Source organism: Neovison vison, chromosome 4, assembly GCF_020171115.1.
Source record: "Neovison vison isolate M4711 chromosome 4, ASM_NN_V1, whole genome shotgun sequence".
NCBI lineage: Eukaryota > Metazoa > Chordata > Mammalia > Carnivora > Mustelidae > Neogale > Neogale vison.
In genome coordinates, this window is record NC_058094.1 from 216,325,937 (window position 1) to 216,614,294 (window position 288,358).

Genomic DNA, 288,358 nt, shown 5'->3' on the forward strand with positions numbered 1-288,358 from the left:
ATGTGAGGATTCTTCAGCATATACCCTGGGCATTAAATATAAGTTCCCCTGAAAGGGACTAGTTTTGTGGTTTTCATCTTTCTTTATAATTTGGAATAAAAATTTGTTGTGGAATTTGGGAGCAGGTAGTTGGAGGGAATTACAATGAAAATTTAATTTTTCCTGAAGCTTCTGTTTCCTATTTTTAAAAGTCAGTACCTGAAATTGAATCTTTTATCTTACTTGATTTTGAATTTCATTTTCATTCGCCCTATAGAGGTACAAAAGACCAATCTTCTGAGAGTAAGCAGTGTTAATGAGCCAGACCTCGCTAGTTAAACTGACATTCATTTATTCCTTTTGCTTGTTCAGTGTCAAAGAAGGAAACTAAATTTAGAAGAAAAAAATTGTGCCAGTCTAACATTTGACAAAATATTTACACATGAAGTTTTTCAAAGTAACCTTTATAAAACATTAGTTGACTGAGGGAATTTTTCTCTTTAGGCTGATAGAATAAAAATAAGGCTGAGGTGAAAGAACCTTAATCATCTTTGGATGGTTTCAACTCCCATGAATTACACCTAGAAGCCTTGCTTTTTTCCACAAGGCATTACTTCTTAAAATGGACAATTTGAAAATATCCTGGGGCTAATTCATTGTTTTCATATGTTGTTAAAGATAAAATAGAAAACTTAGGAACAAGAGCTTCTTGTCGTAGACTTAGGTCTTGTCGATAATATGTCAATTACTTATTAATGGTTAAGAAGTCTTAATCACTTTTACAAATATGTGTTTCAGAATAGTTGTTGTATTGTGAATATGTGTTAGACATTTATTCTCCAAAGTCTGAACAAATTTTAATACCAGTGCATATACCATTTAATTTTTTTTTCTCTCTAGCATTTTTAGCACAGCAGCTGTGGAGGTTTTGCTAGTAAGTTTATTGTTATCTCAGAATTCTCTTCTTCTGACCATTTGTTCTTCCATACTTGTTTCCCAAGTTAAAACAGCAACACATAAATTTTGAGGAGGGTACAAAGGGAAATAGCACTTAAGGGAGAAAAATATGTATATATAATTTCTTAAATGCATCTGAGCCAGAATTTCTTCTATTGTGCCCAAAACTTTCATTGTTACATTTAGTCATAATAATCTTTTAAAAACAGTATTTCACCTTTACTATTTTTTTTTTTTTTTGCTGATTGAAAGGTAGTGTTAAGAACCATCTTTCTTATAATCACACATAATATAAATTACATTAAAACTAGTATTTCTCTCTCCAAACAACCTTTTCATAATGGTCTTTATTAAAGTCCTGTGACCTTATTAACAAGCACCTGTGTCTGGGTGGATCCCAGTTTAGTAGTTCTTACGAGGTGAGCCTCACCCATAGTTCAGTGTGATTCAAACAACCTTGACCTAAACTTAAAACACTTCCAGTGTTTACCTCTGATCAAAAACTCCAGATTTCCTTCTAGATTTGGAACCACAGCCCAGTGTCATAGATGTAAGACCCTGTAATGCTAGATGTGATAACATGATGACACCTTTGGCCAGGGCTTGTGAATTGAACAGACCATGTGGGAGCTAGGATTTACCTAATTCTGGCTCATCAAAAGCTTTTGCATGTATCAAGCATCTGATATTTTTGGCATAAGGAAATAATGTATTCAGAATACATTTGGACATGAGCATCTGGCAATGCAGTTATTTTGTCCTTTCAATTAATAGGCCTTGCTTGTCTTCTCTGAGTCGAGGGGTAAGAAGTTGGATGTGCTAAAAGGAAAATGCCCTCTTGGTAGTTTTACTTGCTTTTCCAAGCTAAAGAACAGGCTCCACATTTTACTCCTACGCCATAGGATAAATGCAGTATAACTTGTGAATCTTTTTGAAGTATTCCTTCCACAATCAGAAGGGTGAGTATACAGTTGATTGCTCCATTTATGAATTTGCATTTCAAATTTCTATGTTGTTACGGTGCTTAAACTTTCAAATTTGGGTTCCATAAACAGACTAGTTAGAAAATGAAAGGAGGAACCCTTCCTTTTGCTGAGGCCTGATCCATAAATTGTGAATCCCTAAAGTTGCTACATGTGAGCAAAAGGTTTGTAGGTGTAAATAAAAGATGTGCTTATTTTCTGTTATGAATGAGAGAAATTGAGTGATCTGATTGGTTATTATGGACATGACTATGAGTTGGACCATCTACTTTCTTATGGAAGCCCTCCTTTTAAGTAAAATGTACATATTTTTTAAAGTATTTTGTAACCTCATGTAAATTAATAGTTGGTATCTTTTTACATTTATTGCCCTTTCCTCTTGGGTGTGAATTTAGTTAAGTCATAGTTCACAAAGTGGTAGCTCGTGTTCCTTAGTGAGAATAATGCTGGCCAGTCAGATCCCCACAAAGATTCGCTTATTGTGAAGGACCTCATAGGCAGTAGTCTTTGTTGTTTGGTCTGTTTTGTTTTTGTTTTTTTTTTTAATTTTGGGGGGAGGGGCAACTGGTGCTTTGATTTTTAATAAAAACTAGCTTTGATGGATTTTAACTGTGAATGTTTTACCACAAGGAATTTTAATGGAAAAATTACACTATGTCATTCAGTAGAATCTTAACTAGTTTGAGTCTCTCTTCGTTACTGCCTTTGTGTGTTCCTCTAAAGAAGTGATGCATATAGGGATGAGCTACTAGTCTGTAAATAAGAAAACTTTCTTAAAAATTCTAACATGTATTTCATGAGCCTTATAAGCAAAAAGTAATTTTACAAACAGGAAGGAAGGATAACTTTAGTTGCTAATTCCCATCCCCCTCAAAGTAGGAAAACCAAAGATGTCATAAAAAATTTTTCCTTGTCTAAAACCTGTTGGAAGAGGAGGGGAAGACAGAGTAGGGACTGTACAGGTCACTTAGAAAGTTTACTTATGTTAATTTCACCTATAAACTTTAGAAAGTTTTAATTCTCAGAAATTATGACTTTTTAAAAACTCACTATTGGATATGGCACCTGGGTGGCTCAGTAGGTTGGGCAACTGGCTCTTGGCTCTTGATTTCAGCTCAAATCATGATCTCAGGGTCCTGAGACTGTGCTTAGCAGGGATTCTGCTTGAGAATTCTCTCTCCCCCGTGCCCCTCTCCCTACTCACACCTGCTCCCTATTTCTCAAATAAATCTTGAAAACTCACTGTTGGATATTAAACATCTTACTTTGATAGGGCTGGGAATAGCCTTCTGTTTGAGTCTTGAGTTTTTAAGTAGAATAATTAAGTCTTACTTTGAATCCTAAAAATAGCCCTTACCTAAAAATTCCAAGTTAAAAATTTAGCAAAATTCTTTCTCATATCTTCAAATGTAGATGTGGAAGAAAGTCTAATGTCCTCTGCCATGTATCTGGATACTTGTGAATTCCTTATTCATGCTCTCTAATGCCTCTAAACCTAAGACAAATGCACTAGAAAATTCAGTCCAGAATCTCTGCATACTACTGATTAAAGCCAAGTTATTGGGGGGGGGGGTTGGGGATATAATATATAGATCAACCAGGGTAAGCACTTCTCAACCTTGGAATGGGAATGTATGGACCTGAGAGGTAGCATTTCTCCAAAGAAAATCAGGGTATTAAGAGGAAAGAGGAAAACGCCAACAAGACAAGAATGAGGTACCATGCTTTAACAATAATGCTAGTTCTCTAATCTAATTGATTTTAGGGATTTATTGATGAGGGTATATGCTAAGAAAGCCCAGAATACAGAAAGTCTAAAACAAAGGTTTCAGCGTTCATATTACAGGACGAGTTTTTGCCATTGTAAACTATGCTTTAACGAGACTTAAATCTTGGGGCACCTGGTGGCTCAGTCTCTTAAGCATCTGCTTTCGGCTCAGGTCATGACCCCAGGGTCTTGGATTGAACCCCGCCTCAGGCTCCCTGCTCAGCAGGAAGTCTGCTTCTCTTTCTACCCTCCCCCAATTCATGTTCTCTCAAACATCTTTTTTAAAAAAATGTTTTTAAAGGACTTAAATCAGTTTCTATATATAAAACTATTAGGTTTGGGGTGACTTGAAATTGACCTCCATTTCTACTAATGACTAATACTAGTAGGGAGGGTAAACAATACACTTGAGTTTATAAAGGATTTCTTGAATTTAGTATTAATTAAAATCACGTTAATAAAATTTTCTGTAGACTTAATTCAGTATCTTCCTGGGAGCCTGGGTATTAGACTGGTGGACAACATCGTAAAGTTCCTTCAGCCCGGATACCTCCACAGGTACCAAGCGTCCTGAAATTCTTGAGAAGGTACTTGAGCATCAGCTTTTTCCTTGTTGACTGTGATCGTCAACCACTACTATCCTCTGGTTTTATTATATTACTCTTGGGTTTAATTATAAGTTGCTAACACCAGCATCTGGATTTTCAGTTATGATTGGGGGTGGGTTGTTTAGCTAACCCTCTGTGTGTAGCCTAGACATCTTTGCATCAGAAATATTTGGGCCTGGGACGCCCGAGTGGCCCAGTGGGTTAAAGCTTCTGCCTTTGGCTCAGGTCATGATCCCAGGGTCCTGGGATCAAGCCCCGCATCAGGTTCTCTGGTCAGCAGGGAGTCTGCTTCCCCCTCCCTCTCTGCCTGCCTCTCTGCCTACTTGTGATCTGTCAAATGAATAAATAAAATCTTTAAAAAAAAAAAAATTGGGGCCCACAATTTTTAATAGCTGTGCCAAGGTGGACTTATAAACTTTAAAAAATGACTGAAGAAAACAAATTAGGAGATTCAAACAAACACTTTTTGAAGTAGGCAGTCTCCATTCTCAAGGGTCCAGGGAACTGCAGAACTGCGGTAGAAGGCAAGAAGCTTTCATAGGATGAAGAATGAGGAACAAGTAAGTATTAGAGCCCAAAGGTGGCTTGGCACTTGGGGTTTGGCTGACTGGATATATTATGTGTCTGACCAAGTGGAACATTTATAGGGACCTGGACATGCAGTTGTGGTTTGCTGGTGGGGGCACACAGCCTGAGCAGAGCAGTTCCATCTTGGACCTAGAAATTTATTTCTGTAGCCCTCTGTCCCATTTTTAATCATCCTTTTGACCATTTAAGAAATTTGATCCAAAATAATGTGACTCTCGGTGTAGTATTCAGAAAAGATGTCAGGCTTGTATTGTTGGGGCTTGGTAATGTTCTTGGATTCTCTTGTTAAGTGCATGTGAGCAGCCACTGACTAACACTTAATGAGAGAATACAGCACATTAGAGAGACACCAATGCTTACCAAAATAATGCCTATGGTTTACATAGTGCTCCTGGGTCAAGGTTCCAACTGATGTGGGGTGGCAAATGAACAGTCAAGGAAGAATTCTTAAGAATTTTTTTGGTACAAAAAGGTGCTTTTATTAGAGCGCAGGGACAGGACGTGTGTGCAGAAAGAGCTGTCCTTTTGCTGGTGGTTATATGCCTGGTACTCAAGGGGTAAGGGGTGTGTACAGTATTCGATCACAAATGTCTTTGAATTTCTATTTGTAAAATTACTTCTGTAAGATTCAGCTCACTACTATCAGTGAAATGTACAGGCCATAAGACCCTTGAAGAACGTAGAAAACAGTACGTATTTGATCCTTATCGAAACTGTGTGGGCTGTAGGTCAGTCTTTTGGGCTGAACATCTTTCTGCTTCTATTCCACATCACTGTATCACAAACCAACTAGAAATCGAGGAATGATCTAGAGAGGGATGTTTCTTTAACCCTGTTGGCCTGCTTATGTATCTCATCTAATTGTCTGCTTCCCTAGAAGTGTTTTATACAGTGAGTTTGTTTCAGAGAGAGTGAAGCACTGGAAATTGGGGAGAAGTTTGTGACGAGTATAAAGAACTACCAAATCACCAGCCTTCCACCAGATACAGTAATTAGTTGTAGGTTGGTTACCCTCCTTTGTAATGACCTGAGATACATGTATATAATAGTATCCTCCTTGCCGGCCAAGGGGAAGCAAAAGATGGACCCAAAAAATCAAAGGATGGTCAGGAAAGGGGGTGGGGGGATGGAGTAGTTCTTGGTGTGGTGTCCTAGGAGGAAACACTTTGTTTTAATGTCTGCTTTTCTTCCTAGTCAATTTGATTTTGAATCTTAGGTGTTTACATAGGACCAGATGTCAGATGGAACCTTCCTTAGTTGTGAAATGTGTACTCAAGGTTTAACACTCTAAAATTTGGTAGGGCCCTTTGTTCTCTCTCCTTATTAGAAAAAAAATCTTTTGAGATGTGCCAAGGACCCTCTAGAAAACGCCCATGAGTTCAAAGTCAAAAAGACTTTGTTTAGAATTTGAGTTGGGGGAGTTTTGTCAGAGGTACCCCTTTAACCAAAATCATTCAAAAGTAAATAACAAAGTTACATAGTTATTTTTTTTAAAAAACTTAGTTCTTGTAATAATGAGAAGACTGGGTTAAATACTGGAAGACCTGTTAAAGACAACACAAAGCATGGTCAGTTATTTTGTTAAGACACAAATTCTTTAATTTGCCTAGAAAGCAAAGAAACGTGTTTATTGACATTATTTTAAGAGCGGACCAATAATCTAAGAAAACTACTCTTTGAGCAGGAAACCAAATTCTAATTTTGTACCAGTGTATTTTTTTTAAAGATTGATTTTATTTATTTGACAGAGAGATCACAAGTAGGCAGAGAGAGAGAGAGCCCGCTGCGGGACTCGATCCCAGGAGCCTGGGATCATGACCTGAGCCGAACGCAGCGGCTTAACCCACCGAGCCACCCAGGCGCCCCTATTTTTTTTTTTGTAAGATGGTATTTATTTATTTGACAGACCACAAGAGCGGGAACACAAGCAGGGGGAGTGGAGGAGAGAAGCAGGCTTCTGCCAAGCAGGGAGCCCAGTGTGGGGCTGGATCCCAGGACCCGGGATCATGACCTGAGTCAAAGGCCGATGCTTAACAACTGAGCCACTCAGGTGCCCCTGTACCAGTGTACTTCTAATATCAGAAACTTGCTGTATTCTAGGTTTAGAGCTGTTTGTGTTTGGCTCCCATCTTTGTATAAATTTCACTGAATCTAAGGGAGAAGGCCTAAAAAGTTCTGTTAGGCTCTGAGTATTTCCTTGCTATTTGGCCATCTTCTGGCCATAGGGTTCTATAGAGTTACTTTAAAAAAAAATCCTTGCGGGGCACCTGGGTGGCTCAGTTAAAGCCTCTGCCTTCAGCTCAAGATCCCAGGGTCCTGGGATCGAGTCCCACATCGGACTCCCTGCTCAGAAGAGAGCCAGCTTTTGCCTCTCCCATTCCCCCTGCCTGTGTTCCCTCTCTCGCTGTGTCTGTCAAATAAATTAAAAAAAAAAAAAAAAATCCTTGCAACTACCTTGCCAAGTTTCAGCCAGCACAGACAAACAGTAAATATTCCTGACAATATTGAACACCCCAAAAGATTTTTCCCTGACAAGATCCATAACTCCTCCCAAAGATAACCAAAAGAAAAAAGGACCTTAGCAATTCCCTGAGAGCTAGCAACATTTGGTAGGCCCCTAGCCACAAAAAGGGAGCAACCCATATTTTTGTACAGCCGTCTTTTAGTGCCCCGACCTGACAATTGAGCTGCCTACAGACACAAGAATGAACAACCTACAAGCCCCAGCAGGGAGAAAGCCACAGTCTCAGAAAACAAAGTGAAACAAGATAGTTACTGCCATCCCTGAATAATCCGTGGGTTTCCTAAAACCAAATTCCTAAGAATCTGATTTGAAAAGGAAAAGACAATGTGCAAATTTCTCTTGACCAGGCATTACAGTGGTCCGGAAGAGCTTACTTTCTGAAGAATTCCACCAGCTTTTGCCAGTTTTACCAGGAGCCCATCTACAGGCTTCACTGAGTGGCTTTTAAAATCGAGTGTAGCTCTCAAGATTTGATAAGGTTTTCCATTAATTTTAAATTTCCCTTTGGCAGTTTGAGGGAATAACTGGCAGTAACTTACAGGAAAATCCCTTGGAGTTCCATCAACCCTAGCACCTTGGAGTGGGTAGAGGTCTTCTCAGAGTAGATAGGGGGATACTCAAATTTGATAAAATCTTCGAGGACATTTTTTTCCAGTGTCCAAGTTGATTGCAGTTTGTGGGCCAGTGTTTTATATGATGGACCCCCTAGGACAGATGTGACAGAGGAGATAGAGCTGTTGTCTTAGGTTTCTGGCCTTGGAACTGTTGCCGTTTTAAGGCCCCTAACTTACAGGACCTTTGCCTTGGAAAGACAATGCAGATAATGGAGGAGTAAACTGATAACTCAGGTCAAGGGAGATAGAGGGGAGTTGAAGGTGTCCAATCATCTTACAGTCTTGTTTTAAGTATCTAGGGTATCTTCAACTTGATTAGCCTTTTGCACTGAATCGCACTGAATCAAACTATCATTGGATTTTGAAACTTTTTAGAGACTTCTACGTACCAATTAAAATAGGTATCCCCTCCTGGTGGTTGATTTTGGGAACCTTTACTTTTAAGTGCACTTCTTGTAGGTAGATCTAGCTTCCAAGACCACAATTCTTGGACATTAAGTAGGTGTGCTGGAGATATAGAACTCAGTTCTTTGAAAGTTGAAGATCTTACTTAAGTCTTGGGTTTCTCAGAGCCAGATTAATTCCCAAGAAGGCTTGGGGATTTTGTGATGTTTTCTGTGTACTGTGTTACACAGAATTTTTCTTGAGATTGCCAAGTGATTTAGTGTCAGTCCACCTTGTTCTGTAATCAATTCATGCCCACCAACTTTGCATCTTTGGCATCCAGAACTCCCAGTAGCAGTGGCTTTCAGTAGTCTAGCTTGTACACATTTAGATTTTGTTGTGCCATTGGTTAGAACAGTTTAAATATCTTACCCTATTTCCCTAAGTCTCCCAGCAGTTTACGCAAAGGATGAACCTTGAGGGTTTAAGAGTTGCTAACTGCTGCCGCCCCTTGCAGACTCCCAGTAGGATTGCTATGGTACCTTTCTGGGAACTACATTTTACATACATAAATACACACACACACACACAGAGATAGATAGATAGATAGATAGATAGATCGATCGATCTAACACACAGTCCATTTAGATCAGAGAGCTACTTACAAAGCCTAAAGTAACTTACCCACGGCCCTTGGTTTTGATGAGAGGAACAGTGAACTCAAAGGGTTCAGCAGGCTCCTTGCCTATTATGTGTCTTAATGGTCCACAGGCCATTAGCAGTCTGCTTCAGATGCTCATCCTTACTGCCACAACGAGTTAAAAATGCTTTAGGTGACCCAAACAAACCTTATTTGACACTTTATGGAGTGGGCAGTGTCCATTCCCAAGAGTCCAGAGAACTGAAAGCTGGCTTAGAAGGCAGGAAGCTTTTATTGGATAAAAAATAAGAGGCTGGAGTTGGCGTGGTGATTGGCACACTGAACACACGGTTTCTGGCCCAGTGGAACAGTTACAGGGCCATGAAGGTTATTTCAGTTTGCTGGTGGCTCAGTGAAGTGTCTGACTTGATTCTGGCTCAGGTCATAATCTCAAGTGGTCAAGATCGAGCCCCACCTTGGGATCTGCAGGTGATTCCCTCTCCCTCTGCCCCTAGCTCTTAACATTTCTAAAATTTCAGTTTGCTTATACGGCACTCTGGGCAGGAGCTATTCCATCTTGGATCTAGAAATTTATTTCAACACATGGTCTGTTAAGCCAAGTTTAACCTCTGGCGCTCTTTTACACAGTCTAAGAGATGGATTTTTTTAAGGCTGAAAGGGTGGTGGAGGTGTGTGGCAGAGACTGTATTTAGCTCACAGAGTGAAATATTTACTGTCTAGTCCTTTACAGAGAAAATTTCCTGACTTTAAGCCATTTTTGCACCTCTGGTTCAAATAGGAGGATTTTCACCCCTATTGAAGCAGGTGTATAAACCCTCTCCTACAGAGTTTCCACTGCAAAGTACCTATGGGAGTAGTAGACGAACGAGCTGTGGGGTGCCCAATTTAAGAGATGTCTACAACATGCCTAAATAAATAGCAATAAAAGATTACATCTCAACATAAAAGCCTTAGGTGTTTTGTTTTGTTTTCTACACCATGCCTAACCTAGTATAGTGGTATGCACGGGTGTGATGTCCCACATGCAAAGGGCAGGTAAGTGATTGCATGATTGTAGAAAAGCTTTGTGCACTAAATTTTTTTTTAGTCTCCCATAAAGTCATGAAATAACACTGAAACCAGGATCTGGGAAAAAGTTTATTCCCAGCTTTTTCACAATTATATACAAGAATCATGCTAATGTAAGTATACTACATAAATAAGCAATTTTCATCAATATGGAGGCCACAATTTAAATAAATGCAAATTTAAATTGTGAATGTGACTATTTTGAAAGGCTTAATGATGCCCTTAAGTTCATGCCTTAGCTACCAAATTTCAGGCCAACTTGTTGCTACAAACCTCATGGGAAAATATCAAATATGTATACATTTTCTCTAAGCAACTTTAACAAACGATGTCAAAGAAGAAAAGCTACCTTCCCTCCTACCCATCTCCCATAGAAGCCTTTCCATTCTTAAAAGTATATTTTTGTAGACATTCTCACAATCTCCCAAGGTTATCAATATAAAGTTTACCCACCTCATTCTCTTATGCCGTATTTTTGAAAAAATAAGCAGTTTAGTTACCAAGTAGGGTACAGAAAAGAAACCAAATTTTTAAAAATGTGCCACAGCTCTTCGTAAAGACAAAGTGCCTTTTTCTTCTCTGGTAGACATTGGTTTACAGGTCTTCATTTAATTTGCTGGAATAAGAAGTGATTCAGTAGATCAATACACTTAATGAAAAGAAAGCCTTTTCCATTCATCCTCAGTGTCTGGCACTCAAAACTAGTACGAGAAGATTTTCAAAACTAGTACGAGAAGATTTGTTAATAAACTTTTAAGTAACTAAGACCCTACCATTTACCCTTGTGTACCTCACATTAGCAATGGTAGCTTTAGCGTTAATTCTAGTGGAATAAAGACATCATTCAGAAAAATCACACTCTAAGTATCCTCTTTCAAGAATGCTAATTTATGCCTACTACCTAAATAAGCCATAGGTGTTTTGTTTTGTCTCTGTTAGCAAAGATTTGGAGTGAACCCTTGGTTACTTTAGTTTCAGTGCTGCTCCAAGTTACATGCAAACAAACTGGATACCCAGTTTTTTTTTTTTTGTTTACTGGAACCCATTAAGCAAATACCATGTGTTAGCACACACCTGGATGTCAGGTCTGCTTCAAAGAAGAATTTCCAGATTCCAAGTTAATTCCCGTTGGTCCAAAGATGGTAGTTAAGAATACTGAAGCGATTTCTGCATCACTTACCTGCAGGGCCCGTCCTTTGGTCTCAATGGGGAGAGTAAATGCAGAAATGGCACATACAACACAGACCGATGAGAAAAGACACAGGGCCCCCAGGAGCGAGGCATTCATAAGAACCTGCAGGTCATAAGGAACCTGCAGTCACTTCTAAATGGATTTTTTTGTCATAAGGGGAAATCATCTCTCCACCTACATGAATGAATGTCCTTTGCAACCATTCTATAAATTGTGCATTCCTGACATCTTGGGTCTTTTATTTGGGCCCAGCTATTGTAGGCATCTTGAGTGACCCTGTGAGTTAGGACTGACATTAACACATACTGGCCAGGTCAGACCTCTCTGCACCCACTTCTCAGTATCTCCAGAGCAAACCAGTATCTGGGGAATATGAGAGATCTGGTTTCCCCCCCTTTCATACCAGTCTAGTTTGCTCAACTTCTAATTCTCATTGTTAGTCATGCAGGAGTCCTCTGCCTAACATCCACTCGTTCCCCTTCAGTTCTGACAGGATGGATTAGGAGGAAGTTTATTTAGAGATGTAATCCAAAGGTCTCTGAAAAGATAGAAATGGGTCATCTATGTTCATGATGCTTCATGTGTGACAGTACTTTCTGTTTGGTTTCCATTTTCCACATTCAGAGTGGATTTCTGCCAGTTGGCCAAGACCACGCTCTGTTTACTGGCTAGTTCAGACATTCCCCTCTCCTACATCTGTTAACCCAGGGCTGCCTCAAGTTAGCAAAAAGCCAAGCTCTTGGTAGTTGTCAACTAATTTCACAAGGATGTTTAAATAAAGTGACAGAACAGCAAGGCTCTCTCCAGTCACAGAACACTGCAATTTTTGGACAGGTCTAGAAATTAACAAGTCTAGTCCAACCTAATGTTACCAATGAGCCTAAAGTAAGGGCTAAGTGATGACTTGTCCAAAGTCACATGTAGATCCCTCACACAATCAAGTGCTATTCAACCTCTTAGGTTCCCCTAAGATACAGAATTGGAGAGCCCATCTTGCGTATAAAGCCTGTTGCCCTCCAAAATAATTATTCAGTAAATAATTCCACTCGCCATGTGAACAACCCATGATATTTACTCCCTGTTGTGTACTCACCCTAGCAAGTATTAGATATTATTTTCTAATTTATCTCCCAAAATAAGTTACAATTTTCCCCAGAGAAAATCCAGGCTCAAAAGGGGAAAGGTAGGAACCAAAAGAAAGCAGGCATTTGAACCATGACCAAAGTGTGCCACAGTTAAGCATGTGTCTAGATACATCTGCCAGTCCTGCCTTTTCTGTCCTCTAAAACCACAATTCACACCACCACCAGCCATATTCCTTCCCAACCTTTGCAACAGATTTTCAAGTCTTAGGTGGTATGATACCTGATGGTTTCAACTGAGGTTACATAACTGCTCTACTACCTAGGATCAGAGAGAGCAACCCCCACCTGGCTTCCCTACGGAAATACCAATCTGGGCTTCATAGCAGGACTCTAGCAATCCAGTAGATGTTACTGGATAGTCTTCCAATAAGAAGTTCCTTTCTGCCTAAGTGAACCAAAGTCAATTTCTGTTGTTTTTAAGGAAGAAATCTATTGCCTGATGATAAAAATCATCTGAAATTTTTGTTACAACATAGATTCGCAGGCCCATCTTTGATTCACTGTATCAAAAAGATCAATCTGTTAATCTCTACTTCTAAAAATCAGCCCAGACCAGGGACAAAGAGGGACATTACACAGTAATGAAAGGTTTATCCACAAAGACACAACAATTCTAAAGATTTACCACAGAGCTTCAAAGTATATTCAGTGAAAACTGAAAGATCTAGGTAAATCCACACACAGTTGGAGACTTGAATGCCCCTTTCTCAGTAATTGATAGAACTACTAGTCAGCAAAATCAAGGACTAGAAGAACCTTACATGCCATGAACCAACAGGGTCTGACATTTATAGAACACCTTACCAAACAGCAGAATACACATTCCTCTCTACAGTCCATGGAACATTCACCAAAATAGACCATGTTCTGGAGGCATAAAATGAACCTTAAAGGATTTAAATCCTAAGAGCATCTGGCTGGCTCAGTCAGTAGAACATGTGCCTCGATCTCAGGGTTGTAAGTTTGAACCCCACATTGAGTAGAGAGATAACTAAAATATTTAAAACCCTAGAATATATTCTGACTGGAAGAATCAAACTAGAAATAAAACAGCAACATCTCCATGCACTTCTAAAATCCAGGAGTCAAAACCTCATGAAAAAAACGATGAAAATACAGAATATTAAATGTGTGGGACACAGCTAATAGGAACAAAAATAAAATACTTAGGAATAAATGTGTAAGATACATATGAAGAAAAATTGTAACTAAAGAATATGTAAAATTGAGTAAGTCTATTTAGTTCTTAGAAAAATGGACTGTGAAAGTACTTCTCAAAATAATCTGTAATTTTAATGAATTCTCAACCTCTATCCAAAGGATTCAAAATCCCAGTAGGGGGAAAAACATCCCAATAGGATATTTGAGTCAATTTTGGGTGGAAAATTGATTTTAAGGTTAATTTGAAAGAATGAACATATAAGAAAAATCAGGGAACTTCTGGGACCATGTTCGGGTGAAGAAACTTGAGGGAAGTTATTAGCCTAAGTAGTGGTAAAGTTGTAATCATTAGCAGTGTGATACTGGTGCCAAAATCTGTAAAACAATGAATTACAAAGTAGCTCTAAGTATGGAAATGGGGCTTATTATAGCAGCAGCAGCTGGTAAATCGATTGAGAGGAGCCAGACAAGAGGATGCTCAATGGCCTGGGGACAACCAGGTAGGTGTTTTGTTGCTTTTTAAAGCCGAATTCTTACCTCTGGCCTTAGGCCTTAAGTATAAACAAATTGTGAAAAGATCAAAGAATTTAATGTTTTAGATGAAACACTAAAAGCCTTTGAACTTGCAGTCTCATAGATGCATGAAGGATGCAGGCTAGTAAGCATGATAAAAAACGCCAGCTCCATAAGTGAAAATGCTTGGTAAATTGATGACCTAATAATTTTAAATTTTGTATGCCAAAAAAACTGATAGTAAAATCAAAAGACAAACTACAAACATCGGGAAAAAAAACCTAGTATAATAATGGCTAAGTGGCCTGCAGGAGAGTTGCTAATCACATAAATAAGCAATTTGTCAAAAAAAAAATAATACAAATGTTTAATAAATCTATGAAAGATGTTCAGCTTTACTCATAATGAACTAAGTACAAATTAAGGTATAATTTATTGTCTACCATATCGAAGGATTCAAAAAATTTTTACCATCCTTTTTGATGAGGAAGGAAAGAACACAGATACTTAAGAATGGGCACCTGGGTGGTTCAGACAGTTCAAGTGCCCCACCCTAGGTTTCAACCCAGGTGCATCATCTCAGGGTCATGGGATTGAGCCCCATATGGGGCTCTGCGCCCCACATCAGGCTCTGCACTCGGCACAGAGTCTGCTTGGGATTCTCTACCTCTCCCCTCGTGTTTGCTCACTCCATCTCTAAAAATGAAGAAATCTTTTAAAAAAAAAAAAAAGATTTTATTTATTTATTTGACAGAGATCACAAGTAGGCAGAGAAGCAGGCAGAGAGAGAGAGAAGGAAACAGGCTTCCTGCTGAGCAAGAGCCTGATGCGGGGCTCAATCCCAGGACCCTGGATCATGACCTGAGCCAAAGGCAGAGGCTTTAACCCACTGAGCCACCCAGGCACCCCAGAATAAATCTTTTTTTAAAAGTGTTAATGTTATCTCAAGGAGTGTGTATTTTTTTTAAAGATTTTTATTTATTTGATAGAGATCACAAGTAGGCAGAGAGGTAGGCAGAGAGAGAGGGGGAAGCAGGCTCCCCGCTGAGCAGAGAGCCCGATGTGGGGCTCAATCCCAGGACCCTGAGATCATGACCTGAGCTGAAGGCAGAGGCTTAAACCACTGAGCTCCCCAGGCGCCCTTCAAGGAGTGTGTATTTTTTAAGAGAAGACAGTTTGACAAGATCCATCATAATTTAAGATACATACACATTTTGACTTAAAAATTACCCAATAGACTTTTTCTACAAAATCATGCTTTTTCACTCATATTCCATAGTCATTCCCACATCTCTCTGCGCTATTGTAGGCAGGGAAAGGGGGGGCTCCCTAACCATGTAGCTAGCAGACCACTCCCGTCACTATCTCCTTTCTCCGTTTTCTATGTTTGCATAGCATTATTCATACCAACATATTAGTAAACCATCTGTCCCTTGTCCATTCTCCACTAGAATGTAACTTTAAAGAATGTGGGACCTTGATTGTACAGTATAACACGCAAGAGCTCAGTGCTATCCAATGGCGAATATAGTTGCTCCCATACAGAGCTGTGTGCATGATGGTCAGGGTGCCGTTGTTTGTAGAAGCAGAACACAGGAATTATTTGTTCACCCACAAGTAACAGCTAACACTGGCACAGCCATGCAATGGAAACCCATGCACTTACTTGAAAGAATGAGATTAATCTACATTTACTAACATAAAAAGATTACAAATGTGAAGGCAGCTGCAATATGCAGATATGTGTGGATAGATGGACAGTTTGTGTATGTGTGTTCACATATGGGCCTAGTTACACGTACACACACAGATGGACATAAACTGTAAAGAGCAGTCGGGTCCCTATCTGATGACTGCTGTGAGCCCTTAAGCCTCACCCTTCCCTTATATTCTTCTGCCCCAAATTCTGAACTGCCAAGAGAGCCTGGGTGGCAACAAAAGACCCACACCACACAAGCCGCCACCCTACGGTGGGACCCCTCACCCTGGCCACACTAAACACCCCAGCCAGTCTCCTTGCCTTGCCCTCTCAAGGTCAATTCAGAGCTGCTTGAGAGGGCCGTCCTGCTCTCCCATGAACCTCAACTCTGTAATTAAGTTAAAACAAGACCTTCCCATACTCCAGTGACGTGTGTACGCATCATCAGTCCTGACTTAACGACAAAAACATGGAGGGTGCTCCATCCTTATCCACAGGTGACTAGAACATGGACACAGAGAAACGTAGATAGAAAATGCACATATTCATGGAAGTATGTGTACCTACTTATATCCACGCATCTATAGAATATACAAATATTACTTATGTACAACACCCAGAGAGACAAATACATGTATAGAAAAGAATCTGGAAGAATATGCCGGAAAACTCCCACACAGCAGGGAGTCTGCTTCTCCCTCTGCCTGTCGCTCCTCCCCCTGCTTCTGTGCTCACTTGCCTTCTCTCAGATAAGGACTTTAAAGATATATGTATCTAAAAATGATGGTAAGCCTTGTTAATAAAAAAGAAAAACCCCAAACTATACATCTGACTCAAGAAGTACCTGAGAAACTAGTGTAGAAATTCAATAAAAATAAGCCTAAATGAATGTTACAAATCAGAAACCAATGGACTTGATAAATGATGAATTATAGTGGAAATATATAAATGTACAGAATGAAGAATGTAAAAGAAGAAATAATCACTAACACAGAGGAAATGTAGGAAAAAACCATAGAGACTACTCCCCAGAGTTCTTTGTTAATAAATTTGCATAAATATGCAATAAAAATTTTTCCTGACATTTACTCAAGATTTAAAAAAAAAAAAAAAAAACAAGAGAACCAAAACAACAGAAAAACCTAGTGGCCAAAAAATGCATCCTCAAAAGTGCCAGATTCACTTTCACAGATCAGTTCTTTTGAATCTCCAAGGAAGGAAGGACCCAGGGCAAGAAAAGCTTCCAATTTCTTTTTTATGAAACCAGAATGACAGCAACTGCAGAACTTAACAAATACACACAAAAACCCAACTGCCCTCTCATGTGTGAGTGTTGATTCAAAAATTATAAATGGGGGCGCCTGGGTGGCTCAGTGGGTTAGGCCGCTGCCTTCGGCTCGGGTCATGATCTCAGGGTCCTGGGATCAAGTCCCGCATCGGGCTCTCTGCTCAGCAGGGAGCCTGCTTCCTCCTCTCTCTCTCTCTGCCTGCCTCTCTGCCTACTTGTGATCTCTCTCTGTCAAATAAATGAATAAAATCTTAAAAAAAAATTCTAAATGAAATACTGGTAAGATAAAACCTAGTGGTTTACTGACAAAGCAAAACACCATGGCTAATGGGATCCTCACTGCTCTCACCTGCACCATGGCTGAGAGGTTTTCCCTGCACACCCCTGCTCCCTCCCTCATTTACCCTGCCAGCTCTTTCCCAACTAATAATCTCTTACATGTGCAATTGTTAGCAACTGCTTTTCCAAGGACTCAAACTGACTCAAGCTATTTCAATGAAATAGTTGGATACAAAATCAAGATAAAAAAAAATTCAGGGTGCCTAGCTAGCTCAGAGGAGTGTGTGACTCTTGATCTTGGGGTCAGGAGTTCAAGCCCCACAATGGGTGTAGAGATTACTTAAACAAAAAATTTATTTTCTATCTAGAAAAAAAACATTCACAAAATGTTTCAATGCCCACTACATGCCAGGCACTGGAGAAAGAAATTAAAAAATGAGCAAAACATGCCCATATCCTTGTCCTCCCAGGGCTGCAAGTACTGGAAGAGATGGATTTTGGATAGACCAGCACACAAATCAGCAACTACAATCTGATAATCAATATGAAGGAAAATTTCAAGGCTGCATAAGAGCTCAGGGAGGTCACAGCAGGGAGACTCAGTTTAAGGCCTCAGGAGGACTTCCCTGAGCAGAGAGTTAATCATAGCTAACTGGAGATGGTGACAGGGTGGAAGGGGAGAGGGTTTCTAGTCCAAGGGAACAGCAAGTGAGAGAATCCCAGAAGGTGGTAACTGGGTAATCAATACAAGCAGCGGACTGTTCATAGCTAAGTAAATGGGTAAGAGCACAGGTGGGAGCCTCACTGGTGGGGACCTACAAACCAAGTTGAGGATTTGGGCCTTTACCTACGAAGAAGGGCAAAGGCAAGACAACAAAGGATTGTAAGCCCAAGAACCACACAGATTCGCATGGATACTGGGAGGAGACGTTGAAGGAGAGTAAGAGCTTGCAGAAGGAAAGTGGTCAGGATGTTGTCTTGGCGGCCCAGTGAGAGGCGAGGGTTATCTGAACCAGAGTGCTGCCAGTGGTAAGAAAGGAGGAAAGGTGAAGGATGCAGGACCTGCACTAGGAGGGTAAATCCGCGTGGTGGGATTGACTAGGATGAGAAGGGAAAAGAGAGGAGAAGGACAACCCCAGATTGGATAGTGATTCACTGACGGGGACTGGAAGAGGAATGGATGTGGGGAAAGATATCCCAAGATCGACACTGAACATGCTGAATTTAAGATGATTTTGAGAAATTCGGGTGGAAATGCCAACTACATAACGTGAATCTGGAGCTAAGTAAGCCCTAGTCCAGGCATACAAAGTTGGGAGTTGTGAGCATCTGATTAGTAATTAAAATAATAAAAAAATGTGTGAAATCACCTACATGGAGACTAATATAAAAAAATGAGGGTCTAAAAAAATTGAGCACTAAGAATTCCCAACAATGGGGGAAAAAAAAGGAGAGGAAGATAAACCACAAAGAGATGGGGAAGGAACAATCTGAGATGCAGGAGGAAACCCACAAGTGCGCCAGGTGATGGATGCCCTGAGAAGGTGAGAGAAAATGAGGATATGACCACTTGTCCTTATTTATAGTAAGGGAGAGGTCGCCATGGGAGATTAAAACAAGGTTTCAGTGTAGAGGCATGGAGGTCATCAGAGATGCTATCAAGAATCATTCTGGCGGAACAGGGAGGGCTGCAGCTGGGTTTGTGGGGTGGGGGAATCTCCCGGGGGAGGAAGTGAGGACAGTGAGGGGAAGGAACCCGATTAAGTAGTTGGGCTGGGAAGAAGAGGAAGGAGAGCCAATGGGAGTGAGTCTATCACATGTAAGCTATGGAATCTTAAACACATTAAAATGTTGACTGGAAGGGTTCCACCTGGAGGGATGGATTGAAATCCCGAGACAGATGTGATTATAAACCTAAAAAACTCAAAAGGCTCAGATGAAAAACCATTAGGAATGAGGAATGAGTTCAGTGAGCTGGCTGTTGGCCAATCAACAGCCAAACACTCACTAGCCTTTGCAAATACAGCTCATGCAAACTGTGAGACTAGAATTTATAATGTAAGAAAACAATCCATTCACAACAACAATGAAAAGCCTTAAAATGCCTAAGAATAACTTAACAAGATTTTCAGGATCTCTCACAAGAGAACAGTAAAATGTCAGCAAGGAGCATAGAACAAACATGAACAACTGGAGACAAACTCTGTTCTTAAGAAGATAGTATTAGGGGAAAAGTCACTTTTTCCTAAATTAATGGATATATTTGATGAATTAATAATTAAAATCTTAAAAGGGTTTGGGCGGACAGGGGAGGCTTTGCAGCTTATCTGAGAAAGAACAATGAGATGGGGCTCAGGCAGCCAGTTTTGCAAGTGTACTATAAATATCATTCAACTAACTAGAAGACTATGACAGTGACGAAACCAGAAAGATCAATGGACTAAAATAGCGAGGCTAGAAATAGAACAAGTAATTGTGAAAATGTAAGCAAACAGACATTTCTAACTCAGGAGTAAAAAATGGGTTATTAAATCAAGTGTGTAGGGACCACTGGTCCACCAGTTAGGAAATCATATTAGGCCTTCTACTGCAGTATCCCAATGTCCTGGTCAGGATTTTCTGGGTCAGAATCTGGGATGCATTCACTTCGTGAAGGCTGAGGCTTTTACATGCTATACTTCAATAAAATGCTTATATATCCTCTCTCCCAAAAAGAGAAGATTACAAAAGATTGGAAGGGAAAGGTCTATTTTCATAATCCTAATCACAGACCACATAAGTTGTAAAGAAAACATTGATAAACGGGAGTGTCTATTGTAAAGAAAACATTGATAAACATGGGTGTCTATGGACTTACAAAACAAGGAGAACAGAAACAAGAATGAAAGACAAATGGAAAATTGGGGCAATATTTGCAGTATGTCAGAAAAATGGTTGAAACCCTTTATACATACAAAGGATTCTCACAAATCAATGTTTTAAAGAATTGAAAAATGGGAAGGGCCCTAAATGGACAGGCTAAAAAAGATAAAATACCCAATTAAAATGTGAAAAGAGCATTCAGTCTCATTACTCACCAAAGAAAGACTAATTACAATGACAAAGAGATATCCTTTATTGTCAGTGAGATTTGCAAATACAACAAAGACTAACCAAATGGCTGACAAGTGAAGCGGCAGGACCGTCCTCACTTGTACAACCTTCCCAAAGAGGGTGTTAGCCCGGTGTATCAAAATGGAAATTGAGCAGACCCCCTGACCTACCTACCAATCCAATTTCTAAGGAATCTATCCTAAAGAGGTAATTGCATAGCTGGATAAAAATGTAAGTGCAAGGCTGCTCATTACTGTTATTTATGACAGAACAATATCAAGTAGTCTAGACCTTTAACACACAGAACTGATAAATTAACTGAAAAGTTACTTTTTAAAAATATTTTATTTATTTATTTGACAGAGAGAGAGGGATCACAGGCAGGCAGATAGACAGGCAGAGAGAGAAAGGGAAGCAGGCTCCCACCAAGCAGAGAGCCCGATGCAGGGCTTGATCCCAGAACCCCAAGATCATGACCTGAGCTGAAGGCAGAAGCTTAACCCACTGAGCCACCGAGGTGCCTCTGAAAAGTTACTTTTGTAGTATACATCTGAGAATATATTTTTCAGCATGAATAGAGGGCTTGACTTTTTATGAGTATGAAAAATGTCGGTGGGGTTATGGACATTGGGGAGGGTATGTGCTTTGGTGAGTGCTGTGAAGTGTGTAAACCTGGCAATTCACAGACCTGTACCCCTGGGGATAAAAATATATGTTTATAAAAAATTAAAAATTAAAAAAAAATGTCGGCAACATATTGTTGCATGCAGAAAGTAGGCTATAAAAAGTATATGGAAGTTTCTATTCAAGATGGCAACATAGGAAGATCCTAAACTCACCTCCTTTCATGGACAGATTGAATCTACAGGTATATATGAAATAATTTCCTCTGAAAGAAATCCAAAAACTAGCTGAGCAACACCTACAGATAGGGAAATCAAGAAAGAAAACTCACATCAAAACAGTCAGAGAGGGGCGCCTGGGTGGCTCAGTGGGTTAAGCCGCTGAGCCCTGAGCCTTCGGCTCAGGTGGTGATCTCAGGGTCCTGGGATCAAGTCCCGCATCGGGCTCTCTGCTCAGCAGGGAGCCTGCTTCCTCCTCTCTCTCTGCCTGCCTCTCTGCCTACTTGTTCTCTCTCTGTCAAATAAATAAATAAAGATAAATAAATAAACAAACAAACAGTCAGAGAGGCTGAGACACAACCTTGCCCTAAACCCCACTCCTGGTGCAGCCATCACAATCAGGAAGGAACTTAAAACTCCAAGCTCCTCCCCAAGGAATTATGGGTATGAATCCCACATCTGACACCCCAACTTCTAAGACATGCACCAGAGAGATGAGCCCCTACAACATCTAGCTTTGAGAGCCAATGGGTTTGTGTCCATGAGGTCCCCACAAACCCAGAAAATGAAGAAACCATTCTTAAAGGGCTCAAATGCAATTATCTGGCCAACTACTAGCCCCCTAATCCCCTCCACACACCCCTCCCCAGCCAGAGGCAGAGACAGTCCGGTCGAACACATGCAGTGTTTTTATGAAAGAGGCCTGTTTGCTTAAAGCATCACCCTTGAACACACAACTACTTTGCTTAAAGCATCACCCTTTAACACAAGCATCTACTTGAACATGCAACTAGGAATCTACTGAAATATTCTCCAAAGATGGAGGCCAGCAAGGAACAACTCTGCACTCTCCCTCAGCCTTGCTCCAGAGATCTGGTTTCTCCAAGGAAGGAACTTGTGCCCATGTCTGGTGCCCTAGTTTTTGTGGCTATGGCCCAGGGAATACCTCCTGATCACCTGGACGTGATGTCTAGCAGGGCTGACCTTCCACAGGACTGTAGTAAAGAATTCCCAGCCAGCTACACTGCAGGACTTAGCAGGGGGAGAGCCAGCAAACCAAAATTCCATCTTTCTGGAAACGGGAGCTAGCTCTTAGCTTGTCTTCATAGGTTCTGCCTGAAGGTAGACTCCTAACTAAATACACATCTAGCCACCAACTGCCATCCTCTCCAGACACTTCGGGGGATGGGTGCTATCTTCTCCCTCTCGCTCACTCCAGGTCACCAGTATCTCCTGGAAAAGAGCTTAAACATATGTCTGCTCCAGTTTGGGTGGCTGCCAGCCAGGGGGCACCACTGAATCTCCTGGTTCTGGTGGCCAACAGAACTTATGTTCATAGGTCTCACAGGACTGCAACCCATAGAAAGAGTTCTAAACTGGCTATCTACCCTGGGCCCCCACCCAGAGCACAGCACTCACAGCAGACTGAAACACAACTCCGGTCTTTCGTGAAAGACGCCTATTCATTTATCTTCAAGCTGTGGCCTGAAGGGCACACCAAACAACATTTAGAGGCTGATTACAATGCTGTCCAGAATTGGAGACTGGCAGACAGCAGCTTTACCCTCTTCCTCTGCCTCACTCTATAAGTAGTAAAAGCAACTACAACAATTTGTTATGGATACTCAGGATAAAAAGATGTTAATCATGACATCAAAAACAGAATGTGGAGGGGAGTAATGAATTCAAATTTAAATTATTATCAACTTAAACTTCTTGGTGAGTCCAGCTTAAGGTTTGTCTTTTTTTTTTTTTTTAAATAGCTCAGTTTCATTGATATTTTCTATTGTCTTTTTAGTTTCTATTTCATTTATTTCCACTTTGATCTTTGTTATTTCCTTCCTTCTACTGACTTTATATCTGTTATATCTGTAAGAAATCTAACATAAGCCTCATAAGTGACAAAGCAATAACCTAGAGTAGATACACAAGAACCCAAGTCTACCAGTACAGATAATGATCACATCACAAAGGGAAAGCAAGGGAAGAATAAGAAGGAACAAAGCCAGAAAACAATGAATGAAATGGTAGTAAGTACATCAGTCATTACTCTAAATGCATGGATAAGGGCATCTTGGTTCTTTCCAGAGCCAAGATGCCCTTCCACAGACAAATGGATAAAGAAGATATGGTCCATATATACAATGGAATATTATGCCTCCATCAGAAATAATGAATACCCAACTTTATCAACATGGATGGGACTGGATATAATGCTGAGTGAAATAAGTCAAGCAGAGAGAGTCAATTATCATATAGTTTCACTTATTTGTGGAGCATAAGGAATAACATGGAGGACATTGGGTAAAGGAGAGGAGAAGGGAGTTGGGGGAAATCGGAAGGGCAGATAAATTATGAGAGATTGTGGACTCTGAGAAACAAACAGGATTTGGGAGGGGAGGGAGAGGTGGGGGATCCTGGTGGTGGGTATTATGCAGGTCACGTATTGCATGGAGCACTGGGTGTGGTGCAAAAACAATGAATCTGGAACACTGAAAAAATAAAATTAAATAAGTCAATAATAAAATAGATAAATACATACATACATACATACATGAATAAGAAAATAAGACCCTTCTGTATGTTCCCTACAAGAAATTCATTTCAGACGTAAAGACACACAGACTGAAAGCAAAGGGATAGAAAAAGATATTCCATGAAAATAAAAATGAAAAGAAAGCTGTGGTACTTAGATTTTCTCAAACAAAAAGACTTTAAAACAAAGACTATGATAAAAGACAAAACTACATAAAGGATAAAGGGATCAATCCAATGAAAGCATGCAACATTTATAAATATGTACACACTCACCATAGGAGCACCTAAATATACAAAGTATTAACAGACCAAAGGAGGAAACAGAGAGCAATACAGTAATAATAGGAGACTTTAATATCCTACTTCAATGATAGGTAGATTGTCCAGACAGAAAATCAATAAGGAAATAATGGCCTTAAATGACACCTTAGACCAGATGAACTTAACATGTATAGGAGATGCCATCCAAAAGCAAGAGAATACACATTTTTCTCAAGCATACACAGAATATTCTCCAGGATAATACGTTAAGCCACAAAATAAGACTTAATAAATTTGAGATTGAAATCCTATCAAGTACCTTTTCTGACCCAAATAGTATGAAACTAGAAATCAATTATAAGAAGGAAATTGGAAAATTTCCAGATATGTTGAGATTAAACTACACACTATTGAACAGCCAATGGGTCAAAGAGCAAATCAAATAAGTCAAAAAAAATTCCCTGAGGCAAACAAAAATGGAAATATAACATACCAAAACTTATGGATACAGCAAAAGCTGTTCTAAGGAAGTTAATAGTGATAAATGCCTGTATCAAGAAACAAGAAAGGTCTCAACTAAAAAACTTAACTTCATACTTCAAGGAACTAGAAAGAAGAAGGAACCAAGGCTGAAGTTAGTAGAAGGAAGGAAATAACAAAGATCAAAGTGGAAATAAATGAAATAGAGACTAAAAAGACAATAGCAAAGATCAATGAAACTAAGACCTACTTAAAAAAAAAAATAGCAAAACTTTAGCTAGACTCACCAAGAAGAGAAAAGATCCAAATTAAATCAGAAGTGAAAGAGGAAATGTTACAAATAAAATCTTAAAAAAAAAGGGGGGGGAGGGGGCACCTATGTGGCTCAGTTAGTTAAACATCTGCCTTTGGCTCCAGTCATGATCCTAGGATCCAACTATGGAGCGCACATCAGGCTCCCTGCTCAGTGGGGATCCTCCTTCTCCCTATCCCTATGCCATTCCCCCTGCTTGTGCTCTCTGTCAAATAAATAAATAAAATCTTAGGGGAAAAAGAGGAAATGTTACAATTGATACCAAGAAATATGAAGGATCATAAGAGATTAGTATGAACAATTATATGCCAACAACTTGAACAACATAGAAGAAATGGATAAATTCCTAGAAACATACAATCTACTAAGACTGAATCATGAAGAAATAGAAAATATGAGCAGATCAATTACTAGTAAGGAGATTGAGTCAGTAATCAAAAACTTCCCAACAAACCAAAGTCCAGCACCAGACAACTTCACTGGTGAATTCTACTCAACATTTAAATACCAATCCTTCTTAAATTCCTTCAAGACACAGAAGAAGAGGGAGCACTTCCAAACTCATTTTACAAGGCCAGCATTACCCTGATTCCAAAACCAGACAAGGATGTCCCAAGAAAACAATAGGCCAATATCTCTGATGGACATAGATGCAACAATCCTCCACAAAATATTAACAAACCAAAATCAATAATACCTTAAAAAGATCATACTTTATAATCAAGTGAGATTTATTCTAGGGTTAAGAGATGGTTTAATATCCACAAATCAATGTGATATACTACACTAAACAAAATGAACAATAAAAATACTGATTATCTCAAAAGATGTAGAAAAGCATTTGACAAATTCAGCATCCATTTATGATAAATTCTCAACCAAGTGGGTATAGAGGAAACAAACTGCAGCATAATAAAGCCTGTATTTGACAAGCCTGCAACTTACATTATACTCAATGGGGAAAAGATAAAAAGCTTTTCCTCTCAGATCAGGAATAAGACGAGGACACCAACTTTCCCCACTTTTATTCAACACAGTATTAGAAATGCTAGGCAGAGGAATTAAGCAAGAAAAAGAAATAACAGGCATCAAAATATCACAGCACAGTGCAAAACTGTCACTGTTTGCAGAAACATAATATGACATACAGAAAATACTAAAGATGCCACCCAAAAATGTTAGAATAATGAATTCAGTGAAGCTGTAGGATGCAAATATTTAAAAATATGTTGTGTTTCTATACACTACCAACACATTTTTAAAATATTATTTATTTATTTGTTTGAGAGAGAGAGAGAGCTTGAGTGGGGTGGGGTCAGTGGAGGAAGCTTAAAACCAGGACCCTGAGACCATGACCTGAGCTCAAGACAGAGGCCAAACCCACTGAACCACGCAGGTGCCCCAAGAAGAATTAATGTTTTTAAATGTCCATACTACCCCAAGTAATCTAGAGATTCAGTACAATCCTTAAAAAAAACTCAAATGGAACTTTCTTCACAGAAATAGTACAAACAATCCTAAAACTAATATTAGAACCACAGAAGACCCCAAATAGCCAGGGAAATCTTGAGAAGGCATCATCACATTTGCTGGTTTCAAAGTAGATTGCAAAGCAATAGAAATAGAGACAGTTTGGGTATTGGCATAAGAACAGAAACATATCAATAAAACAGAATAAAGAGCCCAGAAATAAACCCCTGTATATTTAGTCAATTAATTTACAGCAAAGGAGCCAAGAATATTCGATGAAGAAAGAAGAGTCTCTTCAGTAAGTGGTGTTGGGGAAATTGGACAGCTACGCACAAAAGAATGAAACTGGACTACTATCAACTCATTCATAAAAATCAACTCAAAATTGGTAGAAGACGACAAGATTAAGAGCCCATAAAACTCCTAGAAGAAACCAGAGGCAGATTTGATTTCTTTGGATGTGATACCAAGAGGAAAGGAAATGAAAGCAAAAATAAACAAGTGGGACTACAAACTAAAAAGCTTCTGCACAGTAAAGAAAAACCATAACAAATGAAAACACAACCAACAGAATGGGAGAAAATATTTTCAAATCATGTATGTCATAAGGGGTTAAGAAAATATATAAGCAATTCATACAACTCAGTAACAAAAACCTCGAAGAACCTCATTGAAAAATGGGCAGAGGATCTGAACAGGTATTTTCCAAAGAAGATGTTCAGTTGGCCAATAGGTGCACGAAAAGGTGTTCGACATCACTCATCATCAGAGAACTACAAACCAAACTCTCAATGAGCTTGTCAGGATGGCTATTACCAAAAAGATAAAGGGCACTTGGGTGGCTCAAGCCTTTGCCTTGGGTCCTGGTCCTGGGGTCCTGGGAGCGAGCCCCATGTGGCTCCCTGCTCAGTGGGGAGTCTGTTTCTCCCCCTCCCCCCCTCATGCTCACTCTCTGTCTCAAATAAATAAAAGTAATGAGTGGTTGGCAAAGATATAGAGAAAACAGAACACTTGCTTACTGTTGGTGGGAATCTAAATGGGATAGCCACAATAAACACCAGTACGGAGGTTCCTCAAAACATGAAAAACAGAGCTAAGCTATGACCCAGTAATTCCACTTCTGGTTATTTATCTAAAAGAACTGAAAACACAAATTTGAAGAAAAATATGTACTTCCATGCACACTGAAGGGTTATTTACAACAGCCAAGACCTGGAAACAACATGAGTCCATTGATGGATGAATGGATAGAAAGAATATGATATACATATACAGTGCAATATTTTTTTTTGAAGATTTCATTTTATTTTTAAATTTATTTATTTGTCAGAGAGAGAGGGAGAGAGAGCGAGCGAGCACAGGCAGGCAGAGTGGCAGTCAGAGGCAGAGGGAGAAGCAGGCTCCATGCCGAGCAAGGAGCTTGATGTGGGACTTGATCCCCGGACACTGGGATCATGACCTGAGCTGAAGGCAGCTGCTTAACTGACTGAGCCACCCAGGCATCCCTATACAGTGCAATATTATTCAGTTAAAGAAAAGAAGAAATCCTGGCCCTTACACCAGCATGGAAAGACCCTGAAGGCATTATGTTAAGTGAAATAAGCCAGACAGAAAGAGAGAAATACCATATGATGTCATCTGTGTGTGGACTCTGAAAAAACAAAAACCCCAAACTCACAGAAATGGAGAACAGATTGGTGGCTGCTGGAAGCAGGGGGGTTCTGGTAGAAGGGGGAGTACGATTTGCAAAACAGGTAAAAGGCATCAAAAGACACAAATTTCCAGTTATAAAATAATTCCTGGGGATATAATGTACAGCATGAATATAAGAATACTGTTTTGTATATTCAAAAGTAGCTGAGAGAATAAATCTTAATTCTCATCACAAGAAAATCTGTGATGGGTGTTAACCACACTTACTGTGATCATTTCATAATATATACATACAATTATAATGTTGTACACCTGAAACTAGGAAGTTACATGTCAATTATATTTAAATTTTATTTTATTTTAAAGATTTTATTTATTTATTTGACAGAAAGAGATCACAAGCAGGCAGAGAGGCAGGCAGAGAGAGAGGGGTAGGGGGGAAGCAGGCCCCCTGCTGAGCAGAGAGCCCAATGCGGGACTTGATCCCAAGACCCTTAGATCATGACCTGAGCCAAAGGCAGAGGCTTAACCCATTGAGTCACCCAAGGGCCCAGTCATATCTAAATTTTAAAAAGTATATGAATTGTGATCATATTTGGGTAAAATGTATATACATGTTCATCCATACATACATATAGTTAGAGATCATGAAAGAGCTTCATTAAAATATTTGTATTTGTGGGGCACCTGGATGGCTCAGTTGATTAACTACTCAGTTGGACAACTCTTGATTTCAGCTCAGGTCACCATCTCAGGATCATGGGGTTGAGCCCACTCTCAGGTTCACCACTCAGCGGGGTGTCTGCTTCTCTCACTCTCTCTTTCTGTCCCCCTCCCCAGCATGTGTTGTACTGTGTACTCCCCAACATGTGTAAATAAATCCTTTAATAAATAAATAAATATTTGTATTTGTTATCTCAGATAAAATATTTTAGGTAGTGATATTTTAACTCAAATTTGTAACTTTTGTGTTTTTAGCAGAGAAGAAAAATCACATGGAAATCAAATTACTGAAAATACAATAAACACAAGGCTAGTTATGACCCTATGTCAAAAAACACTGACAAACACCCTCTCCTAGACCAAACTCTAGCTAGACTGCTCTAAGCCTCTTCTCACCCAGCCCCAACCTTGGTCTAGAAAAGACCCAAACCAACACTAGACTGGTTTCCAGCAGCTGAAGGCCAAAGGCCCGAGATGACCCTCAGTTCCACTTCAGGTGCCTGCAGGAGAAACTCAAGGCCGCCCCTTTGTGCCAGCCAGCACCTGGAGGTACAACATTTGTACAGGTTGCACGTGGGCCAAACCCCTTGTTTCCACTTTTTGCAATTTTTCACTTCCCTTGGTCTACCGCCCCACCCTGACATTCTCCCTGAAAATGCCAGCCACCCCGGCACAAACCAAAGTTGATTTCCATTCACCCTGGGCTCTTCCCTATTGCAATAGTTACTACTGACCAAAAAACATCCTCGCCCCTTTAACTAGTGTCCAGCTTAGTTTATCTTTCACGATACACACGTAGTTCCTCGGTAAGTATACTGCTTATTAGCGGGGCGCCTGGGTGGCTCAGTCAGTTAAGCATCTGCCTTCAGCTCAGGTCATGATCCCGGCGTCCTGGCATCCAGCCCCCGTGTCAGACTCCCTGCTCAGCAGGGAGCCTGCTTCTCTGCCCCCCTCCCCCATGCTAACTCAAATGAAAACTTTTTGAAAGTACTGCATATTAGAAATGACTTATGAAAAAATGAAATGTGTATTTTTTCATCCCCATTAACTTGCGAAGTGCGGTCTACAATCTCATGCATTGATTCACTGGGATTCCACGTAGCTAGTCAGGTATTTGACAGGACAACCAAGTCACTACTTAGCTGGGGCAATGGAGTTCAAGCTTTTTGAGAGCCCTGAAAGATAAACATTTGGCTTTCATCTTAATTTATGGTAGATTTTTCTTTTTTTCTGGGCAGAAATTTAAATTTTTTATGTAGTTTCTTCCTTGACCTAAGAGAAACATCTTCCAGAATTCTAAAATCTCTTTTCACAGGAGTAGGACATGGCATCCTGAGATTAAAATCTTACCATAAACTTGTTCTACCCTGGCCCTACCCAGCCCCACAGTTCACTAAACAGCAAGCAGAGCACTCTTTTCAAAATGCAGAACTGATCCTGTCACTTACCGGCTTAAAACCCTTAAATTATTTCCCACTATTCTCAGGACAAACTCCCAAGTCCTCACAATACCTCACAATACTTTCTCTCCCGGCATGTGTCTCCGTTCTGCGCATCACAGCAAGTTTCTATTCCTGCAACACACCCATCTCTGGCTTCTCCAGCTTCTTCTGTACCAGCAGGTATCCTACTGGAAATGCTTTTTCTCTGTCAGTTGTCAACTTCTCGTATTTCAGGTTTCAACCCCAACGTCACCTTCCCGGAGAGGTTTTGCCTAAAAAGACCTGTCAGCACTTTGACTCACTATCAGATTACCTCACAAACCCTTCTAGAAGGAGGAATTATCTTAATTGTTTGCATATTGGTCAACTCCCAACTTGAATGCCAGTCTCTTGAGAGAGAGAATCTTGTGGTGGTGTGCCACCAAACGCTTCAACTACAGCCTTTCCCCAAAAAAAGTCCCCCTGCTACCAGGTGCCAATGTCCAGGGTCCAAATACTACCACTATGGGTAATTTCATGATCTGATGGGACATCAACCAGATTGCAGAGTTGCTTGAAAATTTAGAAGTTCATTTTCACAAGCCAGTGCAGGCCAGCTCCCACTCACCCCTGGAACCTCATCTGGCTTCTTTACAAACACCAAAAAATGGAACTAGAACAATCCAGCCACAGAGTAAGTGGGCAACAAATGGTGACTGAAGGTTGAATTGGAATAAAGGAATTCTCAGTTCTACGCCATCAGATACTGTAGCTTGGTGGAGGTGTGTGTGTGTGTGTGTGTGTGTTTTCTAACTGCCAAACTGTATGTAGATTTGCAGGCAAGTACTTTGAAGTCAACTTGTTAAATGGGCCATTATAAGAAGTTCCTAAATAAAGGGCAAAAAGAGGAGGAGGAGGAAGAGGAAGAGGGTTGAGAAGGGAAGGAGGAAGAGGAAGAATTAAGTGAAAGCAAAGCTTCTCTCCCAGTTGTTATCCCCCGCCCCCCCCCCCCCTGGATGGCCTGGCCTGAAGGCAGTCCACAGGCCATTCTCAGCAGGTTTGCTCTGAGTACTGGTTAGAACAACCCTGGTGGTCCCTTACTCAGCCTCAGTCTCTGGGTGGAGTCCAGCGGTCTTCTCGTTATCAAGTTACGCCTGGTAATTCTGATACAGCGCCCAAGTTTGAGAAGCCCGTCCAAGGGAAGGCGCATGGTCGGTCGGATTCTCAGCTCCCGAGAGTGACGCCAAGGGCTTCCTCTCTGCCTCGAGCAGCTCAGCCCACCCCAAACCCAAGCAGATATCCTAGGAGCGAACAGATCTGGGATTCTGACCTCCCATCCAAACCCGTTAAGAAAGCAAAACATCCCAATTGCACCGTGTTCAAAATGCTGGATTTAAAACATGTATTTTTGTTATTGAGAGATATTTCTTTGAAACATTTAGCATTTGGCCTTCATTATTAGTGATCATTGCTATTAGGTAACATTTATTCAGGGTTTACTATGTGCTCAAAGTTGGGCCAAGTGTTTTCCATGGATTAATACTCAGAACAAACCTATGTGGTGGGGGCTGTTTTGCTCTTGATCTTACAGACGAAGGGACATTGAGAAAGGAGCGATTTAACTGTACAAGGTTGCGACCTTCCTGGAGGTTGCGACACAGGAGGCTAAAGCAGGTCAGAGCCTATGGCCCCAGAAGCCCTAGACACAGTTGGTGATCTTTCCCGATCCACAAAGCCACAAAAAGCAGTGTGGCCTCTAGGGAAAATACCCACGAATACCCAAAAGACAGGTTTCAAGTGGCTGAAAAACAGAGAGATGCAATTTCTACTTGAAGTTCAGAAAATAAGCTAGACCAGAGCTGTTTCATCCAGAAACAGGATTCATATCTTACTTCTGTCTTTTACCACTGTGGGTTTTTTTACTGAAAATGGTGAAAGCCGTACAAAGAAACTTTGAAAATCACTAGACAAGAGCTACCCTCATTTTTCCTTAAGGTGAGGGGAGAAAACATTCCCTAATAGTTAAAAACAAATGAATAATAGCCTAGTGGGGGAAAATGTATTAAATTATAGGAAATGCTTGTGACAGTCTGTCTGTTCGGCCACAAAACCCCCTTCCTTTGAAAACTGCATTTCCCCAGCTGCATTTGCAGATCACCTTGAGCCCCCGCCACAGCTGATTGAGCCCGAGTATGAACATCTGACCAGACCTGGCTAGTGACTGTCCCTTTTCTGGGAGGAAGAAAGAGTACCACCATGTCTTCCGGTGGCTGGATCTAAGGATCCACGTTTCGTATTCCGGGGATGGCCAAGTACACAGGCAAGCATAGCACGCTGGCCTTCAGGGAGAGGTTCGTAAATCCGGAATTCTCAGAAAGGTGAAGGAATGACCACGGACCCAGACAAACATGAGGAAGTAAGGGCCTGGGTCCCTATCACCTCCACTGCCTGGACCAGAACCTTCCATGGGAGCCATCTCAGGTGGATTTCCGGAGAAGGACCAGTGCAGGCAGCGTTCAGCCCTTCGAGGAAACACGACCACCCTGGTCACCCTATCTGCCTCTGTTTCCCTCCAGAAACAAGGGTCCATCCATGAGTCCAGGCCACCTCTGGATTCTATCCTAGGACCTGGTTTCCCCTAGCATTAGACGTCCCCTCCCTGCCTTTCCATGCTGTGCTTCTCGATTGTACCCCTGGACAGGGTCGGGTTCAAACCCACTCATATTCAATTGCTCAAGCTTCTCATGTCCTCCGTTTCTTTTCCATCTTCCTGCAACAATGCCCAACAAAATCCAAATCGTACATGCAATGAAATACATGCTATTGACCAACTACAAGGCTGGAAACATTTACTTAGCCTCTTTCCCTACCCAAATTCAACCAACAATGGGAAAACAACCCTCAAGAATACTCATGACGTCAACAGAAATTCCCTGCTTAAACCTTTCACTTGAAAGAGCCCGGTGTCCCACTTTTCCCATCTCCTTTAGACATATCCCGCCCCCCCGCTCCCCCCCCTCCCTGCTACAGAGACTCCTGGGCTGTACCTGGGATATAAATGGTGCCACCATTGCTCCAATCCGACATAGGGAGCCACTGGTCCCCATCCCCAAAGCGCGCATCATCGTGGGGTAGACCTGGAGGGAGGAGCATAGGAAGCATCGGTTAGCTTGGGCTCCTGCTTTCCCGAGTCCCCTGCCCTTCCTCCCCCAGCCAGGCTTCCATATATAGCAAATACCAGCTGTTCCCTACAGGTGTGTAGGCTATGAAATATAGGACATTCGTGTTCTCAGGCACCACAACATTGAATTTTTAAGTATCAGAAAAATAAACACTTAGAAATGAGCCTTTAAATGACCAAATTCCAAAATACTTTTTTTTTTAATTTTTTCTTTTTAAAGATTTTATTTATTTACTTGACAGAGATCACAAGTAGGGAGAGAGGCGGGCAGAGGGGGGAGGGAAGCAAGCTCCCTGCGAAGCAGAGAGCCTGATTCGGGGCTCCATCCCTTAACCCTGGGACCATGACCTTAGCTCAAAGCAGAGGCTTTAACCCACTGAGCCACCCAGGCACCCCTGCAAAGTGTGTTTAATTGAATATCCCAAGTATAATTTCAAACAGTTAAGCTCTGGAATCAAACAGAAGACTTCCACTTTAGAGCTATAAATGTATAAAGTAGTCCTACTGAAAGTAAAGAAAGTTCTCCCCCAGGGGCACCTGGGTGGCTTAGTTGGTTAAACATCTGCCTTCTGCTCAGGTCATGATCCCAGGGTCCTGGGACCGAGTCCCATATCGGGCTCTTGCTTAGCGGGAAGTCTGCTTCTCCCTCTGCCTGCTGCTCCTTCTGTTTGTGCTCTCTCTAACAAATAAAATCTTTAAATAAACAAATAAACAAACATAAATAAATAAAATGGAATTTTATGGCATAATCTACCTTTTTTTTTTTTAAAGATTTTATTTATTTATTTGACAGAGAGAGACCACAAGTAGGCAGAGAGGCAGGCAGAGAGAGAGGAGGAAGCAGGCTCCCTGCTGAGCAGATAGCCCGATGCGGGACTCGATCCCAGGACCCTGAGATCATGACCTGAGCGGAAGGCAGCGGCTCAACCCACTGAGCCACCCAGGCGCCCCATAATCTACCTTTTAAAAAATATTTTATTCGAAAGAGAGAGAGACAGCATGAGCTGGGGACCGGTGGACAGAGAGAGGGAGAAGCAGGCTCCCTGCTAAGCAGGGAGATGGACATGGGGGCTGGGATCCCAGGATCCTGAGATCATGACCTGAGCCAAAGGCAGACGCTTAACTCAATGAGCCACCCTGGTGCCCCCATAATCTACTTTCTCAGTACAACTTTCTTACACTTATTATAAGACTTCTTTGATCTGAACTTCCTTAATTCTAAATTCTTCTAGGAACTGGCAGAAGTTTAATAAGTAAGCAAATAGTACTTAACAATTTATAGGGAGAACGCTTTATGAAAGTATGGTTTTTCAAAACTCGAGAATTCTCTTAAAGCTCTACAATACCCATAATTTTTAATCCACTCACTAAAGCAAAGCACATTGCCTCTTTACTTGGTCACGTTTTATTAAGCACCATTTGTCCAGTGTAAAGTCAAGAAGCTGTCTGGCCTCAGCGGGCATTGTTGTATTTTTATAAGAAGGTCTGGGAGTGGAGTGCCTTTTTCGGGAGGTTTTTGGTTTTTTTTTTCTTTTTCTGGAAAATGAGACTGCTGGCTAGAACTGAGAACAATGGATTCAGACACATAGTGGTGATATCAGAGCAAAGAAAGTAAGTCCTCGGAGTGGAGTAATAGAAGACAATCATCTTTAGGTACACGCCTTTGATTTTTTTAGACAATTAGTATCAAAAAATTTACTTAGAAATGACCTTTTAAATGAATTTATTCCAAAATATGTTCAGTTGGATATTTCAGACGTAACTTCAGAAGCATACTGGATTACACAGATCAACTATGTCAATTCCTATTTTTATCACTATGGGGAGAAAAGAATATTTTTCTCTGTGGCTTTAATGATTTGCACAGACCCTATCTGTAAGCTTTAACAGATTTCTGTTTCCGGAGATGGAAACAAAGGCAGCCTCCCCCGCTGCGCTCTGCTGGGATTGCCCCCCTTGGGCAAGTGTGCCTCTGGCCCAGCGCAGTGGGACCCTTCTGGAGAAGACCAGTGGAAACCGCCACCCACAACACATCTCCTGACCTGGGAGTTCTTGTGGGGCTTCAGTCCTAGTGGAAATAGCCTCAGGTCTCATCTGACAGGCAGATCGGAGCACACCCAGTTAAAACCCACCCCGTCCTGGTCAAGGACCAAACACTGCCCACTGCAGGCATGGAGCCTCCGCAGGCGACTGGCCTGAGGGACAGAGTAGTCAGAACACAGCAGCAGAGTGCACGCAGCACACGCCAGAGACACTCCCTGAAGCCCCAAGCCCTGGACACCACAGAACCACTTCCTCATAAAGCCATTACTCTCAGGAGTAGGAAACCCAACAGGCTCATCTAACACAGAAGACGGAGAGTGCTAAGATGGAGGAATTCCTCCCAAATGAAACAAGTTAAGCGCAGGGCCACAAATCTGAGTGGAACGGAGATAAGTGACATGCCTGATGGAGAATTTGAAGCAACAATTTGTAAGGATACTCGCTGGGCTTTAGAAAAGAATGGAAGACTCCAGGGAGCCCCTTACCACAGGGATGAAAGAATTGAAGAATCAGTCAGAAATGAAAAATGCTGTGACTGATAATAGAAACGGACCGAATGCACTGAGGGCTGGAGAAGCAGAAGAATGAGTAAGTAACACAGAAGATGAAAGAGAAAACAATGAAGCTGAACAAAAGAGAAAAAGAAGGGGCGCCTGGGTGGCTCAGTCAGTTAAGCGGCTGCCTTCAGCTCAGGTCATGATCGCAGGGTCCTGGGATGGAGCCCCACATTGGGCTCCCTGCTCAGCGAGGGAGCCTGTTTCTCCCTCTCCCTCTGCCTGCTGCTCTGCCTGCTTGTGGTCTCTCTCCATCTCTCTAATAAATAAATAAATCTTCAAAAAAAAAAAAAAAGAGAGAGAAAGAAGAATTATGGATGAGAACAGACTTAGGAAACTCAGTGACTCCATCAAATGTAGTAACATCAGTATCCTATGAATCCCAGAAGAGGAAGAGAAAGAAGGGGGGCGGGGTGTGTGTGAAAATTTACTTCAGGAATTAATCACTGAAAGCTTCCCAAATCTGAGGAAGGAAATAGGCATCCGGATCCAGGAGGCACAGAGAATTCCCATCAAAATCAAGAGCAGGCCAACACTAAGTCATATTGTAGTTAAATTTGCAAATACAGTGATCAAGGAAAAATCCTAAAAGCAGCAACACAAAAGAAGTCCCTAACTTACAAAGGAAGACCCATAAATCTAGCTGCAGATTGCTCAACAGAAACTTGGCAGGCCAGAAGAGAGTGGCATGATATATTCAAAGTGCTGAGTGGGAAAAATCTGCAGCCAAGAATATTCTCCATTCAGCACGACTGTCATTCAGAATAGAAGGAGAGAGAAAGCACTTCCCAAACAAACAAAAACTGAAGAAGTTCATGACCACTAAGCCAGTCCTGCAAGAAATACTGAAAGGGACTCTGAGTGGAGAGACCAAAAGCAACAAAGAAAGGAACAGAGAAAAACTGCAGATGCAACCACAAAACAATAAAATGGCACTAAACATGGGTCAAAAATTACCCTGAGAGTAAATGGATTAAATGTTCCAGTCAAGAGACACAGGGTGTCAGAATGGATATGAAAACAAGAGCCATCTATATGTGCCCGCAAGAGAAGTAGGTTAGATCTAAAGACACCTGCAGATTGAAAGTGAGGGATGGAGAAACATTTATCATGCAAATGAGTGTCACAAGAAAGTCAGACTAGCAATAAATCAGACAAACTAGAGACTGTAATGAGAGATGAAGGGCATTCTGTCATAATAAAGAGGTCTAACCAACAAGAAGATCTAACAATTGTAAATATTTATGCCCCCAAAGTGGGGACATCCAAATATATAAAACAAGTCAAACAAAGGAACTCACTGATGATAATGTGGCAACAGCAGGGGATGTTAACACCCCACTTACATCAAAGGACACATCATCTAAGAAAAAAATCAACAAGGAAACAATGGCTTTGAATGACACACTGGACCAGATGGACTTAACAGATACATTCAGAACATTCCATCCTAAAGCAGAATACACACTTTTTTTCAAGTGCACAAAGAATCTTCTCCAGAATAGATCACATTCTATGTCACAGTCAGGCCTCAACAAGTACAAAAAGATTGAGACCATACCATGCATATTTTCTGGTCCCAACTCTATGAAACTTGAAGTCAACCACAGAAAAAATTTGGAAATACCATGAATATGTGGAGGTTAAACAACATGCTAGTAAACAATGAATGGGTCAAACAGGAAATCAAAGAAGAAATTTAAAAATACATGGAAACAAATGAAAATGAAAACACAATGGCCAAAACCTTTGGAATGCAGCAAAAGTGATCCTAAGAGGGAAGTACATAGCAGTACAGGCCCACCTCAAGCAGTAAGAAAATCTCAAATAAACAACCTAACCTTATACCTAAAGGAGCTAGAAAAAGAAAAATGAGGCAAGCAGAAGGAAGGAAAAAATAAAGATAAGAGCAGAAATAAATGATAAACTAGAAAAAAATAGAACAGATCAATGAAACCAGCAGCTGGTTCTTTGAAAAACAAAGTTGATATAACCCCAGAGCCAGACTTATCAGAAAGAAAAGACCCAAATAAATAAAATCACAAATGAGAGAGAAGTAACAACCAACATCACAGAAGTATAAACTATTACAAGAGAATATCATGAAAAACTCTATGTCAACAAACTGGACAACTTAGAAGAAATGGATCAATTCCTAGAAACATAAAAACTACAAAAACCAAACAGGAAGAAACAGAAAACGAACAGGCCAATAGTCAGCAAAGAAATTGAATAAGTAATTGACTATCACCCAACAGGCAAAGTCCAGGGCCAGATGGCTTCACGGGTGAATTCTACCAACACTTAAAAAAGAGTTAAGGGGTGCCTAGGTGGCTCAGTGGGTTAAAGCCTCTGCCTTCAGCTCAGGTCGTGATCCCAGTGTCCTGGGATCCAGCCCCGAATTGCATTGGGCTCTCTGCTCAGCAGGGAGCCTGCTTCCCTCTCTCTCTCTGCCTGCCTCTCTGCCTACTTGTGATCTCTCTCTGTCAAATAAATAAATAAAGTATTTTAAAAATAAATAAATAAATAGATAGATAATAAAGAGTTAATACCCATTCTTCTCAAACTATTCCAAAAAAAGCAATAGAAGGAAAACTTCCAAATTCATTCCATAAGGCCAGCATTATCCTGATAACAAAAGCAGATAAAGACTCCACTAAATAACAATACTACAGGCCAATATCCCTGCTGAACATGGGTGCAAAAATTCTCAATAATGTACTAGCAAATGGAATCCAACAGTACATTAAAAGAACCATCCACCACTATCAATTAGGATTTATTCCTGGGCTGCAAGGGTGGTTCAGCATTTGCCCATCAGTCAGAAGGATACACACATCACATTAATAGAATAATAAGAACCACATGATCTTTCAACATCTATTCATGATAAAAACCCTCAACAAAGCAGGGTTAGCGGGAACATACCTCAACATAATAAAGGCCATATATGAAAAACCCATGGCTAGTATCATTCTCAGTGAAGACAACTGAGAATGTTTCCTCTATAATCAGGAAAAAGACAGGAATATCCACTCTCAACACTATTATTTAACACAGTACTAGAAGGCCTAGCCTCAGCAATCAGGCAACAAAAAGAAATAAAAGACATCCAAATGGGCAAGGAAGAAGTCAAACTTTCACTATTTGCAGATGACACAATAGTCTTTATAAAAAACCCAAAATACTCCAACTAAAAATTGCTGGAACTGATACACAATTTCAGTAAAGTGGTAGGATTAAAAAAAAAATCTGTTGCATTTCTATACACCAATAATGAAGAAGCAGAAAGAGAAATCAAGAAATTGACTCCATTTCTAATTGTGCCAAAAAGCGTTAGATACCTAGTAATAAACCTAACCAAAGAGATGAAAGACCTGTACTCTGAAAACTATAAAACGCTGGTCAAAGAAATTGAAGATGACACGGAGAAATGGAAAAATATTCCATGCTCATGGAGTGGAAGAACGAATATTGTTAAAATGCCTATATTACCCAAAGCAATCTATACCTTTAATGCAATCCTTATCAAAATACCACTGGTATTCTTCACAGAGCTAGATGAAATAATCCTAAAATTTGTGTGGGACCACAAAAGATCTTAAGTAGCCAAAGCAATCTTGAAAAAGAAAAGCAAAGCTGGAGGCATCACAATTCTGGACTTCAAGCTATATTACAAAGCTGTAGTGTTCAAGATAGTATGGTCCTGGCACAAAAAAAAAAAAAAAAAAAGAAAGAAAAAAAAGACACATAGATCAAAGGAACAGAATAGAGAGCCCAAAAATGAACCCACAACTATGATCAATTAATCCTTGACAAAGCAGGAGGGAATATACAATGGAATAAAAGATCATCTCTTCCACAAATGGTGTTGGGAAAACTGGACCGCAACATGCAGAAGAACAAAAGTGGGACCGCTTTCTTACACCGTACACAAAAATAAATTCACAATGGTGCAAGCCTTAAATGTGAGACAGAAAACGATTAAGATACTAGAGGACATAGGCAGTCACTTCTCTGATATCAGCTTCTTACTAAATAGGTCTCCTGAAGCCAAGGAAACAAAAGCAAAAATAAACTATTGGGACTACATCAAAATGCAAAGCTTCTGCGCAGCAAAGGAAGCAATCAATCAAACTAAAAGGCAGTCTTCAGAATGGGAGAAGAGGGGTGCCGGGGGGGCTCAGTGGGTTAAAGCCTCTGCCTTTGGCTAAGGTCATGGTCCCAGGGTCCTGGGATTGAGCCCCGCATCGGGCTCTCTGCTCGGCAGGGAGCCTGCTTCCCTCTCTCTCTCTCTGCTTGCCTCTCTGCCTACCTGTGATCTCTGTCTGTCAAATAAATAATAAAATATATTTTTTTAAAAAAAGTAACATTAAAGAATGGGAGAAGATACTTGCTAATGACATACCTAACAAAGAGTTAGTATCCAAAAGATATGAAGAATTTATGAAACTCAACTCCCAAACCAAAATAATCCAGTTTAAAAATGGGCAGAAGAATAGACATTTTTCCAAAGACATACAGTTGGCCAACAGATACATGAAAAGATGCTCAAGAACATTCATGAGTGAAATGCAAATCATAACCACAATGAGATCCCCACCGCACACCTGTCAAAATGTCTAAAACTAACAACACAGGAAACAACAGGTGTTGGGGAGGATGTGGGGAAAGAGGAACCCTCCTACACTGTTGGTGGGAAGGCACACTGATACAGCCATTCTGGAAAACAGTATGGAGGTTCCTCAAAAAGTTAAAAAGAGAGCTACCCTATGACCCAGCAATTGCTCTACTAGATATTAACCCAAAGATACAAAAATACTAATTTGAAGGGGCACCTGCATCCCAATGTTTATAGCTGCCATGTCCACAATAGCCAAACGATGGAAAGAGCCCAAATATCCAGCACCTGATGAATAAAGAAGATGTGATCTGGATCTACAATGGAATATTATTCAGCCATCAAGAAGAATGCAATCTTGCCATTTGTAATGAGGGGATGGAGCTATAAAGAAAATTACGCTCGGTGAAATCGAAGTAGCTCGCCTTGCATGTCTTGGGAGTAACCAACCCACAACTGACCTCAGCAGTGTAAATGTAGATGGTGTTGAAGTTGGCTGCCACCAAAGCCCTCAGCATGAAGAGGAAGCCAATCAGGCCAGCACTAGGGAACAAGATGCCAGAAAAGTTAGAAAAGGCAGCATGGAGGGTGCTCACATCACACAGCTTAGCATTACAGATGCTAATACATGCCCACAGATAACCATGTCCTGGAGAGGTGCTGCTCCTCTCCTGGCCTGACTGTGGGGTCCTAAAGTAAATGCTGGACCCCAACCTTCAACCCAACTCCCCATCTGTCCTTCCCACCCCCCCCCCAAGGGTGCTGTTCCAGCCTGGGGCCCCAGATGAGCACCCCTTCTGCTACCACCCTTTTTGGGAAATGATGTGGTTTGCAGAATGATAGAGATTACAATTGAGGACATTCTAGGATTGCAAATTGAGAGTGAAACAAATTTTTTACCCTACAGGTAGGTTACCTGTTTCCCTGAGCTATCATAACAATGGTCCAGATAATTTGGAAAACAACTAGAGTCCTGGGGTTCCACGAAGGTTGGCATAAAGATCCTAATATCTCGGTGGGTGGAATGACTGCGCCTACGCTCCCACCTGTTCCCTGGGAGCGCAGAGGCAGGGCTGGGTCAGTAGAAGAGAGAAGGGGGAGTGGTGGGTACCAGGGAAGACCATTCCAGTCAAACCAGGAGCGCATTCACTACTCCCCAGGTCAAAGGGGCTTGCCCTGATGCCCACGGAACGCTATGGGTCAGGAAACCACAACTTAAACCCACCGCACAAACCTAGATTATTTTCAAGCAATCAGAGAGAAAAATACCTTGATGTGCAAATATTGAGGAGAAGGAAGAATAAGGCGGTGCATCCCATGGTGACAGAAAGGCTCAGCCGTCTTCCCAGGAAATTAATGCCCAGGATATTGAGAGGATTCACTAAAAAACAAACGACAGTGACAATTTATGAAACCTCGAAAGCAAGTGGCATTTACCAAGGATTCCCCGTTGTCATTTCAGAAAGAGGCAACTTCATCCAGACCTCATGTGTGTTCCAGCCCAAATCCAGTCCCATGGTCATCCGCCTCCTGACTCCTTCGCCAGGCTTTTCCTCGCGGGTCCGAGAAGGACGAGCACTGGTGTGTGCAGAAAGGGTACTTTCTGCCCAAGAAGCTTCTTAGAACATGTAGGTCTATCGTTAATTGCAAAGCTTCTAGATCTGTATTTTAAATGATTTATACTGTTTGCCATTAAATTCATGGCACCACTGATTTTTAAGTACTATTATTTTATGTCCACTAAAATGCAAACAGTGCTGCAAATCGAAATTTCAGGAGCCACTGTAAGACACATCTCAATTTCAGAGACTTCCAAAGTGGTGGTGGGGGGATGGGGGGATGCAGCTTACAACTGATAGGATACAGTAATTCAAAGCTCTAGTCCTGCACACTTCTCCCCACACCAGTCCACACTGGGGACACGTGAGCAGGGTGTGGGCACTTGCTCAGCTCTGCCCAGGCAGGAGCCACGTCTAGGACAGGGCCCCCCACCCCAAACAGACAGGGACCCAAAACAGTGAGGTCGACATTTACAAGCAATTTCGCCAGCGGTGCTGATAATCATGGTCCTGTAGTCGGAGGGGGCAAACATGTGGCAGTGGCAGGGGCTGTGGCTCTCCTCTGTGTCCGGCAGGGTTACGGCCACCTCGGACTGGGACTCGGACTTGGCCCCCGAGCCACACACCAGGTCCCGCTCCAGCAGCTCGGCGCTGGCCAGGATGACCCCGTAGTAGGCGAAAGAGATTCCCAGCCTGGAAGGGAGAGAAGCGGCTCATTAGAAAAGCCAGCCTGAAGGAGGGGCAGCGCCAGCAGAGGTGGGGAGAAGTGGGGGGGAAGGGGGAGAGTGGTCGGGTGGGAGGCCCCGGGTGCAAAGGGCTCCAAAGGCTGGGCGCACCTATCCTGGGGAGCCGGAGGGAGGCGTGCAGGGGAACCCCGGGTGGGAAAGGGTTTTGCAGGCGCAACCTGCGGCTGGACCCGGGAGGACCCCACAGGCAGTGAAGGAAATCTGAAGCGTGGACTCACTCTCTGTCTCCGCTCTAACAAATTAGCATCAACGTGGTTGCTTAAAACAACTCACATTTATTTCCTCCGTTCTGTAGGCCCGAAGTTGTGTGGGTCTCTTGAGGCCTTGGTGGGGGTGGGGGGCGCAGAATCTGCCCGGACCCAGGCACAGCTCAGCTCCTTGGGGCTGGACGATGCATGTCAGTCTCCTTGCTACTGCTGACCCGTTGCTCTCCCCTCCTGCAGGCAGGCTGGCTTCCTCCGGCCCTTCCCCCTTCTTTCCTTCCTTCCCTGGGTCCTTCTGCCCAAGAATCTCTCCGCCCCGCCTCACCTCGTGCTTTCTCTTCTGCTCCGTCTCTGTTTCCAGCTGGAGAAATCTCTCTACTTTGAAAGACTCAAGTGACTGGATTGGGCCCACCTGCCTAGTCCCGCAGACGCTCCCGATTTTAAGGCGGGAAACCTTAATTACATCTGTGCGGCCCCTTCACACCGGCACCCAATCCTGTTGGTCATCTGGGGGGGTGGGGGTGGAGGGGGGGTAGAAATCTTTTTTTTTTATTTTTTTTCAGATTTTATTTATTTATCTGACAGAGATCACAAGTAGGCAGAGATGCAGGCAGAGAGAGAGGAAGGGAAGCAGGCTCCCCGCCGAGCCAAGAGCCCAATGCGGAGCTCCATCCCAGGACCCTGAGATCATGACCTGAGCCGAAGGCAGAGGCTTCAACCCACTGAGCCACCCAGGCGCCCCCGGTAGTAATCTTTAGAATTCTGCCTGACTCACAGCTGTCTCTAGCCAGCCATGAGCAGCCCTGGGAGTTTTTCCCTTTATATCTACTTCTTGTCTTCTTTCTGTCTATTCTTTAGTAAATACTTGGGTCGAGAGAAAATTATAATAACATACAGAAAATTTCATGTGTCAGAGTCAAGGAAAGAAGCATCAGCCCCCCAGAAACGCCCCCGGAGCCCCTCTCAGGTTCACAGAAGTGGTTTGGAAAGTCCGCTGTGCACCGCGTATGCCGGGACAGCCGGGGCCATCGCCAGTGCTGCGGGCATCAGCTGATACTAGTGAGATGATTGTCTTTAATTACAGGAGTGGAATCATCTAAGAAAATGTCCTCAAGCAGTTGAGACTCTCAAAGAAGTATCTGGGGATGAAGGGTCACGGAGCCTGGGCTTGCTTCCAAATAGGCCCTGGAAAACAGAGCCGAGGCAACCAGGAGCGACTACCAGTGACTGTCAGTTATGGGGGACAGATCAGTCGGAGGTCACCATGGTATCCTCTACTTCAGTGTGTGTTTGAAAATTTTCATAAAAAGTATAAAAAAAAAGAAAAAAAGCCCAGTAGTTACAATACTTCCTTTTGTTATTAAAATAGCTTTAGTTTGGAGCACCTGGGTGGCTCAGTCAGTTAAGCATCTGCCTTCGGCTCAGGTCATGATCTCGGTCCTGGGATCCAGCCCAACATCAACATCAAGCTCTCTGCTCAGCGGGGGGCCACTGTTCCCCCTCCCACTGCTGCTCCCCTTGCTGTGCTCTCTCTCTCTCAAGTAAATAAATAAAATCTTAAAAAAATACAGTAACTCTAGTTCAATTTCCAAATATTGAGAGTATTTTAAGATTTTTATTTATCTGACAGAGACAGAGAGATCACAAGTAGATAGAGAGGCAAGCAGAGAGAGAGAAGGGGAAGCAGGCTCCCCGCCGAGCCAAGAGCCCAATGGGGGTCTCAATCCCAGGACCCCGAGATCATGACCTCAGCAAAGGCAGAGGCTTAACCCATTGAGCCACCTAGGCGCCCCTAAATATTGAGAGTTTTTTAAAAATTAAAGTCTTAAAAGGAAACATACCAGCCTATTAATAATGATTTTATCTGAGAAAGGCAGATAGACACTTTCCTGAATTTAAACACTATAGATTAGTTTGGCCTGCTTTCTATCTTTATATAAATGGAATCACAGAATATGTATCTGTGTCTGGCTCCTCTGCTCGTTACGATGTTTGTAAGATTCAGCCATATTGAATGTAGATAACTAGTTTTCTCTTTCCTGTTATGGTAAAATATTTCGTTTTTTTTAAGTATTTCATTTTTATGAATGTTTCACAGCACATCCGTTATACTGTGAATGAACATGTGGCTGGTTAGAGTTTGGGGTTGTTACAAATAAAATAATGCTAAGGACATTCATGCAAATGTATTTTGGTAAACATGTACACATTTCTGTTGGATATAAAGCTATGAATGGAATTACTGAGCCATACACTATGCATATTTTCAACTGTGATAAATACCTCTGAACCATTTTCCAAAGTGGTTTTACTTTGAACTCCAGTCAGCTGTGCGCGAGAGTTCCCATTACTTAACATTATTCCCAACACTTGCTAGAGTTAATCTAATTGGATAGTTAATTGGCATAATTAATTAAATTTTAACCATTCCAGTGGATTTGTAATGGGTCTCGTTGGTTTTAATTTGCATTTCCCTGGTGATTTTAAGGTTGAGCATGTTTTCATACATTTATTTGATACAATTTTTGGTCAAGTGCCAATTCATGTCTTCTGCCTATTTTCCTATTGGTTTGGGTATCTTTTCTTGTTGGAAAGAATTATATATATAATTTTATATATATTTATAGTTGTGTATATATATAAAATTTAATTGGGCATGTATTTTAGAAATTTCTTCTCCCAGTTGGTGACCTTACCTTTCAGATTCTTCATGATCTCTCATGGCACAGAGTTCCTAATTTAATGCAGGAGGACTTTGTGTATCTTGTTTAGAAAATCTTTGTGTACTCAAGGTCATGGCTACAGAGAAGTGGGACACAAAGAAAACCACCAGAGTCTATCCCATTGAATTCGATTATTGGTGACTTCAAAGGATCCCTTTCTGTCATGTAGCGAGGAAAAAGGCCAGACTACAAAAGGTTAGAAAGTGAGCTCATAGAAAGATAAGACATTGCTGGAGTCAGCCTTGTGGTTTTACTTCCCACTGGCACTGAGTGGATTTACTTAAGTCAGCTCTGTGTTTACTGAAAAGTCATTTTAAAATAATTACATTCTTACCATATGACCCAGATCTGTAATGTGGTCCGTAAATATTTAGCATCCAAGAGGTCTGCAAATCTTCCTCTTTTTTCCTGGGATGGTGAAAAGGGACAGGCAGATTAGGTTTAGTGGCTCACAGACTGGCAAAGTGTTCTCTAGTATTTTAGAGAACAGAAAGTAAGAACAGTGTGGGAACGTAATGGGGCACCCATGAGCGCACCTGGCCTAGCCCACAGATCACTGCTTCTACTCGTCCATCTCGGCTAGTAGTCTTTGCATGCTTTTTATTTTCACTGGCAAGGTCCAGCCCATAGAAGTGAAGATTCTAACCCTTTCCCTCCTCCTCTTCTCACCAGTGCTGGTGAGCGGTGGGATGAAGCACAGAAAATAGTAGGATATAAGAAAAGCATAACCATAAACCTGTTGGGAGAGTCATTTAAACTTCACATTAAAATGAAAATCTACCATTAAAAAAGAGCATGAGAATTGTGTACAAAAAAGAACAGCATACATTTGGAAAGAGGATAGAATGCCCAATTTCTTTTTGTGTCTTTAGGGTCATGAGCAAAAGCTCTTACCCATAGTCAGTGCTATAACCAACATTTTGGAGAAAAATAAAGATGGGTTATACATGATTGAGCAGTGATGGATTTTTATTTAAAGTTAGGAACATAAAAAAATAAAGCTAAGAACTGTGTGTGTGTGTGTGTGTGTGTGTAGGGGGGTACTCAGTTGAAAACCAACTATTCTTTTCTCACAAATGGACTTGGAATTAAAGCCCCCCTTTAGATAGACCAGGAGTGTGATCCTAGGTGTCCTGGATTTTGTGGTCACAAAAAGTTTAATTTGAAGAAACTTGCTCCCCGTGACTTTTTTTTTTTTTTTTAAAGTAATCTCTACACCCATGGTGAGGTTTAAATTTACAACCCCTAGCTCTACCAACTGAGCCAGCCCCATGCCTTGCTGATCCAATGACTTTTAGGCTCAGCTCGTAGAGGTCACTGTGGGCAGAGCTGACTGGCCCCTTTCATCTGCTTTCCATATTGGGGCTCTGGTTAGACATCACTAGAACACCTCTCAAGTCGTCCTAGCCTCCCATTCTCCAATACAGACTATATGACCCAGAGAGGGTAAGTGACTTGCCCAGGGTCACAGAGCTGTTTGGAAGCAGAGCCAGCCTGGTGCCAGGTCTGCTAAACACTAGTCCTGAGTCTCGCCCATCTACGTCCCTGACTCACCCCCTAGAGTTTGGATTCCCCTCTCCAAGTACACCTAGAGATTCAGAATACTGAGTCTGCAGTGAATCACAAGGAGTCATAAATTATATTCAAAGAAATTATGTGGTCATGAACCTTTGTCTACAATCCAAATTGGTGGACTCATTCACTCATCTATGGTGTGGCCCTTCCTTAGCTGGTCCCCAGAGCTACTCATCGCTGCATGTGTGCAGTGAAGGTACAGAGGCTGCTCTGGGCATCCAGTCTTGTCCAGCCTCCTCGGCGTGACGTTCTCATGGCACTGACATGACCAAACCCACTGCACATTCCTTCCTCTCTGGTCTTGACTCACACCACTCTGCCTCCTTCCTCCCCTGAAGCTGCCTCTCCTCTGTGTTCAATTTATGCCTCAATTATCCCCTCGGAGAGGCTCTGCTGCCCTAGTGCTCATCTCTCTGCTCTGATCCCATGTGCTGCTGCTGGCACCACTCACCCGGTTCTAACATCTGGCTGATGAGTTAGTGATTCTTTGCTGTATGAGCCTCATCTCACTAACAGGCTATCAGAAACTTGAAGGCAGGGTCTATGGCCTGTAGCTCTGTATCCACAGGGCCCCCGCACGAGAGACAATCATAAAGGAGAAGGCCATCAGATGGGCATGTGAACGGAAGCTGTAAGCTGCGGGCAAGGGAGCAAAGCAGGAAGAAGACAAAGGGGGAGAGAGGAGAAGGATGTAAGAGGGAGGGTGGAGTGTGGGGAATGTGAAGATGGAGACGAGATGGGGGTGGAAAAGGGAAGGTTCTTGTTACCAGAATTGAGTCTCCCCGATTTAGGATAGTAACAATACTTCATCATATATTTTGAAGTTAAGAGAGTCTCTCTTAAATGTTCTCACCACAGGGGACGCCTGGGTGGCTCAGTTGGTTAAGTAGCTGCCTTCAGCTCAGGTCATGATCCCAGCGTCCTGGGATCGAGTCCCACATCGGGCTCCTTGCTCAGCAGGGAGCCTGCTTCCCCTTCTGCCTCTGACTGCCATTCTGTCTGCCTGTGCTCACTCTCTCTCCCTCTCTCTCTGATAAATAAATAAAAAAAATCTTTAAAAAAAAATGTTCTCACCACAAAAAAGGGAAAGAAATGGTAATTGTGTGATATGATGGAGGTGTTGACTGACTCTAGGGCAGTTATCATTTTGCAATATACAAGTGTATCAAATCAATACACTGTACACATTAAACTTACACCAGGTTGTGTGTCAGTTACAACTTAATAAACCAGGAAGGGGAAAAAATGGAAGAACAGCCTCCCCCCACAGGCTAGCCAGCTCTGGTGAGAACCTACAGCTGCTGGTGTCCCTGTTTATGTCATTCCCCATCTCTCTGGAGATGCCTTTCGCTTGGTCATATGTCCAGCAACTTTGTATTTTGTCAATCCTCCTCTTAGCAAAACCTGCACTTAGCCACGGATCTAAGGAGGCAAAGGCTGATTGATAAAGACTGTGGAAGACCTTCAATGTCAGGACAAGGATTCTGGGCTTCACCCACAGTCAGAGACTGAGAGGGGCAGCGTGGGGTGGGCACTGAAGGGTCCTGAACAGAAGGGGTGGTATTGGCACTTGAAGAACACTTGTCTGATAGTGTTGTGCTGGATGACATCACAGGGCTTGGGGCAAGAGGTGGCAGCATGAAAGAAAGAGACTGGGGTGCCTGGGTGGCTCAGTAGGTTAAGCCTCTGCCTTTGGTTCAGGTCATGATCTCAGGGTCCTGGAATCGAGTCCCGCATCAGGCTCTCTGCTTGGCAAGGAGCCTGCTTCCTCCTCTCTCTCTCTCTGCCTGCCTCTCTGCCTACTTGTGATCTCTCTCTGTCAAATAAATAAATAAAATATTTTAAAGAAAGAAAGAGAGAAAGAGAGACTGGATGGAAAAGCCACTATTATCCAGGGGGACTGGCAGGCGACTGAGCTTGGTGGCGCAGAGGTTTGCAATGTCTCAAAGGGGATGCCACCATGAGATGAGCATTAATGAATGCCTGTTTCAGGCTGTAATGTGAAATAAGCCAAACACAGTACTGCGTAACTCCCCTTATAGGAAATAGAGAATAGGCAAACTCATAGAAACAGCAAGTAGAAGTTTCCAGGATTGGGTGTGAATAGGAGTGAGGAGTTACTGTCTAAGAGAGTGTCCATTCTGGATGATGACAAAATTCTGGATGTATTTGATACCACTGAATTGTACACTTCAAAATGATGACACCAGCAATGGAACGATATCCATGTTCATGGGTTTGGAGAAAAAATATTGTTAAAATGTCTATACTATCCACAGCAATCTATAGATTAAATATAATCCCCACCAAATATCAACATCATTTTTCAAAGAATTAGACAAATAATCCTAAAATTTGTATGGAACCACAAAAGACCCTGAATAGTCAAAGTGATCTTGAAAAGAACAAAACTGGAGGTATCACAATCCCCGATTTCAAGATATACTACAAAGTTGTAGTAGTCAATACAGTGTGGTGCTGGCAGCACAAAAATGGACAGATAGATCAACAGAACAGAATAGAGAGCCCAGAAATAAACTCCCAATTATATGGCCAATTAATCTTTGACAAAGGAAGCAAGAATATGCAATGGGAAAAAGTCTTTCAACAAAGGGTGTTGGGGAAAATGAACAGCTACATGCAAAAGAATGAAACTGGACCACTTCCTTTCAGCATACACAAAAATAAGCTCAAAATGGATTAAAGACCTAAATGTGAGATAGGAAACCATAAAAATCCTAGAAAAGAGCAAAAGCAGTAATTTCTGTGACATCAGCCATAGCAAGATTTTTCTAGATATGTCTCCTAAGATGAGGGAAACAAAAGCAAAAATAAACTACTGGGACTACATCAAAATAAAAAGCTTCTACACAGCAAGGAAACAATCTCCAAAGATGACATCACTACTAGGTATTTACCCAAAGAATATGAAAACACTAGTTTGAAAAGATATAGTAGCACCCCTATGTTTATTGTAGCATTATTCACAACAGCCCAATTATGGATGCAACCCAAGGATCCATCCATAGATGAATAGATAAAGAAGTATTGGTGTAAATATATGGTGGAGTATTACTCAGCCATAAAAAAGAGTGAAATCTTACCATTTGCAACGACATAGATAGAACTAGAGGGTATAATGCTAAGTGAAAAAGTCAGTCAGAGAAAGACAAATACCATATCACTTCATTCAAATGTGGCATTTAGGAAATTAACCCAAGGATTTTCAAATGCATGGGGAGTCAGTATCCCTAACCCCTGTGTTTTTCAAGAGTCAACTGTACTCATTTTAGAATCTTGGATTCCTCCCTTTTCTTTTCTGAGATCAGTTTCTTAATTTGACAAATGAAAGTACTATATATTGCCTAATTGGATGTAAATATTTTTTAAAAATTAAAAAAATATATAAATAAAATGCAAAAAAATAACAGTATTTGCCTACCTCATAGGATTTTCCTTAAGTATCAAGTTAAAAATGTACATTTTAAAAAAAGAGACCAAAAATAGAGATAAAAAACATATAAGGAGAACTCTCCCCTCAGGAAATTCAGTCTTCCAATAAGAGTTTTTTGTCTTGGTTTTTGGGTGGTTTTTTTTTTTAAATGTTGTTGACAATATAAAAAGACTTGAAGATTGGGAACATAGTTTTATCAAAATAAAAATATTTAATATTATAAAGTTATCAATTCTCTTTAGGTATTAACTAATAATTTCAACACCATCTCAACTAAGCTCTCCTAGGTTTTAGGGGGAAATTAAGAGATGTTTATAAAGTGACTTCAAAGTTGTTCTAGAAAAATAGTACTGTGAAAACAACTTGGAAAATTCTGAAAACGAATTTTGACAAGGGGGACTTACCCTACTAGATATGAAAAATACTGTAATTAAAAGTGTCACATTGAACTAACAATTAACCTGTATCCTTTTCCCAAATGCCCTCTTTATTATATAAGCCCCCATATATACATGAATCTACAAATATGTCATTAGAACACAATAGAGAATTCAAAAATAGACTCAAATATACAAAAGATGAATTATTCAGAAAAATATATGAGTGCAACTGGTTAGCCATTTAGATATGACAAAGCTAGACCATGTTTCTTATATTCAATTAAACCCAGGTAGATCCAACATTTAAATAAAAAGTATGAAACCAAATTAACCCAATAGAAGGGAGAAGGATGCCAAAATGCCATAAAAAGTAAGTTTGAAACCACTGAAAAAGAAAAATCTAAATCTATTTTTTTAAAAGATTTATTTGTTTATTTATTTGACAGAGATCACAAGTAGGCAGAGAGGCAGGCAGAGAGAGAAGGGGAAGCAGGCTCCCCGCTGAGCAGAGAGCTCGATGTGGGGCTCGATCCCAGGACCCTGAGATCATGACCCGAGCAGGAGGCAGAGGCTTTAACCCCCTGAACCACCCAGGCACCCTGACAAATCTAAATCTAAATAGGTACCTGCTTAGAAAATAATGTCTAATCAAGGGAAACTTATGAACAACATGAGACAAAAACAGAAGACAAAAATAATCTCAAGATGAGACTAGGGCAGATCAGAACATCTTCAAGGGCTTTGTATTGTTCAGATGGCAAATAAAGATACAAATCAAGACATTGTGGGTACACATTTTCAATATTTAAGGGCTATAATATATTCTTATATAACAATAGTAATAATAATAATAATATATAATAAAAGAAAAAGAGTGAACAAATTCCAAACCAGTAGAAGAAAGCACAGGGAGGAGGGGGGAGAAAAGCAAACCGATTCACTCTAATAAAAGGTAAGGAAGGAGAGAATGAAAGAGATGGTTAAGAGGAAATATAAAAATAAAATGGCAGAAGTTAAGTCCAAATATGTGAGTAATCACAATAGATATAAATGGATCAAATCCATTACTAAAAGACACAGAATAGCAGACTGAGTGAAAAAAATAAAGATCAGCTATATATACACAAGAAATGATTTTGGGGGTGCCTGGGTGGCTCAGTGAGTTAAAGCCTGTGTCTTTGGCTCAGGTCATGATCCCAGTGTCCTGGGATCAAGCCCCACATTGGGCTCTCTGCTCAGCAGGGAGCCTGCTTCCCCCTCTCTCTCTGCCTGCCTCTCTGCCTACTTGTGATCTCTGTCTGTCAAATAAATAAAATCTTTTAAAAAAAATGAAATGATTTTAAAGCAAAGCAACAGAGGAAAGTTAAAAATTAAGGTCTGGAAAAAAAAGACATCAGGAAAAATGTTAACCTCACCTAACCTCTTATGTCAATATATGAACATAACAGAAAATAAAATTTAAGGCCCAAACCAGTATAAAATAACAACATAATAAGGTTAATCCATGAGACTAAGCCAATCATATGTTAAGAAGCAACAAGAGGAGGCACCTGGGTGGCTCAGTGGGTTAAGGCCTTGGCCTTCGGCTCAGGTCATGATCTCGGAGTCCTGGGATCAAGCCCTGCATCAGGCTCTCTGCTCAGCAGGGAGCCTGCTTCCTCCTCTCTCTCTCTCTGCCTGCCTCTCTGCCTACTTGTGATCTCTGTCTGTCAAATAAATAAATAAAATCTTTAAAAAAAAAAAAAGAAGCAACAAGAGATCCTCAAAATATCTGAAGTAAACTATCATGACTATAAAGAGGAAAGAACAAAGCCATCATCTTATTGAAATACTGTTAGCTCAGCCAGGCAAAATCTAGCACAAGTGTCAGAGATTTATATGGCATAACTAACAGTATATAACAAAACATATATATTCAATGAGAATACATGCTTTTTAAGCACACATGGAACATCAGTGAAGAGACTATGTAGAGAACAACAGAAAAATCTCCAAAATTCCAAATAATTGAGAATATCCTCTGACCAAAATGAAATTAAATTAGAAAAAAACAATAAAAAGGAGTGTTAATGGATAACTCACTGATTAAAGAGAAACTCAGATCAATTACCAAAGAGAAATAAAATTAAAATTACTCTGTAACAAAGCTTGCTAAATGCAGCTGAATATTTCATTAAAAATAAAAAAGACTGACCATAAATGAGCTAAGTACAGAACTCAAGAAGCTAGAAAAACATAAAAAGCTAAAAGAGAAAACAAAGAGTAGAAATTAACGAGACCACACACATACACAAAATCAATAAAGAGAACAACAAAAAGAGCCCTTGTTCTTTGAAGTTTTTTTTTTTTAAAAGACTTTGTTTATTTATTTGATAGACAGAGATCACAAGTAGGCAGAGAGGCAGGCAGAGAGAGGGGGAAGCAGGATCCCCACTGAGCAGAGAGCCTGAAGATGTGGGGCTCCATCCCAGGACCCTGAGATCATGACCTGAGCCAAGGCAGAGGCTTAAGCCACTGAACCACCTAGGCGGCCCGTTCTTTGAAGTTAATGCACAAACCTCTAGTAAGAGAGCCAAGAAAAAAGAGAGAAGTCACAATACACAGCATGAAAATGAAAGATGGGACATGTGCAGCAGATTTTTGAAACTCCTAAGAGAACACTGGGAACAACCTTATATCAACAAATTTGAAATTTGAAAACCTAAATGAGCTGGACAATTTTCTAAAATATATACACTACCAAAATGGATTCAACCAAAGGTCTTAAACAAAAGTGGACTCTAACCTTTATATAAATTAAATCATAGTTTTAAAAACTCCTCCATGTAACACCCTTTTGTTATCCCCCACTGCTCCCCTCAAAATAAATATTTGGCATAAATGACTTCAGGGGCACCTTTCACCTCTATAACCACACTCCGGCCACAACCAAGAGATGAATTTCTATCTTACATAAAGTGTTGCTGAGTTGGCGGGACAGGTGAGGAAGGTACCACTAGGGCCTGTGATTGACCCACCTATAGGTGCGTGGTCAGGGCTGGTGTAAGAAATGATTTCAGATTGACGTTAAGAGCCCTGGGCCCAGTAGAATATAAATGCCAAATTGTGTCTTAAGAAATCAGTTAGGGACTCCTGGGTAGCTCAGCAGGTTAAGCATCTGCCTGCAGCTCAGGTCCTGATCCCAGGGCTCTGGGATCGAGTCCCACACCAGGCTCCTTGCTCAGCAGGGAGCCTGCTTCTCCCTCTCCCTCTGCCTGCTGCTCCCCCGGCTTATGCGCCTCTGTCTCTGAGAAATAAATAAAATCTTAAAAAAAAAAAAAAAGATGGGACGCCTGGGTGGCTCAGTTGGTTAAGCAGCTGCCTTCAGCTCAGGTCATGATCCCAGCGTCCTCGGATCGAGTCCCACATCGGGCTCCTTGCTCGGCAGGGAGCCTGCTTCTCCCTCTGCCTCTGCCTGCCTCTCTGTCTGCCTCTCTGTCTGCCTCTGTGCTCGCTCTCTCTCCCTCTCTCTCTCACAAATAAATAAATAAAATCTTTAAAAAAAAAAAAAAAGAAAGAAATCATTTAATGAGGTTTCCTAATTTGAGATCACTTATGATTTACATCATTTATAAGACCAGTACAAGAAAATAAAATTATAAAACAATCTCTCACCTGGAAACAAAGATGCTAAGTCACGTGACTAGCTCTGCAAGGTAGATATTATTCCCATTTCGTTGATGAGGAAAGCTAAGGCAGGTAACTTGCTAGGGCCACTGGCTCTCCAAGGAGCTGGATTTAGTCCAGCTCTGCACTTCTCTCTTGTCCCTTTGGGGTGGGGCTAGAGAGCCAAGGTCCCCTCCCCTCTGCCCTTCTAGGACTGCGGGGATTTCTGGTGGGGGAGAGAAGGCCTCCCCACTGGGAACTTACCAGGATGGGCTCCACTAGCTTCCCCTCCGGCATGACCGAGCGGTTCATCTTGGCGATGTGCTGCAGGGTGGCAAGGGCAGCCTGAGTGTTCCCAGTGGAGACGTTGAAGCGAGCGGACTCGGGAATAAACTGGCACAGAAGGAAAGAGCATCAGAGTTCAAGCGCTGCGGACCCCGGGGGGTTCCACGATTACTGCTGTGTAGTCACAGGCCCCGGTTTCAGGAGACAGAGGAGCAGCAAGCTGCTGGTCTGGAACAAACAGGGTCACCTTCCCCCTTACCGTAGTCCCGTCTTGATGGTATTGCGCCCATACTGAGCCCAGCCCAATACTTACTACAAGGAAATGCTACATCCACTTGGCAAACAGCTGCCCCAGGGCCGCTCTACTGCCCTGTCACCCCAGCCTGCCCCCAGGCACCCTGTGATCTCCCACACACACCAGCCCACAGCACGACCATGGCAGGGACCCAAGCGCCCCTGATGGCGGAGCATCACCCCTGACAAGCCAGACCTGCCACCCACCGATCACTGAACGCTGTACTTGGACAACACCACAGGCTGGGGCGCCTGGGTGGCTCCATCAATTAAAAGACCGACTTTGGCTCGGGTCAAGATCGGGGGGTCCTGGGATCAGGCCCCATGTCGGGCTCCCAGCTCAGTGGGGTCTGTCCCGTCCCCCTCCCTCTGCCCCTCTCCCCGCCCGTGCTCTGTGTTCTCTCAAATACAGAAATAAATATAAATACATACATACCCACCTAACGAGACAGGCCTCCACGGAGGCTGGGACCTTGGGAATCACCTTGAACCACTCCCTGCCCTTCATCCCTCGATGGAGGTGGGCGGGTTCTCCCTCAGAAAAGCACCTCCCGCAGCGGCACCTGCTCGCCATCCCGCGCCCAGCAGCCCCTCATCTCCCACTGGGATGATCCTGACTGCTCCCCTGGCTTTCCGTGCACGCAGGCTCCACGCAGCCACAGACCAGCTTCCCAGCACACAGCCAGCACCCTCTGCCTTGACAGCCCTCATAATCTGGACACAGGCCTGTCGCCGCCCCCCATCCCCCACCCCCCAGCAGCACGCTTCATTCCAGCCTACCTGCTCTCCCCCAAAGATTCTGCATTTCACACCTTCATGGCTGGGCTGACGCCTGAGCTCTGCCCACATGCCCTTGCCCCACTCTCCGGTCCTTGCGGTGTGGGCTGTTCCACCCCCCACGGCCAAATTCAACAGCATCGCCCCACTGGAACAAATCGCTCTCTCCTACAGCACCCACAGGAGGAACACTGCGACCGTGCTTACCGAGTCCCGTGGGTACCATCACCCTTTGTATTCGTATCTATCTCTTGCCCACTGGCTGGCACGCCTTGACGGCAAGAACCATATCCTATGCATACTTTTAGCCTCAGAACCTCGTGCGGAGCCTGGTACATACTTGGTGTGAGTGTCCTCAATCCAAAGACAAGGCCGATATTCAAAATAATAATTTTTATAAAGGTAATAACATAGCTGTGTGGCTCACACATATTGAACACTGTTTGTGTTCCAGGTTCACGAAGAGAGTCGTGTGCATTACCTTGTTTAATCTTCCACAGGGCCCTAGGAGATACGCCCTATTCATAGGGTGGAACCACTCGTCCAGGAGAATGGGGCCAGGACCGTCTGTTTCTAACTGCACCAGCCAAGGCAGGCAGGCTGCTCAAGGATGGGTCTGGGCCCATTAAGCCCCTGGAACCAGGCACCTGCCTCTCTGGGTGGGACATCAAGTAACAGTTCACTGCAGAGAAGACATGGACCAATGGGCTCATCCAGAAAAAAAATAGACAGGGCTCTGGGATCAGGTGTTGGGAGAAAGAGTTGAAGGTCATGGTGTTGCTTCATTCAAAGAAGGAAAGCTCTGATTGGGCTAGAATTTCTTAACCACTTGGAGGGATATCATGTAGAAGCTAGAACCTCTAGATTTTCAGAGAGAACTATAAAGACTGCAGGTAAACTCATGAGGAGGCAGGGTCCCCTCCACATCAGAAAGGACCTCCTAAGAACTAGGCCTGCCTGCGGATGGACATAGGATGTCATCTATTAAGTCTTGAGTCTCAAAGTGTCCAAAGCCAGGAATGTTCTGGATGTGTGCTTGTGGTTGGGGTACGAAATACATGCCCTCCGAGGATGCTTGTGAAATACGAAATTCTCTGATTCTGTAGTGTTAGGTCACACACACACACACACACACACACACACACACACAGCACATCCCAGTTCACTGCGGAGCCAGCCCCATCTTTGAACAATGAGGGAAATCTGGGAGAACCTAAGGAAGAGATTGATTCTATGGATTAGAGGGAGAGCAGAAGGACAGAACAGCTGGCCTGCAGTGGCCTGAGAATGTGTGCCAGGCACAGACTCCAAACACCAAAGGTAAGAGAAGGGTCAGCTCAAGTGGGGTGTCGCTGTGAGACGAAACTTCCAGCAATAAACGATCCGAGGGAGGCTAACGGAGGGGAGGGATGAAGCGGATTGAGAGAGTCTTGAGTGAAGGAAAGAGGCAGAGCGAGGCTGATACATGTGGGGCGAAAGGACCTTGGGCCAGCTGGAGGAGAAGACCAGAGGGAGCCCATAAACAAACAGCTCACCTTGAAGGCCAAGATGAGGATGATGCCTGGAATGGAGGCGATGCGAATCAGCCAGCGCCACCCGATGGTGGGGATGACCACGGAGGCCAGGCCGATGATAAGTAGGGAGCCAGCCAGCCAGAAAACCTGGGGAGAGGATGAGAGGTTACAATTCCTCCCATCAGGGCATTTGCCTGGCTCCTTGGTGGAGCGGGTGACTCTTGATCTGGGGTTGTAAGTTATAATAATTTCTTGAAAACAAAACATTCACAATTCCCCTTATCAGTGTGCTCAACCCTGCCTCTCTCAGGAACATTTCAGTATAAGAGGATGAGGTGAAAGAGGGTCTTTAAGGAGCCCAGGTCTGGGTTCTACTCCCTGCACTAGCTCCAGGACCTGGATGAACAGGGAACATCGCCTCATTTCTCCACGGCTCAGTTTGCTTGTCTATAAATGCAAGGCTCAGCTATACAAGGGGTCAGTACTATCACCACAGTTTTAAAAATTGGAAACATTGACATTTTTCCCCATTGAATAAATAAAAGATTAACTGGTTCCTAACTGAAAAGCCACAAAGGAAAACACTAAAAATACTCTCTTCCTCTCCTGCTTCTTCGTCATCCAGTTCTCTTCTTAGAAGAAACCAATATTACCGAAAACTTGGGTCCTTCCAAAGCTGTTCTAAGCATATATAAGCTAATAAGGGTGTATCTCGTTCTCTTTTTTCACAAATGGTATCATAGTATAAATATTGCTTTTTGTACTGAAAAATGTATCTTGAATATCACTGTATATCAACAAACAACATGGCAGCCCATTACGGCTGGACCTGTTGGATTTGGGAAATAGAATGATTCCAGGTGTTAGCCTAAGCAATCTCTCCCTACTGGAAGATGACACCTCCATTCCACCTCACAGAAATGGAGAGAAGACAATAGAATAAAAGACCCTTTGTGGGCAACTAAGTAAGGGGTGACAAAGGGGTGACTATTTTATCACTAAAGATTTCAATTACAAAAACCGAACAGGATTATTTCAGAAAGCACTGAGGGCTATGACAAAAGAGTCATGTCATGGGGAGTGATCAGGGATGTGCCTTCTGAAAAGGCAACAAATAAGAAGACCAGCAGTAAGCCTTTGTAAGAAATAGCATGGGGACCACAGGGGAAGGGAGGGAAAACCGAAGCGGGGGCGGAATCAGAGAGGGAGCCGAACCATGAGAGACTATGGACTCCAGGAAACAAACTGAGGGTTTTGGAAGGGAGAGGGGAGAGGGATAATTAAGTCAGATGATGGAGGGCACGTGTTGTGATGAGCACTGGGTGTTATATGCAACTAATGAATCTTCAACACTACATCAAAAACTAATGAGGGGCACCTGGGTGGCCCAGTGAGTTAAAGCCTCTGCTTTTGGCTCTGCCTTCCTCTCTGCCTACTTGTGTTCTCTCTGTCAAGTGAATAAAGTCTTAAAAAAAAAAAACTAATGATGTACTATATGGTGGCTAGCAGAACATAATAAAAAAATAAAGTAAAATAACACAAATCAAATTGGTGCAAAAAGAAGGATGAACTCCAATGCTAAGTATTAAAAGTGTCTGCATCTGTCTGTCTTAACAACAATCAAAAAAACAGGAGAAATGCAAAGAGTAACAAACAGCATTTGTTATGTTCTTTGTCATTTTTTGTTGTCTTCATTGAGTATTGGAAATTTTTAAAATAAATCTTAAAGTATTCTCCTACCGCTTTATTTATTGCTAAATATATGTTTCAGTGAGAAGAGCTTTCTTTTTGGTGGGCACCTGAAATCAGGGCTTTGGGACACTGATGACATCAGAGATATCAAGGACTCCTAGATTGACTGACATAGCTTCTGATGCAAAACCTCTCCTGGGTGACCAGCGGGGCCTGCGGCAGGCTTGGGAACATTCCAATCTCTTGGATAAATGATTCAGCTGGACAAGGCACTTAGGGCATGTCCCCACAGGCATGGGCCAGTTGTGGCCCCGAAGACAGTAGAAATCCTAAAGGGGAGGTAGGCTGCCCTAAAGAGGCTAGTAGGTATGTCCCCCTCCTGAAGAGTCAGGGGGGAAGATAAAGTCCATTCCAGATGCATGCCTCAGCTTCCATCATTCCACTGAGACAAGCCACTGGAATGTTTCCTGGAAGAGGCTACTGTGTTCTAAATGCTACTGTTGGGTGACAAAAGTCCTGGCTGAGGACACCTTGAAATGGGACCCCTGGCATCCAGCCTTCCCAGTGCTCTTTAATTAACACCAAGATGGTGTGCTAACCCGACAGACAACCAGCCAGAAGCAAAACCAAGGGCATCACATCCTCTAGGATCAGAAGCCCAAGTAGAATTCCTGTTTTATCTTACCTGAGACAACGGGAGCATGTAGCCTCGATATTTTGTAGGCAAAAATTCAGTCTTTATGATTAGCCTAAACAGGAAGGGAGGGGGAACAGAATAATTGTGTTTTTATCAAAGAAAATGGAGGCAGTCAAAGCACAGGCTTCTAATTAATTTTGTGAATAGACAAATAAATAGACTCATACTCCCTTCCGTTTTCTAATTATGCTTCCCTGTTGCAATTATTAGCCAGGGTTTGGGCTTTCTTAACATATGTATCGGGCTGGTTCCGGAGGGATGTTGTAAATGTCAAGCTAACTTTTACTCCTGTAGGGCTCCAAAGCTCAGAGCAGGCTTAATTTATGCCCCGGGGAGGGACAGTCTTTCCGCAACACATTAAGGTAATGATTGGGTGCTTTGATATCTCCTAATACATCCTAAGGGTAAACGGCTCCACGGCACCCAGGAGAGAGTCGGCTGAGGGCTCTGTGAATCTAAAGGAGGCTCCGGAGCTGCTGACCATTCAGCGGACACCTCTCCAGGCACGACACATTGTGCACTTATCCTAGGGCAGAGAAGGACCTGCAGCCGCTATCTCTCTCAGCGACCTCCCCCTGCTTTGCAAATGGGCTTAGACACAGTTTTCGGTCACAGGGCAATGGGATTTTAAAATGGCTACTCCTTGGGCAACTGGATGGCTTAGCCGGTTCAAGGTCATAACCTCACAGTAATGGGATCAAGTCCCGCACAGGGCTCTGTCCTCAGTGGGGACTCTGTTTCTCCCTTGTCCTCCACCCCTCCCCCTGCTCATGCCCGCTCGCGCACGCTCTCTCTCTCTCTCTCTCTCTCTCTCAAATAAATAAATAAAATCTTTAAAAACAAATAAATTAATGATATGGTTACTCCTCAATGTTACAGGTGGTTCTGGTCAAACAGCTCTTCCAACACATTCTCAAGCAATGAAAAAACCGTGTTACCCGCTTCCTAGGGCACTTTTGCTTGGCATTTAGTCTAACAAAATAAAGATCAACCTTAGGGACAAAAATTTTTTAACGCATTCACCTCTAGTGCCCTCTGCTAGCCTCACCACCAAACATCATTTTGTTTTGTTTTGTTTTGTTTTGTTTTGTGTGGGTTTTTGAGTTTTTAGATTTTTTATTAACATATGATGTCTCATTAGCCTCAGGTCATTTTGATGAGCAAATAGCTCCTAGTGGAATTAGCTGTCATCACTTCAAGAAAAATAAAAAAAATAAAGAGCTAAAAAATAATTAGCAGAAGTCAAGTCTTATGCATTTACAGCTCGTTGGTACTATTGGCCCATGAACCACCCCCCCCGCCACGTCTGTGTAAGTATCTGGGGGTATAATGCATCCCTCTCTCAAGCCTCCTCTCGGTGAGGTCTTTACCCTTGTGCATGGCCAGACACGCCACAGCCCACCATCGTCCGCAGGAAGACAAACCAGATGTAAGACGGAGAGAAAGAGGTCAGCAAGGAGAAGTAGGCTCCCCACAGGAACGAGATGAGCAAAATCTAAAGCAACCAAAGGAGATGTATTAGTGGCACCTGCCTCTCTGGAAGAAACTAATGGGAGACCATTTACCTTCTGAAGGCGATTTTTAATTTCCATCCGGAGGTTTGCGTCTCAGAGGAGCTAATTCTACAGGGAGCTCACCGATCTCTCACCATCATCAAATAACACAGTCCACACCGCTGTGCGGCCTGAAAGCCCAGACACCCCAAATTGCGACCGTTCTTCGACACTGCCCCACTGCATCCATCCGAACAGGTGACAGGTGCCCAAACTTGTAAATCAGGATGAAAAAAAACCTGCCCTCATTAGGAGCACAGGAAAGTGTTGTGTTGGGATGCGGACGAGGAGAAAATTTAAGGTACTTGCTTTTCCCCTAATTATAAAACTAATACAAATTCACAGAAGAGAATATGGAAGAAAAGAGAAAAACAAAAATATTTCTATCTTGCCTGATTTCCCAACCCCAGAAAAGACTTGTTAACATACTTTTATCCTATTTTATTGTATTTTTTTATTATTTTTATTTTATCCTATTTTCCTTGGTCGAAAGGGAAAATATATCTTTCATGGCTGTAAAATATTCCAGTGGTACTGTAGTGCGGGTAATATTATGTATAAGCCCTTTCCCTGTGGTTGAATGATGAGGTTTTCTCACGGTTGCAGTTAGCTGTGGCAATGTACGTAATCTCTGTGGTTCTCTGATGCTTTAATCGGGCTAGATTTCTGGTATGAAAGAGACCAGGAGAATGGGTGTTCCCCAGGTTCTTGATTCTTCCTGCCAAACTGATGGTCAGAAAAACTGAACCAATACAACGTGAAGCTGTCTCTACCCTTGTAGCCTTCTCCAAAAAGAGAACAAATCCTTATGGATTGGATACCCCCAAATTCATACCTTCTAATATTTTCCTTTAATTGCTCCCACAATCAAATATTTTTCAAGAAATGTTGACCATTTTTATTTTTGTGTAAAAATGTCTTCTTGTGCTTTGTACATTTTTTGACATACTTGTGTTTTCAGTATGAAATTTATGAATGTCTATGTTATTTACTTCATGTACTTCAAAACATAAAGCCAATGCTGTAATTATTTTCCCTTGGGGCTTGTCCCCTTGTGCTTATGCTTAAGGAGGTCTTCCCTACCAGAAACGAGACAAGGGAAAAAAAAAAAAAGAGCGAGACCTAGGCTTCTAATCAGAAGACATAGGTTTCAATCTTACTGTTTAATCTTAGTAGGTACGTGACCTTGAGCAAGCGGCTGAGTTTCAAAGCTATACCAAAGTTAACTAATGTGAAGCTGCCTATGTTTCTATGTGTCAGTCTCTACATTCTAAGATTTTCTAACCGTGCACACCCATCAGTTCCACTCCTGGACAACAAGGACCAGATAGGAGGAAGGATACGCCAGGAAAAGACAAGAAAGCATGAAGACAAGCCTGATACTGGGGCACATGGTGTCAGAGAAGGACATTTCCACCCATTCTGTCTGTAACAGACAGAGAAACGTCCACTAAAGAGAACCAGTGGTGACATCATCATGAAAGAAAATCCCACGTCATTCTTCAAGGCCAACCTACCTTCCAGCGGCCATATCTGTCAGCCAGGAGGCCAAAGAGGATGCTGAACACCATGTAGCCAAAAAACACCATCTGGAGGTGGAGTGAGAAAAAAATTATCCTGTAGGCAGTCTTTCTAGAATACACTGATGAGCTGCATTTCCCATTCATTCATCTTCATGAAAAGTCAAATGGAAAGGGGAAAGGGTGGAGAGCAGCTTTTCACAAAGCTCTCCCACCTCCATTTTCCACAGTCTGGGCTTCAGAGGCTGATGTTTCCCATCGATGCCCGCCCCACACCCAGAGACGCTGCCCCCCAGTAGAAACAGGGATTGGAGGAACAGGTAGCTGTTTTCCCTCTGATCCAAGATGGTGGCGCTGGTCTCATTCTACTTGGATGTATAGTTGTGCATTTTCATTTTAAGAATAATTTAAAAAAAAAAAAAAGCTCTATTCATTCATGACCTGCCTTATCCCACTTCTAGAAGCAATTTTCCTTTATGTTTTTACAGGTAAACATAAACTTTAAATAAACACCCAAACCAATCATCCATACAGAAACACTCTTCAAAACTAATATAAATCCGTTTCTTTTCCAACCTTGTTCTCACAACGGATTATCCTACGCTGATAAAATTCAAGAACCTGTGTATGATACCAGCATTTTAACTCAGTCTGAGCTGTGATCTGCAGTCTGTGCCTTCGGGCTACTTATTTTTTTCTTTCAAGTAGTTCCAAGCTTCACTTGCTTTCCTTTCTAGTAAGATCTCCGACTGATTGACTCTAGGGTAATCAAAGGAAAGATGTTAGCTTGCATTTCTAAGACTTTTTCAATAAGAGAACTGGTTCTCTCTGCTGCCTGCTTTGCTTTCTCTTTTTTTCCCCCTTTCTTACACTTCATAAGGAAGACTCAAACGTATTTCTTCCACAGAGAACCATAAGAACAAGAAAAAAAAAAAAAACCATCACGTCTATTCTTGAACAACAAAGCCATGCTTTTCTTCTGCACTGTGCTTTCCAGGATAGAAGGGGAGGGGGAAAGAAGCCAGTGCTTTCTAAATGCTGGTCTTGGGACAGATGCTGACCGATCATGAAATCTAATCAGTGCTGAGAAAAACAGTAAAAATAAGGTTAATGTGATATGTTTTGAATAAATCTAAATTTATTAAATATTAAGAGCTCTTGTTATTCTGGAATAATTTTCTTTCTGATTGTTGATATGAACATGCCCCCCTTTTGAGAGATGATGGTAGTCAATGGTAAGATTTTTTACCTCTTTCTTGTCTTCTAATGGCCTTAATTATCATATATATATATATGTATATATATATATTTTTTAATGTAAAACCTATGTCAGCCACTCAATTAAAAAAAATTATTTCAGGGCACCTGGATGGCTCAGTGGATTAAGCGTCCACCTTCCACCTTCCAGTCAGATCATGATCCCAGGGTCCTGGGATTGAGTCCCACATTAGGCTCCATGTTCCACAGGGAGTCTGCTTCTCCCTCAGCCCCTCCACCCCGCCCCCCACTTGTGTTCTCTTTCAAATGAATAAATAAAAGTCTTTCAAAAAATTTTAAAAATCATATCAGTGTGGGTTTTGATTTGAATCTCCTGATGGTTAATGATGATGAACATTTTTTCATGTGTCTGTTAGCCATTTGTATGTCTTCTTTGGATAAGTATCTGTTTCATGTCTTCTGCCCATTTTTTGACATGATTATCTGTTTTGTGTGTGTTGAGTTTGATGAGTTCTTTATAGATCTTGAACATCAGCCCTTTGTCTGTAGTGTCATTTGTGAATATCTTCTCCCATTCCATGGGTTGCCTCTTTGTTTTGTTGACTGCTTCCTTTGCTTGCAGAAGCTTTTGATCTTGATGAAGTCCCAAAAGTTCATTTTCATTTTTGTTTCCTTTGCCTTTGGAGACCTGTCTTGAAAGAAGTTGCTGTGGCCGATGTCAAAGAGGTTACTGCCTGTGTTCTCCTCTAGGATTTGATAGATTCCTGCCTCACACTGAGTGCTTTTATCCATTTCGAGCTTATCTTTGTGAATGGTGTAAGAGAATGGTTGAGTTTCATTTTTCTATACACAGCTGTCCAATTTTCCCAGCACCATTTATTGAAGAGACTGTCTTTTTTCCACTGGATATTTTTTCCTGCTTTGTCAAAGATGATTTGACCATAGAGTTGAGGGTCTGCATCTGGGCTCTCTACTCTGTTCCACTGGTCTATGTGTCTGTTTTTGTGCCAATACCATGCTGTCTTGGTGATCACAGCTTTGTAGTAAAGCTTAAAATCAGGTAATGTGATGCCCCCAGTTTTGCTTTTCTTTTTCAACATTTCCTTAGCAATTCGGGGTCTCTTCTGGTTCCATACAAATTTTAGGATTGTTTGTTCTAGCTCTTTGAAAAATGCCAATGGAATCTTGATTGGGATGGCATTGAACGTATCGATTGCTCTAGGCAGTACAGACATTTTAACAACGTTTCTTCTTCTGATCCATAAGCATGGAATGAATGGTCTTCCATCCTTTTGTGTCTTCCTCAATTTCTTTCATGAGTGTTCTGTAGTTCCTCGAATACAGATCCTTTACCTCTTTGGTTAGGTTTATTCCCAGGTATCTTATGGTTCTTGGTGCTATAGTAAATGGAATCAATTCTCTCATTTCCATTTCTATATTTTCATTGTTAATGTATAAGAAAGCAACTGATTTCTGTACATTGATTCTGTATCCTGCCATGTTACTGAACTGCTGTATGAGTTCTAGTAGTTTGGGGGTGGAGTCTTTTGGGTTTTCCATATAAAGTATCATGTCTCTGTGAAGAGAGAGAGTTTGACTTCTTCTTTGCCAATTTGAGTACCTTTTTTCTTTTTGTTGTCTGATTGCTGTTGCTAGGACTTCTAGTACTATGTTGAACAAGAGTGATGAGAGTGGGCATCCTTGTCGTGTTACTGAATTCAAAGGTAAGGCTGTCAGCTTTTCCCCATTGAAAATGATATTCACTGTGGGTTTTTCATAGATAGATTTTATGAAGTTGAGGAATATTCCCTCTATCCCTATACTTAGAATCGTATTAATCAGGAACGGATGCTGCATCTTGTCCAATGCTTTCTCTGCATCAATTGAGAGGACCATGTGGTTCTTCTCTCTTCTCTTATTATTTGTTCTATTATATTGATGGATTTGCGAATGTTAAACCACATTTGCATCCCATGGATAAATCCCACCTGGTCATGGTGGATAATCTTTTTAACACACTGTTGGATCCTATTAGCTAGGATCTTGTTGAGAATCTTGGTATCCATATTCATCAGGGATATTGGTCTGAAATTCTCCTTTTTCATGGGGTCTTTGCCTGGTTTGGGGATCAGGGTAGTGCTGGCTTCATAAAAAGAGTCTGGAAGTTTTCCTTTTGTTTCTATTTTTTGAAACAGCTTCAGGAGAATAGGTATTATTTCTTCTTTGAATATTTGGTAGAATCCTGCAGGAGATCTGTCAGGTCCTGGGCTCTTGTTTTTGGGGAGGTTTTTGATCACTGCTTCAATCTCATCACTAGATATTGGTCTATTCAGGTTGTCAATTTCTTCCTGATTCAGTTTTGGAAGTTTATAGGTTTCCAGGAAGGCATCCATTTCTTCTAGGTTGCTTAACTTATTGGCATATAACTGTTGACAATATTTTCTGATGATTCTTTCTATTTCCTTGGTGTTAGTTATGGTCTCTCCCTTTTCATTCATAATTTTATTAATTTGGGTACTCTCTCTTTTCTTTTGGGTTAGTTTGGCCAAAGTTTTATCGATCTTATTGATTCTTTCAAAAACCCAGCTTCTAGTTTTGTTGATGTATTCTACTGTATCTCTAGTTTCTATCTCATTGATCTCTGCTCTAATCCTGATTATTTCCCTTCTTGTGTGTGGGGTTCGCTTAATTTATTATTGATTCTCCAATTCTTTAAGGTGTAAAGAGAGCTGGTGTATTCTGGATTTTTCAATTTTTTTGAGGGAGGCTTGGATGGCTATGTATTTCCCCTTTAGGATCGCCTTGCTGTATTCCATGGTTTTTGGATCCAAGTGTCTTCATTCTCATTGGTCTCCATGAATTGTTTAAGTTCTTCTTTGATTTCCTCATTGATCCAAACATTCTTAAGCAAGGTGGTCTTTAGCTTCCAAGTGTTTGAATTCCTTCCAAACTTTTTCTTGTGGTTGAGTTCCAGTTTCAAAGCACTGTGGTCTGAGAATATGCAGGGAATATCTCAGTCTTTTGGTATCAGCTGGCCCTGATTTGTGACCCAGACAGTAAACAACATGTGTTGGAGAGGATGTGGAGAAAGGGGAACCCTCTTACACTATTGGTAGAAATGCAAGTTGGTGCAGCCACTTTGGAAAACAGTGTGGAGATTTCTTAAGAAATTAAAAATAGAGCTACCCTATGACCCTGCAATTGCACTACTGGGTATTTACCCCAAAGATATTGATGTAGTGAAAAGAAGGGCCATCTGTACCCCAATGTTCCTAGCAGCAAAGGCCACAGTCGCCAAACTATGGAAAGAACAAAGATGCCCTTCAACAGATGAATGGACAAAGAAGATATGGTCCAGGGGCGCCTGGGTGGCTCAGTGGGTTAAAGCCTCTGCCTTTGGCTCAGGTCATGATCCCAGGGTCCTGGGATCGAGCCCCTCTTCGGGCTCTCTGCTCAGCAGGGAGCCTGCTTCCCTCTCTCTTTGCCTGCTCTCTGCCTACTTGTGATCTCTCCCTCTCTGTCAAATAAATAAATAAAATTTTTAAAAAAAGGAAAAAGAAGATATGGTGCATATATACAATAGAGTATTGTACCCACCATCAGAATGGATGAATACCCAACTTTTGTATCAGCATGGACAGGACTGGAAGAGTTTATGCTGAGTGAAATAAGTCAAGCAGAGAGAGTCAATTATCATATGGTTACACTTATTTGTGGAGCATAAGGAATAACACAAGGATGTTGGGAGATGGAGAGAAGTGAGTTGGGGGATATCAGAGAGGGAGACGAAGCATGGGGGACTGTGGACTCTGAGAAACCAACTGAGGGTTTTGGAGGGTGGTGGTTGGGTGAGCCCAGTGGTGGGTATTATGGAGGGCACGTATTGCATGGAGCACTGGGTGTGGTACATAAACAGCAATATCTGGAACACTGAAAAGAAATAAAATAAAATGAAATTTTAAAAAAACACCATATGAGTTGGTGAATCTCAAAATGTGGGTACCCCTGAACTGAAGCAATTTTTATTATGGACTTATCAAACTCCCTCCAAGAAGGAAGAAGTAAACTAATTTTTTTTTTCTTTTTGACCTCACTTGAATAAAAAGAAGCAATCACAGACTGCCCAGAGCAGGAAGGAAAGTGGCTCTTTGGATTTAAAATACTTCTGTGTATTGAGATGCTATGTTGGGTTAATGGACTTAATTACACCTGGATTAAGCTTAATTAAATGATTACTAAAAGTGAAGCAAAGAGTCAAATAAGATCAAATTTAAAGTTTACCCTGTTCTTGCCCATAATTGGCAGATGTTTTTATTCTTTCTGGTTTTCTGTCCATTCAGTGTAAATTCATGACTTTCCGAAGGCTGAGCTGTTCATTATCAAGCCTGTCTTGGAGCACAAACCTTGACTCAATGCCTGTGTGAACCCCAAAGCTTATGAATGCTATTCTTGTTTGGAGAATCACACAGAGGTGAAGACATAAACTTTCTCCACCACCACCCCCACCTTCTCTCTGTGTCTCTCCCCACCCCCTTTGGAGGGTCTGCTTTTCCTGCAGGTACTTATTTGTAACATAAAAATTACTCTTCTATTTCTGTTTTCTGCACCACATGAAGTTTGGTTTCTTCAGTGCTCTCAGTCACAGAACGTGAGGGACTGTAGTTCATACACAGTCATCAATGTTAACAACCGCTCAGACCAGCTTGTCCTGAAGGTGGCAAGTGGCACTGGGGTTGGGGAATGGGGTGCCCGGTCAGTGGGAGTTGGTCAAAATATGGCTTCTTGGCTAAATCAGTCTGAGCCCCTCCTGGTGGCAGAGCTGTGGTCGGTGAGTCCCGGGCACAGGTGCCAAAGCTAGATGGGCCTCACAGCCAGGATGACAGACACTAAAGGATGGCAGGCAGCCAGGAACTCAGAACAAGAAACGGGCACATCTGGGGTGACTTGAATTCCCTAGAGAAAAGTCTCCTGAGCCGTGACTCACCCGACAAGGAAGTCACGTTACCGGTAACATCAAGGAGCCTCAGATGCCACCAAGAAACAACATAAACGCAACCGATAAATTTCAGTTGTAAATACAGAAAGTATACCATATGATAATATAGTTTATGGGAGTGACAGATGCAAACACCACAGCTGGATGTCCCGACATCCTCAGGAATAGGGACATCCCCAGGCCCATTGGGGTTTGGTGCCATTATAATTACACGGAATGTTACAGCAGTCATTCTCCTCGTACACAATGGACAAGGAATGCTTTCCAAATTGCAACTGCATTTTAGAGATAGAAAACAATGGAAAATAGCTGAGTCACTTAATTACCAGCCCAGGGAAGGTCTTTAGCTATTTTTATTTATACCTCTTCCCTCTTCTAAAAGTGTTAGAACTTTTTTAAAAAAGGAACAAGGGCAACAAAATTAATAAAGGAATTTTAAAGAGAGAAATGGATGTCAGAAAATAAGCAGGTTGTATGTTTGCTGCTGGGACTGAGTCCAAAACCGGGCTCCACATTTCCTGGCCTCCATGACACAGACAGAAACACAACCAGGCAGATAATATACATTATCTGAGAGGAGAACTCATCAGTTCCTTATGGGAAGAGGAGGTTCCTGGTTCCCAACACAGATGAGAATTCCCAGGTTAAGTTTGCTTAAGGCAGTGAGTGAGAGGTGGTGACAACCTTTTCTCTCTGCCCATAACCCCCAGAAGGCTAGGGGACTGGGGAAAACTTCCAGCATTCTCTATGGCTAGTTTCAGACCATAACTCTCTCTTTTAATGCTTTACCCTCTTTCAAGGCCTCCACCAACTCACTGCCTCCTCCAGCCTTCTCTGCCTACCTGCCTCCCAACACCCCCATCTCAGTGAGGATGTTGGCACCTGGTTTATCGAAGTTCTCTCTGTTAAATTCTGCCTTCATGAAAACCAGCTTCAATCTCCAAGTAAATCAATTCTCCACTCCTCAGCTTGTGTTTCTCTCACCTCCTTGGCTGATGTGACCTCTTAAATGCTTCCAAAACACACTCCCTCCCCACCATATGCCCTCCCACTTTATGACTGCTAACATATCTACCTTCCAATCTCATCTCCCCAGGGCACTTGGAAAGCTGACCGTGTCCCTCTTTAAAGCCCCTTAATGGCTCCCTGACACCCACAGTGTAGCCTCCAACATTTTTAGGCAAGAAGAGTCTCTTTTAAGATTAATAAATAAATAAATAAAGCTTTACCAGAGCTCCGCATGATAGGGAGTGTACTTTAATAACCATTTAATGAGAAATACATAATGACTATGAAGTCAATGGTGTGCCTAAGTGAAATTGATCTTTGTTACATGAATGAATAATTTGGAGAAACTGTCATGTAGATCTGAAACGACTATATGTTGCGTGGTGGGCTTGCACGTGCTGACCGAAGTTGGGGGGCAGGGGCCTACAGTGGTCTCCAGAATGGAGTCCATGCACGGACTCCAAATTGCTTCTGATCCCCACTTGTCTCCCATTGTTCTCTCTTCCTGACTTCCTATTCACGCAACATGGAGCTACTATACTCCCGCCAACACAGGCATGCACACACAGCCTGCTGGCCATTCACTGGTACTTAATAAACACCTTTCAAAAGAATGTTGTAAAAGATCCTTAATTCCACTCTGTAGCAAAACTTGATGTGCACTTCATAAGGTTACTCATAACGATCTTTGAGAAAAGTTGAATGCATTCTGTGAGCGCGATTCAGTGATTTCATAAGTCACTATGGTCCCACTAATTTGCAGTCAGACTCGAACCATAACTAATCCTAAGACTTAAGTTCTACTCTCTCTGATTTGCATTTGTCTCTTCTAGCCTCTTGGTGGGAGCTAGAAAATAAGCAGTTCAAGGTCATGCTCTCTACAGGAAAAGAGATAAATGAGAGAAAGACTACAAATAGTCGTTTCGGCCTTCAAAGCCCATGAGCTTTGGAAGCAACCACCCAAAGAGCGAGGTCACCTTTGGCTCTTAGCCCTGTGGGATGGGGATAGGGGAGCCGGAGCCCTGGGTTTTCAGTTGGTTCATTCAAAACACGGGAAGCAAGCACTCACCGTAGTCACTAACGCCACCTGCCAGTTCTCCAGCTGCCATTCACAGCGGATGACAGGAGACACAACTGCTATTAACATGATCTCCATGGCCTCGACAACCTTAAAGAAAGTGGGAAAACACTGTGTCTTAGTGCTGGTCTCTCATCAGTTCTTCCCATGCGTGCCTGCCATCGTCCTTTTAATCCTAATCTCCTCCTTACCCTCCTCCACTGAGGGAGAACCTATAGCGTACCCACTCAACGCTGTTAGTTGGGTAAAGAAGTGTAGTAGAACTTTGGGTTTCATGGATGCAGTGTTCATGGTTTGAATAATTTGAGAGGATTCCTACGGATGTATGACATCTAATTTTTTGCGATGTTGCTGACCCATGCATTTGCCCTATAGCTCTATGACAGTATTATGTGTTTGTTTATGTTGGGAGAGTCACTTAGGCAGTGGGTGACATGACTAACCACCAGCATCGCCATCAGTCTGGCTCTGTTGCTTCATACTCATCACTGTCAAGGTCTTAGGGCAGAGCCTTTGCAATTGGGATTTGTGAAATAGTCTCTGATCTCAAGAAGCTGAGCTGGAAGGCAAGCTTCGTGAAAACTAGAAGAGAGGAAACAAGCAAGTACAAAACAATGAGTTCATCGCCAGGAAACAAGGTCTATTTGGCAAACCTAGAGTAAGCTGTGACTAAATATTTCTTTCAATAGGAAGTTTGGATATCATCCTCTACCCTATCTTACAACCCACTGTAGCTTAAGTTTATCTCCCAGGGAACGGAAGAAGTAGATGCTAGAAAATAACTGATATTTGTATGGCTTACATATTATAGTACTATGTATAGATTTATAATTCAAAGGTCTGGGATGAAAAAAGTATAGTGGTGTTAGCTACTATTTGGGAATTGGAAAGGTATCACAAAGTCTTGTCTCCTCTTGGAAAGTACTTTTGTCATGTTTAGAGTACAGATAGCTAGTATGCTTTAGCCCAAAAAGTACAATAAATAAGGGACAGTGTGACATCAGAAGGATGTCTCAGTAATATAGAGCAGTTGGGTCAATATTAACCAGGACTCTACTCCTTTAAGTGGTCTTAGGAGGAAATAAGCCAGTAAGGGATAAGACTTTGCCCCACTCTGATATAATAACTTAAGGGGAGAAGGACACAGAGGAGCAGCAGTGTATAAGATTTTAGAACCCTCAGAGAACATTAGGATTCAGGATGTCTGGTCACAGACTGAGGCTGCTTTGCTGCTGTGATGTTATTACATACACCTTGGTCACGTGAGGCCCCCAAACCCAACTATTGTTCTGACTGCCCCTAACCAAGAACCTTAACAGACCATGGCCAGAAGGAGCCATGTCCCTCACTGTCAACACACAGTGAGAACATGTTCTTATGAGAACATCCATCCAATGCAGACCACCCTAAAGCCCAGGGAGGGATTTGGTTACCATACCCAATTAAATAGTTCTGGGGGTAGGTAGAGGCAGGGAGGAGGAAGTCTGGTAAATAACCCTTCCTACCTGATGGGTTGGGAAGAAGTGAAGCAGCTTATAAAACACTTGAAAAAGACCAGAAGATATTTCACAACAACATCAAGTATAAATGTGGAATAGACATACAGTCTCCACGGATGTGGGTCTGGAGATGGACATCAGGAGTTGCCTATACAGAGTTGATACCTACCCTTTGGAAAGGGGGTACAGCAGCACCATCTTTCTAATACAGATCATAACTAATAAAGTTACACTCCTTTTGTATAAGGTGATTTGGTTAATTTGGGAAGGTAAACAAACAAAAAAAATCTACATATTCTTTTCTCTTGCCAGAGGGCTATAAAGGAAGAAAAGACAGGGTTCCCAACATATCTGAAGGTAAAAGATGCAGAGAGTTGAACAGTGTTTAAGTGAAGGGGACCACATAACGAAACCAAACTGGAAACCAAACATGTAAAACAGAAGTGAAGATGTTCTGGTTGAAAGTAGAGGAAAGTTCTGATAAAACCCTCCCCAATCCCCAATTACACCCACTTGCCCCTTGAAATATAGAATCTTAACATTTTGGAGACTAGGTAAGACATTACTTCCTAGATGAAGAAATGTTCTAAATTGAACTGTTGACTATTATAAAAGCAGGACCGGGACGCATCTTTCTTTTCTCTCCATTACTGGACTACCTCCAGAGAGCACAAGGCTTTGGAGTGCTGCATCAGAACTTGCCAAGTGGTTCCTCCAGCTCACATCACTCTTTGTCTCATACTATTTAGCTGAGGGTGAGGGTCAAGGCTCTCTATTATTTACTCATTAGTGTCCTATTGGCTATCTTTACGTCCCGCCTTAAATCATTGTCATGTTGACCACTTTTCTCAGATGTTGCCTTCTGTCTCATTATCAATATCATATTCCTAACATATTCTCACTGCACCTACAACAAAAGGAGGAAGCAGTAGTGGTCTCTTGGGACAGACCCACTGTTGGTCAAAGCCCTGGGATTGAGCTATCACTCTTCTCAAAATAGCTGGTGGTAGATAGCAAACCCTCATAGGTGCCTCCTAAAGGTTCTGTAAATCTGTAATGACAACATGTGTCCCATGCGATTCTTATGCACAAAATATTTGAGGACCAAGTGTTTAATTTTACTTAGAATGATACTAGTTTTCTCCTTCCTTCCCAGAGAAGGAAGAGATTTAAACTGTTTTGTGGTTTTTTTTTAAATGAATATTGAATTCCCAGAACATAAAGACACAGATATGTATTTGCTCATAACCAAACACCTGGCAAAGGTAGATGAAAATTATTTTTGAATTAACCCCCCTCACAGGGGTTAATTCACTTTCACTCCCTTTCACTCTCTTCCCTGAATGGACAGCCCAGAGCTGGAGGTCAGTGGAAGACTCTGCATATCCAATGATGAATTTGATTTAGAGAGGCAAATGATCTCCAAAGAGAACTCACCCCCGTGCTGCCCATGATCAGAAAGAGGGCAATGTGGAAACGTCCAAATCCAATGGTCTCCACGGCATCTTCCACGGTGAATGTCTTTGACTCTAACAAGGAAGGGCAGAGTGAGAGGAAATGCCTCTGTGGGAAGGGAATATATGTGGATGATTTCTCACTAAAAATGAGGAGGAAGATGTTGGGAAACCAATTCATCATTGTAAAAATTAGTAAACACAGGAGGGAATTAAGCAGCAGCTAGAGAGTCCGAGACATCTGTGGTCATCTTACCTTTTGGCTGGGACTCTGGGGTCTCCAGGCTCAACTTCCGGAGGCTAATGACGGTGACCGGCTCGGTTTGTTTGGTCGCCATCTTCTAAATGGTCCCAATTCCTCACACGGCTTCCCTAATGGAAGTGGGAGAGGGAAGAAAAAAATATATAAAAGAGTGCTCATCTTCCTTTCATCTTCACAGAAAGTCTGTGAGGTCAGTATTCTAATTTATCACCATCTTACATATAAGGAACATGAGACATGGAGAGGTCAAATGGCCAATGAGACAATGCGGCCCCAGTGACTAGTAATCAACTCTTTGTCATGGGCCAGGTGAGTTCTGGACCACTTGGCCAATAGCATCCTCTATCTGGGAGTGAAGATGGCCTTTGCTACAGACAAATAATCACAGTAGCCAGTGTTTCATGTTCCTGTGGATCACGAGGTTTATAGTTTCTATGTAACATTTTCATTTCACCTGACAGAAACCCAGGAGCACTTCTTTTTATTGGCTCCCTTCCCCTTCATGCATTTAGCCTGAAGAAGGATTCTTAACTCAAGAAATTGAAAGCAAAATAAAATGAAGAAAGCTGAGTATCAACTTAGTGAAGAAGTTTTTTTCCAAATGACTTGAAGACATGGTCATTTAACTCTACACCCCTAGCGGGATGAATAGAAATCATAACCTATTCTCAGTAATTAGATTTTTAGTATTAATATTGGTATCATTATTTTGATGCTAGTATATACTGCATCATACTGGATAAAGCAAGTAGCAATTGTATTAATATGGTTAGGAATCAAGCTTTTGGATATAAGAGGAAAAAGATAAAAAAAATCAGAGAAGTTATATAAAAATCTTACAATCCTAACTTTGAATTGGAAATATCACTATGAATTCACTATGTACTTCATATATGCATATCCTAACATTATCCACTGGAAGAGTCTGGGAAAAAATGACTAATGAACACTCACAGAGCCCAGATTGTTTTCTTTCCTATTTCCCATTAAAAGAAACCCCAGTGCCTTAAATAAATGGCTAATTTTGGATCTGGGACAGGAAATGTGTAAATTGAGCCTGGAACATCTTGTCATACCAGATAGCAAAGGAAGATATCAAACACCTCTGGGGTTGCGACAAAAGATTACAAGATTCAACTTGAAAAGGCTCCCATCCATCAAAGATGGGGACCATGTAAGCATCAATAATAATGACTGTAAGAATTGAAACACATCAAAGATATCAAAACCCATTGTTCATAGCAACACTGAAATGAAAATCTCACTGATCATCTTTGGAGAATACTAAGAAACCAACTCTTTATTCTGAAAACTAGTAAATATCTTGTCTTTCTCACACAAATTCTTTGTACTTCAGGGTAACCAAACAGTTGGGAAAGAAAAAAAAAATTTTTTTTAATTTCAGCTAATACATGCAGGGAAAAAAAGGAAGAATGGAATTAAATTATCATGACTTCGCAACCTGATGAAATAATGGATCTAGGCAATGATTACCAATGGCTGATAAACTCCTAGGTGGAAGGCTGATGAAGAAATGGGTAAGAGCTGGGTAAGACTGATAATACCTGTAGGCATCGACAAATCTTATGCCACCAAAAGAGAGACCATCAGATGTCATGTGGTCCTGATGAGCAGCAATAAGAACGGGAGTATATATCACCTGTGATGCATTCTCTTGAGATTTAAGTTCAAGCAGAGTCTGGTCCTCTAGTCCTACCAATTTATACAGGAGATGACGAAGAAACTCATTAAACCGTACCATGTGGCTGCAATAAGAAAAAAACCACAATGTGGGAAGTTGTATAAGATAAATGACCCAACGTCTTCAATGAATAAATGGCAAGATGAAAAGAGGAAAAGGAACTTACAGTTGAAAGAAAAAGAGACCAATCAACCAAATAAATGAGTTGATCTTATTTGGATCCCCATTCAAATAAACCAACTGTAAAACAACAACAGCCAAGGAAATGAGATGAAAAAGAGATGAGAGGAAAGTCAGGGAAACGTAAACAAGTGCAGAAGTTTAATGATAGTAAGAGATTTCTGATGACATCAGTAGGTGTGACCATGATATGACTATAGCAGGAAAAAAACAATCCTTATATAGTAGAGATATATACTAAAATACTTAAGAGATGAAATGATGTCTGGGATTCGTTTTAAAATAATTCAGTGGGAGGGCGTCTGGATGCCTCAGTCAGTTGAGTGTCTGATTCTTGATTTTGGCTCAGGTCATGATCTCAGTGTTGTGGGTTGCAGCCCTGCAGCCCCGTCCCCCATGCTCAGTGGGGGGTCTCCTGAAGATTCTTTCTCTCCCCCTCCCTCTGCTTCTCCTTCCACCCCTCCTCAAATGGACAAATAATTTTTTTAAAACAAATCAATGGTAGTGTGGAATATGATGCATAAGAAATAGATGGGCATATATAGAATAAGGAATGGCCATATGTTGAAAATTATTGAGAATGATGGGTGCATTTGGGATTCACTTTACCATCTGCTTTTGAAGATGTGTAACATTTTTCAAAATTGGTAGTTCAAAAAGTGAGGTTCTGAGATTTTAAAATAACTTTTCCAATTTCAGACCACTAGTAAATAGCAGAATCAGAACTCAAACAGAGGCATTTTATTCCCAGAATACAGAGATAGCCACAAACCAGTCTGTAGCAGCATGTCAAGGTCATTAATGTTTGCTAAGGGCCAGCTCTGTATCTTGTATTGTGTGGGCTCCTGTGAAGACTTGGAAGGAACGTCTGACATGTTCTCTGCCCTAAGGAGTTTTTATTCTAGTTGGGGACACAAAAGATACACATCAAAACAACTCTTCTGTAATGCTGATATTATTTGTTTTCTTAGAACACTGTCATAGAGGCACAAATATTCCCAGATGAGAGATAGATCAATAATGCTCAGAAGTAAGTCCATGAAATCCTCCTTCCCAAGGGAGAACATGAAAAGTGCAAAAAGCTGTTATTTTCCCAGAGTGGAAAAAGTAAAAAATAATTGGCCTCTCAGCCCATCTGAGAGCCTGAAAATCACGACGACAGACTGCTCTAGAACCACCACTACCTTTCCAGACATTGTCCAAACACCCCTTGGAGAGGTGTTCTTTATCTGGTAACTTTTTAAATGAAATAATCAGCAGATTATTTTGATTATAAATTTATTTTTTATTATAAAAAGGACTTCTAGACACATTAAAAATTGGCTATGACAGGGGTGCCTGGGTGGCTCAATCAGTTAAGCATCTGACTCGATTTCTGCTCAGGTCCTGATCTCAGGGTCCTTGAGATCAAGCCCCGTATCAGTCTCCCTGTTCAATGGGGAGTCTGCTGGAGATTCTCTCTCTCCCTCTCCTTCTGCCCTTTTCCCCACATGTGCTCTTTCTCTCTAAAGTAAATAAATAAATCTTTTTAAAAATCTTGGCTATGACCATCCCATTTCGAGATAGGAAGATGAACTAGTAATGTATTTAACTTCATCAAAATTTGAAAACAATACCATTTGTGAGAATTAGATAATGGTGAGGATTGTACAACCTGAAATTATACTAAATTATACTAAGAGTCCCCAGATTACATTCTTTAAAAATGGTAAATTTCATTGCATGTAAATTACATCTTTTTTCCCCCCAAAAAAGTAGTAATGCAAATCACGGCAGCAAACTTAACAACCGAAAGTGAGTCTGGCCATTTAGAGTCTTAGAGAGTAAGACCATTTAGTTGGGTGGGAAAATAAGTTTTTCAATCCCAGTAAGTTCATTTTGAGTTCAGTTACAAATAAAATGCTTAACAATAAACTCAATCCTCTATCTTTAATCAATCCTACAGTCAAGTTTTACAACATCTCCTAGCAATCAAAACATGTTTACAATTTTAACAATCATCAAGCCTTACGTTTAGAAGAGTAATAAAACTACCTCCAGCAGTTCTCCATTTGGTAGTGAGTGGCAAAAACAAAAAAAACAAAAAACAAAAAAACAGGAAATGTACCATTTACTATTGAGCAGAGCAAGTTTTAGTTCTTGTGTTTTAACCTGAGTATGTAGTTCCAAGGGTCATAAATATCCTACATTCTCCCTTCTCTTATCAGCAAAGACAAGCAATACATCACAGAGGACCTGGCAGAAGGTGTTAGGTCCAAGATAATTACTTCACAGCTTTATTGAATGAAAGCTGATCCCAGTAAGGGAGACTCACATTTGTGAGTTCATATTTTTTTTTAGGTATTTTTAAGTAATCTCTACACCCAGTATGGGGCTCTCATTTACAACCCTGAGATCAAGAGTCACATGCTCTTCCTTTTGGTCATGACATTGGACATCAAAAAATAAATATAATCTTCACATATGACATTTGGCCCCAAGTGAGAGATACGGACATGGTCATTAAAAAAAGATGGCTTTTAGAATCAACATTTGAATAAAATACATAGACTTGATTGTGCTTTCAGAACTGACTGGAAATGTTGATTCCCTCAAGAATGAGTACAATCATCGATGCCAAACAAGAGCTGCGAGTCAGGAAGGATGGAGGGATGGGCAGGCATTCCACCTCAAGGACCTGCCTACGAACCAGAGCTATAAATATAACATTTATAACCACAAAAATATAAGAGAGTAACAAAAATAAGAGCAAAAAAAAAAGAACAAGAACAACCCAATAGCTTCTGTAAGATGAAAATCCATGCCCTAAAACTGACCATTTTGTCATTTACATAGATACGTGAAAATTCCATGACCGTGACCACCTACACGGCAAAAGAAATGAGAGTTTGGGATGTGGGCAAACCGGAATGAAAGAACACAGGCATATGTAAATGTACGCGCGAGAGGACGGTATGCATGTGGGTGCTACAGAGCCCCGTGGGAGCTGCTGAGGGCCGACCGCACACATCTCTTCCCACCTCTGTATTCAATAACATCACGTTGGTAATTTAAAACCAGCCGTGGTGGGAACAGTTACACCAGGGAAATCAGCAAACACTATACACATCAAGGTACCACCCCCCCCCAATTATTAAACACACCACACCCCAAAGCCCCTATTCTTCCTTCCTTACCAGTGACTCTTGACCTCGAGAAGCAGATTGTATGTGATGTGGAGAACAAAGGCAAAAAAGAAAAAAGTTAAATTTCCTTACAACTTATAGCTTATTGGCAAGTATTGGGATAGGCAGGATAGCCTTCCTCAAGGAATTCAATGGCTACAACGTTAATACTTTGCTAGAACGCCAGGTATTATGTAAGACTGATGAATCACGAAACTCTACCTCTGAAACTAATAGTACAATATATGTTAATTGCATTTAAATTTAAGAAATAAAATCTAAGTAAAATAAAATAGAAAAAACAACAAAATATCTAAAAAATCTAAAATCAAAACAACAAAATACTTTGCTAGAAGGAAAAATAGCTTGATATTCTCTGGACCTTCATGATCCCATGTCTTCTTTAACATATAAATATCCCTTTGGAGATTTCCTTTATCTCTACCTGCCCTCCACCCTCCACCCCACACCATGATATATATTAGCAAACATCCTCCAAGCCTATGGCCCACTGAGAATACATCTGAAGGGTCCCGTGACTAAGGTTTTACTGGACAGCAGTAAATGACCTTTTCCTAACAGCTAGTTTCTCAAGGTCGGTGAAATCTTGCTTCCAAATTCCTTAGAGACTTACACGGATCCCTAACCCCCTCCCAACTAGAAAGTACACAATCAGTCACTCCCCATAACTTCAGTGCAACTCTTTCGGGCAACGCCCGCCCCACCCCTGTCCTATCCCCCAGCTTTAATAAAAACCACCTTTTCTTGCACAGAAGACGTCTCCAGAATTCTTTCTTGGCCGTTCACTCCCGGACCCCAACATTTCTACATCAGTACGGAGTGACGTGGGCAGCTTGAAAATTTTTTCCAGGTGATCCTGATACACTGAGCCCGACCTATCCCCACCTGAAAACCATTATTCCATGCCTTCCGAAGAGTCTGTGCCGTTTGGCAACGTAGCAAAAGCTTTAGAAACTGGTTTCATCTGCACTGGTAATCCCGGCTCTAACAGTTCATCCCAAGGACGTACCTCAAATGTGGAAAATGCTCTCTATATGAAGAAAAAAAAATTTTTTTTAAGTTTATTCAAGTCTATTTTAACAATTAACAAATTGGAAACAGCCTAAGTGTAAAGAGGGAATGGTTATATAAACTGATAATACATCCAGCATTTATAATTATATTTACGTAGTGTTTTTAATAACATGACAAACACTCGCTATTGTTTTTTTTTTAATGCTTGTAAAATATTGAGAGAATGGCAAAGAGGATATAAGGACCTAAAATCATCATCTTTTGTCTAAGTCGTGAATAATAGATTGATACTATTTTAAGTTGATAAACTAAGAAATAAAATACAACTATGTTGTTTTAACTATAAAGATAATTACCAGAAAAACTAAAAAATAAAAAAAATTTCAAAGAAATGTCTCTGGGGATGAGGAAATCAAGTCAGAAGTTTGTTTATTTCTGTTATAAACTCATCTGGCAACTTGACTCACTGCCACAGGCCCTGAGTGCTTCAATCTAAAAATTATAAAATTCAATAAAGGTAAACAGGCTATCTACAACGTATGTGTTTAACAAAGGCTCGTGTAGGTCAGGAAGGAAATAATGGAGAGGGCAAGACGTGAGGGATGAACACAGAATACATCCAGTGGCTGATAAATGAAATTATGTGCAACCTAACTCGTCACCATGCCTTCAAATTAAAGAGTTAGCACTTTCCCTTACCAGATTCACAAAGATCTCGAAGACTGATTACACCCTGTGAAGGGAAATGAGCACTAGAGTCATCGCTGGGAGTGTATGTTGCTACATTTCCAGAAGGCAATTAGGCAGAGATGAAAGAATATTGACTTAGCAATTTCACTCCCAGGATTCATCCTAACCGGGTAGTCTAAAGGCAGACAAAGATACATACAAGGAAGGGCACCACTCAGTTGTTTCAACAACAGAAGAACTGGATACAACCAATGCCCACCAGTAGAGAAATGGCTAATCAGAACACCACTTAAAACCACTCAGGGAGGGGTGCCCGCATGGCTCAGTGGGTTAAGGCCTCTGCCTTCGGCTCAGGTCATGATCTCAGGGTCCTGGAATCAAGCCCTGCATCTGGCTCTCTGCTCAGTGGGGAGACTGCTCCCCCCCCACCGCCTCTGCCTGCCTCTCTGTCTACTTGTGATCTCTGTCTGTCAAATAAATAAATAAAATCTTTAAAAATACAAAACACTCAGGGAAAGCCTATTTAGTGTTGAGAAGCACGTTCCAAGAGGTGTTATACATAATGCATGCGTATCCACAACGTATAGGTATGTGTATACTGATCCCAATTTATAAAATTTCATTTAAATATGTATCTACATGGAGATTTCAGAAACCGTGTTTTGTCTTTCAGCACATATTTGTGGAGCACTTCTATGTATCAGTCAACAGCATATAATGAAAGTGTCCCTGGTCCTGAAGAACCTCCAGTCTAATGGGGAGCAAAGGTAAGGGGTCAGTGGGGAGCGGCGTGGTCGCAGGGTAAGTGGAGGTCGCTCTGGTGCACGAGGTAGGGCCTCTGCTCCATCGAGTGCTGAGACCGGGGGAGGCTTCTGTAGGCAATTCTGAGTGCAGCCCCGAAGAATGAGCAGGAGCTGGCCGGGTTGGAGGGTGGGGTGTGAACAAGGGAGAAGACAGTGAGGAGAATGTAAGTTCTTTCCATTCTTTCTTCTTAAAGCTTATCTCATTGTTTGGATGTTTAAAAAGGCGAGTTCTCTTACCATAAAAATTCTTTTTGGAAAAGCAAACCAATGGAGAGTTGACATGTTGCTCACGGTGCTGACCAGGCCACGGTCCTAAGCAGGCCTGAGCCACATGCTCCCCACTGTCCTCCATCACCACCCGTGACCTGTTGGGTCAGCGGTAGGTGCTTCACCCAGACACAGTCAAATCACTGGCTGGCTGGGAGTCCACAAGCTGGCCGGCACAGGAGGCCCTGCTCGATCACAACAGTTGTTGCACAACATTGTAAATTACACAACTAAATGCCACAAGGAGCACCGACGTGGCTCAGTGGCTTGAGCGTCTGACTCTTGATTTCAGCCCAGGTCATGATTTTAGGGTCATGGGATTCAGCCCTATGTGGGGATCCGCAGTCAGCAGGGAGTCGTCTGAAAATTCTCCCTCTCCCTCTGCCCCTCCCTGTGCTGGCACACACTCACTCTCTTTCTCTTTCTAAAATAATAAGTGAATCTTTAAAAAATGCCACTGAATTTTTCCACTTTAAAATTGGTATAATGATAAGTTTTAGGTTATCGGTATTTTACCTCAAATAAATGTTGCTGGTACATATTAACCAGAAATTACAAGAAAAATATTAGCTTCCAATAGATGGAGGGGCAGATTATATGAACAAGCAATTCACAAGAGACTATATAAGTTGTAAGCAAAACTGGAAAATTGTTCATCTACTGTAATAACTAACAAAATTAGAGTCACAAAAAAATCCTTAGGTATCATTTTATACCTACTAAATTAACAAGCATAACAAAGAGGAAAGGACAGAGGGAGGAAGAAGGGAAGAGGGACTAGAGGTGGCAAGGGGGAAAAGGAGGGAGGCAGGGAGGGAGAAAAAAGAGGAAAGTCAGCAGACAGGAGACTGAGATTGAATGGATTCTATGTCTTCTATCTCTGTTCTTTCTTTGAAAGTAGAACTAATCCCTCGCTAGCTGTGGCTGAAGAAGCTTGCTGCCTTCCCAGTCAAGTCCTCCTTTGTACTTTGCTGAAGAGCCTGGTCACCCAGAGGCAGGTGGAGGCTGGGGGTGGGGGAGGGGCGGTGCATCTGAGAAAGCCCTTTTGCTCCTCCCCCTTTCCTCCTGCACCGTGGCAGGCATCTCAGGTCATGATGCAAAGAGGGACACTTTGGGCCACGTCTGGCAGGGTGGAAGCTAGCAAGACCCTGGAACTTCTCCTACAGCTGTAGACTACTTACCTCCAGACATCTACGTGGGAAAACGATTAAGCTCTCTGTTTAAGACGCTGTTGTTTCTGTTTTCTGTTCCTTGAAATTGTGTGCAATTTTTTTATTGTAGGCTAGTCAAGTGTAGCAGTGTGAGAGAAGGAACAAAGAACTCCGTAATTGGCTGTGATCAATGAATTGTAAACACCAGTGCACACATACCAGCCGACTGTGTGTAATCTTAACTGATAAGCTTCCTTCTTCACTATGTTACGAGAATTCAATGGGACAATGTTTGCATGAGGGCACAGTGCCCTTGCAACATAAACACCCGTGGGAGTACTGTTCCTCATCTCTGAATAAAAGTATCAACTAAATGTCTAATATTTCAGGGGCGCCTGGGTGGCTCAGTGGGTTAAATGTCTAATATTTCACCATAATCACAAATCAAATACACACAGGGGAAGTTTGTAAGTATTTTCAGTTATCAAACATGTATCTCTCCAAAAACATTTATTACTGATATTCTGCTAACATTAGAACACACTGGGCTCAAATAAAAATTACCTAAATGCAAAAAAGAAAAAAGTTACTTGTTTTCTGAAATAGACTGACCTTATTTCAAGGGTAAACCTAAGTGGTATTAGGAAGCCATCAGATGTGCTGCATGCCTACTGGAAAATAAGATCTCAAAACTTCTCCTGCCACTTGTATGACACTGATACCATCCAAATGAGTCATCTCATCTTACTTATGAAAGGCACAACAAAATGGATGACTTTTACCAAAAATGATCTGTTGTTCTACATTACTTTTTTAAAAGTAGACTCCACATCCAGAATAGAGCCCGACATGGGGTTCAAACGCACGACCCTGAGATCAAGACTGAGTTGAGATCAAGAGTTTGGTGCTTAATGGGTGGAGCCACCAGGAGCCCTGTTCTACACTACCTTAAATGGTAAACTCAGTATATTTTACAGGGGAAAAAAAAAACCTTTCCGAATTCCAGTTTGGAACAGCCTCGTGGGCATAGGGATGAAGAAACTATGGAAGAAAGGGGCATCAGTGATGTGTGCCACACTCAAACTCCACTCAGAGAAGCAAGCCTCGCCCTCACCCAGCCACTGAAAAGTATTGATGCTCTCCACTGGTAACACTGACCTTTCTAACGTCCTGCCCCTGAAAACGGTCAAGGCCCAGGTGGGTTCGCAATGTCAGGGCTTGTTGCCAAGGGATGGAAGAAACGCATGTACAAATTACCTGCAGCAGAGAAAGTTCCCGTTCCTGCCCTGTTCGGTTATTATAGGGTCTTCAAATAATAGGATGTCTTCGGTGGGGTGTGTAGGGTGCGGGGCTGCAGACCTGTTGATAGGAGACTATCAGGATTTGGGCATTCACAGCTGTGCATTACAAATGAGCTTATATCCAAGTCATTAGGGAGACTCTCAAGTATTAACGCCAGTTAATACACAGGGGAGTATTCTCTTAGTATTTTCTAGAATTTCAGCCAAACGTTTCATAAAGAAAAAGTTTTCATAAAAAAGAAGATGGGGGTACCTGTGTGGCTCAATCAGTTAAGTGTCCAGTTCTTGGTTTCAGCTCAGCAGGCGATCTCCAAGTCATGGGATCGAGCCCCACGTGAGGCTCTGTGCTCAGCGTGGAATCTGCTGCAGATTCTCTCTTGCACTCACTGTCTCTCTCTCTCTCAAATAAGTAAATAAATAAAATCTTAAAAAAAAAAAAAAAAACCAGAAACAAATAAGCAAAAAGGAGGACAAAATGTTCCACAGAAATAGGTATGAGGAACACTGCAGATAGAGCCTGTAACCTGAACTCTAGAAGGGAGTGTTGGAGAAGCTGAGATGGCATCTTCTGCCGTCTCTGTAAACCATCCTAAATCCCATTTAACTCAAGAAGAGGATGGATGGATGGTGGATGGATCATTAGTCAGACCAACTCAAAAAAAGAAGGAATAACATGGGGAAGAATGTTGCCCACCTCTCACATTCAGTTCCTCAAAAACTACAATGGGAAAGCAACCCATGACCTAGCTTCAAAGAATCTATAAGAACTGAGCTGCCACTGGGAGTCTACTCTGAAACTCAAAAGGCTCACCTGGCTCTCAAGCTTTATTAAAACAGATGGTAAAGCACCGATGGGCTTTTCATTCTACTGCATTTTGCTATACTCAATTTTTTAGCTGAAAATAACTGAGCCATGGTAGAGCTTTTTAAAAACCGATCATGCTTGTGTGCATGTATGATGCAATTTGTTTTGCAATATCATCAATAAGAGGAGCGAACTGTTCATAGTCCATGAGCCTTCAGCCAAGTTCCAATGGTCCAAACCCTGTCCCCATCCCGGCCACCTCCACTTGAAAGCAGAAGTAAATCCAGATCCACGTTGCCCATCGGAGTTTCTTACCTCTGTATATCCCTTGGAAAGCTTTCTAGTTTCAGGCTCCTTTGTTCACACAGCAGTTAGACCACTGGCGGCCCCTGGAGGAGCTTCTGGACTAACCTGCTCAAGAAGCCAGGCCCCCAGGTCTTCTCCTCCCTCTTTGGCTCAGTTCTGCCAACTGAATTCCTTAAAGAGCAACCTTGTCTCCTGAGCATGTGAGTGACAACCCGGTCACACCCCCTTTCCTGTAGCCCTTCACCCCATCCCTTTTTAAAGGGGAAATTACATTTCTCATGAGACGGAAGGAGCTGTCAAACCTTGGAGAAAACTAACAGTTCTCATGAAGGCCATGGAGACTTCTGGAAGATCTGGGGTCTAGGCAAGGGGCAGAAGGAAGCTTTGCCCTTTGAAACCTTTTCTTCAAGCCATCATTGCTTAGAATTAAAGGGCAGAAGGCTGGTGATCTATCTAAGCATAGCATATTTCTAGATAGTTGATGAGAAGTGCACGGTGAGCTGAGAACCTTGAAACTGCCCAGCGACCTTGGCTTCTGCAGACTTACAATGAACATTTTCATGCTGCTTTTGTCTGTTCTTCCTTTTAGGTGATGTCATTGGCTGAGTACCCGGTCCAGGCCCGTGCTTGACACCAGTCTTCCACAACCCAGAGAGGTGGAGATCCCCCCACTTCCTGCCCGAGGACACACATGACAGTGTCAGAGTTGGAACTCAAAGATGTCAACTCTCATTCTTAGGCTCATCTTGCTTTAATCTCGGAATATTTGTGGAGCAGCCTGTTGTGCTTTAAGTTGTGCTAGACAATTCATGACATTAACATAGAAGGGGACATGGACGCTTCCTTGGGTATGAACGATGACACTTCCGTGAGCACCAGCCAACCCCACTACATAGAGGGACAGGAAAAATAGAGATCAGTCCAAAAGGTAAACTTGGATTTGCTCAGATCTTCTGGAATCTTAAGAACTAGATATTACATAGAAAGTGCCCTGTGGGGTGCCTGGCTGGCTCAGTCATAAGAGCATGTGACTCTGGATCTCAGGGCTGTGAGTTTGATCCCCATGTTGAGGGCAGAGTTTACGTTAAAAAAAAAAAAAAAGGATCAATAATTTTTTTGGAAGTGCCTTGTAAACTGTAAAGTGCTATACCAATGTTAACAATACTTAACTCTACTGCTATATTGACCATAAAGACTATGATTAACCTGAGTAGTGGTCACTCAGGCTGAATAGTTGATGACACACGTTATTACTCTGCCCCTGGCTCTCAGGAATCTGCCAACCCAGGAGCCTTAGAAATGACTTCAGGGTCCACAGACCAGAGAGTAAGCCTATCTGGTGGTGTTCTTTCTGGCAAGCTGTTTTCCAGAACTTTCTCAAGCCTTCAGATCTCTTCCTCCAGTTTGTCTTGTGGTCACCCTTCATTCCATAGGATGTCACAATGCAGACAGCCTCATGGCCCACGTCCAGAGAGAGAACATTACCCTTTCTTTCCCACCTGTGGGGAAGATTCATGAGAAAGTTCCTAATCTTATAAAGCTTAGCCCCAGGCAAAGAGAAAAGGTATCTGAGGAACCAGGAAATGAAAGACTAAACTAAACGTAATCCTTTGGAATTAGTTTGTGTACTTCCATTGCTTAGCTGTGGCCTGTAATTATCAGTACTAAATTATGTGGGATACTGTTACACAAAGACACCTTGGAGAACAAGGGAATGGCCCAGCAGTTTATTTCCTTATGAATCATACTTACAAAATTGCAAGAAAACATCAGTGGAGCCCTCCCAGTTTTAGGATTTGACAATTACCACCCAACATGAGATCGGCTCCTCTATGACATGGTGAAATCATATTAGATCCCGGGGCTTGGAAGTAAAATGATCATGGCTTCCCGCCTCCAGCGAGCCCAGAACAATCATCCCATTGGCCTGCTGGGCCAGGCCAGCAGCGAAGACAAGTTGAACTTCTCTCCCAGCAGCAGAGAAGCCAGAGGCCACGGCCGCCCGCGGACCTGGAGCTACTCCTCGGTGGAACCATCCAGGATGCATTTAAAGGAGAAAGGAGAAAACTTGTAACCAGCCCCGACGTAGAACTTGTTCTGGAACTCCACCCTGCGTGGGGGGTGGGGCACAAGAAAAAGTGAGATTAAACACATAAGCTAGAGGCCAGCAGCCAAAGGGAAGAACAACCAGAACCTTGACTTTAACACTCTTATGGCTTCTATCACAGACATCACATGTCATCCTTTATGCCTGATGACGTCACAGAGTTCATTTCCTCCATGACAAGAGGAGAGATGACGTTATAACCTGTGGGAGAGGCTTTGATTCTGTTCTCTCAGTACATGTAGTGTCAACACCTTTCTTTATCAACAGCGGGCACAGAGGGGGCGAGAAAGCATCCGTGAAAGCTGAAGACGGCCTGTGGGATGGACAGGCACGCACATGCACTCGAGATTCTTGGCAAAGATTTCACTTGAAAGAAAAATGGAAACTTCAACAAATGTTTTCATGTTTGTAAACCTAGTGATGCCTGAAAGTCTGCAGACACATCTGTGAATGTCAAGGGCATCCTGCGAGCACCTTCCTTCTTCCGGGTACCCTCCATCTGTCTGCACTTTGTAGAGGTCAAGAGCCTATGCCTTGGTGTAATTCCTGCCCTCAGCACCATGGGCCAAATGCCTCCCGTGAGCTCAGCGTGCCTCTAAGAGCCTCTCTCAGATCTGTCATCTTACCAGCTGCTGGAAGGGTCCCTTACCTTGAAGCCAGTTGCAATACAACAAACGAACATTTAAGAGAGAACGAGTAAATGGGAACTAACATTTATTATAAGGCAGCCATTATATACAGATACACACATGCACTCACACGTACACACACATATACACATGTGCACACACCTATGTGCACACACACATGCAGTGCATACATACACATGCACACCTGTGCACACATATACACATGTGCGATGCACACTCGTGTGGGTACACACATGCACATACTTACAAATGTGTGTATTGCAGGGGGAAACACACAAATACACACACATTGTCATGTAATATTATACCAGCAGGTGACTGAATGAGGTCAGGATCTGAGGCCAGCTGGCGGGTCCTGGACCCCAACCCCTCTCTAGTACCTGTGGAGTCCCTGTGGGGCAGCCGTGCTCACCAGTGCAGTCGCAGGGCATGCAAGAATGCAGAGAGGCCCTCCATGATCAGAAGGATGGCGACCGTCAGCACGGCAAATACGGCGAAAATGATGAAGACCCCAATGAGTCCTCCCCAGCCTCGCAGGCGAAGGCCAATGTTCATCACCATGGTCCAGAGCACCTCAGACAGTTCTAGAAAAGCGAGAGAAAGAGTCTCAGCCACAGGATTATCTTTCCATACTCTTTTCCTGGGTCTGCGCACCCTAGAATCCCGAATCTTGGGTCTTGGGTGGAAAACAGGCACGTGTGCCCTAGGGCACCTGGACGAGTCGGTCTATGGCAGCTTTGCTCACAATGGAGCAAACTATAGCTCCCAGAAGCAACATGAATAAATGCCAGTAACATCACGTTATGCCACAGAAGAAAAACATAAAAGAATTCATACAATATGATTTGATATGGACTGAATGTTTGTGCCTTCCCCCCAACAAATTCATATGTTGAAGTCCTACCTACCTAAGTGATGGTACTTGGAGAAGGGATCTTTAGGAGGTCATTAGGGTTTGATGAGGTCATAAGGGTGGAGTCCTCAGATTGGGATTAGTGCTCTTATAAGAAGAGATAGCAGAGAGCTATCATTACATTATTGGTTTGAGACTTGAGTGTACCCAGCAGAAAGGTCACAGGGGCATGGCTCAGAGAGATCAAGGCCTATCCCTTGCACCTGGCCACCAGGACATCATGAGAAGAAAGACACGTGGGAGCACAAGGAGGAGTCCCTGTTTCTGTACTGTGCCCCCTTCCTGCCCCCAAGCTCTGGCTTTCAGCTGGAGTAACACCTGACTTTTCCTGACTTTTGAAGCATGTGTCCAAATACAGCCTCTTTCAACTTAGGTCTCAACCTGGCACCAATGTACACAGATGTGCTCTAGTAGATCGCCACTGTTTCAAGCTATTGAGATCTGGGGATTGTTGTTACTGCAGCACATTCTAGCCTAGCCTGACTAACAGAGCAGGCAAACTACCAGAACCATACAGAAAAGCCAAGGCATGCACAGGTTAAGCTGCAGCCTGAGTTACTGAGCTAAAAGTAGTATATGAGAAACTAGAACAGAATCAGTATTTGTTGCCACTCTACTGAACTACCTCTTCAAGCAAGTTCGTTAGCATGAAGCAGAAGGCACCCATGGGAACTAGACGTCTCAGGAAATTCCAGAAAGACCCAATGGGTGGACCATGCCAGGCAGCTGTGAACCATATGGTTTTTGGGAAGTCAAATTATATCATCAGTGGGCATGGACTGGCCAGAGGAGACCCTCCTGTCCTATCTAGTTGTGACCTGAGTCTTCCAAACCACATCTGAGATGGGACCTAAAGACTGACATTAATGCTGCTGATCACACAAGCTCAGAGATCCACTTTGGGTCCCTGGACAACCGCTTCGCATGGGTACATGTCAGTGCACAAGTACACACATGCGGGGCTCGGGGTGTCTGGGTGTAGATGCTTACAGGCCGCGTGTATGCATCCAAGGCCCTGTTTGCCTGCAGAAGTGTGTATGTGTGTATGTGTGGGAGATGATGCAAAATGAACATGGCCAGAGCAGTGAAGACTAATGATAAGCACTTGCATTTCTGCTATAAATTAACAAGCAGGCTCACTTTCATTGCTTTGGCTTCTATCCTGCAAGGACACACTTTGGCTTTGTTTCTTGGTTCCAGGGATAAAAGATGGGGATGTTGCTTTCCAAGAGCTCACAGTCTAGTAGGGAGACGGGCTGATTACAACAGAATTGTAATCACTGCTAGGACAGGGCACTCCCAGAACTCAGGGAAAGGGCACCTTCCAGACTGGGGACCAGGGAGGAAGATTTCCAAGGGTGGTGATGCCATCTGAGTGAGTTCTGAAGGAAGAATTAGAATTAGATAGGCGAGGAGAAAGTTCAAGAAGAGAGGAATAGGGGTGACTGGGTAGCTCAGTTGGTTAAGCATCTGACACTTGATCTGAGCTCAGATCTTGATTTCAGTCAGGGTCATGAATTCAAGCCCCACACTGGGCTCCATGCTAGGCATGCAGCCTACTTAAAAAAGAGAGAGAGAAAGAGGAATATTTCAAGCAAGTGGGCTGCAGGGCAAACACACAGAAGGGTCCAGAGAACATGGTAGCTTCAGGAGCCTCAGTGCAGATCCTTATGGCCCTGTCTCCTTAGAAGAGGAAACTTCTAGAGCTTCTAGAAGGAGCCTAACCCTGCTGATTCCTTGGTTCTAGGATTCCAGAACTGTAAGATAGTAAATTTGTATTGTTTAAAGCTGCTAAGTTCGTGCTAATTCGTGACAGCAGCAACAGAAAACCGATATAGAGGTTAACCACTCTAAAAATATAAAGTCAGGCCTACAGAAGACAAGTCACATCTTCCTAAGAAAGAAGAACCAGAAATAACCCAGGAAGGCACTTCTGCCAACAAGTACTTTGATTCTGTTTCCCAGGGGAGATCTGACCGTGACCGTGAGGTCTGCTCACTCACGTGCATGAGCCAGGCTGAGGGCCCAGAGCCGGAGGTACGAGGCTGTGTTTGAAATGCAGCCCAGGCAATATTCGATCGTGTGGATGGCTTGATGCACAAAGATGTCTCCGAAATTGAACTGAAAGAGAGAGTTCTTTATTCTACTTTCATTAAGAATTCCCTCCGTGAAAGCTTTCATTAACAGTGCACGGGTGAATAAAACATGGGCTCCACCGTATATCGCATCCAGCTGAACTAGGGGAAAACAAATATTAATATATTTGGAGGAAGAGAATTAACAGCACAAAAACGGAGATATAGTACGTGTGCAGTAACGTCTCCCAGAAATAGCTGAAAAAAGTCCAGAGAGGAAGAGAGAACGGTTGCTAAGGCATCACGGGAGGTAGATGGCAGCTGAAGGAGGGGGAGGCATCCAGAAGGAGAGATGAGAAGAACCATTCCTGCTGAGGGAAACGAGTCCTGGTAAGGAAAAGGCAGGTGGCTGGGAACACTGGGAAGGCAAGTTCTGGGGGAAAACAATTTGGCTGCAAGTGGGAGCTTGTTTGGTGAGGAGTAGAAAGGAGAGGAAAGCTCCAGGAAACGGCAGAGTTGAGAAAATAACCTGGAGCCCATGAGGAGCCATAAAAAAACATCTGAGTAGAAAGTGGCCAGGGGAGAGGGCGGGAATAAAGAAGCACAGGGGGTGGGGCTGGGGGATTAATCTGGTGACAAAATGGACCAGCAAGGGCAAGGCCGAGAAGCAAAAGAGCCTCTTTGTTGATTAGCTCGCTAATCCAGGGATGGGGAGGAAGAAACAGCACACAGATGGCGATAACTTGTTGTTGGCTTCATGCTCTCTGAGGCTGTGGGGGCACCATCCCAGCCCTTGAGTGGCTCACAGTCTAGTGGCGACAATGTATGTGAAAAGTGCAATAGCCAAGAATCAGCAGGACAGTGGGGACACAGAAGGGCCTTTCACCCGGGACGGGCTGGGACCATCCAGCGTTCCGAGGCTCTTGAGTTTGAGGAGCTGAAAGAATGGCCCTGACAGAAATGGAAAATGGGGGGAGATTAGTTGGTATTTTCAGATGCGTGGCATTTCAGGCGACAGCTGGCCATACAAGTAGAATCTTCCAGCACACAGTAGTCGAGGCAGGACAGGCTCCGAAGAAAAGTCTGGGCTAGAAATGGATACCGAGGAGGTCACCGGTGGGAGGAGGGACAGTGGGAGGTAAGTCAGCTGAAGAGATACACAAGGCAAAGAGCACGGAGAGAAGAGCTCCTAGCTTGGAACACATCGTCACTGGGAGTTGAGGAAGAATGAAACTGATGATGCAGAGACAAGGTCCGCGAGGAGTCTCCGAAAGGAGACCAGGAGTCGTCACAGGGCTGTGGTCAAGGTCGGAGAGATACCGGGAAGGAATGGGGGCTGTGGTCACCTGGGTCAGGAGCTAGGGAGAGAAGACAGGAATCAACGTCTCTGATTCAGCCACGAGAACAGCTGGGAGGAAGCGAAGGGCAGGAACGGACAGAGAGGGAGACCCCAGAGAGACAGAGAGTCAGGGTAGAGGAGTGATGTGTAGGGAAGCATTAACCCCACCCCAAGAGAGGGCTGGCTTTGTCCGGGCTCCTGGGAGGCAGGCACTGAACTCCTAACATCTTCCATGTGAAAGAATTTTCTTCATTATTCATGGTGAGCCCGTGGGAACACATCTGATCGTTTCTGTGGTTGGAAGGTTGAGACATGGAGCGATGTGTTTCCGGTCCATGTCCATGGGGGTGGGAGGGGGCTGCTGGAGACCGAGTACAACCACTGGGCTGCAGGCCCACGGAATGAAACTCCAATCAAACTTTGGACACTGGAGCTCAGGTGGGCTTCCCGGGCTGGCAGTGCTGTGCACCTGTTGCCACATGTCGATGCTGGGAGAGGAAGGCCTCCCTAAGGACACAGAATTCTGGAATTTGGGATCTTCCCAGTGTGGGATTCTGCCTATCTGCCTCTTCCCCTTCTGACTTCTATCTTTGTGCTGCAGTAAAACTCCAGTTGTTAGGCTCACACTTCACTGAGTTCTCCAAGCTGTTCTACAAATTATCGGCCCTGAGAGAATGTGAGGGGCCCTGAGTTTGTAACTGACTGGTCTGAAGACCAGTGGTCCTGGAGATCCCCAAACCTGTGGCTAGTGTCGGGAGTCTTGGGAGAACTTGGCAGTCTGGAGAACTGTGACCTTAACCCTGAGTTTGGTCAACACCTGGTGTGGAGAGAGGTCAGAGAGGACTTTGAGGGGACAATGTCCTCAAGCCCGTGTTGGCTTTGCCATGGAGACCACCCCCCGTGACTGCACGTGGGGGAAGGAACCTACAGATGGTGCCTGAAGTCGCCCAAACAAAGACAGCTCGTTCACTGCAGAAGCAGGAGGGGAACCCTGACCGGGCAGATCCTGAGGGCAGGAGAAAGAGGGGAGTACTGGACACACTGGGACGGGATGAGTCAGACGATGTGTGGTCTGGATTCTAGAACATCCCAGCATGTCTTACAGACCTAGTAATATTAATAACCCCTAATATGGGTTACTCTCTGTACCTGGAATCTTGTTGGAAACATTTGATCCAGATGCTTCATTAATTCTAATTGACCACCCATTAGTTTAAATGAGTATTATTATTATTATTAATCATTAACACCACAAAGGGAGCTCCCTCTAGCCTCCCTCAGGCTTCACTGTGGCCCTGTCCCCATCCCAGGATTAGAACAGAACTCCTGTTACTAACCGGCATTCTTCAAAGAGCTGGAGCAAATAATCCTAAAATTTGTATGGAATCAGAAGAGACCCCGAATCGCTAAGGAAATGTTGAAAAACAAAAATAAAGCTGGCGGCATCACCTTACCTGATTTCAAGCTTTATTACAAAGCTGTGATCACCAAGACAGCATGGTACTGGCATAAAAACAGACACATAGACCAGTGGAACAGAGTAGAGAGCCCAGATATGGACCCTCAACTCTATGGTCAATTAATCTTTGACAAAACAGGAAAAAATATACAGTGGAAAAAAGACAGTCTCTTCAATAAATGGTGCTGGGAAAACTGGACAGCTATATGTAGAAGAATGAAACTCGACCATTCTCTTACACCGTACACAAAGATCAACTCAAAATGGATAAAAGACCTCAACGTGAGACAGGAATCCATCAGAATCCTAGAGGAGAACATAGGCAGTAATCTCTTTGATGTCAGCCACAGCAACTTCTTTCAAGATACGTCTCCAAAGGCAAAGGAAACAAAAGCGAAAATAAACTTCTGGGACTTCATCAAAATCAAAAGCTTCTGCACAGCAAAGGAAACAGTCAAAAAAACAAAGAGGCAACCCACGGAATGGGAGAAGATATTTGCAAATGACAGTACAGACAAAAGGTTGATATCCAGGATCTATAATTCTCAAACTCAACCCAAACGAAACAGACAAACACATCAAAAAATGGGCAGAAGATATGGACAGACACTTCTCCAATCAAGAAATACAAATGGCTATCAGACACATGAAAAAATGCTCATCATCATTAGCCCTCAGGGAGATTCAAATTAAAACATTGAGATATCAACTTACACCAGTTAGAATGGCCAAAATTAACAAAACAGGAAACAACATGTGTTAGAGAGGATGTGGAGAAAGGGGAACCCTCTTACACTGTTGGTGGGAATGCAAGTTGGTGCAGCCTCTTTGGAGAACAGTGTGGAGATTCCTCAAGAAATTAAAAATAGAGCTTCCCTATGACCCTGCAATTGCACTCCTGGGTATTTACCCCAAAGGCACAGATGTCGTGAAAAGAAGGGCCATCTGTACCCCAATGTTTATAGCGGCAATGGCCACAGTCGCCAAACTATGGAAAGAACCAAGATGCCCTTCAACGGATGAATGGATAAGGAAGATGTGGTCCATATACACTATGGAGTATTACACCTCCATCAGAAAGGATGAATACCCAACTTTTGTAGCAACATGGACGGGACTGGAAGAGATTATGCTGAGTGAAATAAGTCAAGCAGAGAGAGTCAATTATCATATGGTTTCACTTATTTGTGGAGCATAACAAATAGCATGGAGGACAAAGGGCGTTAGAGAGGAGTAGGGAATTTGGGTAAATTGGAAGGGGAGGTGAACCATGAGAGACTATGGACTCTGAAAAACAATCTGAGGGGTTTGAAGTGGTGGGGGGGTGGGAGGTTGGGGTACCAGGTGGTGGGTATTACAGAGGGCACGGCTTGCATGGAGCACTGGGTGTGGTGAAAAAATAATGAATAATGTTTTTCTGAAAATAAATAAATTGAAAAAAAAAAAAACACCCACTTGAGGCTTACTGGGTGCTTCAGGGTTGGGATAAAAACAGCCTCCTGCTTCATCGGGGAAAATGTGGCACATTCCTGAGGGGGAGTGGCTGTCCTTGAACAGAAACGGGCAGGGAGGGAGGGGGAATGAAACAATTCCTGAATTCACAGGCAGGCAGATGATGTTACAAAGATAGGTCAGCAAAGTCCCAGCAGAGCCAGGGTGGGGACAGGAGAACAAAGAGGGGATGGTGGCAGGGCATGCTCGTGTCCAGGAGGCGGGCTGGGAAGAAATAACCCGCCTTTGACTTCAACAATAGGGCCAGATTTGGGCTCAGATCTCATGGGTTGAGGGGCGCTGATTGGACGGCTCATAATAAAGGTAGCTGCCTGCCAGGGGCACGGTTCGGAGACAAGGAGGTCTCACGAACATGGACCACCTCCTATGCCAATAGATCTGGAGGCTGACACCTCACACTCACAGAGACAGCAGCACCTGGGTTATAATGTTAAAACACTCCTAGATTGGTTGGGGAAGAGCTGTTGTTCTTTCCTTTTTTTTAAATTTTTTTGAAGATTTGTTTATTTTAGAGAGACAGAGTGAGCAAGAGATGGGGCAGAGGGAGAGAAGCTCTCATGACCTGAGCTAAAATCAAGAGTTGGACACTTAACTGACAGAGCACCTCCCAAGCACCCCGAAGACCTATTGTTCTGATCCTATAGGCACTCCCCCTCCCTTGGGACCTCCCCAACTTCCCACAACTCTGCGACTACAGGGCTGCCACCAGCACGGTCCTCCCAACCTTCCCAGCTCCACTGCCCAAGTCCTTTCTGATGGGCTGGTGGCCACGCCCTACTGGTAGCCACACGCTACTGGTGGCCATCCCTACTGGTGGCCATGCCCAATTTTAAATATTTTGCAATCATCCTTGATGAGATCCCGCATCTAGACTCTGCGCAAACTGGGAAATCTTTGTCAACTATCGAGCCCCACATACCTCTTCTTCGTGGTCATCCTGACCCCCGTGGGCACCTGCAGAAGCCCTCTGACCAGCACTCACAGAAGGACTGGAGTGGTCACCTTCAGTGTCCTCTGTGGCTTCTTCTTGGATCATGGAGGCCTGCAGCTGTCAGCAAGCAAAGAAGTGAAGCACTAAATTCACCCTTATAATTAGAATTACAATTTATTCTACACAAACTAAAGGCTATCATTAAATATTAACTACGGACCAGACACCATTCTAAACTCTCTCTGTATCACCTCATTTAGGCTTTGTGACAATCTTTTCATATAAGCACAGTTATCACCTCGTTCTACAGAGAAGAAAACTACAGCATAAGAAGGTTAAGAAATGCACCCGAGGTCACACAGCTTGTAAGGCTTGTTAGTGGCAGAGCCAGGATTCAAACCCATACAATCTGATTCCAGAACATGTTTTTCTCTATGGTGCTCCAGAATGTGCCAAATTAATCCATCTTTGCAGTAAACCAGTGCATGTACCAGAGTACCTTTTAGTGTGTGTCTGTGTGTGTGTGTGTATATATATATATATATATATATATATATATATATATATATGCTATCATAAAATTATTAGACCTGAGCAGCTAGATTTCTACAGGCAAAATTAATTAAGAGAGATTAATGACTGCTACAGTCTGAATGTCTGTATCTCCCCTAGTTCTTACATTGAAATCCTAACCCCCAAAGGGGATAGTAGTCAAAGATGGGGTACTTTGGTCACGAGAGTAGAACCTTCATGAATGGGTTAGTGACTTTATAAAGGACTCCCCATGCAACTCCCCTGCCCCTTCCACCATGTGAGGACACAGTGAGAGGGTGGCAGCTAAGAACCAGGCAGTGCAGGGCCTCCCAATGGTGAACATACTGGAGCCTTTGACCTTGGACTTTGAAGCCTCCAGACCTGAACAATCAGCTTGTTGTTTAGAAATCACCTAGCCTGTGGAAGTTTGTTCCAGCGGTCCAAAAGGACTAACATAAGTACTTTTTCAACACTAAAATAAATAAAAATAAAAATAAAAACATCACTTTATAAAAATAGCTAAGAAAAAAATTCAAAGGCAAAAAATCTAGGTGTGATCAGCATGGAATTTGGCCTGGTTTTATCCTTGAGTTTGTTTGTTTGTTTATTGTAGAGCAGGAGAAGAGAAGACCCCCTGGCTCAGAAGGGGGAAGCAGGCTCCACTCTCGGGGCAGAGCCTAACATAGGGCTCAGTCTCATGACCCTGAGATCCTGACCTGAGCCAAAACCAAGAGCTGGACGTTGGTTAGTGGCAGAGTAACACAGTCACTGTGAAATTTAATGTTCCATGTCCAAAGTGTTTCCTAGAATGATTTTATGGGTGGAGTATTACAAATTAGGCATTAAGGTATTTTTACCTTTCTTTCTTTTTTTCCTTTTTTTTTTTAAGATTTTATTTATTTATTTGACAGACAGATATCACAAGTAGGCAGAGAGGCAAGCAGAGAGAGAGACGAGGAAGCAGGCTCCCTGCTGAGCAGAGAGCCTGATGCGGGGCTTGATCCCAGGACTCTGGGATCATGACCTGAGCCGAACGCAGAGGCTTTAACCCACTGAGCCACCAAGGCGCCCCATTTACCTTTTTTCTTTAGTGGGTCTACAATCTAATATGTGCAGAGCCTTAGGCAAAGGTAAAAACAGAAGTCCACATGCCATATAATTAAATATTTGAGTTATAAATCAAGCCCATGGACCCCTAAATAAGATATGTTCTAATTGGGATGCCTGGGTGGCTCAGTTGGTTAAGCCGCTGCCTTCAGCTCAGGTCGTGATCCCAGAGTCCTGGGATCGAGTCCCGCATCGGGCTCCTTGCTCAGTGGGGAGCCTGCTTCTCTCTCTGCCTCTGCCTGCCACTCAGCCTGCTTGTGTGTACTCTCTCTCTCTCTGACAAATAAGTAAATAAAATTAAAAAAAAAAAAAGATATGTTCTAGTCTCCTATCTTGATAAATCAAGCAAACAAGCAAGCAAGCTTCATAGGAACTTGAAAGGCCAGGTTCAAATTTGGAGTTGTACACCAGGACATGGCAGCACAGATGAGCTGGCCCTCCACCATGGCATGCCACCCTATTTTTCTCCCTTCTGGTCTCATCCCATAGCACGAGGGCCATGTTGTACACACCTGTGGACACTCCCGCCCACGGTGTCCATGTTCCACCTACACTGCCCAAAAAGAGCTGCCCCCCGGCACGTCAGGGTCTACTGGTACCCATGTCACTGTGTGGTTGGCCCTTTTTAGGGCCTGGAAGTGGACTCGAGCCCATTTGGACAAGAATTCCAGGGTGCCAGGTCCCAAGAGGGAGCTCTGGGTAAGCCTCCCCCTTGGCGCCATAGTTCTTTGAGCCATGGTAAAGGATACAGCTCATGTTAACATGACTTTCTCTTCCTGAAATCCTATTTTCTCTCACCCTTAAAAATACCTAAACTATAGCCTTTTCTGGTCATTATCCAGGAGCTGGTTAAAATGAACATGAAGAAGGGTGCCTGGGTGGCTCAGTCATTAGGCATCTATTTTCGGCTCAGGTCATAATCCCAGGGTCCTGGGATCAAGCCCCGCCATGGGCTCCCTGCTCAGCAGGGAGCCTGCTTCTCCCTCTCCCACTACTTATGCTTATGTTCTTTCTCTCGCTGTCTGTCTCTGTCAAATAAATAAATAAATAAATGAACATGAATAATTTTGCAGAAGCATTAATACTGGACTTTGTAAACCCTAGTGCCTATCTTCTCCGCTTACTAACCATCTCACAGTGATTAAGCTGAGTGCCCAGTGAAATCAAATGTACAACTCAATTTCAAATTAGTTACTGACAACTTTCTGAAAACACATGTACTAAAAGACATGCATGAGGATATTTGCAGCAGTATTATCTGTAATCACTAAAACCAGAGACAAGCCGGGGACTTCCAGAGAAGATGGGTGAGTAGGAGGATCCTAAGCTCACCTTGTCCCTTGGAGAGTCCTACATAACACCCACGTCCGTGTAAAGAAGCCAGAAAATGACCCAAAGACTGTCAGAACAGACTCTCCACAGCTAAAGGTAGAGAAGGAGCCACATCAAAATAAAAACAAAAACAAAAAAACAGTAGGAAGGGCAATGTTGTGGTTAGGAAACAAACTGATGCATGACACTATCCATGGGAAGGAGGGTACACACAGGCATGGAGAAGGGAAAGGAGCAGATTGCAACCAGGCACCCCAGGCACAGGGGATCCACATTAGGAGGACAAAGCCCATATCATTTGACTTTGAAAATCAGAGTGGCTTAACTTTGCAACTTCTTACAATCAATGGGGTTTAACACAGAACTGAAAATCAGCAGATTCCACCCTGGGAATGTTGGAGGATGATAGGAAACTGAGTCCCCACCTTTAAAGAAAGGCATAACAAATAGCCCTGCTGAGATATAGCATAAAAGCAGCAGTTTGTAAAAAAAAATAAAAAGGCAGGGGGCAGGGAGGGATATATAAGGGAACTCCTTCCCTTATATACTTACTTACTTACTAATCTCAGAACCAGTGCTGGAGGGGGGCAAGGCTCTTTGAGTTCTCCAAGAACAAAAGAGCTGGCCCAGGTATTTCCTTCCTCCATCCCCTAGCCTAGCTACACAGTCACCTACAGGAACCAGTGCAGCCAGCATACATTCTCCACCCACCTTGCTAACAGTGATCCAAATCCTACCCTACCTCCCACCATGTTTTCTGCCAACCACCCCCTCCAACCCACCCTTGGCAGGAGCCCATCCAAAGCAGCACCACAAGTATGGCCTTGTGCAAGCAGCCCCTACAGCATTCGGCACCATTCCAAAGTGACTCTTGCCGTGGGGAGAAGGGAAGATAACCACTCAAATGTGCTCAATAGTGGCCCCAGCAGTAGGACTGACTGTAGGCCCAGCCCACCACAAAAGTTTCTCAAGGACAACATAGGGAAAGTGCCCTGCAGTTCAGTCCTACTGCATCTCTGGCAAATGCCTAGTCTGACCCAACCTGAGCCCAAACTGGCTCATTAACTACACAGGGACCAAACCCTGCCCACAACAGGCAAAGAGTCATTGCAGATGACTAGACCAAAGACAAACACAGCTCAGCCACAACAATAGGACACACACAACACACCCAGGAGATGCCCCCTGAAGACCGAGATTCTGGTGAACAGAGGATACTACAGGACCTCTTCTTCATAATACCACCACTTTCAAGAGCACAAAATATAGCTGACTTTCCTAATACATAGAAACACACAGAGAATTAGACAAAATGAGGAGACAGAGGAATATGTCCCAAATGACACAAGACAAAATCCCAGCAAGAGAGCTAAATGAAATAGAGATAAGCCTGATAGAGAATTTAAAATAATGGTCATAAAGATATTCACTAGACTTGAGAAATGAAGGGAGGACCTCAGTGAGACCCTCAGTAAAAAGACAGAAAACTTTAAAAAGAACAATCAGAGCTGAAGAACTCAATAACTGAAATTAAAAATACACTAGAGGGAATAAAGCCTAAATTAGAGAAGTGGAAAAATGGATCAGTGACCTAGGGGAGAGAGTAATAGAAATAATCAAAGCTGAACAAAAGAAAGAGAAAAGAATAATAAAAAATGAGAAAAGGGGTGCCTGGATGGCTCAGTTGTTAAGCATCTACCTTTAGTTCAGGTCATGATCCCAGGGTCCTGGGATCAAGCCCCACATCAGGCTACCTGCTTGGTGGGAAGACTGCTTCTCCCTTTCCTTCTCCTGCTTGTGTTCCCTCTCTCATAAATAAATAAAATCTTTTAAAAAAATGAGAACAGATTAAGGGAACTCAGTAACACTATTGAGTGTAATCATATTCATAGTGTAAAGATCCCAAAAGAAGAAGAAAGAAAAGGAGGCAGAAATTTTACTTGAAGAAATAATAGCTGAAAAGTTCATGAATGTGGAGAAGGAAACAGAAGTCCAGATTCAAAAGGTACAGAGATTTCCCCAACATAATATATCCAAGGAGGCCTACACCAAAATACATAGTAATTAAAATAATACTGATACAGAGAGAGAATTTCAAAAGCAGCAAGAGAAGAGAAAACAGTTATGAGGGAAGTCCCAAGGCTATGAGGGGATCTTTAGCAGAAACTTTACAGGCCAGAAGAGAGAGGCAAGACATTCAAAGTTTGGAAAGAAAAAAACTTGCAACCAAGAATACTCTCTCCAGCAAGACTATCATTCAGAATCAAAAGAGAGATAAAGAGTTTCCCAGACAAACAAAAGCTGAAGGAATTCACTGTCACCAAACCAGCCCTACAAGAAATATTAAAGGAGACTTTTCAGGAGGAAATAAAAGATCATAAGCAGGAGTAAGAAAAGTAAGAAGCACAAAAGCAGTAAAATTAAATTCATCTATAAAAATGAATCAAGGAATTCACTAAATAAAAGGATGTTAAGTATGGGGTGCCTGGGTGGCTCAGTGGGTTAAGCCGCTGCCTTCGGCTCAGGTCATGATCTCAGGGTCCTGGGATCAAAACCCGCATCAGGCTCTCTGCTCAGCAGGGAGCCTGCTTCCTCCTCGCTCTCTGCCTGCCTCTCTGCCTGCTTGTGATCTCCGTCTGTCAAATAAATAAATAAAATCTTTAAAAAAAAAAAAAAAGGATGTTAAGTATGACACCACACACCTAAAATATGGGGAGGGGAGAAGAGTAAACGTTTAGTGCTTTTAGAATGGGTTCAAACTTAAGTGACCGTCAGTTTAATATAGAGCACTATACGTATAAGACGTTATATGTATATGTACTGGTAACCAAAAATCAAAAACTGGTAATAAATACGCAAAAGATAAAGATAAAGGAAACCAAGTATATCACTAAAGAAAGCCACCAAAAGGTGAGAGAAGAGAGCAAGAGAAGAAAAGAATTATAAAAACAACGAAAAACAAGGAACAAAATGGCAATAAGAACATACCCATTAATAATTACTTTGAATGCAAATAGACTAAACACTTCCATCAAAAGACATAGGGTGATGGGATGGATAAAAAGCAAGACCCATTTCTATGCTGCCTGCAAGAGTCACATTTCAGACCTAAAGCCACATGCCCTTTGAAAGTAGAGAGATGGAAAGATATTTATCATGCAAATGGAAGTGAAAAGAAAGCCAGGGTAGCGATACTTGTATTGGACAAAACAGACTTTATGAGACTGACGCGTTACCTACTGCGCTAACGAGGCACCTCAAAACAGACTTTAAAACAAAGACTATAACAAGAAACAAAGGACACTATATAATTACAACAGTAACAATTCAACAAGAAGATATGACAATTGTAAATAATATGCACCCAATAGAGAAGCACCCAAATACATAAAGCAGCTATTAACAAGCATACAGGAATCCATCAATAGTAATACAAGACTATTAGGGGACTTTAACACCCCATTTACATCCAAACAGAAAACCAACAAGGAAACAGTGGCTTGAATGACACACTGGACCTAATGAATCTAACAGATAAATTCAGAATATTACTTCTTAACACTGCAAAATACACATTCTTTGCAAGTGTACATGGAACATTCTCCAGAACATATCACCTGTTAGGCCACAAAACAAGTCTCAGCAAATTCAAAAACACTTTGAGGTCAGTGTATGCATCTTTTCCAACCATAATGCTATAAACCTAGGACTCAACCACAATAAAAAGTTTGCAAAGAACACAAATACATGGAGGTTAATTAACAGCCTACTCAACAATGAATAGGTTAACAAAGAAATCAAAGAGGAAATCAAAAAACATATGGAGGCAAATGAAAATGAAAATATAATGGTCCAGGGTGCCTGGGTGGCTCAGCTGGTTGAGCAACGGTCTCTGGCTCAGGTCATGATCCTGGAGTCTTGGGATTGAGTCCCACATCAGGCTTCCTGTTTGGCAGGGAGTCTGCTTCTCCCACTGAGCTCTCTCCTCTCATGCTCTCGCTCTCTCTTATTCTCTCTCTCTCTCATAAATAAATAAAATCTTAAAAAAGAAAATACAATGGCCCCAAATCTTTGGATTTTGCAGCAGCAAAGCTGTTATAAGAGGTAAGTGTATAGCAATACAGGCCCATCTCAAGATTCAAGAAAAACCTCAAACAACCTAATCTCACACCTTAAGGGGCTAGAAAAAGAACAAATAAAACCCAAAACTAGTACAAGGAAGAAAATAATATAGTTTAGAGCAGAAATAAAATAGAAACTAAGAAAACAACAGAATAGATCAATGAAACCAGAAGCTGGTTCTTTGAAAAGATCAAAAAAATTGATAAGCCTTTAGCTAGACTCATCAAAAAAGAGAGAGAAAGAGAACTCACAATCAGAAATGAAAGAAGAGGAATAACAACCAATACCACTGAAATACAAAGGATTATAAGAGAATATTACAAGTTGGACAACCAAGAAGAAATGGATAAATTCCTAGAAACATATAACTCCGCAAAACTGAAGCAGAAAGAAAGAGAAATTTGAACAGACTGATGACCAACAAATGATGAAATTAAATCAGTAATCAAAAAACTCACATAAAACTTTCATTTATTAATGAAAGTCTAGAACCAGATGGCTCCACAGGTGAATTCTACCAAATATTTAAAGACTTAATACCTATTTTTCTCAAACTATTCCAAAAAACAGAAGAGAAAGGAAAGCTTTCAAATTCATTCTATGAGGGCAGCACTACCCTGATAAAGACACCACAAAAAAGAGAAAATTATAGGCCCATATGTCTGATGAACACAGATGCAAAAAGTCTCCAACAAAATACTAGCAAACTGAATACAACAATATATTTTTTAAAAAATCATTCACCACAATCAAGTAGGATTTACCCTGGGATGCAAGGGTGGTTTTGTAGTCACAAATCAAACAACATGATATATCACATCAACAAGAGAAAGGATAAAAACCATATGATCATTTCAATAGATGCAGAAAAAAATATTCGACAAAGTATAACATCCATTCATGATTAAAAAAAAAAAAAAGTGAGTAACAAAGTAGGTTTAGAGAGAACAGACCTCAACATAATAAAGGCCCGTATGTGAAAACCCCATGGAGAACATCATCCTCTGTGGTGAAAACTTGAGAGCTTCTCCCCCAACATCAGGAACAAGACAAGGATGTCCGCTCTCAGCACTTTATTCAACAGAGTATCGCAAGTCCTAGTCATAGCAGACAACAAAAAGAAATAACAGGCATCCAAATGGGTAAGAAAGAAGCAAAACTTTCACTATTTGCAGGTGACTGTATACAGAAAACCTGGAAGACTCCACTAAAAAACTGGCATAACTGACCAACAAATTCAATAAGTCTGCAGGATATAAAATCAATGAACAGAAACCTGTTGCAGATCTGTACACTAAAAAGGAAGTAGCAGAAAGAGAAATGAAGAAAACAGTCCCATTTACTATTGCACTGAAAAGAATTAAATACCTAGGAATAAACTTCACCAAGGAGGTGAATGACTTGTATTTCTGAAAATTACAAAACGTTGATAAAAGAAATTGAAGAGGACACACGAGAAATAGAGAGAGCCTGTACTCATGGACTATTGTTAAATAAGCAATTTGCAGATTTAAGGCAGTCCCTATCAAAATACCAACAGCATTTTTCACAGAGCTAGACCAAGCAATCCTAAAATTTGTATAGAACCACAGACAATCACCAAGTAGCCACAGCAATCTTGAAAAAGAACAAAACTTGAGGTATCACAATTCCTTATTTCAAGTTATATTACAAATCTGCAGTAATCTAAACAGTATGGCATCAGCACAAAAAATAGACACATAGGTCATGAAGCAGAATTGAAAGCACAGAAATAAACCCATGAATATAAGGTAAATTAATCTTCGACAAAGGAAGCAAGGATGTACAATGGGAAAAAAGAGTCTCTTCACCAAATGGTGTAGGGAAAACTAGATAGCTACATGTGAAAGAATGAAACTAGACACTTTCTCACACCATACACACAAAAAAACTCAGAATGGATCAAAGACCTAAATGTGGAACTGAAACCATACAAGTCCTAGAAGAAAACACAGGCAGTAAGTTCTCTGGCATCAGCCAAAGGAACATTTTTCTAGGTATGTGTTCTAAGGCAAGGAAAACAAAAGCAAAAATAAATTACTGGAACTACATCAAAATAAAAAGCTTTTACACACCAAAGGAAACAGTCAACAAAACGAAAGGACAACCTACTGAGTGGGAGAAGATATTTGCACATGATATATCCAGTAATGGGTTAGTATCCAAAATATATAAAGAACTTATACAACTCAATACCAAAAGAACAAATCATCCAATGAAAATATGGCCAGAAGACATGAATAGATATATCTCCAAAGAAAACAAACAGTTGGCTAGCGGACATGTGAAAAGATGCTCAACAGCACTCACCACCAGGGAAATACAAATCAAAACCACAATGAGATATCACCTTACACCTGTCAGAATGGCTAAAATAAAAAACACAAGAATCAACAGTGTTGGAGAGGATGTAGAGAAAAAAGAAACCTTGCGTACTATTGGTGGGAATGCAAATTGGGGCAACCACTGTGGAAAAGAGTATGGAGGCTCCTCAAAAATAGAAAAAAATAGAAATAGAACTACCATATGATCTAGTAATTCCACCCTGGGTATTTACCTGGAGAATACGAAAGCACTATTTTGAAGTACCCCTACGTTTATCGCAGCATTATTGTCAACAGTCAAATTATAGAAGCAACCTGTCCATCAACAGATGAATGAAAAAAAGAGGAAGTGATGTATCACGCATGTCATTGCATGGCTGAGTACTCCGCCATAAAAAAGAACGAAATCTTGCCATTTGCAATGACATGAATGGCCTAGAGGGTGTTGTGCTAAGTGAAATAAGCCCATCAGAGAAAGAGAATACCACATGATTTAACTCATGTGGAATTTAAGAAACAAAACAAACGAACAAAGATAAACAGAGACAAACCAAAAAAATAGACTCTTGACTCCAGAAAACAAACTGGTGGTTACCAGAGGGGAGGTGAGTGGGGGTTGGGTAGACTAGGTGAAAGGGATGAAGAGTTCATCCTACTGTGATGAACACTGGGTAATATAAAGAATTGCTGAATCACTATATTGTCCCTCTGAAATGAATAGAACACTGTATATGTTAACTATACTGGAATTTAAAACATAATAAAAAAATTAATTAAAAACAAAATAAATCAATATATAATAAAACTAGAACAAGTTAAATAACTATCAGTGAGCAAATGGACAGACATATTGTGGTAAATTCATACACGGTGATACCATATAGAAATTACACACACGCGCATGTCTGTACATATCTCTGGAACGTGACACCGGACAAAGGAAGCCAGATCCAGAAGAGGGCATGTGTGTGATCCCCCTTACATAACATTTAAGAACAAATGGAGCTAGTGTTCCTGGCTGGCTCAGTTGGGGAAGCATCTGCCTTCAGCTCAGGTCATGATCCCGGGCTCCTGGAATCAGGTCCCACTTCAGGTTCCCTGCTCAATGGGAAATCTGCTTCTCCCTCTCCCTCTGCCCCTCCCACCTGTACATGCCCCCCCGATCAATAAATAAAATCTTTTTAAACATAAAATAAAGTTTAGCATAAAAGGCACATGTAAATGTAAAGACATTGAGTAGAAATGCTAAGCTACATCACCGTGACCTGAGATACGGGCGAGAGAGGGGTCCTGGGTCCAGGAGGGCAAGTAGAAGGGGAGACAGAATGTGGAAGGCCGGGCTGTCGGGGGAGGAAGGTGTGCACTCACGGGCTGGCTGTGGGGTACACGCCACAGGGGCCATAGCATGGGCGACCCGCTAGTGCAGGAGTTTCCAAATGCAGGGATCCTGGGTGATAGGGTTATAGAGGAGCCTGAATACAGAGGACCCCTGCCCATATCCCCAAGACCCAGCGGAACAATTGGTTTAGAATCTCTCCATGCTGGGTTTCCTTAAAGTTTCATAGAGGGATCTGGGAGGGGGGCCAGATGATGGTATTTATGGAATCATCTCTTGGATGTAGGCAGTAGAAATGTTTCTAACATGAAAAATGACCAACCAGGGTCCTAATCAGCAGTCAAAAAGCCAACCAACAGCTACGCATTCTGAGGAGATCCCAAGGAGACAGGCCTCCACACCATCTCGGGGGTTAGGGGGTATCATCCAAGACGGCAGACTAAGAAAACCTTCTCTGACTCCATTTCCTACTGGGTAAGTCATGGTGGGGAAAGAGGAGAAAACAACTCCGCTGAGATCAGCAACTGTTTACACCTTCTGTGGAGCAAAGAGCAAGGCAGGAGTCGCGGGAGTCAGCTGCTCACGTACAGGCTTACGGACTTAAGCTCACTGCATTTATGGACAGGCTGAGGTTCTAGAAAAGAGAGTGGCGTCTATGTCGGCAAACAGCTCTTTGCTACCTTCCTTTGGAACACTTGGTCACCTCTAGACCACTTCCACCTCCGCTGCCCTTTATCAGCTGGGTCTCTCACCAATTACCCAAACAATAAACAAGCATTCTTGGCTTCGTCTTTTTTCTAATTCATCTCGGCTTGAACAGTGTTTATCAGCCAAGCTTCCTAACGGAGTCCGCACAGCAGGAAGAGAAGCAGGTGATGTAGAAAGAGGGCGCCACCTAGGGACGGATCTCTGAAACTCCAGCCTCAGCTCGCTCCTGCTCACTGACTCAGCCAGGTCAGTATCCCACAGATTGGAGAAAAGGAAGTATTTATCTGAAAATATCTACAACCACTTAAAACATGTGTGATCTCAGCACATTCCACTTACTCTTTTGCACTGATGTACATACAGAGCGCGAGAATGATCATCTCAAACCGCGCTCGTGTGGATATCTAGATTCTGATGTGCCCTGGGAGGTCAATCTTCCCAAATCCTATTTGATTTAGACAGATAGTAAACTCTTCTTCACTCCCCGAGTAAACGCGAGGCTCAGGAGCATTTCAGACAAAAGGAGGAAACCGACTGAATGGGATATTTGCCAAAAGTGAAAAAATCACTAGTAAACGGAAGCTGGCTTATTTGTATTTCTTCACACCTATACTTGCACACTCTACCATGATATAGTAAAAGCTCACAACTGAAAAATCTGATAAAAACAGCTTTCAATATTCATCAACAAGCTCAAACTATAGTAGAATACTTTTACTTTCAACTAATCACATAACTATGTTCAGACTCTTATAAGTCATTAGCTACCAGGAGACTTGGCGTACACACATACCCTGAGCAAAGTTTGCAAAATGTAAGATTTAAATGTGTTTGTCGTTAATAGAGCATTGTTCTGGAAATCAGAAGGCCCTCCAAGCCCAGCACTCTGTTGAAAGTGCAAACTTCTATTTTCAAGGAATTCACGCTCTTACCCACAGTGAGAGCATGGCAACAAGTAGGCACTTACCAGCGATTTTCGATGCTTGGCTCTAAGAATAAACGGCTTAATCAGGAGCATCCATGGGACAGAAATCAAAGCCATAATAACAAAGAAACTCTGGACTTCTTGCTGTAAGATCAGAATCGTAAGATCCCATCATTTCAAGGTGATCGTACAGTGTAACTTATATGATAAATATCATAAATATGGATCGTTTTAGTTGTACTTTATTTTGAGAGAGCAGAAGCATGTCAATGTATCCATTCACTTTTATGTTTTGGAATATTCCCATTGTAGTCCGGTGGTGCCCAGCGTCAATCCAGGGTGGGCACTGGAAACTCACTGTCTTACTCCTTACTCTTTGAGTACCCCCTTGCTATCCACCCACCCCATATGTGAACAAGAAGTACTCATGAGGCACATTATAAGGGCAACTTGATTTATCCCTTGTCCCGTGGGAATAGTTAGCCCCTGGCCCTGCATGAGAAGTGTGGCAGGCCCCATGACTTCACTGGTCACTCTGTAGTAGCCAAAAGTCCTTGGGTCACTTTAAGTCACAAAGATGATCTCAATTAGCAACCATATATTCCCAGGACTAGATAATTATCTGTGCTCTGGTGCTCTCTGTCTTTCAAAAAGACACACACAAAAAAAAAATTTAAAAACTTCCTCTCAAAAAGAAAAAAAAAGCTTCCTCTCACTCTCACTGTGGGTGAGTCGCGCGGTGGGCTCTGGGGCAGCCATGTTGAACTCTCCCTGGCTGTCTCCCTCACAGCTCCCCCTGGGCTGAGGCAGCCGCAGTCTTGATGCTTCTGTCGAAACCTCAAATTCGTCTCATCTTATCATCCTGCTACACATTTCCTTTCATGTCTTCATGTCCCTACCTCTTATTATATACCCCCTAGTCATCAGTCTAGAGGAGTGACCCAGAGCTGCTGTTGTCAAAGAACCAGGAAGCCCGGGGAGCTACCAGAAAGGTGTGGTCACTGGTGCTCAAGGGGGGAAGGAAAAACGTTTGTTAGGCTTTCACTTTTCTTCTACTGTTCTGGCCAAGCTCTCAGTGAACACCAGGGGACGATTTTAATGCCAGTCATAACAAGATTCACCCTGCTAACAGCGGGGACATCTTATCTGCTCAGTCTTCTATCCTCCTCCCCTCTGAAATGCTCAGAAGATGGAGGGGAGCCTCAGAAACACATGTCATGCTTGCCAGTTCCTGTGCATGAAGCTACCTCATCACCATCTGTTCATCTTTAGAAAAGGTTTTCCACCTCATGATGTACACAGTAACCGAAAATGTGTATTTATCTGTTGCTCTTCTTCTTTGATACTCAAACATGGCACCAAGATGGCCTCCGCGGTGTTGGGAAGGGTCTGGGTTATCCACTTCCTTTGTTTCTTCTAGCTGCATGGCCCCAAAATGAGGTTATGGGAACTTCAAACAGTGTCATGATAATTCATCTTCAAAATAGGGCACAGGAAAACTGGCCAGTTCCCAGTAAGGGTTTTGAAGAAGAAAAAAAGCTGGAAAAACCATTCACTGTGCCAAATTCAGTGCACATTCCAGACCAGATGAGGACTTTGGTCTCTATAAAGGGAGTTAGCGCATAAAATAATTAGTGAGTCTGAGTCCTTTGCCTAAAAGAGAAGACTTGTTTGGGAAATCCAAGGAAACTTTCATTCAGACTCCAGCACTGAGTAAACCAACCCTTCAAATAGGTCCATTTAGTGTGCACAGTCTGGGGTGGTTCGTATACCATTCACTGAGGTATAACAAAAACGTTACAATTGTAAAGTAGGTCACCTCAAAAGAGCTTTCAGCAGTGTAGGTCTTCTCTGATTCTTATCTAAACTCTGAATTATCTTTATTTTTCATTAAAAAAATGCCCTTCCACAAGGCCTTTTCTCTTCTTCTTGTTTGCTGTTCCCATAAAGCAGGAGAATACAACTAGGACTCAAACACAAGAGGCCACACGTGGCCACAGGAGGGACAGAGCATGTCTTCCGCGAGGACATCCAGGGTGAGCAGCCACTGGCAAGTGAAAGGAGCAGCAGAGGGTCACACTGGGGAAATAGCCACCAGAACTCAGGAGATACAAGTGTGCCCTCCCTGAGTGACAAGCTACGTTCACACAGTATTATCAAGTTAGTCACTGGGAGAGGCGAGAGGAAAACTACTTGTGTTACCGAAACACAAGTTTTGGTAACACAAAGCCTGGTTTCTGTCTCCAGCTCCCATGGAGCATTTATGCTTTTTAAAAATAAAATATCAAGTTGGTGATGAGGCTGACCTGCTAAGTTGGTGACAAATTGCTAGAAGTGGAAGAAAAAGACATGGCAAGACAGTCCAGGTGTTAGGAGGGACAGTTCACAGAAGAAGAACCAGAAGGAAAAACGAAAAGGCATCCCAAATCAGCCATAGAAGCTCACAAGAGAGCATGAGTTTGGGTCTTGGTTTCCCAGGGGGCCCCTGCCCACGTGAACAGAGGCACTCACTCCCTCTTCTTGAGTCTCCAGTTGTCTTTCTTGTCCACCTTAGCGCTTATGTTTAGAAAAAAAACTATTACATCTTGAGGTCCCGTTGAGACCATTTGTAGTTTCAGTCCAATGAATTTGAAGGACTGGGTTTTTTTTCTTTCGCCGCAAATGATGGGCAAGCCAATTTTCAGTGGCACAGATTGTCCCATGTCACCCAAATAGGAGCAGCTAGACACCACACCGCCATGTTGCCCTAAGCACCTGTACGTTCACCCGCTCTCGTAAACACCTTCTGAAACGTAAAGAACCTAACAGCCTTGAGTGGGTGCTGAGATGGCTCAGTCTTGTAAACCACTACTTTCTGCAATACTCAAGAGTAGGAGATGGACATGACATCCTCAAGAGCATGAAAGAAGAACAAAAACGCATCGATACCTGATGTTTGTACAGGGGAGCATTGGAAGGGTCGTTGTAGTTAAACAGAAACATGTTGATGAAGTGGATGAGGATGCTGGGGGCGCGCTGGGACGTGTGGACGTCAAAGCGGCACCACTTGAAAATGATCATGAAAACCAAGTATCCGAACAGACACAGGATAAAAATCATCTCAGGAATGAACTGCAGAACGATGTTGAGAGTTCTTCTGAAGTATCTACGGGGGGGAAACACACAGGAGAGACGGAACAATGAGTGAACATCAAGAACGAATCAATTGTCCCAAAGCACGAAATGTTCATTTTCACACACCGCATTGACTCCCCAAGCAAGCTGCAATGACGCAGGGATGGAAAAAAGAGGAAGGAAGGATTCGAGAGAACCAGGGTCTGGAAGGTAGAGTCCGAAGCAAAGGGCAGGTCTGCAGGGAGAGCTGGTGGTTTGACCACAACTTCACCCGCACACCTAGCTCGTATCGACACATCCATGGGCACAAAGATACAGAAGGACGACTACGAAGCTTCTTCTCCTAAGACAGGGGTGGACAGCTGAGGTTTAAGGGCCAAACTGAGCCCATCACCTACCTGTTTTTAAATCATACGCAAGTTGAAAATGATTTCTACATTTTTCAATGTTTGACCGAAAAACTGAAAAGAATGGTTTGTGATAATGATATGCAAAAATTATATGCAATTCGAATTTCCGTTGTTCCCTACTAAAGTTTTATTAGGACATAGACCCACTCATCCATTGACAGATTGTCTGTGGCAGCTTTCATGCTCCAACATCAGGATTGGGTAGTTGTGACAGAGACAGTCTGGCCTCCGGAGCCTAAGATATTTATTCTCTGGCCCTCTATGGAAAGTTTGTCAAGTCATGCTCTAAGATACAGAGAGTGTCCCACAAAGCGAAATTGAGGGGCCCCAAGTTAAAATGTCAGAAAGGGCCTCCACTGCCTTTGCTAATTGCAAGAGTTCTCTGAGGGAAAAGGGAGATCTCGTGATAAAACAGGATTCCTGCATCGAGGTCAGTCTGACACACAATGAAACCAAGGACAGACTGCTCTGGAAAATACTTTCCGGGATCATCTCTCATTTAATTTCAAGGCCCTTTCAGGGAGGCAATGGTACCAGGGTCACTAGTCACCAATTGTCACTAGTTGACTCATGAACTGTATCTGACTTTTTGAGTAGATCTGCACAGGTGTGGGCTTTCAGGTCAGAGGGCACCATGGGGCTGGCTCTGGCCAATGGAACAGAAGTGGTCTGGGTCCCTTCTGAGGGGAAGCTTAAGAGTTCATGTGTAATTGACACTTTCCATGTTTTCATACATTAACACCTTTAGAAAAATAGGTTTGAGAAGTATTCCGAGATAGCCCAAGCAGAAAGCTGCTGTCCTTTGAAAGAAATGACATCATAGAGGACTGAGACTCTGAGGGCAGGTTGGCCCAAAGGTACTTATGTCTCCATTTGCCCCCTGGCGGGAGCTAATCCTGAAAATGGCAATGACCAAGGCCTTTCAGGTTGGGGGACACAAGGTGATATGGGCTTGCCAGTCCATTTCTGGACCCTCAAATATTTCAGAGGTGAAAAGTGCCTCCTACTGGAGTGACCCAGCTCAGGAGAAACAGAGGTCCCACTTCTGCCAAACCAGCTTGTCCTGGCTCAAGCCAAGACACGTGGCAAAGCATTCCCCATAGGAAGAAGAAAACTCTTGCACAAAAGGATGTGGGGCCACACAGGTGGCTCTGTCACTGCTCCTCAATGACAGGGTCAGCCCAACAGGCAGCAAGTTAATCATGAAAACTTACATGTGATTGAAAAGGCTGAGAATGACACCAAAAACCATCTGGACAATTCCCAGGATAACTGACATCTTCATTTTGTAAGAGTTCAAGAATGTTAGTTTGTTTGAAGCCAAGTTCCAAATCTGGATGGGAAACATGACAAGAACTGCATGAGACCAGAGTCTGGAAGTTCTGTCAGGAGTGACAGCAGGACTTTTCCTGAGGAAGTCGCTGTAGGAACCACGTTTTCAAATTTCGATCCTATTTAACACATGCATTTTAGGCTCAGAAAAGGAAAAAGAAGAAACCCCTCATCAATGCAACTCTAAAGACAAATGTGTCACAACCATCAGGGCCATTAGTGAATAGCCAGTGGCCGGAAGCAAGAAAATCCTGCATGAGTTTTCCTCCTAAGGGAAAAGACATTCTGACACATTGTGGGAAGCTCTCACACTTGCCTCAGGTCCACTTCTTAGTGGTAGAGATTTCTGGCCCATGAATGTATCCAGTCCCTTCTTGGTAACACCACCTTCTACAGTGAATGTAGTGCTTCACATTATAAAGCATTTTCCTGGGTCCATCTCAAGAAGCCACTCTTATAGCCAATATGTATTAACGCTATGGACAAGACATGGTCCCTGCCTTCTCCACGGTCCCTGTTTTAAACAGAGCTGCCAGGCTTGCAAAGAGAGGGACACATGTCCCTGTCCTCCTGACAAGACTGACACAGAGCAAGCACTCAGAGGGGGGCTCGGGGGCTGGTCAGTTTTCCACGGTAGCTAATGGCCCCATCGTCTCCACTTCCCCTCCAATGTAAACGGTTCAAGTCTTTGGTCTCACTCCTAACCCCTCCTCAACTCTAGACACATCCCCAGGCCTCCTGCTGGATATGACCTAAGGGTTTGCTATACTGCACCTCAAAGGTAACAGAGCCAGGAGGGTCATCTCATTCTCCCTCCTACAATAACTTCCTCCTCCGAACTCCTTTGCTTCTGTTAAGGGCTCAAAGCCCTCCTGGGCACAGTGCGAATGTACCCTGCCCCTACCCCAGGTACACATACAGGCAGGAATCAGATCTCACTGATTCTCTCTTTACAATGTCCTGAGCAGCTGCCAGCCAGCCAACCACCAAGAAGGCTGCCAGGAAGGCCGGCAAAGGATCTCCAGTAACAGGTGCCCAGACACCAGAGGCATCTTCTCTACCTCTCCCATCTGCCTGGCATTTCAGCAGCACCAAGCCTGCCCTCCAGCCTCTGCTTTTCCCTTTGCTTGCCTGCTTGCCCAGTCCCTGCGGGATCACTCAACATGGTTAGGACCCATGGTTAGGTCTACACTGTAGACCCAGCCAAATCTGATAAACTTAAAATTAAGTACGAGACACCTGCTAAGCTCTTTAAATGTACTATCATTTAATTCTAACAAAAACCCTATGATATAAACATAAATATTCCCCTTTTACACATAAGTGAATTTTACCTCAGTCTTGGGGAGATTGAGTTCTTTACACATCAAGGAAGAAATATTATTACAGCAAATGGGGTATCGACCCTACTTATGGACCAAAGTCTGTTCTGGGTGTTTTATGCATAAAAATCATTTACTCTTTTGAGCAACCCAGTGAGTTAGAGCCGTTGTCATACCTATTTTGCAGATGAGGAAATAGAGACACAGAGGTGTTAACTTGCTCAAAACCATAGCAAGGAAATAGAAAAGGCAAGATCTATACACAGGCTGTCTGACCCAAGAGCATAGGCTTTAAGCCATTTTGTTATGTTCATTTATTACAAAATGTCTACAAACACTTTTACAAAGACAGCCAAATATTTTGTGATTTGATGCTCAAAAAAGGTGTTGCACACAGTCAATAAATGCACCTGTAGAGGTTTACATTATGTGAAAAATCCAACCCCTCATAGCAGTGAGTGCTGGGGCACCTGGGTGGCAGTCCTTTGAGTAACCAACTCTTGGTTTGGGCTCAAGGCATGATCTCCGGGTCATGAGCTCGAACCCCAGGTAGGGCTTCACCTCAGCAAGACACCTGCTTGAGCTCCTCTCCCTCTGCCCTTCCCCCTGCTTGCACTTGTGTGCTTTCTTTCTAAAATGAAAAAAATAAATCTTTGGGCGCCTGGCTGGCTCAGTCAGTTAAGCATCTGCCTTCAGCTCAGTTCATGATCCCAAGGTCCTGAGTCAAGTCCCGTGTCAGGTTCCCTGCTTGGTGGGGAGTCTGCTTCTCCCTCACCCTCTCCCTCTTACCCTCAACTTGTGCTCTCTTCTTTCTCTCGTGCTCTCTCTCTCAAATGAATAAATAAAATCTTTAAAAAAAGGTTTTTTAAAATATGTAAGTGCTAACAGAGACACAGAAATGCTCTGTTAAAGGGGCTATCTCTGGGGGAACAGAATTTCCAGAACAGGAGAGAGAACGCTCTCTTTTTTATACTATTTTGTAGTTATTGGATTTTTAATCTCATGTATGCCTTGTTTTATAATAAAAAGACCATGGGACGCCTGGGTGGCACAGTTGGTTGGACGACTGCCTTCGGCTCAGGGTGTGATCCTGGAGTCCCGGGATCGAGTCCCACATCAGGCTCCCAGCTCCATGGGGAGTCTGCTTTGCTCTCTGACCTTCTCCTCGCTCATTCTCTCTCTCACTGTCTCTCTCTCTCAAACAAATAAAAAAAAATATATATATATATAATAAAAAGACCAGAAATCTCAAAAATTTCAAAAATAAATGCTACCAGGAAAAAAAGCTAATCCTTCTCAACCTCCCACTTCACTTCCACCCTCCCCTTTTTCCTCCCTAACAGGTGGGCAGATGACAAAACCGCTTTCCTGATGGACACTGTAGCCCAGTGTGTTCTGAGCCGTGAGGATGCCGTCCTTTGTCTGAGGAGCAGAACCAGGCAGACAGGATCTGCTGATGAGTCAGGGGTGGGCTGGGAAGCGAAGAGAGGACAGTAGTGGCAAAGAGTTTCAAAGCCAAGGAAGGTCAACCAGATCCTAGGATCCGCCCACTCTGGACCCCTCCACACCACACTCCCCCACCCCCCTGCCCCGGCTAATCATGAAATTCCTTGGACCACAGACAAAGTCTTTCAATCCACAAAAATAACAACTTGTGTTCGTTTTTGGCACTTGCAGTTCACAAGCTTTCAAGGACTTTACCTCTTGGGAGAGCCCTTACGATGCCAGCGCCTCTGAGTGCAAAGTACAAACAAATCCTGAGTGATACTTTCTGTCTTCCTAAGGGAAGGGAGGCAGACAAGCCCTGGGGAGGACTCGGGGAAACTGAAGAGACCACCCATAGATAGGAGAGTATAGTTTTAGGGCCGGTACTGTTTATTCTTAACTGTCAGCAACCAAAACCAAGGTCCCGAGATCTCTCCCACAAAAAGGGCTTAGAAGAAACATTTATTGAGCGCATCTGCCAAGTTCGAGTCTAGCCTGCTCAAGCTCATCCGGGGCACAAGGCTGCCACCTGGTGGCAGTTATGCGCAGGGCCATCAGGCGTACAGGGCTTCAAGCTAACAGGATTGGGAGCCTTCTTGAAATCCCTTTGTATCTAAAAGGCTACGGAGGAAGCGCCTTTGTTTCGCTTGGCTCAAATCCAACTGAGATAGCTATAACCACCATGTAAAAGTTAACGCACCCCTTTTCTTTTTTAAACTTATATCAATTCTATGCGATAAAATAAAGCAAAAATAAGAGCAAATCCACACTTTCCTAGGAAAAGGGAGACGTTATTCACCGCAAGAAAATGCCAGAGTAGGCAACTTGACTAGGATGCTAAATGACTCCTCTAACAGGTATACTTTCCAGGCAACCAAGGGCCTTTGAAAGAAGCAATCATTAACCACCAGGGGTATAAATCATCAGAGAAAGATGTTTGAGCAACTATATGGAAAATGACCCAGGGGCTAGGGAAAGGGTATAGGTAGGACACTTACTTGAGTCCTGCTCAGTGTCATAAAACCCTCAGCATATGTAATTCTATCTCGGCGTAAATTTGTTGATTCGACAGCTGCCGGCACTTTCTTCTTCTCTACCTAGAGATCTTCTCAGCAAGACATTTTACATGATAAATATTTAACCCAAGAAGACATTATTACCGGATCAATCCCAAATGGGTATGGATTTCCAGAGTACACTCCTGGAATGGCTGGGTCCAGCTGTAAATACGGATTTGTTTCCATTACGTGTGTGCTACAGAGGGAGAAAGGAAAAATAAAAACAAAACCAGTGATCAACCAGAGGTAGAAAAAGTATACAATAGTGTCCTTGGTCATGAACTTAGCTAATCAAACCCACACTGTTGGTGCAACTCCCTCTTTGGCTCATTCAGTCATTCCATGAGTGGCTACTGTGGGCCAAGGATCATGCTGGGTGAAGCTACAGACATTACCGACTGGCCCCTGAGACGCTTCACGGTCTGAGTCGCCAAAGGGCTCCTACCCCGCTGGAGTATTGTAAAACATAATAAATAAATAAATAATAATAGTTAAACCACATCAGAAAATAAGTCAGGCCAGGGATGAAGGAGCACAGAGTAAAAAATCTCAGCCCAAGGACAAGCCTGCAAAACCTCCCCAGAGAGCACGTGGGCTCATCCTGGAGGAATGAACTGGCTTTCACCCATGGGCCCTCATCTCTGTGACACTTAGCTCTCAAAAGTTGTGGTCCATTGAATGGCCTTTTTTTTCTTTTTAAGATTTTAATTATTTATTTGACAGAGAGAGATCACAACTAGGCAGAGAGAGAGAGGGGAAGCAGGCTCCCCACTGTGTAGAGAGCTGGATGCGGGGCTTGATCCCAGGACCCTGAGATCATGATCTGAGCCAAAGGCAGAGGCTTACCCCAATGAGCCACCCCGGTGCCCCCCATTGAATGCCTTTAAATCAGTCTCCCGACCTGGCTCAGAAGCATGAACATCAGTGGGTAGGGATTTCTTACTCTCTCTGCAAGGTGGGTGGGTGGGTGGGTGGGGTGTGTGTGTGTGTGTGTGTGTGTTTAACAGAACACACGTCTATAGAGGGGCCAAGAAGGAGTAGTGAAATGATGGGAAACAGAGTTTGGCAACTTTGTGGGGCTACCTAGAGAGAGACTCCCTCCCTCCTCCAGCTGAGGCGCTAGAGGGCGTCAGATAGCAGTCGGGGGATCCGGAAGCCTGATCAAGCCGCTCAGGCCCACTGGCCATCTCAGACACGCACCCTCCGATGCCCCACCCCCACCCCCACCCCACGCTAATGGCATGCCTCAGGGCAAATGTTTGCACTGAACTGGCAGAGACTTGTTTGTGTGTGGACAAAGAAGAAAGTCATCCTGGATGGGAGCCGAGGGCGAAGTCACGTTATCTGCTGTTGAAAGTAAACAAGTTCACAGAACACCAACATCAGACAGAGCCATCCCGGGAGCAGGCTGGATCCAGACACAAACAAGACTAACCCTCAATCATATGTGATATCAAAATATGGACATAGAAAAGCAAGGACAATGCCCAAACCACAAAAATGACCAAATGTTGCCGTCCTCCTCTGGGGAGCCAGCCCTGGGAAGCCCTTTCCCACGCCCTCTTGTTGAGTGGCTCAAGCCCTCCACTGGTCCACCCCATCCCCTGAGTCAATAAACTCAGTCTGGGGGAAGACAGCAAGCTTCTGGGGGTCTTGGGCTGACGAGCATTGTGCCAGTGCCCCTAGTCAGGTGTCAGGGAAAGCAAGCCCAAGACCTGGCTTGTGACTGGTGACCGAAATTAGCTTGCTCGATCCTCTACCGTTCTGATGGGTGACAGCAATGCTCGTGTGTCTCTCGGTCAATGAGGTCCCGCTTCACACAGTCAGTGCCTGGGCACGTGGCGGAGCAGCCCTCAGACTGGGCTTGGCCTCCAGGAGCGCTGAATTGAGCCGCAGATCATTCATACGTGCATAAAAGAACATTCCAGGGGCGCCTGGGTGGCTCAGTGGGTTAAGCCTCTGCCTTCAGCTCAGGTCATGATCCCAGGGTCCTGGGATCAAGCCCCGCATCCAGCTGTCTGCACAGTGGGGAGCCTGCTTCCCCTCTCTCTCTCTGCCTGCCTCTCTGCCTACTATGATCTCTCTCCATCTGTCAAATAAATAAATAAAATCTTTAAAAAAAAAAAAAGAAAAAGAAAAAGAACATTCCAGCCCACATTTGCAGAGTGACAAAAACCAGTTGACTCAGACCTCTCCCAGTCACACTCCTGGGCAAATGAGATTTCATATTGGTGGTTTGGTGAAATGATGCTGATTCAACAAGTTTCAGAGTCCATCGTTACGCATAGGAATTTTAATCTAAAGAACAAAACTAAGTAATCTGCCTTTAAGTCTATGAAAGCTTTGTTCTCCTAGGCGTCTCATCAGGGTGCTAATCGTAAAACAAAAACCCTTGTCAGTATAGCCATCTGTAATTCTGGGAAATGTCTTAATCTTCATTTTAATTCATATATTGTTTGTTTAACATTCCTGTCCTCCTCCGCAAGGAACTGAGACCCAGCAGAGAAGCTAAAGGGACACACTGACCCTCCAGGACGCAGCCATCCACACTCTTACCATCCATCCAAGCTGTGGTTTGTGGGCATCGAGAGAGCTCCCGGGTCTCTCTCTTCTGCACCCATGTCCTCACCAGCTACCCCCACCCCCACCCATGCCGCCCTACCTGCCCTCCTCACCGCCTCACCCATCAGGCAAACACAGGGAACCACTTTTGCAAAACTAGCCATACCCTCCTTTGCTTTTGATGTTGAATCAAGCTGCTCTGAAGCTGTCAAAAAAAAAAAATGCCCTTCAGGTGAGTCTGGGGCCTTGAACATGGGGAACCAATAATTTATATAGTTCAACACCCACATAAGCCTTCTCTCCTCAGCACCTAGATGCCCTAATTGCACTGTTTTCAATTCTTTGCCAGAACAAGGCCTGCTTCAAAGGCCTCCTTCTCCTCCGGGGAACGTGGTTTCTGTGACTGATACCAAGATGCTCCATTTTTATCTGCTCTACCGTAGCTTTCACAGTAACACTGTGCACTCCATGCTATAGAGTTAATTGAAATTTTAAAAACTATTTCCATGTTTTACAGTTACCAGTCCAGTTACTGAGGGTGGGTTTGAGGTCTCTCACTCAGGAGATAAAATGGAGTTCTTTGTTGCCACTGAGGTCCCCCGGACCCATGTCAGTCTATAAACTTACTTCCACGTGCCGTTTCTGAACATGGACCGGACACTCCAAGAAGAGCCAAAGATGTTGAAAGACTTGGAGAAGCAGTCGTTGTAAATCAAACCCGTGTAGATGGAGAAGATACCCATGAGGAGAATCAGATAGCGTCCATGGAAGAATGTGTTCCAGATCTGGCCTCAGGGAGACAGAGAAGATGACGGTCAATGGGGTTGGCAGCAGACCCCAGGGTGGGATGTATGTCACCAGATGTCTCCAGCACCACCAGAAATAGCCTTGGCAAGGTATGCAGGCCCTACACAGAGGGGCCATGGGACGAGGCAACATCAAAGCGATCCAAATGGAGCACACACATCATTTTCCAGAGCTTCTATCTATGAATCGGGAAAGTCCTAGACTGGAAATTGTTATTATGAAAGCAAAGCCATAAAAGCCCCATATTCTTGCAGTGATTGTTGGTTAGGAAACATAACTGAGGCACAAGCTGAGGCCTCACGTGTCAGGGAAGGGACATGACAGTGGGCAACCATTGTCTCAAGTGCTTCTAGAAGACAAGCACAGAGCTGAACTCATATGGCGGCTCAATTCCACAGCAACTCAAATCCACACTCATTTGGAGTCTTGTCATTGCAAAATCGAGTCTCTGTCTAAGCACATTCACTAAGAAGACTCAAGTGCTTTCTATAATACGGAACGATGTGGGTCGATCATTCTCAGACCTGTTCAAGTGTATCTTTGGGACGTCAAATATTTATTATAGGCAACTACAGTTGTTAAAATGCTGGTCATGCAGAACTCTACTGGCCAGCAGTGGATTTTCCCACAAAGCTTGCTGATGATTAACCCACTGTGACATCACTGAACTAGCTCCAGTTAAGACAACTTGTAATAGAAGTTTTCAGATATTCTTAAAATGCAGAACACAGCTAAAGGCATGTTTCCAGCTTATAAAATGTATTACAGTGAACATAATGTGACCCTAACTAATTAACTTTGAAAGACTGTAGACTCTTGAGTTGTCTCAACCTTTACAACACCGAGAAGTCACTTCACAATGGGTATGGACACTTCAAGTGTCAAAGTGAAGATGCAATGTTCAGGGTTTCTTGGTGTTTCCTAAGAACAGGTCATGGACCAATTGCAGGAGAAGGGCTCGGCCATGAAAAAAATATTTGTTGTTGTTTTTTTTTAGAGAGATAGAAAGCATGCACACTAGGGAGGGGGAGACAGAGAATCCCAAGCAGACTCCCCATAGCCCTAACGTGGGGCTCAATCCCAGGACCCTGAGATCATGACCTGAGCTGAAATCAAGAGTCAGACCCCCAAATGGCTGTACCAACAAGGTGCCCTAGGAAAAATATTTGTGGTATTAAAAAAGAAGAAGAAGAAGACCACAAATTAATATGCACTATTTGATCCCAGTTTTAAAAAACTGTGTACAAGCACACAAAAAATTGGAATGATACATTAAAACATTGGTTGTGATTTTCTCTAGGTAGTTAAATTGTTGTAATTTTTCCCAATTTTTTAAAATAAACATATATTGCTTTTATAATCAGAGGGGGAAAAAGTCAATGTTAGGGGGAAAAACTTAAAAATAAGATCAATGCCTTGTCAAGCAATGTACAAAAACCAAAAATTCTGAAAGGAACCGCACCACACCAGCCAAAGTTTTGAGCTTTGGACAGGAATTTCTGTGTTATATTTTGGCCCTTTTCCACGCTCTGTCTTCTGCTTTTTGTAAAATATGTTGTTTCTATGGTGAAAACAATATACACATTTTTCATATTCTACCTATTACCTCGAGGAAATGAGGCAAGATATTCAGTGGACACCCACCTCGTTGTTCGTCTTCTGGGACAGCAAGTGTCTCTCATTCAGGACCATCCAAAGGGCTGCCAGTAGCATCACGATCCCATGACCACAGTCTCCAAACATCACGGCAAACAGGAAGGGGAAAGTGATGATGGTATAGGGAGCTGTAGAAGCAAGACCCACAACGGCCTGAGTCCTTCCCACAGCCGCTGCATCCCCATCAAAGATCTGTCCATCACGTCCCATGCCGCGCAAGCTGGTTCCCCTGGAGCTTTCTGGTTTTGTCTTCCCTCCCCATCCCCAACCCCAGCTCTTGCTTAGCTCCCACGTACATCAGCTCATTGATAAGTAAGCATTATTATTCCCCATTTACAAATGAGCTGAGTTTTCAAGATCACAAAAAATTTTTTTAAGATTTTATTTATTTATTTGACAGAGAGAGATCACAAGCAGGCAGAGAGGCAGGCAGAGACAGAGAGAGAGGAGGAAGCAGGCTCCCTGCCGAGCAGAGAGCCCGATGCGGGGCTCGATCCCAGGACCCTGAGATCATGACCTGAGCTGAAGGCAGAGGCTTAACCCACTGAGCCACCCAGGCACCCCAAGATCACAAAATTTAATGGGATTTAAAACCAGTTTCCTGGGTGGGGAGTGGTGGGCACTGGGTGGCTCTGTTGGCTAAGGGTCCAACTCTTGATTTCAGCTCAGGTCATGATCTCAGGATGGTGAGATCAAGCCTGGAGTCAGGCTGGGTATGGAGCCTGCTTAGGAGTCTCTATCCCTCCCTCTCCCTCTCTCCCTCCTGCCTGCTCTAAAAAAATAAACAATAAAACCACTTTTCTGTCTCTGAGTATTTGGTATACTGTTCCACTACCATTTTTCGTCTGTTTCTCCAGCATTCACATGCACTGGGCACTCACAGGATACCCAACCTATGGGGCTCCTGCATTACAGGTCACAAAATTAGGACACACGCAGGAGGAGAAGAGTGTTGTGGACGACACGGCTGAAGGGCAGCTGGTCTACCCCTTTGTTTTTACAGACCAGGCAACCAACATCACATAGCTTATAGCACTAAGAATCCAGTCTTCTGATTCCAAGTCCTGTGTGTTCTCATCTCACCCACAAAACAGCTACACATCTGTGAAGATGCTGAGACATGACCCTCATTGAATTGGTAAGGGAAAAAGAACTGAACTTGACTGCCTAGTCAGGGTATGGTTTAAGGGAGAACAGGTGAAATCTTGACAAAGAACAAAGCTTTCACTAATCGCCACTAATGCAAGACAACACAGGACATCGGGGAGCGAAACAAGATTTTAGCGATGTCACACTTATAAGCAATTCACCTCCTCTCCCACCCGAGAGGTCAATCTTACCCACTTTTCATTTTCAAGCTGTCCCATTATTCAGTGCATCAGACCCTTTACCTGGGTTTATTTCCCGGTAACTACCCACACCATATGCATCTACGATATTCTGGAAGCCGGCCGTGAATTTATTGGTCCTGTTAAATGTGGGAGGAGCTGTTTTAGATTGCACTGCGGTCAGGATGGGGACCATGGAGGAGCCGCTTAGTTCCTACAAAAAACATTGACAAAAATGTAAGAAAGAGAGCTTTGAGCTGAGCGTCAGCACACGGATCACAGTCTGATTCGCACCATCCTTTAAAGGTGAACTTGGGACAATTTCTTGACCTCTGTGAGACCCGTGACCACATCTGTAACAGTGAAAACCCTCCTAATACTTATCTAATTTATCCGACAGGAGAGTCGTCAAAGCAAGTAGAGCTCTGGCCATTCCCATTCTCCTGCTCCTGCAAGTCGATCTGTTGAGTGCAGTTCTGGGTCTTCTACTTTTCCATTCTCTCTGCTCATTCCCTCAAGAGTCTATCCATTTTCCTAATTCTGCCCCATTGTTCCAAATGGCCCTGACCCTCCTCTGAATTCTGCTTTAACTACCTGCCCAGGCTTTCAAATTCTCATGGCTCAGCAACCCCACAGAACCCAGGAGCCTAAAACCAAACTCAACAACTTGCTGCAAAGGCAGGTCCTCCCTTGGCCTCAATGTTCCTTCAGCAGACTCCGTTCTCCAGATCCCTGAGCCTCTGGAATCCTCAGACATGTTCCTTCTCCTGGTTCAATCACTTCATGCATCGATCACCAAATCTTGCTGCCTGTCCCTTTCAAGTCTCTCTTCTTCTTGCTCCCATCCCTACCAGCAGAGCCCCCAGCCTCTCCGTCCTCCTCTGTCTCTCTCCCTTCCATGTATCCTATCCCTCAGATAGCGCAATCCTTCTTTGAGCAGAGAAAACAAACAGAGAAGACTGCTCCAGTCACGCTACCCTCCTACACAAAAATCTTCCAAGGCCTCTTATTACCTAAAGAATGAAATCAAAACTCTTCAGTTTTGCAATCAAGACTTCTTCCCAATATTGACTTAGACTCTCTGCGCACCCCCACCCCCATCCTACCTTTCTAAAATGCAAACTGGATTGGGTCGCTCCAGCATGGGAATAAAATCAGACGTCTTATGCCACTAGAAGTCCTTCAGGACCACGCCGCAGCCTCTCCCTGATCTTCCTCCTATTCTTTAAGCTCTACCCTCTCTCCAGCCCGTGACCTTCAGGTGGTGACCTGCTCACTGATCACCCTTCCATGGTTCAGCCCAGACACCACTTCCTCCACGAAGCACCACTGCCCTTCCCAGTCTGAGTGACATGCTCTTCTTAAATGCCCCATTTGGGTCATTATTGGAGTATGATATGGGGACATTCAAATCCTGCCTCCTGGCTCCAGAACCAGGATCAAGTTCCTTCTACTTTCTGTGCCTCAGTTTCCTCATTGTACAATGGGGATAAAGATAGCCCCTACCTCCTAATTCAATCCCATCTCAAGGCCTTTACTTTCAGACCCTCCAGCTGGAAAGCTCTCCCTCCTACCCCGCCGCCCACTCTTGCTCCAAGACACCTGCTCGGAGGGGCCCTCTCCAGTTACAGCCCTCGAATGGCATTAGGTACAGCCCTCAAATGGTATTATAGGACTTAAAACTCCAAGGGCCACCTTGACATCTTCAAATCTCACAGGGTCCCAAAGGCCAAACTATGAGTTCCTCTGCCCTCATGGGATTTGCCAGCCACCAAGCAGGAAGGGCTCCCCACCCAGCTAGCTCTCCCATGGCCAGACCAGCTGCACCCTGCCTAGTCCTCCAGCTCCCTGCCACCCCAGAAATGTACTCAATCTCCTCACGTCCTTGCACGGAAACAAGGGCCCCTTCTTCTTGTAGGAGGCAGTCCCACATCACCCCTGCTGGCTCATTCTGCCCCCAGTGCAAGCCCCAAGTACAACCTCCATGTGGCCCTCTGCAGCATGTGGTGTCCTCCTCCCTTGGGCTCTAAGTGTATGTGACTCACCAGCTTCTGCCAGTCTCATGTGTCCAGGAACGGGTGGTATGTGCTTGGCCATTGGAGACACCATTCCCTTCTTCCCCAACAGGGTGAGTAGGTGATCAGAGCAAAGCCTCCCTCCCCACCCCATCCTCCCCTGTCCCCTGCTTTACCGCCTGCTCACCACCATTGCTGCCTGAAATCACATTAGTTATGGATATGCTTACTATCTGTCTTCCTTTCTAGAAGGTCTGTCGGAGAAGGGTCTTATTCTGCCCGCACAGCCCTAGATCTGTTCCTGGGACACAGTGACCAGCAGCAGAGGTGAAGGATGAAGGTTGTGACCTCCACTAGTGCTGAGCACAGCTGTGGGCACACAGCAAGCACAGGTGTCTGGTTATTTGTCTTCCCAGCCAGGCTGTGACCTTCATGAAGGAACGGACGGACCCACAGCGCAAGGACTGTGGAATCTACAGTCACAACCCACAGAGTGACTGGCACCTCCGTATCCAATATGCATTTGCTGAAGATCGAAGAAATGTTGACTATTGGCCTGAAAAGGAATTTCTGATGGATGCCCAGGCCTGGACTAAGAACTGAAGATGCGTAGATGAGGGAGACTGTCCTTGGGAAGTTCATGGGGCGTGGGAGGCTGAGAGCCTCTGAATGCCTGAGGGGGTGCTGCGAGGCTGCACGTGACACATCCGTCCCCGTCCCTGCTCCTTCGGCCACTCACCATGCCTTGCTCCAACGCCCTCTTGATGCGCCCAGTGTCTGCCACCGGGAACCAGATCTCGGCGATGGCACACTGCTGGGTGACGTCGATGTTGCACATGTTCAGGATGTGGTAAATGGCCTTCATCTTCTGCACTTTGATGGCCCAGGAGTGCCAGTTGGCAGCTGCTTCTTGCAGGAGGCGCTGGCGGTGAGACTCTGTTTGTGTGATGACCTGCACCAGGAGCAACACACAGAGAAACAAGGAACACTCACGCGGAGCTATGGCACGGGGGCAAGATGGAAATCCTCGGCCATCTTGTCTCCTCCCGCCCCGGGCTCCCTCCTCTGGCCTGACACCCTCCCCAACCGTCCACCTTCCTGAGCAGTTTATCTTCCCCTGTTGAGGTTAAAAAGCGTGGGCAAAGACTGTATCTTCTTTTTCTTCTAAATCCTTAGAGTACTATTTGTCCTGGATTGAACTGTGTCCCCAAAAAGGGATATATTGAAGTCCTAACCCCTGGTAACTATGCATGTGACCTTATTTGGAAACATGGTCTTTACCGATGTAATTAACATGAGGTCATACTGGAGTAGGGTGGGCCCTGACCAACACGGTTGGTGCCCTTATAAGAAATGTGTACATCTAGGGGTGCCTGGGTGGCTCAGCCAGTTAAGCATCCGACTCTTGGTCTCCGCTCCAATCTTGATCTCAGGGTTGTGAGTTTGAGCCCCATACCGGGTTCCATTAAAAAAAAGTAGGGGCACCTGGGTGGCTCAGTGGGTTAAAGCCTCTGTTTTCAGCTCAGGTCATGATCCAGGTCCTGGGATGGAGCCCTGCCTCGGGCTCTCTGCTCGGCCGGGAGCCTGCTTCTCCCCCATCTCTCTCTGCCTACTTGTGATCTCTGTCTGTCAAATAAATAAATAAAATCTTTTTTTAAAAAAGTAGAAATTTGGACATCTAGAGACACAGGGCAGAATGTTTTGTGTGATTCAGGCAGAGACAGGAGTGATGTATCTACAAACCAAGGATGGTCAACAACCACCAGACACGAGGGGGTGTCTTATTCTATTCAGGCCGCTATCATACAACACCATACCAGGTGGCTTGAACAACAAAAATGTATTGTTCACAGTTCTGGAAGTTGGAAGTCTGAGATCAGGGTCTACTGTCATGGTGAGGCAAGGATCTTCTTGGGTTGCAGACTTCAAATTCTATCCTCACGTGGAAGAAGGGGGCAAGCATGCTCTCTGGGGCCTCTTTTATCAGGACACTAATCCCATTCATGAGAGCTCAACCCTCATGACCTAATCACCTCCCAAAGGCCCCACCTCCAACGATCATCGTCTGGAACATTAGGTTTCCAACATATGAGTTTGGGAGAGGGTGTGACACGCATTGGGACCATAGCAGAACAGGGGAGGGAGGATCCCTTCCTACAGCCTTCAGAAAAGAGGGGCTCTGCTAACACCTGGATTTCAGACTTTGAGCCTCCAGAACTGTGAGAAAATAAATTTCTGTTGTTGTAAGCCCCCCAGTTTATGGTAATTTGTTACAGCAGCCCTCGGAAATTAATATATCTATCAAAATGCTTTATATGTATAATGTCTTCAGTAAATGGCTAGTGAATTAATGAAGGAGGGAATGGAAGAATTTGCCCACAGAGAATTTATTTAATGGGATTCATTTCTATTTAATGCTACCAGTGTATTGTCTCAGCATCTTCACCAGTGATGCCCCAGGTCATTTTCAATAGGAACATAAGTGTGGAGTAACTTCTTTTCCTCATGAAACCCTCATAAAATCTAGTATGGAGTGTTTGGGGAAAGAAGTTCAAGGGTAATTGCGTCAGAGAACCACAATCTCCTTGACAAGTGACAAGGAAGGACTAGAGGGGATTAAGGAAATTAGGCATAGATTTTTCCGGGAAGGCAAAGATGTCTGTTATTCTAAGAGTTTCACAACACACACACACTCACACACCCCATCTCTAAAGATACTCCCTGAGGATCCAGAACAGTGCTAACAATTGATACAATGGCCACGAACATTTTAAATTTAATTAAATTCAGTTAAAAATAAAACTCAGGGGGCACCTCAGTCAGTTAAGCATCTGACTGTTGATTTTGGTCCAGGTCACAATCTCAGGGTCGTGAGATCAAGTCCTGCATCAGGCTCTGCACTGGGCGTGGAGCCTGCTTAAGATTTTCTCTCTCCTTCTTTCTTTGCCCCTCCCTAACTCTAAAAAAGAATTTAAAATAAAATAAAATAAAAATTCAGTCCCTCAGTTGCACTAGCCACATTTCAAGTGTTCTGTGATTACGCGTGGCTCATGGGCACAGCACCGTGCTCGCAGGTTAGGCAGCATGTCCACAGAAAGTTCTACAGGACAGCAATGAGCATAGGAAGCAGTGTGATGGGAGCCCAGCTGCTTTTAGGGGATTCCTTTCAAAGCTTTTTGAAGCAAGTGCTCTAATTACATAAGTGTTGAGTACCACCCAGGAAGACAACTGAGTTACAAGAGGCTGTGAATTTGGGGTGGGCTCACGTGGTGACACTAGCCTCACTCACTGCTCTTACAGAAGTAGTTGGTCCGCTCCAACAACTGAGTGAGTCAATGGAAAAAGAATCAGTCAGACTGGCTGTGGCCCAGGCCGGGCTCACCATAAAGGGCTCCTTCTATCGGACTGGGCCGGCCACCCAACAGCTCACTGGGGCTGCGGTCCATGCCAAGCCCAGGCAGAGCCGTCCTGACATTCGGAATCACCACCCCCAGCGTACTGAACACTCTGTGCCGATGATGAAATCTCCCGTCCTGATCGCTGGGAGAGCACAGCTGACATTCCAGCCCGCCCGGACGCGAGGGCCCGGGGACACGGGACTTCATGGAAATGACAAAGGTACCCCCCTCGCAGCCCCCACTGCGGTCACGCGCCTCGGTGCCTCACTCACGGTGATTAAATCCTCCAGCTTCACGTTGACGCCGGCCAGCATCTCTCTGCGCTCTGCGGCAGGCTCCGGGCAGGGGTAGATGGTGGCGCGAAACCTGTGTTTTGGACATCCCAAAGGTCACCGGGGGTGACCTCTGGAAAGCATGCCCCACGTCGCCTTCAGCCAAAGCCATCACTTGCGGCCTCTGGTTAGAGAACCACCTTTTTCTAGAATAATTGTCTCTTCGGCAGGCGGAGAATGAGTCCCCATTCTAAGAGTCCCCAACGCCTTGCTTGGCGCTCTTTAAATTCAAGCTATGATTCCCTTATCTGAGTGAGCGCCCCTCAAACCGAAGAACCTGGGAGCTTTTAGGTAAAAGAGACCACAGAATAAATTACTGCAATAAGAGCTTTGTCTACTGAATCATTTCTGCTGCAGTAAATGGATTCTATAGAATCAGAAGCAACTCAGCATGAGGTGTGCCTGCTTCTTAGCGGCTGATGGAGGGCGTGAGAGGGATGCACGGATGTGGTTATAAGGTCGACTTCCAGGTCCTCTCCGCTCCTGTTCCCACAACTCTTGAAGATCAGTCGCATTTTTAATGCTATCTGGTCAAATGCAGGAGAGTTGCTTTAAAATCCTGAGGGACCTCCAAGGAACCCCCAGTCAAGCGTCCTTTGTCTCATACACCTCTCTGCCTGATCGTGACCCGCGTCACTGAGGGAAGAGCCACGAACAGCCGCTTACCCTTCACAGATCTTCTTGATCTTTTGCCTGAGTTGCTCTCCTTGATAAAATATGATGAATATGTTCTTTTTAATTTCTTCTTTCTGGAAAATCAGAACAGTAAAAACTATATAAATATAAATAAAATATAGCTTTATCTGTATATTTTATCTGTATAAAACTATATATTATATAATATATATGATAACAAATATATGTAATTTTATATAAATGTACCAATTTTTTCTTTTTGGTTATAATGTAATAGAAATATAAAATCCCGTTTTTAGATTTTTTTTTTTTTAATTTAAAAATGACAACCAGAGGGGTGCCTGGCTGGCTCACTTGGTAGAGCATGTGATTCTGGATCTCAGGGTATAAGTTTAATTTCTATAAGTATAGAGATTAGTTAAAAACAAATTTTTTAAGATTTTATTTATTTGAGAGAGAGAGAGAGAGCAAGAGGAAGAGAGGAAAAGAGAGAGAGCGTGAGCAGGGTGAAGGGCAGAGGGAGCCCAGGGCACAACTCGATCCCAGGACTCCAGGACCATGACCTGAGCTGAAGGCAAATGCTTAACTGAGTCACCCAGGCACTCAAAATAAAAATTTTTTTTAAAAAAGATTACAACTGGAAAACGTCAGCTTCTCCCCGTTGATCTAAGTTTATACTTCTTTATGGTTGAGGGCAAGGCCACTGAGAGAGGCCAAGGCAGCCTTAAAACAACAACCCCGCTACTGGCTACACCAGCCAGACCACAGCCAAGCCCGTATTCAGCTCTAACACTATACTTAAGAGGTGGGCTCAGAAACAAGAAACCATGCAAAAGAGAGAAACCAGGTTATTATTATAAGGCTTAAAATGAAAAAAGCAGACCTAGCTCACCAGAGTTAACTCACACACAACATTTACATTTCCAGGGTAAGTGGATGTTTAACAAAGGTAAAGCCATGTCTAATTTTTGATTCATTGTGTGTCCATAGGAACTCTGATTAAAATGCGATTCTCAAGTCCAAGTTTGATAATCCACAAGAAAGAATATATATTTTACAACCATACATGAAATTGTTCAAGCAAAGAAATGTGCTATTTTACACTTACTTAGTTTGGGGTAGAGGGCGGTAAAGGCAAAATAATGAAATCCATTGTTGGAAAAGTTACAACCAATCCAGTATACCCACCCCATGTCACTCAGGGCACTGGGATGAGGTATGGCCCCACTGAAAAGCCAGCTATCAGGAGTCACCAAGAGTCATGAAAATGCCCACACCCTTTAGGCCAGTAAACCTATTTCCCTGAATGTATATCAAGGAAGTAATTCAAAAGAAAATAAAAATGACATGCACGGAGATGCTTATCATAGTGTCTAGATTCTGGAGAAAACTTGGAAACAAAGTCCATAAGTAGATAGACAAGGTCACATGAACTCACTGGAGATCTTAGGCATCAATTGCAAAGAAGAAAAAAATGAATCGTTACTTTGACAGCTGCTCATGGGAACCCCCGGAACACTATTTAGGATTGGGGGTAGGGGTCGCAGCTCTACATTATTTCCAAAGGTTCATTCTAACAAGATGCCCGGTTGCTTCTGCTCAGGTGCACACTGAAACTTGAGGCGCACTGACCAAGCCCAGTTCTTAGCTCTTGGTGAGGAAGACCCAGCGGCCGCCTCATGGGGCAGGAGCGCTGCTAAGTTTCCAGGACCTGGTACAGCTGCGTCTTGGAAGCATGAACAGTTGTGGGGTGTTCACAACAATGTGGGGTGTTCACAATAATCAATCCTTGAATTGACCTTTTATACTTCATTTTTTTTTTTTTTTTACAAAAATTGGGGGAAGAGAAAAGCCAGGAAAAAGAAAGGCAGTAGCTATTAGCTTCACAGAAGTGAAGACCCCTGCTTCAGAGAACCACCCCCTACCCCCGCCAAGATGAGGGCCCCAGGAAACTGAGGATACAGTTCCCCGCAGCCCGCGACACCCACCGTGACAGGGTCCTCCAGAGTCGTGTCCACCTCACTGAACTTCAGGTAGATGTTCCCTCGGCACACTCGCCACAGCAGCCTCTCAAAGGAAGCCATCCGCTCCCTGTTGATCACCCCAGCCGTGAACCTGGGCAGTCAGACAGGGAGGCATTGCTGAGGTCCAGGGAGCGGGGTGCGGGGAGACGGCCCCGTAGGACCTGAGGATGCACCAGCATGACATGGAGACCCACTACCCTCTGAGCACGAGGAGGACTCCCTGGCTGGCCGGGGTCCCGAGACCACTCGGCAACCCAGCCCCTACTCGGCCCAAGTCCCTTTTGGCCTCCTGTTTCCTCTTATGTGCTAAGACTTCCTTAATCACCCCGATACTACAAAGTCATTTACTTGCAATCAGAAATAGGATAGCCCGTCTGTTAGGGCACCCTAGCTAAAGAAAGGAACTGTTCCAACTACTCAACAATGGGCTCTGTGCATTTTTATAAATAATGTACTAGAAGTGAAGAAGACATACTGATTTCCATTTATCTCTACTGTTAAAAGCATCCTGGTGTCTAATTTCCAGTTGAAACTTTTCCTATTAACTTTAAAATGGTTACTTTCATTGGTCTTTTACTTCAAACTACGCTGATCCTATCTAACCTCCTGATCGAATGTTTTCAATGCCTACCCATCCATTGTACTTGGACACTGAATGAAATCCCACCGTTTTGAATCACCACGCATTTTAATACCGTATTACTCCTTCTTATGGACAACGTGATCATATTGCTACCTCATTGCCAATTGCACTTCAAACAGCAAATTTCAAATCTGTTTTATTGCCAACGCAGTATTTCCAAGAGAAGGAAGCAGGGACCCATTGAGAAAACCCATCTAAATAATTCTCCCCACAACCTCCTCATGTAGGAACAACACAAACTTTGTAGTCTTCAGGCTCCCAGAATGTTAGTTTCACCATTAACAAGAAGGTAACACTACCTTCCACTCCACCAGCCTGAAAAGGTTACTCTTGGGTTTATTACTGTGGGGAAGTCTATATTTATGTGAAATAGCCCTCTTTCCAGGGGCATGTTCATTCATTCATTCACTTGCTCAAACCCTCAGGGAAGTCTATCACACTCCAGGCACTCAGTCGGGGGCCAGAAACCCATCCACATGTAACTATCAGAGCAGAGTTCCACTAACCCCAGCTTTCCTGACACGTAGGCAGGCGTCGCTCTTAACTCCAGGAGACCCGAAGTGTCTTCCGTAAAGAAATCATCAGCGAGGTTGGTTTCCGTCTGAAAGTCAAAGGAAACCTGCTTTCTCTTAAATGTATTTAGGCAATCTTCAAAGCTCCCTACGTCTCAAAGGTTTGTCTATTTTAAACAAAACTTTAATTTTCCACAGATGGTTAACAGAATTCAAGAAGTCGAGGGGTCTTTGCCAGATCAAGAACTTCCCCAGTCTTTCACTACCGAAATCCCAAATCAGCCCAAACTCACTGTTGTGCTTTGTTCTCACTTCCACATTTATTGGCGTGTTTAGGGCACATATTTCCTAACAAGCATCATAATATTTTTGTGTTTAGTTCAAATTGGCACCACGTTTCACCCAGAATGCCCACCCCCCCTCACTAACGACCTCAATATGGCAGAGAAACAAGTGTGATTAGCATATTCCAAACCAGCCAGTTTTCTAAATGGAAACTTGAGGCTGTGGGGGGAAGGTCCCTTTAATAAATAGTCTCCAGATAATAACCTCAAAGAAGTCTTGGGTTTTCTTCAGGAGATGTTTGAGTTCAGTCAGTTCTAGGAAGCTTTTCTTCAAAGCCTGCTGGTTCTGGTTGGCTTCCTGTAATTCTCCTTCTAGTTTTTCTAGAAGAGTCTATGCAGAATGGAAAAAGAAGGGAAAGCAGGCAGACGGTACTGAGATATTTACTGTACATTAACCAGTACAAATGACTAAAGATTAAAGAAGAATTCAGTGTATCATAATGTAGCCAGAAGTCCAGTGGCATGTTTAGTCCAACTCGAAATAATTGTAGAGCTATAAACTAGATACATTTTTATCAAATAGGGAGGATTAGAAAACACTCTGGGGGAATGAGAATTAGCTTCCTGAAGAAGCCAAGGCATTTCAGCAAAATTGAATGTCTCTCCCCCATTTAAAACACTAAAAAAGGGAAGCTGGAGTGAATTTACATGTTGAGAATTCCTTCTGCCTCAAACACACTGTAATGATGAAAGATAAAAAGAGGAATCTCAAAAAAAAAAAAAAAAAAAAAGAGGAATCTCTAGTTCTGGATTGAAGTCTGGAGAACCGGGTACAAGCAAGTAAAAAAAGCTATAGAGAGAAATGTGAACATAACAGGCAAGAAGACAAAAACAAAGAAAAAAACAATCTTCCTTCCAAATGAGCTTAAAAAACAAATCTCAAGAAGAAATCTAATGATAAGAAAAACTTTTAAAAAATAAACAATCAGAACACAAATTTACATTGGGTGAAATTATTTTTATGGATTGGTCTAAAAAAGAATTTAAGGCTTTTCTTAGAAAGCTCAAAGAGATAAGAGAAGGCATTACTTAAACACACACACATTCACACACACCAAGAAATTATTAAACCAACATGTCCTAAAATGAAAGAAAAGTTAAATATAAAAGGGGAATCATTAAGAAATCTTAGAAAGGTAAGATATAGGTATTGAAATTCAAAATCTAATAAGTAAAGATCAAGTCTCTATTGGACACAATTCATGAATGCACTAAGGTTTGGTATATAATTTAAAAATATCAAAGCTCAAACCCCTCAGACTGTTTTTCAGAGTCCATAGTCTCATGGTTTGAAGTGGCGGGGGGGTGGGAGGTTGGGGTACCAGGTGGTGGGTATTATAGAGGGCACGGCTTGCATGGAGCACTGGGTGTGGTGAAAAAATAATGAATACTGTTTTTCTGAAAATAAATAAATTGGAAAAAAAGAAAAAAATATCAAAGCTCATTTCTCATTTATCCAAATGCCCATCAACAGTAAATGAATAAAGTTCCATAAAGTGTGGTACATGCAATAAAAGAAACACTGCCCAGCAGTAAAAACAAATTAATTTCAGAAACATGAAACAACACGGTGTCTTAAAAAATAAAACGATGTTAAAAAAAAAACAACAGCAAGTTGCAAAAGAAGAAACGTTATGATTCCATTTATATAAAACTAAGATGTGCAAAGCTAAATCATATGCTATTTAGAAGACTAAATATGTGATAAAACTATGAAGAAACAAGGAAAAGAAAAATACAAAATTCAGAACAAGATAATCTCAAGGTTGGAGGAGGGGGGAGGGGAAAGAAGGGGGAGGAGAAGGAGGGGGAGGGGAGGGGTGCACAGAAGGCTTTAAGAGCATCACCGCGGTCAACTTTTACATCATATAGGGTGATGGCACTAGATGTTTGCTACATCATTATTCCTTATACCTTACACATATATTTTTTTAATTCTACTCTATCAACTCAATATTTAACAAAGACAATTGCCAGTAAATCAGCAACCACACTATGTGAAAATGGATTAAGGTCACCTATAAAAGACAGATATTAGTGGCGCAGAGTTGGGGGGTAAAAATGAAATCCCCATTTCTTAACCATTTGTTCGATCCATTTAATGATTCTATTAAAAATAATGCTGCCTTTAAAAACATTTTGGAGAATCATGCATTATTTAAGAAACAGTTTATAATACAAGAGTAAATGCAAAAAGGAGAAAATTATAATGTAGATTATGGACATATAATAATTACATAAATATAGAGCTGATAAGGACAAAACCTGAAAACAGAAAAGGCAGTTTTTGCTGAGTTGATGGATTTGTGGGTAGACTTTTTTCTTTTTGAATTAATACTTCCTCTAGGATTGTTATGAAAGCCTCTTTAGAAATTCTGCAAGACAAGGGCCCAAAGCCAACTGTGTACTCTAGCCAGAAGGACACTCCTCCCTCGGAATGCTGGGGAACACCCCACTAACTGCTACCGCGGTGGAATCAGTCTGTCCCCTTGATCAATGGTTAGACAGATATTGTTACTCATAAGCTCGTGTTGTTCTAAGTTCATCTTTACAGTAGTAAATAATATCCAGGGGTGCCTACACCACTCAGTCAGTTAACTCTTGGTTTCAGCTCTGGTCATAATCTCAAGGTCGTGGGATCTAGCCCCTGCCTCCGACCCCACGCTCTGAGCAGAGTCTGCTTAAGCATCTCCCTCTCCCTCTGCCCCCAACACCCTTCTCTCTCCCCTTCCAAAACAAACAAATAAATCTTCAAAAGCAACAATAAATAATACCCAAGAGGAAAATACTGAGTAGGGACTGTTGGCACATATCCAATTATACCTTATCTAACTGGTTATGAGTATGAATGTACGAGAGGGTAGAGTTTCAAAACCAACCAGTTGGCCAATACCAAATGCATTGATTTTTTTTTCTTTTCTTTTCCTTCTTTCTCTCTCACTCTCTCTTTCTTTTTTTTTCCCCCCCAGTGGAGTTGCAAGTCTCATATCTCTGTTAGAGTATCTTTATTTATACCACTAACAGCTTCAAAAATGTCAAGAATCTGAAGTTATCTTAAAAGGAAAAAACAAACCCAGGCAGAGATAAGGCTTGGCAGTGAAGCCTCCCCACCTACCTTCCTGCCTCCTTCAGTGGGCCCTTCCTCTTCTGAGGATAAAATATCCAATTTTTAAAAATCAAGATCTGCAGGGCCTTCCAGGATCTGGCTCTGCCTACCTTTTGACATCCTCTCCCACTGCCCAGCCCTCCCTCCTTCCTCCACTACCAGCTCTAGAAGCTTCTAGATGGCATGGCCATGTTTTCTTTCTCTCTAAGGAACCTTGTACATGGCAGTCAGTGTTTTATAAAAGGAAGTAGAGAGGAAAAGAAAGAGGGAAGCCTGCCGGCTAGAATGTTCTTGGCTCAACCTACCTCCAGCGTAATCATTTCCCGAGGAAGAGGGGTCGGTGGAGGCCTCTCAGGCAATTGAGGCACAATCTCATTTTGCATCTCATCTTCCAGAAAACCTGTGGGATGAAACCCCCACCAGAAGGCCCAAGGTGATTGTGTTTTCTAACCTGAGAAATGGATCCAAGCAGACAACCGACTTTCAGCTGGCTCAGCTGCCCCAATTGCTTCACGGACCTGCCACAGCATCTGGGTCCCAACCCTCCCTGCCCCACGCTGTCCCAAGAACACTTTGCCCCTATTCACATAGGGACATGTTTGTTATAATCCATTCCTGCAAACCACTTACCTCCCCACCAGTTCCCATTTAGACAGTAAACAGAAAATCGGCTTACGGAGGATTCTCTCCAGTGACTCACACCTCCTCACTTCATTCACAAATTTCCTTTGGAAGCTGTTCACATTCACATTCAACTAGAGTGGGGAGAAACCACAAGACGCCCGTTGGTATCAACAGCCATCAACATGTTCCCTTTGGTTTATTTTGTTGTGATTTTTATTGTTTTGTTTCTTTAATGCTGGAAAATGTTGCTGGAATCATTTTAGGAAATATTTCCATGCACAAGACGTGAGTTACGGGCAAAAACCTTGATAGTCTCACATCTCCAAATGTAATTTGGGGTTATTCTTAAATGTTCTTAAATTCGTAAATGTTACTCTTAATCCCCCAAATGCCTCAGCTCTAACCTTCTTACACTTCTAAGAGACAGTCCTCCCACTGACACGGTTTCCTTACTTTAAGAGGCATTTACATCCCAATGAGCCTTGAAAGCCTCAGTGGAATCGTGAATTCGAGAGGCTCCTGAAATTGCATAGCTGCTTCCAAAATTACCACAATCATCAAAAAAACCGCTTCCTGCCCAGTAAATGTCACTGAGGAGCTACCCCCCATCAGGTCCTATGCTAGGAACTCAGGATGCAAAGACCAAGTCATGACCCTTCCCTGCAGGGGCTTAGTTTTGACCGTGATCTTGGTGAGGAAGTAAAGGGGCAAAGAGTCCAATTTTCTAAATCAGATTCAAAAAAGCTTGGTAAGGAAACCATTTCTGGGAAGTGATACCACAACATCACACTCAAAACCATGTGGCCCTAGAATAACCACAGAAGGGAGACGGTGCGCCGCAGGATACTTCGTCCTTAGACTGACTAATTAGGAAGTACTGGTTTCTGTCCTTGGAACAAGGTTTGGTAATCTACAGGCCCATCAGAGAGATCAAATCTTCGAAGACACCACTTAGGAAAGAATGTATAATGCCGTCTAACAAGTACTGTAGGGCTTGCCGTCTAACAAGTAAGTAGTAGGGCTTCAAAACATTCCTAGAGAGGAGATACATATAGAGGAAAGGAGAACAGGTATGCAAATCACTTGCTCAATGTTAACCCACATCTTAGCCAGAACAACTGGAACCAAATGGAATTCCATCTACCCTGGCTCACGGCTCTTCTGCTTGCACTTGGTTCACTACTAAAAAGTGGTGTGAAAGTGACGTCTATTCCCACCCCACCTTCCTCTGGCCTTCCAAGAACGCAGCACCTACATCTTTGAACTGAACCAATCCGAGCTCCCCAAGCTCAGCCACACAGCAATAGGCAGCCTCCACCTGGAGAAACAGCTGGGACAAACACATCTCCTCACTGCGAAACACGGACGCCATCTTGACACAGCCTTGGTCTGCGGGAGAAAAAGATGTTGGAGAGAATAAGGGTATAGAAATCTTAGATCGAAACTGGCTTTTGTTGCATTATATTCATATCCAACGTGAAAAATAAAATCCAACAGGAAGGGCTCCTAATTTTTAAAAATATAAACAAAAACAAGATAGCACCTTTCAAAACCTACTGGATTGGCGAAGGATTAAAAATTACGATTATAAACTCCTGTTGTAGACGGTATGAGAGAGCAGGCATTTTCATACACTTAGTACTTGAAGCGTAAGTTTGTGCAGCTTTTTTGGAGAGCAATATGTCAGTGTCTATCAAATTTTATATTACTCATACCCATGACCCCGGATTTCCGTTGCTCCTCATGCAGACCAACTTGGAGATATATGGGAAAATGGATGCACAAGGATGTTTCTGATAACATCGTATATAATAATTGTAATAAATGGATCTAACGTAGATATCCATCACCAAGAAAGTGATTAAGCTGACCTCCAGAACCCAGTGCGGTCAGCCAGAATGAAATAAATCTGTATGTCCTCTATAGGGAAAAAGGGTGTTTGTGTAGAATCCATTCTCATCCAAGACCCTCTGGACTGTGCTGCCACTGCCAAGACAAATTGTTTGCCCCAAAGACCGACCTTCCGAAAGAACCAGCACACCTCCAGAATGGGCCCCCTTCGCTCATTTCATTTTATAATGTATAGAGTAGCTACTGTTTGCCAGACACTGGGTTTATCCCTTCCCTGGTTTAAGTTTTCTATTATGTCTATTTCTCATAAAAAAGCTAAAACCCTCGATTTGTCCAACAAAAAGTCTGCATATCTGGCTTCTGCCTACCTCTCCAGCTTCATTTCTCTTGACATTACTCTCCAGACACACGGAACTTCTCCCAGAGCTCCCTCCTGCCTCAGGACTTTTGTCCACGCTTTCCCCTAGATCTGGAACCTCACTCTTCACCCTACCCGGATCCCACACCCCCAACATAATCCCGTCATGGGAGCCTCCGTGTCAGGACCCTCTTCCTCCATAAGCCCTTCCAGACCACCACCAACACCAGGTGAACCAAGCACCCTCAGAATAAAAATCCCAGAATATAAATCGCCAGCAATTACTTATTTAACATTTGTGTTGCCCACTAGCTAGTAAATTTCATGAGGTTAGAACTATGCCATGTTTTCCATTCTATCACCAGCCTCGCTCAGCCACAAAGCCGATGCTCAGAAGCTAGCTCCCAATGCACTGGTTAGAACCCAAACATCTGACCTGAATTCTTTCATCCATCCAATAAATATTTATTGAGAGTGTACTATGTGCCGCTCCATTTTTTGCCTTTTGACACCTAGATGAATCAAAACTTTTCATACTCCCCCTTCTGGTAAAGAAGGCCATGTTTCCATAGAAAAGAGACAGACATACATTAGCACCAAGCAGACCAAGAACCCAGGGTGAAAAGCCTTCTTACCCCAGCTCTGTCCCAGCAGGTCCCAGGCAGATGTCTGCGGTAGGGTGAGGGCTGCCGCTCTCAGTGCTTCCTCACACCAACCCCCTCAAGCATGCCCCCCCCACCCCCCCACCGCCCTGGGCCAGAGGTGTTTGGTCAGGGCTTGTGAGTGGCAGGCCGGGACCAGCCTGGCTTGGGGGTTCCTCAGGTGGCTTCCCTGCGGCCACCAGCCCCTCCCAGGACTCCTCCTCCCCAGGTGCTCCGGAGCCCAGAGCGAGCTCTGTTGTATCAACACCTGCCCGTGGGCGAGGACAAACCTGCCTCACCGGCCAGCCCTGCTCAAACCCCCTCCCTCCCCCAGCCACCTGTGCCCAGGGCCACGACCTCGGGGGCCCCACCGGGAAGCGGTGACTTTCTTCTCTAAGGAAAATAACTCACCCGGCAGCCAGCAGAAGTTTTGGGAAAGGTTTCTAGAGGCCTTCGAAGGGCCCTAGAGACGACCTTCCAGGGTGTCTATGAAGCACACCAACCACTCCTTGTCACTGGAAAAATGAAGTCATTCTGGAAACGAAAAGAATATCGCGCCCCCCATCCTCACCGTGTCTTCGAAAACACTTTACTTTTAAAAGAGAATCCACCGATGACAAGTCCGTAGCGACAAGTCACACTTCGGGCCTGACCCAGGTAAACAGAGTCAGGGCCACACGTAGGCCACCACCCTTCACTCCTATTCCTGTCTTCCCTGTTTAGCGGGGCGGGAGGGGGGCTAAGGAGCGAGGGGTGAAGCGGGTACAGCCAGGTCTCCTGGTTCGGGGGAAGTTCCTCTGCAGAGGCCGCTTCATGCCCATTAATGAGCTCGGCACGGGGGCAAATCCCACACGCACCCACCCGGGGTGCCTGGAAGAGATACCCTAGAATGAAAGGGGGGCTATTTTTTGTTTGTTTGTCTTTGACTTTTTATTGGAGAAAAACTGAAGCATCTGCGAGAGTATAGAGAACGCGAGAAGGAAGCCCCAAGGACAGCATCGCCTGTTGAATTCTGTAATCCAGTGCACTCACCCGGGCCAAGTTCTGAAGGCTGAACTCAGGAGCGACAAGGCAGAGCTGAAGGGTTAGCACGGAAAACTACAAGGAGAATGACCAACGCTCGTTCTGCCTCTCTTGTCAGGGGAAGTTGAGGCAAGGGGGAGCCTCCTACCCCCCACAACCGATGCCCCTGCCCCTTCCCCTACCCACCTCTCATTCTGCTCTTCTGCTCAGCTGGGGGTCGCTGTGTCTCCCCCTCTGTGGATGGGGCAGCTGTCCTCAAACGTCCCAGGGCCCAGGAATCACTGAAGGACACAGAGAGAAAAAGCACATCTTGAGGGTTAAGAGCAGAGTTTAGAACCAAACTGCCTGAGCCGGGATCCCAGCTCTCATTAACCCTGTGCGACCCCGGGGAAGCAATTTAACCTCAGGTTCCCAGTGCCCTTCTCTGCAAAGTAGAACAGAATATTAGTTATTATGAATGTAGAAGTATAGGAGGGAGACTGTATTTCAAGGCTTGCTTTTTTTTCCTCCTAAAAGCCCTAAGTGGAGGGTACAGATGTGCAGCACGTTCACAGGACTCCTCCCAGACAATAAATTAATACAATCTGTCAAAAAGGCAATTTGCATATCCTCAGACCCAGTGATCCCACTTTAGGAACTTCATCCTATGAGAAAATTTTTAAGGTGGTATAATGTCTATTGCAGCATCCTGTGTCCTAAGTGTAACCATAAATGACCTGAATTCTTTCATCCACCCAATAAATATTCATTGAGCGTGTACTATGTGCCACTCTATTCTGGGCTCTGAGGATAGGGCAGTAAGAGACAAGGTCCCTTCCCTCATGAAGCTTGTGTCCAGAAGGAAAGAGACAAACAGTAAACAAGTAATAAATTAGCAAGATATTGCAGATTATGAAAAGAGCCACTTAAAGAAGGCTAGGCTTCAGAGAAAGGAGGAGAGGCTACTTTAGATTAGCAAACTCAGCCCTGGAGCTGAGGTTTAGAGGATTAAAATGAGCCCGGCTTGCACAAAAGGAGTTGGGGGAAGGGAGCCAGGCAGCAAGGAACAGCCAGCCTTGCACGAGCTCATCCCCATAGCTAATGTATCTCTTGAGTGCCCACCCCACCCCCCCCACTCTGGGCATTGTCCCTATACCTGCAGAACACATTTTATTACCTTACATGTGTCAATCACGTCATCTTTTCAATAACCCTATGAGGTTGGCAGTGTTCTTAGTCTCAAGTCACATACGAGGAAACAGAGGCACAAAAAGGCTAAGTAAGTGGCGGGAGGTCACACAGCCGCTCAGGACAGGTCCTCTAATGGCACAGTCCCTGTTTACACCTGTGCAAGGTGTTGTCTCACAACATGTTCAAGCAACGGAAAGGAAGCCAGTGTGGCTGGGGCAAGTGTGTCAGAGCAGAAGCAGGAACCAAGCCAGGGGCTGTTCTGAGGGGCCGATAAGCAATTTGGATTTTATTCTAATCACACTGGGAAGCACTTGGAAATTTTGAAGCAGGGGAACGACATTCCTTACTTGATTCGCTTTTTTAAAAAAAATCTCTTTGACTTCTGCTTCTGGAAAGATGGAGTTGAAATACTTTTTCTTCCCAACAAGTAAAACAGAAAATTCTGAACATTATATACATAATAAATATTAGAAGGCTCCGATAGGTAGAGAGAAGACCTTTTAGGAAACTCAGGGTCTGAGAAACGACAGAGGTGAATTCTCTGGGGTTTCTTTTGCCTATTACATTCTAGGCTTACAGCAAGATATGCAGATAGAAAAAAAAATCCCAAATAAAGCCTGTTCTCTCTAGCCAAGGGATCAGGAAAGGGGCAGCCTAGCAAGAAAGAAGACTTCCAGATAATAATCACTCTAATTCAGACAAACACCACAGAAAAAACTGTGGTCTCATGCCCACTCATGCCGGCAAAGCCCAAGTAGAAAGCCCAGACTTCTACCCTCACCCAGATGAACCAACGTGACACCCCTAGTATTATGTCAGAGAAGGCCAAGTGCAGAGTCTGAACTCCCAGTCCCACCCTGTGATAATAAGGCACCCCTTGTTAGCCTCGTTGGGTGGTATCAGAAGAGATCTAATGAGAACTTCCCCGACTGTCCATCTGTAATGGGACCACCCCCTTACTGGGGCGTGGAGGTCTTGTGAAGAGGAATAACCAGGCACTCCTCTCCTCCCAGAGAGGGTCATATCAACAGAGGCCTAATGAATAGAAGAATAAAGAAGGAGAAACTACTCGAGCTGATTTCAAGACTTACTGTACAGCTGCAACAGTCGAGACTGTGGTTCCGATGGAAACATAGACACACAGGTGAATGCAAGAAAATAGAGAACCCAGAAATAAACCCACAACACAAGTCAGGTCAACTGATGTTTGACAAAGGTGGATGTGTTTCAGTAGAGGAAGGACCACCTTCTCAGCAAATGGTGCTAGACCAACTGGACATCCACGGGTTAAAAACAGAACCAAGACCTAAACCTCATACCCTCTACAAAAATTAACTCAAAACGAATCATAAATTTAAAACGTGAAACTAGGGGCACTTGGATGGCTCCAGCAGTGAAGCATCCCACTCCTGATTTTGGCTCAGCTCATGATCTCAGGGTTGGGAGATCGAGCCCCAAGTCAGGCTTCTTGCTCAGTGGAGAGTCTGCTTGAGATTCTCTCTCACCCTCTGTCCCTCCCCTCCTCCACGTGTGTGAAAGCCCATGCTCTCTAACTCAAGGAAGGAAGGAAGGAAGGAAGGAAGAGGGGAAGTAAAGAGGGAAGGAAAGAAAAGAAAATGTAAAACTATAAAACTAGGAAGAAACATAGTAGAGCATTTTCAGAACCAAGGGCTTAGTGAAAAAATTCTTAGATAAGACATATAAAATGCAATCCATAAAACAAACCAAAAAATGATACAAAAGTTTTCTATGCAAAAGATCCTGTAAAAAGAATAAGAAAAGGGGATCCTGGGTGGTGTCGTTGGTTAAGCATAGACTCTTGGTTTTGGCTTAGGTCGTGATCTCAGGGTCATGGGATTGAGCCCCAGGAAAGGTTCTGCAGTCACCATGGGGTCTGCTTAAGACTCCCTCTCCCTCTGTCCCTCCCCCGGCCCTCTCCCCACTCACATGCTTTCTCTTAAATAAATAAATTTTTTTTTTTCTTAAAGGACAAAAAGACAAGCTAGAAGACTGGGAGAAAATATATGTAAGCCACATATCTGATAAAGGACTCAACTAGATAAAGAAAACTGAAGTTTTCAAACAGTAAAAAATCCAATTGGAAAATGGGCCAAAGCCATAAAGAGACATTTCACCTAAAAGGATGCACAGATGGTAACTAAGAGATGCTCAACATGACTAGCCATTAGGGAAATACAAATTAAAACCATGATGCGATACCATTATATACTTATTAGGACAGTTCAAATCATAAATTGTGACAATTCCAAACACCGGCAAAAATGTGGAGAAACTGGATGGGTCACGCGTTGCCAGTGGAAGAAATGTGAAATGCTATACTCTGGAAAGCAGTCCGACAGTTTTCTAAAAGGCTAAATAGGCATTTTCCTTAGGACCCAGCTGTCACATTCATGTCATTTACCCCAGAGAAATGGAAACTTACATTCATCAAAACAAAAACCTATATATCAATCACAGCAGCTTTTTTGGTAATAGCCCAAAGCTAGAAACAACCAAAACTTCACACTTAGGGCATACCCATATGTTAGAATATTACTCAGCATGAAAAGTGATAAATTATCAATAAACACAACTTGGGTAGATCCCAAGGTGATTATGCTAAGTGAAAAAAACCAATCTGAAAAAGTCACGCGGTGTATGATTCCAATCATATAACATTCTCTAAAAGACAAAAATGATAGGGATGGAGAACAAACTAGCCGTTGTTAGGGATTAGGACCGCTGGGAGTGGTGGAGGGGGATGGTGTGTGTGCACAGGTCTCTGAAGGGATAATGAGGGAAATCTTCACAATGACAGGAGAGTTCTCTGTCTTGATTATGGGGCTGGCTATGTGAATTCATACATGTGATAAAAATGATATAGAACCATACAAGCCTTATATCATTGTCAGTTTCCCCGTGTAACCAATGGGGGAAGACTGTGTGAGGGGTATATAAGATCTCCCTGTTCTCTTTGCAACTTTCTGTGAAATCTATAATTATTTCAAAATAATTTTTTTTTTTTTTTTTTTAAGATTTTGGTAAGATCAAGGAAGACTTGTGCTTAGCTGTCATTACACCATGGAGAGAGGTCAGAGATCAATCTCTGGAGATGTGTGTTCTAAATCAAGTTAGCCTGAGAGATTTGAGCAGCCCTGGGGTGGGGGTGGGGACAGCTCCCCATCAAGAGACTCAGTTTCTTTACTGACAAATGAAGATATTGAGCCAGACTGGTGGTTTTCAGACTGGTGCACAGAACCCTGGAGATTTTGCAGAACCCTTTTCAGGGACCACTTTGCAGAAGAAGGAAAGGATAAGGGGGTTAAATGTGTGTGGCAAAATACAGGGTAGCGGGGCACCTGGATGGCTCAGTGGGTTAAGCCTCTGCCTTCAGCTCAGGTCATGATCTCAGGGTCATGGGACTGAGCCATGCATCAGGCTCTCTGCTCAGCGGGGAGCCTGCTTCTTCCTCTCTCTCTGCCTGCCTCTCTGCCTACTTGTGATCTCTGTCTGTCAAATAAATAAATAAAATCTTTAAAAAAAATACAGGGTAGCTATTAAAACAGCATGAAAAGCGTTCTACTGACAAGGAAATGCGTTTTTGGAACACTGTTGATAAAATATTTTATGAAACAGTGTATATATAGTATCATTGAATATTTTTCAACATGAATAATCTGCATAGAAAGATGTGGAAGGAAATACACTGAAATCATAACAATGGGTTGGGTTTGGATCTAGATTTATGTACTTAGTCCTTTTGTTTATTCTCTGATATTTCTGTAACAAACACATAATGCTTTTGATACAGATCTTAAACCTTGGGGACAGATGGCTTGCAGATTTCAGAATGTTCTCTATTTAGAAAGTTAAGCCAGATAGAAGACCCTGTGGGTCTTGGGGGCAGCACCCTGTAGTCAAAGCATGTTAATCCTTCTGTACTTAAATATTTACATTCTTACTATGAAGAATCAATAGAAAGCATACCTGCCTCATGTTAAATCAGGTCAGATTATGCTGCCAAGTCCATAAAAACTGTTTTTGTTTTTAGAGCTTTAGGGATTTCTGCATTGCAAATATTAGTTATTGTCCACAAAGAGAGAAACAATACAAAAAATTCCTTGGGGGAAAACTTGTCAGTCCTTAGTGATACAATGTTACAAAATGAAATGGCAACTTGAGTGGGCTTCATATTCACAGCTGGGTAAGCTGTAAAATGGATATGGAAACTGATCAGAGAAGAGACAGAAGATAACAGTTGTGCAAGAGCAAAGATAGAAGTAGGGCGCATTTCATTTCCATTGAGCATTACTGGTGCTTTGCCAAGCCAAAGGCTAAGCATCTACAGAAACTTCCAGAAGCGTGTCTTGATGTAGCCACTTACTCATTCCGTGGTTATTTTGGAATATGTCAGGCTCTGTTTTAGGCACCATGGTTATTCGGGGAGTACCTACAATGTGTCGGGCTCTGTTTTAGGCTCTGCAGAACAGCTGGAAACACAACCAAGTCACTGCTTTCGTGGAGCTTGCGTTTTAGCAGAGGAAGGAGAGACCATATCTAAAGCAGTGGACAAGTCAATAGATACTGTCTAAGGCAGAGAAATCAAGAATAGCAATGGCAGCTTATTATCTAGAGATTTTGAAAGTAACCACAGGAAGAAAAAACTAGACAAAAGTAATCCCAAGGGAACAAAATTGCACATGGAGGGGAGCAGGAGACTTCATCGTTATTTTGATAAACTCTTTGCACCACTTGATTTTTTTTAAATTGGCATCTGTTGACTATTTTATTTAATTTTTTAAGGATTTTATTTATTTATTTGGCAGAGAGAGAGAGAGAGGCAGGCAGAGAGAGGGGGGGAAGCAGGCTCCCTGCTGAGCAGAGAGACTGATGCAGGGCTCAATCCCAGAACCCTGGGATCATAATCCGAGCTGAAGGCAGAGGCTTAACCCACTGAGCCACTCAGGCGTCCCATTTTATTTATTTTTTTTTAAGATTTTATTGATTCATTTGATAGAGAGAGAGCAAGAGAGGGAACACAAGCAGGTGGAGGGAGAGAGGGAGAAGCAGGCTTCCTGATGATCAAGGAGCCCAATGAGGGGCTCAATCCTAGGACCCCGGGATCATGAACTGAGCCAAAGGCAGCTGCCTAACGACCGAGCCACCCAGGGGCTCCCCCATTGACTACTTTAAAGAAAATCAAACATTTAATTAAAACGAAATTTTCATTGACAATAAAAGAAAATCATCTCAAAAGTACTGAGTAACTATGACGTGCCAGACAAGGTAAAACATGAACAAAACAGTTCCTGTTCTGGTGAAGTCTAGCAGGACAGTCAAACATAATAATCCTAATTTCGATGGCTAATACCCAGATGAGGTTTTCTATTACCTGATGTAAGACAAAGCCCGAAGAGATAGATATCACTTAAATCCTCATTGTTGTGATTCACCTGGTTTACAGATTCGGAATCTGAGACAGGTGACAAGTTCAAGGTTGCTCAGCTAGCAAGTGGTAAAACGGGGACTTGAACCCCGATAGTGCGGCTCCAAGAGCTGAGACACTCTGGGCTCAGTAATCAGATTATTAAATAACCACAGGGACAAATGTGTAATAACTGCGATGTGTACACAGAAGGAGAAAACACAGCTCTCTGGGCTGCACAACCCAACTTCTTCCTTGGGGAAAGAAGTCCGGATAAATAGGGCAGAGAGAAAGAGTGCCGGGGAGTGGGATTGCCCTGGCGCAGCAAACCCAGGGAGGACAGCCACAAGCCTGGACCCTATTAAGGACTGTGGCTTTATCACAAGAGCGGCTGGTGCCCTTGATGGGTCCAGAGCCAGGGGCGGGGCTGGTAAATGCAGAGCTGGTGGGGAGGGAGGCAAGCGCCACAGCAGGCAGAGCTGTGGTCCAGGCGAACCATAAGATAATATTTTATTTTTAATATCCTGGGGGACAAAACGGAAAGCACCCAGAAAGCACATCCCTGGCATAGGAAGTCAGGAGAACGCTGGTGTGGGCTGTCAGCGGAATGAGCTGCTCTTTTCATAAAACACCATCTTTACTTGAAGGAACAGCTGACAAGTGATGCTTATTCAGACAGAGGCATTTGGCGGACGCGTTCTCAGAGCCAATCCAAACGATTCTGTCATTTCAAAGGAAAACAACTGACATTGTTTGTTGCCAATGATGAAATTCTAACTTTCAAACCACAATTAAAATTTTAGAAAACTTTTATGCGCCAACAGGAACTTGACAGCTTCTCAATGCAGAAAACTTTTCTGATGAGGATATTTCTGTGGGGGATATTTATAAATATGATTTTTTTTTTTGAAGTGGTTGTATGATGAAATGTGACAGCATTTGCGAGATCTGCAAAACTCAGGGAGCCGATATTTCCCAAATGCCCAATTCATGATGTTATACAGCCACATTTGGGCAAATGATCCATGGAAATTACACAATTAGCCAAGGGATTGTAATGAAAAGGTCAATGGTTTGGTTTCTGATTCCATATGGCACCTATGCTTTTAAAAATGACTACTTGTAAAGTTTCAGGAGAGTATCAATGAAAGATATACACAACTCCCTGAAAAGACTAGTAACATTTTTCCATTCTTTATTTATTTTTACTTTTTTAAAAGATCTTATTTATTTGTCGGAGAGAGAGAGAGAGAGCACAAGCAGGGGGAGCAGCAGACACGGGGAGAAGCAGGCTCCCTGCGGGGCAAGGACCCCATGCGGGACTCCATTCCACCACCCTGGGATCCTGACCTGAGACAGACACTTAACAAACTGAACCACCCAGGCATCCCCCTTTTTCCCTTTTTTCAAACTACATATTTATGTGAGGCGAGATTTTCATCACATATCTCAACAAAAAACATATAGCAACGAGTCCAAAGTAAAAATAGATATGCAAAAAGCATCCAGCTGTCTCCTATTAAGTCAACCATTAAGGAAACTTGCAAAATAAAGCAATCCCTGCTATTCTTTTCACTAAATTGTTTTGGAAAATACCGTATTTTCATAAAAATAGGTATTGATACTAACATAGAACAGGTTATTTCCAAGTAAGGTCACGTTCTGAGGTCCTGAGGTTAGAGCGTCACCCTATGGAAACAAGGGGTGGGTGAGAGGGACACAATTCAGTCCGCAATAAGGGGGAGGCAATGAAGTCAGGCCCCAGAGTGGGAGAGCCCAGAGATCTGAAGGCAGGACAGAGGAGATGGACCAGAAACAGAGACCGAGGAGGACAGTCAGAAGAGAAGTCAAGAGAAGAAAGTGTCTCGAGAATCATGGAGTGCTGACTATCTGTCCTCTGGAGGTTACTGGTGACCTTGATGGACCTCCTGCAGGGGCAGAATTTAAAGAAGCAACTAGGGAATTGGGAAGTCAGTGGCCGGGACGAATGCCAGATACTCTCAAACTCTCTCAAGATCTCAGGCTGTGAAAGGGAAGGAGGGAGCAGGACAGTAACTGAGGAGAAAACTGGCATCACGGGAAGACTTCACTTATTTTCTCAAGGAAGAGACAGTGGATAGTCCAAGATAATTCTGTTAGCTCCAGCAGTCCAGCACATCTGGAAACCAGCATCTTCTACCTTTCCTTACCCTTTAGGTGCCTGTGAGACAATCACTTGGAATCATACAAAGATGGCTTTTACATTTCCCTGCAAGCCAGTAGTTTTCCTGTTGGTCACTGAGCCTCGTTTTTATGAGTCTTCAAAATTCTCAACCCAATACTTTAAAGGAAATTGACACCTTTGGCATCAGGTCTTGAGAAAAACAAACTTCTTAGAACAGACTCAGTTCCCTCTATTATCCAATGTTTTTGACGCTTAGGCTTTAGTGCCAATGGTCCCATTCTTTAGATAAGGCTGGGGCGCAGTGCCCTTTGGGGCCTCTTTATACTTGTCTATGCAGGTCTCTGGCGAGGCACTTCTGTGCCCCGAGGACTTTCTATAAAATGGCTCTTGAGGAGCCAAAGACGTGAACACTCCACTTACACCTTCCAAATGGACATTCTTTTGAACAAAGGGCCTCCTTTGTTCCCACGTCCCAATACAGGGCATTACAAAGGTACTGTGCTTGACCACAGGTTCAGCGGTACAAGATCACCTTACAGGAGATCATCATAATTTAAAAAACCAAAAGGGATACGTGGAGAGCAAGCTAAAACAATCCCAAGGAATTTAATCCAAAAATAACAATCTAACTACAAAAGTAACAACCAGTTTTTCCAAAAACAGTTTCTAATTTTTCTGAACTGAATTCCAGCCAGATCACCTTCATTCGTGTAATGGATTGTATCATCTACCAGCCTGGCACACTTCACCGTCTGCCACACGCTGACCCCCGCCATCCACAATCCTTCCCCAGATGCATTCAGAGAGGGAAAGTGCTAGAGACAGAAGGGATGATTTGAGGTTGCTAAAAAGAGAGGGGATGACATTCAACGTACACACACATGTGCAGAAAGATGCTATTTGTTGACAGTAATGTCCAAGAGCTCATGTCACTACAGCACACTGAGGTCAGTGTGATGTATGCTCAAACCAGAATCTTCTCCTCCGCGTACTTCCCCATCCCCTCCTGGCCGTGGACCCTCCCCAGGGGGTGTCACGGTGTACAATGGTATCCTCCAACATCAGTCTGGCCCTCAGAGTTGTTCTACAACTCAACTCCACAACCCAAGATTATTCCCTAAAAAAGAAAGAGCCCCCTGACAGCCACATTCTCCTCCCCTGCTCCATTTCATCTTACCTCCCTCTCCTCAGCAGGCGGCTGCCTCACTCCTCAGGAGAAAACCCTCCATCATGGAACCCTCCAGCTTCCTTGTCCTCCACCTCCACGTATCTTGGCCTCGTCTCTCTTTCTCCAGAGCGGAGCTACTTCACACTTCACTCCTTTCTGTCTTCACTTGCCAAGTCACAGACCAACTGGCAGTGAGATGTAGGAAAACAAAATTTCCTCATGAAGAGAACAGAATGCCTCAAAGTTTGTCACCGATGCATTTTACCTTTCAGACCTCCCCATTTTGTACTCAGGAGCACCTCCCCACTTAGTTGCCTTTTCCGTAATAATATTTACTCCAAACTCCCTTGGGGAAGCTCTTTCCCACATCATGGCCGCCTCGACTTGCTTCTCCATTAACTATACTCTGCTGAACACAGAGTCACAGATTTGTACCTCTGGAGGAAAATGTAGAGATCATCGAGTCCAACCCCCTTGCTGTAGGGATGAGGAAATAACCCAGGGGGTGAAAGAATTTGCCTAAGGTCCGCCGGCGAATTAGTGGCTAGAAGCAGAATACGGGCTCTAGACTCTTAGAGTCTCTTCACAGCATCACTGCTAGTTTCCTGTGTGTCTCTCACAGGACAAAACATCCCTTTGCATTAGGCAATACGGGTAGCAAACCCCCTAGTAGGGATAACCTAGCTTATCTGGAGGATCCTGGGGGCCCCAGATAAAAATTTTCTCACAAAGGATTGAGGGCAATATTTCCCTGGATTTGCCCCCATGTGTCTCTCTCCCAGAGAGCCCCCACCACCTCTCTTGGGTACCATCATCACCAAGGTTACGTGACCTCCCCCAAGGTCACACAGAAGAAGACAACACGAACATAGAATCTAGGACTCCTGACTCACAGCTGGTACTCGGGCCATGGGCAGCCCGGACAAACGACAGAGAGTGAAGGAAAGTTCCAGAAGCAGCCAGAAGAACACAGCCAGAGGGAAGAAGCTGGAGGCTGGGAAGAAGGGCCAAAAGTGTCTGACTCAGCTCTCTGATCCTTTTTAGTTTCATGTGGACAAACTGGAAAAGAAAAATGGGCTGAGTGTTTATCACAAACATGCAGTTTATTTTCCAAAAACCTTAGCTTAAAATTACTCTTTGAGAACATACATCTCTGTTTACTAAACAAAAATGAAGCTGACCACAAGCACTGTTGGGCCAACAGAAATATTTTGTACAAACGGTAAGGCTGGGAATGAAGAAGCCAGCAATTGCCAATCATAAAATTTTAGAGCTGGACAGGCCCTCCCCTCCCACTGTATTAACTTTACCTTAAAATGCCCTTACCGTTTTGGTGCTAGTAACTCACTAACATTTCCAACAGGTAGCGCTATCCCACAGTGGAACTGGCTGCCTTAAAAATTAGAAAGAAACAGGAGTGCCTGGGTGGACAGTCGGTGAAGTGTACGACTCCTGGTTTCAGCTCAGGTCATGATCTCAGGGTCATGAGATCAAGGCCCACATCGGGCTCAGCACAGAGCCTGCTTGAGATTCTCTCTCCCTCTCCCTCTGCCCCTCCTGCTCATGCTCTCGTGCTCTCTCTCTCTCTCCAAAATAAATAAATAAATCTTTAAAAAAAAATTAGTAAGAAACCTGCTATGTGAGTCATTGTAGCAGAAGTCCAATAACAACCTCGAGAGGCAGGAGAGGTCAAATACAGCCTTACCAAGCTCTCTAACATAGTCCTTTCTTTGGAGGAGAGCATTCTTACTAGTTAAGGATTAGGCCTGATGGCCTCAAGGTCCCTTTCTAACATTGAGATTCTACTTTTTTTCTCTGTCTCATTTCTAGTCTTCTTTATGTCCTGAACACTGTGGAGTGTGACCTTCTGTTATATACCTTGGGTACTCCAAAAACAGAGGCTGTCTGTCAATAAGCAATTATCTACACCATATACAACTTGACATTTAATTAGTTGTTTTTTTTTTTTTTTTTTGGTGGGGGGGTGGTTGAGGGGAGCACCTGAGTGGCTCAGTCAGTTAAACATCTGACTCTTGATTTTGGCTCAGGCCTTGATCTCAGGGTTGTGAGATCAAGCCCCACACTGGGCTCTGTGCTGGGCATACAGCCTGGTTAAGAATCTCTCTCTCTCTCTCTCTTTCTCTCTCTCTCTCTGTGCCCTTCTCCTTCTGCCCCTCCCTGCCTTTTTCTCTTTCTCTAAAACAAGCAAATAAATAAATAGCACCTAAAAAAATTTTTTTTATGGAAAAGAAGATTCCTTGACATTGAAAATTTTCCCAGGCCACCTGATAAGTACTGTTAAATGTAGTCTATCTGCTCTATTGTAATTATATTGCTTTCTTGTGAAATACTCAAGATTCATTTATTTATTTTAGAGAGAGAGAGCACAAGCAGGAGAAACTGAGGGAGAGGGAGAGAACCTGAAGCAGACTCCACACTGACCACGAACCTGACAAAAGGTTTCATCTCCCCACCCTGAGATCACGATCAGACCCGAAACCAAAACTCAGGTGCTTGACTGGCTGTGCCACCAAGGTGCCCCTGAAATATTCTTTTTTAAAAAATGTATTTTTTAAAAAATTGAAAACAAACAAACAAACAAACAGGGAGTGCCTGGGTGGCTCAGTCTGTTAAGCGTCTTCCTTCAGCTCAGGTCATGATCCCAGGGTCCTAGGATCGAACCCTGAGTCAGGCTCCCTGCTCAGTGGGGAGTCTGTTTCTCCCTCTGCCTCTGCCTGCTGCTCCCCTTGTTTTTGCTCTTTCTCTATCAAATAAATAAATAAAATCTTTTTAAAAAAGACTTTAAGATGTATTAATTTGATTTTATTGCCTGATTATAAGAGTAATACATATTCAAAAAAAGAGGAATATGCACTCATTGCAGAAAATCTGAAAGACCTGTAAAAGTGTAAAGAAGAAAATAAAATTTGTTAATTCTAATTACGGTCACTGCCAACATCTTGATAGGATGCTTCCCAAGATTCTTCTTTGCATATGCATGTGTATTACAAAACTAGATTTCTACTAAATATACAGTTTCACATCCTGTTTTTTCTGCTTTGTATTATACAGCAAGTGTTTTTCCAAGTAATTAAATATCAGTGTAAAACAGTGTTTTAAAAGCTATCTTTTATCCCATTATACGCTGCTTCTAAGCTCTCACTTTCATAAATATTGTAATGTTGAGGTGGAGAATCTTGGATATGCATTTTTGTGCTCATCTCTAATTTCCTTTGGGAAAAATTTTCCAAAGAGGTGCACATAGAAGGAAAGGTTACCAAAATAAATTAACCCTTACAAAGTCAACAACTTAGCTATAAATATCTCAGTATTGGAGACTAGACACATTGTGGCAGATTGTTGTTGGCCCCCGACTGAAGCGACCAAACAAAAAAAACAAAAACAAAAACAAAAACAAAACAAAACAAAAACCATGACTCATCCTAAGTCTCAACTTATTTCTACAAACAACTGTGTGTAATTGCAATTATGCACACAATAAAAATAACCAGGTATACAAGGAAACACAGTGATATGAATGAAAACCAACCAGGAGAAATAATGGACCATAAAAAGAGATCAAGGGGGTGAACAAATATCGATGTTATCAAGCAGGTTTTTTAATTATGTTCACTCTGGTCATGAAGATGGAAAATGAGACCATATAATAAAAAGCTATTTAATAGTCTATAAAGTGGAAATTCTAGAACTAAAACTAAAATAACTGAAATTAAGACTCCTATGGATAATTATAAAAGTTTATTAGACACAGATGATAAGAGATTTAATAAAAGATAGGGCAGAAGAAATATTCAGAATAAAGCCCATGAAAACCAAAGGATGGAGAATAAAGAAGAGGGTTAGAGTATTAGAGTCTACAGTGGAAAGTCTAACCTATGTGTAATTGGAGGACCAGACAGAGAGAGAAGGATGGGACAACAGTAGTATTTGATGGCTGACAACATCTCAATACTGATGAAAGACATCAAACTCCATATTCTATTGCCTACAAACCCCAAGCAAAAGAGATAAAAAGAAACCCATACTTAAACACATTGTAATAAAACTTCTGAAAACCAAAGGCAAAGAAAAATGTTTCAAACAACCAAACTAACAAGAGACAAATTACTTAGAAGGGAGCACAGTTAACGGACAGTTCTCAAAAGAAACAGTGGAAGTCAAAAGAAATAGAATGATATCTTTTATTTTATTTATTTATTTTATTTATTTATCAGACAGAGAGATCACAAATAGGCAGAGAGGCAGGCAGAGAGAGAGAGGAAGGCAGGCTCCCTGCTGAGCAGAGAGCCCAATTCGGGGCTCGATCCCAGGACCCTGGGATCATGACCTGAGCTGAAGGCAGAGGCTTTAACCCACTGAGCCACCCGGATGCCCCTAGAATGACATCTTTAAAGCACTGATAGAAAAAAAGCTAAAATTTTGCACTCAATGACAATAACTTTCAAGAATAAAGAAAGAAGAGAAACATATCCTAACAAACAACTACTGAGAGCATTAATCACTCCACCATGGGAATACCTAAAGATCCTCTTCAAGAAAAAGAAACATAGCTGGAAGACAAGACTTGCAGATAGGAATCCAGAACAATAAAGTGGCAAATACATGGATAAATTTAAGTAAACATTCACTGTATAGAATAATAATGATGAGTTATTAGGATACAAAATATATGTGTGTATACTTAAAATACATAATTGTAATGATACAAAAATTAGGAGTAGACAAGTAGTATTAAAGTTCTAAGCTCTTCATATTGTTTGGGAAGATGGTAAAAGTGTCAATATTAGACTTTGAAAAGACAAGAATGTCTGCAGTAATCTCTTAAAAAAAAAAAAAAAAAAAAAAACAGAATAAAAAACACAATCCAAAAGTGGTAAGGAAAAAAAAAGGGGATGTCAAACAGATGGGAAAACCAGAGAGCACTCGGTCAGAAGGCGATTCAAACCTAAACCAATCGCTATCGATACATCCCATGTACACAGGTTAAATAGCCAAATTAAAGACAAAGATTCTAAGTCCAGGTTGTTTTGTTTTGTTTTGTTTTTTATTGCTTCCATAAGTTGGCTATTGTAAATAATCTAGGGCCAGCTTTAAAAAAAAAAAAATCCTATACTACGTTTTTGTGAGGTATACATCCAAAATAGTCAGAATTTAGAAAAGTTGAAAGAAATGATAGGAAAAGGCTCAGCATGCAAAACAAAGTAAAAGAAGGGAGGTTTAGCTGTAGTAACGTCAAAGTGAACTTGATGGCACAAAGTACCACGAGAGATAGAGAGGGATACTACAAAGTGATTTTTTTAAGAAGGTTCAATTCACCAGGGTGTCAATTAGGCATGAGGCCTAATGACAGCCTCAACTACTTAATGCTAAAATAGACAAAACTGCAAAGAAAAGAGAGAAATCCTCAGTTATCTGTCTCAGTATTTGACAGGATAAGCAGACCAGATTTTTAAAAACAGGAAGGATACAAGAGATGTAAGCCACACAATTAACACTAATGGACTTACATGGAACACTGAACCCCACAACTGTGTGACACATTCTTTTCAAGCACTGCCAAATGTTTTCCCCAAATGGCCATATGATGTGTCTTAATGAATAACAAAACACAGAAATCCTCAAAGTATGTTCACAGATTGCAGTGCAATCTAAGAAGATGGGAGGGAATGAGATCCAGGGCCCACATGGAAGATGGCCTTTTCCAAGAAGAAATCTCCTCCATTTGTTAACCTCACTTCTGTCTGGTACCACCCCCCACCCCTCGTGCAATAGTTGAATGAATCATCCTGGGAACGGTTCAAAAATGCTTCCAAATGGTGGGCCCAAGACCTTGTTCACTTTGTTACTTCAGTCACCCCTATGGCGTGAACTCGGGATTGAACTTCATTTTTCTTTCTCACGCTCTCCCAATTATAGACCCATAACTGAGCAGCAGTGGGCGTGGTTAATTTCCCCCACAAACCAGGTCCTGCTCAGGGGAAGCTACATGTGTCAGTCCACGCGCAAACGTAGACTGCCATTATCTTCAGAAAACAGAGTGTGACAAAGCCCGCTGCTGAAAGAGACATGGGCCCACGTCTGGTCAGAAATTAGGGCATAGCAGGCAAAATTGTGGTTAGGGCCATGCTTCTCTTCAGGATGGGTTCATTGGAAATGAAACCCCAAGGTCAAAGCCAGTGGTCTCTTCCCAGGGATGGAAGGGACAGGAAAGGGGCCTATCAGAATCACAAGGGAAGTTTCCTTCTCATAAAGTATCCCACCTAGAGGCGAACACTCCAGCCCACAGAATGCTGGTTTTCAGTCTTTCACCACAGGAAACACTGTGCCCCCCTCCTTTTCTTTTCAAATGCAATTTTATCAGGGAAAACACCAAATTGGAGGCAGTGAGCGCCATGAAACTCCCACTATCTTGGCCAGTCCCATCCCAAATGCCACCATAGAGGCTGGCCACATTTTAGCCTGGACTTTTTTTTGAAAGGTAACCAAACACTTAACTCAACCATTAAAAAAAAATAATCTTGAGGAAGTTCCCAGAAAATGTCTAGCTTTGAGCAGCACAACTTCCCGGTACGCTCTCCAAAGCAAACCTAATGTAAAATGTATGAGAGAGTTGCTAGGTGAGGTAACCATCTGCACAGAGTTATTAAGTACAGACCTGTTTTTTTAAAAAGCCTCATAATGGTGATATTTGTAAGAATATCTGCTATGCAGCCCAGACTTTGGGAATTAACGAGGTATAAGACACCAATCAAGCGCCCATATTATCCTATTTTAGGATAAGAAAATCCTCTCATCTGTTAAGAGAATGTTTGTCTTTCCATTGATTTGCAAACTCCTAATCTAAAACAGTCTGGGATCAAACCACAGTGTATTAAAAAGAAAGAGACAGGGGACAGATTATCGTCCATGCTCTCTCTACCGCCACTCCCATAATTGCTTTCCCTGGTATGATTTGATAGGATGCTGTCAGCTTAGATCAGTGGGTGCTACTCAAACCACCATCAACAATGACCCTAGGCAGGGCTGTTTCAAATCTTTGCATGTCCCAGGCTGTCACCATTTCAGAGGGACAAGCACATCCAACGTACTAAAAAGCACCCAACACCCTACGTCCATTTCTGCTTAAAAGTTGAAAACAAATTGTATGACTTTGCTTTTGAAGTCATCTTTTCCTTCTGAATGCACAATCTGTTTTTCATATTTTGGAGCCAAGAACCTCTTCTCAGGCGTCCTGTATTTTCAAGACCCTCAAAAATGTTGTTGAACTCCAGGCACCGATGTCATCTCTAGCATCCGTGGGATAAATCAGCGCTAGTCTCTGAGGCTTACCACGGGGTTTACTGTGAAGGAAACGTCAAGAATAACGTTCGTCCCATTAAGTCATGTCATCTCTGTGGAGGACCCAAGGAGAAAAATGTCTCTTATTCTGGCATCAAGAGTGGTTGTACTCACTCTGTTGTTTTACATCTTGGGAGCCCATGAGTCATGCGGGTAACCTGTAGGCAGATGACCTATCCTCTTCCCACGGGTCAATGCAAAGCTTAGAAAACATGTGTGCCATTTTGTGCTCTAAAGTCACTCAGAGATCCCTCTTCTATTTCCTCCCCTAGATTTCCCTTTACCTCATTTCTTCCCATTCATTTTAAATTTATTTTATCTGGCTTAATTAATTGTAGGGAAGCTTCCTTCAACTCTTTTTGGACCCACGCAGGATATAAATAAGTCAGCACATCGATTTCATCTTTTTTTCCAGAGGACTACCTCCGTCCCACATTTTCTACTTAAAGATCCTTCTGTTCAAATAAGAGTTAACATTGACGGAGTGTTTACTACCACCGGCTTGCAGCACTGCGGGGAAACCGGTCACGTGGGTCACTTCATTCAGGCATCATAACAAGCCATAAGATGGATCTTAGTTCTTGTCAGATAAAGAACCTGAGGTATAAAGTAACTTGCCAGGGCCACTCAGCCAAGAAAAGCTGGGCTGGAATTCCACCCCAGGCTGACTCCATGGCCACCCGCCCGCCCCAGCTGGAACCTGGGGAAGCCACTTCCTGGGTTCCCTTCTGTTGATTCAGCCAGATAAATGCCTCTTAATTCTGCTCCCTCTTCTCTATCCTCAGTCCACCTTTTTATTTCAGGGCTCTTTGGATCTCTGGATGGGATTTTTTTTTTTTTAAGTAAGGTTTACGCTCAACATGGGGCTAGAACTCTCAATGCCAAGATCAAGAGCAGCATGGTCTACCAGCTGAGCCAGCCAGGTACCCTGTCTGGCTGGGATTTTTGCAAGAGTGTCTTAGAGCAACAGTGTCTCAGAGGACCTCTCTGAATCCAGGCCTGCCCTCTGTGGATCTATCTCCCATGTTTCTGAAATATTAAGTTGTCCACATGCACAAGTTCCCTATAATGTGCCCCAGTGGTAAAATAGAGGCCAGTCTGCTTTGTCTGGCATTCAGGACCATTTATGATCTGTTCTTAGTCAAACCAGACACATCCTCAGCCCACTTCATGCTCCCAAGGCAGTGACTACTCCCCGGACAAGAGGCACGCGTTCGTGCCTCACAGGTCTTGCATACACACTGTCCCCTTTTCCCGTGCCTGGCGGACCACACAGATTTCAAGGATCAGGTCAAAATGCCTTCCTTATTACAAAATGTTCACTGAACCCCCTAGTCCCCAACCCTCCTCCATGATTTTCCCATTCTTCGTCCAGACTTCCTTGCCACACTTATTTTATTGTCATTATTCCTCTCTCTCTCTCTCTCTCTCTCTCTCTCACCGGGCCCTGAGCTCCTTGAGGACAAGGACTGTGGTATCTGAGCCACTTTAGAAGCCTCTCCCATAGCGAACGTCCAGCACACAGCAGCTGCTCGGTAACTGAACATTCTACCAAGCGGGACGTCTAACGTGGATGTGCGTGCCATCCCCTGCAGGTTAGTCTTCTTCTTCTTCTTCTTTTTTTTTTTTTTAAAGATTTTATTTATTTATTTGACAGAGAGAGATCACAAGTAGGCAGAGAGAAAGGCCGGGGGTGGGGGGAATCCCTGAAATCCCTGCCGAAGAGAAAGCCCGATGCGGGGCTCGATCCCAGGACCCTGAGATCATGACCTGAGCTGAAGGCAGAGGCTTTAACCAACTGAGCCACCCAGACACCCCCAGGTTAGCCTTCTTAAAGCACCTCTGCTCCCAACCCTCCAACCTCAAGACTATAGGACCACCACTCATTTGTACTTTTGGGCAAATTAGGAAAAAAATGCCTCCTCTGGGCTAATGTACTCCAGTAAGACACCCTTACCCGAGATGACACGGAGCTTACATGCCCTCCACAGAGCTTCGAACCAGCCAGACTTTATCCCTCACTCTCTTGACCAGGCCAGCTCTTGGGCACGAAGACAGCATTCTTATCTATACATGATGGGCCCGCAGGCCCCCAATCCTCCTTCCCCTGTGTGGAAAAGGGGCTGCCCCATCAGCTCCCACCTGTGTATGCAAACTTTAATACCCAGCCCAAATGTCACTTCTCCCGTGAATGCGTCCCCTGTACCTCTCGGGCAGGTTGAGCCACTCTCCCCGGAGTGGACCCTCCCCCCTTCTACTGTAGAAGACACCCATGTTTGAGTCTTACCATACTGCATCACACACCTTTCTTTATGGCTGGTCTCACTGCTGGACCATGAGTGGGATCAAGAGTAGGATCACGTTAGGCATCGTTGGGTCCCAAATGCCTACAGTGATGCCTTTCGTATAAATGGGGGGTGTTCAATAAGTGTTACTCTTTGGTTCAAAATCTTCACAAAGACTTTGTTTTGCCTCCTGGTTATTTCAAACCACCCCACCCCACCCCCCAGCCCAGCCTGGCACACCAGTCTCAGTCCCACGGCTCGCTGGTCACTTCCCCTTCTCCCACTCCTCTGGTCCTGTCCCGTTATCTGTGCTGCAGTGGACTCACGGTGGACTCTTGAGCACCCCTTACCTCTGGCCCTTGATTCCTCTGTCCCTCCCACCTACAGTGCCCTCCTCTTCTTTTTGTGAAAATTCTATTCACCCTTCAAGGCACAACTCCAACTCCAACACCATGTTGGTCTTGAAGCATCCCAACTGCAGATGTAGCTTCTTGCTGCCAAGAACCCAAAGCACTCTGTCCTTCCCCAGTCATGCCTGAAACACTGGTCTGTGTTTGGATGACATGCGTGTGTAATGAAAGGACTTCGAGGGTGGCCATTCCCAGATTCTAGCATAGTTCAGTACACATAGTAGCTGTCAATAAATACTGGACTAGAGAGAATCAAGGATCCAGGGCTACACCGGGCAGATGAAAGCGGCAACCAACTCAACCGCAAGGAGCTGGCAGGGCACAAAACTCTGCTCTGGCCCCCTCTTTTATCAGCAGGGATAACCAATGAACTCAAGGCAGAATTGCATAAATTACCCCTCCCTTCCTCCCCCAGCCAACATAGCTCAGCTTCCCTCCTGAAGAGGTAAGAGCGAGGAGTGACAGCTGGTTCCTTTTGCTCCACCCCCTCTCTCTTCCCCCAAACACAAGCAGAAATTCACCTCTGACAGCCCTGCTTTCGAGCTCCTGCAGGACACGGTCCACACGGGACACATGACGCACAGCCCTCGGCGCACCTCTGCAGGGATAGTGCGGACAGACGCCTCCCTCTCCCTCTCCCTCTTCGGCATGAAGCGCCTCACCTCTGCACCCTGGGCTGCCCTGGCCCTCGGCCTGGTCTTTGCCTCCTTCCACTTGGCTTGCTTGGCAGGTAGAACTGTGGGCTTTATTCTTGGCCACGCTGGGGAGGGGGAGGGAGAAAAGGAGGAGGAGAGGGAAGGAGGGAGGAGGGAGGAAGAGGGTGGGAGGAGGGAGAGGGAAGGAGGAGGATTCTTTGGCTAGGGTTGGTCCCGCACAAAGCAAAGAGCAAACAGTTCTCACCTGAAGGATTAGACAGGAGGTGGCAGGTTGGCGTGGGGGGGTGTCTGATGTTTACCTGAGCCCCTGATCAAATGCTGGGCACCTCAGCTTGGACAGGATTAGCCACCTCGAGCAGACTTTGCCACAAAGAAAGAGGAAAAAGCAATGCACCCAGGGTCCCTCTCATCCAAGGACCGGTCTGGCCTAAAGTGACATTTTATTGGTTTGCTGCGTTTCAATGGTTCCTCCCCCATGCCCCTGGCTATTATGGTTTGCAATTCCCGCTTTGTACTCCTGATCCTGCCCTAAGGACTTGGGTCTCTCCCTTGATCCTGTGCTTCCTTTGCAACTTTCTCAAAATCCTCAGACAGGAATGCTGCCCAACACTGTCTACAATGCTCCCACCTTCCCCGAGCACAGGCGATGTTGAGCTGTTGCCCTGTCTGTTCCCAGACAAGAGGGATTGGTAGCAGCCCCTGGCTTGCTCTCTCAGGCTGGGCTCTGCACCGCATGCAGGAAGGTATTTCTCATACTCTTTTGCTCCTGGCTGTGGACTCTGGCTTTGATCTCTGCTCTGCAGCTCCTGCCCTGTCCTTGACAGACTTCCCTCTCTCAAAACCAACCCACGATGACCCCTCAGAGCTCTATCTGTCTCCCGTATCCTCACTGCCTCTCCTGTGCAGATTCAGAGCGTGAGCCCTCGTCACTCAGCCTCAGCTCAAGTCTGGCTTCCACAACTTACGAGCTGTGCAACCTTGAGCAAATCACGTAACGTCTCTGCGCCCTAGTTTTTTTATTCATACCATGAGGATGATCATAGCGCTTATATATATAGGGTTGTCCTAAAGATGAAATGAGACCACTGCATATAAAGAACTTTTAATAAATCAGCACAGGGTAAACAATGAATGTTAGCATGTTTGTTTTCTTTTCCAATACCGCTTCCCAAATAAATGTTTCATTTCTTTTGTTTGTTTACCCTCATAGTGACTTGCTCATAATGGGCTCTCAAAAAACTTGACAAATTTAATTGCACTTAATTGTTGGGTGTTTCCAGCACCCAGTACTTTGGAAGTGACCCTAAGTGGGACTAGTCCCTGACTGGCTGTGCTTATGAGGGAGGAAGATGAGGTTTAAATTCTTAGAAATTATTAACTAGACTATTCAGTTCGAATCATACAAAATCACTGATATCGAAAAAAATTTTGACCTATCGAAATGACGATTTCAAATGTTTTCACATAATACCAGCGACTGATTAAATAGGTTTTTAACCATCCACTTGCTCTAGACAGGGATGACTCCCATTCGAGGGCAGAGGGGAGATGAAAGTCAAGGCCAAGGAAGTTAAGGGAAATCAAATGTGGAGGAATCAATTTCTCAAAAACAAATAAAGACCAGGTTCTAAGCCATTTAGTTGTAAATAATTTACAGTAACAATCAGATTTTGTCAAGGTAATTACTATACTTCAGGCTGGACATTGGAGTTGCTTGGTGGGCGGGTGGCATAAAATTAGTCTGAGCAGCAATTTCATGGCTTTGGCTAAACAAGGAGTTTCTTCCCAACTTGTCCTGCGGCATGACAACAAGCTCATTTGAAGGACACGCTGCCCTAGAAGGACACGCTGCTCTAGAGTCAGTGGGGCCTTGAGAGTTTCCAAAGTACTTTTTTTTTTTTTTTTTTTTGCATCCTCAAGGAAGCTGAACAGCATATAATTAATTTCCAGAACAATTCTTTGCAATTGACCTCTTGGTCTTGACCTACCTAGACTAACACTAACTAATAAAAATTTTTTGATGATGGAAGTTGTGGGGTGTCCCGACGGGGTGAAAGCCAGCCATACCAATAGTGAGAGAATTCCCCCCAAGCAGAACAAAGGAGATAGAAGTTTACTGAGTTCACTGCAAGGGGCAGTGGGCAGGACAGCCAGGGAGAGACTGCCACGAGGTGGTGGTGAGGGGCTGTAGTTACAGGGCGGAGCGAGGGAGCGTGGGAACAGAGAAATTCCCCTGTTCCAGGGAACTGTGCCTGATTGGAATGGGTCAGGGAGGGCGGCTATTTCGAGGCTTCATGACCCTGTTTGCTTTCAGCTGGGGGTTGCTGTGGACCCTTTTGCCCTGATCAAGTTTCCAGAGCTCATGCCTGTCGTCTAAAAGCGGCCTCTACAGAAATGTTCAACGTCTGTGCTGTGTTTCCAGGATGGTCGCGTTCCGGAATGTGGTGATCCAATGTGGTAACGGAGCGCTTGACATGTGGCTAATATGATCAGGAAGTTGAATTTTTAATTCCACTTTAATAAATTTAAGTAGCTGCAAGTAGTTGCCATATTGGACAGAGCAGACCTAGATCATCCGTCTTCTCATTCTCAGTCATGAAAGGGAAAGCAGACAATGGCTTCCCGTGCTTGGGCATCTCCACGTTCATCTCCGCAGCTCCACCTCACCCCCACAGTCTGACAGAACTTTGAGAATTCCCACGAAAGTTCTTTTTGCCTTTGTGCTCTTTACTTCCTGATCAAGAGGCAACTCTAGTGGCTGCAAATCCTAGCCACCTCTGGACTTGGTTGCATAGTGTTGGATTTTTTTTGATAACCATCCACCTGAGGTATACCAGCATAATCATCAGAAGTCAAGAATCAAAGTCAGATTTCAACATTCAGTCGTTCAAATTTTTTTTTAAAGATTTTATTTATTTATTTGACAGAGATCACAAGTAGGCAGAGAGGCAGGCAGAGAGAGAGGGGGAGGCAGGCTCCCTGCTGAGCAGAGAGCCCAATGATGCGATGCGATGCGGGGCTCAATCCCAGGACCCTGGGATCATGACCCGAGCAGAAGGCAGAGGCTTTAACCCTCTGAGCCACCCAGGCGCCCCTAGTCATTCAAATTTTTTAAGGGAATTAGAGATCGTTATGAGAAGACATTGGAGCTTGTTAAGTGATCGTTCTCAAATAGATGAAAGAAACCATTTCTACACGTAGCTCTTTGCATGGGAAATCGCTAAAACAGAGTGTTTGGAAAGCTATTTGCAGCAAGCCGTCAGCCACTTGAAGGGTGAGATATGCAGGAGCTGAGCTGTGAAGCCCTGAATCCAGGAGACACGCAGATAAACCGTCTCTGAATGACAATAGCGAAAAGCAAAGGGGACTGTATTTCTTTGTTGCCATAACAACATACCACAGACTCGGTGGCTTAGACAACAGAAATTTCTTTTTTGACAGCTGTGGCGACTCCAGGTGTCAGCAGGCTTCTCACGGTGACCTCACCCAGTCTCTCCTCTGCAGGGGCACACCTGGTGTCTCTTCTTCTCCTCGCCGGACGTCAGTCATCCAGGATGGGGACCCACCCGTATGACTCCATTTAACCTTGATTTAACCTCTTTAAAGGCCCTTTCTCCACAGGCGGTCACTACCATGGGTTAGGACTTCAGTGAACTTGGACGGGACAGTTCAGTCCAGAACAGAGGGTTAGCTTTGCTGCATGAAGTCTTAAAGTACCTAGACCGGGACTTCTATAATACTTTTTTTGCAGTTATCACTGTGAGTTCACAAAAAAGATTTCAAACGCTATGCCTGGGGATGAATTTTCCTCCTGCCCGAGACCCTCTTTTGTCTTTTCTTCCAGAAACGAGGAACAGCGACAACTCAACCTTGACCACCCAGCACCCAGATCCCGGAAGCCTGGAGCAGTGCCCCAGTAAGCTTCTCCTTGCTACTGGCCTCACCCCAGAGCTGGCCCTGAATCTGGGAGGGAAATCGAAGACTGCTTGCTTTCTCTTGATGGGGGTCTGGTGGCACAGTGCCTGCCTGGCCTTCCTGTGCCCTGGTGTGGTTTGTTCATGGTCACCAGAACTTCCTGCATAGCACATTGAAAAAGCTATCTCAGCCTTGGCCTTGATGTAGGCTCACAATCTTTGGTACAGATGGCTTTCATGACCCATCCACAGCAGAGCAACCAAAGACACGTTAGAAACTTAGAAGGTGGAAAACTGTAAAAATCCGCCAGTCCAACTTCTGCCCAATGCAGGAGCTCTGTTTTGACACTCTTTGCATATTTCTGTCCATCCTCTGCTTGATTACTCCCAATGGCAAGGAGCTCAGTACTTCCTAAAGCAGGGAGCATTGTTACCCTGTGTCCAATTCATAGACAGTGTTGTTTCATTCTATGTCTGGCTCCCTTTCTGCTGCCCTCCCTGGATGACCAAATGAGTTTACCTCTGGGCATTTCCAAAGGAGGGGAACAGGTAGATAATAGGTAGAGATTAAGTTCACGGCTTTGGATTCCTTCAGACTTGGGTTTGAGTCCTGGTCTGCCATCTGAAACCTCTGGTGAGTTACCGCCTCAGCTCCTTCATGGGAATAGTCGCTGTCCCTCGCCTGGTGGGGAATGAATGAGGGAGCGTGTGGGAAGCACCTGACACAGTGTGTGGCATCCTTTAGTGAACGCTGGCTCTCCTATGACCCCGTTTGTTCTCACAAACCTCGGAGGAGGAGCTGGGTGGGCGGGTGCCGTGCACCCTGCTGTTCTTGCTCTCCCTTCCCCCCCAGACGTGGACTTCTGCCCCCAGGCGGCTCGGTGCTGCCACACCGGCGTGGACGAGTACGGCTGGATCGCGGCGGCCGTGGGCTGGAGCCTGTGGTTCCTCACCCTCATCCTGCTCTGCGTGGACAAACTGATGAAGCTCACGCCGGACGAGCCCAAGGATTTGCAAGCGTGAGGCTTAGACCCTGAGCCCCCAGCACGTGGGTCGCCACCCAACTGCGGGTCACTGCGCGGGAGGGGGGGAGGGGTGCAGCTCCAGGTGTTGTCACCTCCGCGCTGCGGTGACTTCCACAAGAGAAGGAAGAAGGAAAGGGGGATCCGAAGAAGAAAGGCCAGTGCTGCCCCCCTCCGAAATCCACAGGCGTTCGTGCGTGCAGAGCCCCGACCCTCTCTGTCTGGATCCCCTCGCCTCTCCCCAGGGCTCCCGCCCGCAGGCCGTGGGACGTGACTTTGACTTTTGTCGCACGTTCGCACGTTCTTTGAAGCTAAGCTCAGAACCTTCTCACCCCAAACAGGCCATTGTGTTCCGTCTCTCTTCTCATTCAAGGGCATCCCTGGCATTCCAAAAAGTAGGACTCGCCTTTGACCGGCCCGGCGTCCTCCCCCCGCCCCACCCCCTCGTGCACTGCTTCTCCCGCTCTTGCTCTTTCTTCAGCCTTGTCCTCCGCGGCGGTCCTGCCCCACCGTCCCCACCGGCAGCCCGGCTCTGGCCTTCCTACATCACCCCTGCCTTGCCTCAAGCCTTTTCGGTTCTGTCCTCACCACGGTCCAGCACGTCCTCCCCACGAGATCCTCCCCACGGGTCCTCCCCACGGGGTCCTCCCCAGGGCCGCCGTCAGTGCGGTGCTGTCACCCCCTGCGGACGACCTTCTGTGAAGCCTCACCCCCGCACCTCTCACAGGGCTGGCCTTCCACTCTGCTTCCTGGGTCTGTCTCCCCGCGCCTCCGGGACTAGGCCTCCAGGGACCCTGTCCTTGTCCCAACATCTCCCACTTCCTGCCGCCAGGCCCTCCGTCTCCAGATGGAAGCGCAGGCCTCAAAGTCCAGCCCAAATGCTTTCTCTCGTAGCCTTGGGGGACCCAGAGCTGGTGTTCGGGGGGCCGGGGGTGGGGCGTCTGCTAATGAGCTAATGTCTGTCCCACCAACGAATGATGAATGAATGAATGAATGAATGAATGAACGAACCAATGAGCAGGTCCTGGCCTGAGATGAATTTATGACACTCATTCCATGTAGAGAACTTCACTTTTCTAGAAAGGGTTGAAATAACCCATCTCCACGGAAGCCAGCTGGTTTGCTTCCCGCTCACCCTGCACAAGGATGTTACTGGTCGCTGGGAACATGGGGGGGAGGGGGGTGTGGGTCAGAGGAGAGGAGAGCGGGTTCATCAGAAGAAAGGAAGAACAAAATGACTCTTCTTATTATGAGATACGGCGGCCCTATGTGGCGACACGTGTATTTAGACTGAACAACCAAATAATTATGCACAAGAAAGTGAGGGGCCCCTGAAGAAGCATTTCCTAGGTTCTTTCAGAAAATCTAAGTAAAAAAAAAAAAAAAAGAAAAAGAAAAGAAAATCTAAGTAGATTTCCCCGACGGTGGGAACTGAAGGAATTTTGCCTGGCTTAGTCTGCTCTTTTCTGACTCTCCGTGGTTTAATCAATAAAATGGATGGCTTTACTGTGCCCCTGCGCTAAGTGATGGCGTGAACTAGTGTCTGCGTGACGCCCCGTGCGATGTTATGATCACACATGAGCAGGTTCTGCTTTTTTAGCTGTTTGAGAAGGGTTCCCACAGGATGTGATGGTTGAAATCCTTAGAGATGGAAAGACTCAGTAAGGACCCCCTGGGATTTAACATCTGCAAGCACTTTTGAAATAAAACAGTGTGACCTCGTGGTGAGAACATGACCTCTGAAAAGCAACAGAGAGAAGAGAAATGGAGGTTGATGGCTGGCCAATGTGAACAAAAATGAGTCACTTCACCTTGGGGAACGTCAGCTTCCTAAGTAGACAATGTAGGAATCGGACACAGCCGTGATTACAGACTCGGTTGCCAAAGTCTGGAGGGCTAGCTGGGGGTGCCGCGGGGAAGGGGTGGGCGTGAGGCCAGTCCTTGCCACCAAGGCAGCATGGCTCTTACCTCCTCCAGATACCAGACCTCCCAATAATTTCATTTGCCCTTCATTATTATTATTTAGAGAGAGGGGGTGTGGGGGAGGGGCAGAGAGGGAAAGTGGACTCCCCACCCAGGGCTCGATCTCACCACCCTGGGATCATGACCTGAGCTGAAATCAACAGGCGGACCCTTAACCAACTGAGCCACCCAGGCGCCACCCCCCCTTATTTGCTGCCATAGAAGCAGAAAGCCGGAACCTCCCCTCAGATCTGGGCAACGTGGTGAAGTTACTTAGACTACACTGAGGTGAGTAATAGTAGCTGCTGTTACTGTCACATTCAAATACAGGCCTGTTGTGAATTGCCTCCCTTTCCTCTGTACCAGAGCAAGGACAGACCAAATCCAAATAATCGCTCTTTTCTCTGAGACTAGACCGAAAGACAAGTTACGTAATTTGATGGCTAGTCTTTCCAGATGCTTCATCTCAGCTCTTCCCTCTGCATGGGATCTCATCAGTCTATCCAAGTGAAGACTTGTCAATAAATTAAAAAGGAAAACCTGAAGGGGAAAGCCAAGTACCAGCTTCCGGGGACCCAGGAACTCCCTGGTATAAAGCAGTAGGCAGGACCCACCTAACAGCAGATGTGCTTTTCGTCTAAGATTTTTGCTTTTAGTAGATGGTGTTGCCCCCAGAGGCTTGTCACAGGCTGGGTGACACAGAGTCCACACCGCTTAGGGCACCTCTGTACCAAAGTGGCCTGCATAGAAACAGAATATTAAACATTAAGGTGCGGCACAATTATCTGACTTTAAAATCTATTCCTTTTTATAGATGCATGATACCCAGCGACAAATAAATCAAATATATATTTTTTTATTAAAAATAAAATGTTAGGAGCACATGGATGGCTCAGTCAGTTAAGCGTCTGCCTTCAGCTTGGGTCATGATCCTGGGGTCCTGGGATAGAGCCCCACATCAGGCTCCCTGCTCTTTGGGAAGTATGCTTCTCCATCTGCCCCTCCCCCTGATTGTGCTCCCTCCCCCTGACCCTCTCTCTGGCAAATAAATAAATTAAATCTTTTATAAAATAAAATAGTATACCATGCAAGATTCATCAACAGCAAGTCTTAGGCTACCTTTTCCATAAAAATATGTGTAAATACATTTTTTAACTTAGAGAAATAATAATCTAGAAATGTTTTTGTTGAAGAGCAACTTTCTCTGCCTGAACCCTGGCATCTATTTTAAGATCACGTATACAGACTATGGTGTGATTGCATTGGTTTTCATGGGTGTGTGGTAGGAGGGCCTTACAGACAACCTCTGTCTGGCATCTCCTTCCAGCCTTACCTGATTGAGCCCATCCTTCACACTTTCTTCCAGAACAATCTTTCTAAGACCTAAATAAGTGATCAAGGCACTCCCCTGCCTGAAATCCTCCTGTGACTTCTGACAGCTGACAGAGTAAATCCGTACTCTTAGGATGACCCCTAAGGCCTTCTGGGATTAGATCCCCAGGTATTTCTTTAGCTTAACGTTTACATATCCTTCATGCAAACCCAGCTGTGAGTTATTTCAGTTCCTAAACATGCCAGGTCTTTTCTATCCTCCCCTTCTTTGTTCTTGCCATTCACAGGGCCTGGAACATACTCTTCCCAGGAGGCAGATTTCTCATGAGCCAAGGGAGGCTTGCACTTACTTGCATGCTCCCCCGCCCCAGGCCCACTACCTAATTTTGTATTTCTAATTCTGTATTTTTTTTTTAAGAGGGCCTTTTTAGTTGTATACATGTGAGACCCCGTAAACCTGAACCTTGTCCTTCTGCGCCCCCTTTCCTCTTCTGATTGGACTCATTTAGGTTACTGGAAGTGGTCTTTCCAGTCCGGCTGACCCTTGTCCCTGGATAGAGGGACACATGCACCACCTCAAGGGCCTGTGCTCACCTTCAGGGCAGCACAATGACAAAGTGCTTGCCCAAACTCTAGCCAAGCTCCTTTTGATCCCTCTTCTCAACCAGGCCTCAACCCTGGCCTAGAAAAACCACAGAATCTCAACAAAAACCATTTTGTCTGCCTTCTCCCCACATATTCAAAGACCTGAACGAACACTAATATAGCTTCTAACAACTCAAGGCCGCATCCCCAGGATGACCCTACTCCCACCCCCTTAAAGCACTTGCCTGACAGTGCTCAAGGCTGACAAATGGATTGACCCTTTGTTCTAACTGATGTCTGACAGTAGGCATCTGACCACCTTTTCTTAGAGCTTTTACTAAAAGGGACTTACAAGCATAAATTCTTCCTTTGACCTTTTGAAATATATGTACCTATTTCGACATCGACATATCTACCTATATATCTATCCATCCATATATCCGTTATGACCAGGATCTGGAAGCTAGTCCTTTAAAATGTAATCATCAGGAAGGACAGGATCCTAACTTTGATGACTGACAGCTGGCAGACACAGCTGGACTAATCATCAGCGAGTACACGGACCAACTTTTTGCATTTCTCACTTCCCTGACTCTATCTACTGAGCCCCAGCTCTCCCCACTCCCTTCCCCCTCTTTCCTCTGTAACACACCCAGTCACTCTGTACAAATCAAAGTTGAGTTCATTAGACCCTCTTTCCCTACTTCCCTACTATAATAGTATATTACAATTAAAATCTGTTCTTAACCACATTGGTGTGTGGCTTTTTTTTTTTTTTAATCTTTGACAATGGCGCATGTTGGAGTATAATATCTACCTAGTCTTTCTCATGGGTCTCTTAGAAGACCCATGTGTCTTTAACCTCAGATTCCTTCCGCCTTCCCAAGGCCCAGATGTGCAGCACAAACTCAGTAAACTTTTGATGAATTAGTGATTCAGACGAGACCCAAGAATGTGACCTGTGCCAACAGCCACAGTAAAGAGGTAGAACTGTGAAGACAGAGGAGGAGGCTCTTGGGAAAATTTGGTGTCTCAAGGTTGGAAAAAAAATTTAAATTATTTTTCCATAAGTTTATAATAAACATATATTTGAGTCATTTGTGGAAATGAGTAATGGGCAGGTCTACCCACCAGTTCTGTGAGGAGAGACAATGGACAAGGACGAGACTGTGTATAAAAATAGAAATTTGACCCACAATCTGCAGCAACCAGCCCAAGAAGCCAAACCACTACCTGTGTAGGAAGGTAGTCTCGGACACCAACTAGTCTAGGAAGTCAGACTACCATGTGTAGCACCCAGGCCAGGAGAGCAAACAGCTTCCATAACAATCAGCCCAAATAGCCAAAGATTTGGTGAATAACAGACAGCTTCAGTTAATTAATTTTCAGTCCTGTTTCCAAGTCTGGACCATCCAGGGAAAGTGAAATGTGTACCCCTAAGCAAGCACACAGGATGCCCCAGTCCCAGTCAGCCCACTGCAGCTGACCCCTGTCAACAGTCGTAATCAGGGCACTGGGAAGATCGGGAGCCTTCCCCCTCTTCAGCTGTGAAGCTTTCCCACTTTCCTGCCTGCCTCCCAGTGACTACCAGATGTAAGGGATGGAGGCAGACTCCCTGGCAAGAGTAGACTCTGAATGAATAGCTTTAGCTTCCTCCTTCATTTGGGTGGCCCTCCTTCATTTCCACGGTGACATTTTGTTCGACTCTTTGTTGAAACACCTGTCCTGTTCTTTATACCTTGAAGGAGATCTTTTTACCTAGGAAGTTCCTGTTACCCCATCGAAGGAAGGAAACTACCAAGAGGGATAATTATGGGCTGAACTCTGTCCCCTGCAAATGCTGATGTTGAAGTCCCCAGGACCTCAGAATGTGATCTTCTTCAGAAGTAGGGTGCTTGCTGGTATAATTACTGGTATAATTACTTAAAGTAAGTCACACTGAAATAGGGTGGGCCGCTAATCCAGTCTGTTTTTTATATAAAGGGGAGATTTGGACCTAGACTTGCCCACCAGTAGAAGAGTATGTGCTGAAGGCAGAGATCGGGGTGACATATCTACAAGCCAAGGGGTCCCAAAGATCACGAGTGACTCAGCGGACACCAGGGGAGAGGTCTGGAATGGATTCTCCCCCTCAGCGCTCAGAGAGGGCCAGCCCTGCTGACATGCGATCTCAGATTTCTAGCCACTGAGCAGTGAGACCCTCCATCTCTCTCCCTCTGTCCGTCTTAGCCACCCAGTTTGTAGCACTTGTTACAGCAACTCTAGCAAACTAATGCAGAGCATGAGTTGTTGAAAAGAGTAGTTTCAACCTGAAACAAAGTACAGCCTGTTTTCAAGCGCCTGTGATACACAGACCACAGACATGTGAGCAACTAGATAGGTACGCAGGAGGCAGTGCCCAGGGAGTGTCCAGCTACGGGAGTGTTCAGTGATTCCCCGTGCACAAGACACCCGGGCAGCCTGCCTGCCCCTCCCGGCGTCCCATCACACCACATACGACCTGCCCAAGAACAGGGCAAGAGGGTGGAGACTCTCCTTGGGAACTGCTACTTGAAGTGATGGATGCCAGCCCCTGGCTCACACACTTTCCCTGCTTCCTGCCAAGTCAGGATTCCATCCGGACTTATCTGCGTGAGAGCTGGGAGCAGGAGGGATGGGGAATGAAGCAATGCGGGCTTCTCATACTGGTCCTGGGGCAGCAGGAATCCCCTTCTGGTAAACCCTTCTAATAAGCCCATGCTGTACATACAGTCGTGCACACACTCACAGAGGGCACTCACCAGCACCTTATCCCAGCCCCACTCTGGGGGCCCCAAGCTCGCTTCCCTCCTCCACCTGCCCCCCGCCACACTGCTGAGCCTGTGTCCTCACCTGTCTCTGGATGGCAGAGAAAAGGAACATGCATTGTTTGAGAAGCTAACATGGGGGCACCCTGGAGTCCAGGGTGCACCTGATCAGGAGGGCGATGGGGTCACCAAGGCTGCTGCCGCCTGGGATCTAGAAAACTCTTCTAGGGTAGCTCAGGTTGTTCATATGTACTTGCTCCATTTTTCTTGAAGAATGGGCATCTTTTATCATTTGCACAGAGGTGTCCTAGGAGCCACCAAAACCGAAGAGTGGGGGAAAAATGACACATAAGGTAAAATACATGGTTTCCATTATTGGCTTGTCTGGTACAAATTCTCCAAAACTTTGTCTTGTACAAAAACCCCAAAACAAAACTTCGTATTGTTTTAAGCGATAGATTAAGTACAGAGAATACTCAATTATACTTCCAAGATGCTCAGATAAAATATTCTTTTGGAAACTGATTTACAAGCGAGGAAGCCATGAAAAGACATGGCGGAAACCTAAATGTGTACTACTACGGGAAAGGAAAAATATTACTACATGAAAGAAGCTCCATACTGTATGAGTCCAACCACACGACATTCTGGAAAAAGTGAAACTATGGAGACAGCGAACAGATCAGTGAACAGATTAGTGGGGAGACAAGAATGAATGGGAGGAGTCTATTTTTTGAAAAACCAATTTACAAGAATCTGGGAGAATCTTATTGCTCAAGAGAAAGGTGATAATGTATGCATCAAGTTAATACACTTGAATTTAAAATATTCAACATAGGACTACTAATGGACGGGCGCCTTCTGTATCTTATGCATTAGCACCAAACTTTAATGCCAAAATTAGCTCACCAAGTCCATTCTTAGGATCACTGAATAGATTAAAATGGTAAGTACCCATTTATTCTTAAGAGAACTGTACTCATTTATTTATGGATTTGGGGAAAATGTATGCTATATTCCCAGGGTTAGACCCAGCCTTCCTCAAAAGTTTAATTCATTCATAGCCTACATTTTCCTCCACTTTTCTGCGTGTCTGTGTGCGGAGGTAGCTCTGACTTTATCATCAGCAGCCAGTTCCATTCATGTTACTCCTCAGTCACCTTTATCCCCCCCAGGCCTCTCTCCAAGTCTCCATTCCATAAGACAACCATAGGGGTCCCTCTCTGTGCTCTTATGGATTGGGAGCAGTTATTTTAAGTTCAGTTGTTTTGAATTCACATAAACTAGATTTCATCCTGCCTCTTTGCTCACACAAGAGTAATGTTTTTCAGATCTTTGACCCTACGTCCCTATGTCCAGAGCCTCTCTAGCTGCCCACACTGTGTTCTGCATAAACCACCATGGTTCACCTCTCCCTTCTCTGGGAGATGCACTCCTAGCTGGGCTCAAGCCCCAATTCCGCCCTGCACCACCATGAAAATCCTTACCTTCTCCCATCATGGGCCTGTGAATGTATTTCCTTGGGAAATATTGCCAGATACAGTCATGCTGGGTCACAGGAGAAATATATTCTTAATTTAAGTAGTACGGGATAACTTGCTTTTTAAATTGGCATATAGATATTTCATTCAATTGTCCCAGGAATTGAAATTGACTTTTTATTATTTCTTTCTACCTGCCAGTTCAGGAGAGACATCAATCATGCCCTTATGTTTTACCCAAAGATAACACGCACAGCATTCCCACTATTAGATATTGAATTCAACTTACTGAATTCAATTTTATTTTGACTCTGAAGATAGAATTGCTATTGATTTGTATTAGAGTGAATATTTTTCTTTTTATGTGAGATTTTTAAAAGTTGGCTGTAAATACAATTCTAGGCCAGTGTGCGTTTTGCCTGATTAAAAATAAAATTTGTGGCCCCGTTACCAGATTCCTGGCTCCAATGCAGTCTTTTCACCTTCAGATATGCCAGGATCGTGCCAGGTTTAGGGAAATGCCTTATTCAAAAGAGTAATTCGGCAGTTGACTTTCTGGGAACTATGCGTGAGACCACACCACACCACAGGGGGCTTCTGTCAGAATGAATGAAAATGTACACACTACTGGTCAGTTCTGTAAGTCCACCCTAGCAATGAGAACAAACAATAGAGCAGATCCTAAAACCCAGGTTTTGTGTTAAGATGCTGAGAAAACTTTCAGGCATCATGACCTGTGAGGTTTATACAGAGGATATTTTGGTCCATTGTTATTATTTTTTAAGATTTTTAATTTTACTCATTTGAGAGAGAGAGAGAGAACATGAGAGCATGAGCAGGGGTAGGGTCAGAGAGAGAGGGAGAAGCAGACTCCACACTGAGCAGAGAGCCGGATGTGGGGCTCGATCCCAGGACCCCGGGATCATGGTCTCAGCTGAAGGCAGACGCTTAACCAACTGAGCCCCCCAGGTGCCTTTTCCCAATGTTATTCTATAAAATGCTAGAATGCCGATACCAGGGGGCCAGGTATTTTTGTAATTTAAAAAAAAATTACTTTTAATATTTTAATGTAATTTAAAGTACTGGCTGGCCCAGTCAGAAGAGCATGTGACTCTTGATCTCAGGATCATGAGTTCGAGCCCCATACTGGGTGTAGAGGTGACTTAAATCTTTTTTTTTTTTTTTTTTTTTTTTTTTATTTGAGAGAGAGAGACAGTGAGAGAGAGCACGAGCGAGGAGAAGGTCAGAGAGCGAAGCAGACTCCGCATGGAGCTGGGAGCCTGATGTGGGACTCGATCCCGGGACTCCAGGATCACGCCCTGAGCTGAAGGCAGTCGTCCAACCAACTGCGCCACCCAGGCGGATAAATAGGCTTTAAAAAAATAAAATAAGATATTTTCCACAGACTTGCTACACCATTGCAAGTGTTAAATTCTTCAGAAGACAATGACATGTCTGAGTATCTCTAATTTTCTTCCAGAGAGAGCAGCTTTCCAAGCCATCCTGGATAAAGCCCCATGGAAGGCAATCAGCTCAACAGGAGCAAACAAACCTCTCACCTTCAGGTTCCCAAGGGTAATTCCCTTAGAAGAACCCTAAGGTATGTGGGGTGGGCTGGCAGCAAGGAGCCAGGTGGACAAAATCTATGGGGCGGGAGGAATTTGCATGTAAGGCAAATCAGATCTCCACAATGGTCCAAAGGCAACAACATTAATTTTTTTTTAATCCAGAGATGTTTAAGTTAGCATTTAATGTGATTTACATGAATTACCTTTAGTGCATCTATGGGTTTCAATGAAACCCAAGGAGATAATGTAAGTTGGCTGAAGTCACATTAGTCTAAACAGCTCAGCTTGGATTAAAAACAAACAAACAAAAATCCAATCCTCTCCAGGTCTGGAGTTCTTTAAACCCTCATCACCAAGACTACCTTGGATACTGGACAATATCGTGAGTCACAAAATCAGAATTAGAAGGGATCTTAGAGGCCAGTGGGCTCCATTTCTCTCCTCTTCCCCTTCTCTCCTTCCTCGCCTCTCTCCCTCCCTCCCTTCCTTCCCTGTCTTCCCCTTCTCTCTCTCCCCCTGCCCCCGACCTCTTTCTCTCAATCACACTCACACACACTTTTTAAGAAGGATGTGTTCTTGCTCAGTGACTTCCAGTAAATGATGTTTAGCACATTATAAGAGACCCCTTTAAAGTCCATATGTAATGAAAATGTCCACAATTTATGACCTATTGCTGATAATTTGTCTCACTAAAAAAATAATCCAAAGGCAAACAAAGGTAGAAAATAGTCTGGAAAATAGTTATTTCTAATATTTTGCTATTCTACACAATGTAACATATTAGAAAAAGACCACTAACAAAAAACAGGGCTAAGGTAAGATAATATTACTGTGGGTTATTAGAGAGATATAAAATGATAACCATGAGAACTACGTGGAAACCTTTTTTTGGTCAAATTATAAAATGTTTAAAATATAAATATAGGGTGCCTGGGTGGCTCAGTCGTTTAGGCATCTGCCTTTAGCTCAGCCAATGATCCCGGGGCCCTGTGATTGAACCCTGCATTGGGCTCCCTGCTGGGCAGGGAGTCTGCTTCTCTCTCTCCCTCCTCCTGCTCATTCTCTCTTTCTCTCTCTCTCAAATAAATAAATAAAATATCACACACACACACACGTATATGTATATGTATATGTATATAGTTTTATTTTCTCAACACTGGTAAGAGGATAATAACATGTATTCTCAAAGTAGACATTAGGGATATAAATTGGCCCAGGAATTCCAAAAAATAATATAGAAGAAATCTCTTTAACTCTACTCAGACCATTCACCTCAGTAATATCACTTCTAGGAATTTATTCTAAGGAAGTAATCTGAAAGTCAGACAACTTAAACACAAAGGTATTTAGCCCACCATCATTTATAACAGCAAAGCATTAGAAACAACCAAACATTAACATTAGGGAGATGGATAGGTTATGGTAGATCCATAGAAGGAATATTATGCAGAAAAAAATACTAGCCCCTTCCACCATGGGAGGATATAATGAGAAGTCCGCAACCTGGAAGACAGAGGCACCTCACCCTACCAAGCTCACACCCTTATTTCCAACTTCCTCTTCCAAAACCAATTATGTGCTTCCTATTTAGCCAAGAATGATGAACAAATCAGCAATTTCTTTGCTGAAATGTTAAAAGAAATGGGAGTGCCAACTACAAAATTTTTAAAAGAAACAAGTGTAATTAAGTTGCTAAAGGAAAAATGATTTCAATAAAGAAATGAACTCAGGGGCGCCTGGGTGGCTCAGTGGGTTAAGCCGCTGCCTTCGGCTCAGGTCATGATCTCAGGGTCCTGGGATCGAGCCCCAAGTCCGGCTCTCTGCTCAGCAGGGAGCCTGCTTCCCCCTCTCTCTCTGCCTGCCTCTCTGCCTCCCTCTCTGCCTCCTTGTGATCTCTGTCTGTTAAATAAATAAATAAAATCTGGAAAAAAAAAACATGGAAGCTATAAGATAAACAAATGACAAATTAACACAAGAATCTGGGAAAAAAAGTCTGTATAGATATAAATTGATGGATAAAAATGAATCTTTAATGATACAAGAGAATATTTATGACTATGCTAAAGAAGGAAAACAGGAAAAAATATTGTATATATAATATACCCTTCTACTGGGTATAAGAAAAGGCATAGGGAAAAGCCTGGAAGGGAGTTCACTGAAATGTTGAGGGCTGTCTGAATATATTGCATAGTAAATTTGAACAACATGATGAGGGAATGTGTATGTCTGGGTGGCACATTTGTAATATGTATTTAATTGTGAATTAGATACACCAGGTCTTGCAATTTTTTAGTCCAACATGTAAAGAGCTTGGTACTCTGCTATAAAGTCCTTACACTACCTGTGAAGCAGTACACTGTTATTTGCAAAAGGACTTGGATTAATCATTAATGTATATTGCAAAGTCTAGGGCAACTGCTTAAAAAAGCAAAAACTTATATGCTAAGAGAGGAGAGAAATGGAATGATATAAAATGCTAATAAAACTAGAGGAGGAGAAAAAGAGTGGAAGACCAAAACACAAAACAAAACAAAAACCCCAAAACAAAGAACAAGGTCTATAGATGAAAACAGTTAAAAATAGACCAATAATCACTTCAAATGTGAATGATCTAAATACCCAAATAAGAGACAAAGACTATCAAATTGGATTAAAAAAAACAAGATCCACCTATACCTATCTACAAGAAACCTACTTTAAATATAAAGACAGATAAAAAGCAAAGGGATGGAGAAAGATATACCATGGTAACATTAAAAGCTGGAATAGCTATATTAATTTTAGAGCAGGATTCAGGGCAAGAATATTTATCAGAGATAAAGAGAAGCACTACAAAATTATAAATGATCAAATTTTCCAAGAAGACATAACAATCCTTAATGTGTACACTCTTAACAATAGAGCAACAAAATATGTGAGGCAAATACTGATAGAACCACAAGGAGAAACAGATGAATCCACTATTACAGTTGGACACTTCAACACCCCTCTACCCATAACTGACAGACCCCGCAGGCAGAAAATCAGGAAGGACATGGTTAAACTGAACAGAACCATCAATCAACTGGATTTAATTGACATTCATAGACTATTCCATTCAACAATAGCAGGCAACACATTCTTCTCAAGCCCACATGTAATATTCACAAAAATAGACCACATTCTGGACCAAAAAACACACCTTAAAAAATTTAACAGAATAAATACCACCATGTCACTCAGTCATTATGTTAGCCCAAATAACAGACACTATTAATCTGAATGTATCTTACCAGCCATTGAAAATGAACCAGAGTCCATCTTTAAGCAAGCACAATTTAAGCAAGACAATTTATCATGAAATAAAATAATGTTTTGCTACTAAAAAAAAAAAGAAAAGAAAAGAATCCCTGAACTTCTAAATCAAAACAGAGGCACCTGGGTGGCTCAGCGGGTTAAGCATCTGCTCAGGTCATGATCCCAGGAACCCCATGTCAAGCTCCCTGGTCAGAGGGGAATCTGCTTCTCTCCCCTTACCCCTCTGCATCCCCCATTCCCCTGCTCATTCTCTCTCTCTCACTCTCTCTCAAATAAATAAATAAAATGTTCAAAAAAAAAAATTTAAAAAATGGTAACATACTCAGTGGAATTTTTTTTCAGAATCAAAAATTCAATGACCTGGATCTGTGCTATGCTGTTTTTCTTCCTTTACACAATAGAATAATATCCCTGCTCTTCTGAAGGTTAATTTCTCCATTATACTCTGAATCCCAGAACCTCTCACTTCCTTCTCTGTTTTCTGTGTTATCAGTGATAACCTCCCCCACTCCGTGGGTCAACCCCATCAGCATACAACGCATTCAGTGCTGGTCACTTTAAGGTTTCTAATTAGCAAAATAAAAACACAGAGACCTAAGTAAATCAGAGTGTCAGATAAACAACAAATAATATTTTAGTATGTGTGTCCCATGCAATATTTAGGACATACCTAAACTAAAAGGAAGTATTCTTTGTTTATCTGAAATTCATCTTATGGGTGCCTGGGTGGCTCAGTGGGCTAAAGCTACTGCCTTCAGCTCAGGTCACGATCCCAGGGTCCTGGGATCAAGCCCTGCATCAGGCTCTCTGCTAAGGGGGGAGCCTGCTTCCTCCTCTCTCTCTCTCTGCCTGCTTCTCTGCCTACTTGTGATCTCTGTCTGTAAAATAAATTTTTTTAAAAAGTTTAATGAAATTTATCTTAACTGGGTTCCCTGCACTTTATTTGGCAATGCTTGTCATCTACCCTACATCCGTACCTTCCAGTTACCACCCCTTTCTCTTTTATCCCTTTTCGGCCAAGTATCTGAAAAGAATTCTCTAAATTCACTGCTCTCTCCATTCCCATCTCCTAGTCCTCTGTCAGCCTCCCTCCAAGCTAGCTTCTTTCTCCAGCATGCCACAGAAACTGCTCCTGTCAAGGTCCGCCACACCCCCATGTTGTGTATCTGTAACTCCCCATTTGGAGCAAGGGATTTGTCTGTCTTATTCCCCAGTGTATTACAAATTCCTGGTGCCTACAGTAGTATCTAGCACATAGCTGGCAGTCAATAAATCCTTGGGGATGCATTCACGCATCGGTAGTATGACCACACAGTCTAGTCCGTTTTCAGTGAATGTATTTGCTGTTCCATGAGGTTCGTGGAATTAAAATTGTTTGCTCTTATGCACAAGTGGTATACCAAGTTCTAACTGTATAAGCACATTTGTAAACCATTAAACGTTATTCATAGCTAGTCTCCCAAGACATACTAAACAATAGCCTCCCCTGCCCCCAGCCTAATGGAGAAGGGGATGGAGTGTTTTTCCATTGTACTGATTCTAGAATCTTAGAAAAGGAGTGGGTGAGCTGGAAGACCTCAGCGCCCGGACATACCCACCCTTCCGCTGGAGGCCATGTGATGGACAAGCTTATTGCCATGGGAGACAGGTTCTCACCAGGGGCCAATGGGAAGGGAGAATGGCTTTTCTGTGTGGACCTACTAAGCGTTAAGTTCCTTCTTTTAACGGGGCCAAGATCTACTTTCTACAAAATGTTAGTTCTGTCTTCTAGCATACCATAAAGCAAGTCAATCCCTGTTCTCATGATACCAGTTTGGATATTCAAAGACAGCTATGTTTCCTACAAAGCCTTCGCTGCTCACGATAAACACCTAATTTCTTCATTTCTTCCTCAAACGACATGGATTCCCATCTCTCCATTCTGGCTCCTCTTCTCCCAATCTTTCCATCCAATTCATAAGCATTCCTTTCAAAATAAGGCACCTATACTTTTCAAATAACAACCAAGGGAGATGGAAATTCTTATATTCCCTCACTGGGACAATATATTTCTATTTATAGTGTCTGGACTGATCTTTCAGATATGTGCATCACTCCTAACATGTCTGTTAACACCCTCAAATCTGTTCCTATAAAGTGTTGTTAGACCATACTCCCTTTATTCTATATGCATATTATAGATTTTTTAATCCTAGAAGTAGGACTTTAAACTTAGTAAGAATAAATGAAATTTTGATTTTTTTTTTGTGGCCTGTGAGGTAGCCTGTTAATATCATTTAACTTTCTTAAAAAAAAATTTATTTATTTTAGAAAGTGCAAGCATAGGGAGGTAGGAGCAGAGGGAGAGAGAGAATCATAAGCAGACTCCCCAGTGGGTGTGGGCCCCAATGTGGGGCTTGATCTCATGACCCTGAGATCATGAGCCAAAATCAAGTTGAATGCTTAACCAAGTGAGCCACCCAGGAGCTCCACATTTTGACTTCTGATTACCACCCATCACAATACCATCCTGCTAAATTCTGAAAATATAAAAATATAAAATTTGGTAAACCACTCTAAACTCATTTATGTGAAGAGCAAAGAAACTCTAATTTCTGAGGTCCTGGGCCCAGTAAACTCAGAAGGTGAAACCTTAGTTATCCAGAAAAGTGTCGAGGCACAGAGGACCCTGTCATAAGCCATAGGCCACTGACCCTGTGGAAACAGCTGAGATGTTACTCCTGCTTCATCCAGGAGGAGACAAAGTGCCAGCCAGGGAAGGAAATGCATTGTGCAGAGCTGATGTTTATGTCTAGTTAGCCAGTTAAGGAGAGCCCCACCATCAAAGAAAAGACATTGAGGCACACGCTTTTCACAAGGGTCCCTCAAACACAGTTTGTGTACTGAAGTCTTTAAGTTACCAAGCGTTAAGGCTAAGGGCCAGAAACAGATTATTACTCTCCGGACCAAAATAATACTTACTTTCTATCCATGAAGTCCTCTATCTCCGACACCAAGCAGGAGGTCCCTGCAAAATTCCAGGAGATGGGTCAGGGGCTTTGTTGGGCAGCACCCCCGCTGGCATGCAGATAGGCAGAAAGGGTTGGGCCTCTCAAGGTCATGGTGCCCTTTTCCTGTAGCAGTTAGAAAACCTGCTGCTGAAGGTCTTCAGACACATCTCCCCATCCTTTCCAGATGACCTCCAACACCAACTCTAATCCTTCTGCCCTCCTCCCAGCCCTCCCTCTGTCCTTGTGTGCTTTGGAATCCAAACCAATAAGTTATTGTAAAATCAATTAGAAAGCAAAGCATTCTCAGCAGTCCTAATCACAAGATTAAGTTGGCAGAGATTTCTTTTTTAAGACCAAAATTCACTAAAATTTTGATGGCTGTTATTTCTGATGGTGGAGTTGTTTTTATTTTATTTTCTTCTTTTTTTGCTAATCTGCTCTTTGACCAGGAAAGACAGAACATAAAAAGGTTAGGGATACCTGGTTACATATAGTAACAGGATATTCTGATTTAAATTTGGTTAAAATTATGTCTTTTTTTTTTTTTTAACTTTACTCCTTTGTGTATAAGATTCATGTCACAAGGAATCCAGAAATAACAGTACTGGGGAAATGTAAGACAGCAATCTGAAAATACACTGGCTCTTGACCTTCAAACCCAGGATAACTCCCATCCATCACAGCTTTAGGAGGATCTAAGGGGGAAGAGATACTTCTGGATTCTGCTAAAAGTAGAACGTCCTTGCTGCTCTTCAAAAGCAGGAATGGTGCACAATACTGTTGGGGAAAAAAGACCAACATTCACTGTTACCGAAATGCAGCAACTCCATTTCTGCTTTTAAGTCTCTCTCTCTCTCTCTTTCACTCTTTGCATTGTTTGCTTTAGAACAATCTTAGAATTTTAAAATGCTGGATGAAGGAAACCAACCACTGACATCATCACATCACAGAATCAAAACTTTAGTACTTACACTAATGCAGATTTCAAGACACTGGTACAAGCATCCAAGACCCAGCCATTCTAGAACCAGTTTACGGTAAGTTTTCCAGCTATGTTCTGTTTTAGGCTTCTGTAATACTATCCTTTGGCATGAGTACAACAAAAAATAGCTTAACTACACAAATGTGGGTTACCTGGACTTGTGGTTGTAATTTTTCAAGTCCTTAACCCTGGAGAAATCAAGCATACACCAGTCTCCTTATTCCTCAGAGGGGTATAGCAAGGAATGTTCAGGAAATCTTTAAAGGAAAGAAGTTACTAAACAAACAGTGCATGGTCCAACAATAACAAAAACATTTCATTAATTTGATGATCTAATTCAGACCTGGACCAAAGGCTCTTTCTTCGTATTGCTACTATTTCGGGTTTTCTTTTTACAGTAAGCGGCACTTGGCAGGTGCAAAGTATAAGGGGAGGCAGAGGGAAAAGAAATGCCAATCATGGTTTAAACTCATATTCATGTCAACTCCGTGTTCAGGCTCTGGGCGTGGGACCAGCCTGACCTTTCTTTCACAACTTAACTACTTCCAGTAACTCCTTGTTCTTCTATGGTTTTGAACCTATTTACGTGCAGAACATATAAAATCTCTTAGGGGAACCAGTTGCGGCACTTAGTCTACATTGTATTTTGCTTCTTCTTTTTTTTTTTTTATCTAAAGCTATGTTCATTAAAACATGAGGACATATTAATTAAAACTGCCAGCTATGTTGAAAATACTAGAGTGCATTTGTTTTAAAATTCCCTTATTTTTCCATCAAGGATTAATATTTGGTTTTGTCATTTAAAACATACTTTCCTTAAGGTCTCGTTCTTTTTTCTGATTTTTAGGTCCAAACTCTCCTTTGGTTGATCCTATGACTTCTCCTTCATGGAGGTTTATTTTCTGCCAAGACTTGGCTGTTGTTAACTGTGGTTCCAACTTCCAATAGGAACCAGCCACTCTGAGAAGCATGGTAGGGGCTGGGTGGTGGCTGCCCCCAGCAGGTTCACATGAGCCTCTCTGCACAGGGTCCGGCGGCCTCCTCCGTACCAAATTTGTAAATTTTTAAACCATTGTAGGTGTAGAGAAAATTGTAAAAGTAGAGTGTTTCTACATGTCCCCTGAGAGAAGTCTTAGTAATCACAGTGAAGTTAGCAAAACCAACAAATTAACCTTTGTACAATACTGCCAACTACCCTATGAACTTGATTTGGGTTTCATTACTTTTTCCTCTAATGTCATTTGTTATTGTTCTTGTTGTTCCCGGATCCTATCCATGTTTCCACATTTGATGCCATTGTGCTGTTGCCCCGCATTTTGTTCCTTTTGCTCTTCTCAGTTTCAAGGCATTATTGTCTTGGGTTTCATAAACAACTCCAGGTTTACCCTATGCCCCTCCAAGATTGTGCAGACTTTGATCTTCTCCTTTATCATTCTAGATTGTAGAGACCTAATCCTTTAATTCCAAAATGAATCTGCTCTTAGTGGAAGCATCAATCTGATTAGTGGGAAGCAGAAAAGCAAAACACAGTGGGCAGAAGCAGGTGGTACCAGCCAAGGGAGCAATGAACAGTTCTGCAATTTCTACCAGCAGACTAGATTCATTTCAACTTAACTTCTTAGAAAATGAAGGTCCTAGGTGTTCTCATCAGGGACACAACCATTAGAGGAAGAGATCATTTCCTTCTACGATCACACTTTACAAATGAGAAAATCACATTACAAAGGAAATAAACAGAAAAGATCGTTTGACACCAATTATAGCATTTATTGACATTTCCATTTAAAATGCTAGGAAAGCAGTATAAATTGTAAACATGGAAACCAAACACTTGCATAAATTATTTCAAAAACTCTACAGCACATTAGAAAACAGGGCGGCTAATCGAAGGGTAGAAACATAACTGACAAACAGAAGGGAGGGTTCGATTACTAAATCATATACCCACGCTGAAATTTAAGTGCCCATTTGAGACCAGCAAACCATGATTGTCAAGTTCAAGTTGCAGTATCGATGCCACAGGTGGCCTCAATTTACTCTGCATATTTTCGTACATTATCACTCACAGTCCAGGAATGAGAGCAGGAAGTCTGAAGAACATGGAGCTCGACAAAGTAGGAGGAGACAGGTAGGTATCCCAAAGCAGCTCTGCTGAGCCAGGGTAATGAACCCAATCTTCATGCTCCCTCAAGGATTCTCTGGAGGAGGGCCAAGCTGAGTGTTTACCCCCCTTTCTGAAATGAGCCCTCTGGTGTTTAGAGTGAGTGCATTCATCAGTGGAGTCTCCATCTTTCCCCACGTGAACAAGAGGAACAGTACAGGGGGTCTGGCTTAAACTTGGTCCTGTACTATTCCTAACTTGCACACTGAGGAAGTCAAGTCATGAATGCCTAAACCGGGGGCATGAGACCCTTCATGATGCTCCAAGATGTCCAGAAACGTTTCGGTGGAACCAGGGACCGAGTGACTCAAATCACTGCAATTTCTATCTCTGTTTCTTCTACCATTTTCTCTTTCTTGAAATGTGAAGTGGCCCCAGAGCAGAAAAACTTGGAAGAAGAAGGAAAAGCAAGGATCCTGTAGAACTACCCTGTGGGAAACTACTTTGGACTAGACCACCTCAGATTAAGACATCCATTCCTTCTCTCACTTGCTCGCTGGTTGCTAACTTTGCTTTGTATTTCCAAGGCATTTAATATTCTTTTCCTAAATTTCAATGCTGCTGCGTGTTCTTAAGATAAGTTCTTAAATGTACTATTAACACACATGAGCATGGAATTAGGATCGTACCGTGAGGTTTCAGTTTTCAAGTCTTTTTAATACTAGGGAGGGGAGTCCTAAACACTCAAAGTCACTTCCAAGAATATCAAAAGAAACCTAAAATATACACACTCCTTATTCATTAGGTAGTAAGTATGAGCCTATTACATTTTATGAGTATGTTACAGCAGCTGCTCTTAGAGACCCCTCTCACCTGTTTTAAGAGTATTCATTCATGTGTTGGATTAAATGTAAAAATGAAGTCCAGGTTACCATTCCATAAAAATGAGTTTTGTGATCAAATGGTCAGTGTGCATGTCTAGAAGTGGACTCCTTCACGCTCCCGTCAGGGACAAATGTGGAGAAGCAGGCTCTGGAAACTGGCTTTGGAGGTAGAAATGGAATGGCTAAAGCTCACCTTGAGCTGAAGTCGGCATGGCCGTTAAGACTGGAGGCCCCCTTCTCGCCTGCCCAGAACCTTAACCAGCTTTCCTTTCAACCAGCAAATGCATTCACGTCTAAGAATCTAATATGAAAGGGAAAGAGAAGTGTATTTAATGATTAACGTGTGATTACTGCAAATGCAAATCAACGTCCCAGTGACTGGTTTGGCCACTGGAGCACTAAGAAGGGCAATGCAGTAAACACTGACCCTGTACACAATTAAATGGGAGGCTCATAAAACACAGAATTACCTGTTTTGGCCCAAAGCCTTCAGGTACACCGTCACCTATGCTTTGCATCACAGGCCTCACGCCCTGAAAAATCTGGCTGGCAAAACCTGCTTCGTCTGGTGCTCAAAAGCCATGTCCCACCAGTCAAAACATATTCTGAAGTCAAATAAAATTTGGAGAAAATTGTGTAGATAGCTACACAGAAGTGGAATATATTTAGTTATAACCTACTATGCTCCACAAAGGACTTAATGTGTTTGAATGGCTGACCACTGAGAGCTGCCCTAAGCAGTAAACCTCAGTGGAATTCTTACAGTATTTTCATACTTTACAATTGGTCCTTCAGCAGTTCTTGGTACCCTTCTGTTCCCTCCTCCAGACTGGATCTCTTGCTGTGCAGACCTTCTTCACAGACCCAGCCACTGTCTCACTGTATTCTTGCAAACACATTCTCACAGCCCCATTTCCTCCTCTTGTTTAATTAGAACTCCCTATATGGTGCAGTTAGGGATCCTGTCTCCATATTGCAGTAAATCAAGTTCATTTTCAAGGACACCTTCATCCAATTTCTCAATCCTTCGCCATGCCCATTCCCAGCTCTTCCCTTGCCATCTCACCAGCTCCCCAACCTTTGTTAAAGTAGCTTTTGTAGTGGGCTTCTCCCCAGGATCCCATGGTTTCCAAATGTGCAACATCCCTTCTCCTGAGTACCCATGCACTTACGTACTTTCAGTGAATCTTACTAATATTCACACCACATGGTGTATCTGTAGCTTCCATCTTTTATACCCAGCTTTGCTATCTGATTTAGATTCTACGCTCTAAAAGACAAGAATAATGTTGACATTTTTGGTGCTAGAAACTGCAAAAATTCGGGTGCAAAAAGATGTTTGATAAATGATGTTCTAAAGTTAAGGATGAAGGAAGTGAATTTCAAGCAAATAGAGAAAGAGGAAGAGGAGTCACATGGTGTGCCCTTAGTTTTGCTCTGGTTACCTCCATGTGAAGTCATTCACTGGTAGATAACAGCATGTCGGGCTGTCCAATATCAGTTCAATCATACAGATAACATTTTACATTTCACCAAGATTTGTGCACCCTCCTCAAGGGTTGTTTGCACAAAAGATCATATCTGAATCTTGAAACAATCAATTCTTGGAAGTGGACAGAAGAGGTCCGTCCTCATCTGGCTGATGGGGAGAAAGAGGCTCAGGAAGGTACCTGACATAGCAAGTTGGTGACTAAGTAGACTCTGAAAATGATCTCCAACCCCCTCTGAAATTCTGACTCAACCTAATGGCTTGCATTATTACCACCAGAACTTTTTTTTTTTACTATTATTTTTTTTTAATCAGAGAGAGTGAGCACAAGCAGGGGAAGTGGCAGGCAGACAGGGAGAAGCAGGCTCCCTGCTGAGCAAGGAGCCGGATGTGGAATTCAATCCCAGGACCTTAGGATCATGACCTGAGCTGACGGCAGCCGCTTAACCAGTTGAGCCACCCAGGTGTCCCACCACCAGACTTAAACTAGGAAAAGAGAATAGACACAAAATTTGACTTTTCATTTTAGAGTACTTCAGTTAATGGAACTCCAAAGCCACACAAGATCAACAAGAGAACCTTTCTTTTAAGAAGATCATGTTAACCGAGTGTCCAAAGACCCACTTGGGTGTGGTGCTCCCAACAACAGTCAGTCTGTCCTGAGTTTGGTCACAGGAAACTGTTGTAGGTGTTCAGAGGAAACAGGTGCAGAGTATGCTTTACAATCAAAACAAGAGTGCTGGTGATCCCATGAGCCTGCCCACACCACACCACACACTACGGGTTATCCTATGTTATCTTTGGTCATGACATTAGTTGAAAAGTCTATCAATTCTAAGCATAACAATACAGGTGGAATCCTTTTATACTAGTCTGAAAGGCATCAAATCACTACCGCAGCCCTCTGGAAAACAGAAACCCATTTCTGGGATGTACAAAGGAGGTAACCATTCTTAGTACACTGTGTGCAAAGAGGACACTGAGCAGAATGGGAGGAAAGGGCCTACGTTTACTCCATTTGCTGTCACACGACCTGAATTTACTGTAAGGTGTCCATAATAAAATTCTGCTTGGCTATCTCAAATTCCTAACATATTCAGGAAAGCTGGTATTTCCCGAATACTGGCACAGAGGAAGAAAAAGCTACATTTAACTTCCCAGAAGAAATATTCCCTGTATCATCAGACTGTCTGACCAGCTTCATTAAGGAAGCGCTAAAACATGATTGTGGACCCCAATGGTTATACTTCGGAAACCTATTTTAGCTGTTTCAGGGTTCTTAAAATTTGTTGCAGATTTTGATTCATCAGAGCTCCAAATCTCTGTTTATCTGTCGTTCATCAAAAGTATTAGCAGATCAAATAAAAAAGCATTCTCAGTGGAAATCTGTTATGGTTTTCCTCTGTGCTTCACCCAGGTATCAGAAAAAAGAATGGCCCTTGTTACTATATTCCTTACTCTAGCTGGGGAAGTAGGGAAATGTTTACTTCAGAAGTGAATCTCAAGACAGATGGTACCCTCTGTCAGGCCCCAAGAACATAAGATGGTTTTAACAGTCACTCAGTGGTCGTGCACAATAAAGTCAGAAACCAGGAGCAACTCCTGCCTTTCCCTTGTGGTCCTCAAAGCTCTTCTTTACATTTCTTGATTTATTACTGAGAGGCTGGATTGAACTCTGTTCCATTTCCAGGTCTTGAACACAGAGAATGTGATTACGAAAAATGTACTTGTGAATAACAATTTGTTGGCCCCAGTAGTTTTGGTAAATAATTTTTTTCTCATTCAAACATAATTTCTGAGCAACTCATCAGCCAAGTGCAAGGATTGGTTATGACTTCCTGAAAGCCTCCTTCTGTAGGTCTGACCTTAATGACGGCATGCACCGAAATGGGATGTTGTTGGTACTTGCATGCGCCCAATTAATAAAGAGCAAATACAATTAAGAATGTAAATCTAAACTTCAATATGTATTTTCAATAACCAAATAAATATTAAACTTTCCCCAAGGCCCCCACCCCACCCCGTTTGGGAGGTTGGTTGTTTTTTTCTTTCTAGAACAAAATGAAATCTTCAGCGTGTTCTTCCACTGCAAAAGCCAAAGTTGCATTTCACAGACATAAAGGTGGAGGGGCCCTCAGAGCTGTAGCACCAGAAGAAGAAGGAAAAATGCAGATGATGGCTTCTTTTGGAATCATCAGGCTCTACAATCTATCATTTGGTTTCTCACTAGTAGCTTTTTTAATTCCCAAACAGTCTTAGTATTTTTGTTGTTAATATGACTATTAAAATAAGTTCCTATGGAGAAAAAGAGGGAAATCAAGCTGTTAATAAAATGTCTTCAAATCTCTTTTCTCAGAAAACAAAGCAGCAAGTTCACCATACAAACCAGTCTGAATCACACCTTCCCACGGAAATGCTCGATTCCGTTCATACCTATACCATCTACACGTTTCCCTTTTACTTTTAAAAAGGAGATGAATTTAGTGATTTTTTTTTCATTAGCTTAGGTTTGTGGTTTGCCTTCACGAAATGCTGCTGGCTTTTGGCCAAAAGTATGTACATGTCGACTACAACCCAAGTGGTCAAAAAACTGCCCACTTATTAAAAGCATCGTGAGCCGTCCCGTGACTTATGGCATCTTCTACCTTTGCCGCTCGCTCCCTCCCACGGGCACTAGCCCAGGAGAGGCGCGTTCTCTCACCAACACCCATTTCATTGATTTCCGTTTAGTCTTGCTTCCACGGGAAGCGGATACTTGGCAAATTTGCAAGGCGATGCCCATCAGCTGTGGAAGTTCTGCACCGCGGTCTGTTTCTGGGAAAGCCGGAGCAGCTCCTCGCGGATCGCTTTGATGAGTGAAGCTGAAGAGTGGCCAGGCTGGAGGTCTTCCGTGGAGCTGGTGGTGTAAGTCAGCCCCGCGCCCTGCAGCCCCCTGTGCGGGAGGTTCCCGGGAGGAGCGGAGGGCTCCCTGCCTGAAGTCCTTGGCACCTGGAACAGTGGCGAGTTAGAGTACTCCTGATGTCCAAGCACGTGCGTCTGAAAAAACACGGCAAACGTCACTGGGCTTCCCAGGGAAGCGCAGGAGGGAAAATCCCATTCAAACTGGTGGTAGGCGTGCCCCCGGGACTTGAACTCCTCCTGCCCACCTCCCACCGAACGTGGCCCTCCAAGAAGGCCCCCGGGATGGAATATAGAAATTGTGGAAGAACTGCTGGAGGGAGAGCAGTACCAAAAAACAAGCCCTGAACTTAACAGGTGCCTATTAAATACTGGCTTAAAGGCAGACAGAAAGAATGATGAGGTTGGCCAAGTCTCGGTGTCCCTGTGTGTGCAAGGGAGGGGCCCACTGGGAGAACAGGAAGGAACCTGGACAGCTGGGGTGTCCCGTGGAGGTGAAGGGTCAGATGAGAGTATCTGAGAGTTGGAAGGGACGAGCAAGTACTTGCAGAGAGACTGACTGACAAGAACTGCTTTGCTCTGGGACGGTGCTTTGCCCTGGGAGGGTGTGCGTGGGACACACACGGGGACCGCAGCACGTGGGGAATGTCACAAAATCATTTTCTATTCTATTTATGTGTATCTACTGACTCTTCTGCACAGCCTTTTCTTTAAAAAGTTATCTGCACTAGGACACACAACAGTTTTGCTTATATTTGCATAATATAAAGTACTTGGGCATTCATTGGACTAGAATTATTGTACTCAGTGATTTTTTTCATATTTTTTCAGTGAAAAATCTCTCTCTAGATATATACATGAGTACTAAATCTGTGGTTTCCCCGATGTTAAAAAGTCTCCTGGTAAACATGGCATTCAAGCCCTCACATTTCCAAATAGTGATAAAGTGTCAGGGTCACGTAAACACCGGGTTTGATAGGAAAATCCAAAATACCGTATGAAAATAAGTTAGGCACAATGAAGGCAGAAAAAGGTCAGCAATGTAAAGCAGACACCTGAAATTCAAAGTATAATGTATCTATTAGAGGAAAATTATATTCTCAAATTAATTTTCTTTCACTGAGTAGTAGAAGCCTCCAGTCAGGAAAATAATTTAGTGCATTTGCTGGAAAGACATGTAAATGCATGTAAAATTCTTGAGAAACACAAAGGAGAGCATCTATGCCTATACTGATCCCATCCCTATAAAGGAGTGATCAAAGGGATGAGAAGCTTCTAAGAGAAATTGTGCCTTAGGACGCCCAAATTGTGAGCTTATGGCTGAAGCAACTCCGTGGGGGGTCATAAGGGAAATGATGTGGATAAACCCACAACAAACCATAAATGGGGAGCAAGTAGGTATGTAAGATCATGCAAATGTACCCAATAACACCAAAGATCAAGTCCAGATTTTAGTCACCTACAGGTTCAAATCCACTACTTGAAAGTCAAAATCAGAGTCAGAAAGTACAACTGTGGTTGCCTGCAGCTGGGGTAAGGAGGGGGGAGGGCAAATGGACTTAGTGTTTAATGAGCAAAGAATTTCCACTGTATATATATGAAAAATACTATGGAGATAGTAGCGTGACATCGTGGATGTACTTAAAACCTCTGAACTGTATACTTGAAAGTGTCTAAGATGGCAAATTTTATATTATGTGTCTTTTACCACATTATATAAAAATTAGAAAAATTTTAAAGGTAACTGTTACTTATAGGTCTTTGTCCAGATTTTCTGTAATGAGTATCACTTTTACTATCTTTTTAAAAGGTTATTTTCAAAAATTCACTACTTTAAGCCTGAAATCTGCCTCATGTAAAATTATATGCTTTCTATAAGTACAGTGTAATTACTCAGCCACCCTGGGTGGGTGGGAATTTACTACGTAAAAACTGCAAGCAAAAATACACTCACAGAGAAAAGGGAAAGAGGTTAAAACTTTTTTTTTTTTTTTTTAATGTAGGTTTTAAAAAGGGATCCTCAAAGCAGAAGCAGCTAAATTTAATGATTATGTCTGAGTTTTCAGTGATGACCCAAACACAAGATACTCACAGCCTCTCTTCGGCCAGCTTCATCCTCCCCATATGAAGGCCAGCCAGGTCCCCCATACTGGCCGCCTCTGCTGGGTGGGATTTCCACTGGCTGGGCTCCAATTCTGCTTGCAATTCCCACCTGTGTCAGGTGCTGAATCTGGGAGCCTGAAGGAACACAGTGGGACAGGCTGGTCACCACTCGCTGGGAAGTGAGGCTGCCTGGCAAGATACTCCAGTTTTTTGTTTGTTTATTTTTTGTTTTGGTTTTGTTTTTAGATTTATTTATTCGAGAAAGAGAGGAGGGGTGGAAGAAAAGGGAGAGAGAGAGAGAAAATCTCCCGCAGACTCCCCGCTGAGCAGGGAACCCAACACATGGGCTCAATTTCACAACATGAAATCATGACCTGAGCTAAAACCAAGAGTCGGACACTTGTGCTCAAGACACTTCGGTTCTGACCACAGCTCTTCCTTAGGGACAAGGGATACAAGCAGTATTCAAACATGGCACCAATTCTATCTCCAGAGAACAACATTTCCTACGGAAAACAGACCGTGAGCTTCTAGGTTCATGGGCTCTTATTCCCAACACAGTGATGTTCTTATTTTCCTGGCTAGACATCAAAGGACAGGGTATAATGGCTATAATAGAGGGCCCTTCCGATCATTTCTATAGAGGTTACAAATAAGGATGATCTTACTTAGAAAAAACGAGTGAAAGGTTTTGGAATCATAAAGAAGATGTAACCTAGTTCCTTCTTGCTCGTGGCGTTGAGACTCACAGGAGAGAAAATACAATATGCATTTTTTTTTTTTCTTAAAAGGCAGGGTGCCTATCTCTTTCCTTTCAGAATGTTTAAGTATATTTATTTTCACTATACTCCTATTTTTCCCTAACTTGTCTATGTCATAATTAAAAATTTAAGGCTCCCTCCCCCCAGCTTCCCCAGTGAGGTACACTGCTGGCTAAAGCCAGGAGTCTCTCTAGAGCTCATGCTCCACACGTAGACATGCTGTAGTCTCAAGTAGCTATGAATGACATATTAATGACATATTTTCTCCTCCATCAACTTCTGGTATATGGATATATCCCTATTTCATAGATTAAGGGAGGAAAAAAGTGATCTTTAAGCACTGTGAAATAAAATACTTGTATTCAAAAGCTTCTCAGATCATAAAATACATCTGTGTTGTGTGGACCGGTCCTACAAGGTTCAAAGATTTCACAGAGGTAGGGGAGGTGGGCCTCTCCACCTTCCAGTTCTCTCCTACTCGACCTATCAAATTAACAGCCTCCATTAACCAAATACATTAAAGAAAAAAAAAGGAATACCACAATTTTATTTGGATATCTAATAACTAAAGGTCAGAAAAAACCTGCCATGCTCCTATCAGAGCAATATACCCTGCAGAAACTCATGCCAGGTACTGATGTTTTATATAGTTATTAAAATTATTAGGACCATCAGTACTGTTTGCCCAACACACATTCAGCAAATCCTGCAAAGAACAAAAATGCAACACACTGTTCTCCAGCATTTACCAAGGTGCAGACAAGTACGTAGACAAAAAAGCATACCTTTGTGTTAAAACTACAGTGGTAGTTGAAATCCTAATTGAGACACAATTCTGTAACTTGCTTTGTTAACTTAATTTACAGCACAGGCTTTTCCCATGATGCAAGTGGGGCATCACACGCAGGAAACCTGGGTTTGCATTCCAGCCCCACCACTGTGACCTTGGGCAGCTGCCTACCACTCCCACTGAGCCTTGATGCCTCAATTCTCAAATGGGCATAAAAAATTCACCTCCCGATGTTATTTCAAGAACTGAAAGAGATAAAATAGGTCAAGTACCATAAAAGTAAGAGGCAATTGGGAAATCTTAAAACCCTCTTTTTTTAATTCTTTCTGAGCTCTTCATTTTAAATAGCTGCACAACCGGGGACTTCTAGGGAAGATGGTGAAGTAGAACCTTGAGCTCACTTCATCCCACAGATGCACCTAGAGAATACCCACATCAGGGTAAATAACCCGGAAAATGACCTGAAGACAGGCAGAACAGACTCTCCACAGCTAAACATAGAGAAGGAGCCACATCAGAAAGGGTAGGTAGGGCAGAGATGCAGTCGAGAACCAAACCAACCCTTTAGACTGTCCTCAGGAGGAGGGTCACTGCAAGCACAGAGAAGGGAGAGGAGAAGACTCCAGCTCAGGCACCCCAGGCACAGCGGGCCTGCACTGAGAATACAATCCCTGTATCATTTGGCTTTGCAAACCAGAGGGTCTTAACTTCATGAATTCTTATAATCAGTGGGGTTTAAGACCCAGAACTTTAAAAATGAATAGGCTCAACTCTGGAAGCCAGAGAGCAAGAAGAAACGGAGTCCCCACCCTTAAAGAGACAGCGGAAAAACAGCCCCACTTTGATACAGCATAGAGGCAACAGTTTGTAAAATGCCTGGGGTATAGAGATTCCACTTCCCTGCCCACCACTGCCAGCCTACATATAGGTGACACCTGCAGGAACCAGCACAGCACAAATACTCTCCACCTAGCTCCCTAATGGTGCCCTCTGTCCTCACACACTCCTGTGGACCCACCCCCTCCGACCTGTCCTTAGCACCTCTCCAAAGAAGCTCCAGGTTCCTCCCCAGGCAGAACTGAGAAGCTCTGCTAACACTGGGCACACTGTTCCTGTATCCTCCTGCAGACACACTCCCTCCAACCCACCTTGGCAGGAATCCATACAAAGAAGTGTCACAGCATGGCAGTAAGCAACCAGCCTGACCGGGATCAGCACCACTCAGAAAGGGATTCCTGCTCTGGAGTGAGAGGAAGATAACCACACACACAGCAGTCCAACTGGGACCCCAGCAGTGGGCTGGGGGCAGGCATCTGTTGTGACTGCAAGCCCCGCTAACCAAGGAAAGCTTCTAAGGGGACAACACAGGGAAAGTGCCCTGCAGTTCAGTGCTACTGTATCTCTGGCAAACACCTGGTCTGACCCAAAACAAGCCCAGTGGCCCCAGACAGCCCACTAACAACAAGGGTCCAAATCTTGGCCACAACAGGCAACAAGAGCCATCACCAACAACTGGACTGAAGGCAAAAGTGGCACAGCCACAACACAGGGGGCTCTCTCACACAGGAGGTGCTTAGGAGATACCCCTTAAGCACCATGTTCTGGTGAACAGAGGACACTTCAGGGCACTACAGCACCTCTTCTTCATAAGACCACTACTTTCAAAAGCAGGAGATATAGCTGACTTTCCTAACACACAGAAACAGACACAGAGAGTTAGACAAAATGAGGAGACAGAGGACTATGTCCCAAATGAAAGTGAGGACAAAATCACAGCAAGAGAGCTAAATGAAAGATAATAAGCCAGATAAGGAATTTTTTTTAAAAGATTTTATTTATTTATTTGACAGAGAGACAGAGACAGTAAGAGAGGAAACACAAGCAAGGGGAGCGGGAGAGAGAGAAGCAGGCTTCCCACTGAGCAGGGAGCCTGACACGGGACTTGATCCCAAGACTCTGGGATCATGACCTGAGCCAAAGCCAGATGCCTAACAACTGAGCCACCTAGGCGTCCCACCAGATAAAGAATTTAAAGTAATAATCATAAAGATACTCATTGATTTGAGAAGTGAGTGGAGGATCTCAGTGAGACCCTCAACAAAGAGATAGAAAACATAAAGAATGAATCAGAGATGAAAAACTCAGTCACTGAAATTTCTGGAGGACAGAGTAGTGGGAAACAATCAAGTTGAACAGGGGAGAGAAAAAAATAATCATAAAAAATGAGTCTAGATTAAGGGAACTCAGGAACACCATCAAGTACAATATTTGCATTATAAGGATCCCAGAAGAAGAGAGAGAAAAGGGGGCAGAAAATATATTTCAAGAAATAGCTGAAAACTTCCCAAATCTGGGGAAGAAAAAGAAATTCAGATCTTAGAAGCACAGAGAGCTTTCAATAAAACCAACCAAAGGAGGTCCACAACAAAACACATAGTTACTAAAATGGCAAGAAAATTGTGATAAACAGAGAGTTTCAAAAAAGAGCAAGAGAAAAGAAAACAGTTACATACTAGGGAAGCCCCATATAGCTATCAGTGGATTTTTCAGTGGAAACTTTGCAGACCAAAACGGAGTGACATGACATATTCAAAGTGCTGAAAGAAAAAAAAAAAAAAAAAGCCTGCAACCAAGAATACTCTAAGTATCAAGGCTATGATTCACAATACAAAGAGAAATAAAGAGTCTCCCAGACAAACAAAAGTTAAAGGAATTCATCACCACTAAACTATTCCTACAAGAAATGTTAAAGGGGACTCTGAGCAGAAATGAGACCATAGCAAAAATAAGAACAGTAGGAAGCACAAAAGCAGTACAAATTAAGTATATCTATAAAAATCAGTCAAGGGATTCACATCAATAAAAGGATGCGAAGTATAAAACCATTTACCTAAAACATGGAAGGGTGAAGAGTAAAAATGTAGTGCTTTTAGAATGGGTTCAAACTTAAATGACCATCAAGTTAAAATAGACTGCAATATGCATAAGATGTTATATATAAACCTAATGGTAACCACAAGAAAAAATCAGTAATGGATCTGAAAAAAATGAAGAGAAGGGAATTCAAGTATATCACTAAATTAAGCCAGGCCACCATGAGATAAGAGAGCAAGAGAGGGGACTAGAGAAGAACTACAAAACAACCATAAAACAAGTGACAAAATGACAGTAAGTACACACTTATCAATAATTATTTTAAATGTAAATGGACTAAATGCACCATTCAAAAGACATGGGTGGGGGACAGAATGGATTAAAAAAATATATATATGCTGCCTTCAAAAGACCGATTTCAGACCTAAGACCCATACAGATTGAAAGTATAGAAATGAAAAAATATATAATCATGCAAATGGAAGTGAAAAGAAAGCTGGGATAGTAATATTTATATCAGATAAAACAGACTTTAAGACAAAAACTGTAACAAAAAACAAAAAAGAACACTACATAATCATAAAGGAAACAATCCAAAATGAAGATATAACAATTGTAAATATTTATGCAACCAATATAAGAGCACCCATGGGGCACCTGGGTGGCTAGGTGGGTTAAGCCTCTGGTTTCGGCTCAGGTCATGATCCCAGGGTCCTGGGATTGAGCCCCCAATTGGGCTGTCTGCTCAGCAGGGAGCTTGCTTCCCCCCACCTCTCTGCCTATTTGTGATCTCTTTCTCTGTCAAATAAATAAAAATAAAATCTTAAAAAAAAAAAAAAGAGCACCCAAATACAGAAAACAGCTATTAACAAATATACACAAAGTATCGACAGCAATCCAATAATCGTAGGGAACTAAAACACCCCACTTACATCAATGGATAGATCATCCAAACAGAACATCAACAAGGACACAGTAGCTTTGAATGACACATTGGACCCCTGGGATCTAACAGATTCAGAACATTTCCATCCTAAGACAGAATACACATTCTTTTCAAATGCACATGGAACATTCTGCAGAACAGATCATATGTTAGGCCACAAAACAAGTGTCAACAAATTCAGAAAGACTGAAGTCACACCATGCATCTTTTATGACCACCATGCTATGAAACTAAAAGTCAACCACAAGAAAAAAATATGGAAAGATCAAAAATACATGGAAGTTAAATACAGTGCTGCTAAACAATGGATGGGTTGACCAAGAAATCAAAGAGGAAATAAAAAAACACAGGGAGACAAATCAAAAAAACAAACACAATGGTCCAAAATCTTTGGAAAGCAGTGAAAGCTGATCTAAGAGGGAAGTTTATTGCAATACAGGCATATTTCAAGAAGAAAATCTCAAACAACCGAACCTTACACCTAAAGGAGCTAGAGAAAGAACAAACTGAACCTAAAAACAGTAAAAGGAAGAAAATAAAAAAGATCAGAGCACAAATAAACAAAGTAGAAACTAAAAACAAAATCAAAAACAAACAAACAAACAAACAAAATCCAGAACAGATCAGTAGAAACTAGGAGCCAGTTCTTTGAAACTGTCAACAAAATTGAAAAACCTTTGGCCAGAATCATTAAAAAGAAAGAAAGAAAGAAAAGAAAAGACAAGACAAGACTCAAACAAAATGATAAATGAAAGAGAAAAAGTAATAACCAACACCACAGAAATACAAAGGATTATAAGAGAAGAGTATAAAAAATTATATGCCAACAAATTGGACAATCTAGAAGAAATGGATAAATTCATAGAAACATATAACCTCCTAAAACTGAATCAAGAAGAAACAGAAAATTTTAACAGACCAATTAACAGTGATGGAATCGAATCAGTAATCAAAAAAGTCCCAGCCAACAGAAATCCAGAACTAGATGGCTTCACAGATGAATTCTACCAAACATTTTTAAATTTTTTTTTAAAGATTTTATTTATTTATTTGAGAGAGAGAGATAGAGCATGAGAGAGGTCAGAGGGAGAAGCAGACTTCCCATGGAGCTGGGAGCCCAATGAGGGACTCGATTCCAGTACTCCATGATCATAACCTGAGCTGAAGGCAGTCGCTCAACCAACTGAGCCACCCAGGCACCCAAACATTTATTTTTTTTTTTTAACATTTATTCATTTATTTGAGAGAGATGGGTGGGGAAGAGCAGAGAGAGAGTGAGAATCTGAAGCAGACTTCCTGCTGAGTGTGGGGCTCAATCCCATGGCCCTGAGATCATGACCTGAGCCAAAATCAAGAGTCAGACATTTAACTGACAGAGCCACCCAGGTGCCCCAAATTCTACCAAACATTTAAAAAAGAGTTAATACCTATTTTGTTCAAACTATTCCAAGAAAACAGAAGAGGAAGGAACTCTTCCAAATTTATTCTATGAGGCTAGCATTACCCTGATAAAGACATCTCTCTCTCTCTCTCTCTCATACACACACACACAAAACAGGCCAATATCACTGATGAACATGAATGCAAAAATCCTCAAAAAATATGAGAAAGCCAAATCCAACAATGCATTTATTTTTTTTTAATATGTGCATTATATATATTTATATAGAATAAGTTCACATATATTTATATACGTAAATTTATGTAGTATATACTATCATACATATATGATAGGCATCCAACATAGGAATTCCTTGTTTAACATCTGCACTGAATGGATTAGATTTGTCTAGAACAGGATTTGGCAATCTACAGCCTGTTCTCCAACAATGCATTTAAAAAATAATTCACCACAATTAAGTGTGATTTGTTCTTAGGATACAAGGGTAATTCAATATTGCCAAATAAATCAATGTGATACATCACATCAACAAGAGTAAAGAACAATATGACCACTTCAGTAGAGGCAGAGAAAGCATTGGATGAAGTAAAACATCTATTCCTGATAAGAACCCTCAAAAAACTATATTTAGAGGGAACATACCTCAACATAATAAAGGCCAGATATGAAAAACCCACCGCTAAATCATACTCAATGGTGAAAAACTGAGACATTCTCCCCTAAGACGGAGAGATTTTTCCCCTAAGATCAGGAGGAACAAGACAAGGATGTCCACTAACCACTTTTATTCAACATAGTACTGGAAGTCCTAGCCATAGCAATTACGCAACAAAAAGAAATAAAAGGCATTCAGATTGGTAAGAAAGAAGTAAAACTTACACTATTTGCAGAGATATGATACTATGTATTGAAAACCCCAAAGACCCCAAAAAACTACTAGAAGTGATAAATTAATCAGTAAGGTCACAGGATACAAAATCGATATGCAGAAATCTGCTGCATTTCTATATACTAATATTGAAGTATCAGAAAGAGAAATTAAGAAAACAATCCCATTTATAATGGCACCAAAAATAATAAAATACCTAGGAATAAACTTAACCAAAGAGGTAAATGAACTGTATTCTGAAAACCATACAACACTGATGGAAGAAACTGAAGACGACACACTAAAATATAAGATAGTCCATGCTCATGGATTGGGATAACAAATATTGCTAAAATGTCCATACTACCCAAAGAAATCTACAGATTTAATGCAATCCCTATCAAATATACCTATCAAAATACCAACAGTACTTTTCAAAGAACTAAAACAAATGATTCTAAAATTTGTATGGAACCATAAAAGACCCTAAATAGCCAAAACAATCTTGAAAGAACTGATACAACTCAGTACCAAAACAAAAACAAAACAAAACAAAAAACACACAAAACAAAAAACCCTACAAATAATCCAATTAAAAATGGGCAAAAGAAATGAACAGACACTTCTGCAAAGAAGATATCCAGACCCAGGAAAAGATGCCCAACATCACTCATCATCAGGAAAACGCAAATCAAAACTGCAATGAGATATCACCTCACACCTGTCAGAATGGCTAAAGTAAGAACAAAAAACAAAAAACACGAAGCAACGGGTGTTGACAAGGAGACAGAGAAAAAAGGAACCCTTGCACACTCTTGCTTGGAATGCAAACTGGTGCAGCCACTCTGGAAAATAGTAGGGAGTTTCCTCAAAAAATTAAAAATAGAACTACTCTACAATCCAGTAATTCCACTAGTGGTATCTACCCAAAGAAATGAAAACATTAATGCAAAAAGATATATGCACCTCTATGTTTATAGCAGCAGTATTTGCAATAGCCAAGTTATGAAAGCAACCCGAGTATCCAACCATAGATGAATGGGTAAAGAAAAGGTGGTATTAAGGAGGGCACGTATTGCATGGAGCACTCGTGCGGTGCATAAACAATGGATCTTGGAACACTGAAAAAAAATTTTTTAATTAAAAAAAAAAAGAAGAGGTGGTGTGTGTATACACTGGAATATTACTTAGCCGTAAGAAAGAATGAAATCTTGCAATTTGCGATGACATGGATGGAGCAAGAGGGTGTAATGCTAAGGGAAATAAGTCCCTCAGAGGAAGATAAATATCATACAATTAAACTCATGTGGAATTTAAGAAACAAAACACATAAACAAAGAAAAAAGAGACAAACAAAATAACAAATCCTTAACTATGGAGAACAAACAGATGGTTAGCAGAGAAGGGAGGTGGGGGCTGGGTGAAATAGGCGAAAGAGATAAACTTGGTTCCATGATGAGCACGAAGTAATGTACAGAAATGCTGCATCACTATACTGTATGCCTGAAACTCATATAACCCTATATGTTAAGTATACTGGGATTAAAAAAAAAATAAAATGAAATTAAGGAATTAATTAATAATAAATAAATAGATCCACAATTTACTCACTGATTCCCTTATTACTAGACATTTAGGGGGCTCACAACTGTTTGCTATTATAAATAATGCACTAATAAATATCTTTGCACATGTAGTTTTTTCCCAGTGTTTGGATTTCATTGGGGAGGAGAATCCTAAATTCGCAAAAGTGAAATTACCAAATCCAAAGTTCAGTAAATCGCGTTGCCCAGCTGCTTTCTGAATGTTCAGTGGTTTATACCCCACCACTGAAAACATAATAATTGTAGCTGATATTCACTGAGAGTTTACAACATGCTAGGCACTATTTTGAGCCCTTCATATCTTTTCTCTTCTGTAATCCTCAAAACAATGACAGGAGATAAGTACTAACACATTACGTCCATTGTACAGAGCAAGAAATTGGGTACTAATGTTGTCACGCTATGTTACTATGGAAAAATAGAACACTGAAATTGTGTCTCACCATGGTTTTAATGTGCATTTCTTTAGTAATTTTCAAAACTGGGCATTTTTCATATGTTTACTTTCATGTGACACACACGCCACACAAATATTCCTTCTGTGAATTCATTCTTCCTGTCCTTTGCCCATTCATGCTCTGAAATCTGCCCACTTATCAATTTATACAAGTCATCCTCTAATAAAAACACCTCATGGACCTATGTATCTGCTAAATACTTCCCCAGATACTATCTTTATTTTGCTTTTACTAATTTTTAGACATAGACATATTTGACCATTTTACAGTCAGAAAGTACATCTTAATATTTTCTATCACAAGTTTTTACATAACTTAATATCTTATTAGAAATTATTAAGAATAACATCCTTTTCAAATGTTCTATATGTATCATTTCTCTATTCTTCTAGAGTTAAGATGGACATATCTGAATTTTGTTTGGGATATATAATACACAACAATGTTCCAATAAACAGTGATTAGCAGGAGAAACAAAACTGACTGTAAGCATAGCACATGTAGAATATATGAAATCCTGTCGGACAACCAGATATATTATTTGTTTGGTTGACTGATAATGCAACATACAAGAACTTCCAAAGAAACCATAATGGGTAATTATTCACCAATTATTACAAGTTTCAAATTGGCTTAAACTGGTTCCTTGATGACATTATAAAGGTAGGGATCATCCAGAAAGATAATAGTTAAAAAAAAAAAAAAGATAAGCTATTTAATATGTCATGGCTCCTCACTAAAGCTTCCAACAGGAAGGTGAAGAAATGAAAATAAAATAAAAAGGAAAACAATAGAGAGACTTTGAGCCCTTGGGATAAACATAGGTAGCATGAAATCTGAGGATTTTTCAGAGTATGCTGAGCTGTATTTAAAAAAAAAAAGAAAGGGCTTAGAATCTTAGAAACTCCACAGATGCTTTGGGAACCATGAACAGCCATTCATAGTATCAGCTGTTCTTAAGATGGGGTTCCACGACACGAAATAGCAATTTTAATTAATTAATTAATTATATTTAATCGACAATTATATAATAATGATGATTAATTCAATGTAATTAATTGATAATTAATTACAAAGCAATTTTTAATTCTCAGGTAAACCACTGGGGCAGACCAGCCCAGTGCCATGTAGGAACCTCAGCTCGGCCCTGCTGGGCCCTGCCTGTCAGCTATGAGCAGCAACCCTCATCATGAGGAACAAATGAAACAAAACCTCCCTCAGGTCACTGGCCAGCAACGTCCAGAGCTGCTTATCACAAGCTGGAAAAATGCCTTCTTTAAAACAAACACTGTTTTAATGCCATACCAAGAGCCCAGCCAGAGATCTTTCTGTGTACCGTGAGAATTTAGGAATGTCTTCCCTGGAAGAGTTGTGCCGTGATTCCAGGTGAAGGGACAGCTTCTGAGACACAGACCCAGGAACAAACCAGAGGGCGTCAGTCCCGGGATCTCTCAGCCTCCCTCTCCTCCCACCTCCCCTGCCTACACCTCCACCAGGATCCAGGGGAAGGCGGCTCAGACCTGTGGAGGAGGTCACCGAACACGGGGACACTGAAACACCGCGAAGTCTGACATGTCCTCTGCCAGACTGTGGCCGAATGCAAGCTAAACAGCCCCATGTACCTGTAGTGCCCCCGACGGGCCGTGGCCGGGCCACCGATGGCACGTCCTCCGAGTAGATCCCTCGGGCGGCGAATGGGGCTTCAGCCGACGTCTGTGGCTGCTGGGGCTCCGGGGGCACGAGCTCCGAAGACTGCAGCAAACCGGGCCCAAAACCTGGTCTGAAGGCAAAGCAAGCCCAGGCATCAGGACCACACGTCCCCCCGGGCTCTGATATTTGACTAGTGCCACCCTCGGCCCTATAGAAAAGAAAGACCTCTCTGCCTAGTGGTGTTATTATCTGTCTCCTTGCCTGGAACACAAGCTCCTTAAGGGCAGAGGCGTTTTCTGTTTGCTCACGGACCTATCTCCAGCGCTAAGAATAGTGCCTGGGATATAGCTGATGCTGGAGAAATCTCTGTCAGAAGACTGAGGAAGAAAGGCCTTAGCTCACAGACCCCATGAACGTGCAGGTGAAGTTTCAAGGCAAGAGCCTCTCCAGCATGGGACTGAGTGGTGGTTCCCAACCTCGGCTGCACAGTAGTATCTTTTAAAAAACCCCAATGTCCACACTGCACCCCAGCCCAATGAAAACAGAATCTCTACAGGTAGGACCCAGAGTTCCACTGATGGTCCTGATACTAAAGGCTGAAGACCAGTGCTTCAGGTGAGGGGTCTCCTACTTTTTGGTCTCAGGATACCTTTATACTCATAAATTACTGAGGACTCTTGAGAACGTCTGTTTATGTGGAATATACCAACAGATATTTCTTGCATTTGGAATTAAAATAAAAATGTTTTTAAATACCTATGCCTAAAATTAATTTAAAAATCACAATATTAAGCATCTTACCCGTTAGTATTTTCTCACGAAATCAATTATATTTTCTAACCCCTTCCTCCCCAAAAAGTAGTGAGAAGGATCTTTTTTTTCCAAATCTCCTTAATAGAAAACATCTGGATTTTCATATACTTTAAATTCAATCAATTGTTGTCAGTTAGAAATCCCACTGATTTATTTTGCACTTTGAACGGACTCATGCATGATTTTATGACATAAGTCATTTGGAAAATAGGGGTTCGTTGAGTTATGCAGACTTCCTAGATATTGATACATTTCATTTGGTAGTACTAAAAAAAAATTAATTCATTAATATCACCACTGAGCTCAGCAAAACAGTCTTTAAGTACTAGGAAGTTGTCAAGCGCCCAGTGGCAGACAAAAATCAAATTTTCGCTTGAAAGCTCAATTTTATCATTGACAACAAATCCTGTCAGTTATTTTTCTTGAAGTGACAGGCTCACTTCCTTCATTCTCAAGACAGTGTCTGCCAAGTAGCGCAAGTCTGAATAACGCTGTCTGCCAAATGACAACACAAACGGAAAACGGAGCAGCAGTACAGATCAGTTCTCGACATAAACACCTGAACAGGTGCTTGTCCTTCAAAATTCCATACTGCACAAAGCGCTTTATATGTATTTCCTCTTTTGTCCTCTTTTGTGATTAAAGACTCAAGGGTTTACTTTTAATAAAATTAATAATTTGTACTACTTCATCAAGGACACGCTAATGTAACTAATAAACTGGCGTTTTTAAAAGTCAGACTGCGTGGTGGTGAGGAATATGAGGACATTCAGGCCATCTGGTGCCTCTGCCTTGACTTGGGTTAAGGCTCCAGCAGTTTCATCCAGCACTGCTTCTGCCCCTCAGTGTAGGCATCAACACAATTTAAAAAAAAAAAAAAAAAGGTCAAATAATTCTTTAATATTATTACGAAACCCAGTTTTGACTTCATAGACCCCACCCACCCAAAGGGTGCCGAGGACCCTCTAGGGGTCTGAGAATTTCACCTTGAGAACCATTCTTCTAAAGAAACTAGAGAATATGGGACGCCTGGGTGGCTCAGTGGGTTAAGCGGCTGCCTTCGGCTCAGGTCATGATCCCAGCGTCCTGGGATCAAGTCCCACATTGGGCTCCTTGCTCGGCAGGGAGCCTGCTTCTCCCTCTGCCTCTAGCCTGCCACTCTGTCTGCCTGTGCTTGTGCTCTGTATCTCTCTCTCTCTCTCTAACAAATAAATAAAAATCTTAAAAAAAAAAAAAAAAGAAAGAAAAAGTAAAAAGAAACTCAAGAAAAAAAAATATGATAGTCTAATTACAGCTCTTTGCAAATGACAGTCAACCAGTAATTAACAGATCAAACTAGTCTGATAAGAACACAGACTGGTTTGCCCCTACTCTATAGTCTTATTTCTGGAGTACCTCCTGTCAACTGAAGCCCGAGCTATTTATATTGTTATCTGTAGATCACTGCTACTGTTTTAGGTTGACCTCTGAAAGAGATGCCTGACATTTCTGACCTTACGGATCTGAAGCGTTAACATGAAGGCATGCTTCTCCTTCCACATCTGTATCCTGCAGTTCACCTCATCGAATCATAATCTCTTGACCATCTACCCAAGAACTAGCTCTTGTCCTTTAGTGATTTCTACTTTGCCCAGTTATCCTCCTCCTGGCTCCGTGTGCATCCTTTTATCCTAAATTGTGTGTACTCAGTTTAGTTGGATCCCAATCCCCCAGAATCCTTTAACTTGAGTAACCATAAAATTGGCCATCCAAACCAGAATGCCTTTGAGAGTCCAAGTGATTAATAATTACACTAAAAAACAGGTGTAAACTGAACTGGGCAAACCAGATCAGATCACTCTACATCATTAACTTCTGCCCCAGATCACCTAATCTTCATGCACTCTCTTTACCTTTGTAGTTTTTGGACCATGAAGCAGTGCCTGGGCTGGGGAGGGCTTTGGGGGAGAATAAAACAAGCCCCTCTGAAAATGTGGGCAAAGAAAGAACAGGAAAAAAATGAGGAAGCAGGTAACATTCCTACTTCTGTGTGATATGTGGTCATTGAAAGAATAGTTGAGTATGACTTCTGAGATTAACTGGTTTTCTGCAATTCCTTCTTTTTAATAAATCACTTGTCCACTCCTGTGGGTCTGCCTATGGACTCTTTATTCTGTTCCTCCGGTCTATTTGTCTAGTTTTACAGTGATAGCACAATGTCTTCATTATCTTATAGTAAGTTACAACCTTTAGAACAGTCCTCACATATTATTCTTTTTCTCAAAGGGTCTTGAGTATTATAGGCCCTTTCCATTTCCACATACATTTTAAAATCAGCTTGTCAGTCTCCACATATTTCTTTAAAGACGACAAACTACGAGGATTTTGAATGGGATCAAAATGAATCTGTATATCACTTATGGGAGACTGATATTTTAAATACAGTGAGTTGCCCAATCCATGAACACTTTCTTTAGAGGGCTTAGCTACGTTTTTTGAGAATAATTCTGAGATATTTTATATTTCTTAATGCTATTTTGGGTAGTATCTTTAAAAGTTTTTATTTTGTCTGTTGCTCATAAACAGAAATAAAACAGATTTTTGTATGCAGATCTTATATCTAGCTATCTTGTAATTTATCTATCTTGTTAAATTCTCTTAATTCTAACAATTTATGTGTTGACATTTGAGTATTTTCTTTTTTTTTTTTTAATTAACAGATAATGTATTATTAGCCTCAGGGGTACAGGTCTGTGAATCGCCAGGTTTACACACTTCACAGAATTCCCCATAGCACACATACCTTCCCCAGTGTCCATAACCTAACCACCCTCTCCCTCCCCACCTCCCCGGGGCAACCCTCAGTTTGTTTTGTGAGATTAAGAGTCTCTTACGGTTTGTCTCCCTCCCCAGTCCCATCTTGTTTCATTTTTTTCCTTCCCTACCCCCAAGCCCTCCACTTTACCTCTCAACTTGACATTTGAGGATTTTACTTAAAAAAAAAAAAAAATCATTTAAGAATAATAACAATATTATTTCTTTTCTTGAATTCCTTAATCTTTTTGTTTCTTTTTATTTGTTTCATTATACCATCTAGACCCCCAGGGCAATGTAGACCCCCCAGGGCAACAGAGGTAATGGAAGCAGCTACCTTTGTCTTGCTTCTATTCTCAAAAGGAGAACTTTCAACATTTCAATCTTAAGTCATATTTGCTGAGATAACTCTTATCAGATTAGACAAGGTCGCTACTACTCTCTGCTTGCTAAGATTTTCACCAGGAATGGATGATGAATTTTATCAAATGCTCTATTTAGTGAAATGAGATTTCCCTCTTTTTTTTTCCTCAAGGTAGTGGATTAGATTGGCTGATTTTCCGAAATGTTAAATTGCCCTTGCATTGTTGGAATAAATCCAGTTTGGCTGTGATATGATATCCTCTCATATACAATGCTGGATATGTTTGCTAATATTTGGTTTCAAGTTTCTGCATCTATGCTCATGAACCTTTAATGTCTTCTTTCCTGCAATTTCCCTGTCCTTGTCTCATCCTTGATATCAAGGTTATGCAGTCTTGGGGCACCTGGGTGGCTCAGTGGGTTGAGCCGCTGCCTTCGGCTCAGGTCATGATCCCAGGGTCCTGGGATCGAGCCCCGCATCGGACTCTCTGCTCCGCAGGGAGCCTGCTTCCTCCTCTCTCTCTGCCTGCCTCTCTGCCTACTTGTGATCTCTCTCTGTCAAATAAATAAATAAAAAAAAATCTTTAAAAAAAAAAAAAGAATGAGGTGGGGAAAAAATAAAAAAGAATGAGGTGGGGAGCATTCTCTGTTCTTATATTCTATAGATAATTTGTAGGACATTGGCATGTTTACTTCCTTTCGTGTTTCTGGTAGAATTCATCATTGAAGTCCAAAGTTTTCTTTGTGGGAAGAATTTTAGGAATGATTTCAATTTCTTTAATAGTTATATGACAATTCAGGCTTTCTTTCTAGAAATTTTCCCATTCATCTTATTTTGAAAAAAAAGGTTTTTTTCAATTTAATTTATTTCTTGATAAGTTCTAACCCCAGCATGGGCCTCTTACCACAACCCTGAGATCAAGGGTCAGATGCTCACTGACCGAGCCAGCCAGATGCCCCAGAATTTTTCCATTTAAGAATTTTTTAAAGATTTTATTTATTTATTTGAGACAGAGAATGTGAGAGAGAACATGAGACAAAGAGTAAGCATGAGCAGACGGAAGGGGTAGAGGGGGAAGCAGACTTCCTGCTGAGAAAGGAGCCAGATGCAGAACTAGATCCCAGGACCCCGGGATCATGACCTGAGCCAAAGGCAGCGGCTCAACCCACTGAGCCACCCAGGCGCCCCCTACTTTCCATTTTAAATTTAACAAAAATGAGTTCATAAAATCTTCCTAACATCTGTGAAATCTTTTTAAAAATCCGTCAAAATCCTTTTTGTTTCTGAAAGATCTGGATTAATATGTCCTTTTTCATTCCCGTCAGTGATAATGATATGCAGCTTACTTGATCAAGCTCGCCAGGGATTTACCAATTTTATTAGCTTCTCTCAAAGAACCAACTTCTAGTTTTGTCAATCTCCCCTATTATGGTATTTGTTTTTCTATTTCATTAATTTCTTTTTATTTATTCATTTTTAAAAATTTTATTTATTTATTTGAGAGAAAGTAAGCAAGCGAGAGAGAGAGAGCGCGCACAAGCAGAGGGAGAGGGAAAAGCAGACTCCCCTGCTGAGCAGGAAGCCCAACATGAGGCTCGATCCCAGGACCCTGGGATCATGACCAGAGCTGGAGGAAGACGCTCAACCAACTGAGCTACCCGGCGCCCCTTTCTTTAATTTCTATTCTTATTTTTATTATTTCCTTCCTTCTACTTACTTTAGGTTTAATTACATTTTTTTTTAAACATTGAGATAGATGCTTAGATCACTGGTTTCCAGCCATTTTTCTTTTCAAATATATTTTGATTCACTTAAGGCATCAAACTCTCCCCTGAGCATGCCTTGAGATGTATCTATCCCACAACTTTCACCATGTTGAATTTTCAAGACTCCAAGCTGCATGAGTCTGTCCAAAGACCTGCTCACTTTCTCAGTCACCTCTTTTGGAATCAGCAGGGGCCCCTGGGAGAATTTTCGCCCAAAAGGCAGGGCTCACCTCTCTGGATTTCCTGGATCTTGGCCCCATACCACTTCACTGTCCTGTTAGCTATCTGCGTCTGGTTTTGTTTTATTTTAACATCTTGTCTAGCTTTTCTAGTTGCCCTCAGCAAATTATCTAGTCTGTCAATATTGGAAGCAGACCGTAAATTCCACCTTTTTTCTCCTCTTCAGATTAGCCCAAGAGAACACACAACTCTGAAGTTTTCATCTGCTCTAAATATTAGCTCAAAAAAGTGAGTTTACAAAATTTTTAAAAGTTTATGTGAGGAAGTCCTAATGCATTTTCTCCTAAAAACTTTACCTCGGCAATGGGCCTGATGGGGGAGTCATTCCATAGTCTTCATATCTCTGGAAGAAAACCACAAGAAGATGAAGATTAACATTCCACATTTATTAGAAAGTGACAATAGCAAACATACAAATTTGGGTTTGCAGGATTGACTCTCAAGAGAATTATTTTCTCATAAAACAGCTGGCATGTCATTTAAGCATTCTGCCATCAATAATGCCAGACGTTTCAGCCTGGGGAACTGAAACTATCATGCTTTTAAAAAACCCACACAACTCATTTCTAGACCTTTCTTTCTTTTTTGAAAATATGAGTAACAGCCTTCTGGCCTCTGTTTTTCCCTACAGGCGTATTCTCTAAAAATCTGTATCTTCTGCTAAAAAGATAGGCCTTTGTGGTCACACTGAGTACAAATGACTCTACCCACATGGGCCATGATGGTCATCACAGCCAGCGGGTTTCCAGCAGCAAGCCAAACACACCCTCAAAACTAAAGTACGTGAGTGCTGTACTGTGCTGTAGAACATTGTGAAAAGGAAAAGAATAAAACAAGAACCAAAATTTAGACATATGCTTAAAGATGAGGTTAACACCTTCAGTTTCTTAAAAAAGTTTTTTGGCTCCAAGGAGTCCCAGCCGTACTCCTGCCCATATATTTCACCCCAGTGCCTATATCCTTCAATCAGCTCTTTTTACTTGAGTTAATCTCAGCTAACCATGTGTTCTTTGGCGAAAACAATACCAATACGGCATCCAGTTTAAAGAAACATGTATCTATGTTGTGTTCCTCGTGATATCAACACATCCTGACTCTAACATTCATGGGACTCCTACTTCAACACTCCTTTCAACAGCTGTGAGTCGATATTTGGGTATCAGATTTAACAAGCAGAGACTGGACTCTGGCCAGAGTCCATCCAACTGCAGTCAGCTTGAACCAACTGGTTGTCCAGGATCCAAAGCTTCAAGTGAAGTTACTAAGTCAGACTTGCTTCTGGACCTGCTCTCATATTAGATATATTTTAAGTTGCCATTTAATGAATTAGTATTTTGTGGTAAGCACGATGAGCGCTGACTCCAGCCCTAGTAACAGAAATAAAGGGCTCACTAGCTTCGTTTTATAGATGGAATCAGCTCACAAGGAAGTTAAGTAATTTCCTCCTAGTAAGTCTTTCTGACTCAAAAGACCAGGTTTTAACCACTGCATGCAAGGCCCATGGTTTCCAAACCAGATATACGCCCCTTGAATAAATCTCTTCTTTGGGAAGAAAAGTAGAGGATTTGGAGTTAAACAGACTAGCCGAGCTACTCAACTTCCCTGGGCCTATTTCGTGATGCCAAGGAGGATAGAATGAACCCTATACCTCATACAGTTTGAAAGGATTATTATGTATGAAACTGTGCTTAAATTACTTCATCTTCTGACCCTCCCTGCTTCCATCTCCTTGGCGGAGGGAGGGAGAAGAGAACCTTGTACATTTCCCCATTTGAGGTCAAACAGGCAAAGGGGATTATGGAAGAAGGGAAGAATAGAAGGAAGAGGAGTTTCGATTCCTTCTCAAATAATTAAAGGGAAATCTGAGACCAGATAAAGATTATTCACAGTGGTCCCTGTGTTTTTCAGCAGTCTTGATTTTTTAAACATATTCATGTGCAAAATAAAACAAAACAAAACAGATCAATATTACATATCAGGATTTCAGGAGGTCCAGTAAGTGATAAACTAACAGAACAGTGAAAACGAGCTGTCTACTTACTCCACCTGTTTTGTTATTCTGGTACAAGGAATTTCAACTCTATTGTAATCAGAAAAAGGAAGTGATTTTTTCAGTAGTGCATGCCCCAGTGAAAAGGATTAAAAAAAATCAGAGACATAATGACAGGTGTTTAAGTGGGTCACAGCTATATAAAACTTTGGGCAACATAATAGAATTTTAAGGTTTCAACCAGCGATGTCAAATAAAAGTCCCGTTTTAATGCATCCCTTCCTTCTATTCAGTATAAAATAGGCCAATAGAGCAAGAAAGACATGTTAAATCGTTGGTGGAGACTGGGATGGGTCTACTTATAAAATGTCCTGGTTCAGACATCCATACTTGGTACTTAGAAGACAGCTTCAGGGAGGTTAACGTTACTCAGGAAAGCAGAAACACCACCCATCACCTATTAAGTAGCCTTCTCACCAATGCATAACTAACACCCTTACACTGGCAAAAAAAAAAAAAAAGATAAAAAAAATGTCATTAGATGGTAAATAAGGTTCACGTGGTAACTGAGGACATCCTGAGATCTACATTATTATGTTTTTACTATAGTCAAAGGAGGGAATAAAGGGTGATAAGGTTCCTCCTGGCAACAAACAGTAATTTATGACCAATTTATAAACATCATCAAATTATATTAGATATGCACATATACAGCCAATGATTTTGCTTTTCACTAGATTAAACAGCTATCATTATCAAAACAAATAAGGGTAATATCCAAGGTCCATGACAAGAAAACCACTCTCTTAAGAGTGTTTATAAAAATCTTGCTATGAATTTGAGTTCTTGGTTAAGATGGTAGATTAAGAGGGCGCCTGAGTGGCTCAGTGGGTTAAGCCTCTGCCTTCGGCTCGGGTCATGGTCTCGGGGTCCTGGGATCGAGTCCCGCATCGGGCTCTCTACTCGGCGGGGAGCCTGCTTCCCCCTCTCTCTCTGCCTGCCTCTCTGCCTGCTTGTGATCTCCCTCTCTCTGTCAAATAAATAAAAAAATAAAATCTTAAAAAAAAAAAGATGGTAGATTAAGGTATCATTGTGGAATTGTTCATCTCCAAAACCTAAGAATAATGAAAAAATAATAAAAATAGTAACACAAATCAATCAAAAATTATTGCTAAAATTCACCAGCAGAAACCAAACAAGCAAAGAAAGAAACAGATTCATACCATAAACTGAGAGAACTAGCAGGAAAGGAATAAAAAAGGACTATGGCTGCATAATGGTAAATAGTAAGAATAGCAAATACTTTTTTTAAGTTCAAAGATGAGATGATAAACGAATAGAATGAATGGAAATGGGAGACCAGAGAACTGAAATAATTTGGGATCTAATTATTGGTGGAAATTTGAGGATGGAAACAATGCCTTTATGACTTTAAGAAATCAACTAGTGGGGAAAAGAATAGATATGGCTCCAAATCAAATTGATGCCACAGACAAAAGGCCCATGATAATCATAAAGAAGGCAGAGAAACCAGGACAAAGTAGCTAAAGCTATTAGATTATGAAAGGATAGGTACAGAAAACAAAGATGAGCCAACACGAAGATAATTGGTATCTTCGACTCCAATAAATAGAAGAGAGTAAGAAAATTGATTTAGATATTAAAGAAAGCTTCCCTAAAGTGAATGAAAAAGCTGAATCTGAAGATCAAATGGACACTGCCTACTCATGGAGGGAAATGATTCAGAAAAACTAGCTGAGTGCCCCGAATTATTCAGGCTTCCTAGCAGGTAGGGTATGTACAAGCCCTTACCAGGAAAAGGGAAATTAAGATGGTCACAGATGTGTCGGCCTCTCCACTCCCCAGCCTGCTCAACAGCAATAAATGGCATTTTACAGGTCAGCCACCACCCTCATATCCTACATCCAAGACTGGAGCCAGAAAACAATCAGGAAGTCCTGCAGGGGTGGTGAGAGATGAAGGTGGATCCAACCTACATGATGCCGAGGACGCTAGAGGGAGAAACTACAAAGCTGCAGCATGTTGAACGGACCCCAACTCCCCGTCTTTGCCCTACAGTGTATGATCTACTGCCACTTCAATGGCAGCCTCTCAACTTTTTTTTTTTTTTTTAAGATCTTATTTATTTTAGAGAGACACAGCAAGAGAGGGAACACAAGTAAGGGGAGTGGGAGAGGGAGAAGCAGGCTTCCCGCTGAGCAGGGAGCCTGATGTGGGGCTCGATCCGGGGACCTTGACCTGAGCCAAAGGCAGGCACTTAACGACTGTGTCACCCAGGTGCTCTGCATCCTCTAGTCTGCACATCTCTTGCCCCTTGTCCTTTCATCACGTTTGCCTGAGAAACCTCTACTCTCAGATCAATCCAACTGCCCATTTTCTCCCTGTCTCCACCTGCGTATCCAAATGCTGATCAACAAAAATCCAGAACTTTAATTCGTGGCACTATAATTTCGTGACAGCCAGTCTCAACAGGAGCTTCAATGCCACTAAGTAATTACTCTTGTGTCCCTAAATGGTCTTCTTCCATTCTCTACAAAAGGTATGCATAATCTCTGCTCTCCCTTGAATCTCTGAATCTCTTGAATTTCCCTTGAATCTCTTGCCCTGCCACACTTGAATCATTCTCAATAAGTGGCTCTGCTTTCTCCACTGTGAAAAACAGAAGCCACAATGAGATGGGAGGTCCCTCAACTTCTCGTCACCCACTACAAACATGATTATATCTGCACCCAACTCCTCCCCATTCCCGCTATTAAAATGCAAGAAATATACCGCCTCATTTCTAAAGACAATTGCTCCTTCAGTACTCTGGATTCCCCTTCCTGCACCACTCACCTCTCTCTATAGGCTGGCTCAGGGCCATTAGCAATTAAACACACTGAGGACATGAAGATTCTTCCTCTGGAATCCATTCACTGCATCATGCTAGTTGGGGCAACCAACATCACTCTCCAAGATTACTATGAAAACTTTCTAAATGTCTCCCTGCTTCTGGTCTTGCATTCTGACAAACCATTCTCCAATCTAAAATGAGAGCAATCTGTCAAAAAGGCACACTGAATTATGTCTTTAGAGTGCTCAAAACTCTTTGGTGTCTGACCATTACCCTCAGGATGAGGTCTAGGCTCTGTCCCAAGAGCTTCCTGCTTTTTCTCTCCTGCCTCATGTCTCACCACTCCTACTTCTCCTGTGTTAGTCCCTCAGAACCAATTTCATTGTTAAAAAGATTTTGGAGCAAAAATTTTAACAGCCTCATTTCATTATAATTGACACACAATGAACTGTACATGTTCAAGTATACAAATTTTTAAGTTTTGGCAAATGTTGGTACCCACAAACCATGTTCATAAACCAAATAATGAACATATCCATCACCACCCAAGCTTCCGGTGCTCCTCTGTAATCCCTCTATCCCATAACCTTTCCCAAATTCACTCCATCCCTAGGCAACCACTGATCTGCTTTCTGTCACTATAAAGTAGTTTGCATTTTCTAGAATTACGTATAAATGGAATCATACAATACGCACTTTTTGGGGGTGGGGGGGGCTCCTTTCCCTCAGCATAACTATTCTGAGACCCAACCATGTTGTCATATGTATAAATAATTGTTGTATGTATAAATAATTCATTCCTCTTTATCAATGAGTAGTAGCCCACCATATAAATACAGTACTCTTTCTGCTCTTCTTGGGTAAAGCCCTTTATAAATGTCAATTAGTTCAAGCTCATAATCAGTATGAATGCAAGACTTGTTCAAGTTTCCTCTACCTTAATGATTTTCCATATACTCATTCTATCAATTATTGAAAGGGAAGTGTTGGAGTCTCTGCCTATAACAATGGCTTTATTTCTGTGTAAAGTTCTATTAGTTTTTACTTAGCATATTTTGATTCTCTGTCATAGGCACATAAACATTTAGGATTTTATGTCTTCCTGATGAACTGACTAATATATTACTATAAAATTATCCTTGTGTAATATTCTTTACTATGAAATCATTTTGGCTAACATTAATAGAGCCACTCCAGTTTCTTGTGATTAGTGTTAACACAGTTCATCTATCTCCAGACTTTTTTTTTTCTTTCTCCATACTTTTTACCTATTTGTGGCTTTATATTTGTGTCTTGTGGGCAACAGATAATTAGATTGTGAGTTTTAGTCCACTGATAGTTGCCCTGTAATAGGAATATTTAGACCATTCATATTTAATGTGATTATTGATAGGGCTGAATTTAAATCTAACATCTTGGTGTCTGTTTTCCATTTGTCTATTCTTTTAAAATCCTTGTCTACTACTTCTGTGTCATTTTCCTGCCTCTTTGCTTATCTGGCTAGTTTTGATTAGATTTCAGACCTTAATAATTTTAACTTGTTGAGTGCTACGTATTTTTGGATTTTTATACACATTCTTGAGCTTTGTTTGGGTTCACGTATTGTTTTTTGCTTTGTGAGGCAGAACTAGGGAAGCTTTAATCTGGGGCTCATTTTGTCCCACTACTGAAGCAAAGTACTGTCCCTTCTGAGTAACCTAACTGGTGCTCCATGAATTATGCAGCTTTCTGCTCTGGAAGGAAAGGAACTGTAATCATCAGCTTGGGCTGTCCTAACAAAATACCACAGAATGGGTGGCTTCAGTAACAGAAATGTATTTTCTTGCAGTAGTTGGTCTGAAAGTCCAAGATCAAATTTCCCGCAGGGTTTGGTTTATGGTGAGAGTTCCCTTTCTGCCTTATAGACAGCCACCTTCTTGCTATATCCTCAGATGGCAGAGAGAGCGAGCTCTGGGGTCTCTTCTTCTTATAAGGGTGCCAGTTCTATCAGATCAGGGCTCCAACCTTATGACCTCATTTAACCTTAGTCACCTTCTGAAAGATCCCAGCTCCAATATAGCCACAGGGGGTTTATACTTCAACATTTAGATTTGGGGATACACAATTCATTCTACAGTAGGGACTTATTTCCACACCTGTGTGAGTTCTGAGGACTGTTTGCTTTAATCTTTTTAGGTGGTTCTTTCCCTAGTCTTAGGTAGTTTCCTCATACCCTTAAACTGGTCAGTATTCAGATGAAGGTTCCCTGCAGATCTCTAAAATGCTCAGATCTCTTGTACTCCCTGTTGTGAAATCTAGCTATCTTTTCCTCCCTAGTCTCCAATTCTATCTTTCTCAACTCAGAGAAAACACAACGGTCTGCCCAAGGGTCTCCCTCCCTACACCGCAGCTAGAAACTCTCTCAAGATAATGAACTGGAATAAGTGTAGAGCTCAACCCATTTCTTAGCAAGCCCTCTCCTTTGCTGCCTAATGCCCAGGGTTATGAAAACCCACAGATATGTATGTGTGTATGTATATTTATATATATTTTCCCTCCTTGTTATCTTAGTTGTTTCTGGAAGGGAGGTAATCCAACCTTGTTCCTCCACCTTGTTCAGAAGAAGCTTGTACTGGATACTTTTAATTCTGTCTCTGCCATGTTTCTCTACATTAACTAACCTTCAGACTTCCACTCTGATGCCATTTTAGCCACAGAATCCTTCTAAACACCTGACAGCTCAGGCAGGTGCTCCCTGACTATACTCTATCCCTGCCAAGGCAGCCACCATGCAGTTTTAAAATGACTGCTTCAATTTTTCCACATATCCCCCTGCTGTAATACAGAAGTTGGAGTTGTGCCTTGTGTACTGCTGTACCCCCAACATCCAGCAGAATACCCAAACACAGCAGTTGCTCCATAAAGCTCCCTGGATGAATAAACAAGTGAAAGAAGCTTAAAGTGAAGGGACAGCAGCTGAAGCCACATTCGCTTTACCAAAGAGTTCGTTCTGTATCACTCATTTCCTTAAAGGTTATAAACTACCAGTTATAAATATGAAGTATTTAATATTTATAGTTGTAACATTAAAAACAATGAGATGGAATGATATTTTTCACCACATGGTTGCAGTTATTGAAGGGAAGAATTTATCACTAACCACATACTTCAAAAATTCAAAACAATTTCAGAGACGAAGATTCCTTTAGCGTGTGTTCATGACCACCCAATTTCACCTTAATATGGGTAGCAAAATCAGATGACCCGGTATAAGCACTCCTTGAGAAACTGGGTCTAATTAACTTCCCTCCAGAGTTGAATGTTTTAGTTCAATCATCCGATCTGGAATTAGCAAAAAAATACTTAATTTTACATCCTTCAGTTTTACCCCTTCCCCCATGTTTTGAGAAGACACATTGGAAAGGACTGAGGGATTCTGGGGAAAAAAAAAAAAAAGGATAACAATGGAAGATGAAATCCTGAAATATTAAGTCCTAAGATGGAAACCTGATATTTGGAATGGTTGTCCTTGCCTGCCTGTGGCCTAGCTGCCCATACTCCTGGAGCCTTGAGGACCACTCCGGTCCCAGGTGGCCTTCTAAGAAGAAGCCTAATGACTTGGTACATTCTAACTGCACCTTTTATAAAGACATCAATGAGAATATGCTTTGACAGTTACCCCATCTCCATTTCATGGAGGGAAATGAAGGGAACCTAGGAAGAGACTCCCATTAAATACCAGAGTTGCATAAAAGGGTGCTTCCAACATTAAGAATTAACTTAGGAAAAAATACTGAAAACTGAGACCCCTCAGCCAAGCTTTAATTCTTATCAAGTGAAACTAGTGTTATTGTAGTGATTCTGAAATGGAGGGAGTCAGGCAACAAAGTTCCAACATCTGGCCTGTGAGAGACTTCTAGAAGGCCAGTACTTACGCTACATGGGTTGTTGGCCGTCTGAGCAGAGCTGTAGAAGGACCCCCACTGGGTGGCTCGCCTCTCCTCCCGGGAAGGGGTGCTGTTCACAGGCAGGACGGCTGGGACCCCAGGGCCTGGGACCGCGGCGCTGGCAGGCTGGCTGCTGGGGGCCACGAGGGCAAAGGCGTCGTCCAGGAGGGAGTGCATGGTCTGGCGCGCCTCCTCGATTGACGGCTGGGGCGGGATATACTGGGAGGCTGGGAAGGGCAGGCCTGGATACCTCCCCAGCTCAGCTGAGGACGGTGTCTGTACGTCGGCCGGGAGGTCGGGATCGGACTGCGGCAAGGCAAAGAGCAAAGGGAAGGAGGATCAGAGGTGAGCTTCTGTGGTGACGCAAAAACATGGCCACAGGGCCAAGATGGAATTTAATAATTTTCATGGACATTGAGGAAAAAGTTTACCGTAAGAATTTTTTACATGACAGCTACAGGGTAGCTAGCGGTGGCACGGGGAGCTTAAATCAGGATGAGAGAAAAAAGTGAAAATAGTCAACAATCATTTCGCCAGCAAAACTCAACCAACTATCTGGGGGTTAGCCACTGGGTGGCTCAGTGGTTGAGCATCTGCCTTCGGCTCAGGCACTCCCCCTGCTTGTGTTCCCTCTCTCGCCGTCTCTGTCAAAAAATAAAAATCTTAAAAAAATAATAATAAAAAAAATAAAAACAACTCACCCACTATCTGAAATGCATGTCAATACCTGCAAATATGTATTTTTATTAAATGCCCCTAAGAAGCCACAAAATGTCCCAGAGTCTTATACACTAAAATACCAAGTCAACTTTTCACACATACCAAAAACTAAAGCAGTCTATTGACTATGGCAAGAAAAAGTTGCCCTACATACCACCCAGAAGAGTTCAAAGTCACCACCATATCGTACCTGTCTGTGTATAAACAACTCGAATACTTATTATAACAACTGCTTATAATAGTAAATAGAAAGTGTTTATTCAGAAACCACACGTCTTTCACGTCTTTCAAATGGATTTACCTCTGGATAACATGAGTCAACCCAGAAAGGTTTAACTTATATTCTACACCTACTGTCGAAGAGTCAGGGATAAAAGTCACAACTAAGGCTTCTTAAAATCTTATTTCCTGATACTGCTTTATGGGCAAAATACTGTTGTCATATACACGGAGTCAACTCCCATGAGACAAAGAGGACACTACCGTAAGGAGAGGTCTTCCCAGTGTCACTGGTGCCGGAAGCGCACCGTCTCAGTCACTGTCAGTGACACCCTGAGAAGAGGAGGGGCTGGGCACGAGGGACTGGTGATCCTGCGTCTTCCATGAGGAAGGGTGGGCGCCTTGTACCTAGAATGCTTCGCTGGGAAGGGCAGGCCTGGATACCTCCCCATCTGGCCCAGGCTAGCTCAGCTGGTTGGAAGAAGACATTCCTGTCTGTATCAATGTTTGGATCAATAACTTATACAGAAAAATCTCTGTTCCACAGACATATCCTTACTCTCAGACAACTGTCTAAAATTCTTCCTTACGGGGCACCCGGGTGGCTCAGTTGGTTAAGCCTCTGCCTTCAGCTCAGGTCATGATCCCGGGGTCCTGGGATGGAGCCCACATCGGGGTCCCTGCTCAATGGGGAGCCTGCTTCTCCCTCTCCTTCTCCTGCTCCTCCTGTTTTTTCTCTCTCTCTCTATGTCAAATAAATAAAATCGTAAAAAAAATAAAATAATAAAATGCTTCTTCATGATTAGGTTCCATCCAACGGGTAATCCATTATTATCCACGCCAGCACTGAACACTGAAGGGCAGCAGTTGATTAACTCCAGACAGAAAACCAGACCACGAACTGGCACACTACACATGACCCAGAGACCTATTTTGCTTGGCCTGTGCCACCTAAAATAAATAAAAGTCAATATTTCTTAAAATCTGAAAATTTCATCCTAAAGCTCAGGTTTCCGGATTCTCCTGGCTGATTCTGAACCTGTGGCATCACTAGGTCCCGACTCATCCACAGGAACCACTGGCCTGAGCCAGGACTGCCCTCCTGAGATTGGGCGGGTGCCCTACCCCTCCCAGCAGAGAGTGGGCGTTCTCCCTGCTGCGGGCGGGACCCCTTAGCCCCAGAAGTCTGTTTCCTTAAAACTAGGCTATGCCAGAACGCCTATGGTGGACCAGTGGGTTAAAGCCTCTGCCTTCAGCTCACGATCCCAGGTCACGATCCCAGGTCATGATCTCAGGTCATAGCTCAGGTCATGATCCCAGGGTCCTGGGATCGCGCTCCGCATCGGGCTCTCTGCTCAGTGGGAAGCCTGCTTCCCCCTCTCTCTCTGCCTGCCTCTCTGCCTACTCATGATCTCTGTCTGTCAAATAAATAAGTAAAATCTAAAAAAACAAAAAAAAACTCTTTTAAAAAAAGGGGGCTATGCCAGGAAAGGTTCTACTAAGTGACATCTGTCAGCTACGAATTCTAAGTACGGATTTGGGGCCCCAAAAGGGGATCTATGACGAAGCTCTGGAAGAACTCTGTGTTTCTTTCCCTGTGAGGTGGATAAAAGGTCTGTGAGGCCTTTTTCCCATTCTTGGGTTTTCCTAGGGAGTAGAGACGGAAGACTGCGGCCAGGAGTGTGTCATCAACCTAACAGGAGGAGTAAAAGGATAAGTGTCCCTGTAAACACATCCCACTGGCAAGTGAATGAGTCTTTCCAAAGACGGAAGGGATGCTCCCAGCAGTGGTTCCAGTAAATGACTACGCAGCTGTTCTTCAAAAAACAAAAAAGCAAGCAAGAAAGCAACGACAGACCGGCCCCGAATGGAGTCACTGCCCCCAGAGAGCAAAGCAAGACTTTCAGCCTCTCCCAGGAATGTGACCTTTAACCAGTCGATCTGGAAATTCCTGATCAGCCCTAGTGAGGTAATCTGCACTACAGACCCCCCCCCCTTTTTCCCCCAAAGAAAGGTGACCTTGCCTGAAACAATCCACTCTTTGTTAGAAAACTTCCTTTTCTGCCCCCTTGAGTCTCTAAAAACCTTGCATCTTGTACTGCCCCCCAGAGCTCCCTTCTACTTGCTGGGTGGGGACACTGCCCGATTCATGAACTGCTGAATAAAGCTAATGAGATCTTCAAATTTACTCAGCTGAATTTTGTTTTAGAACACCACGTGGCAAGGAAGCGAGCGTGCAGCCACATAAAGCACTGCAAGCCTGAACTGAGAGTCCAGCGGCTTAACGTTTATAGCAAGAAACGGGCTGTGATGCTCTGAAGATGGGACTCATGAATCCCGCCAAGAAAGGAAAGAGCTACGGGGCCACAGGACGTCAGAGCTTCTCGTTCTTTCTTCCTACACAGTCTCCTCTCCGGCAGGCTCCACTGCCAGCACCTCCCAGGCCAAGAAGAGGTCTTGCTCGTTTTTCTAAATCCCGACATTGGCACAGCGTTTCACAGACGGGTGGTACTGAATTAACAAATGGATTAACAGTGGTGGACCGATGTTAAGATTTACCCAGGGTCCCTGTTGGAATCTGAATTCCGCTCTCTTGAATCTCAGTCTGATCATTTCATTATGAGTCAATCTGTTTCCCTTGCACAGATACGCATCCACCTGTCATTTCTCAGAAGGACATAGGAATTTCTTCTTTACCTTCAGTCATCGGAAAAGATGTATCCTGGTGCTATCCGGCATCATTTGTCGGTATTATAAGAGAGTCACCCGGGATGGCCGAGGACAATCTCAGCCTGTGCCTGCTGTCACCACAGAATCATTGATAGAGCCTTCTACCCCTCTCAGGTTTGGGCGACAAATTAGATCGGGGTAGACAAACTTTTTCTGTAAAGGACCACGCGGCAAAATATCATAGGCTCTGAGTCACATAGCCTCCGTTGCTGTTACAGAACTCTACCACTCAAAGCGGTAGCCAGGGAGAACATGCACATGAATGAGAATGATGGTGTTCCAATAAAACTTCACAAAAACTGGTCGCTGGCCAGATCCGTCCTGAGGCCCGTGGTGTGCCGAGGCCTGAATTATAATGGTGACCCTAGTGGCCAAGAAATAACGGGACTATTTCTTCCACCCTAGGAGAAAAGAGCTCATAACGAAAAGATATTTTGAGGGCCAAGTGTAAAATTTAAGAAAAAACATATATGTGCTGTGAAATATTCAAAATTAAATACTACCTAAAAAAGGGGGGGGGGAGTTCCACAAAAAGGCATTGCATGTGAGAGCACGCTCTTCAGAATTTTTGCAGAAAGTAAAAAGTCCATCTGAGAAAAATTTCGTTTCAGGGAGTCTCTGAAAAATGAAGCCGGCCAACTGCGGTGGTGCTCTCTGGGGAAGGGTTTCTTTCCACCAGCTAAAGGAGGAAACCCTCCACTTGCTGCTAAGAAAAAAGCAAGAAGTGAAAAGATGATCCCAGTTCCCCCAGCACACACACCGCCCGCCCCCCGCCGCCGGTGAAGGCAGCGTGATTTCAGATCACTGAAGAAGACAAATGGAGAGATCAAGGGGAAGACACGAGACCCAAGGGCATCAGATGACAGAACTTGGAGCTACTTTAAAAAAAAGTGGGGGGGGGGCAGGATTGAGCTAGCACTGATGCAGCTTTCCTTTGAGGGAAGGAGCCAGGCTGACTAGGGAAGTAAGCGGCAGGCGTGGGGTGGGGGGGAGAAGGAAGCCCCCCCTTCTTCTAATCACTGGCTTCACACATCAGGCCTACAAGTCCTGTGGGAGACCAAAGCCAAAGCTTCAAGTGACCACTGGGGAGCCAAGGGGACCGTCCTCCCAGATGCAGGCAAATGCCGCAGATGCCCAGACCACCGCTGGTCCAAGACACGACCGCAGCACAAGAGCTCCATCTGCTGTGAGAAGGGCCAGCGGCTCCCCTGTCAGAGGCTCACTCACGCCTTCCCCACCGGCTGGACTCATTCCAGGCAGGAGCAAAGCAGCCTCGTCTGGAGAAGCCTGCACCCTTCGGGACTGCACCCATCCCCATAAGCGGGCGCTCCCAGTCTTTAGGACGCTAGAAAGACAGGAAGCTTCCATGGAAAAGTCGGGTTCTTTCAGATGATCATGATTTAATGATATTGAGCCCCAGTGTCATTACGGTGTTTGGCATATTGTGTAATCAGGCTTCGCATCTTTCGGGGTTAGTTATTTGTGTCATTAGGAGACAAAGGCTAAGGGCACACAAGCTCTATCCAAAGTGATCTTGCATGTCACAAACCCCTTCTCCAAGGATGTGAGGGTTTATTCCTGATTTCTCGCTAAACAAGGATGCCTCTGTGAGTGTCTCTGGAAGGAGGAAGGGGTCTTGTGCAACAAGACAGCCTTGCCTCTGGCACAAAGCTCCAGGTGTCCACTGTGCGTCTGGCGCTGATGGAGTCGGCCACATCTGGAGCTCCCTCTCTGTCTGGGGGTGTCTCAGACCCTTGGGGAGGTGGGCCCTTTCTCCCCGGCTCAGTGGGGTCTGTGTATGTGTGCCTTAATGCCATCAATGTCTGCCTTGAACACTTCAAGCAATTCGGAGTGGGCCCCTTTCCGTTCGAAAACAAAAATATCTAATTCTGTATTTCATAGTTTCCATTAAGCTTTCTCTTCCATTCAGCTCACACACACACACACACACACACACACACACACACACAAATAAAATATCTTCTTAGCCCTCCAGGAACAGAAGGGAGAGATAAAACTCTAAATATCCCTCCTATTACCAAGAAACCCAAACAATTATCTGACCAGGGGAAGATAAAAAATAAAACAAACAAAAAACCTTCTCTTTTCCAGTTAACCTCAAGGAGTACCCACCCCGAAGCGTTAGAAAACAGGCTTGCATACAGAAAGGACCAACGCGAGAGTTACATTTCCAGGGGGCTCTCTTGGCAGCCCACTGGGCTCTGTGACCCACGGGCCGCCTCCCCCCATGCCTCAGGGCCCAGCTGGCAACACCACGGCACGGGGCCACAGCCACCACGGTTCACTCTCCTCCCCGTAAGAGCCACCCACCCTGATCCCAGAAGCAAGAGGCGGCATTGCATACCGGGCAACCGATGTAGGCAGAGTTGTGCACCCCAGGGGGCCTTTTGTAAGTGCCGTCGCTGTCTGTGGTGATGAGTCTGTCCTTCTCAGCATCGCCGGGACAGCCATTGACCTGGTGTTTCCGGCGTGGTTTGGGAGATCGCTTTATCCTGGAGCTTCCGGGGGGGGAAAAAAAGGTTATCTTCGTAGGAAATAAACCTTCCTGCCCGTAGCTTATCAACTACACACTAAGTATTTTCTGAGCCTCTGGGATATGCTGGCCACTGTGGTAAACACCCCGCAGGGTACAGTGTGTGAGACTCTGCCATGAGGAAGCTACGGTCCACCTGAGCATATTAAACGCACGGAACAAGAGAAAAGGGCAAGGTCAGCGTGAGCTACTGATAGCATGGCTGGCTCTCCGGCCGAGATGGGTCTTGAAGAGCAAGCGGGATCTGACAGAGGGTTGGGAGGGAGAGGGCAGGACGTGGAGGCTCCACCACCCTGAGGGCCAGAAACAGGAAACAGATGAATGTGGGGGGCAATGAGGGACCCTCTAGTGGGGAGACACTGTCCCACTGCGGGATGGTGGAAAGCAGCCAGAGTGGAGAGGCAGGGCCCCGCCTGTTGCAGAAACACAGGCTCCACAGGTAACCAAAACCATGGCAGGTGTTGAACAGGGCAAGACGTGAATGTGAGGAGTAATGAGAGAAAATGCGGTGCCTTAGGGACAAGCGTCTGGAAGACCGAGAGACCAAGACTCTGAGGGCAGCGGCGGGAAAAGAAAGGGACCTGCCCACGCCGCAGAGGTGAAGGTACCCGGAGTGAGGGTGAGGGACACGGAGGACGGGAACCAGGGGGCAACCATCGGAGAAACGAAGAGTGACTGCCGATTTCAACTAGCTGAAGTCCGGGAGGCAGAACACAGCCAGGAACAAGATTCCGCGGCAGCTGGAGGGGCCGGCGGGCGAATGAGAGCAGCCCCAGTGGGAGCAGAGCCCTCGGGGCCGCTGAAGGCAAAGCTGGGGGGCCCTGCTGAGGAGGCGCACCTCTTCCTGGGCTCTATGAACACAGAGGGCACGCTGGCCGTGGGGTCCAGGATCTTGTCAATCTGCATCTGCGCCCTGCGGTACACACGGTGCCGCTCGCGCGTGTCGCCCGAGGACAGGTCATCCACCACCGGGAACTCGTAGTGACCGCGGCGCTTGGCACGGAGCCGGATCTTGTTCCGATGGTGCTCGATCTCGGACTTGTGCCGCAGCGCCGTCTGGATCTGCACCGCCAAGGGGAGACAAGGGAGACACATGGAATGTTCTGGAAGCTTTCTGTCCCCCATGCGGAAACAGCATCTTGGGAAGGCATCCCTTTCCCCCAGACAGCCGTCCCAGGACCCTGCAAAGCTGCAAGGGGTGTGACACGGACAGCCACACCCACACACGGGGGCAGAGAACCTGCCACCCCAAGGGCCGGCTCCCATAGCCTGCTATGCATCAAGAACTACATTTTAAAAAGAGAGGAAAAGAAAAACATGGCACTGTATGCTATCAAGTTGTGGGGCCACCGGCCTGGTGAGCACACGCTCTTCCTTCTTTCCAGCAGATGGAGAATCCGCTCTAAGGCGGGCACAGAGGCACATGCAACTGGAGAAGCTGGAGACAGGTCTGTGCAAGGCTGGGGCTCCCCAGCGTTGGGGAGCAGAGACAGCGCACACCACCCCATACCCACAGCGCACATTCTCAGCAAGAAGGAAAGACCCTTAAGAACTCTAGAACTTCTGTAAGAGGATCTACTTTAAGGATCACCTTTAAAGCAGGGAGGGGGTTGCAACTGTACCAATTCTCCACCACCTCACCCTGGCAGAACTCACAGCTGTAGTTCTCCGTAGTTCTCAGAACTCCTGCCTCTAAGAAACACCAGCAGGTTTTCTTAGAGGCAGGAAATGGACAAACATGGAGCTGCCTTAGGTGCAACCCTAAACGGGCTTCACTCTACTCACTGTCCAGCCCAGGACAATCTCTCAAGGCCCAGTGAACAGTGAATTGGCCTGGCCTTCTGGTTCCCAGAATCTTAGGAGGAACGTGGATCTAACTCACTCTTCCAGGATTCACTGGAATAGGATTTTACAAGGTATTACTGGATCCTTGGGGCCAGAGTGGATCTATCAGGGATCACAAAGTCTACAGTGGTCCCAAGATCACCCCAGGTTCAAAGGTTCATTAGGAAAACTCATAGGACTCAGTAGCTAGTCCCACTTATTATAGCAAAATGATGCAAATCAAAATAAGCAAAGAGAAATGGGGTCTGGAGGAAACGAGGAGCAAGCTTCTCGGAGGCCTTCCCCAGGAGAGTCACACAGAACAATGTCACTTCACTCCTCCAGCAATGATCGTGACAATGCATGTGAAATGTCCAGCAAGGAAGTCCATTAGAGTTGCAAAGCCCAGGATGCGCGTACTTGGGGCCGGTCCAACAGGCTCCCTCCGTGTAGCATGCGCCAAAATTCCTCAGTCCCGGAAGGAAAAGAGATGTTCAGATAAGTCATACTGTTTGCATAAACGATCTGGGCGCGGTGAGCCGCTCTGTTCTGGGAATAGTGGGAATGTTTCTGAAATGTAAATTCCCAAACACCAGCCAAGGGCCCCAGCAGGACTCCTGAAGGACAGTGGGCTTTGCTATGTCAACTCTCTGCACGTCTGCCATACGCCTGCCCGTGTCCTTGAATGGCACTGGATCTAAATAAAAACTCAGCTTCGTATTTAAAACGGAGAATACGTGTCAGCAGCTCCTCGCCTCAGTAACCTTCCGACACTGCAACTCCCACCTGTTTTTAAGCACTGACCCAATCAGAATGTGAATGTTTAAAAATACAAATGTGCTTTTTGAAAAAAGAGCAAATACCTCTTTGTTAATTTTGTTGGTTTCGGCCACCCGGTCGGCCAGTCCGGGGTGCTGGACCGGAGGTGCCGGGATGGGCTGCATGGCAATCAGCTGTATCTTACTGGGGACCCGCCGGCTGGCCTCCGAGGACCGGGACAGCCTGTCCACGTGCTCGAAGATGGAGGCCGACGAGTGCTGCTCATTTCCCGAACTGGGCGGCGGGGGTGGCCCTGGAGCAAAAGGGGAAGCAAAAGCACAAATAAGTAAAGCCATCCTAAAGAAACAGCAAATAACCGGTCCTTACGCCACTTGGGGCCAAAATGTGCCCTGTTTTGCCTAAAGGTGTTTCAAAGTCTTTAGGAGGAGAAGGAAAAAGGCAGGAGCTGCGCAGTGAGTCACTAAGCAGCTCACGGAACTTTTAGAGAAACCCGGACAGCAGGTCTGACTTCCCGCTCTCATCTGGAAGGAGAGGAATGTAGTCACCAAGGCAATGATACTGGGAAAAAGACCGGGGAGGAGGAGAGTGTGGGTCTGCAGGTACGGAACGCGTCTGGCCTCTGAGTTCTGGTTCACCAAGAAAACCAAGCTGAAGACCCATGAGAAGAAAAGGGTCCTACGTGTGGGGGATTTGTTCCCACTTTAAAAAAAGAAGACTAGTACCCCTAAAAATCGTCGAGGGGGCTGGGTGGCTCAGTCAGTGAAGTGTCTGCCTTCGGCTCAGGTCATGATCTCAGGTCCTGGGTTCGAGCCCCATGTCGGCCTCCCTGCTCAGCAGGGAGCCGTCTTGTCCCTCTCCTCCTAGCTCATGCTCTCTCACACTCTCTCTGTCTGTCTCTCTCAAATAAATAAATAAAATCTTAAAGAGATCAATAAAACAGGACAGATTTGAACAAAACAGTAGGAAATATTAGCAGCTGTTTGACATAAGGAACGCACGCACATCAGTGATATGTAAGTCTCTGTACTTCCTCTCCGTGTGAATTACATTCCTTCGTTACCCCACAGGATTAGAAATGGTTGTTGCAACTGTGAATGAATGACGCCTCTGGTAGCGAGGAGGCAGAGTTGTCTCGATTCAGGCTATTCTGGGGCTTTCTTTCTCTGCCCTGGGCAGGGAGGGAGCCTATCTGTGCGACACAAGCACAGCTGGGCACCACCATTCATCCGGCGGCCGCTGCTCAAATTACAGGCAGGATGCCTAAAAGGAGGTAATTAGCTTCTCCACATAGTCTAGCCTGGCTAACTGAAACTTAGCCTTATAAGAAAACTTACAAGGTAGCAGCAAATGTCACAAAGGGGAGGGGGCATTAAGCTACTGACACTTAAAGGTGAGACTGCTTTCCTCCAAGAGGGTGAAAAGACCGGGACACACAGATGACAAAGGAAGAATGCATTCCCTCATTCCCTCACCCCCACAGTGCTGTGGGCCTGCCTGGGTACCTGCAAGCCGCAGGCCTGGAACCAGCTCCTGTCCGGGCCCTGTTCCAGCCCCCAGCCGTGGTCATGGCTCGTGGCTCTAGAATTCACCACCGCACCCAGAGACACATGAGAAGCCTGGAAAATCATCGAGCTTCCATACTGCTCAGAACCCAGCCTTTCTAATATATATATTTTATAACTGGGTTATTTTCATGGTTTGCATGTACTGTGTACTTAAAAAAAAACACACACACACAAAAAACCATCTGGACAACAATAACCAACAGCGAGTACACCTGGAGACACAGATTCATGGGTGTGAATCTGCCTTAAGTTTAAGTTTAGAGACTTTGGATAAAAACCCATTTCTATTCAAATATTACAAAACAAAATTGGAATGATAGAAATCAGAGTATGGGATACCATCGATGGAGCAGAGTGACAGAGGGAAGGGCAGTATCCGCTGCTAAAATGCTGAACCAAGGGGCGGCTGGGTGGCTCAGTGGGTTAAAACCTCTGCCTTCGGCTCAGGTCATGATCCCAGGGTCCTGGGATCGAGCCCTGCATCGGGCTCTCTGCTCAGCGGGGAGCCTGCTTCCTCCTCTCTCTCTGCCTGCCTCTCTGCCTACTTGTGATCTCTGTCAAATGAATAACTAAAATCTTTAAAAAAATAATAATAAATTTTAAAAATAAATAAATGAAATGCTGAAGCAATGGGACACTTACAGAAATACGAACTTCATTATCTGTGGGTGAATACAGCCAGAGGGCATCAGCACCAAGGCCCAGGGCCCCCCAGTTACTATCCGGTGAGGCAGGGACCCCATCTCTCCCTCCCACTCCATCCTGTCCCAGCTCGGACCCCAGGCCCAGAGCGCACATCTGCTGAACACAGGACTACACGACCAGTCACCTCAGCTAAGTTTATAAAATGTTACCCCAAAGAGACAAAGAATTCTAATTTATGACCTCAGCTCGTTTCATAAATAAGCACTCCACAATTACCTGGAAAACTCTGATGTGACAGACACTCAAAACAGTTGCTGTGCAATCTCTCTAAAACTATGAATTTGTGTTGCAAACCTTTTTTTTTTTTTTCAAGATTTATTTATTTGAGAGAGAGAGGGCAAACGAGCAGGAGGGGCAGACGGAGAGAATCCTCAGGCAGACTCCCCTGCCAAGCACACAGCCCGACTCGGGGCTCGATCCTAGGACCCTGAGATCACGACCTGAGCCGAAACCAAGAGTTGGAGACTCAGCAGACCACGCATTCCTGCCCTGCCTACTCTTTCACACGTGCCACAGTGGATGTCCGCTCAGCTCCAGCTAAGAATTCCATTCTAGAATTCGGAATTTGTGCAAGTCTTATTAATGAAGTTCCAACTACTTCAAAATCACACCCTTGCACGCACGCGTTTCACAGTCCTTACCTACCGGCTGGCATCCTGCTGACAGAAGTGTGGGGGATGTGGCATTGCACAAGGACAGCACAGTGGGGGCACAGGAACACTGTGAATGCCACTGCCTTCACTCGAGGAAGGTGCGTCACCTCCCTATCTCCTCTCACTCTCCCCAGCTCTGCTAAAGGGAACCCCTGGTAATGCTGTGACTTAGTCTAAAACCATGACACAGTGACATCTGAGTCAGTAACCTCATAAAGATCTATCCATGGACAGTCATGTGTGCATCACAGTCCAGCTGCCTTCCACAGACAGTCAGCTGGGAAGGGAATCAAGCATGACCTCTAATGGACCAAAACCAAAACCATGCTCTTTTCTCAGCGATCATTGCCATGGAGGTCTTGGAAATGTCAGATGACTTGTGACATCCATCAAAAGCCTGGCCAAGGAGTGGGAAGGGACCCAGTGGCCTTACCACCTGCTGTGATAAAAGGGGATGCTGGCCCCAGGGCAACATGGAGGAGGGACCCGAATGGTTCTCAAGCAACTGACTTGCCACAGAAGAAAGACTTTTACATGTTTACAAAAAAAATTCAAAAGCTAGGATTAGAAACTCGCCATCTTTTCTCTAGGGTATTTAATTAAGTTCTATGCAAGCAATACAATGCCTTCATGGCAGCTTTACAGAAATAAAGTGAATTGATATTTACAGTGAGAAAATCATCCTTCTAAAACATGAAAATAACGTGCAGACTGTGGTGTCTCTCCAAATCGTAAGAGCAGCAGCTAAGCTTCTAGAACTCACAAAAACATCGAAGCCACTTGCCTCCTGCCACAGGCAACTCAGTCCCACACCTGACGTGCTCACTACCTGGATTTTGAATATACGAGGATGGTGACTTTTGATTTTTGTAACCCACGCAGAATACACCAAAACTGTTGGGAGTTAAATGTGAGAACAAAAATTGAGATTTTCTCAGATAAGCAATTAACAGGAAGAGAGAAACTCCAGGGCAGATTCTTCCCCACACCCCCTCAAATATTTCCTTCCTGGGATCAAAATTAGATTTTAGTCCTGTCTATCTGAAACCGAGCACTTGTCTTCACGGTGCCAGACAACTTCTAAGATTCTGTGAAACTGAATCCAAAAAAAAAAAACTCTTCCCTTATTCTAAGGGGGTTTTCTTTAACATCAAGAAGGAGCAGGAAGGAATTTCAAAAATGAGCTAGTTTAGTCCCACAGAAGCCCCAAAGGCTGAGGGACTCACAAGGTTACACACATGACAGTGACAGATCAGGCCCTCTGGCTTCCAGCTAGAATCTGTTCATTGACAGAATATGGCTCATTCTGTATTGCATTTTCAAACAAAGAAATTTGCGATGACAACTGTTTAAGTCTAAAAATTAGCATTAAAAATGATATCTGAGGGGTGCCTGGGTGGCTCAGTGGGTTAAAGCCTCTGCCTTTGGCTCAGGTCATGGTCTCAGGGTCCTGGGATCGATCCCCATGTGGAGCTCTCTGCTCAGCGGGGAGCCTGTCTCCCCCTTCTCCCTCTGCCTGTCTCTCTGCCTGCTTGTGATCTCTGTGTGTGTGTGTCAAATAAATAAAATCTTTTAAGAAAAAAAAATAAAAATAAAAAAGTAAATAAAAAAATAAAAAATAAAAATGGTATCTGAGGCATCCCATTCTTCTCTGCATTACTAAGAGTCCTGAGATATAAATTAAACTCCAGCAAATGTAAGAGCTGTACTCACACACTCATTTAACAGAATCTGTGAAACTAAAACCAAACTAACTCGCCATCACACCAGAAAGTGTCCCTAAGTCTAGTTAGAACCTGTGGGCCTAGTCTGACCATAGAGCATGAGGTCTACGGTACAGTCCTTTGGGGTGGACCTGAAGTTCATTCCAGACCTAACAAGCCACAGACCACAGACACAAATGCGCTACACTGTTGGATCACACGGAACTACCTGCAGGAAGAAGGCTCTAGCAACAGGACCCAACAGAATGCATTTGGACCCATGACAAATAAAGGACCTTCTGGTAGTGACAGCTGAGAAAAATCCAGAATTGGATCACAAGAAGGTCCCTAAATGCTGGAGGTAGTTTTTGAGACTCTGATTTTCATTTGATTTCTCCTGTTCTTCGGGGAGGAAAACCATTAAGACTCTAAACTAGAATGGAACGTGGCTATTAACCTCATAACACACTTGAGCGATCCCCTAACCTCTGGCACGGTGTCCTGCCTCCATCCAGACACCAGTTCGACATTAGGCAGTGATACTCAATGCGGAGAAATTCACCATATGGATGATGAATATTCCCCTGCAGACTTTTTTTTTTTTTCTTAGTGTCTAGCATTTGAAGTAGCATAAAACCTGATCCTCTTGGAATCTCATAATCCCTATGTTTACCACAGAGAATGGGAAGAGTCACCGACCGCTCTGCGGAGCTCTGTGGGGCTGGACATCGTTCACTGCTCCCGGCGTCTTGTCTCCAGCGTCCCTCTCGCCGGACTCCTCGCTTACGGTAGAGTCAGCATCCGAGGGAGAAACTCTGCAGTCACAAAACAAATGCAAACGTTAAGGAAAAAAAGAAAGAAAGGGCCTGGGGCAGGGGGTGGGGGTGGGGTGGGGAGAGGTCCCATTAATTTAGATGTGGAAGTCAGGCTTCCGGGCAAAACAGATAGAAACTAGACCGTTCCCAAAGAGCATCTTCAAGGAACACATCAATAGCACATGGTCCCCACCTGAAGACAGTATCACACGGCTTCTAGGGCTCAGCAGGCGGCATTCCAACAAATGCTAGGAAGCTAGCTAAAGGCCGGCTGGAGGACGGTCCCTCAGTTATCAGGGCTCTGAACTGGCAGTCTGAGTCTGGCACAGATTGTATCATAAAATCTGTCTTCAGGCCCGGTTCCAGGTCAATGGGGACCGCAGAATCCCAAAGATCCCAGGATGGTCCTATCGTCAACCCCACAGAACCCCACAGCTCTGGAGAAGTCCACACTTACAACACAAAAGCAACGATCTCCCCTGAGCTTTGATTCTGCCTATCAAAAGCAAGGGTGACACAGAACCAGCTTGCACGAGGCTAATCAAAGGCCTCAACCAGTTAGCACCCCTTCTCTCTGGGCCCCTGAGGGATGCTAAAGTCCTACATAAGCCATGCAGACCACTGAAATGTTGCATCTCAATGTTTAGGATGAGATGACCAAGGGAAGAGAAAAAAAAAACCTGGCAAAATTATACTAACATATTCAACAGTCTTTAATGATTTGATTTATTCTTAGCCAGCAAGATGATTAAGCAAATAACATCTCTCTACATAATTCATTTTCTTTTGTAAAAATCGTGGTGTAATATCCATTAAAATTGTTAAAACTAGGCCAGAACCCCCTGGGGTAGGTTTTCTGGGAAGTCAGAAATTGTGACAGTGTTTCAAATGTTGGTATGATCACACATTTCTTCCCTCTTCGCAGGAAATCAAGATTTGGAGTTCAAAGCTCAAAGGCAGGCTGATAATTTGAGGCTTCCATACCCTAGTGTGATTGTGCTGAGATCTGAAGGCAGCTGCATAAAACCTGACTCCGAACTTTCACCCAGCTACGGCCCTTCTCCTAGGATCAGAGGGTGATGGGGGACTTCCAGGTGGCATGTTAACATGCAACCCTCCGCCTGTTTCCCTTTGATAGGAGGAATGGAAAGACACTAGGGATGGGGAGCAGGACAGGGAGGAGGCGGTGCCGAGTCCATGGAAACATGCTAACGAGGGTGACAACACAGGCGGCCAGAGGGAAAGCAAGCAAAGAAAAAAGGATCTGATGAAAGTCCCCCACAGGCAAAGCAATGAAGGCAGAGCCGGCCGCTGGCACAGCAGCAGGCAAAGCCAACCACTGGCTGCGTGCGTATGATGTGCCGTGCACTTTTTAGACATTTCTTCTGATACCATCTCCAGAGGGCCCAGAATGATCACCCCAGAATATACCCACCAGGCTAGGCAAGAGCTAATCAAGTATCGAGGTGCGGGGGAGGGGGACATCACCAAAGCATCTGGCCACCTCTGGTGGTCCCCTGGCGTGGATCAAGAGCCCTTCGGTTCGTGGACTTTGGGCAAGCTGCCGCCAGTCTTCTGGGCTGCCAACCCAAGGAATACTCACCATCAGCTCTTGGGACACTGGAAACTGACAAAACTGAGGAGGGAAACATGCTCTGCAACAGGGAACAAGACAGAAAGCCCGATAAGAACCTTCCTCGGTGACGGATGTTCTTGGAGAGGATCTTGGCCTTGGGGCTCGGCACGTCTCCGTTCTCAGATGGCGTGGTGTGGTCCTTCACAGGTCCGGGCAGTGGTGCTGGCTCGTGAATCATCAGGATGTCGTCTTTATTGTGCTGACCCAGATGCTGCTTAGCAAAGTCAAAGCCCTTCACACTAGGGATCTGCAACTAAAACACACACACGTACACACGCAAGCGAAGACCGTCAGTCTGAAATCTGAGGACCGTGAGAGCTGGTAGGACGGCTGAGTGCTGACTTCTGACCCGAGAGGGTGCCTGCCAGCCCATCGTTCTAATTCAACGAGCATCGCTAAATCATTAACCGTGTGCTGTGCACAGTGCCGTTCACACGTGGGGTCTGCAGAAAAGACAGACCCTGGCGAAAGATTAAAGAAGAGTACAGGATCAAAGAGCTAGACCATAATGCAAATCGTATCACAAGACGATACCTGACCCACTGTCACAGTAGCGCGATCACATGCTATGCGGTTCCAGAGGGAGTGGCACGAGCGAGATACTCTTTTTTTTTAAAGATTTTATTTATTTCTTTGACAGAGAGAGAGAGATCACAAATAGACAGAAAGGCAGGCGGGGTGGGGGGGTAGCAGGCTCCCCACTGAGCAGAGAGCCTGATGCGGGGCTCGATCCCAGGACCCTGAGATCATGACCTGAGCTGAAGGCAGAGGCTTAACCCACTGAGCCACCCAGGTGCCCCTGAGAGAGATATTCTTTACAGAAAAATGGAGACTTGAGCTAGGATTCACAGGACAGGTAGAACTTGGAAATGAAAAGGGGCAGGTACACAGAGAATGTTCTAGATCATGACCAGAGAACACTTCCGGGCTGGGAAGACATTCCGTCAGCTGCCCTAGAAGGGTCAGAATGTGGGGAGGGGAAGAAGGGGGGGCCAACGCCAAATGCCAGTTTCTAGAGCAGAAAACCACGAAATATTTCTGAAGAGGCAGATTTCTAAAATCTAAGCAGACAGGACACAAAGGGCTGTCGGAGGGCCAACGGTACCCACGCAAGAAATGACAAAAGCCTGAGCCCCAAACCCTAGAAATGGAAACGGGAAGGAATGAATAGATCTAGAGAACGGACTGAAGGATCTGAAAGCCAAAAATAGACACAGGAGGCAAAGGAGGGAAAGCAGCCAGTGATGACTTAAATGACTTCTAGGCAGGCGTCCTGAGAAGGGAAAGGGACATTCATCATGAAAGGATGGTAACCTGAGGAGATAAAAAGACGGGTTTCACTTTAGACACGCTTAGTTGGAGATGGCAGAAAAAGCTCCAAAGGAGAGTAGCCCTGTGTGGCTGGACACGGAGGACAATAGCTTGGGGGAAATTTCGGGCTGGAGACAGGACTTTGAGAGAATCTGTATAGAAGAGGACAGGTAGGGAACCTGAGACTTTTCTCTCTCTCTCTTTTTTTTTTTCCCCTCAGATTGTTCAAGATGAAAACAGAGTCTGTGGATAAAATGTTGGGGAACATCTAATAGTTTGGGGCTCAAAGGAGGAAAAGGAGGCAAGGAAAAAATAGATAACCTCAAAGAAAAGAATTTGTAAAGTTTGACGTAACAGAAGGCAAGAGGATAGAGAATTTCTAGAAACAAGTGGCCAACGGAAGTCCTGGGGGGCACAAGGAGGAAGGAGAGAGGGGTCTTTAAAAAAGCTCCACCTCTCACACTGGGGGTCGCAGAAGTCCTACCTGAGAATCACCAGAGGTACACCAAACCCACCCAGAGCTTCCCACTCGGCTTCCAGCTTCCTGCACGAACACAGGAAAGGTGCTTAAAAGTACAGAGAACTGTGGGCAACAAAGGAGAGGCTCCCTTTGTGCGACACTAAAAGTGTAGGGGGGACGGGTCGTGCATCATTAATTTGGGCTTGCAGGTAGAGGAAACTCAGCTGCATTTCAGGAATTGTCCCAATGTCCTCCTTGGAAAGAAGGCAACAGCACAACTGAAACCCTTAGCCAAGCTGCATTCCACCCCTAGAGACAGTCCATCCGTCAAAGACAAAGTCCAAACCAACCTAAGGAGTTATTTTAGACGATGTGTTATAAAGAAGCAAAAGGTTTTGCCATATCTGTGTTAATTTTATGCCAAATGAGCACCAGGGGCTTCTGTTGGTGATCTCGAAGGTCTTTTAAGCACCACAAATCTACTATGATCAGTGAAGAGAAGGGAAGGAGTCTGCAATGATGACTTCTGCCAGCAGAGGGAGACAAAACTTACTAGAAGTGCGGCCTACAAAGATGTTGCTTGGAAACAAAAGGTAAAGACCCCATGTGGCTGTATTTTCTAAATTAATGATGTCATGTGACAAGGCCAAGCGACTCCACCACAGTCCTTGGCTCAGGAACACTATTCCATGAATATGAACCCAAACCTGCCACCCTCTGGTTCCCCGTCCCTTCCAACCACTCAGGATAAGTCGATCTCCTCCTCCACAGACTGTGACCTTCAGGGAGGCTCCCTGAATCCCTGAGGGTGTTTGTCTTCCTAGGGGCATGCAGCCACTTAGAGACCATCAACATCCAGACGGACAAGCTCTGTGTACTCTCTTTACCATCACCAGTGATTTTCCCAAGGGCGTGCCTGTAGTCTGGGCATCGTGTTCCCCGCTCCTGCCCCCACCCCCGCCCCCGTTCTAAAAGTCCTTCTCCTGCTTTACAGGAGAGAGGCGCCCCCTCACCCACACAGGAGCCTTTACCCAGCCGCACCTCATGGCAGCTCCCTAAACCAGCGGCCCCTGAATGAAAGAATCACAAGTATAATAAATGGTCGCCGAGCCAACACCATCAACGTCATTTAATAAAACATGGTATCATCTTTTTTAGTCTATTTCCCAGCAAGAAACTAAATGCCTCCAATGACTAAGAGACAATCAGTGTTGTAAGGCACATGGTCTGCTTTACCAAAATTGAAGGAGGAGCCACAGATTGCCTCCTCCAAGCAGACGTCTCCAAGTGAATGAGGGAAAAATAAAACAGCTCTACCTCTGTGTGCAGTCAGTGTACCCGAAGCCCAGGAGTTAATACAACTGGTCTACCCTGACAAACGTGCCAGGGTTCATGCAAGAAACAAGCATACGTATGTGTCAAAGGCTTCGTTATTTTGGCTGTTGGTAGTTATTATAAATACCTACGCATTCTCAGCTATCAGATAAAAGCTATGACGTTAGATACAAAATTTTATAATTCAGCAACAGGGTGTGACACACAGTAGACCATCTGTAAATATTGGATGACTAAATGAATTTTTAAAAGTCAACTGAAGCTTCAAACTTGCTGGCTCTTGTGGAGAGCCATGAAAAAGGGTATACATCATCAATAACTACATGGCCATCGAAGCCCTGTGGGTTTACTGTTGATGCCCACTAACATCATCAAATATCTCCATGAGATCCTTGCAATTCTCACCAGCAGGGTGAGTCTCCACCTTCTACGACAATAGAAATGTGGCGACTACTCTGTGCTTCTGCATGAAACAAAAGCTATCTTAGAACACCCAGAAGGAAGAAATTAGAGAAAATCTTGCCCTTTCATAGAATTAGCTCCTTTTGTTTCATCCTTACTTTCCAGAATGCTTTTCCTAGCTTTTCCATTTCTTTAAAAAAAAAAAAATCTAGTATTAAGTCTGGCTGTATTGTGTCCCCAGCTTCCACATGCAGAATAAGCTTCAATCAGTATTTTATAGAAGAGCCACAATTAATTAGTGCCTTCGATATTTCCATTAGGACCCCTTATTTCTGAGGAAAGGAGGCTCTTTTGTTCCTTCTCTCTTTAATATGTCACAGAGGGGACAGCCCGATTGTCCGTGCCGCACTGGAATAACGCCACCACCAAGTCAGAGCGGGCGGGTAAAGCAGGTCAGCCGAAGAACAGGAGAGATGCCTGATGAATTTTAAAGCACGTGAGCTGTGAACATACTACAGCCCAGGCGGAACAAGACGGAGCGAGTCTCCAGCCCTCCGGGGAGCCGGAGGCCCTGGGAAGGAGCAGTTAAAACGACAACAGACGCCACAGAGCAGACCCCAGCTGTGCCGTCTCAAAGACAGCGGCAATGTCTTCCCATTTCTTACTGGACAGATGAGATCCGTGGACATCTCCACAGTCGCCGCGCTGCTTCCATGCGGAAGGCGGAGGGCATGGTGTCGTTACTGCCTTGGGCCTCGGTCAAGAACCCCAAGACCCTGCCGCCCCCGGGGGCTGCAACAGATCGCAGCCAAGGGACCGCCGGTGAACTGAACTCTCCATGTATTAGGTGCCACAGGGTCCCTGCAGACACTCAAAGGGCAACCCGGCCACCGGGGACGAGATGAACTTGGCTGAAATGGGAGAAATGCCCGTGGAGCCTCTCTCTTCAGTCAGCCGTCCACACGGCCTCCCGAAGCGGTCATTCGGACATAAATGTGTTCAAGCTGCTCTCCCTGCTGAAAACCCTTCCGTGGCTCCCCACCACCTACAGCACCCCTGCCCACCGCTGATGTGCCTGACAGCTCCTCCCAGCCTGGCTCTTGCCTCCTGTCACCTTTGGCTGTGCCCTTCCAGACGTTTGCTCCACCATGCCCGACATATGGGCCATCCCCTCCACCTGGGCCGGCTTTCACCTGGCTTCACCTCTACTTCTGAGCTCCAGCCCCAGCCCTGCCTCTTTCCAGGAGGCAGAGGCAGCCCCCCACCCAATGGCGGGGTAGGGAGGGTGCGGAGGGGGTCTGCCCCTCCTCCCTGCTTCCAAGATAGCCTAGACAGACTTCCACTGCTGTGTGTCCTTCTCCTTCCGGAAGCCCTCGAACCAGGGACTTCACGCTGCCACGCTGCCGGGGCTTGCAACCAGCCTGGCCCCGCTTGGCTCAGAGCAAATGCTCCGTGTTTGCTGAACGGATACGCAGTGACTAAGGCAGCTCCGTGTGGCTGCCCGCAGTGCCCACCGGTCAGGAACCACGGTCCCACGACAACCACAGAGATCGGACTGTCCGCACGGGAAGGAACAAGTGTTACAGGATCAGCGGCATCTAGCCAATGCCATTCTCTCTTCAAACAGAACCTCAACAGGGTGATGTGGGTCCGGCTGCCATTTTCCTGAGACCAGTAAACGGGGATGACTTTACAGAGACTCCAGATGAAAGATAAGGGTTAGATTTGGTTTAATGATTGGAAATAAAAAAGGACCCTGTCTCAAAATGTGAGAGAACGGCCTCTCCTTCATACCATATGATCAAACTAATCCACTCCCCAGCCAATCCGAAGAGGCTTCCTGCTCATTACAGGGGGCGGGGGGGGGCGGTTGGTGGGCACGTGTACTGTCTGCGACGTTGGTAGCTGTGGGATTACTGAGCTCAAGGATCTGGGAGAGGAGCATCGAGGCAGCAGCAAGGGGGCAGGGTGAGCAGAACACGGAGACAACAAGAGCTGGACCAAAGGAAAAAGAAGTCTTGAAGTCCCGGGGGAAACTAGCACCTTTTCAAATCATCCCAAGGGATGGGCTAGATCGAGGCCCTTCACTACTGCCGGGTAAATCTTAGAAGAAACACTAGTGAAGAGAGATATGATTCTCAACGAAACGGAGATCATCCTTTTCCCGTTATAAACACACGACAGAATCTATACGGTAGTTTCCTGTGCCAGCGAAGCAAGGACCACCCTTCTGAAATGTCATGGAAGTTAGGGCCCCCCACCCAGGTCAGAAGACGTGGGCTCCCCAGGGACTCTGCCACACAGAAAACCTTCTGACAAGTTGTAAAGACACATGCACAGATCTTCCAACACACACAAAGCAAGAGCAACCCCAGGGCTGGGGTTCTATTTCAAACTGTCCACCTGATTTTTTTTTAAGGATTTTATTTATTTATTTGAGAGAGAGACAGCAAAAGAGGGAACACAAGCAGGGGGAGTGGGAGAGAGAGAAGCAGGCTTCCCGCCGAGCAGGGAACCCGACATGGGGCTTGATCCCAGGACTCTGGGATCATGATCTGAGTCGAAGGCAGACGCTTAACGACTGAGCCACCCAGGTGTCCCTCTGTCCATCTGATTTACAGCAACATCTGGTGCATGAAGATATTTTGGCAGTAAAAGTGAGAGAAGGAGAAAACTTGGGGAGCATCCTGTTTTGAACTCAAGGGATGCTGTCCTCTGACATTTGCATGAAGTAACAGATGACAAGTGGGCTTTCCCAGGGAGGGTTTACATTAGGGAACCTGGAGCATGAAACACCTGAATCCAGAACCATCTACACTGGACATCGGGCTCTGCAACCACACTCCTTCACCAGAACAAAAACATTTCCAAACTCACTGTTGATCTTACTAAAATGAAATTCACACTATGAATGATTTAGTGCCTCCAACACTTTTTCCAGGGCTTTCCACGGCACTATCTTGTCTAAGAACAAAACAATCTTAGCACACTCTGTAAATAATAAATGGAGATAGGTAATCAATATAATGTTAATGTACAAAATGCTTCCAATATACTTGATAATCATCCACTTTCAATTTAGTCACGATTTTGCATTTTTACCTAATTCCTAAGAAAAGGAATACTCTTCATTTACTTTTACAAAGTACAATAAATTCAGAATGCTTACTGCTTACTTTTCTTTATTCAGCGGGTGTACCTTTGTAATGGGCAGAATTTTTTTAGACCCAGACAGAATAATCTAAAAAGTTAACAGACAACCCTTTATCTCTTGCTCTCTCTCTTCCTTGCTTTTTCTTATCAAAGTTCCAGAGTCAAGTACGTTCCTCTAAATGCGTGAGACCCACGGAGGGGGCACATTCACACAGAGTAGACGATGACCACTTTCCATCCCCGTGGTAATGGCCCATCCCCTGATATACTAGAGGTGAACAGCTACTGCGTTCTCTTCCAAGGTTTGTCGGGTTTCTTCCGCTCACACCAGATCAACCAAAACTCGATCCTTACCAAAACTTAATGTCTTTGCTCTGAAGCTGGTATGTGACAGTTCAAGACTGCAGAAATCATTGAAACATAAAAGTGAGAATTGCTAGTATTATGAAAACTAAATGGGATGCTTCGGTACGACATGAAAAAGAGGTTTAAAAACACACTGCTGTCAAATTCAGTGTAAGTGAACGAGCTCTAGAAGATTACAGAGTTGGGGTGGGATCGGGGGAAAAAAAAACAGGGAATTTTACACTCAGGTTGCTCGCTTTTCTCCAAAGAAACCCACACTGGAAACTGCAGCTGGTGCATTTTGGTGTTGTTTTTTAATTTTAATTTTTGTTTTTGAAAGGGAGAGAGAGAATCACAAGCAGGCTCCGTTGGTATCTCAGGTGTGGGACAGAGCCTGATGTTGGTATCCCTGATGTGGGACTCAGTCTCACGACCCTGACATCATGACCTGAGCCTAAATCAAGTGGGACACGTAAAGGACGGAGCCACCCAGGTACCCCAGGTGTGTTGTTTCTTATGAGAAAAACCAAACAAAATCCTCTGAGTAAACCAACAGTCCAAAAAATAAAATGTAAAAAAAAAAAAAAAAAAAAAAAGGGACTCAGGGGCGCCTGGGTGGCTTAGTCATTAAGCATCTGCCTTCAGCTCAGGTCATGATCCAAGGGTTCTGGGATCAAGCCCTGCACTGGGCTCCCTGCATAGTGGGGAGTCTGCTTCTCTTTCTCCCCTCCCCCTGCCTATACTCCCTCTCTCGCTGTCTCTCTTTATGTGTCAAATAAATAAACAAAATCTTAAAAAAAAAAAAAAGAAAAAAGACTCAGGGTACATCAAAAGACTGGTGAATACAGACCCACTCATATATTTAAATTAAAACATTTAAGGAGTATAGTATCATTTTTCTAAAGATTAGTTGGTCTTGATCAAGGCACACAGTGGCTTTCCGATACAGTGGACGGAAACTAAAGGAGCCGTCCAGTGGTACCGTGTACAAAAGAGACACACAGATCTGAGAAAACCTCCTTTGGCTCCTATTCTTTGAAAATATCCAGGGTGACTATAGATCAGAATTCATACAAAAATGGATGTGATCTTTGAATTAATCATTTCGTAAATAAAATTACAGGAGAACTCGGCACTCGTGACACGGCTAAGCCTTGATACGGCTTCATCTTCGCGGCCTATAATTAAGACTACAGAAGAATCGTGGTTCCAGTAAGCAAATGTGAGGCAAAGAGATACCACCACTAAAGCCAAAAAAGTGTCCCTATCAGCTTTCTGCCCCACCACTGAGCATCGAGAGCCTGAGCTCGGCCTACCCCAGCCCGTGAGACGGCCTGCGTGCAGACTGGGGCTCACCCTCTCACCTTCTGGCGCTGCTGGATGCTGGCCACCGTGTCAGGCTGGAAGTCCAGCTTGTCCGTGCGGCAGAGTTTCCAGTACAGGATGACGACAATCACCATGACCACCAGCACTGGAATGACCACGCCGACAATGACCCAGAGGTTGCTGCTCTGGGACTCGGGGGACGGCCTCTTCACTCTGTCCAAGGCTGCAGGGAGGAAAGACAGGCTGTTCACTAACTGCTCTGCACTCACCTCCCTGACGGCCCGTCTGTGCAGGGAACGTGGCTGCTTCTACGAGAAACCTGGAAGCTCTTCGTCATTTCAGGTCGAGGCAAATGGTTAGTCTCTGCAATCTCCTGATGGCCAGAAACACTGCCTAGAAGACTACCACCTCAACGCCCGAGGGACCAGGGTGACATGCAGACAGGTCTAAAGGAGCACGGCTCATCCGAAGGCAGAGCTAGGTTAATTCCAGGTCTCCTGACTCCCGGGCACCCCACTGGCTCTGCCCTAATCTCACTGCAGGAACGTTTCCATACTAAAAGGCAGAAATCCCCATAAACAGTCTACGAACGCTGCCTTAATTTCTTCACCTGTGTATCTCTCTAAATTCCTGAAACAAGATTTAAGGTACCAGGTGTCAGTTTAAACATTATATGACCTCCAATTTACTTACTCAGAGTTTGCCCCTCCCCACCCTCCTGATCACCTCCCCCCATCCCCAACCCCGACCACTGCCGCAGCCTCCCAGCTTCCATGGCCTTGGAGAAACACGCTTCAAGTGCTCTGCCTTTCTCTCCTTTACCAGCTCCTTTCCCTAACCTCCCCTCCTGGTCCTGGGCCCTCGTCTTCTTCATACTGCACTCATCCTTTCAAAAGACTCAGCTCCTCTTAAAGCTCAGGTTCCAGTTACCAAAATGTCCCCCTCCCCTCTGCCCAACCTTCTCACCCATTATCACCACTTCATAAAAACGGCTCCGTGAGAAGGCGAGTTTCCTCCTTGCCTAAGTTGTTCTGTCCGGGAGGCCTTTGCCTTATAAATGGTACCTTACTATTTTCTTTTTCCAAAGATTTTATTTATTTGAGAAAAAAAGAGAGAGACCAAGCAGGGGGGAGGGGCAGAGGCAGAGAGAGAAGCAGACCCCTGCTGAGCAGGAAGCCGGAAGCTGGGCTCAATTCCAGGACCTGGAGATCCTGACCTGAGCTGAAGGCAGATGCTTAACCGACTGAGCCACCCAGACGCCCCGGTATCTTACTAATTTAAAGTGCATTTTATTACATAAATGTTGTCATCTCGATACAGTGCACTTTACTTATTAATACGGTCGTGGCTCTGAGTCTTGTCTTTTCAAATACAGTTCAGTCTCCAGGGGCAGGGGCTAAGTTTTATGCTCTTTTCATATTCCATGATGGTTAGCACCTGCCATGGGATCAAAATGTTTCTGCTCAAAGATGTAACAACAGGAAAGATTCTCGGCGCTGGTGTACGGGTGGGCTCCGGCCTCTGAGAGACCAGGGAACCGAGCAAGCAGTCCACAGCTTGAGTGCCACGGAGGAGGCACAAATTACACAGCAGAGACCACACGGGAAATGGAAAAAGGGACAAAGTATTAATCTTATCTTTAAATTTGGTCTGAAGAGCGTCTATGCACGTAGCTCATTTTGCATGAAAACGAACAATACGGGAGGGACAGAATCAAACCAAGGAGCTGTGACAACCGGATGCTCTTCTTAATGCTGACCTGGGAACACCCGGGAGGGGCCCAGATGGACCGAAGCAGGCCCAGCTCCCAGGGTCGACAGCTGCCCGGGGCTGAGCCTGACGACGGCTGAGGCTTCCAATCCCTTGGATCTTTATCCTGTGGTTTTTAGCAGGAAACTGAGGGAAGAGAGGTGCAAACAACAGAGGGAAGGAGCTTCAAAAGGTAACACCCTAGAGTAAGTCCTCTTCTTTCAGAGGCTTAGCTGGACTGGAGCACCTCTCCTACAATCAGAGACGTCCTCGATGAAGACATATAAGTAAGTGCTTCGTTATTTTTTCTCACTGCTTTGAAACAGAACACACTAATACACAATCATATCTCAAATACACAAACCACCAAGGGACTGTTTGCTTAGACTCTCCGCATCATCATCTGTGAATGTGACAAAGCGTGCCCTCGAGCCCTGGCCCTGCTTAGTTTCCAGGGGCAAGGACAGAGGTCACAAAGAGCCTTCCGTTACCGAGGATCACCATGAAGCTGTCATTTTATAAAGGTGCCTTCGCGGCCTACGTGTTCTTTGTAAAGAACTTTTCAGTATTTTCTGATGCTCTATTCCTTCTAAACACTTACTTATCCCTTTACTGTTGGGAGCAAATATGGCCGAGTTCCTACAAGGATTGCTCTCTGGCTCACAGGCAAAAGTGTCCACGTTAAAAGAGCCATCTGGGGCACCTGGGTGGCTCAGGGGGTTAACCCTCTGCCTTTTGGCTCGGGTCATGATCCCAGTGTCTTGGGATCGAGTCCCGCATCAGGCTCTCTGCTAAGCAGGGAGACTGCCTCCCCCTCTCTCTCTCTGCCTGCCTCTCTGCCTACTTGTGATCTCTCTTTCTCTGTAAAATAAATAAATAAAATCTTTAGGAAAAAAAAAAAAAAGAGCCGTCTGGTTCATAAAGGAACAATTAGAGAAAGACACTCTTCTGTGTCTCTCCGTTTTCTTAATTTTAAATGCCCAGAATCTGGGAGTTGAAAACTAAGGCACTGGGAGCAACCACTGCCGGAGGCAGGAGCCAAGTGTCTTCCAACAATAATACAGAAATATCAAAATACCTCTTTCTAAATTGTGAAGTACTGCGAGGACCGGGAGGGAGAGAAACAGCAATGAACCCGGTAAGGATCAAGGACTTCTTTGTGTTGCAAAACTCAGCAGGAAGCCAATAAATGCAGAGGGCACCTCCCAGCTTCCTGTGTGACTAACTGTCCCCACCAACGTTCAAAATATGACAGGCAAGATTTCGGAATAAATACAGAGAAAACAAGTTATTTTACGTAAGACAAAATTTTTTAAAAAGAGACATAGTACAGGAGTAGGGGGAAAATTGTTACAGTTAACTTAAGGTAACTCACTCTAACCCTGGGGATACAAAATGCTGGGTAGGAGAACAACTGTGCAGGCTACAAGTACAAGCAGCTGAAATAAAGGACTTGGCAAGTAAATTTTAACAACTGACATTTCAGGGCACTGGAATGGCTCAGTTGGTAAGGCATCTCAAGGCCCTGGGATGAAGCCCTACCTCAGGCTCTGGAGAGGGGGCTCTCAGGGACTCTCAGGGGCTGGAGGGGGGGAGGGGCTCAGGGGGCTCTTGGGGGGGGGTCTCTGGCTCTCTGCTCAGTGGGAAACCTGCTTTGCCCTCTCCCTCTGCCCCTCCCCCCACTCATGCTCTCTTGCTTTCTCTCTCTCAAATACATAAAAATTCTTTTTAAAAAATGACATTTTAGGGGCCCCTGGGTGGCTCAGTGTGTTGAAGCCTCTGCCTTTGGCTCAGGTCATGATCCCATCGTTCTGGGATCAAGCCCGCATCAGGCTCTCTGCTCAGCAGGGAGCCTGCTTCCTCCTCCATCTCTCTGCCTGCCTCTCTGCCTGCTTGTGATCTCTGTCAAATAAATAAAATCTTTAAAAATAAAATAAAAATAAAAAATGATGTTTTATACAAGTGCCACATAATAAATAATAAGGGTTTAAGACATTATTCTATGCACACAAGAATGCTTTAAACTCAGATTTCATTGTCAGGGAAGAAAAAACCACCAAACCTGGCTTTTGATGCCAGCACAGCACAGACAGCACTTAGGGTCTATGTGTCACACACTTACGTTGGGCAACAGCACCTTGAATGCGGTAACCCAAGATAATGGCTGCTCTCTGGATATCTATCTTGTTAATCAGATCTGAAGACCTGACTGCACTGAGTCTTTCTCCATCTTGATCTTCCACAAAGTAGATGAGCTGCACAGGATTGTCTTCTCCCTCTAGCCTTGACACGTTGACCATCTAAAAGATAACAGAAACCATTAGCATTTTTGAAGCTCCTATTTCCAGATGCCCTGGCTCAGGGCACCCAGTCTTGACTGTGTTATTCAGGATTCATTCCAATGCTCATAATGAGCTTGTGACACCATTCTGGATCCCGGAATCCCCACGATGCTCTTTCAATGGGAAGAGGGACAATGAATGTTACTCTGTACGGAATAACAAATGTGCCTCATCTTGCTCAAAATAGTCCCTGAGACAAATGAGCAAGTAGGACACAGAGAACACAGAGTTGGCCAAGGCCAGGCAGTCTTCAATGGAGACCGACCACGTCCAGCCTGTCATGGGAGAATGCTGCTCTCCTCCCAACATGAATCATAAGGGCTACGTGCATCCCTGGTTCTCAGAAACTATTCCTGGTTTCATCCAATCTCACCTTGAATCAGCATTTTCTCTTTTTTTAGGGCACGGCTTCTCAACCTTGGTACTACTGCCATTTTGGTTCAACGGGGGGCTATCCCAAGTATCATAGGATATTTAGCAGCATCAATGTCCTCTACTTACTAGATGCCAGTACCAACAGCCACACCTCCCTCACCAGCTGTGACAACCAAAAATGTCACTAGACATGCCAGATGCACCGGCAGGGGGCATAAAGTCACCACCACTTGAGAACCACTGCTCTCGGGATTATAAATTCTTCAACACCCCACTCTCAACAACGGATAAATCACATAGCTGGAGAATCAGCAAGGAAACAGAAGATCTGAGCAACACTATAGACTAAAGGAACCTAACAGACATTTACGGAACGTTCCATTCAGTATCAACAGAAAACACATTCTCCTCAAGCACCCATGGAACATTTTCTAGGATATACCATATGTTAGGCCACGAAACAGTCTCAACAAATTCAAGAGAACAGAAATTATATCAAGTATCTTTTCTGACCACAACAGTATGAAAATACAATCAATAATAGGAGAAAGCTGAATATTTCACAAACACATGGAAATTAAACAGCACACTCCTGAAAATACCAGTAGACCAAAGAACAAATTGAAAAGGAAATTTTAAATATATCGAGACAAATGAAAACAGAAATACAACATACAAAAATGTATGGGATATACCAAAAGCAGTTATAAGAGGGAAGTTTATAGCTATAAATGCATACATTAAGAAAAACGAGATTTCAAGTAAAAAACCTGGGCATCTGAGAGACTCAGTCAGTTAAGCATCCAACTCTTGATTTCAGTTCAGGTCATGATCTCAGGGTTGTGGGATTGAGCCCCACATCAGGCTCCATACTCAGTCCTGAGCCTTCTTGAGATTCTCTCTCACCCTCTGACCCTCCCTCCTCTAGTCTGCTCATAGTACACGCTCTCACTCCCTCTCTGAAATAAATAAATAAATCTTTAAAAACAAAAAACAAAAAAATAACTTTATACCTCAAGGACCTAAGAAAAAAAGAAAAAACCTAAGTCCAAGGTTAGCAGAAGGGAGAAAATAATGAAGATCAGGGGCGCCTGGGTGGCTCAGTGGGTTAGGCCGCTGCCTTCGGCTCAGGTCATGATCTCAGGGTCCTGGGATCGAGTCCCGCATCGGGCTCTCTGCTCAGCAGGGAGCCTGCTTCCTCCTCTCTCTCTCTCTGCCTGCCTCTCTGCCTACTTGTGATCTCTCTCTGTCAAATAAAATAAAATCTTAAAAAAAAAAAATAATAATGAAGATCAGAGCAGAAATTAATAAAATCGATAACAGGAAAAATTACCAAAACTAAGCATTGGCTCTTTGAAAAGAAGCAAAATTGATAAATCTTCAGCTAGACCAACAAAGAAAAAAGAGGACTCAAATGAAAGTTATAAATGAAAGAGGAGACACTACAACAGGTAACAGAAACACAAAGGATCATTGAAGAATACTTTAAATAATTACACAACAACAAAATGGATAACCCAGGAGCAATGGAAAAATTCCTGGAAACATACAACCTACTGAGACTGAATCAGGAAGAAACAGAAAATGTGAACAGACCAATAAGAATTAAGAAGGCTGGGGACGCCTGGGTGGCTCAGTGGGTTAAAGCCTCTGCCTTCGGCTCAGGTCACGATCTCAGGGTCCTGGGATCGAGTCCCACATCAGGCTCTCTGCTCAGCAGGGAGCCTGCTTCCTCCTCTCTCTGACTGCCTCTCTGCCTACTTGTAATCTCTGTCTGTCAAATAAATAAATAAAATCTTAAAAAAAAAAAAAAAAGAATTAAGAAGGCTGAATCAGTAATCAAAAACTTCCCCCCCAAAAAACCAGGACCAGATGGTTTCACTGACGAATTCTACAAAACATTCAAAGAATTAATACTAATCCTTCTCAAAAGTTTCCAAAACAATAAAGAGAAGGGAACATTCCCAAACTCATTTTATGAGACCAATATTACCATGATACCAAAGTCTACTAAGGATACTACAAAAACAAAAACAAACAAACAAACAAAAAAACACCCTACAGGGCAATATCTCTTATGAATTGGATGCAAAAATTCTCAACAAAATACGAGCAAACCAAATGCAAGAGTACATTCAAAAGATCATGCAACATGGGGCTCCTGGGTGGCTCAGTTGGTTAAGCACCTGAACCTTGGTTTTGGCTCAGGTCATGATCTCAGGGTTGTAAGATCAAGCCCCACATCAGACTCCAGGCTCAGTACAGAGTCTGCTCAGGATTCTTTTTCTCTCCCTCTCCCTCTGCTCCTTCCATCACTTGCACTCATGTTCTCTCTTGCACACTCTCTCTCGCTCTCTAAAATAAATAAGTAAAATCTTAAAAAAAAAAAAATCGTGCACTATGATCAAGTGGGATTCATCCTTGAAATGCAAGGATGGTTCAACAAATCAATCAGTAAGTTTGGTATATCACATTGATAAATGAAAGATAAAAACCATACGATCATCTAAACAGATGCAGGAAAAGTATTTGACAAAACTCAATTTCCACTCAACATATAAACCAGCAACAAACTGAGTGTGGAAGGAACATATCTCCACATAGGAAAGGCCATATCTAACAAACCCAGAGCTAAAATTGAAAGTCTTTCCTATATAATCAGAAACAAGGGGTGCCTGGGTGGCTCAGTCATTAAGAGTCTGCTTCAGCTCAGGTCATGATTCCTGGGTCCTGAGATCAAGCCCCATGTCAGGCTCCCTACTCAGGAGGAAGCCTGCTTCTCCCTCTCCCACTCCACCTGCTTGTGTGCTGTCTCTATCACTGTGTCTCTCCCTCTCTCTGTCAAATAAATAAATAAATAAATAAAATTGGGGGGGTATAAATAAATAAAATCAGAAATAAGACAAGAGGGTCCAATCTCAGCACTCCTTTTCAATCCAATACTATCCTAGCCCATGCAATCAGACAAGGAAAAAAAAAAAAAAAAGGCATCCAAAGCAGAAAGGAAGATGTAAAATCCATCACTATTTGCAAGATGACATGATATTATACATAGAAAACCCTCGGGACGCCTGGGTGGTTCAGTTGGTTAAGCAGCTGCCTTCGGCTCAGGTCATGATCCCAGCATCCTGGGATCGAGTCCCACATCGGGCTCCTTGCTCGGCAAGGAGCCTGCTTCTCCCTCTGCCTCTGCCTGCCATTCTGTCTGCCTGTGCTCACTCTCTCTCTCTGATAAATAAAATTAAAAAAAAAAAAAATTTCAAAAAGAAAACCCAAAACACTCCACCTTCAGTAAAGTTACAGGATACAAAATTAATGTATTAAAAAATCTGTTGTGTTTGTGGGGTGTGTGTGTGTATGTGTGTGTTTAAAGATTTTTATTTATTTATTTGACAGAGAAAGAGAGAGAGATCACAAGTAGGCAGAGAGAGCATGGAAGCAGGCTCCCCACTGAGCAGATCCCGATGGGGGACCCTGAGATCATGATCTGAGCTGGAAGTAGAGACTTAACCCACTGAGCCACACAGGCACCCGTATGTGTGTGTGTGTGTGTGTGTGTGTGTTTTAAGTAGATTCCATGCCAAGTGTGGAGCCCATTGCAGGACTTGAACACATGACCTTGAGATCAAGACCTGAGCTGAAATCAAGAGTCCAATACCCAATCAACTGAGCCACCCAGGTGCCCTTATGTTTTCTCTATAATAATAATGAAGATTTTGAAAAAGAAATAAAATAGTACCATTCACAACAGCATCAAAAATAATAAAATACCTAGAAATAAATTTAACCGAGGAATTAGAAGATCCGTACACTAAAAACTATAAGACACTGATGAAAGAAATTGAAGACACAAATAAATGGAAAGATACTTTGTGTTCATGGACTGGAATACTTTGTTAAAATGTCCATATTATCTTGGGGCGCGTAGGTGGCTCAGTCAGTTAAGCATCTGCCTTTGGCTCAGGTCATGATCCCAGGGTCCTGGGATCAAGCCCCATGTTGGCCTCCCTGCTCAGCAGCAAGTCTATTTCTCCCTTTCCCTCTGCCCCTCTGCCTGCTTGTGCACTCACTCTCTCTCTCTCTCTCAAATAAATAAAATCTTTTTTTAAAAATGTACATACTACCCAAAGCCATCTACAGATGCCACCTAGAGCCCTCTGTGGCCATCTAAATTATAATGGCATTTTAGAAATAGAAAAAATAATCCTAATATTCATATGGAATCACATAAGACCCTGGTAACAAAGGAGCCAAGAATACTCAATGGGAAAAAGATAGTGTCTTCAATAAATGGTGCTAAAAAAAAACTGTATATGCACAACCAAAAAAATTAAACTGGGTCCCTCTCTTATATCACTCACAAAAAATAACTCCAGGGGCACCAGGGTGGCTAGGTCGGTTGAGCATCTGCCTTCCGCTCAGGTCAGGATCCCAGGGTCCTGGGATCGAGTCCTGAATCGGGCTCTCTGCTCAGCAGAGAGTCTGCTTCCTCCTCTCTCTCTGCCTGCCTCTCTGCCTACTTGTGATCTCTGTTTGTCAAACAAATAAATAAAAATCTTTAAAGAAAAAAAATAACTCCAATGGAAAGTTTTAAATGTAAGACCTGAAACCATAAAACTCCTAAAAGAAAACATAAGGGAAAGGCTCCTTGACGTTGGTCTTGGCAATGACTTTCTAGATATAACACTCAAAGCACAAGCAAAAAAAAAAGCAAAAATAAACAAGCAGACTGTATCAAACTTAAAAGCTTCTGCATAGCAAAAGAAAGACTCAACAAAATGAAAAGACAACGTATGGAAAGGGAGAAAATATGCAACAAATCATATATCTGATAAGAGATTAATATCCAAAATATATAAGGAACTCATACAACTCGATAGCAAACAAACAAATAAAAACACACCCAAACTCTCTGATTTAAAAATGGGCACATGATCTGAACAGACATTTTTCAAAAAAATACACACAAACAGCCAACAGGTATATGAAAAGGTCAACATCACTAATCATCAGAGAAAAGTAAATCAAAGCCACAATGAGGTTATCACGTCACACCTGATAGAATGGCTATCATCAGAAGACAAGAGATGGGTGCTGGTAAGAAGGTGGGGAAAAGGGGGCCCTTGTGCATGGTTGGTGGGAATATAAATGGGTGCCGGCATTGTGGAAAACAGTATGGATGTTCCTCACATAATTTTAAATAGAACTACCATGTGATCCAGGAATCCCACTTCTGGGTATATACCGAAAGGAAGTAAAATCCACTATCTGAAAAGATATCTGTATTCCCCCAGCCCCGCCCCTGCTCACTGCGGCATTATTTACAACAACCAAGACATGGAAGTGACCTAAGTGTCCATCCATGGACAAACGGATAAAGAAGATGTGATGTGATATGCACACACATGTGCGTGAACACACACACACACACACACACACATGCAATATCATTTGGTCATAAGAAAGAAGAAAATCCTGCCATTTGCAACCATATAGACCTGGAGGGCATTATGCAAACCGAAATAAGGCAGACAAAGAAAGACAAACACCGTATGCTCTTGCTTATTTGTGGAATCTAAAAAAGCCAAACTCATAAAAATAGAGAGTAGAGATTAATTGCCAGGAACAGGAGTTGGGAGAAATGGGTGATGGTGGCCAAAGGGTATGAACTTCCAGCTGTAAGATGAGTAAGTTCCAGGGGTCGAATGCATAGCATAGTGCCATAGTTAACAATACTGTTTTATATACTTGAGAGGTGCTGAGTATAGATCTTAAAAATTCTCACCACAACCAAAAAAACTCTTACTACATCCAAAAAATAGTCATGGATGTGTTAACTAATGTTACTGTGCCAGTCACTTTGCAATATAAACATATATCAAATCATCAGTTGCACACTTTAAACCTATATGGTATCATGTCAAGTATCTTTCAATTGAGCTAGAAAGTTGTACACAAATTCACAATCACCTAGTCAAATAGTGCTTTGATTTGTCTCAGAATTCATCTCCCTCTGGTGCCCTCTCATATTAGGACTTCAGAATCTAGTATCCTTGCTGTATCACAGTTTTACATAAATACATGTTTCTATTTTGTTGCTGTTTCTCTAATAATATGCAACAATTTTACTGTCCCTTGAGACTCCAGCAAAATGCAGGGCTAATGTCAACAATGAGTCCAAGCCCTCTATTTTGCATAAGCAATTTGAATTTTTGGTCTCTACATTTGCCATTGGCAAAACGCAGCTGCTACTTTTCTAGCCACGTGTACAGAATTGTAATGCTGCCCTGCGTTCTGGACACGGCTGCGGGACTCCTTCTTCCCCACTGGAAACTTCTGGCAAATCAATAACTTCATGATTTCACTGTGAATGCCTTCTTCCAGATAATTTTAAAAGATCCTTAACAAACAGGTCCAAACTCTCATCCCTGGAGAATCTGTTCTTTATACCTCCCCATTCTAAGAAGGACTCATCTATCCTGCCCTTTGTGTACTATGTCTAGGCTCATTCCCTGACCACTTCTACTCCCTAACCACCTACTCCCTCCCCAAACTGGGCTGTAATGATTAATTTTTTATTAGCCTTGAGAATGGAATACTATCGAAGGACTATGTGAATGTTTACTACACTGAAAAAGTTTTGATACCTTTTAGCAATGGTTTCACCTGGCAGTAACCAAGTTTCAGTGTATTTGGGTATATAATTAAAGATTCTATAAACTCATCCAATCTAAAAGCAACAGTCAGTAAAATCTAATTCTAGATCCTTTCTAGATGACTTCTTATCAGATTTATATCTGGAATCCATACAACCATAGTAGGATGGAGTCATCATTTTGGGCAACATTTTCAATTTCATTTTTTAAAAAATTATTTTCTGATTAAAATCACATGTTCACTGTACAAATTACATGCTCGTTGGAGAAATCCTGAAAACACACAAAATGTGTAAAAAAAAAAAGATGAAAATCACCTGAAGTTCAGTCAACCAAAGAAAATTATTATAAACACTGTGGCATACTTCCATTATTTTTTTCATAGGTTTCATATTAATATTTGGATGACAGCACATGCATTCTTTGGTAATCTTTGTTCACCATATCACTCAATAATTTATTAATTTATGTATTTTGAGAGTGAGAGAGAGTGAGTGGGGGAGGGGGCCAGGAGGGGAAGGGCAGAAGGAGAGGGAGAGAGAGAATCTGAAGCAGGCTCCACATTGAGTGTGGAGCGGGGCTTGGTTTCTCGACCCTGAGATCAAGACCTGAGCTAAAATCAAGAGTTGGATGCTTAACCCACTAAGCCACCCAGGTACTCCTCAATAGTTTTTTTTTTTTTTTAAATGACAATGGCCACCTAACATTCCAACATACAAAGATTCACTATAATTTATTTACTCATTCTCCAACTGCTGGTCATTGAGGTTGCTCTCATGTTTTCCCTTTTACAGATAATATCTCAATGAAGAGTCCTGAACTGTTGCACATGAATCCTTGTCTACGTCTCCACATTGGGTTACCCTAAGGAGGGGAAAGATGTGGGGTGCAGTCCCAGTGCAATCCGTCAGTTGGCACCACTGGCTGGGGGTGGCTTGGTTCACTTCCACAGACCTCACACTCCTACCTGAGGGAAGTTGCACAACTCACGTAGCACTTCGTTAGGTAGTTTAATGAGGTCTCTGTTTTACGTGCATAAATTCGCCTCCACCAAGACCTTGAACTCTACGAAGCCAGGGCTGCTAAATAAGGCAAGGCTTTTACAAGTCATTTTAATTTCTTCTTTGTTTAGTGTTTATTTAACGTTATTCACAATTTTTCATTAGTTTTTTAAAATTTCTCTATACTCGACTATAGCTGGCAAAGGAACGACTGTGAGAGAGGGAATCCAAAGCAAAGCTGATGGGGAAAACTTGGTAAGAGGATCACAGGACAATGCCACCAGCTCAAGACAAACTTCCGCCACTCCCATCCAAGTCAGATGCACACCTTTCCCTTTGATGCCCCTGCACCCCCGGGTTTCACCAGCTTTCCTGTCTCTGCGACGCCTTAACTTTAAAGATTTTTTATTTTTATTTATTTGTCAGAGAGAGAGCACACAGGCAGGCAGAGTGGCAAGCAGAGGCAGAGGGAGAAGCAGGCTCCCCACTGTGCGGGGAGTCCGATGCGGGACCTGATCCCAGGACACTGGGATCACGACCTGAGCTGAAGGCAGCTGCTCAACCGACTGAGCCACCCAGGCGTCCCTCGACGCCTTAACTTTAAATATCCCGTTTTCCTAGCTCTAGAGGTCAGCAGTCAATAAAGAAAAACATCCAAAACATCAGAATTCACATTGAGATGGGAATAAATTACAGCCCCAATCCCCAGCTCTCTGCAAGCACTTGCATTTCTGATGGGTCACCTTTGGATTCAAATGGATCTGTTGTCCGTGGCCTTCCTGCTAGTTTACAAAATGGACTATAGGGTGACGGATGGTAACTAGACTTCTTGCGGTGGTCGCTTTGGGGTGTATGCAAATATCAAATCATTATCTCGTCCGTCTGAAACTAACATAATGTCATATACCAATTTTATCCCAAGTGAACCAACAACAACAAAGTGGAGATAGTTGGGTAACATGAAACCACCTGCACTGGCTGGAGGCAAAGAGGATAAAGTGCTCAAGGGAGGACACAAAATTCTCCTCTCTCCGGTCCCTTAAGGTCTCTTGCAGAGGGATGATTTATAGCTATGATGCGATTAATAATACTTACCACTGCATTAAATTGACTACGTTTTTGGTGATTAAAAACTACTCCAAAAAACAAGGTCATGTTGATGGCATGGCAACCCAGTGACACAATTTTCTTGCCGTGCTCCCCACGGGTCTACGTGTCTAGACTCTAGTCGAACTGAAATGCTACCACGCTCACTTGCTACCAGATAGAGTCCTCCGTCCCCATTAGAATTTCTCATAGCATCTTCCATTTGCGTGGAAATTCCGTGTGTTTTTGGACAAATCTCTGTCCCCTCCTTCCCTCCTCGCTTGGCCTTCTTAAGGAGTACCTGCACCACGCTGTTCCCGGCAGCGACGGTGGCCCTTCTCCACATCCGCCTCCGCGTGGACACCTCGCTGAGCAGCTGGGCCAGCTTGCGTTCCATCTCGGCCTGAAACACTTCATTCTGGAGCTGCTTCTCCACGACGCCCAGGAGAACTACATTTACAAAATGAAACACACACAGGCCCCGAAACAAGTTAGCAGCAGAGGAAAAATGAGCGCGTGTGAAGGACAAATTAACATAGGATTCCTATCACGTGCCCACGCCTCCAGAGGAGATCCTAGGGAGAGAAAGTGAACATGAACAGGGTCATGGGGAGCCAGGAAGTGCTGCTCAAGGGTCTTATTTACAGTTCCAAGCTCTTACATGGACTGGTGGCCAGAAGTCCCAGGAACTCAGCAGCATAGAAGCTTTGGAGCTGAGAACTCCCACACACGGGCAAACATTTTGTCCATCCTTATTTCAAAACTTCTGGGGGCGCCTGGGTGGCTCAGTGGGTTAAAGCCTCTGCCTTCAGCTCAGGTCATGATCCCAGTGTTCTGGGATCGAGCCCCACATTGGGCTCTCTGCTCAGCGGGGAGCCTGCTTCCTCCAATCTCTCTCTCTGCCTGCCTCTCTGCCTACTTGTAATCTCTGTCAAATAAATAAATAAAAATCTAAAAAAAGAAAAAAAAAACTTCTGGAAATGCTGTAGTTCATATCTCGTCTAGTCTCAAGACTTAGATGCACAAACTCACCCCAAATAAGGGTGCTTGTCTGAAAAATATCTGCTATAAACAAGATTATCAAACAGATAATGGGCTTGTCAGCATACGGTCGAAGGAACGACCCATGGGCTTTGCAGCCAGAACCGGCTCAAATACACCCGGAGATAGACAAGGGACGAGTCTCCTAAGTGCTGGGAAAATGATCTGGAAAATGGGGCCACTGCACCACACAAAGAAGTGGAGCCTTTGCACGGGATGTGAAGCAAGGAGGACCGACAGGGTCTGAGAAACCACAATTGATGACCGTCACCACAGCACACGATTCTCTCCATGACCAGTTACTTACTGTGCCACTCACACACTGGGCACATAGTGAGGGTGTCACTGTCTCTTGGACTTTGGTTACCCAGTTAGAAAGCCTTTATCTGCAATGCCATAGCTATAAATATCTGACCCAGGCCCACAAGACTTTTTAAAAAACCTTATTTGCTCACCAAGCTATCTTATTCGTCCTCATAAAACCAAACAAATAAGCCTTTTTAGAAAAAAAAAAAAAAAAACACACAGAGAGAGAGAGATCCTTGCTTTGGAACTCTATCCTGTTTTGGATCAGAAGACTGTCAATTCTTGTGAGACCTTCCCCTGAACTTGATGTATGATTTTAAAGAAAGCCAATCCTTTTTGTGCCATAACTCAGCAGGACATATTCCCACAGCTGAATCTGAATTCCCTTCTCATTCATTCTTTGCCAAGAATTTAAGGGACATGGCGCCCTGAATTTAGGACTCAGACGCACGAAAGTTGACATCATGCTCAGCACACCTGCACAGACTTTTTATTCTTACAGCTGCCAAAGCATTATGTAAGTCCAACATACCTGTTCTCACCCAGGAGGATTTCAACAACTGAGATAAGTTCAGCTGTGGGTACTGGAAGGCTATAAAAGGGAAAGGAGGGAAATCCGTAAGAACATGTTTGCACGCATCAGAAAGGTAAGTCTAGGGAGTACCCGCGAAGTCACAGTACTTTGCCCTTCCACGGTATTTTGCCTTTAGTGCAAAACGTGTTAGAACAAAATGCCAGGCTGGTGTGAAGGCGAGGACCACAGGCAGTTTCTGAGCACAGGAGTCTCCAGGAGAAAGGCAGAGAAGGAGAAGTGAAAGGCTGGCTTGAGTGACCCAGTGGGACCCCGCTTCACACAGAGCCCACCCACCCACATGATCCCCTGGAAATCTCATTGTTCCAGAGCAATGAGATTTCACACTGTGTTCGCTGGGACCCCAAGATTTCCCAGCAATGACTCCAGGTAAAGTGACCCTATGTCCTGGCTTGCCCGGGACAGACCCGGGCTACCCCCGCTGTCATCCTTACTCTTTTACCCATACCTGCACAGCACAGAACGAACGGCGCAATTTGTAAAGAACAATTTCTATCCCTGCCTACTTTTGCATCTGACAAGTTACCCTTTTTAATTAACCGCACACGAAAACACATAAAAGTCATCGGACCATTTGGCTGTTCCATTTTTGTAAAGGAATTTGATGTATTTTTTGGCCTGACTTCAACCCTCAAATCTACTGTTTTTTTGAAGTAAATGTTCACCCATCCCCAGGCCGCTCCATGTGCACCGTGATTCTAATTGCTTCAGCCAGGAAGAAAGGTTTTGTTTGTTTTCATCTATTATTCTTTTCTTAGTTTTGTGTGTACATGCAGCAAAACTTATGCTTTCTGGTGTACGGCTTTATGGCTTTTGACAAATACACAAAGTTGCATAACTGCCACCACATCAAAGATACAGAACAGGCTCATCAGCCCCCAAAAGTTGCCTTCTGCTACTCTTCCGCAGTCTAGCCTGCCTCCCGCCCATCACCCCTGGCAACCACAGGTCTGTTCTTTCTGCCTCTGGTTTTACCCTCCCCAGAACGGGTGTAGTCTTTACCAATGCCCTGTACTCTCAAAGGACAATAATAAAGCAAGGCCAGTGGGTGAGGAGGGCTTGGGAGGCCCAGCCGGAATTGACTCTGAGAAGCTCTGATTTTATCTGATTTACACTGTGGACTTCAGCCAAATATTTCAAAAGAGGTCCAGCAATGAAAACACTTGTGGCCACTTTCCCAGCGTTTGGTGAGAGCCATACTCACGTTCTGCGATCTGGAGCACGGGGTACCCCAGGTAGAAACTGAACTCCACCACGCTCAAGTTCCTGAGCAGCTGGCTCACTTCTGTCCCGTTCAAAAACCCCCGCGTGCCTTTGACCGCAAAAATGATATTGACCGGGCCCCGCCGAGGGGCCGGCCTTGAAGCACCCATGGTGATATTCAGGATCTAAAAAGAAGGAAGGTGGGATCAGCCTCCAAAAGAAAGCGAAACACTGAGCTAAAAGCTGATGGTTTCTCCCTTACACTTTCTCTCACTGATTTTTTTTTTTTTTTTAAAGGAGAGAACATTTTTCAAAGGAACAAACCAGCTCCACAACCTGGTTCCCGTTTGCAATACTTAAAATTCTCGGTTTACTGAAAATGTTTTTCACATGAAGCAATGAACCGAACACATGTATTCACGGTCCCTCCCTGCCCCACCCACACCAAATCCCACTGAAATAACAAGAAGCTGAACAAAGGGGAGTAAATCCACAACAGCTCTAAGAATGGAAGAAAATCAGAGATTCTGTCAAATTCCTGGAAGATGGAGACAGGATGGGATCGTAATGATATAAACCAGAACGGAGGGAACGGAGACCCAAATCATAGCCAGGCCTGGAGCACAGGAGCAGAGAGCCGGGAGGGCTCTGCAGGAACCGACCCCAGAGGAGGCCATGAACAGCAATCAGTACAGTTATTCAAAGCCCACGTACCAAAGAGCTGAGCTGACTTTCTCCCTCCTCCTTCCTTCCTCATGGCCACGGGCAGGCCAACAAAGAGGGGCTGGCGCAGCCACACAGGCCCCCCGACCAGCCCAAAGAACAGCTCCATAAGGAAAAGGAGCTCCTGGTCAGAGCAGGCTACAAGGCTGTGGGTTTGGCCACTAGGAAAGAGGGTAGAGACTCCTACCCACCAGAGCACACAAGAGACAGAGAAGGGAAGAAAACGAAAGAAAAGGCAGCTTTGCTGTGAAGCGTTCCATCCCCCAAAATCCTTGTCCTGCACGGGGGCACGGGTTCCAGTCCGCCCCACCAACTTCATCCCCTGCCTGGGACCCAGTGCTCCAGGGAGTCCTCCCATCGGGACACAGGGTGGATGTGGCTACAGACGCCACAGCTGAAGGGGTGAGCTGCCAAAATGAACAACCTGCTTCTTCACTCCTCATGGCGACTAACCAACAGTGTCCAGATAGTTTATGGAAAACTAGGAGCCCTAGCGCCAAGGACCAAGATCAACACAGAACAATGGCTTCGGAGAAAACGCAATGTGGGAACCGGAAGGCAACTTTTTAAACAAATGCTCGTGAATGTCCTCAGAGCCTTTCAAGGTAATATCGCATCACCAGTCAAGATAATCCTGCGTCTTTGCAGGAGAAATGAGAAAAGAGCCAAGAACAACAGAAAAAGGACAGTTGAAAGCAAAGTCAGCAGAGGGACTGAGAAACACGATGGACACAGCTGAAGACGAAATTAATGACTCAGGGAACAAAGTTTAGCACATGTGCAGGGGCGCCTCAGTGGCTCAGTGGGTTAAGGCTTTGCCTTCAGCTTAGGTCATGATCTCAGGGTCCTGGGATCGAGCTCCGCATTGGGCTCTCTGCTCACCGGGGAGCCTGCTTCCCCCTCTCTGCCTGCCTCCCTGCCTACTTGTGATCTCTTCCTCTGTCAAATAAATAAACAAAACCTTAAAAAATAAATAAATAGAAAGTGCAAAAATGGGGAATTTGAAAAGAGATGGTATTACAAGAAAACATAAGAATTATGAAAGGTGGCTCCAGGTACACAAAAATCTATTTGCTATAAAATCTAGAAAGAGAGAACAAAGAATACAGAGAAAAAATATCAAAGAAATATAACAACATCAGTGATTTCCATACAATACACACAAAACCTGTTCATCTAGAGTGGCTAGATTCTGTTTTTTAGAATGAAACACTACATTTCGTGGTACTCCATAACACGAAACACCAGTGTGCTGAGGTACTCCCCGCATTTTGGCGGGGGAGTTAGGTTGATACTGTTCCTTCCTGGAACATTCCTGTGTTTCTGGCATATGCTCATCTCTGTCCAGCTCACCACATCTGAGCTCCGTGGTTATCCTGCTGCTCTGTAATCTTCAAGTACTTGCCTATTCACGCCCCGTGAACTCCGTGCCCCAGAAAGAGATCGACCCTGATTCACATGAACTGCCTTTCTTCCATGAGATGGAATGAGTAAGAGTTAATTGTGACCTCAACAAGACTGTGAAACAAGTTCCTCTTCAAAGGGCACAGCTCCTTGTTCTGCATTCATTGCTATTCTCACCTGCACGGTGAAGTTATGCGTCCCCTGGTGGTGTTTTCTCACTTCAGAAAGAGCGATCATCAGGCCCTTCTCGATGTGCTGGGTGAAGTTGCAGAAGCCGGTATCCACACTCTGAGGCACGAACTGAAGAACTAAGAGACGGACAGCAATCACAAGCCCATGAACCAGGTGCTGGCTTAGGGCTGAGGATGAGGAGGTGAAAAATACTATCTAACTCCTAGAACGCTCCCCCCAGCACGGGATTAAGTACGAGTAGTTAGCAGCCTCCCAGCAGGGAAACATACAAGGCAAACTGGCACCAAATGGATTCATGCAAGTGAAGGTGACTTGTATCATTGAAAATGAAAAAAGGTAACAGCTGGAGCACCAAAAGATGCAACTGACAGAAACACTTCAAGTGGGAAGAGTGAACCCACTCTCAACTCCTCAAAAAGAACAGTGGGGGGGGGGTGAGGGGCAGCCTGGGTGGCCCAGTGGGTTAAGCCTCTGCCTTCAGATCAGGTCATGATCTCAGGGTCCTATGGGGCTCTCTGCTCACCGGGGAGCCTGCTTCCCCCTCTCTCTCTGCCTGCCTCTCTGCCTACTTGTGATCTCTCTGTGTCAAATAAATAAATAAAATCTTAAAAAAAAAAAAACAAAACACTGTGGGGGACAGACAGAACAATGGGAAAATGTCAATGGGAAAAAGAACAATGGGTAATTTTTCAGGCGTGGATATGTGTGTGAGAGTGTATTTAATAAGCTTCATCTCTTGGAGGCACGTGCTGAAATATTCATGGGTGGGCTGACATGATACCATATCAAAATAACGTGGGAGGAGGGCACGTAGGTGTCACAAGACAGACTCGGAGGTGAAAATTGCTGGAGCCATACGGTATCTACGCAGGGGCTCATTCAAGTATTCTGTGCAATTTTGTATACGCTACAAGCTTTCTGTAATGATAAAGGCTTTTTAAAAATTTAAGTTAATTTTCTAAAATCCTCCCCCAATGTTTTAACGACGTAAAAAATAAAAATGAAATTTTATATACAAATCAATCAAAACAACTATGCTCAGTTTTCTCACCCGTGTGAACTTGGAACCTGGACTCTGGCACAAGGAAGGAAGGTTTCACAGCCAGGATTAAAGGAGTCTGGTCACGGACAAGTTTACTGTTTATAAGTACATTTATCACTGATATTGCTGTGTAAACGAAAGGTCCAGATGTGACCAAGAAAGTGAAGTCAGCGAACAGTTCATAAACCTATGAAAATTAAAAAACACAAAAGACAGTAATTATCAAATTGAGAGGACTGTAACTCAAAATTAAAGGAAGTTGCATGAAGTAGAAAAATAACAGAGCAAGTGAGGTGAAAAATAAACAGGTAGCTCTAAATGAAGAGGGAGGGCTGCAGAGACAATCAATTTTATTTTAGTTATCCCTTTTTATCCCTTTTGCAGATCTGCCTGCCTTCTGAAAAACAGCACAGAATAACAAGAGCAAAGGCAGCAAGAAACAACAGCTGATAATAAGAACTGAGTCATGAATAATGGGGAATTCAATGTTGTTGTGTTTAATCCACATGTAGAGGAACACTTAATCTGCTGAGCAGGGCTGTCCAAAAGAAATCCATGAGCCCCCATATGCAATTTTTAAAAATCTCTAGTAGCCACATTAATTTTATTTAACCCAAGACATCTGAAACAGCATTTCAACATGTGGTCGATATAAAAAAATTATTAATGAGATCGTTTACATTTCTTTTTTCACGCGGCCCTTGAAATCCTATGTCAGTGTTACACTCACAGCACATCTCAATTCAGACAAGCCCCTTTCATGTGCTTGGCAGCCACATGCCGGCCTAGAGCGGGGCTTTCTGACCTCATCAGGGAGAGGAGGAAGGAGGCATTTGTCCACTGAAAAACATACGGGAATCGATCTCTAGCCCACTGAGTGTACAGAAATGTGCAGATGCACTCACTCTAAAATACAATTAAAACTCAAATCCAAGTCCTTTCTTATAAATCAAAGGAAGCAAAATCATCACATCATCATGCCCAACTCTGGTCTTAGAGCCTTTTTGTTCCAATTCTGCCAGCACACCCCTCCAGTGCACTACACCTGGCCTACGGCGGGATCAGGGCTTCCCTGATGAAGTGACGTTTGAGCAGCTATCCCGGAATGAGCAGGCGTTCACCAAGAGGAGGAAGGGGGAGAGGAGAGAGCGAGCATTCTAGAACCATGACAGGCCTTCAGCCTGAGCTCCCGCGCCACAGGGACCCACCTTGAGCTCCACTGCACGGTTGAAGTGAATCCGCAGCACTTCTTTGATAGCCGTGATGATGTATTCGTGCACGGCTCTCCTGGCCAGCACTGCAAACCAAAGCCAACCACCAAACGCAGTTTAGTTTCATTACGAATAACGCGGACTGCACATTTCTGGGCCCCAAGGCAGTGCTCAGCCGAACTGTGACACCAGCTCTGAAAATCATTTTGTAAAATCAGGCCCAGACTATGAAAGAACAGAGGAACAGCAGTAGATCTGGACATTCCTGGTTTGTTTTTGTTTTTTTTTTTTCCTCTTGGCTATGTCCCTGACGGTAAAATACAAAGTTTTAACTCTCAGCCGTAATATTTTAAAAGGCTTTAAGATGTTACTTGGCAACACTAGATGACATCTTCCCCTATAAAATGAGGTCTCCTACCACAATTTTTCAATGCAATAAGGGAAGGGTTTTCACCACTAATAACAGGGCAGAAAAGATTTTCACAATCCTCGTGTATTAAAATTTTATGTAGGAAGTAAAATATTTCTTACAACAAAGTCTAGCTATATTTAACTCTCCTTCCACATCTGAGAAATTCTATTTTAAAATGTGTAATGAGAGAGCCTCTTTCTCAGTATTTAGTAAACATGTCCTGCTGCTCCCCTTTCTTTTCCCTATTATTTTTTTCTTTTCTCTTCCAAGATCTCAGAAGTTAAACTTGGGGAAGGGAGAGACAGAATGGAGAATCAGAGAAAGAAAAACCCAAAAGAGGAAAGGAGGAAGCACACATTGTAAGTAGCCCCATCTAAAGGGAGAACCAGCCATATATTACTCTCAATAGTCTGCACGGCCCACCATGAAAACCTACACCTTTTCTAGTTAATCTGAGTAAGACCTAAACTGTAACATCAGGATATGAGCACAAGGGTCTTTGTGGGAAAAGAGTCATCAGCAATAGCTATCTGTTTCTCTAGGTATCTGGTATGGACCAGGAGAGGCAAGAGACCCCTGCCAAGGAGGCCAGGGTCAGGCAGGTTCTGGGTGGGAGCACAGCCTCACCCCTTAGAGGATCCACAGGGTGAGGGGTTCTCCCAACAGCCCGCCACAGATCAATGGAGGGCTCTTACTTTCATGATACGGCTCCATAAAAAGAACCCTTTCAGAGGACAAGAGATCAACCCAACCCTCTCTCTCTGATAATTCCTAAAAATAAACCATGGCCAAATCCAAATGAAAATTCTAAATGAGGTGATCCTTCCTATGGCTCAAAGATAACCACTGAAAGCAAAAGACAGCATTCCTGTCCACTTAAAAATACAATGTAACAGTAGGGTTACTTATGTACAACTCCACATACTTAACAACTGAAGTGTACATTTACAGAGGGTGAATTTTACCCTAAAATTGCAAATACACGGATCTCTAACAAAGGACACCAAGTTCATTAAATGTATATCCTCTGCAACAGTTAATAAATGCTATATCTATCTGATATTCTTAGAGATACTTCTAAAAATTGTTTCTAATTATTTGTAGAAAAATGTGAAAAGACGCATTATACCTCCAAGTATCACAAATGTCACGAAATCCAAGAAATAAAGAAGCTTTCAATAGTTCTTTTAATAAGCTTCTTGTAACTGACTACTTCGTAGTTACTATGTAGTAATTTTATAGAAAGGAAGAAAAGTATCATATCTACCAGAAACTCTTCTCCCTCCTCTGGACTGCTGTTATATCACAGACAAAAGTTCACCACTTCCCCCAGCCTCTTCCCATTATACTGTTGTTGGGCTGTCCGACCTCTCCACCTGTGTGCACACCTTCCACCAGGAGGACACTTCCCTCCATCTCCAGACAATAGCCCTCTTGAGTGTGTACCTCCAATTCACATCCTTCCAAACCCATCCCTCATCATCCCAAAAGTTGCTCTTACAGAACTCTCTCTCAACCATTCTCACCGCAGCTCCCAAGAAAACATATCTTGTGTCTACCCTACTAGAATCTAAGTTCCTTAAAGGTCAGATCTGTGTCCTTCATCTAGATAATCCTTAGACCTTCTAAAGGCACCTGCACATACTGAGTGCTCCATAATTATTTGTCAAATGAATTGATAAATGGTTCCTTATTTAGGGAAGGGAGGGAGTTAGGAAAGCAAAGGCTTCAGCTTCTCTGCACCAGCTCAGAGAGGGGAGGCACCACCATGATGGGCAGAAGATGCATGGCCTACCTCATAGCACAACCTTCTTTTTCCTCAACTTACCTTTCCCTGTTTTTCTCCTTCTCTACTCCAGTCCATTCCTCCTTTACTTCTACCATCTTCTGTCTCCCTCCTTCATTTCTACTTTCCATTCCCACCAAAATCAACACAACAGAGCCAGGCTTGCAGATGCGTATGATATTGCATTCAAGTACATTACCAGGTCATAAGACTTAACACGCAGCCTGTCATTCCTGATGAAGAACAAGCTGGAGAACGCAGCACAGCAGGCCACGGTCACTGGACCTATACAGACATGACGTCAAACATGCTCCCATTTCATTAGACTAAAGCAGCTGGGCAGGTACAAGGGAAGCTGCTGTTTGTCATCCTGTCACTTGGGCTGCGGACCAGGGCACAGATCAAAGTTTACAATTGAGATCAGACATTTAGCCGCTCCCTGTTTCTTTCTCGGATTATCAGGATCTAAGTGACATTTCCAGGAACACGTAGGAGCAAAGTGCTCCTTCCTTTCAAGGAAAGAATAAGAAATTAGTAAGAAATTGTAGCAGTTGCCCTTACACATTTGCACAACTACCTGCTTAAACGAAACATGAAGGTTTTTATTCTAACCATGCCATCTATGCATCTACCGGGATAGGAGTTTCAAAGACAAAGATCTTAGCAAACACTCCTAAGGCTCCATTTAAAACTTTTATTTGCTTCTTAACTTTATTTATTTTTATTTATTTTTTACTTTTTATTGATAACCCAACGAAATAGGCGGCACAATCATCCTTGTTTGATAGCTGAGGAAACCAAGAAGTACAGCAACTAAGGGAGAACTATCCAGAGAACTCACAGGAGAAAGGTGAAGGGGTGAGGGTTCCCTGGGGCCAAAGCCCACGCTCTTTCCCATGATGCTCCACATCACAGAGGCATTCCATAGAAGCATCTTAGAAAGATCACCCCAACCAAGAGGTGACTTGAAGCAGGGCCTTACCAGTCGTGATCAAATAGGCATCAGGAACCGTAATATCACACACATATGGCGGCTTGGTGGTTACCAGCGCTGGAGTGTCAACCATTGTTTCAGAAGTGGAGGTGGGCACAGGATGAAGGGATGGCGGCGGCTGTGCCGAACTGTTCTCCGGGGGGGTCTGACTCGCAGTGTCACCCCTGCTGCTCAGGGTGCTGTCAACAGTACGATCAGGGGCAACACTGGTGTTGGGTGAGTTCAGTTCCATGGTGGTGTTCACTGGTAAATCTGTGGGTGGGAATGATGGGCCCACAAACATTGGCTCTGTAGGGAGAGGTGAGGGGATCACTTCAGGAGCCAAGGAGGATGCTGACCGCAGGTACACATCAGTGACCAGGAGTGTGGTGCTAGGAAGGACTTTGGAGAAAGAGGGCAAGACAGGGGTGTGGTCATCCGTAGCACTGACATCCTCACTGGGAGGTGCTGGAGTCGGAGACGGAAGGAGAGAAGATTCTGCTAAAATGGGTGTTGTAGGAAAAGCAGTCCAGGGTGTTGGTGAGTGAGTCCCAAGAGTCAGAATGTCAAGGGGGGGCTCAGAACTGGAGGGCACCGGCGTGGCGACCGCAGATTCACGGGCCATGAGCGACAACTCAAAATAGGAGGAGGTAGTTGCAGTGAGGGCTGAGGTAAAGTGGGCGCCGGGACCCGACCCGGAAACCGTGGCTGCTTCCGAGAGCTGGAGAGAGTCAGAAGGGAAGCCGGAGAGGAGCGACCCTTCAGAGTAGCCAGGAAGGAACGTGAAGGTGCTTATGAGAAGGTCTGAACTCGGCCAGAGCTGGGAAGAGCCAGAGGCTGTGGAATTGGGAAGGGAAAGCGGCGTGGAGGGCCCGCGGGGAGCGTCCGACCAGGCGAGCGTCTCAGCAGAGGTGGAGAAGGCCTGAGCGGTGACGGCCGCCGGGTCGCCCGCTGGCCCCACAGACGGGGCGGACGGAGAGGCCAGCACTTCTGAAGACGAGATAGCCAGGCTGCTGAACTCCAGCGGCGGCGTTGAGAAAAAACCGGACGAGGACTCCAAAACCCCGCCAGTGTGGGGCACGGAGAAGCTGCCAGGTTCGAGGTCAAGAAGCCGCGAGGGCCCCGCCGACGGGCCCGGGACGGAGGACGGGGAAGGACGTGCGTCTCCGGCGGCGGGCGGGCCGCGGTGCTGGTCGGCTGTGCCCGGGACGGAGGCGGTGGGGAGCGCGCTGCTGACGACCCAGGGGAGCCCAGGTGCCCCGCTCGATGGCGGCGGCGCTCCCGATGCTACGGGGACAGGGGACCAGCCCAAGGGAGCAGGATCCGACGACACGGGCGTGGAGAGGTGGCCGCCGGCAAGAGGCGCCCGGGTGGTCCCGACTCGCCCCACACCCCCCTCGGCGGCCGAGATGCCCCCGGCGGGAGAGGAGAGAGCAACCACCGGCCGGGAGGGGAAAAGCGTATTGAATGGCTGGGGTTCCTCTTCGAATTCGAATTCGGAGAAGTCCGCCACTCTGCGGCTGGGCGGAGGGACGTCGCTGGCCTGCGGGGTGGTCACCGACAGGGTCTCGGCGCCGTCCCCCGAGCCCACGTCTTCCCCCTCCGGGAGGCTGGATGACGCGACGGGCCGAGGTGACGCCACGCGGCAGGACACGCACCACGTGTACGGTCTCGGAGACGACCCCGGGCTCAGGACCCCAGGGTTGTCCACGAGACTTGGGGCCACCGCCGCCTCACCCGGCAGCTCCGACGGCTCCCTGGAGCTGCCGGGAAGAAAGGGGTGAAAAGAAACATCGGCTGATTGGGGAGAAAAGGACACGGAGGCAGGAGGAGAGAGGGACAAAGCCGAATTGGGGCTGCCGCTGCTACAAACCAGGGCTGTCCATGCCAGAGCCGCAGCAGGGTCTGTTCTAGAGAGGATGGTTCCTTGTAGACTGGGACTCCGAGCGGTGGTTGCCTCGGGGTATCTGCCAGTGCCTGTGGCCAGAAGATCCTCTGCAGGCAGTGGGACCTCGGCCCAGGAGGGAAACGGCTGCCGAGTAAGGCCACTACCTAAGAGCAGAGGCCCTGCAGACAGAGAGCTGGAAAGAAGGGGTTCTGCCTCCCCCGTGCCTGAAGCCATGATCTCCGGCAAAGTCCTGCTTGCTGAGTGCCCATAAGCATCAGTGGGATAAAGCACCAAGTTCCTACTAGGAGTTGGAAGTATGTCCCCAGATGTGGGAAAAGCTGACCGAAAAGCACTGAAATGACTAGGGGATTCAGTGTACGTTGTTGGCTGTTGCACTGTATGTTGCCAGGCTGATGTCATCGGTTCGTCTGGTAAAGAAGTCATGGGTGAAGATGGAGTCGGCACTGGTGGGCTGAGCGGGAGATACTGGATCGGAGAAACCGCACGGGAAGTGGTCCAGGGAGCTTCTGGCAAAAAGTTATCCATTTCATCGTCATCTCTGACCCCCGCGTTGCTCATCATCGACATATAATTGGCCACCAAGATGCTGTGATCGGCTATACTTTGGGTCAGTGTTCCTTGGTTAAAAAAGATTGTATCAAAAATAGTGGCAGATGGAGAGGATAAGACATGAAGAGAACTGCTTTGCTGGGACCCTGGGGCAGTTTCTGTTAAGGCCACGTGTGCAGTGCTGTGCACGGTGCTTTTCTTCATCATGAGCTCCGCAGAGGATAAAGAGAGGTTTTGCTGTTCCAGGAAGAGCTCATCTATAAGGGAAGTAAAAGCTGGGTTAGTTGCAACGCAATCAAAGTCAAACTACCGACACTTTGTTTCAGATAGAAAAAACGGACAACAAATATCTATTCAGTATGAATATGCATAACTCACAATTAGAAGTTAAACAGCTAGCTGGGAGCCAGAAATTGCCAGAACTACAGTCACGGTAATATCTGCCAATATTCATAACCATGACCTCCACCTTTACTTAAGCTTATGTGTAAGAAGCCATTGACTTTTTTTCTCTTACTTTCAAATGACATCACAGAATACCAGAAATGGAGGAGGTTCTGGTACGCTGTCTAGTCCATTCTGTCTCATTTACCACACAAGAAAGAGACTTCAGAGAAGATAACTACATCAGTTACATGATCACCCAGCAGAGGTGGAGTGCAGTCTCAATATAAGCCTGCCTTGATTCCCAAGCCCACGTTCCTGCTCTTCCACAAGAGCCAGCTGAAAACATTAGTAAGGAGCAAGAGACCATATAAAAAATTCCAGAAAGGCTTGAAAAAGAATTAAAAGAATATTTGGAAATGAAAAAATAAAGTGATGGGGGGACCCTAGCTGGCTCAGTTGGAGAAGCATGCAACTCTTGATCTCAGGGTCGTGAGTTTGAGTCCCGCATTGGATGCAGAGATTACTTAAATAAATTTTAAAGGTTTTTTTGTTTTTTAAACATTTTATTTATTTATTTGACAGAGAATGTAAGAGAGCACAAGCAGGAGGAACAGCAGAGGGAGAAGCAGGCACCCTGCTGAGTAGGGAGCCTGATGCAAGGCTTGATCCCAGGACCCTGGGATCATGACCTAAGCCAAAGGCAGACACTTAACTGATTGAGCCACCCAGATGCCCCTAAATTTAAAATCTTTAAATATATATATATAGCAGCTAAAATTTTGAAACTCAATATGCAATACAAAATAAACAGTGAATAGCAATTTAGACATAGCTAAAGATAGAGTTAGTGAACTGGAAGATAAATCCAAAAATTACACAGTATGGAATACAGAAAAAGAGAAAGATGAGAATATTAAAAAGAGAAGTTAAGAAGTATGGAAGATATGGGGTGCCTGGGTGTCTCAGTCAGTTAAGCATCTGACCCTTGATCTCAGCTTGGGTCTTGATCTCAGGATCGTGAGTTTGAGTCACACTGGGCTCTGCACTGGGCATGGAACCTACTTAAAAATATATATTTATATATATATATATATAGGCTAGAATGAGACAGTACAACATACATTTGATACAAGTTCTTAAAAGAAATGATAGAGGGAGCTGGGTAGAAAGAATATGCAAAGAAACAGCACTAAAAATTGTCCAAAATTAGTAAGAGACATCCTTCAATTTAGGAAGACAAAGAAATCCCAAGCCAGGAGAATTTTTTAAAAACCCATATCTAAAGGCACCTGGATGGCTCAGTCAGTTAAGTACCCAACTTTGATTTCAGCTCAGGTCATATCTCAGGGTTGTGAGATTGAACCCTGCGGGAGGCTCCACAGTGGGTGTGGAGTCCAGTTAGGATTCTCTCTCCCTCTCCCTCTGCCCTTCCACCAAAATAATAAATAAAGAAATACTCATATCTACACACATGACGATACTATAGAACACCAAAGACAGAGAGAAACTGTAAATGAGTCAGAGGAAAGGACTGGCAATTACACCATCAGATAACTTCTTCCCAGAGCTAGGAGCCAAGTGACAATGAAATAAAATTTGCAAAGTGTTAAGAGAAAAGATCTGACATCTTAGATTTGAATAACCATCAATACTCTCTATTTGTTAAAATAGGGACATTTTCTGATAAACAGAAAGTGATTATACCAACAGAAGACCTTCAGTAGCGGGGCCTCTCTAAACAAGCACATACTTCAAAAGGAAAGGTAATTACCCCAGAAGGAAGATCAGAGAAGAAGGAACAGAGGATAAATAAATGATAAAAATACAGCTAAATCTAAGCAAATACTGTGGGTCTAAATGAACAATATTAGGTTAGATAATTTGTGAGGTTAAAAAACATACTACAGAATTAATATAGCTTACTATGATCCCACAGAAGCTGAAAGAGGGCATCCAGAGGTATTTGTGACTTGTTAGGAGAAATGGAAATCAAGATTAAGACAAAATTCTGTTAATCGATTTTATGTATATCCTCTAAAATTAGTACATGATATTTAGCCATATGTTTATTTAGACAAAAGATTTGTAACTGGTTCCATTAGCATTTGAAAGTCACAAACTTACACCAGATATAAGCTGCTTACTTATATGGGTCACACTCCTTTTTATGGAATGCAACTTTTAAAAATGAATAAAAGAAGGAAAGCATTTCTTAGAGATTTCAATATTATTAGGCATCTGTTGTCTTCCTTACAACCTTCCTTACAACCTAGCTCCGGGATATTTTGCCTATATACTTTATTATTTACCTATCACATTCCAAGCATGGGCCAAAAAGTAATCACGATGTTTCTCACAACCACAGCAAAGTAAGTCACCGCTGTTTTTTTTTTTCTCCAGTAAAGGATAAACAGTTATAAATCTATTTATAATAATAAAAGTAATAAAATCAACATTCTGTCCACCTATGTAACATATAGATTTCAAAGTTTTTCTAAGGACAAATCATTTTATGTGTGCTTTAAAACTCTGCTATGATATAATTTATTTTGAAATAGAAGATCTGAAGAGAGAGCATGATCCCTTTTAAAATGAATCAGAAACATATTTGAAAATGCACCGGAAGACTACAAGAGATGAAACAGCAAAGAAAAGCAACAGTTTGGGGCTAAATTATAAGCCCGAGTATCTGATGCAAGTTAGAATTCAATCCACTCTGTTTACAAAGGACATGGAAGAGGAAAAGCAAAGCGGCCAAAAAGATGAAAAATTCTCTCAGCGGTAAAAAAGAGGAACCAGCACTTCCCACTAAGAACTGTGAGGTACGCCAAGCTGTGATGGGGTTTGTGGTTCTGGGGTTGTTTTTCTTTTTCCCCTGCTTTTTTGGCCAGGCCCCCGAAGAGAGAGAAACCAGCTCTGAAGAGACAGCAGCTGACATGCCATGGGAATAACTTCTGCAGTTAATTCAGGAAGAGGTTAGAAAACCCCAGTGAGTCTCTCCCAGCAGAAAAGCCTTCATAGACTCTAATTTCAAGCCCTGGAGATCAATTTTCAAGCTCTAAAGCATTAGTTCACCCGAGCGAAAGGCTGTCTCTGTGCCGACAGAGAGAATGGCAGGGGGCTGGAGAGATACCCCTGCTTCTCAGACTCCGTGTTCACAAACTGGGGGGGAGGGCAGTAGGAGGGTCTTGATAAAAGGCAGGTGCTGTCCCAGCAGGGCTGGGGTGGCACTGAGTTTCTGTGTCGCTCTCAGGCGGTGTCAGCTCTGCAGCCACCCTGAAGAGCCCGTGTTGAGGCACTCTCTCCCATGGAGACCAAGCCACACAGACGTACTGGGTGCCTACCCTGTACTTCGACCTGGCCTCCAACCTTGCCACGCTGTAGGTAACAGAGCTGGGCCTGTCCTACTGCTCTGCAGACTCACAGGGCTTAGCAACCCACAAGGCAAACCCACAGAACGTACAACAGCAAGCACGAACCCTAAGGTATAAGCTACGGACTTTGGATGATGGATGATTTGTCAACATAGATTCATGGTTTGTAACAAACATGCCGCTGGGTGGGGGATGTTGATGGGGGCGAGGGGGAGGCTATGCATGTGTGGGAGGTAGAGGACATAGAGGAAATTACACCTTCCACTCGATTTCGCCGTTCAGTGAACCTCAAACTGTTCTTTGAAAAAACAAATGCTTTTAAGAATCTCTTAGAAAACTTTTTAGGATGTTTTTAGAAATCCACGAGGGAGATGCCCAATTGTCTCTAGGAACTTGTTGGTTTTACCCAAGCAAGATAATTTTGTTTTCTTGGTTTTAGTCATATTGTTCTATCTGGAAATCATCCCCCAATAGAGGGGTCGATCATGGAATTGTGGACTTCCCGACCTGAATGGATCCTTTAAGACCTGAATTGATCCCATTACGTTGCAAAGGAAGCTCATAGAGTTTAAGCTGACTTGCTTAAAATAGCACCCAGGCCCAAGGCAGCCTTAGGAAGGCAGGTTCATAAAAGCCCAGTGACTGAAGGCGCCTCACACATCACAGCACCCTTACTCAAATCAGTCCATTTAATTACAATTGTTAGTAAAGAAATTACATTGGAAAACATGCCAGGTTATATGACATCATAAAGGAGCTGAGAGCATATATTATGATTCTGTGCTGCGGAAGCCCGTGCAGAGGCCTGCCTTCGGAGCTGTGAGGCCCCACATCCACCTGGGGACAGCTCACAGGTGCAGGCTCAGGTGCCAGGAGAACAACACATGCTCGGAGGGCTGGCCTGGGAAACCCAGGGGCAAAAACCTCTAAAGAGCTTTAATCCAAATAGAACCATTACTTTTTTTTATATATATATATATTTTAAATTTTATTTATTTGTCAGAGAGAGAGGGAGAGAGAGCGAGCACAGGCAGACAGAGAGGCAGGCAGAGGCAGAGGGAGAAGCAGGCTCCCTGCTGAGCAAGGAGCCCGATGTGGGACTCGATCCTAGGACGCTGGGATCATGACCTGAGCCGAAGGCAGCTGCTTAACCAACTGAGCCACCCAGGCGTCCCTAGAACCATTACTTTTGCTTCTTTGTGAAACTGTGGAATTTTCAAAGCATAGTGAGTCATCTCAACTCTGGGTGGAGGTTAATTCAACTACCAAACAAGGACCCCCTAGGGTTTCTAAGGATTAAAACAGAAAAGCAGATAGTTAAACTAGTACCCAGTTCAGTTGGTGTTTAGCAACTTTATTCGTTTTGCAGGTCTCGGGTTACCCTGCAGCTTTTAGTGCCATTATTAAAATCATCCTCCGGAGTTGCCTGGGTGGCGCAGTCGGTTGGGCCTCTAACCCTTGATTTTGGCTCATGGCATGATCTCTGGGATCAGGGTACTAAGCCCCACATCCAGCTCTGTGCTCCCTGGGGCAGTCTGCTTGGAATTCTCTTCCTCTCCCTCTGACTCCCTCCCCCTCCTTGCGTGCGCTCGCTCGCTCGCGCTCTCTCTCTGTCTCTTTCTCTCTGTCTCTAGGATAAATAAGCAAATCTGGGTGGCTCAGTGGGTTAAAGCCTCTGCCTTCGGCTCAGGTCATGGTCCCAGGGTCCTGGGATCGAGCCCTGCATCGGTCTCTCTGCTCAGCAGGGAACCTGCTTCCTCCTCTCTCTCTGCCTGCCTCTCTGCCTGCTTGTGATCTCTGTCTGTCAAATAAATAAATAAAATCTTTAAAAAAAAAAAAACAAATACCATCCTCCCCCTTCCCATTTTTCTCCCTGGTTTAGAAAAAAGTATCTTCCTTCCCTTTCCCTTTTCCAAACCCAACCATATACTAATGCCTTCTAAATTACTCTCTCTTCCAACTGGTACTGGTTTTATTATCAAATTATCAAGTACGTAAGAAATACTATTTATAAAAACATATTTGCCAAGTAGACAGACAATTATACAAAGAACATCCGAGTTCCTATCACCCAGTTTAAGAAAAAAAAGATTGCCCTTTCCTCTGACATCCCCTGGGGACCCCTCTCCCCCTTCCCTTCCACTGAGAGAATCACTCTTGAACTATGCCTTTCTCAAGTCTTGCTTTCCTTCTAGTCTTACCACATGTGTGTATCCCTAAAGAGTACATATTCTCTCATTTCCTGTGTTTTCAAACTTCATCAAAATGAAATTATATTGCATGTGTTCTCCTGCAACTTATTTTTCACTCCATTTTTTTTTAGAGTCGTCTAAGTGTATTTTTTTCATGTACTTATTCATGTACTTATTCAACATGAATTCCATGGTATGAATATACTAAAATTAATGTATCTATCTATTGTTTTTTGTGTTTTTTTTAAAGATTATTTATGTATTTACTTGTCAGAGAGAGAGAGCACAGGCAGGCAGAGTGGCAGGCAGAGGCAGAAGGAGAAGCAGGCTCCCTGCCAAGCAAGGAGCCTGATGTGAGACTCGATCCCAGGACGCTGGGATCATGACGTGAGCCCAAGGCAGCCACTTAACCAACTGAGTCACCCAGGTGCCCCTATCTATCTATTGCTGATGAACAGTTGGACTACTGTCTATTTTGTTAATATAATCATTTCTTATTTTTAAGATTTTATTTTTACTTTTTGATAGAGTGAGAGAGATAGAGCATGAGCAGGAGGGAGAAGAGGGGGAGAAAGAAGGAGAAGGAGACTCCCCACTGAACAGGGAGCCCAATGCAAGCCTTAGTCCCAGGACCGTAGGATCATGAACTCAGCCAAAGGCAAATGCTTAACTAGTTGAGCCACCCAGGCGGCCATCTTTTTTTTTTTTAAGTAGGCTGCATGCCCAGGGTATGGAGCTCCGCGTGGAGCTTGAATTCACGACCCTGAGATCAAGACCTGAGCTGAGATCAAGAGTCAGATGCTTTGGGGCACCTGGGTGACTCAGTGGGGTAAAGCCTCTGCCTTCAGCTCAGGTCATGATCTCAGGTCCTGGGATCGAGCCCCGCATCGGGCTCTCTGCTCAGCAGGAAGCGTGCTTCTCCCTCTTTCTGCCTCCCTCTCTGCCTACTTGTGATCTCTGTCAAATAAATAAATGAATAAAATCTCAAAAAAAAAAAAAAAAGAGTCAGATGCTTAACTGACGGAGCCACCCAGGCACCCCAAACATTTCTGACATGAACTTTCTTACTCATCTTTTGGTACATGAATGTATATATAAAATATAGATGTTCATGTGAGTACATATGTGTACATGGATGTGTGTATGTGTATATGTTTGTGTGTGTACACCTGTGTCTTAAGAACATGTGTGCTGTGTATACATGCATGAGAAAAGAACTGCTGGACTGGGAGGGATTGGGTGGCTCAGTCGGTTAAGCATCTGACTTTGGCTCAGGTCATGATCTCAGGGTCCTGGGATCGAGTCCCACGTCAGGCCCCCTGCTCGCAGGGAGTCTGTTTCTCCTTTTCTCTCTCCCTCTGCCCCTCCTCCTGCTCATGCTCTCTCTCTCTCAAATACATAAATATTTTTTAATATTTTCAATATTAATATATATTAATAGTATATATTATTATATTTTTATATATTAATGTTTATATTGATATTTTTTAATTTAAAAATATGTTGGTCAAAAGAGATATTCACCTGAAACTTTACTAAAAATGCCAAGTAATCTTTCAACGTAGTTGAATCAGTTTATACTCCCACTCCTGATTGCTGCAAATTGTCATCAATACTTAGAGACTCCTATGGGGTGCCTGGGTGGCTCAGTAGGTTAAAGCCTCTGCCTTCAGCTCAGATTGATCCCAGGATCCTGGGATCGAGCCCCACATCGGTCTCTCTGCTCAGCAGGGAGCTTGCTTCCCCCCTCTCTCTCTCTGCCTGCCTCTCTGCCTGCTTGTGATCTCTGTCAAATAAATAAATACAAATCTTTTTTAAAAAATACTTAAAGACTCCTAGACATCGACATTTTTACTAATCTGGCTAGTGTGAAACCTTATAGTTTTAAGGTTTTCATTTGCATTTCCCTGATAATAGACTGAGCACCTTTTCCATATCTGTTAGCCATTCATGTTGCCTCTTCTGGTGTCTTTTCAATTCTACTACCCACTTTGCTATGGGGTTGTCTTTTTCCTTCTGATTTAAAGGCATTCTTGATATCTTCTGGACACTAATCCTATGTCAGTTATAACTTCTCCCAGTTTTGTGGCTTGTTGTCTGACTCTCTTTTTGTGGCCTTCTGATGAACAGAAGTTCTCAATTTTAATATGGTCAAATTCAACAATCTTTTCTGTTATTGCCTGCGGGTCACAGGCATTGCTCTTAAGGTATAAGAAATCCTTCCCTACATCAAAAAGCTTGACAAGGACACTGAAAAGAAATTTTTAAAAATTTTTTTAAATTAAAAAAAAAAAAAGGCTTGACAATGGCCTTAAACTGTCTTCTCAAAGTTTTGAGGGTTTGCCTTTCCCATCTAAAGCTACATGTGCCTGGAGGTATACATGTGTGTGTATGTGTGCGTGCACGTAGTATGCAGTATGAACGTGGACGAGAGTATCTCAGACTGATACTCAAAGTGGTTGCACTTTTCATTACTGGCCTGTGATGAGAGAAGTTTCTGGAGTCAGCATGTAAGATGCACGGCTTCTTCAGAGAGTAGGTCATGATACAAAAATGTCAGCTAACGAGAAAGCATGCTCTCCATAAGGGGTCAATTTGTGCTCCAGTCTAAGTTCCTTGTCTCATTTTGGATGGAAGACAAGACTTTACAGGCCAGCTCATTGCACAGTATCATCTGGGCAGAGGATGTGGGATCTCCAGAAGGTCCAGTGGAGCAGGACAGGTGGAGGAAGAACTAGTAAGGCAGCCCACTGAAGAACACAGAGAAGAGGAGTGTGTCTGGGAAGGAAGGAAGGAAAGATAAAGTACCCAGAGATGGAGTCAGAGGGAGGTAGGGCATCAGAACGTACAAGGCTTGGAAGCCATGATGTTGAGGAGAAATATTTCATAAACGCAACGGGAAGCCATCGAAGGTATTTAGAAACATGACAATGACTTGACCAGAAGAATGGTTTTAAAATTCCCTCCTGCTGCAGTGTGCAGAGCAGGTAAACAAGGGGCATGAGGAGATGGGGAGAGACTGGTTATGTGCTCACAGTAGTCAAGGCCTGAGATGATGGTGGCTTACAGTAGAGTGGTCTTTCCAGAACTCTGCTACTCAGTGTAGCCTGTAGACCCATCAGCATCACTGGGGTGTTTCAGAAATGCAGCCTCTTTGGCCCATCAAGACATTAGTGGGTCAGAAATTGCTTTTTACAAGATTCCCGGTGATTCATATACTCGTTAAAGTTTTTGTTTTATTTTGTTTTGGGGGGGGCAGTTAAAGAGAAACCACGTGGAGATATCAAGTTTGCAAACAGATATATGAGCCTGGAGATAAACCTGCAAAAGTAAGGAGAAATCTGAGAAGTAGGGGGAACCAGGAATGTGAGATGACAAGCCGACAGAAAAGTTGTTTAGGAGTCAGGAAGGGGTCACCTGTGCTGAATGACCCAGAGAGGCCAAGCAGAGGAATACGGGGGGCACCACCTGGACAGGATAACTGGTCTCTGGCCTTGTGGTAGCAGAGCCAGGTTGGTGTGGGCTAAAGAGTGAATGACAGGTGAGGAAACGGGGATTATATGCAGGAACTTTTTTGGGTTTAGCTGTGTAGGGAAGGATCAGGAAAGGAGGGCAACTGGAAGGGCCCAGGGGAAGTCGTTTCTCAGAGAGTAGGTAAGAATCACCCAGGAGATCATTAAAGGTACAGGTTTCCAAGAAAGCAAATGCCAATCTAATCAAGAGAAAATGTTAGACAAGCTCAAGGACATTCTACAGAAGACCTGACCCTTCAAAGATCTCAAGGTCATAAGTGATAAGGAAGAGTAAGGAATGGTCACAGACTAGAGAAGATGAAGGAGAGGGGACAACCAGATGCAATATGGGATTCCGGACTGGATTCCAGAACAGAAGTGGGAAAACTAGTGAAACCCTATGAAGTCTGTAGTCTAGTTAATAGTGTTGTAACACAGTTAATTTCTTAGCTTTGATCACTCTACTATGATTATATAAGATCTTAACCTTAGGGCAAGCTGACTAAAGGGTATATGGGAACTCGGTGTATTAAAATAAAAACTAAACTCACGTTCTCATTCAGTAGACCAGGCATGGGGCTTAGGAATTGGAGGGTGTTGTATTTGCTGCTGTTCTTGCTGTTTTAGAGTCTACGTTTTGAACCAACGCCATGGGTAATTCTAATACAAGTACAGAGACCTTCCTTTGAAAGATCTTCCTTCCAAGCCTCCTACTCTACTGGACTAGAGCAGTGCCAATGGAACAATCCAGAAAAGAGGAAGAGCTGGAAGGTGCAGTGGATAAGTGAGGAATCCCAGTGGCTGAGAAGGAAGAAGAAATGGCATCCAGAGGGGAAGTGGCCTTTGATGCTCAATTAGAGAACAGACTTAGAGGAGGAGAGCAGAGACAGGTCAGTTGTACAGACACACTGGTGACAACATAAGGGAAGGGCAGAGCTAGCATAGGGCAGACTACACCAGGACAATGGAACACCAGGACATGTGTGAAAAACACATGGAGTGGGGAGCAGGCCTGCCTACAGACATGAACAACACCGCCAGGCTCTCCCATAGAGACACAGTCCTGAACCAAAAAGCGGGTTTTGTGTCCCGTGTGAGGAAAAGCTGCTGTTCCCAAATCAGCATTTTAGGCTAGAGCTGGATATGGGGACTCTCCCCCTAAGAACAACCACTAATGAGCTCTCAGGGTGAATGTTAAGAACCCGGCTGCACAGTCCTGACACTTGAAGATCTCTACACTGTGCAAAACTTTTAGAAATCTTCCTCTGTGGGTGTGTGGGTGGCTCGGTCAGTTAAGCGTCTGCCTACTGATTTTGGCTCAGGTCATGATCTCGGGGTCATGAGATGGAGCCCCACATGGGGTCTGTGCTGAGCATGGAGCCTGCTTCAGATTCTCTCTCTCCTCCCTCAGCACCCCCAACACGCTCCCTCTCCCTCTCTTTAAGAAAGAGTAGAAAAGGAGAAAAAGAAGAAGAAATATTCCTTTGATATTTTTGTTGCTCAGCTTTTATTACGTCACAGACATCAGAATGTCCATATTTCTTTCCATATTTCACATCTAGAATGGGCTAAATCGTGAGGCCCCACCCCCAAAAAATTCATATGTTGAAGACCTAACCCCCAATAAGGCTGTATTTGGAGACGGGCCTTTACAGAGGTAGAGGGGGTTAAATGAGGTCATAGGGGTGCAGCCCTGGTCCCGCAGAACCGGCGTCCTTCTGAGAAAAGGGAGAGACAGCGGAGCTCGCTCACTCTCAGCGCCCTGGCACAGAGGAAAGGCTACACAGGAACACAGCAAGACACCATCTGTAAGCAGGAAGAGGCCTCCCAAGAAACCAGCCCTGCCAGCACCTTGATCTTGAACTTCCAGCCTCCAGAACTATGAGAAAATAAACATCTGTTGTTTAAGCCACGCAGTCTGTGACATTCTGTTATAACAGCCCAAGAGGCTAAGAGACAACTTCCCTTCCTGACTCAAACAAGAGGCGCTCGGAAGGGGTAGGCACTACCAGAAACAAGAGCCTCTGGGCCTTGGACTTTACCCTGGTCTACCGCAGTTAATTAACTGCCACCTTTGTATAACTCAGGTCACATTCCTGGGTCTCAGTTCCCGCTTTGGCTAATAAGATATAGGATTCCTGAAAGTCACTACTTGAAAAATGAGCACTCAGGGGTTGACTTTCTATGTATAAGCCCGAAATAGGGGCCTCGGCTTATGCTATAGGTTTTCTCAGTCAGGGTTCTCTGTTGTTTGCAGTGGCAACAACTCTGACCGCATAAGCAGGAGGAAAGTTCAGTGGAAGGATACCAGAGGGTCTAGAGAATGGACAAGGCAGCTCTGTTTCAGAACACAGACAAAAGCCAGGGTCATCTGGGTGGCTCAGTGGGTTAAAGCCTCTGCCTTCAGCTCAGGTCATGATCCCAGGGTCCTGGGATCGAGTCCCGCATTGGGCTCTTTGCTCAGCAGAGAGCCTGCTCCCCTGCCCCCCACATCGTCCCGCCTGCCTCTCTGCCTACTTGTGATCTCTCTGTCAAATTAATTAATTAATTAATTAATAATTTTTTATTTTTTAAAAAAGAGCCAAATGCGACTGGGCAGCAGAGAAGACCACGGCTGACAGTGTCCGCTGATGACGTCAAGTCTCTCCACTGGCCCAGCTGCCAACGGACCCGCCATTCCTCTGCATCATGGCAAAACATCCTCAGAATACAAAGTCCAGCTGGGAGGGTCCCACTGGCCATGCCTAAATCCCATGCCACATTGCCTCAACCTTGCAGTCCTCTGACCCTTACACAATGAAAGATTTCCTGAAAAGGGAAAGGGGAGGCTCCCAAGATGACAAATAGCCACTACGTCAGTAGTGGAGGGAGCTTCAGTTTTAGCTAAGAAAAAGCACAGCCCTTCAGCACCGGTGGAATACAATTCCAGCCAGAGAGGGAGACAACAGGGCCAAAAGCTCCAGAACATTCCACAGAGAAATGGGCCCTGTTTTACCTCAGACCTGCTCAGGTTCCCTGGAGAAATCCCTTATAATTAGCCACACCTTCCATTTCCTCCTCTAGAGATGGGGACGCAGAACAATTTGTGGCTTCGCTAAAACATGGCGAGAACGAATGAGTAACTTCAGAAAATAACTAACACAATACTAAAGAATGGTAGCACAAAGCTTCTTTAAAAATTGACACTATTACAATTAAAAACATCAGTGTACTAGTCCCCCCTCCATCTACAGTTTTCACTCCACAACTGCTGTTAGCTACAGTCCAGAAACAAATGATCCTCCTTCTGACGGAAGCTCAGCAGGTCAACAGAGACCTAACGTGACATCACCATACCTATGTCACTCACCTCGCTTCACCTTGTCGGGCAGGCATTTTGTCATCTCACGTCAACACAGGAAGGCTGAGGATGGTGTAATAACATATTTTGAGAGAGAGCAGATTCCTGTAACTTTTATTAAAGTATATTGTTATAACTATTCTATTTTATTACTATGTATTGTCGTTTCTCTCTTACTATGCTCATTTTTCAATTAAACTTGCCCGCAGGTGTGTGTGCCTAAGAAAAAAGACACTATATATATAGGCTTCGGTACTAGCAACAGTTTCAGGGATCCACGGAAATGGGACGTGGAATGTATACCTCGTGGATAAGGGGGGGCTACTGTATGGGCTTTGTGCTGGGATATAGGGACTCTATTTCTTTGCATGATTTTCTCATTTGAGCACATACAGATCTTGAAACGTTGGCTTAATTCAAAGCATGGTACAGAGTATTTATCGGAAGATGCTGGTTTGCTTTGCTCTCTCCTTTCCGAAATAAAACGCAATCCTCTTACCACCCCGCGAGGCAGGACCATCAGCACTGCAAGCCACAAAAACCAACCAAACCAAACTCTCAACTCACTTAAGAACAAAGGCAAAAAATTCTCAGTCAGCCATCTGTTTCTAAAATAATTTAATTCAAAACACAGTCCCATAGCAACAGGGAAAAGGACACCATCAGCTTCGAGATAATCTTCTGTCTCTGGTTACACTCGGGCTGGAATGGCGCAGGACATCCCATGACTCAGCAGGAAGAGGCACTTTCCCGCCCAAACACAGGAGCCGGCAGCCACCCCAGCACCCGTGTCCGCACAAATGCACGAGCCCTTAACTAAGTGACCAGGAGACATCACCGCCTCCCTGGATGGGTCTACTTCCAACAAACAGTGAAGAGCTTATGCTACGGGCTGAATTCCTTAATTCAGCTCTAAATTAAGCTTTTATATTATATCAGGGGAGCAGGAGGCTCGAAAGACAGAGAGGAGCCATTCTGGCTGGAAGCAGCAGCGCAGACAAAAGGCTCCACGTCTGCACAATGTGGGATGTGTTTGCGTAACAAACAGTCGTGGCTCCCACCAGTTGCAGAGAATACTAGAAAAGTTGGCTAAGGGACGTGAGAAAGTCCGCAGACAATGGGGATCCATTGGGTTATTTTGAGCAAAGGGGCCTTTTTAGTAGTTCTTCTGCAGAAAGCGCAAGCCGGCAGGAGCAGGAGACCTGAGCGCAGGTATGCAGCCGACGGGACAAGCAGTAACAGAGCAGGGTCACGTGGGAATGGAAAAGATGGAAAAGAAGCCACAAGTCCGAGAGACGCACAAATGTAAAAGCTGCAGAACTCGGCAGCTGGAGGGATGGACCGGGAAGTCCAAGGTGATTCTGAGTCACAGATTCAATTGCCCACTGAGGACAACACCCCCGAGTATCTGTCGCTAAGAACCCCCCACCCCCACCCCGACCAGCCCTCCTTGCCAGCTAACACTCATTCTCACACCACGGTCTTTCCGAGAATCCCGGATCCCTTCATCCCCATCACCCCTGCCAAAGAGTTTGGGTCCTTATCACCGCTTGCTCAGAACTCTACCAAGACAGAAAGGTCCCCCTGCTTGCTCAGGGACGTCACCGCGGAGGAAAGGAGACAGGAGTTACCAACTCAACTCAGAAAGCTGCTAAGGAAACAAGCAAGATGCTGGCGACCCAGAATGATGGGCAAAGGTCAGGAAAATCGACTCTGAGGAGTTGTGTCTGAGCCAACACCTGGAAGACGAGAAGTCAGGAGTAAGAGAGAGCAGGAGATTGCTCCGGGCGGCAGGGATGGTGCGTGCAAAAGCCTGAGGCAGGAGAGATGTGGAGAGATGTGAATAGAGCCTGTGTGCGATGTGCACGGCACAGAGCTGGGGTGGGGAGCCCGGCTGGAGGCCGGTGCAGAAGGCAGGAAGCCAACCCCAGGTAGGTAGAAATGTGATTGTAGTGCTCCAAAGAGCCAACGGGGCTGGGGAGACAGATTTGGTAATTATCTGTGGAAAGATGATGACTGAAGTCAAATGGCCACAGATTTGGTAATTATCTGCGGAAAGATGATGACTGAAGTCAAATGACCCCATCAAGGAAGAGAGAGAGAAAAAAGTTCAATTCCCATAACTCTAGTTCATTTCAGGGGTGGCAGAAGAACCCAGTTTTCTGCAGCAATCAGAAAGGGCGACCTTTAGCAATCATACCAGACAGAGTGCTATTTACATACCCTTCCACAATCCAATTCAGTCAAGCACACAAATTATTCTCATCCTTACTTAATTTATTTCCATTCACTGACAATCTTTCCCAAACCCCCTCTTCTGCCTGCTTATTGGTATGAAGAGCCAACTGATTAGCAATTATCCGTAGCATTAACTCTCTAAGTATCTATAATTATGACTTCTCTTAGTTTATTTGAGGGCTCCGTGGGACTCCAGGATGAGGAATAACATGAAGTTAATGTAAATACTAATTTGCCAAGAAACTAACCAGACCAAATATGCAGATAAGCCAAAAGGCAATTTTCCAAAATTGAGGCTTTACCAGTGTAGAGTTCTATATTTGTTTTTGCTATTTTAAAGTGTCTAAATGCCACCACTAAACCAATTTCAGCCTTTTAAACTTTTCATTAAGAAATTTTCAGACATACATGGAAACGGAAAGACTAGATAGAATCCATTACCAGGCTTCACTTCAATCTCAACTCAATTCCTCTATCCTGCACTCTTTTTTTTTTTTTTTAACCAAGAGTAAAGCAAGTCACACATACTATTCATTTCACCAATAAATACTCTGGTATCTCTGATAAAGACTTAAAAAAATCATAACCACAAGCATTATCACAGCCAACAAAATTAAAAATAATTCCTAATATCATCTAATTACACGTTCCATACTTAGTTCTCCTTGACGGCCTCCAAATATTTTTGTACAATTGCCTTTTGCAAATCAGGATCCAAACCAAGAACACCCACTGCTTTGGGTGATGTGTCTCCTAAGGCTCTTTTACTCTATAAGAGTTTCTTCCTCCTTTTTTATATTTTTAAGCTCTCACAATTGATTTGTTAAAGGAAAAGGTCATTTGTCCCCATGGCCAGCCCATATTCCGTATTTGGTTAACTGTATTCTCACAGTGTCATTTAACGTGCTTTTCTAACCCCCAAATTTTCTATAAACCAGTCATTACATCGAGAGCCTTCATTAGATTCAGGATAAATATTTTTAGCAAGAATATTTTCTAGGTGGTCTTTTGTACTTCCCATGGCAACACTTCAGGAGGTGACTGGTACCTGGTTGTCTCATGTTCAGGGAGTCTCAACCTGATCAGGGGTTTTAGGTGGTGACAGTAGGCTCTACGCATGAAAAGACTCTTCACCAACTTGTCACCTCATGATGAAACAGTCATGACGATTATTGCTTACATCCCTTATGTCATTAGGGAATTTGGAAGTTATTTAAGCCTGTGTTAATTAAAAGATATTCCTAACACTTCTGAGATATACTCACAGAAAGTAATTATTTAGTGTCTGAAACAATAACATGATTACATAATAACATATCTGTGTGTGTTTGAGAACATTTCTTAAGTCACCTGGTTAATTCAATACAAAGATGTTCATTTCTGTACTGTTCTTTAGAAAGATTACAGAGAAATTATGATTCTGCACATAATAGAATAAAGCCTTAGGTCTGTCTGACTCGCTCTTAACTTCCAAGTTCCTAAAAGAGAGTGAATAAAAAATAAAGGAAATCTTGGAAATTATGAGAATTATGAAGGAGGAAAGGAGGAGGAAATAAAATGTCAGAATACCTCCAAAGCAGTACATTTATTTTAGTCCTTTCCCAAAGAAGAGATGAATGGAGCACTAAAATAACTTTAAAACATGATGGTCAATTTTACTTTTTCCCAAACCCCTGAACTGGAGTTTCGAGAAAACAGCAAAAAATAATCTGAATCTTTTTTTACCCTGCCCCATACTCAGAAGTTAATAAACAGTGTAATGCCTCTGAGAACATAAGAATCCTCCCCTCCTCCAAAACTGGACACTAGTTAATACCTTCTGTGGAATCATTTAATGACCCTGAGAAAGCCTCTATTAATAGCTAAGCCTCCCAGGCCAGCCTGCATTTCCCCCCGGGGCAGGGAGTCTAGGGCTCACAGGACAAGCCTGCAGGAGCCCCAAGTAGTAGGGGAGGGGCTGGGGAGTCCTGCCATCAGGTGTGGCCTCCAGGGATGATGGGGAGGGAGGCTGAATTCCACGAGTAAGGAAATGTTTCAAATGTTGCAATGAATGCCAGAGAGCTGTAGCCTCAAAAATCATTAAAATGGTTATTTGTATGTTCTGTGTGTCTTATTGCAATAAAGAAAACACATTGCAATGACTGGTCAGCTGAGCCCATATGACTGTGTCCGCAATCACCACCCCTCTGTGCTAGGTGACCCCGACCCCTCTGTCACCAAAACCCGCTGCTCTCTCCACAGCACCACACTGCCTCTCTGGGGAGATGGATCTTAAATTGCA

The 288,358-nt window shown here is 43.6% G+C and overlaps 4 protein-coding genes across 10 annotated transcripts in view; 1 reads left to right on the top strand and 3 right to left on the bottom strand.

The window, feature by feature from the left end:
- Positions 1-10,379: 10,379 nt before the first annotated feature.
- Positions 10,380-74,812, bottom strand: SVOPL (SVOP like). Its single transcript, XM_044246668.1, has 15 exons — positions 74,731-74,812; positions 74,458-74,549; positions 71,513-71,611; positions 63,219-63,290; positions 61,519-61,643; positions 60,137-60,200; positions 57,781-57,906; positions 55,154-55,282; positions 46,170-46,243; positions 42,639-42,856; positions 41,874-41,985; positions 41,066-41,147; positions 33,253-33,342; positions 11,315-11,428; positions 10,380-10,750 (listed from the first exon to the last, which is right to left on the bottom strand). Exons 1-15 carry the CDS (start codon positions 74,810-74,812, stop codon positions 10,739-10,741), a joined length of 1,491 nt encoding a protein of 496 aa, XP_044102603.1. The 3' UTR covers positions 10,380-10,738.
- Positions 74,813-87,852: 13,040 nt separating this feature from the next.
- ATP6V0A4 (ATPase H+ transporting V0 subunit a4) lies at positions 87,853-163,197 on the bottom strand. 7 transcript variants are annotated; one of them, XM_044246672.1, is made up of 26 exons: positions 162,760-162,831; positions 152,937-153,102; positions 152,053-152,228; positions 142,303-142,397; positions 142,126-142,191; positions 141,505-141,608; positions 139,499-139,632; positions 138,296-138,374; positions 137,925-138,019; positions 134,719-134,844; positions 134,164-134,258; positions 132,979-133,105; positions 131,021-131,103; positions 130,295-130,388; positions 127,364-127,576; positions 124,673-124,823; positions 123,270-123,409; positions 121,446-121,603; positions 118,359-118,452; positions 114,274-114,392; positions 112,464-112,680; positions 109,578-109,679; positions 97,115-97,243; positions 91,814-91,931; positions 89,310-89,481; positions 87,853-88,250 (listed from the first exon to the last, which is right to left on the bottom strand). In XM_044246672.1, the coding sequence occupies exons 7-26, from the start codon at positions 139,613-139,615 to the stop codon at positions 88,157-88,159; spliced, it is 2,523 nt and encodes an 840-aa protein (XP_044102607.1). In that variant the 5' UTR covers positions 139,616-139,632; positions 141,505-141,608; positions 142,126-142,191; positions 142,303-142,397; positions 152,053-152,228; positions 152,937-153,102; positions 162,760-162,831; the 3' UTR covers positions 87,853-88,156. The 7 variants fall into 7 exon arrangements, with proteins under 7 accessions (XP_044102607.1, XP_044102604.1, XP_044102606.1 ...); XM_044246669.1 differs by lacking the exons at positions 152,937-153,102; positions 162,760-162,831 and adding an exon at positions 162,619-162,657; XM_044246671.1 differs by lacking the exons at positions 152,937-153,102; positions 162,760-162,831 and adding an exon at positions 162,619-162,657 and having other exon boundaries at positions 141,505-141,627.
- TMEM213 (transmembrane protein 213) lies at positions 162,663-169,212 on the top strand. Its single transcript, XM_044246677.1, has 3 exons — positions 162,663-162,827; positions 166,598-166,669; positions 167,521-169,212. Exons 1-3 carry the CDS (start codon positions 162,671-162,673, stop codon positions 167,688-167,690), a joined length of 399 nt encoding a protein of 132 aa, XP_044102612.1. The 5' UTR covers positions 162,663-162,670; the 3' UTR covers positions 167,691-169,212.
- A 20,343-nt stretch (positions 169,213-189,555) lies between these two features.
- Positions 189,556-288,358, bottom strand: part of KIAA1549 (KIAA1549 ortholog) — a 135,291-nt gene continuing 36,488 nt past the window's right edge. The window contains exons 3-21 of the mRNA XM_044247032.1: positions 268,586-271,291; positions 265,403-265,491; positions 264,204-264,381; positions 263,138-263,268; positions 260,835-261,018; positions 259,571-259,630; positions 257,993-258,141; positions 248,354-248,531; positions 244,521-244,705; positions 236,207-236,403; positions 234,399-234,514; positions 229,157-229,365; positions 227,308-227,531; positions 226,281-226,434; positions 220,235-220,552; positions 211,773-211,819; positions 205,473-205,630; positions 194,137-194,282; positions 189,556-192,182 (exon numbers count right to left, since the gene is read on the bottom strand). Of these exons, the coding sequence (XP_044102967.1) occupies positions 191,928-192,182; positions 194,137-194,282; positions 205,473-205,630; positions 211,773-211,819; positions 220,235-220,552; positions 226,281-226,434; positions 227,308-227,531; positions 229,157-229,365; positions 234,399-234,514; positions 236,207-236,403; positions 244,521-244,705; positions 248,354-248,531; positions 257,993-258,141; positions 259,571-259,630; positions 260,835-261,018; positions 263,138-263,268; positions 264,204-264,381; positions 265,403-265,491; positions 268,586-271,291 (5,684 nt within the window). The 3' untranslated portion in view covers positions 189,556-191,927. The remainder of the gene's footprint in view (positions 192,183-194,136; positions 194,283-205,472; positions 205,631-211,772; positions 211,820-220,234; positions 220,553-226,280; positions 226,435-227,307; positions 227,532-229,156; positions 229,366-234,398; positions 234,515-236,206; positions 236,404-244,520; positions 244,706-248,353; positions 248,532-257,992; positions 258,142-259,570; positions 259,631-260,834; positions 261,019-263,137; positions 263,269-264,203; positions 264,382-265,402; positions 265,492-268,585; positions 271,292-288,358) is intronic.

Bases quoted from the DNA above. Each gene is read 5' to 3' on its own strand.
- SVOPL (XM_044246668.1), bottom strand. From the start codon at position 74,812: ATGGCGACCAAACAAACCGAGCCGGTCACCGTCATTAGCCTCCGGAAG. The intron at 71,612-74,457 runs GTGAGTTCTCTT...ACTTTCTTTAAG, and splicing joins TGATCATGGGCAGCACGGGG to GTTGTCGAGGCCATGGAGAT. The intron at 63,291-71,512 runs GTGAGTGCTTGC...CTCCACCTCCAG, and splicing joins AGGTGGCGTTAGTGACTACG to ATGGTGTTTTTTGGCTACAT.
- ATP6V0A4 (XM_044246674.1), bottom strand. From the start codon at position 139,615: ATGGCGTCCGTGTTTCGCAGTGAGGAGATGTGTTTGTCCCAGCTGTTT. The intron at 127,577-130,294 runs GTGAGTGAGGCA...CTCCTGGTGCAG, and splicing joins AGCTGGAGGATTTAATCACC to GTCATCACACAAACAGAGTC. The intron at 112,681-114,273 runs GTAAGTTTTCAT...TCCCCCCCGTAG, and splicing joins CTCAGCCTTTTCAATCACAT to ATACTTCAGAAGAACTCTCA.
- TMEM213 (XM_044246677.1), top strand. From the start codon at position 162,671: ATGACGCACAGCCCTCGGCGCACCTCTGCAGGGATAGTGCGGACAGAC. The intron at 162,828-166,597 runs GTAGAACTGTGG...CTTTTCTTCCAG, and splicing joins CCACTTGGCTTGCTTGGCAG to AAACGAGGAACAGCGACAAC. The intron at 166,670-167,520 runs GTAAGCTTCTCC...CTTCCCCCCCAG, and splicing joins AAGCCTGGAGCAGTGCCCCA to ACGTGGACTTCTGCCCCCAG.